General features: G+C 44.6%; 5 protein-coding genes and 3 pseudogenes across 6 annotated transcripts in view; 2 read left to right on the top strand and 6 right to left on the bottom strand.

Annotated features, from left to right (window-relative positions):
* LOC128409337 (zinc finger protein 420-like) overlaps positions 1-1,396 on the bottom strand; it is an 8,341-nt gene extending 6,945 nt beyond the window's left edge. Inside the window, exon 1 of the mRNA XM_053379686.1 lies at positions 1,058-1,396. Within this exon, the coding sequence (XP_053235661.1) occupies positions 1,058-1,361 (304 nt within the window). The 5' untranslated portion in view covers positions 1,362-1,396. The remainder of the gene's footprint in view (positions 1-1,057) is intronic.
* An 18,819-nt stretch (positions 1,397-20,215) lies between these two features.
* Positions 20,216-40,425, bottom strand: LOC128409367 (zinc finger protein 883-like). Its single transcript, XM_053379770.1, has 4 exons — positions 40,215-40,425; positions 38,125-38,298; positions 21,655-23,431; positions 20,216-21,624 (listed from the first exon to the last, which is right to left on the bottom strand). The coding sequence occupies exons 2-3, from the start codon at positions 38,255-38,257 to the stop codon at positions 21,723-21,725; spliced, it is 1,842 nt and encodes a 613-aa protein (XP_053235745.1). The 5' UTR covers positions 38,258-38,298; positions 40,215-40,425; the 3' UTR covers positions 20,216-21,624; positions 21,655-21,722.
* Positions 40,426-55,242: 14,817 nt separating this feature from the next.
* On the bottom strand, positions 55,243-107,044 carry LOC128408862 (zinc finger protein 91-like; annotated as a pseudogene).
* A 13,246-nt stretch (positions 107,045-120,290) lies between these two features.
* On the bottom strand, positions 120,291-128,633 carry LOC128409438 (zinc finger protein 883-like). The gene is made up of 3 exons (XM_053379945.1): positions 128,465-128,633; positions 126,380-126,553; positions 120,291-121,955 (listed from the first exon to the last, which is right to left on the bottom strand). The coding sequence occupies exons 2-3, from the start codon at positions 126,510-126,512 to the stop codon at positions 120,583-120,585; spliced, it is 1,506 nt and encodes a 501-aa protein (XP_053235920.1). The 5' UTR covers positions 126,513-126,553; positions 128,465-128,633; the 3' UTR covers positions 120,291-120,582.
* Positions 128,634-135,336: 6,703 nt separating this feature from the next.
* LOC128409330 (zinc finger protein 850-like) lies at positions 135,337-151,008 on the bottom strand (annotated as a pseudogene).
* A 10,057-nt stretch (positions 151,009-161,065) lies between these two features.
* On the bottom strand, positions 161,066-170,622 carry LOC128409443 (zinc finger protein OZF-like; annotated as a pseudogene).
* A 1,677-nt stretch (positions 170,623-172,299) lies between these two features.
* On the top strand, positions 172,300-177,815 carry LOC128409476 (zinc finger protein 519-like). 2 transcript variants are annotated; one of them, XM_053379995.1, is made up of 2 exons: positions 172,300-172,587; positions 175,272-177,815. In XM_053379995.1, the coding sequence occupies exons 1-2, from the start codon at positions 172,488-172,490 to the stop codon at positions 175,919-175,921; spliced, it is 750 nt and encodes a 249-aa protein (XP_053235970.1). In that variant the 5' UTR covers positions 172,300-172,487; the 3' UTR covers positions 175,922-177,815. The 2 variants fall into 2 exon arrangements, with proteins under 2 accessions (XP_053235970.1, XP_053235969.1); XM_053379994.1 differs by having other exon boundaries at positions 175,269-177,815.
* Positions 177,816-184,993: 7,178 nt separating this feature from the next.
* On the top strand, positions 184,994-225,198 carry LOC128408861 (zinc finger protein 845-like). The gene is made up of 11 exons (XM_053378880.1): positions 184,994-185,459; positions 186,243-186,416; positions 187,211-187,384; positions 197,134-197,307; positions 198,415-198,588; positions 199,033-200,626; positions 214,234-214,702; positions 216,498-216,624; positions 220,395-220,483; positions 221,454-221,580; positions 222,614-225,198. The coding sequence occupies exons 1-11, from the start codon at positions 185,360-185,362 to the stop codon at positions 223,795-223,797; spliced, it is 4,386 nt and encodes a 1,461-aa protein (XP_053234855.1). The 5' UTR covers positions 184,994-185,359; the 3' UTR covers positions 223,798-225,198.
* The last annotated feature ends 63,160 nt before the right edge of the window (positions 225,199-288,358 follow it).

Here is a 288,358-nt window from a genome sequence, read left to right as displayed (position 1 = left end):
TCCAAAGGGGGTGAATACTTTAAACAGCGGATATTTAGGCTTGCAAAAATAAAATTGCAGGATTTTTGCTTGTAGTGTCTTTGCTTCAGGCTATATACAAAAGCGGAAGGTGGACTTCCTGTTTAGACCTTCCCGCTATTAAAGCCAGATTAACTTTTCCTCTTTAAAAATTTCCAATTAAAATTTAACTTCTTTAAACCTCGGTCCTTATCTTAATTCTTCTAATTGGTTCTACTCACGGGTAGTTACTTTTTGAGCCGAATTGTCCAGAAAAAAATCAGCGCTCTCCGACAACAGCTGTGCGGCTTCACTCCGGGGACGATGCGGTCGATCCGAAGCACCGCGCTGCTCACCCCGCCTCACGGCGGAGCCTCAAACAGGGGTCTCCTCGCGAGCAAGGGAGGCGCAAAAGGTACACGCCGGATCCCAGGTCCACAGGCTTCTCCTGCCTGTGGTTTCTAGAGGGTCTCCGCTTTCGCCGCAGCGGCAGACCCTAAATCCCCGGAGCGGTTCCCCTGAGAGATCAGAGGAAATCCGCCATTGTCGCTGGTGCTGACCGGAAGTCTTATTCTGCTAGTTTTGAGAATCATATGAGAAGACTGAGAAGACTCAGTCTACATATTTGTATCATATATTAGCCCTATTATGATCCTTGTTTTGAAAAGAAAATGAAAAGTTATTCCTAAAAGAAAAGAAAAAGGCAAAAAACAGAGGCCCCATCTGCAGTCAATCCTGAAATTAGGATCAGGTAATTTAAAGAATCATGGCTTCTAGTGCTGTGCGATGGATCAGTGAATTCTCTGACATTGGTAGGGTATTCAGAGCACAGTACTGGCACCAATACATCACAGTGGGTGGGGAGCTGTGATGTATTCCTAGCTCAAATTCCCTGCAGATGTCATTGGCGCAGGAAGGCAGGTGGAGGAGCCCAAAAAGGTGCCCACCTTCTCAAACTCCATCCGCCTGCCTGCCTCATCCCACCCCCAAAATGAGCAAGCCCTAGTACCTCTCCAGCCCCATCCATCCATGTCCCCATCTCCCCTCCCCTGGGACTCACCAGATATCTCGGAAGTCCCTGGGAGGGAACGCTCAGAGGCTGTGAGGAGGGATGCAGGAGACAACCTGACCAGGTCAACTGTCCATCTTCCCCCTTCCATCCTCGCTAGGTTTACAGATTCAGTCTCTTTCATCCTTCCTGAGCAGTCGAGAAGCCACCACAAGCTGCAGGGTCCTGGGAGAGAGGAAGAAACAAAGGGAGCCTCAGAGGCCCTGCAGGGATTCTTCTGCCCTAGATATTCCCCTGCTCCTGGAGAAGCACAAATGGGGCAGCCCCTCCCCAACAGAAACCCCATTTGAAACATCTCCAGTGATTCCAATTTAATCTGTTTGCACCTCACCAAACTTCATAAGGATGGCATGGTATGCACAGTAGTGGACCCCATTGAACTCAGAGGGGCTTATGGATAGAACTTGGTGCAAAAACCAGGCACCATCCTGTCCCCAAGCCTGAAAACTGCAACCCCAGAGCATGGGCAGAATACAGCCGAATAGCTATTACATGTAGGTGCCCCCACGTCTCAGTGCAAGAGATGCCTTAGCAGTTGAGCTGGCTGGGCCCCAAACCTCTTTCTGCTCATCATTAGAGCTGCTGAGAGACCCTAGAAGGTTGGGAATAGGATCTGGCTCCTGCTGTTTCGTAGCCACCTCCTCATTTTCCTTATTCACGCAAAATGGAGTGATTTTTGGTTGTGCTTTCTTTAGAGAAGCTCTCTTTGGAGCAGGGCCCATGGCACTCGGGGAGAGACCAGAAATTTTCTAACCATTCCAGGTCAACACCATCTTTCCCCTTAATTCCTTTTTTATAAAAAAAAAAAATACGTGTTTTTATTATGAATTCCAACATAACAATTTTAACAAAAATACATCATCCACATTATTCTCCCCCATTTCCCCCTAAAAAAGAAAAAAATCCCTCCCCACCCCCAAGACTTCCCCCAGCTCCTCTCTCTGGTTTCGCAACACATAATTTTATCTGCATGTTATAAAATTGTAAAAATCCTCAATTTCTCTATCTACATATTACCAATAAATAATTTGTAATGAGGTTGGGAAATCTTAGCAAGTTAAAACTTTGGCTCATGCTAAAGAAGAGCATTATGGGAGAGCCAAACGCTGTAGAATTCTGGGAATGTGTATCTGCTTCTTTCATTGCAGACTTTCTGTCTCAAAGAGTGTGAATAAGTTATCTTCTCCATCTGCAGGAAGGAGCCTCACATTTAGCTGTTGAAGGGTAAGTCTTTCACTGTTCCCATGGTGAAAGAGGGTGCCTTCCTCTTAAAACCCACCATGCAAGAAAAATAGGTCCTGCCCCAATGTGGAATAAATGCATAAAAATGAATTATTAGCTGAATCAAAGGATTCTCCTTAAACTGCTTTCCTTGTTGAGGGTGCAATTAAGACTAAGAAACAGGGTGTTATCTGTGAAAGAATGTGTTCACGGCCCATGCTGAACCTGTGAGTGATAGATTTATAGTTTAGAGGTGACTCGAGATAACAAGGACAAATAGCAGGTGATAGTTTAAGACAGCATCTTAAAAAGCAGAGACATCACCTTGCCAACAAAGGTCCGCATAGTAAAAGCTATGGTTTTCCCAGTAGTGATGTATGGAAGTGAGAGCTGGACCATAAAGAAGGCTGATCGCCGAAGAATTGATGCTTTTGAATTATGGTGCTGGAGGAGACTCTTGAGAGTCCCATGGACTGCAAAAAGATCAAACGTATCCATTCTTAAGGAAATCAGCCCTGAGTGCTCACTGGAAGGACAGATCATGAAGCTGAGGCTCCAATACTTTGGCCACCTCATGAGAAGAGAAGACTCCCTGGAAAAGACCCTGATGTTGGGAAAGATGGAGGGCACAAGGAGAAGGGGATGACAGAGGATGAGATGGTTGGATGGTGTTCTTGAAGCTACCAGCATGAGTTTGATCAAACTGCGGGAGGCAGTGGAAGACAGAAGTGCCTGGCGTGCTCTGGTCCATGGGGTCACGAAGAGTCGGACACGACTAAAGAACAACAACAAAAGTTTAAGAACTAGTATGCGTGCTCAAAAGCTTCATGAATACACACCCCTAAAGGAGAAATTGCTATCTGAATGGACATGGGATGCATGTTATTGATGGGGGTACATATTAGAGGGATAATGTGTAGGTAGATTGGGTAGCCTGAAAACTGCAATTTCTTAACCAATAGGAATTGTAGGAGGGATATTCGAACGCTTTTAGGTTATAAATTATGTGTGATGTAAGCTGGAATGAGCTAAGGAGTCGCCCGTGCAGTCCTGTTACGGCAATAAATCTAGTGATGCCCGATCTGGTGTAGACTCCTTTTTCATACAGAGTAAATTGGCGCCCTCTGGGCAACACAGTTTCTGTGGTGAAAGGAAAACCCAGACACCTAGAATGGCGGGGGGAACCCAGCCAGATGGGTGGGATATATATAATAGCATCATCATCATCATCATCATCATCATGACTAGAGTCATGCCTTTTGCGTCTGCTTTTATCTCTGTTGGATGGGAGCTTTGGCATTGCAGCCTCCCTGGCCACAAGCTCCCAGTTATTTCAATACCCCCCCCCACAATAATAGCAATTATTATTATTCCCCCCCCCATCTGGCAGGGCTTCCCCAGCCACTCTGCTGGCTGCCAGGTCTTCCCCCAACTCTCTTCCTCCAGCCTGGCTTCCCTTCCGCTGTAGCCCCTCCCCCCAGACCACGTGATCTAGAAGGGACTATGGCCAGGACACAAAGAAAGACGAAGAATTCTGCAGGCATTTTTATAAAATTCCACAGAGGGGAATTAGGCTGCAATAGATTGTAATGGGTCGCTTTGAAGTCAATTCAGCGCCAAAAAATAATAATAATAAAGAATCCCGCGAGCCCCCCCTCACCGCCCTGCGCATCTTTTGCCAGAACAAAGGCAGCGACCCGAAGCAATTCTGCCCCACGTCGACCGAAGGGGGGACTCGGTGTAAGGCAGCGCCCCACGTTGGGATCCCCCAGAAGATCCGGCTTCCCCATTGGGAGCAGGAAGGGGGCAGGAATCCAGCTTCCAGGGAAGAAAGGCTTTGCGGGGGGGGGGATAGGACGCCCCTCGCCTCGTGCAGGGATGTGACTTAGAGATGATTCCTGAGCAGGAGCAAGAAGGCTGGGCTTCCCTCCCAGAGATCCTTCCCTTCCCCCCTCAGCCCCCCAACACCCTCGTATTCGGGTCCCCCACCCACGAAATCTCCCCCTTGGCACGACTCACCCCTCGCCCTGCGCGCCGCATCTCTTCCTCTGCATCCGGAGGGACCACCCAAGACGAGGGGGGAGGGGAGGTGGGGGGGACGGGGGAGGGTCTGTTCCCAGGCCTCTCTAGGCAGCCGGGCTCTCTCTATTCCCTTCCCCCTCCCCTTGGCTCCCCCCCTCCCCAAATAGCTCTACCTGCGCGCCTCGCCAGGTGCGTTTTCCGGGCCAAGGAAGAAGGAGGGATCCGGATCCCGCAGAGAAGGGCGCTGGATTAGAGACTTGGGTGCAAAACCAGCCTGGCTGGAGGATAGGGCCCCTCGCAGGCATCACTTTCACGGCAGTGTATATATATATATATTGCCGTGAAAGTGATGCCCACATATATATATATACACACACAGTATACATATACATATACACACACATTATGTTGGGGGTGTGCATGGCATCAAATGCTCTTGTGGAAAGATGGACCAGCCTCAGGATGCCTGCGCTTTGCAAAGGCGTCTCTGGAGGAACTTGGCCAGATCTGTAACCTGAGAGCGCCCCCCTCCCCTTCCGCCATAGCATCTTTCATTTCCCCCTCGTTTACCTGCCTGGCTTGGCGTGTCCTTCCTTAGAAAGGCTTGGGTTCATTCTTCCTCTCCCTGACGGGCATAAATGACTACAGCCTTCTCTCTGCTTTAGTGGGTTTAATGTGTTGCACAGGAGCCACCTCCTAGGGGCTTCACCCCCCCCAATAAAATATTTGAGGGGGCCGGGTCCTTCCCCTCCAGTTGATGGGCACTGCCAGTCAAATGGGGTGCGTGCACTGCGTCATGTGATCAATTATGCAGGACGCAGATTACCTGGACCCCCCAAAATATTTTATTCATTGGGACCCCCAATATGTTGCATTATTTTTACAATGGCAACCTTCTCTCTCTTCTCCCCACAACCACCCTGTGACAGGGGTGTTGCATGGGGGTGATGCCAGCAGGGCAGTGGCCCCGGGGCAGATTTTTGAGGGGGCACAAAGCAGGCATTGCCTGCAGGCACCCCCAGTGCAGCCCAACACTCCTCTCCCATGCTTGGAGGAACCAACCATGGAGCTTGTTTTCTTTAAAAATATTTATTTTCTTTTCTTTTGAGATTTATACATTTCATCAAATTTATTAACATTTCAAAACTTGACTTTCTTCCCTCTCTTTCCGCAGTTCCTTAATTTTATTTTTCGTATCCTCTGCATATCCAAATCGACTTAAATTGCTCTTTCATTCATCCACTTTACAAATATACACTTATAATACTGCAGGTTATTACAATAATCCTAGGAATGTTCTTATCTGTTTACAGTTTATCTGTAAAAATTCAATAAACCATTTCCATTATTTTATAAAAAGTTTGTTATCTTGATTTCTTATTCTTCTGGTAAGTTTCACCATTTCTGCATATTCCCTAAGTTTTTGTATCCATTCTTCCTTTGCTGGGACTTCTTTCCATTTTGGGGAAGTAAAATTCTATACAGTTTCTGCTCCTTCTTTGGCGATCACTCGTAGCCGAGTAATATCGTCTTCCATAAACACGGTTTCAACAATGAGTCCGTAGGGGACAGAGAGGGAGGCAAAGAACAAAAGACATGGGGTAAAGCCCCCTTAGCGCCCCATAAATTTGAGTGAGGGAAAGGCTCAAAACAGTAGGGGAAAGAGAGGTGGAGTAAGGGCTTGGGGATGCTGACATGAAGTCAGCTGCAATTTAAAGCAACAGTAGGGAATGTAAGAGAATGGGCTGCTGGGGCGGGGCAGAGAGAGAGAGTGAAGCCCTGTGGGGACAATCTGGGTGCTGATGCCGCGCCGAAGAGCGAAGCAGCAGCAGCAGCACCCAAGTCCTGGGATCAGAGCCACCGGAGCTGGGAGCGATCCAGGAGCACTTCTTCTCCATCATGGACTGGGCATGGTGAAGCAGGCCGGAGCCAGAGGAGGCCACCCCCTCCCCCCAAAAAAAGAACACCTTTGGCAAAAGAATCTGAGCATGGCTGGCGTGCCCCAAAGAGGAAAGGGGCAAAAGGGGAGGGATGAGCAGGAGCATCGGGATGCCAAGCGCAGCGCGCTGCTGCCCCGTTTCCCCGGGGACATTTAATGAAATCCGGGGACATTTTGGGGACAGATCTGCAGATCCAGGGACCGTCCCTGGGAAACGGGGATGTCTGGTAACCCTGATTTGGGTGCCGATCTCCCATATCCTCGTCTGACACTCTCACCACTACACCATCCTGCCTTCCTGAAGTCCTTCCGCATTGGGGTAGCTATAAAAATTTAAGTAGGTAAATAAATACGGAGAAAGCAAAATGTCACAGAGATGGATCTGAATTTCCCCCTTCAAAGCATAAATGTGTTTTATTCTGGATTGCTTTATTTCATGTTTTAATGTGTTGCAAGCAGATTTGAGTTATTTTACTTTAAGATATAAAGTGGTATAGAAAAGATTTTTTTTAAAGAAATGCTTTATTGAACTTAAACTAAGAAAAAAACATACATTCATGTCCATTGTTTACAAAGAAAATAAAATTAAGAGAAACCTATATTTTCTGACAAAGAAAATATTCTTAATATGCATCTGACTTCCTGTCGTCTCCATACTTCATTTAACCAGTGTGGTGTAGTGGTTAAGAGCGGTAGTCTCGTAGGGTGAGAAAATAGAGACTTTGTTTCCAGTTGCTTATAAACTTTCCAGTTGCTTATGAACTTTCAAGAAAGTAACAAAAGTAACAAAATTTGACTACAATTGGAAGCATTTAGACAACTTTAAAACTTTTTAAAACTTTTTAAGTATCCAAAACTCTGAGAATACATTGCAACTATCCCCCCCAAGAGGAAGCTCTTTGAAACTGTTATAAGGACTGGTGCTACGAAATTTCCACTGTGAGGCTGGGGATTTTCCACTGGCAAAAGAGAACTGTGAGACTGTGAGAGTGACCTTGAAATTCCTTAATTTGTTATGGCAAATGGAAAAGAGTCTCGTGAGGGAACTTTGAGGTCTGGGAAACAGTGGCAACATTCTCGAAGGCAATCAACAGCAGGCCTTTCGGCCTCTTCCAGTACACCACCAGCTCCAGCACAAGCTAAGGTGATGATTACAGAGGAGACTTTTGTTAAAGCATTTGAAAAAATAAATGCATCATTGGCGCAATTAAATAAGGATATGAACAGAAACACACAATCTATTCAGGAATTAATAGAGGAAAATAAAGAAATAAAACGAACTGCAGAGGAAGCTAAGGAAACTGCTGAGACCGCAATTTGTAAGGCGTCTGCCACTGAATCAAAAGTACAAAAGTTGGAAGAAGAAGAAATTCCAGATCTGCGAAAACAGCTGGATGAACATAAATTGAAATTGTCTATGATTGAGTTCAAAGATAAACAAACCAACTTAAGGGTCAGAGGAGTTCCAGAGTTGGAAACTGGCAGTTTGGCAGACTTCATCACTAAAGAATTTCAGGACTATTGGAAATTGGAAGAGGAGGAATTTAAAATTGTGACAGCTTTTAGACTTGGAAGAGGAGGAAAGAAAGAAAAGATTAGAATAAGAGATTGCCTGATTACATTAAGATCCAAGGAGGAGAGAGACAAAATTCTGAGTTGCCATTATGAAAAGTCTTTGGAAATTGTACAATCAAGAGTGGAAATCTTTAAGGATATACCGAAATACCTTTTGGAGCTAAGAGGGGATTACTACGATTTAGTAGGCCTCTTGAGAAAGAACAAAATTAACTTCAGGTGGGAATTTCCCCAAGGTCTATCTTTTACATATAGAGGAAGGAAGATCAAAATAATAGTTGAACGACGTGGCCCAGGGAGAGAGGGAAAAATAGTGGAAGTGAACAACTGGCTTCGCAAATGGTGTAAACAGGAACGGTTTGGATTCTTAGATCACGGAATGCAGTTTCTTGAAGATGGACTTCTGGCAAGCGATGGGCTGCACCTCACAACGGTTGGTAGGAATGTTTTTGCAAAAAATCTCAGAAACCTCATCAGGAGGGCTTTAAACTGACTAATGTGGGGGAGGGAGACAGTGCTCCTGAAGGTAGGAGTCTATCAATTGATGAAGATGATCATCCAAATGTCATAGACCGAATGGAGCAAACAGCACGCAGACCTAGTGGTGGGAGGAAAAAATCCTTAAATAAGAGACACGGGGGAATGATTAATGGACTTCAATGTCTGTACACTAATGCGCAAAGTATGGGAAATAAACAAGATGAGCTTGAGCTCTTGGTACAGCAAACTAAATATGACATAATAGGCATCACTGAAACCTGGTGGGATAAGTCCCACGATTGGAATGTAATAATGGAGGGATACAATCTATTTCAGAGAAACAGACCAGACAAGAAAGGAGGAGGAGTGGCGTTATATGTCAGGGATGTGTATACCTGTGAAGAGATCCAAGATTTAGAACCTCAAAGCCAAAGTGAGAGCATTTGGGTCAAAATTAAGGGAGAGAAGAATAACAGTGACCTCATTGTGGGAGTTTACTATAGATCCCCAAGCCAAACGGAGGACATAGATGATGCCTTCCTGGAACAGATGGCCAAGCATGCAAAAGGAAGGGAGATAGTAGTAATGGGGGACTTCAATTACCCGGATATTTGTTGGATGTCAAACTCAGCCAAGAGCATAAGGTCAAACAGATTCCTCACTGGCCTTGCAGACAACTTCATTGTCCAGAAAGTGGGAGAAGCTACAAGAGGAACAGCCATTTTAGATCTGGTCCTAACCAATGTTGATGACCTGGTTAGTGGGGTAGAAGTGGAAGGATCATTAGGCGCGAGTGATCATGCTCTTCTGAAGTTTACTATACAGCGGAAAGGAGCAGCCAAGCATACTAGGACTCAATTTCTCGACTTTAAGAAAGCCGACTTCATAAAACTTAGGGAAGTGCTGGGTGAGATCCCATGGACAGTAATACTAAAAGGAAAGGGAGTTCATGATGGCTGGGAGTTTGTTAAGAGGGAGATAGTAAAAGCACAACTTCAGGCAATACCAATGAGACGGAAACATGGAAGGTGCCTAAAGAAGCCAGGGTGGCTATCTAAAGAACTTTTAACTGAGTTAAGATTAAAAAAGGATGTGTACAAAAAATGGAAAAGGGGGGAAACCACCAAAGAGGAATTCAAACAAATAGCCAGCACGTGTAGACACAAAGTCAGAAAAGCTAAAGCACAGAATGAACTCAGGCTTGCTAGAGAGGTTAAAAGCAACAAAAAAGGCTTTTATGGGTATGTTCGTAGCAAAAGGAAGAACAAAGAAACAGTGGGGTCACTCAGAGGAGAAGATGGTGAAATGCAAACAGGGGACACAGAAAGGGCTGAACTCCTCAATGCCTTCTTTGCCTCAGTCTTCTCCGATAAAGAAAACAATGCCCGACCTGAAGAATTTGGAGCAAATGATTCAGCAGAGGAAACACAGCCCAGAATAACTAAGGAGATAGTACAAGAATACTTGGCTAGTCTAGATGTATTCAAGTCTCCAGGGCCAGATGAACTGCATCCAAGAGTATTAAAAGAACTGGCAGATGTGATTTCAGAACCACTGGCAGTCATCTTTGAGAATTCCTGGAGAACAGGCGAAGTCCCGGCAGACTGGAGGAGGGCAAATGTTGTCCCTATTTTCAAAAAGGGGAAAAGAGAGGACCCAAATAATTACCGCCCAGTCAGTCTGACATCAATACCAGGGAAGATTCTGGAGCAGATCATTAAGCAAACAGTCTGTGAGCACCTGGAAAGGAATGCTGTGATCACCAATAGTCAGCATGGATTTCTGAAAAATAAGTCATGTCAGACTAACCTGATCTCGTTTTTTGACAGAATTACAAGCCTGGTAGATGAAGGGAACGCAGTGGATGTAGCCTACCTTGATTTCAGCAAGGCATTTGACAAGGTGCCCCATGATATTCTTGTAAAGAAGCTGGTAAAATGCGGTCTTGACTATGCTACCACTCAGTGGATTTGTAACTGGCTGACTGACCGAACCCAAAGGGTGCTCATCAATGGTTCCTCTTCATCCTGGAGAAGAGTGACTAGTGGGGTGCCACAGGGTTCTGTCTTGGGCCCGGTCTTATTCAACATCTTTATCAACGACTTGGATGATGGACTCAAGGGCATCCTGATCAAATTTGCAGATGACACCAAACTGGGAGGGGTGGCTAACACCCCAGAGGACAGGAACACACTTCAAAACGACCTTGACAGATTAGAGAACTGGGCCAAAACAAACAAGATGAATTTTAACAGGGAGAAATGTAAAGTATTGCACTTGGGCAAAAAAAATGAGAGGCACAAATACAAGATGGGTGACACCTGGCTTGAGAGCACTACATGTGAAAAGGATCTAGGAGTCTTGGTTGACCACAAACTTGACATGAGCCAACAGTGTGACGCGGCAGCTAAAAAAGCCAATGCAATTCTGGGCTGCATCAATAGGAGTATAGCATCTAGATCAAGGGAAGTAATAGTGCCACTGTATTCTGCTCTGGTCAGACCTCACCTGGAGTACTGTGTCCAGTTCTGGGCACCACAGTTCAAGAAGGACATTGACAAACTGGAACGTGTCCAGAGGAGGGCAACCAAAATGGTCAAAGGCCTGGAAACGATGCCTTATGAGGAACGGCTAAGGGAGCTGGGCATGTTTAGCCTGGAGAAGAGGAGGTTAAGGGGTGATATGATAGCCATGTTCAAATATATAAAAGGATGTCACATAGAGGAGGGAGAAAGGTTGTTTTCTGCTGCTCCAGAGAAGCGGACACGGAGCAATGGATACAAACTACAAGAAAGAAGATTCCACCTAAACATTAGGAAGAACTTCCTGACAGTAAGAGCTGTTCGACAGTGGAATTTGCTGCCAAGGAGTGTGGTGGAGTCTCCTTCTTTGGAGGTCTTTAAGCAGAGGCTTGACAACCATATGTCAGGAGTGCTCTGATGGTGTTTCCTGCTTGGCAGGGGGTTGGACTCGATGGCCCTTGTGGTCTCTTCCAACTCTATGATTCTATGATTCTATGATTCTAAAATCAGTGGAAGATAAAATTAAATTTCTGGAGAAATACGAATATCTACACAAGGAGACAGGACAACAGCCGGGCGCATCAGCGTTGGATGTACTGAACCTATCTTTTGGATTGAACAACAGAGTGAAACCAACAGAGGAAGAACAACCCCAGGGCGCAGTTGGAGGAAAAGCAGAATAAGTACACCATGTCACTACAAATATTAAGCTGGAACATCAACGGTTGTAATATACCCGAAAGGAGACGAATTTTTTTTCATATATTACAAAGGGAACAATTGGATGTGATCTGTCTACAAGAAACGCATGTGACTAGAGTACACAGGAAACTCCTCAGTAATAAAAAACTGGGACAGGAATTTATTTCATCGGACAAAGTTAAAAAAAGAGGAGTAGTAATTTACGCAAAGGAAAATTTATCACCAAAATTTAGATTTAAGGATGAACATGGAAGAATTGTGGCAACAGAAATTCAATCACAGGGAGAGAGATTTTTAATTGTAGGCATTTATGCACCAAATGATGGAAAATCGGAATTCTTTAAAAAGCTACATGAGACTTTGCTGGACTATTTGGATTATAATTTGATCTTGATGGGGGATATGAATGGAGTGGTTTCTACTAATATGGACAAAACTCAGAAACAGGCAGTCACCAAAGATGGTAGATTACCAAAAACCTTTTTTGATATGACAGACACTTTGGATTTAACTGACACTTGGAGATTACAGAACCCTCTGGAAAGAGAGGGAACTTTTTTCTCCGAGGCTAAAATGACATGGACAAGGATTGATCAAATATGGGCAACCAGAGGACTGACTCAGAAAATCACGAAAGTGGAAATATGTCCTAAAACTTGCTCTGACCATAATGCTGTTAAGATGGAATTGAAATTAACACCAATTGGATCCTTCAGATGGAGGATGAATGACTCTTTATTTAGAAATGAAGATGTGATTAAGAAGGTCCAAAAAACCCTGAGAGATTACTTTGAGATCAATTTGAACACAATGGTCGAGAAAAGAGTAATATGGGACACAAGTAAAGCTGTTATGAGAGGATTTTTGATACAGCAGAATGCAATCAGGAAAAGACTACAGAATGAGAAAAAAGACAAAATTTTGGAAAAGATAAAAGGAGAAAAGAAACTGAGAGTGAAACCAACGTCACAGGAGATTCTGAAAGAAATAAAGTTATATCAAGTACAGTATATGAAACTGATGTATCAGGAAATAGAATGGAAAATTAAACAAATGAGACAAAAAACTTTTGAATCGGCAAATAAATGCGGGAAACTGCTGGCCTGGCAATTGAAAAAAAAGACAAAAACTTAATACCATTACAAATTTGGAAGTGGAAGGAAAGAATATACACAATCCAGGAGAGATAAGAAAGTGCTTCCAGAAGTATTTTAAATAGCTATATACACAGGAGCCGCAGAAAGAAACAGACATTGATTGTTTTTTGAAATTAAATTGCTTACCAACAATTTCACAGGAAAATAAATTAATGTTGAACTATAAAATAACAGATCAGGAAGTGGAAACGGCCATTCAGAATATACAACTGGGTAAATCACCAGGTCCAGACGGTTTGTCTGCAAAATACTACAAATCACTGAAGGAGTGGATAATACAACCATTAAAAGACGTCTGTAATGAAATACTGGAAGGGAAAAGGGCACCTGAGTCGTGGAAGGAAGCCTATGTTACACTTATACCGAAAACAGAATCTGAAAAGACACAGCTTAAGAACTACCGCCCCATATCCCTACTTAATGTGGATTACAAAATATTTGCAGATATTTTGGCTAAAAGACTGAAAAAGGTACTAGCAGAAGGAATTCATAGAGACCAAGCGGGCTTTCTCCCGGGCAGGTATTTGTCTGACAATACAAGGAACATAATAAATATTTTGGAGAAACTACAAGAGGACATTAATACCAAAGCTGTTCTTATATTTGTGGACGCGGAGAAAGCCTTTGACAACATTTCTTGGAGTTTTATGCAGAAAAATCTACAAGGGATGGGGGTTGGTCAGGGGTTTGAGAACGGTATAGGAGCAATCTATTCAGAGCAAAAGGCCAAGTTAATTGTGAACAATGTAGTAACAGAAGAATTTAAAATTGAGAAAGGCACACGACAAGGTTGCCCAATCTCCCCAATGCTTTTTATATCTGTTTTGGAGGTCTTGCTAAATATAATTAGAAGGGATCAATTGGTCAAAGGTATTCAGGTGGGAGCAAAACAGTATAAGTTGAAAGCATATGCAGATGACCTGGTATTGACACTGCAGGAACCAGAGTCCAGTACAAAAAGAGTACTGGAATTAATTCAAGATTTTGGTACAGTAGCCGGTTTTAAATTGAACAAAATGAAAACCAAGGTGTTAGAGAAAAATTTAACGGATGGTGAGAAAGAGAAGTTCCAGAAAGAGACAGGATTAACATTGGTTAAGAAAGTGAAATACTTAGGGGTGAATTTGACAGCAAAAAATGTAAATTTATTTAAAGATAATTATGAAAAATGCTGGTCGGAGGTGAAAAAGGATTTAGAGATATGGTCAAATTTGAAATTATCAATGCTAGGCCGAATCGCAGTTATAAAGATGAACGTATTGCCAGAATGTTATTTTTGTTTCAAGCATTGCAGATCATAGACAAGATGAAGTGTTTCAAGAAGTGGCAGAAAGATATCTCAAGATTTGTCTGGCAGGGCAAGAAACCCCAAATAAAATTTAAGATTTTAACCGATGCTAAAGAAAGGGGCGGTTTTGCCCTGCCGGACTTTAAATTGTATTATGAATCAGCTGCGTTTTGTTGGCTGAGGGAATGGCTACTTCTTGAAAACACTGATGTTTTGGATTTGGAAGGTTTTAATATTCGGATGGCATGCATATCTGTGGTATGATAAGCTCAACGTACATAGAGCATTTAAGAATCATATTGTTAGAAAATCCCTCTTTAACGTTTGGATAAGATATAAGGATGTATTGGAAAATAAAACCCCAAGGTGGCTGTCTCCAATGGAAGCGAAAGCTTTGAAAAAACTCGATATGGAGGCCAATTGGCCGAAGTATTGGGAAATTTTGGAACAGGAAGGTGACAAGTTGAAATTACAGAGTTTTGAAAAGTTAAAGAATAAGGTACGTGATTGGCTCCATTATTATCAAATAATGGAGGTTTATAATCTGGACAAAAAAATTGGTTTTCAGATGGAAAAATCAAAATTGGAAACACAGTTACTAGATTCCAAAAGTAAAAATCTGTCAAAAATGTATAATTTGCTGCTGAAATGGAATACCCAGGATGAGACGGTGAAATCAGCTATGATTAAGTGGGCACAGGATCTTGGACATAATATTATGGCGGCTGACTGGGAACAGTTATGGACCACCGGTATTAAATTTACGGCATGTAATGCCTTAAGAGAAAACCTAATGAAAATGGTTTACAGGTGGTACATGACACCAGTCAAGCTATCAAAAATTTATCACTTGCCTGATAATAAATGTTGGAAATGTAAAGAGTCTGAAGGTACATTCTTTCACCTTTGGAGAATCTTAGCAGCTTTGAGACTCCTTCGGGTAGTGATAAAGCAGGATATCAAATCAAAACTCTTCTTCTTCTTCACCATTACTGACTTATTGCAAAAACATATCCACTTGTTGTATAATAAAATATTATTTCTCCTGTGTCCTTTTTCTTACTTAAAACAGCTACAGATGTTATTCAAAGGCTGTAACCGAGTTCAAGCTGCAACAACTTTTCTTAAGATATCTTCTTAAAACTTCCCATTTTGAAATAAACACTTGTTTTGAATTATCTTTTATTTTTTCGGTTGGTTTGGCTAGCTCTGCATATTAGACCAATTCTTGTAACCATTCTAACCTGGAAGGAACTTTATCACTCTTCCAATTTGTCGCTATTAGGACTCTAGCGGCAACAGTGGCGTATAAAAAGACCTCCCTTACATTTCTAGGAATATCAGCGCCTTTGATAAAAAGGCTTCTGGTTTTTTTGTGAAACAAGCATTTAACATTTTTTAAAGTTCTATATAGATGTCATCCCAGAAAACCTTTTTACATAGCCACCACATATGGAACATTGTGCCTGTTCCTTCTCCACATCACCAAAAATTACTAAAAAGATTTTTATACGTTTTTGAAAGTTTCCATGGGGTCAAATACCAACAATATTGCATTTTTTTGGAAATGTTACCTCAAGGTTTAGCATTCTGTGAATTCCAGATTTACTTTCCCACTCTTTCATATCTGTGTTATTGAGGCAACGAAGAAGCGCTACCCTTATGCTATTCATATAATCAGTTATCAGTAATCAATATATTCATATATGCTCACACATAATCAGGGCTTACAGTATTTTATAATCCATTTTGAATCAAAGGGAAGCTGTGCCTTAGCTAACTGCAAACTGCTTGAAACAGCAAAATTAGGAGCCGACCTTTCCCCTACAAACATCCGTGTACCCTGAAGAAGGGGAAGACGTGAATCAGAGATACTGGTGCAAAATCCCCTCAGATACAGGCTAAATTAATCCACTGGAACAGAAAGAGCTAAACTACAAAAACTCCCTGTCCTGTTGTAACTAGGGGAGAGGTTAGACGGAGCATCACTGCAAGCAACGGAAAGCAGAAGTACAACCCTGTGCTTGACCAGGCTGGAAGCATGGCAAGGAGCTTGTTAATTGGCTAATTTTCGCTGGCAATATCGTGACTGTCTCATGGTTGCCCCATGATCTATGATTTGCTGTGATTTTCTCATGTATAAAGACCTCAGGATTTCTGTCAATCGGGGTCCCAGTTCCTTTTGGAAGAGATTCCAAACTGGGTCCTTATTACTTGGCAATAAACTTCACCTTCTTATTCTCCATTGCTGTGTCTGCCTGATCCTTATAGCGCAAATAGGGTACCTGCTATTACCGTCACATGCTTCATTATATCCAAAATCCTGGGCCCATTGAATCATGACAGCATTGCTCTCCTCCTTCTTGACTTCCCAGTCAAGAAGAAGAAGAGTTTGGACTTGATATCCCGCCATTCACTCCCCTTAAGGAGTCTCAAAGCAGCTAACATTCTCCTGTCCCTTCCTCCCCCACAACAAACACTCTGTGAGGTGAGTGGGGCTGAGAGACTTCAGAGAAGTGTGACTGGCCCAAGGTCACCCAGCAGCTGCATGTGGAGGAGCGGAGACGCGAACCCGGTTCACCAGATTACAAGTCCACCGCTTTTATTAATAGTTGTTTTCACACACAAAATCAGTGTGATACCTTGGTTTACGAACTTAATCTGTTCAGGAAGTCTGTCCGTAAACCAAGGCATGCTTTCCCATAGAAATTAATGGAAAATGGATTAATCCATTCCAGACAATGAAAAACAACCACTAAAACAGCAATTTAACATGATTTTTACTATCTAAAAAGACCACTGATCCATAAAAGGAAGGCAATAATCAATGTACTGTACAATAAAATAAATAAGACAGTATTATTATTTTTTTCTTACGTGCACTGATGATAATAATTGTTTGTATGGGGTTTTTTTATCCATTTCTGCAGTCACACATATGGAATGATTTATTTGTAGCTTTACCAGCCCCCGGGGGTCCACACGCTTCCTCTGCGCGACTCTCTTCTCCCGGGGCTGCTCCGGTTTCAGCAGAGTGTAAACACAGCGTAGAAACAGGAACACAGTTGCCGTGTGTGCATAATAAATCAGGCTTAACGCACGGTGTCTCCTTTATCTTACTTTAAGTCTTTATTCTCGTAGCAAAACAAACATCATAACTCTCCTGGTGACAAAGCACACATCCTTGCTCCTCTCTCGCAACGGAGCAAAACACACACTGAGAGAGACACAGTAAAACACTCCCCTCAGTATTCTAAACCACGCCTCAGAATGTGAGACGTCACTCAGAACTTCTTAACCCTGTAAGTTCTGATTCTCTCCACAACACAATCAACCAGTAGCTGAACCGGATTCCACACAGTCAGAAAAACGAAGTCACAAGCCACAGTCAAATGTACCATAAAACAATGAACAAGACACAGTAAAAATAAAAGAAAAAGCCACACAAACAAAAACACAAAAAAATAGCAAAGACAAAAGGGTTCACTCCTTCACATCAAAAAAGCAATTTTAAATGTACGGAGTGCATACAATGTTCTGGTGTTCATTTGTAAATTTGTTTAGCTACCGTGTTTTTTGCTCTATAAGACGCACTTTTCCCCTCCTAAAAAGGGGAAATGTGTGTGCGTCCTATGGAGCAAATGCAGGCTTTGCGGGCTACCCCAGAAGCCAGAAGAGCGAGAGGGAACGCTGCGCAGCGCTCCCTCTCGTTGTTCTAGCTTCCGGCTTAGCCACGCAAACCCTTCGCAGGGGAGCGGGAACCCCTGCGGCGGCTTCGCACGGCTATCCGTGGCTTTTGCGGGAGGTGGGGGAAGGGACAGAGCATGGCTTTCTCACTTCCCCCACCTCTTGCAAAAGCGCCCAAGAGCCACGCTCCCTTTAAAGAGGTGTGCGGAGTGTGTGTGTGGCTCTTGGGGGCTTTTCCCCGAGGAGGGAGAAGGGCAGCCTGTCACTGTCGGGCTGCCCTTCTCCCTCCTGGGGCAAAAGCCCCCAAGAGCCACACATACGCTCCACGCGGCTCGTGAAAGGGAGCACTGAGCAGGCCCTGCTCAGCGCTCCGTTTAAATTATGTTTTTTTTCTTGCATTCCCCCTCTAAAAACTAGGTGCGCCTTATGGTCAGGTGCATCTTATGGAGCGAAAAATACGGTATGTATTAAAGTAATGAAGGTACAGTGAGGGGGGGGAAGTATTTGATCCCCAGCTAAATTTGCCCCTTTGCCCTCTGACAAATAAATGACCAGTCCATAATTTTAATGGCAGTTTTATTGTAGCTGTGAGAGATGGAATAACAACAGGAAAACCCCCAGAAACCCAGAAGACAAAAGTCATAGATTGGTGTGTATTACAATGAGTTAAATAAGTGTTTGATCCCCTATCAACCAGCCAGATGTCAGGCTACCTGGTATCTTCACTGTTAGTAACGAGCTGAGATTATGTAACCTTTTAAAAAGGATTTCTCTAAGTGCACCCTTAGAAAGTATTTATGAGGTAACAGATAATCCCAAATGGTGGGAAATTATAAACGCTAAGGGGTATCATATAGTTAAAAGCATGTGTGAGGAGAACCTGAGCTTGCAGGGTTAAACAGCTCAGATTGTACGCCCTGCCTACTTTTGGGAGGGGGGAGATTCTGTGTCATTTCCGAAAGTCTCCAGCCTTTGTTCTTTCTCTCTACTTTCGCTTTTGAGGAGAGAGGACGTGTTTTCACGATGCTGTTTGCTGTGATAGATAATGGATAGTTTCTGCTTAAATAAAACTGCTTTCAGCTGCTAGGATCCTGTCTGGACTTTGTTTTTAAGCACACTGAAGAAAGCACTGGAGTTTGCAGCTTTCTCTGACCGCTGCTCTTTCTCTGCGTGTTGCTCAGAGCTATTGGAATGTGGCCTTTGAAGTCCGGAGGCCTAGCTGATCGCTGCGCAGCCGAAGTGGGCTGGACGCCAAGGCTTATCTGAGCAATAAATATTCTTCAGTATGTATAGAGGAGAGTCCTTAAAGTCATTGCAGGAAGTAATAGAGAATATAGGTAACCAATATTGGTTAAAAATTGGAGGAATATACAACAAAATTTCCAAAGTCCAAGAAACAGGAAATAGGAGGAAATACAAACAAATGGAAAAAACGAAACAAGGAATGATAGGTAAAATCTATAAGAGAATGATTACAAATAATGAACAGACAACCCAACTTATTCAAAAGATGTGGAGTAAGGAGGAACAAGTTAGCGAAGCAATGGTTGAAAGGATAATGAAAGGAACAGATGAGATTTAAGTAAGCAAATTCAGAGAACTGAAATTAAAATTCTTTCTAAAATGGTACAGAACTCCAGCCCAGCTTACTAATATGGTAGCAGGATTGAATTCTAACTGCTGGCACTGTAAACAAGTCAAGGGATGGTTTTCCCATATGTACTGGGAATTCCCAGAGGTAAAGGAATTCTGGGGATAAATCCTAAACGTTATTAATGAAATTTTTAAAATGAAGCTTTCAATAGATTTTGATTTCATGACAATGGGTATACTTGGAAACATGGCAATAGAGAAAGGTGACCAGTTTACCTTCAAAGCTATGATATTAGCGGGAAAGGCAACGATAGCTTTAGGTTGGAAAGAGAGAGGAAAAGACAGTAGAGGCATGGAATACTTATTTGTTTGAACTTATTCAGTCAGACATTGTCACAGTCATGTCACAGGAAACAACGTGGAAGGTCAAGTCCACCACAATAAGGAGCAGATAGAACCCCTATCTTGATTGGATAAAAACTACTGGAAAAAAAGACATTCGGTAGAAACTAAAGACACTATGCCCGTGGCTGAGGATAATTGTTTGAACCCTTCCAATGGGTATTGGGGGGGGGGAGGGAAAGGAAAAAATTGTACAGCAAATTTAAAAATTGTAAGAATATATGTAAAAAATTGAATATTTTTTTTTAAAAAAGAAAGTAATGCAAAACAGATTAATCAATTCCAGACTTTTAAAAACAACTAAAACAGCAATTTAACATGAATTTTACTATCTAAGGAGATCATTGATCCATAAAATGAAAGCAATAATGTACTGGACTATAAAAGAAAGAAGACAGTAGTTTAGATTAAAATTAAAATTATTATTTTTTCTTACCTGCACTGATGATAGACATTGTTTGGATGGGGCTTTTATGCATTGCCGCAGTCACACAATCAATCAAAAACAGAGAACAAGCCACAGTCACAAAAATGAAAAAAGCCAAATAAAAACGCAATTACTTTTAGCAAAAACAAAAGCACCAAATAAAAGCTCCAAATATCACCTCAGAACACTGCAATTGGAAATGGAAGGCTTTGATTACAATGGGGGGATGCAAATTAGCAGCGCAACAGTGAAAAAGGCTCAGGAGCACGTTCGGCTTCCGAAGCAAAGTTCGCAAACTGGAACACTGACTTCCAGGTTTGCAGCATTTGAGTTCAAAGTTGTTCAGGAACTAAGCTGTTTGAAAACCGAGGTACCACTGTATACAGACATGGTTGCCATATATCCAGAATTGTAAGCAGCGTCTGGGCGGAAATTGCTGAAATGTCCGGGAAAATCTGGACATATGACAGCCCATGTTGCAAGCGTAGATTTCGGCAAACGTCACTTGAAATAGATACGCACCCCCCCAGTTCCTTCAAGCCCCCCTCATATGGCTTGGTTTCAGACCCTTGATGATCTTGATTGACTCCTCTGAATCATCTTCATGAAGTTTTCCCTTAGCATGTAGCTAGCTGTAAATCTTAAATTTACTTTCCACAGTTGCTCCCATAAAGCAAAGTCAATGTTTTGTCCTACATCTCTGGCCCAGCTTCTCATTCATGATTTTATCATTTCATTCTTTGTATCCCACTCCAGTAACATTTAGATAATATTTTAACCCTGGAGCCTAATAACTGCCTTTCAAACTGTGAGTTTTGTTCTGCAAATCCGTTTTTAAAAATCTGACTTAAATGTTGCATTCAACTGATGGTAAATTGACCAGTCTCCCTCCCACCTAGAGGAAGAAGTTCCCTTTATAGGGACCCCACATACAATGAAGCAATACCACACGGCCCTAAACCTAACCTCCTAATACATTGACCTCAGCGGGTATTGGTCTGCTGTGTCAAAGTTTTACTGGACGTTTGGACAATATTGGTGAGAGCACCTGTAATCTCAGGGTCACCACTTCCCCTGGAATAAGAATCACTTCCGTCCAAACCAGTAAGTATGTCTGTAATTATGACAATCTGACCAATGCCTAGACGACTTAAGCCCTATATCAGACTCCTCTCCATGGGTTTCCCCCCAAATATAGAGCATGGTCCAATCCCCTGGACATTCTCAGACTTACAGAAGTCCTTCTCAAGGTCATGAAGGAATCTGAAGAGGTGATTCAAGCAACACAAAAGGAGATGTCTCCTAAAGATCAGGAGGAACTTTCTGATAGTAAGAGCCAGCAGTGAAAAGGAACTCCCTCAGAAGGGGGTGGACTCTCCTTCATTGGAGGTCTATAAGAAGAAGTTGGATGGCCATCTGTCATGGATGCTTGAAATGATTTTTTTCTGCGTTGGCAGGTGTTGGACTAGATTCCGAATCTACCATTCTATTATTCACCATGCTGTGAGTTCTTGAATTGACTTTTTTACGAGGGAAATTTTATCTACATTCCATGCGCCGATATGCTTTCAACCCTGTATGAATTATTTGGTGGGCCATGAGAGTGGCACTCTGACTGAAGGCCTTCCCACATTCCAAACACTAAGAAGATTTCTCTCTGGTGTGAATTCTGTGATGCAAAGCGAGACTGCGGCTGTGACTGAAGCTCTTTCCACATTCAAAGCACTGATAGGGTTTCTCCCCTGTATGGATTCTTTGGTGGGAAGCGAGATGGGCGCTCTTACTGAAGCTCTTCCCACATTCCAAGCAGTGATTGGGTTTCTCCCCTGTATGTATTCTTTGATGAAAAGCGAGACTGTCCTTTTGACTGAAGCTCTTTCCACATTCCAAGCACTGATAGGGTTTCTCCCCTGTATGGATTCTTTGATGGGAAGCGAGATGGGTTCTCTGACTGAAGCTCTTTCCACATTCCAAGCACTGATAGGGTTTCTCCCCTGTATGGATTCTGTGATGCAAAGCGAGACTCTTGCTGTGACTGAAGCTCTTTGAACATTCAAAGCAGTGATAGGGTTTCTCCCCTGTATGGATTCTTTGGTGGGAAGCGAGCTGGGTTCTCTGACTGAAGCTCTTTCCACATTCCAAGCACTGATAGGGTTTCTCCCCTGTATGGATTCTTTGATGGCAAATGAGATGTTCTCTGTGACTGAAGCTCTTCCCACATTCCAAGCACTGGTATGGTTTCTCCCCTGTATGGATTCTTTTATGGATTATGAGATGGGAGCTTTGACTGAAACTTTTCCCACATTCAAAGCACTGATAGGGTTTCTCCCCTGTATGGATTCTTTGATGGGAATAGAGACTCTGACTTTGACTGAAGCTCTTTCCACATTCCAAGCACTGATGTGGTTTCTCTCCTGTATGAACTTTTTGATGGGAATAGAGACTCTGTCTGTGACTGAAGCTCTTCCCACATTCCAAGCACTGAAAGGATTTCTCCCCTGAATGAATTCTTTGATGGGAAGTGAGACTGTCCTTTCGACTGAAGCTCTTCACACATTCCAAGCACTGATAGGGTTTCTCCCCTGTATGGATTCTTTGATGGGAAGTGAGACTCTGACTGTGACTGAAACTCTTCCCGCATTCCAAGCACTGATAGGGTTTCTTCCCTGTATGAATTCTTTGATGGGAAGTGAGACTGTGGCTGTGACTGAAGCTTTTTCCACATTCCAAGCACTGATAGGGTTTCTGCCCTGTATGAATTCTTTGATGGGAAGTGAGACTGTGGCTGTGACTGAAGCTTTTTCCACATTCCAGGCACTGAAAAGGTTTCTCCCCTGTATGAATTCTTTGATGCAAAGTGAGACTGCTGCTTGCACTGAAGCTCTTTCCACATTCAAAGCACTGATAGGGTTTCTCCCCTGTATGAATTCTTTGATGGGACGTGAGATGTATGCTTTGATTAAAGCTCTTTCCACATTCTAAGCACTGATAGGGTTTCTCCCCTGTATGAATTCTTTGATGGCAAGTGAGATGTGATCTGTGACTAAAGCTCTTTCCACATTCTAAGCACTGATAGGGTTTCTCCCCCGTATGAATTCTTTGATGGGAAGTGAGACTGTCCTTCCGATTGAAGCTCTTTCCACATTCTCTGCAGTGATACAATTTCTCTCCTCTGTGAATTCTTTCATGTGAAGTGAGGCTATCCCTCCGAATAAAGCTCTTTCGTTGATTGGAGGTGGACTGGGAGCTCTGGCCGATGTTCTCTCCATACTCTGAATATTTATTTGATTTCTCCGATATGTGGATTCTGTTGTGGTCTCCCTTGTTCTTCCCTTCCCATTCATCACCATCTGCAACGAAGAGAGAAGATAATTATTGCCTCAGGAAGAAATGGAGCTCCAGATTATTGAACAAAGTTCCCCGCCCCTCATCTCACCAAGAGACTTGAGAGTGCTCCGTTTCAGCCTCAAGAGGGCAGCCTTGAAGTCTAACTTAATGGCATTGTAGATGTGTGGCATCTTCAACCCCCTAACACTTGAGCACGCCTGAGGGTGCCTGACTCTCTTGAAACCAATGGGCCACACTGCCAGCATACTGCGACCGGGGCGCAGATGACACAGAACCATCAAACCCACCACCTGACCCCTCCCCCAGCAATGCACTGCCATGTTAGGGTAAGTTGTGCTAAGTCTGCATTGCTGCCCCGGACCCCAACTCCACTCAGAGCGAAGGGGACGTGCTTCACATCCATTATTGAACAACGTTAACGAATGCTTGTGATAAAGGAAGGACTGAAGTTAGATGTGAGGCCTTACAATAGTTTTCACTGCCTTTGTTTCCTGGTAATAACTGACATATTGCTTGGCTTTTATCTGGGATAGATTTGATTTGGCTCAATCCTGGAATCCACCCCGTATGCAAGGTCAGTCATCTCTTTGGTCAATCAAATGCAAACAGAAGCCAAAACAACAAACCTGACAGAAGTTACTTCAACTTCCCTAAAAACTCTCAAGCCCACATTTAAGAAGGCCTGGGTGGTTCAGACAAGCCTGGTCATTGTTTCAAAATGCATGACTAGACAAAGAATATTCACAAACAGTTGATATCCCTCCATTCAGGGCTCACGGTGTGGATGTTAGAATCCCAGATGCTGTTGGTCTCCATCCAAATAGTGGTGCTTCATCAAATAGAGCAGGGATGTGCAACAGGTCGATCACGATCTACTGGTTGATCCCTGCGAGGTTTTGGTCAATCGCAGTCAATCGCTGGCCCCCTCCCGGATCCTCCCTCCATTGTTGGAGAATGGAAGACAGAGCTTACAAACTGAGGCTGGAGGCTGTTTTCCCCCCAGCGCTCCTTTGGTGAGTTGCTAATAAAAGCTCAACAACTTTGACCTGAACCCCTACAAAACAGGGGTAGATCACTCCAAGTTTTTAATTCTGCAAGTAGATCGCAGTCTCTTGGAAGTTGGCCACCCCTGAAATAGAGGTATGTATGGAATTTCAAAATTGATGTTATGATCTAACAGGGAATTTTAACGAGAGGGTCCATGATCCCTCAATTCTCCTTCTTGACTTCCTTACAAAAAGCTCTCTTGTCAGGATCCAGCAACGTCCCTGCCTCCTCTGAAACAAGCAGGAACACCTTCACCTGCACACTCCCCATCAGCTGTTGCCTCAATCTAAATTTGGTCTAAATTTAAACCTTTTCCTAAATATCTTTCTTCACTTTGAATCTCCTCTCATTTTCATGAGGAGACCAACTCTGTATAGTTTAATTGGTAACAGAAGATGGAAAATGACTATTACTCACACTTAATCTAAGCACGACAGTCACAAGAGCTTCTGACTAGGAATTCGGCTATGCGATGTTGAATGTTCTCTGTTCTCCGCTGTTTACCCTTTTTTGTTTCAATTTATACCAATTCATGAACCCAGAACTCATACACTGATCACCAACGAGGAACGACATGTTATTCCTGCAAATTTATTTAGTCTACATATTTGTATCATATATTAGCCTTATATGATCCTTGTTTTTAAAAGAAAAGGAAAAGTTATTCCTAAAAGAAAAGAAAAAGGCAAAACACAGAGGCCCCATCGGCAATCAGTCCTGAAATTAGGATCAGGTAATTTAAAGAATCATGGCTTCTAGTGCTGTGCAATGGATCAGTGAGTTCTCTGACATTGGTAGGGCATTCAGAGCACAGTACTGGCACCAATACATCGCGGTGGCCGGGGAGCTGTGACGTATTCCTGGCTCAAATTGCCTGCAGATGTCAAAGGCGCTGGAAGGCAGGTGGAGGAGCCCAAAAAGGTGCCCACCTTCTCAAACTCCATCCGCCTGCCTGCCTCATCCCACCCCCAAAATGAGCAAGCCCCAGTACCTCTCCAGCCCCATCCATCCATGTCCCCATCTCCCCTCCCCTGGGACTCACCAGATATCTCGGAAGACCCTGGGAGGGAACGCTCAGAGGCTGTGAGGAGGGATGCAGGAGACAACCTGACCAGGTCAACTGTCCATCTTCCCCCTTCCATCCTCACTAGGTTTACAGATTCAGACTCTTTCATCCTTCCTGAGGAGTCGAGAAGCCACCACAAGCTGCAGGGTCCTGGGAGAGAGGAAGAAACGAAGGGAGCCTCAGAGGCCCTGCAGGGATTCTCCTGCCCTAGATATCCCCCTGCTCCTGGAGAAGCACAAATGGGGCAGCCCTGTTGGGATACTGCCAGGGAGATAAAGTCCATCTGAGCCCCCAAGCTCCTGCCGGACGATCCATTGATCTCCCGTAGACAGGCAATATCAGCTATCAGCGACACGAAGCCTCAAGAATTTAGATTGCCACATTCTTAGGCTGGTGCACACTCTATCAGCAGAATTCACACAGCAAAAGATGCACAGCAGGAGAGCATATTTACAGTTTATTCAGCGTTGGTCAGAACATAGAAACCATGACCGTCTGCTTCGGTCTGCTCAGGCAACAAGAAGAAACGAAAGCAACGACACAACATAAACATCCTGTGAGACAGGAAACACGCAGGCTGTGACACAAACATCCTGCTCCCTTTTAAGGTGGAACGGAAATATCCTAACATCCTCCCCCTTTCCGTGTAACCTGTAGTACATGTGGTTCAACCCAATTGCAACCTTTGTACGTAAACCTTAAGTTGTTCTCTGTTAACAACCTTAGACAACAGATCAGCAGGAATTTCATTTCCTGGCATGTAGGACACCTGAATGAGTCCTTTCTGAATACACTCTCTTGCATGATGTAGCTTAATCTGCAAGTACTTGGTTCTTTGCTTGTAACTCTCCGAGTTCAGCAAAGCCAAACAAGATCTATTGTCTTGATACACTTGTATAGGACATTTCACAGAAACCCCGATGTCCTTAAACAGTTGCATCAACCATTCACAATCCATGAGTGAAAATGACAGAGCATTGAGTTCTGCTTCACAGGAACTTAGGCTAACTGTCATCTGCTTTTTGCACAACCAGTCAAACAGGCAGTGGTTGTACATGTAGCATACTCCAGAAGTGCTTGTACCATCCGTGGTGTCACTTCCAAAACTCGCATCTGCAAAGATGTCGGATTCTCAGCCAGCAGAGCCAGCGTAGCTCTGAGGAATTTGGCCACCCTCCAGGTGCCCGGCTTGAATCCTTGACCTCCTGTGCCAGCGACTCCCGGCAAGATCAAGGGAGGTCTCCAATCGGTGATTCTTCCCAACGTGAAAGAAGAACACACCATTCCTCCCCCTCCCATAACCAGGGGGGGGAATGAGACAGACAGAAATATATCTACATGCTTTATTCCTGTCTTTCCAGCAGTACAGAGAAAACACGTCTGTACCCTCTGATTCACAACGGCAGAGAGAGAATAACTCCACCCATGTACTTCCAGTACAGGGTCATGTGCCACTCTGAGCTAACATCCGGCGCTCAGAGCACTGCACAGACTGTCCCTGGTTCCCACGGTACAATCCAATAACATCAGTTTCCTGTTTACCATTCCAGCCACCCGGAGCTCGCTTCTGCATTGCTCCTTTTTCGTAACATCCTCCCCCAAAAGAATCAATGCGTGTTGCAGCAAGCAAAGCGTGATCCAGAGAAGAGAACAAACAGTTGTTATACACATAACACTCCCCTGTTGTTTCAGTTCCACCCTTGGAACTCCCCGCCACTGGTTTCCCCAGTGTACCTCTCTGGTTGTCTGGTTTCCAAGGAATGAGTGCATCTGCACTACCTTGGCTAGCAACTCTCTGTTGTGTCTTTGTCTCTGACTTAGACACAGCTCCAACCTGTCCTCGGTTGTTTACAACAGCAACACATGCAACAGCTAAGTTAGCAAACTCTTTTGAGTACCTCTTGGGTGGTTGACCCTTTGTAACTCTCTCAGACCTACGTATGAGGTGCTGATCCTCTCTGCTCACTGGTCCAGTCTCAGGACTCTTTGGAGAACCAGTTCCAATGGTAAACAGTGGTTCATCCTTCAGTTGTGAAGGCCTATCCATTGTGTGAGACTTCCTCTCAATGACTGTGACAACTGAGCTCTCCGAGCTATCAGTGTCATCACTCTCAGTACCACTGTAATCAGTAAAATCACCATCATCATCTGAATCGTCCTCAGTGGGAAATGTGTGTACTATCACTCTCTCCTGTTCAGGAGCACTCTCTAGAAATTTTGTGAGAATCACCTGACCAGATTCAGACAAAATTACTCTGTAGAGACCCTTTTCATACCCCACAAAAATGCCTCTGGCATTCTTTATTCCACCTGGAGCTTCTGTTCTCACATGAGACCCAAACACCTTGAAATGGGCAACAGAAGGTTTTCTATGGAACAGTTTCTCAAAAGGAGAACTTCCCAACTCTTTTGAAACCTTTCTCATCTTCGTATAACAGAACGACATTAGAGACTCGGCCCAGTACTCATGTGGCAGATGTGAACTAAGCAATTGCGCTTCCATCCCCTTTCGCAATTCTCTGTTCACCCGTACACAGACACCCCTGTTCCACGCTTCCGCTGAAACAGCAATCTTGTGTCTTATTCCCTTCTCCTGCAGGAACCTCTGGAAATCCTGTAAAAGAAAAATCTGCTTCTTGTCTGTGAATAGACAATCAATGTTAGCATCATGCATACTCTTAACCTTGTCACAAAACTCCTGAAACCTCTCCAAGGCTTCCTGTGGCTTTCTCAACACATAAACCCAGACATAGTTAGAGAAATGATCCACACACACAAGATAAAATCTTGCATTGCCTCTAGATGGTTCTAGAGGACCAATCACATCAGCATACACCCGCTGAAATGCTCTGTTGACCCCGGTCTTCTTCTTGCTCACACCTGCAAGAGAAACTAGGTTAGACACAGATGAATTACTTTCCATGTAATCACTTTGTGCAAAAGTCAACAAATATAGTCCATCTTTCTCTCTGGCCGAAAGAAATAACTCTTCATCTTTGTAGATCTTGCAGCTCTCAGCATCATAGGACAATCTCAGTCCTTTCTTTGCAATCTGCGAAACACTCAGCAGATTGAACTTCAATTCAGGAACCAAGTAAACATTGTTTATTGTCAAGTTCAGACTCTTAAGATAGACAGTCCCTACGCCGGTCGCTTCCAGCTCCTGACCGTTGGCCTGTTTCACAGTGAAGCTTTGCTTCTTAAACGTTGAAAAGAGCCCTCTGTGTGGGGACATATGAAAAGTACATCCAGTGTCAATTACAAACGCGTTCCCAACATCTGGCGTGGTTCCTTTCGCCATCAAAGCCTTTGCAGGTTCCACCATAGGCTTGGTATGACCTTCGCCTGACGCCTCAGGCTTTGCTGAGCGGCCCTTAGCTCCTTTTGGCTGACGTGGCTTCTTACAGTTCCGCTGAAGATGCCCAGCCTGTCCACAATTGTAACATTGGACAGCGTGCAAAGCTAGAGCTTTCTCTCCAGTAGCTTCATCGGTGGGGGAATTAGAACTCCGTTCCTCCCTCCCCCTGTCCTTTTCTTCCAGTGCAGCATGCCGGCTGTGTTCATCTAGAACCACAGCACTCAGGGGAGGTGGACAAGGTAACGCTCCCCCCTTCCTGGCATCCATGCTGAATCCAAGGGTCAGCTTTACACTCAATCTCAAGCCAGCTTTCACTTTCAAGCCAGTAAAATCCAAAAGTTCTCTTCTGGGCTGTTTACTGCTTTTTACAGGCAGGCAAACTCCTGGGCTGTATTTCTGCTTTAAAGGTAGTCAAAACATTCTTTGACGTCTTACGCTCTTTCTGAGCCAATCCCATTTGTCAGTAACTTTCTAAGCCCTGACGGTCGTTGCCTAGCAACCTGCTCAAGACGGGAATTCTTATCTAACCACAAGAATCCCTGGTATGCAAGCCTTTCTTTCAGAGCTGTTTTTTTTCTCAAACGCAGCTCTCTCGTGAACAGAGAATCAAACCTTTCTGTTCACTCTCAATAGCCCGAAATGCAGCATACCTTTGAGTATACACTCCTCTCGGTGTCCAGCTGTCTGTTCTGTTCAGCTTCTGGCTGCAGGCAGACGCTTTCTTTATCTCCTTAGGTGCAGAGGATGGCAACGATTCATCGACCTCTCACCTCTCATGCAGATTCTCATAGATCTTTAGCCATCGGCCATGCTACCAGATGTCGGATTTCAAGCCAGCAGAGCCAGTCCCAGCTCTGAGGAATTTGGCCACCCTCCAGGTGCCCGGCTTGAATCCTTGTTGACCTCCTGTGCCAGCGACTCCCGGCAAGATCAAGGGAGGTCTCCAATCGGCGATTCTTCCCAACGTGAAAGAAGAACACACCATTCCTCCCCCTCCCATAACCGGGGGGGGAATGAGACAGACAGAAATATATCTACATGCTTTATTCCTGTCTTTCCAGCAGTACAGAGAAAACACGTCTGTACCCTCTGATTCACAACGGCAGAGAGAGAATAACTCCACCCATGTACTTCCAGTACAGGGTCATGTGCCACTCTGAGCTAACATCCGGCGCTCAGAGCACTGCACAGACTGTCCCTGGTTCCCACGGTACAATCCAATAACATCAGTTTCCTGTTTACCATTCCAGCCACCCGGAGCTTGCTTCTGCATTGCTCCTTTTTCGTAACAAATTTCAAGACCTCCAGTCTTCTGACTGGTGAACCTCAGCCTGTAGTGCAAAGTCCCTTTCAAATAGCGGGCTATGCGCTTCAGAGCTTTCCTATCCTGAACAGTAGGATTGTTAGCAAGTCTGCTAAGCAGGTTAGTGCTTACAGCAATGTCAGGTCTTGAACATCTAGCAATAAAATTCAACTTGCCTAGAATGCATCTGTACAGCGTTGTGTCAGAAAACGCTTCAGCAGTACTATCTACCTGGTAACCTGTCACCATCGGTGTGTCTGCTGGGTTTGCATCAACCAAATTCAACCTGGTTAATACATCAGCAATTTTCTGTGTTTGGTGTACCAGAAAATTACCAGCTTGGTCCCTCTCCACCTGCAGAGAAAGATAGTTGGATACCTCACCAAGATCCTTCATGTCAAAGTGCTCCTTCAGTTGAGCTAGGGTGCTTTGGTAAAAAGCCTGATTCTTCCAAAACATCAGAAGATCATCAACAAAACATAAACAATACAGTTTGTTTTGCCCCTCCTCCTTGACAAACACACACGGATCAGCTTTGCCCTGGTGAAAACCTAGAGAAAGCAACGTCTCAGTGAGTTTTGTGTTCCAACACCTGGCACTCTGCTTGAGACCATACAAGGATTTCCGCAGTTTACAGACCATTCCCTTCTGTATCTGCATCCCGTCAGGCGGAAGCATGTACAGCTCCTCCCCCAAAATCTCGTACAAAAAAGCTGTATTAATGTCATGATGGGAAACATGCAGATTCTCCTCTGCAGCGATCTTGAGCATTAGCCGAATGCTCTCATATTTGACCGTGGGCAAGTAGGTCTCGTGGTAATCCTGTCCTGGTACCTGTGAAAAACCTCTGGCAACCAATCTGGCTTTGTGTCTGACAACCTTGCCATTCTGGTCTGTCTTGGCCTTGAAGACCCATTTGCTGCCAACCAGTCTCATTCCTGGGACTACCGGTACCAGTTCCCAAGTTTGGTTCCTGTTCAAGGAATCAACTTCAGCCTTCATGGCATTTAGCCAAGGCTCAGCATCTTTAGAGGTTAAGTCCTGAACCTCTTTGAAGTTTGAAGGTTCCCACACCTTCTCTGAGCTACTAAGAACAGCAGTTGCTGTCTTAGCAAACTCATCAGCAAATCTCTTCGGAGGTTTGCCTTTGGTCGCCCTTTCAGACCTGCGAACCAGACGCAAGTCTTCTGGACTCATCTCCTCCTTCTTAGGAGAAAAGTGACCAATGGTGAACAGTGGTTCTTCCAGTTCATTGTCAGACGCATCAGATGGTCTGAATGAGGCCTTTGTGCTCTTGTAGTCTGCTGTGTCATCACTGTCACTGACACCAGCAGCAGCGCCGCCCACTGAACTGGAATCCGAACTCTGATCATCATCATCATCCTCAGCTTCCTCAGCATGATCTGCTTTTTTCACATCACCTACATCCTCCTCTGGGTAACTCTGGAAAATTCCCACATTTCCCCCCCACTTAGGATTGTACTCAACACTCCTTGTGAACTTTATGGATTTAGAGTTAGTCATCCATACCCTGTATGCACCTTTTTCGTACCCCATGAACAAACCATGTGCCCCACGCTTCCCAAGCTTGTTGCTCTGTGGGGTGTGTACCCACATGTCAGAACCAAAGATTCTCATGTGCTTGACATTAGGTTTCTTACCAAACATCTTCTCATAGGGAGTGCAACCAATAGGTGATGACAGTCTCCTGTTAAAACAATAAACAAAATTCGAGAGAGCCTCCCCCCAAAACTTCTCAGGGAGGTTGGCATCATGCAACAATGTCTTTAGTCCTTGCAGCAACGTTTGATTTGCTCGCTCCGCAAGTCCATTCATCCATGGCGATCTAGGCGTTGACAAGTCATGCTGGATTCCCTTCTCAGTCAGGAAAGCTTCAAACTGCTGAGAAGTGAACTCCCCGCCTCGATCAGTAAACAGACAGCCGATACGTTTACCGTGAGCATTCTCCAACCAAGCACAGAATGCCTTGAACCTAGGAAACGCTTGCGATTTCTGCTCGAGCATAAACACATGAATGTACCTGGAAAAAGAATAAATTAGAACCATGAAGTACCTTGCTCCTCCCAAAGAGGGCGCAAGAGGACCAACCAGGTCTGCGTGCACTAGCTGGTAGGGTTTGGAAGCCTGCCTGCTAGACTCCTTGCCTTTTGGAGCAACCTTCACCTTGTTCTCTGCACAAGATACACATTTCATGTGAAACTTACAGGGTTTGATGTTCAAACCTTCAACCAACCCAGGCATTTTTGCCAGCGCTTGCCAAGACATGTGACAAAATCTTCGATGTGCATCGTGAATACATCCTGCATGAAGAACCTTGTTAGTTTGTGCAACACAACAAGAATCAACATCAGATATAACAGCATTGTCATCAAAAGTTATACAGAATAAGCCATCCATAAACGTTGCATGCAAAATGTCCTCTTTGCATTTTCTGATGACACAGACGGTCCTCTTGAAGGAAACCTCAAAACCACGCCCAGTAAGCTGTGGGACACTAAGCAAATTGTCCGCAGCTCCTGGAACAAAAAGTACATCTCTGATGGTAGTATGCAGACTTGCAAGTTTCACAGTCCCAACTCCTGCAGCTTGCAAAGTCCTTCCATCAGCCAGGTGGATCTCACCATCTTGAGGTGTGAAGGAGATAAACAGATGGCGGTCCTTCGCAAGATGGCGGGTGCAACCTGAATCCACAACAAACCTGGCCTTTGGAGCAGGTTTTCCAGCAAGCAAAACCTTGTTTCCCACCGGCGTGGGCTTTTGCAGCTTGCCTTTAGCCTTTGGTGAAGCTGTGCCAGCAAACAAAACCTTGTTTTCCACTGGCGTGGGCTTTCCACCCCCCTGCTCCTGGCCATCAGACGTGCCTTTAGCCTTTGGTGAAGCTGTGCCAGCAAACAAAGCCTTGTTTTCCACTGGCGTGGGCTCTTCACCCTCCCTCTGACTCTGGCCATCTGCAAGCATCTTGCTCTGTTTACATCTGGCCTTCCGGCCTCTGCAAAGGCTTTGACCTTGGTTCTCACGAGAAACAGAGCTCTCAGCTGCCGACTCCTTGGCTCCCCCTGGAGGCTGGAATGCTGCCTGGGATGACGTGACAGTCTGCTCCCCCTGCAGCTTGCAACCGGTGCCCTCAGCATCCCTACATTCACTCACATTCTGGGAAAAAGCCAGGACCTCCGATGCATTCAAACTCTGGGCTGGGATGACTGGCAGATGGGCAGCTTTCAAAGCATTCCACATGTCACGTGCAGTCGTATTTCGAGCTAGCATCTTTAATTCCTCGAGACGGACAAGACTATTACGTCTATGGCCCTTGAATTCTGGGCCTCCCATTTCTCTGTCAGAGAATCTGGAGCAGCTTGAGACACAGTGTGCCAGACTCCAAACTGACGCAGCAAACTCTCACACTATTCTGCCCAGGTCTGATAATTGTGCCGATTTAACTTTGGGCACTCAGTGGCCTCAGAAGTTTGGAAAAACTCCATTCCAGGTTTTTACATGAGCCTTTATGCCTTCAAAGACGTCTTATCTCGGCAGCCCATTAATCACGATGCCTCTGGCTCGGCTCCCAGGCCAATTAGACCAGCAGGACATCAAAGACTTTTGCCGCGGCATTCAGAAAAGCCTCTGCTTTCGCTTTTCCAACACATACCTTTCAGCAGTCTGTCGCAGTCTTACTCTCCTGTAAGTGCCGTGAATCTGGGCCCATAACCTGTTGTTGGGATACTGCCAGGGACATAAAGTCCATCTGAGCCCCCAAGCTCCTGCCAGACGATCCATCGATCTCCCATAGGCAATATCAGCTATCAGCGACACGAAGCCTCAAGACTTTAGATTGCCACATTCTTAGGCTGGTGCACACTCTATCAGCAGAATTCACACAGCAAAAGATGCACAGCAGGAGAGCATATTTACAGTTTATTCAGCGTTGGTCAGAACAAAGAAACCATGACCGTCTGCTTCGGTCTGCTCAGGCAACAAGAAGAAACGAAAGCAACGACACAACATAAACATCCTGTGAGACAGGAAACACGCAGGCTGTGACACAAACATCCTGCTCCCTTTTAAGGTGGAACGGAAATATCCTAACAAGCCCCTTCCCAACGGAAAACCCATTTGAAAAATCTCCGGTGGTTCCAACTTAATCTGTTTGCACCTCACCCCACTTCGTAAGGCTGGCATGGTCTGCACACTAGTGACCTGAGAGTAGACCCCATTGAACTCAGTGGGGTTTATGGATAGAACTTGGTGCAAAAACCAGGTACCGTCCTGTCCCCAAGCCTGAAAACTGCAACCCCAGAGCATGGGCAGAATACAGCCGAATAGCTATTACATGTAGGTGCCCCCACGTCTCAATGCAAGAGATGCCTTAGCAGTTGAGCTGGCTGGGACCCAAACCTCTTTCTGCTCATCATTAGAGCTGCTGAGAGACCCTAGAAGGTTGGGAATAGGATCTGGCTCCTGCTGTTTCTTAGCCACCTCCTCATTTTCCTTATTCACGCAAAATGGAGTGATTTTTGGTTGTGCTTTCTTTAGAGAAGCTCTCTTTGGAGCAGGGCCCGTGGCACTCGGGGAGAGACCAGAAATTTTCTAACCACTCCAGGTCAACACCACCATTTCCCTTAATTCCTTTTTTTTAAAAAAATACATGTTTTTATTAGGAATTCCAACATAACAATTTTAACAAAAATACATCATCCACATTATTCCCCCCCCCCATTTCCCACTAAAAAAGGGGGGAAATCCCTCCCCACCCCCAAGACTTCCCCCAGCTCCTCTCTCTGGTTTCGCAACACATAATTTTATCTGCATGTTATAAAATTGTAAAAATCCTCAATTTATCTCTATATATTACCAATAAAGAGTTTGTAATGAAGTTGGGAAATCGAAGAAGAAGAAGAGGAGGAGGAGTTTGGATTTGATATCCCGCTTTATTACTACCCGAAGGAGTCTCAAAGCGGCTAACATTCTCCTTTCCCTTCCTCCCCGACAACAAACACTCTGTGAGGTGAGTGGGGCTGAGAGACTTCAGAGAAGTGTGACTGGCCCAAGGTCGCCCAGCAGCTGCATGTGGAGGAGCGGAGACGCGAACCCGGTTCACCAGATTAGGTGAATACCACTCTTAACCAGAACACCACACTGGCTCTTAGCAAGTTAAAACTTTGGCTCATGCTAAAGAAGAGCATTATGGGAGAGCCAAACGCTGTAGAATTCTTGGAATGTGGGACTTCCGGGTTAGCGCCATTGTGATAAAAATGAATGTATTGCCAAGAATGTTGTTTTTGTTTCAAACACTGCAAATTTTGGACAAAATGGACTGTTTCAAGAAGTGGCAGAGAGATATTTCGAGATTTGTCTGGCAGGGCAAGAAGCCCAGAATAAAATTTAAAATACTAACTGATGCAAAAGAAAGAGGTGGATTTGCCCTGCCAGACCTTAAACTTTACTATGAATCAGCTGCATTTTGTTAGCTGAAAGAATGGCTGCTTCTTGAGAACACAGACATTTTGGATTTAGAAGGTTTCAATAATGTATTTGGGTGGCATGCATATTTGTGGTATGATAAGGTCAAAGCACATAAAGTGTTTAAAAACCATATTGTTAGGAAAGCACTGTTTAATGTCTGGATAAGATATAAAGATTTACTTGAAAATAAAACCCCAAGGTGGTTGTCACCAATGGAAGCGAAGGCTCAGAAAAAGCTCAATATGGAGGCCAAATGGCCGAAATATTGGGAGATTTTGGAACAAGAAGGAGATAAATTGAAATTGCAGAGCTTTGAGAAACTAAAAGATAAAGTGCGAGATTGGCTTCATTATTATCAAATTATGGAGGCATACAATTTGGATAAGAAAAATGGCTTCCAGGTGGGAAAATCAAAATTAGAAACAGAACTGTTAGACCCCAAAACTAAGATTTTATCAAGAATGTATAACTGTTGAAATGGAACACTCAGGATGAAACGGTGAAATCAGCTATGATTAAATGGGCACAAGATGTTGGACATAACATTATGTTGGCTGACTGGGAACAGTTATGGACCACAGGTATGAAATTTACGGCATGTAATGCCTTAAGAGAGAATATTATGAAAATGATATACAGGTGGTACATGACACCAGTCAAGCTTGCAAAAATATATCATTTGCCCGATAATAAATGCTGGAAATGTAAAGAAAATGAAGGTACATTCTTTCACCTTTGGTGGACGTGCCGAAGGATTAAGTCTTTCTCAGAGATGATCTAAAATGAAATGAAAAAGGTATTTAAATATACCTTCCTGAGGAAACCAGAGGCCTTTCTCCTGGGCATGGTCGGCCAATTGGTGTTAAAGAAGGATAGAACTTTCTTTATGTATGCCACAACAGCAGTAAGAATACTTATCACAAAGTATTGGAAGACACAAGATCTACCCACCCGGGAAGAATGGCAGATGAAGGTGATGGAGTACATGGAACTGGCGGACATGACCGGCATAATCCGAGACCAGGGAGAAGAGTCGGTAGAAGAAGATTGGAAGAAATTTAAAGACTATCTACAGAAACACTGTAAAATTAAGGAATGTTAGAAGGATGCTGGAATGAAATTATGTGGTTTTAGCAGTAATGTTACAAAGGGGTATGTAAAAATGGATTGTTAACAGGTGAGAATGTAAAGTTACAATATATTAAGATAAATTATTAAGATAAAAGCAAAAATGGAAAGGATTTGCTGAAACAACTAATTGAACTAGAATACAAAAAAGGGAGGTGTGAGGAGGTCAGGGAAACAAGTAAACGAAAGACAAGACATGGAAAGAGAGATTTGTTTTTAATTGTTTTTATTTTTCTGTATTTTGTATTTTTTCTTTCTTTTTTCTTTTTTCACTTTTGTAACTTTTTTGAAACTTTAATAAATATTATTTTTTTAAAAAAATAGAATTCTTGGAATGTGTATCTGCTTCATTAATTGCAGACTTTCTGTCTCAAAGAGTGTGAATAAGTTATCTTCTCCATCTGCAGGAAGGAGGTTCCTAGCTGATTTGTAGTCTTGACACCTGGCTATCTTAGATGCCCTGTCTGTGTGAAAAAGGTTATGAAGCTTAATTTACAACTCAAAGAATCTGGTCTGGCTCTGGGAATGCTTTTCTTCTTCAAGGCCTTTTGATAAACAGGATTCGGCTGTCGAGGCTCCTAAGAAGCCTGAGTTATTGTTCTAACCATTGGCGAGTTCCTAATTAATCTAAAGAACTGATTGGCTTTTGAGTTTTGAATCCACGTGGGTTCAAAGGGGATAAAACCTAAGGAAGCCAACTTGCAATTCCCTAACATACCTTGCCATGTGAGACCATTGTCTTGCAAAGAGGACTTGCCCTGATGCCAGGGATGCGGAGAACAGTTCTGTTTCACACTTTCATTCTCGTTGTATGTTCTGTAGTTAGTGATATTGAAAAATGTTTTTATTTTCTGTTTGGGATTTGTAAGAGGTGTGCCAACTTTTATCTTTGAATAATATTGGTTTTTAAAAAATTCTGGAAAAAGGACTTTCCCCTGTTTCTGTCTTTTATGCCTTTCTGCCGGGGAAGCCAAACCAGTACCTGACCGCTTAGTCGCCTACCAGAGCCTGGTGGATTTCTGTCTGTGACACAGAAAAGTGACACAGTGTGGGGCAGTCTGGAAAAACTGAAGAATAATCTCCTTCCTTAGGTTACTTTTCAGGGCTGTTCTAAGATAAGGAAGTGGTAGCAGCAAACTACTGTTTTTGTTTCTTTATGTTCTGAAAAAGTTTCGGCGCACCCCAGCCGGGTCTTGATGGAGTTGGAAGGCAGGCTGGAGAGGTGGGAGAGTGTGCACGAATGATACACAAGCCCCGATACCTCTCCAGCCCCATCCATCCATGTCCCCATCTCCCCTCCCCTGGGACTCACCAGATCTCTCGGAGGTCCCTGGGAGGGAACGCTCAGAGGCTGTGAGGAGGGATGCAGGAGACAACCTGACCAGGTCAACTGTCCATCTTCCCCCTTCCATCCTCGCTAGGTTTACAGATTCAGTCTCTTTCATCCTTCCTGAGGAGTCAAGGAGCCACCACAAGCTGCAGGGTCCTGGGAGAGAGAAAGAAACAAAGGGAGGCTCAGAGGCCCTGCAGGGATTCTCCTGCCCTAGATATTCCCCTGCTCCTGGAGAAGCACAAATGGGGCAGCCCCTTCCCAACAGAAACCCCATTTGAAACATTTCCAGTGATTCCAACTTAAACTGTTTGCACCTCACCCCACTTCGTAAGGCTGGCATGGTCTGCACACTAATGACCTGAGAGTGGACCCCATTGAACTCGGTGAGGCTTACGGATAGAACTAGGTGCAAAAACCAGGCACCATCCTGTCCCCAAGCCTGAAAACTGCAACCCCAGAGCATGGGCAGAAAATAGCCGAGTATCTATTACAAGAGATGCCTTAGCAGTTGAGCTGGCTGGGCCCCAAACCTCTTTCTGCTCATCATTAGAGCTGCTGAGAGACCCTAGAAGGTTGGGAATAGGATCTGGCTCCTGCTGTTTCGTAGCCACCTCCTCATTTTCCTTATTCACGCAAAATGGAGTGATTTTTGGTTGTGCTTTCTTTAGAGAAGCTCTCTTTGGAGCAGGGCCCGTGGCACTCGGGGAGAGACCAGAAATTTTCTAACCACTCCAGGTCAACACCATCTTTTCCCTTAATTCCTTATCATGTTTCCTTATACCATTTGTAGCAATTAAAGCTTTTCTAACTTTAGTCTGCAGCAACCTCTGTGTGATTCACTTAGTGTTCTGCAGAATGCGGAGGCTAGACTGGTGACTGGGAGTGGCTGCTGGAACCATGTAAGACCGCTCCTAAAGGATCTACTTTCAAAGTGTTGGTGCGTTAAAACCCTCAACGGCCTTGGTCCAGGATACCCGAAGGAGCATCTCCACCCCCATCATTCAGCCTGGACACTGAGGTCCAGCACCAAGTGCCTTCTGGCGGTTCCCTCAGTGCAAGAAGAGAAGTTACGGGGAAGCAGGCTGAGGGCCTTCTTGGTAGTGGCCCCCTCCCTGTGGAACACGCTCCCATTAGATGTCAAGGAGATGAGTAACTATGTAACCTTTAGAAGACACCTGAAGGCAGCCCTGTATATTATATGTGCTGGAAGCCGCCCAGAGTGTCTGGGAAAACCCAGTCAACTGGGTAGCAGGTAAATACTATTGTTATTATTATTATTCGCACAGGATGTTGATGGCAGTGGCAGCTTCACCCCAGTGCCTTGCCAGGGCAGGAGGGGCATGGTCTTCCTAAAAATATTGAGCTGAGCAAGGCTGGATGCAGCTCCTGCTCCCAAGAGTGGCACGTGCCAGTCTGTGCACTGGCTCAGCTGGGAGGGGGCAGATGTTTAGCTCCTGATCCATCACAAGGTTGGAAACCAGATCTCACCCGCCCTAGGGACTCCTCCCAAGAATCCTGGGAGCCAGAATTGGTTCAGGACCCTGAGAGGTGCAAGGAGACAGCTTCAGCCCTGCTGCCCAAAGACTGCAATTCCCAGAGTGGTCACCAATCCCCCCTTCTTGCCAGGGAACTCTGGGAATTGTATTTGGGTAGATCGTGGGAGAGGGTCTCCCCTCCAGTCTCCACACTTGGGGGCGGGGGCTGTATCTCCCCACTCCACAGGGCTTCTCCTTCCTCGGATTCCTCGGATGCTTCTCTGAGTTATGAAATGCGACTTTCCCCTCAATCTGAAGGGGGCTTATTTGCATGCCCTTTTTGTTGCCCCAAAGACTCCTCCCCCAAAGGGAAGGCAGCATCTTGATCCAAAGGAAGAACAGAGTTGCAGACCTGCTGGACACTCAGCCCCTCCCTGGCACGGCAGAGAGGAACTGGGGGCAGGACCCTCTGCTCCCTGACTTGGGGGTCTCCCCCCCATGCATGAGCTGAACGGGGGGGTTGCCTCCTCCCTTGCAGCCCTGGGACCCCCTTCTCCCCGCTGCACCCCAAGGGGGAAGAGAGAAGAGACTCACCAGATTCCAGGAGGGGCACCGAGGAAGTTTTTGCAAAGCAGAGAGAACAAAGCAGCCTCCTCGTTGCTCGCAGGAAGGGACTGGGCAGGGAGGGGCTTCTGCTGGGGAGGACCTTGCCCTCCCCCGCCCTCCCCTTCCTGTCCTCTCTAGGAATCCCGCTCTGCTCCTTTTAACCCTTGGCAAGCCGAGGGCACCCAGACCGCCCCTCCCTCCCTCCCTCCCTCTCCCTGCCTGCTTCTGCGCTCTAGGGGCTGCCCTCCCTCCTCCATCTGGGCCAAGGACTCTGCATCAAGGCCCCCCCCCCATCTTATGCAGAGTGACGACAAGGGAGGTGGGGGTTCCCCGTTACCATTCTGCCGTGTGCATCTGGATCCCTACTTTGAAATGACTAAAAACCTGAATGTTAAAGCGCCTTTCCTGGAAGCGCCTTCCCTGGGACCCACCGGCAGGGTTCATCCTGGAAGTCTCTCCCCCTCTCCCCCCCCCCACGTTTCTCTTTTCCTGGGGGGCCAAGAGATGCTCCCCTGCCCTGCACCCCCCGGGGCCCCTTTGCGGAAACTGAAGTGCGATGCCCACCAAAGGGAAGGCGAAGGTGAAGGACCCCTGGACCTTTGTCCGCAGACAGCGCCCCCCCTTTCTTCCCCCTTTCCCCCACACCAAACATAACCACAGTTTTGAGTATCCTCCATACTCTGGGCATGTGCAGATTTCGCAGCTTTCTGTAAACCAGAGGCAGGGAAGAAGTGGCCAAAGAACCACCTTGCAGAAAAGGGGCCTTGTGGGCTGAGGTGCAGGATCCCTGAGGATCCAGTACAGGAAGAACTGCCCCCCCATCATAGAGGGGGTGGCACCCCCGCCTGACTCGCAGGAGATTACCCTCCCCCCACGCACAATAACACTGGGATATTCAAAAGATAAAGGACCCCTGGACGATTACATCCAGTCAAAGGCGACTGTGGGGTTGGGGTGCTCGTCTCCGCTGTGGGGTACATTGGTGAAAACCAGAGTGCACAGAAATGCCACAACTGCTTGTACTGGTATGTTTTTGAACTGCTAGGTTGGCAGAAGCTGGGACAGAGCAACGGGAGCTCACCCCGTCGTGGGGATTCGAACCCCGACCTCCCTTGTCCTTCAGATGAGGGTCCCCATCGCCAAAGAGGGCCCTCAGGGTTGACTCCCCAGGGAGGGGGTGGAAAGAGGCCCAGGAGCCAACTCCTAGGGGCCAAGGTCCCGTTGTCCCCCACCTAAATAAAATATTTGAGGGCCCCCCCAAAAAAAAGTTGATTGACATGAAAATGGTGAGGGGTGTGTGGCATCATCTCATCCATTAGACTGGGAGGAAGAGGGTGTGGGAGGGAAGCCCAGCCAAGCATTGCCAGGGGACGGTTGGGGGCGCTGGCAGAGAATTTCCTGGAGGGGCTCCAGAGCTGCCTTGGCGTCTTCCTCCTGCTCAGGTATCTGATTGAAGTAAAGCGGGGGTGGGGGTGGGGGTCCTAGTCCCACCGCACCCCCTTCCTCCAGGGAGTTTGGATTCATGGAATCCTAGAGCCAGCCAGCCAAAACCACAGAGAGCATGTGAAGCTAACTCTTTATTAGCAGAAACAAGGACGGCTCCAGGGAGCCAGGAATGGTCAGCACTCAACTCTTCTCAGTAGTTGCAGAGATCCGGTTGGAAGAATCCGCAGCCCAGCCCTTTGCGGTTCTGACGCACAAGAGCCAACTCCTAGGGACTGATCGGCTTTGCCAATAAAATATTTGTGGGGTCCTGGCACCCCCAAAGTTAACCGGCACTGCCATTCAAATAGTGTGTGTGCACGGCATCATATGATCAATTCTGCAGGACAGTGATTGCCTGGGCCCTCCTATTATTTTATTCAAGTTGGCACATCTGCTGAGAAGTAAGCCAGGTCAGAAGTAAGCCAGGTGGTACATGGGGAGTGATTTTCAGCCCCATGGAACCTTCAATGTGGGGTTCCGCAGGGCTCAAGCCTATCCCCCAGGTTGTTAAACATCTACATGAAACTGCTGGGTGGTGTTATCTGGAGGTTTGGAGTACGTTGTCCGCAGTATGCTGATGACACTCAGCTCTGTTTCTCCTTTACACCTGCAGGTGAGGCAGTGGAAGTTCTGGACCAGTGTCTTGCCTCGGTAATGGACTGGAGAGAGCCAACAAACTTCAGCTCAATCCAGATAAGACCGAGGCACTGTTAGTGGGTGGTTCCCTAGGCCACCTGCTCTTCACGGGGTCACGTTTCCTCCGAAGGAGCAGGTTCACAGCTTGGGGGTACTCCTGGAGCCTTTGCTGTCGCTCGAGGCTCCGGTGGCCTCGGTGGCCCGGAGTGCCTTCCATCAGCTTCGGTAGGAGAAGGAGAAGCTGTGAGGATACTGTCTACTTGGATCTCATTTAAGTCAGGAAGGGAAAGATCTTCTAGAAAGAGGAGAATCCCAAACCAGTTATGAAGGGTGTGGTGACCCCCTGGGTCTTCTATACTGTCAGAAGTACCTCAGGAGCGTGGAAACTGACAGAAAGTACCACCTTGTTTAAGAATCAAAATATTAAGGTGCAACAGCTAAATTAAGGAGCTGAAGTGAAATAACTGGAAATAAGCTCAGCACTGGCCATCCTCTCTAGACACCTGTAACATGGAAGAGGAATAACTTAAAAGAAGCAACAGAAGTTTAAAAGAAGCTGTGCATTTACTACTTTGTTTAGAAGCCTGTAACACACACTAAATTTAGTACAATTTATTAATAGGTTTACTGTTTCCTGAAAGAACATTATCTATCTCCTGACACATCCTTTGCTTTTTTCAATTCGTTCCGGAGGTCCGTACTTAACCTGAAACTGTTCTTAACCTGAAGCACCACTTTAGCTAATGGGGCCTCCTGCTGCTGCCGCACCGCCAGAGCACGATTTCTGTTCTCATCCTGAAGCAAAGTTCTTAACCTGAAGCACTATTTCTGGGTTAGCGGAGTCTGTAACCTGAAGCGTATGTAACCTGAAGCGTATGTAACCCGAGGTACCACTGTATCAAATTAAAAGAATACGAAGAACTCAAAATACTGGGAATAAATTGGTTAGAATATTTCCAACTTAAGGCTACATACGAGAAAGATATAAAAACTAGGGGATTTGGGAAATAAAATATCAAAATTAGAAAGAGAGGTTTTACAAAATAATCAAAAAACACTCTCTAAAATATATAGATTATTAGATAAAGTCCTCCCAGATCAAGAAGTCAAAGGAGAGAATATTCTAAAGTAGGAACGGGATTTAAGATATACAATTGATTCTGGAGATTGGAAAAAGTTTTGGGGAAAAAATATAAATTTTACAGCTTAGTATTCATTAAGAGAGAATTATATGAAGATGCACCACAGATGGTATATGGCACCAGACAGACTGGCAAAAACGAATAGATCAAATAGTAATAAATGCTGGAGATGTAATAGAATGAAAGGCACTCTATACCATATGTGGTGGACATGTCCAGAGATCAGAAAATTTTGGGAGATGATCCATGAAGAGATTAAAAAATTGATAAAAGTATCATATATCAGGAGGGCAAAAGCATATTTACTAGGAATCTTGAGTAAGCATATCCCCAAAGACAAAACTAACATCTTTCTGAGTGCAACAACAGCAGCGAAAATGTTGGTAGCCAGTCATTGGAAAGGAAATTATATCCCAACAAAAGGGGACTGGTTAAGTAAACTATGTGAGTACCTGGAGTTAGCAAAATTGACGGATTTAATAAGGCATAAATCCAAAACTATAATACAGAAACAATGGGAATGCTTAAATGAATATTTATACAAGCAGGGCTCAAATGTGAAAGTTTGGCTGTGCTTAGACTAAGCTTGTTAAGAATATAGAGAACATAAAGATTTGACGGATTATGAAAGAACCTAAGGAAGGGAAATGATTGAAGAACAGATGTAAAGACGAGCAAGATAACTAAGAGGCGTGCGGTGAATGCGGTGGAAGTCTTTTAAAATATTTTATTTATTTATTTTTTAGAATATATTTTATTAATTTTTCATACATTCATATCACGTTAGCAATTTACAATAAATTTTCGATTTTTAGACTTCCTTCAGCTTCTCTGCCAATCGTTCGAATTCTAATTTTTTTAATACACATTTCCCAATTTTTATATTACCTTTATGCTTACCCCCCTCTTATATTTTGCTTTTTTGCAATATTTCTTATTCTATTACAGAGCTTCTTTAAATGCCACTAACGTTATTTCGTTATCACTTATGCATTGCCAATAGTCCACTAATTTTTTCCAGTCCTCGATAAACCTTTGATCTCGTTGATATCTGATCTTCCCAGTCAGTTTATCAAGTTCTGCAAAGTCCATCAGCTTCGTTCTCCATTCCTCCAACGTTGGTATTTGTTCTTGTTTCCAATTCTGGGCCAATAGTATTCTTGCCGCTGTCACTGCATATTGGAAAATTTTGTGATCCTTTCTATTTATTTCATTACCAATTATTCCTAAGAGAAAGGCCTCTGGTTTCTTAACAAATGTATATTTCAGCATTTTTTTCAACTCGTTATATATCAATTCCCAGAAGCTTTTCACTTTCTTACATTCCCACCACATATGAAAAAATGTACCATCTTTTTCTTTACATTTCCAACACATCTTACATGTTTTGTACATTTTTGCTAGTTTTACTGGTGTGATATACCATCTATATATCATTTTCATAACATTTTCCTTTAATGCAGTGCACGCAGTAAATTTGATACTTTCATTCCATAGTTTTATCCAATCATCGAATTGTATGTTATGTCCAATATCTCTGGCCCATTTTATCATGACTGATTTAACTTCTTCATCCTTTGTGTGCCATTCCAGCAATATTTTGTACATTTTGGATAAATTTTTGTATTCGTTATTTATTATTTCTATTTGAAATTTAGAATCCTTCTCTGCATATCCATATTCTTTAAGATCTTTCTTAAACATTTCATTTGTTTGAAAATAGTGTAGCCAATCATACACAAATTCTTTCACTTCTTCATAGGGTTTCATTTTCCATTTCCCCCCTTCTTTAATGATCAAATTTCCATATGTAATCCAATTCTTTCTCATATTAATTTTTTTAACCGTCATAACCTCTAATGGCGACAACCAGTGTGGAGTTTTTGTTTCGAGTAGGTTTTTATACCTCTCCCATATTTCTATTAACGGTCCTCTGAAAATGTGGTTTCCAAAACCTCTATGGATTTTCTTCTTTCCAGCCCATAGATATGCGTGCCATCCAAATCTATTATCAAATCCTTCTAAATCCAACAATTCCGTATTTTCTAATTTTATCCATTCCTTTAACCAACAGAGACCTGAGGCTTCATAGTACAATTTCAAGTCTGGCAAGGCGAAGCCTCCTCTTTCTTTTGCATCAGTCAGTAACTTAAATTGAATTCTTGGCTTCTTTCCTTGCCAGATATACCTTGAAATTACTCTTTGCCATTCCTTAAATACCCCAGTCCCCTTAATTATAGGTATTGTTTGGTATAGAAACAATAATTTTGGTAGCACGCTCATCTTTATCGTTGAAATCCTTCCCCAAAATGATAATTTCATTCGTCCCCACATATCCAGATCTTTCTTTATCCCATTCCACACTGGTATATAGTTATTCTGATATAAATCTATATTCTTGGGGGTTATCCAAATACCTAAATATTTCACCTTTTTCACCACTTCTATGCCTGCTTGCTGCTGTATATTTTCAATCTTATCTGAGTCCATATTCTTAACAATTATTTTAGTCTTTTTCTTATTCAGTATAAATCCTGCCACTTGACCAAATCTCTCCACCTCCGTAAGTATGTTTTTCATACTTTCTAAGGGATCTTCTACTGTTATAACCAGATCGTCGGCAAAGGCTTTCACTTTATATTCATTCCGGCCTACTTCAACCCCTTTTATTGCCTCGTTTTCCCTTAATGATTTTAGAAAGACCTCCAGTACCATGATGAATAGCAATGGTGAAAGTGGACACCCTTGTCGTGTACCTTTAGATATCCCAATTTCCTCTGTAATCACATTATTTACAATTAATTTAGCTTTCTGTTCCGTGTAGATTGCTTTAATTCCGTTGAGAAATTCCTCCCCTACTTCCATATATTCTAAACTTTTTAGCATAAAGTCCCAAGATATGTTATCAAAGGCCTTTTCTGCGTCAACAAATATTAACATCGCTTGCTTCTCACTTCTGGCAGTCAAATATTCCAAAATATTTATTATATTCCTTACGTTGTCTCGCATTTGTCTGCCAGGTAAGAAGCCCGCTTGGTCCTTATGTATAATATCCTTTAATATTCTTTTAATCCTTTTCGCCAAAATACTTGCAAAAATTTTATAGTCTGTGTTGAGTAATGAAATAGGCCTAAAATTTTTTACTTGTGTTAAGTCAGAATCTTGTTTCGGGATAAATGTGATAAATGCTTCCTTCCATGTTTCCGGGATTTCTCTTTCTTTAAGAATATTGTCCATAACTTCTTTCAGAGGTAACGACAGGATGTGTTTCATCTCTTTGTAATATCTTGCTGTGAATCCATCCGGTCCTGGGGCTTTCCCTTTCTTAAGTTCTTTTATAGCTTCTTTTATTTCGTCTAATTCAATTGGGATGTTCAGCCTTTCTCTTTTTTCTGTCGGGATCTTCTGCACCATTTTTTCTTTTAAATATCTTTCTATTTTTCTCATATTATTCTTTTCTGTTCTTTTATATAGATGTCTGTAAAAATCCAAGAATCCTTTTCTGATGCCTTTTGGACTGTCTATTTCTTCTCCCTCCACGATGATTTTGTTAACTGTGCTCTGTTCTTTTCTTTTTTTAATTTGCCAGGCTAGCCATTTTCCTGATTTATTCGCCGATTCAAAATTCCTTTGTCTCATTCTTTTTATGTTCCATTCCACCTCTTTATTGATTATCATCGCAAATTGTGTTTGCAACGCCTTTATATTCTGTTTGACTTTCTCATTATTCGGTTTGTTAACCAATTTTTGTTCATTGTCCATTATTTGTCTCAAGATTTCCTTCTTTCCTTTCTCTCTGTTTTTATTTTTGATAGAGTTCTGCTGGATAAAAAATCCTCTCATAACCGCCTTACTAGCGTCCCAAACCGTGTTGATTTTCGTGCCTTTATTGTAGTTGTTTGCAAAATAATCGGTCAGAGATTTTTGGGCTTTCTCCACAATTTTTTGATCATCTAGAAGGTAGTCATTCATTCTCCATCTAAATGTTCTCTCTTCATATCCTTGTAGTTCCAGTTTTATTGGGTTATGATCTGATATTACTCTTGGTTGGATTTCTATTTGTTTGATTCTTGGAGTTAGCTCATTTGAGACCCAAATTTGATCAATTCTTGACATTGACTGATTCGGATCCGAATGGAATGTAAATTGTTTTTCCAGCGGGTGTCTCAATCTCCAAATATCTATTAAATTGCAGCTTTTTATCAATGAGAAAAATGTTTTTGGAAGTTTTCCTTCTTTACTAATTCCTGCTGCTCTCAGTCTGTCCATTTCCAGTGACACCACTCCATTCATGTCCCCCAGTACTATTATCTTTTGGTCCACATATTCGAACAGCTTTTCTTCCAGATTTTTGAAGAAATCAACCTTGTTTCCGTTTGGTGCATAGATCCCGACAATTATTATTTTTTCGCCTTGCCATTTGATCTGTATCGCAATAATTCTTCCTTCTTCATCTTTAAAGATTTGTTGGGCATCGATTTTACTCCTCACGTATATTACCACTCCTCTCTTCTTACTTTTGTCAGAAGAAATGAACTCATTCCCTAATCTTCTGTTAATCAAGACTTTTCTATGTTTCCTTGCCACATGGGTTTCTTGTAGGCAGATTATGTCCAAATTTTCCTTTTTTAAATATTGTTCAATTTTATTCCTTTTTTTCCTATCATTCATTCCATTAATGTTCCAATTCCAAATTTTTAATGCCATTTTTGCCTCTTAAATTAAATATATTCTTTTTTCCTCTAAATTTATTGTTCCTTTGCTTTCCCTTCTTCCTCTTCTTCTTCTTCTTCTTCCTCCTCTTCTTCTTCTTCGTCTGATCCCTTTCCTCTTTCCTCTTTTTCTTCACCTGCTCTTGAGCCCAGTCCTCCTACCGCTATTCCTCCTACAGCTCCTTTTTCTTCATCTTCTTCTATTCTTAATTCTTTGTATTTTCTCTGGAACTTGCTTGTCTCTTCTGGACTGGTCAATCTATGCTTCTTGCTTTTATAGAAGAATGAGATTCCTTCAGGAAATTCCCATCTGAATTCTATTTTATTTCTCTTGAGGATTTGTACAAATGCTTTATATGGCTCTCTTCGTTTCAACAGTCTTATTGGAATGTCTTTGAAAATGATGATGTAGTTCCCATCAATATTTAGTCTTTTTTCTCTATTTTTTTGTAGTATCTGATTCCTCATGTCTCTATCTTTAAACGTGATTAAACAATCTCCTGGTACTTTCCGTGTTTTAACTGATTTTACTCTCAATCTGAATGCACTTTGAACTGTCTTCGCAAACTCTTCCTGCTCTATCTCCAACCATTGTGCCAATTCCTTTATTAATTTCTCTTTAATATTCTCTCCCTGTGTTTCCGGTATTGCTCTCAGTCTCAAATTTCCTTCTCTCTGTCTTAATTCATTCATTGCAATCGAATCTAAAACTTCCTCCTGGGTCTTATTCATCTCTGACATACCTGTTTTCATCCTTTCCTCCTCTTTTTTCATATCTTTCATTTCTAATTTTGTTCTTTTCCACCCTTCCTCTAATTTTTGTGTTCTTTTAGTTACCTCTTTTATTTGCCCTTTAAGTTCATTAACTGTTTCATCAATTTTTTTGTCCATTTTACCAATTCTGTTATCCACCTGTTCTAATTTGGTTTCCAAATTTTTTTCACTTTCTTTAATTTCTGCAAACATCCTCAAAATTTCCGCTCTAAAGTCTGACTCTTGTTTTGACCCTTTCCTGTCCCCTGGGGTTCCTTCCCCCGATTTCTTCATCTTCACCCAATAACCGTTTGTACCCACTTATTATACACCAAATAAAATAATATTCAGATTATTGCTATCGAACAATATCACATCAATTATCAAATAGTCCTTTTCCCCTGGGAGTCGGAAAGGGTATAGTCAATAGATCCAATTGTTGTTAATAGAGGTAGGATGGTACGACCCTTCTCTTCTCGCCACCACTTAGGCTAATCCTTCTTCTGCCACCAATTAGGCTATTTCCAATTAAATAAGAGCAATCTAAACCAAAATGTCCAATCCACAATAGTCCAAACAGAAGAGTCAATAGATATATAAAAGAAAGGTTAGACAAGTGTAAGAAAAAATTTGTAATCCAAATTGTAAATGGTTCCTCTCCAAAATAATCCAAAAGTCCAAATTCTTAAGTTATCCCAAAATTTAAATCCAGATGCACTCAATAACTCTTCTCAAGTTGGTGATAGAAGCAGATCAAAGTCACAAATTTTATAAGGAAAAAAAAAAATTTTGGAGTTTGCCAAAATGACAACACAAACCAAAAAGAGAGTCAAAATCAGGAGTCCAATGCTGTAGTCTCAAAAAGAAAAGTCTTAGTCCAATTCTGAATGGTTTCCAAAATAGGGTAGTTCCCAATAAAATAATTTAACCAGTTTCTAAGCTTGGGGGCCGAAAAAATGCATAAAAAAAAATCAACAATAGCCAGTTCCAGAAAAAAACAAGTTGTAGTTCCCTGCTTGTCCACAGGGTTTCAGACAGCACTTTTTGGCCAATTTTACTTGTTTTCCCCCAAGGCTTGAAAAAAAGAAAAAAAGAAAATAAGTTTATGCTCCTTCCAACAAAGAAAAAAAAACAGCAAAAAAGCAGCAAGAATCTGCGATATTAACGAAGCTTGTAGGCACAACTTTCAAATCTTTCCTTCTTCTCTGCGTTCCCGACAAGAAACATTGTTCTATAAATAGTAACAATGGAGTCTTGAGCTCTGTTGCGCAGATATTCAGAGAGTCACAGATCCCAATTATCACGGACTCCTCCTGACTCCATACTTTGTTTCCTCGAGGGCTTAAAAGTTCTACCTCCCTCCCCTTTTTTTTACTTATATTCTCACTGCCGCTGCAACAGTTACTTCAAAAGGTAACCGTTACTTTAGAAAGTTTCTAAAGGGAGAGGGAGATCAAAGCCGCTAGCGGCAACTCACTTTCCGTTTCCAGCTCTGCTTGCAGTCCTGCGTCTGAGCTGATTTCAGAGAAAGCCGACCTCTGTTGTTTTAACTTTTGGTTCCGAATCCTTCCTTGCGCCAAATCAATTCTTTTTTTGTTGTAGTTAGGTCCGAATTTCTTATAGTTTGAGAATTGAGCACTTCCCCTGCGAACTCGGGGCTTCGCTTTCCGAAGGCAGCAATGGCTTCCCTTCAGCCCGCTTCCCTGCCCGCCGTTCTCTTCGCCCCAAAAGGAGTTACCTGACGGCCGGGCGGTTAGCGTTTCGGCATCCGCGGGAACCAGAACTCCTGGACCTCCTCCAGAGAGTATTTTCGGGGGCTACTGCGCCCTGTAGCACCCCCTTTTCCTTCGGAAAACCCGGGATTCTCTCAGCTGAGAAAATCCCCGTTCGCGCTGGTGTCGGGCTCAACCGGAAGTCCGTCTTTTAAAATATTTTAACTAGGATTTATATTATTGTAATACTTGAAGGAGTCAAAATTAAGGGGGTGAAGCAATTAGCAATTCAAGCTAAAGAGCTAGCCCAGGAAGATGAAAAAAAAAGTAACTACGCTATCTAAACAGGGGGCAGAATTGCCGGACCCCCAGAGAAGAGCTAATACGATTTTGGGAGGAATTCCGGAAGAAATACAATCTCCGATCATGGAATGTAACCACCGCCCTGGCAAGCAAGCCATCAAAATATAGATATTCCACTTTGTCCAACTCCGAGGGATTACTCAAAGTACCTGGCATGTATGGCTTAAGGAAGTTTAGTAAATGGACTTTGCGATCCTCTTGTGATATAAATCCTGGAGGCTTAGGATAGCTTGAAAAAACAAGCTTGTTTTGAAGCAACACCAGCTTCCAGTTCTTATTTGTTGGAATGCTCTCCTTATTGGATTTGGAGTTGTCTATGGTTAAAACGTAGGACCATGGGTCTTGGGGCAATAAATCTTGCTTAGGGCTTGGTGGTGGAGCATGCGCTGAAGGTTTTAGACAATCCAGAGCTTTATCAGCACAGACGTTTGGGGGCAAATCCTGTTTAACTGACTTCTTGGCTAAAGACTTCACCAGGTTCCCTCTAGTCCCAGAGGCTGTTGTGCTCTCAAGTAGGTTAAAAAGCTTTTTAAAAACCATTTTTTTATAATGCACTGACTTAAATTTTTTTATGTTTTTACTTTTTTTAACATTCTTTACAACTATGGGTCTTCTTTTACAAGCATTAGCTCTGCAGGCTTTCTTACCCTTCCTTAATGGGCCACTCCTACAGAGGGTGGAGGCGAGGCCATGGTTACTTTCTGATTCTGCAGGCATTCCGACGGGTTTTCTCCAGAAAGTTTTACAGGAGTCAGCCATGATGGTAAGAATTTTTGTGCAAATGTCCAGGTAGGACTTTATGGATGGATTCAATGTCCTCAGTAAGGAGCACCAGCCATTTGATGATTGAAAGACCCTCTTCATTTGTCTCATGGGAATGAGGATAAGAGTCTTTCGAAGGTTTATTGTTTCCCGAGGCCAATTCCGAAATTTGTTTTAACATTAGTTCCTCCATTTTTTGATCTAACGATGGTTCGGGGGGAACTTGGGATTTGGCTTTCAGTTTCGGGGATGCCTCATCGGCTGTATCGAGGATATTTTGTGTTGCTTCCAATATATTCAGGCTTTTATCACTGCTTTTAGTACACTCCTTTCTTTGCATAACCAGTCCTTCACTATGGCTGTAAGAGAGATTGGTAGGAGAGAGTAGAATTTCTCTTCCCTCCTTGTTCTTGTTCTCACTCATTTCAGTCGTTTCCTCATTTGTTCCACATTTTGCTTTGTTCATGTAGAAGCGAGTGATTTTTGTTTGCGCATTCTTTAGAGTGGTTCTTTTAAAGGTGGGTCTTACAGCCTTCAGAGAAAAGCCTGAGGTTTTGCAACCACTTCTGGTCATCACCATTGTTTCTTTAAAGTTGTAAATTATTTCTTTATTGTTGTAATAAACACGCTACAATGCTCAGCTGCATTAAAAGTTCACAGCAGGTTTCCTTCAGCTATTAGCCTTCCTTATCACTTAAAACAATGATAAAACACTCAGTGTATCTTCTTAAAAAGTTACTTTTTAAAAAAAGTTAGTAGGGGGAAAGAAACAATGGCCGCTAGGGCAACTCACTTTCCTTTTTCCGCTCTGCATATAGCTTTGCGTCTGTGCTGATTTTGGCTGTCAGCTGAACTCCACGAAATTTTTCTCTCCGGGTTCTCCTTGTTGCTCCGAGACTTCACTTTATGCTCCAGATTTCTTTAACTTGAGAGCGAGGTGCTTTCTCTGCGAGCTTGGGGCATCGCTATTCGGAGGTAGAAAGTGGCTTCCCTCGACCCACTGCTCCGCCCCGCCCCGCCGTTCTCCAGTCAAACAATAAAACAATAAAACAATAAAACAATAAACTAAAAATAAAGCGAGGAGGTAATAAAACAGCTAGTAAAACGTTAAAACTGAGAGTTTAAAACCAGGAAGTGGTTAAAAACTACTTAAAACTACTTAAAAGCTTAGTTAAAAGCAGAGGAGTCTGAATAGCCTGCTGTCTCCGTCGCCATCTTGGAAGCCGCTGTTTTGCTGGAAGCCGCCCAGAGTGGCTGGGGAAACCCAGCCAGATGGGCGGGGTATAAATAAATTATTAGTAGTAGTAGTAGTAGTAGTAGTAGTAGTACTCAAGGAGTTAGTCTGAAGGCAGAAGATGTGGAACGAGCCCATTGCTGCCGAGGGCCTAAGGGGAGAAAATCCCCCAGGAATGCAATAGTTACGTTTTCTAGAGAGAAGCTGCAACAGCAGGTATACCAGACTTTGAAGGAAATTGAGTTTCCAAGGGAAAAGAGTGTGGGTGAGTCGAGATGTATGCCAGGCTACTTTAAGGCAAGAAAGCCCAATGAAACCTTATGCACAAAAACTGCATAACAACGACATAACATAAGGTTTTACAGCTGAATTTTATAAGGAAATGGTAGAAATTTTGGCCCCGGAACTACAACTTTTTAACAGTATACTAGAAGGGGAAAAGGCCCCAGAAACATGGAGAAAGGCAGAAATAATGGTAATCTTAAAACCAAACAAAGACCCTAAAGAAGTAGGTTCATATGGACCTCTAAGTCTATTAAACCAAGATTATAAAATCTTCGCCAAAATTATGGCACCCCCCAAATAATAAAAGAAGACCAATATCACGGACAAGTAAAAAAGTTCGGGCTACTGAAATTAGATGTCTTTAAAGCATGTGATACATTTTTTATGGGAAACAATGACAAAATATGGAATAGGAGAGGTTTATCGGTTCGCGATACAAGAACTATATAAGGAAAGAACAGCAGTGGGGAGAGTTAATGGGGAATACTCCCAATCTCCCCCAATACACAGAGGCGTTCGGCAGGGGTGTCCTCTTTCGCCGTTCCTATTTATAATGGCTATAGCACAACTAGCGGAAAGGATAAGGAACTGTGGGAGGATAGAGGTCTATAGGATTGGGAAAGAAGAGATGGAAATCAATTTGTTTGCAGATGATATTACTGGAATCATAACAAATCCTAAGGAAGGGATAAAAGAAATAAAGATAATATTCGAAGATTTTGAGGAATATTCTGGATTAGGGGTAAATATAACAAAATCAGAAATAATGTATTTTAATGTAAATGTAGCCGGAAAAAACGTAATAAACAACATAACAGGAATGGGCCTGGGGTCTAAAAGAATAAAATACCTAGGCATCAAACTCTGCAGAAATATTAACAAGACTGCAGAATTCAACTATAAGAAGGTATGGAATGAAATATTAAAGTAGAGATGAGAAAACAGCAAATGGAACAATGCTACATAACTCCAGCCCAGCTTGCTAATATGGTAGCAGGATTGAATTCTAGCTGTTGGCACTGTAAACAAGTCAAGGGATGGTTTTCCCATATGTACTGGGAATTCCCGGAGGTAAAGGAATTCTGGGAAAAAGTCCTAAAGGTTATTAAGGAATTTTTTAAAATGAAGCTATCAATAGATTTCATGACAATGGGTATACTTGGAAACATGGCAATAGAGAAAGGTGACCAGTTTACCTTCAAAGGTATGATATTAGCGGGAAAGGCAACGACAGCTTTAGGTTGGAAAGAGAGAGGAAAAGACAGTAGAGGCATGGAATACTTATTTGTTGAACTTATTCAGTCAGACATTGTCGCAGTCATGTCACAGGAAACAACGTGGAAGGTCAAGTCCACCACAATAAGGAACAGATAGAACCCCTATCTTGATTGGATAAAAACTACTGGAACAAAAGACATTCGGTAGAAACTAAAGACACTATGCCCGTGGCTGAGAATAATTGTTTGAACCCTTCCAATGGGTAGGGGGGGGGAGGGAAAGGAAAAAATTGTACAGCAAATTTAAAAATTGTAAGCATATATGTAAAAAATCGAATATTTTTTTTAAAAAAAGAAAGTAATGCAAAATAGATTAATCAATTCCAGACTTTTAAAAACAACTAAAACAGCAATTTAACATGAATTTTACTATCTAACGAGATCATTGATCCATAAAATGAAAGCAATAATCAATGTACTGGACTATAAAAGAAAGAAGACAGTACTTTAGATTAAAATTAAAATTATTATTTTTTTCTTACCTGCACTGATGATAGACATTGTTTGGATGGGGCTTTTATGCATTGCCGCAGTCACACAATCAATCAAAAACAGAGAAGAAGCCACAGTCACAAAAATGAAAAAGCCAAATAAAAACGCCATTACTTTTAGCAAAAACAAAAGCACCAAATAACACCTCAGAACACTGCAATTGGAAATGGAAGGCTTTGATTACAATGGGGGAGGGCGCAAATTAGCAGCGCAACAGTGAAAACAGAAGCTCAGGAGCACGTTCGGCTTCCGAAGCAAAGTTCGCAAACTGGAACACTGACTTCCAGGTTTGCAGCATTTGAGTTCAAAGTTGTTCAGGAACTAAGCTGTTTGAAAACCGAGGTACCGCTGTATACAGACATGGTTGCCATATATCCAGAATTGTAAGCAGCGTCTGGGCGGAAATTGCTGAAATGTCCGGGAAAATCTGGACATATGACAGCCCATGTTGCAAGCGTAGATTTCGGCAAACGTCACTTGAAATAGATACGCACCCCCCCAGTTCCTTCAAGCCCCCCTCATATGGCTTGGTTTCAGACCCTTGATGATCTTGATTGACTCCTCTGAATCATCTTCATGAAGTTTTCCCTTAGCATGTAGCTAGCTGTAAATCTTAAATTTACTTTCCACAGTTGCTCCCATAAAGCAAAGTCAATGTTTTGTCCTACATCTCTGGCCCAGCTTCTCATTCATGATTTTATCATTTCATTCTTTGTATCCCACTTCAGTAACATTTAGATAATATTTTAACCCTGGAGCCTAATAACTGCCTTTCAAACTGTGAGTTTTGTTCTGCAAATCCGTTTTTAAAAATCTGACTTAAATGTTGCATTCAACTGATGGTAAATTGACCAGTCTCCCTCCCACCTAGAGGAAGAAGTTCCCTTTATAGGGACCCCACATACAATGAAGCAATACCACACGGCCCTAAACCTAACCTCCTAATACATTGACCTCAGCGGGTATTGGTCTGCTGTGTCAAAGTTTTACTGGACATTTGGACAATATTGGTGAGAGCACCTGTAATCTCAGGGTCACCACTTCCCCTGGAATAAGAATCACTTCCGTCCAAACCAGTAAGTATGTCTGTAATTATGACAATCTGACCAATGCCTAGACGACTTAAGCCCTATATCAGACTCCTCTCCATGGGTTTCCCCCCAAATATAGAGCATGGTCCAATCCCCTGGACATTCTCAGACATACAGAAGTCCTTCTCAAGGTCATGAAGGAATCTGAAGAGGTGATTCAAGCAACACAAAAGGAGATGTCTCCTAAAGATCAGGAGGAACTTTCTGATAGTAAGAGCCAGCAGTGAAAAGGAACTCCCTCAGAAGGGGGTGGACTCTCCTTCATTGGAGGTCTATAAGAAGAAGTTGGATGGCCATCTGTCATGGATGCTTGAAATGATTTTTTTCTGCGTTGGCAGGTGTTGGACTAGATTCCGAATCTACCATTCTATTATTCACCATGCTGTGAGTTCTTGAATTGACTTTTTTACGAGGGGAATTTTATCTACATTCCATGCGCTGATATGCTTTCAACCCTGTATGAATTATTTGGTGGGCCATGAGAGTGGCACTCTGACTGAAGGCCTTCCCACATTCCAAACACTAAGAAGATTTCCCTCTGGTGTGAATTCTCTGATGCAAAGCAAGACTGCGGCTGTGACTGAAGCTCTTTCCACATTCCAAGCACTGGTATGGTTTCTCCCCTGTATGGATTCTTTGGTGGGAAGCGAGATGGGCGCTCTTACTGAAGCTCTTCCCACATTCCAAGCAGTGATAGGGTTTCTCCCCTGTATGGATTCTGTGATGCAAAGCGAGACTGCGGCTCTGACTGAAGCTCTTCCCACATTCCAAGCACTGGTATGGTTTCTCCCCTGTATGGATTCTTTTATGGATTATGAGATAGGGGCTTTGACTGAAACTTTTCCCACATTCAAAGCACTGATAGGGTTTCTCCCCTGTATGGATTCTTTGATGGGAATAGAGACTCTGACTGTGACTGAAGCTCTTTCCACATTCCAAGCACTAATGTGGTTTCTCTCCTGTATGAACTTTTTGATGGGAATAGAGACTCTGACTGTGACTGAAGCTCTTCCCACATTCCAAGCAGTGATAGGGTTTCTCCCCTGTATGGATTCTTTGATGAAAAGTGAGACTGTCCTTTCGACTGAAGCTCTTTCCACATTCCAAGCACTGAAAGGATTTCTCCCCTGAATGAATTCTTTCATGGGAAGTGAGATGGGTGCTCTGACTGAAGCTCTTCCCACATTCCAAGCAGTGATAGGGTTTCTCCCCTGTATGGATTATTTGGTGGGAAGCGAGATTGGTGCTGTTACTGAAGCTCTTTCCACATTCCAAGCACTGATATGGTTTCTTCCCTGTATGGATTATTTGGTGGGAAGCGAGATTGGTGCTGTTACTGAAGCTCTTTCCACATTCCAAGCACTGATAGGGTTTCTCCCCTGTATGGATTCTTTGATGGGAAGCGAGATGGTCGCTCTTACTGAAGCTCTTTCCACATTCAAAGCACTGATAGGGTTTCTCTCCTGTATGGATTCTGTGATGCAAAGGGAGACTCTTGCTGTGACTGAAGCTCTTTGCACATTCAAAGCACTGATAGGGTTTCTCCCCTGTATGGATTCTTTGGTGGGAAGCAAGATTGGTGCTGTTACTGAAGCTCTTTCCACATTCCTAGCACTGATAGGGTTTCTCCCCTGTATGGATTCTGTGATGCACAGCGAGACTGCGGCTGTGACTGAAGCTCTTTAAACATTCAAAGCACTGATAGGGTTTCTCCCCTGTATGGATTCTTTGGTGGGAAGCAAGATTGGTGCTGTGACTGAAGTTCTTTCCACATTCTAAGCACTGATAGGGTTTCTCCCCTGTGTGGATTCTTTTATGGATTATGAGATGGGAGCTTTGACTGAAACTTTTCCCACATTCAAAGCACTGATAGGGTTTCTCCCCCGTATGAATTCTTTGATGGGAAGTGAGACTGTACTTCCGATTGAAACTCTTTCCACATTCTGTGCAGTAATACAATTTCTCTCCTCTGTGAATTCTTTCATGTGAAGTGAGGCTATCCCTCCGAATGAAGCTCTTTCGTTGATGGGAGGTGGACTGGGAGCTCTGGCCGATGTTCTCTCCATACTCTGAATATTTATTTGATTTCTCCGATATGTGGATTCTGTTGTGGTCCCCCTTGTTCTTCCCTTCCCATTCATCACCATCTGCAACGAAGAGAGAAGATAATTATTGCCTCAGGAAGAAATGGAGCTCCAGATTATTGAACAAAGTTCCCCGCCCCTCATCTCACCAAGAGACTTGAGAGTGCTCCGTTTCAGCCTCAAGAGGACAGCCTTGAAGTCTAACTTAATGGCATTGTAGATGTGTGGCATCTTCAACCCCCTAACACTTGAGCACGCCTGAGGGTGCCTGACTCTCTTGAAACCAATGGGCCACACTGCCAGCATACTGCGACCGGGGCGCAGATGACACAGAACCATCAAACCCACCACCTGACCCCTCCCCCAGCAATGCACTGCCATGTTAGGGTAAGTTGTGCTAAGTCTGCATTGCTGCCCCGGACCCCAACCCCACTCAGAGCGAAGGGGACGTGCTTCACATCCATTATTGAACAACGTTAATGAATGCTTGTGATAAAGGAAGGACTGAAGTTAGATGTGAGGCCTTACAATAGTTTCCACTGCCTTTGTTTCCTGGTAATAACTGACATATTGCTTGGCTTTTATCTGGGATAGATTTGATTTGGCTCAATCCTGGAATCCACCCCATATGCAAGGTCAGTCATCTCTTTGGTCAATCAAATGCAAACAGAAGCCAAAACAACAAACCTGACAGAAGTTACTTCAACTTCCCTAAAAACTCTCAAGCCCACATTTAAGAAGGCCTGGGTGGTTCAGACAAGCCTGGTCATTGTTTCAAAATGCATGACTAGACAAAGAATATTCACAAACAGTTGATATCCCTCCATTCAGGGCTCACGGTGTGGATGTTAGAATCCCAGATGCTGTTGGTCTCCATCCAAATAGTGGTGGTTCATCAAATAGAGCAGGGGTGTCCAACAGGTCGATCACGATCTGCTGGTTGATCCCTGCGAGGTTTTGGTCAATCGCAGTCAATTGCTGGCCCCCTCCCGGATCCTCCCTCCATTGTTGGAGAATGGAAGACAGAGCTTACAAACTGAGGCTGGAGGCTGTTTCCCCCCAGCGCTCCTTTGGTGAGTTGCTAATAAAAGCTCAACAACTTTGACCTGAACCCCTACAAAACAGGGGTAGATCACTCCAAGTTTTTAATTCTGCAAGTAGATCGCAGTCTCTTGGAAGTTGGCCACCCCTGAAATAGAGGTATGTATGGAATTTCAAAATTGATGTTATGATCTAACAGGGAATTTTAACGAGAGGGTCCATGATCCCTCAATTCTCCTTCTTGACTTCCTTACGAAAAGCTCTCTTGTCAGGATCCAGCAACGTCCCTGCCTCCTCTGAAACAAGCAGGAACATCTTCACCTGCACACTCCCCATCAGCTGTTGCCTCAATCTAAATTTGGTCTAAATTTAAACCTTTTCCTAAATATCTTTCTTCACTTTGAATCTCCTCTCATTTTCATGAGGAGACCAACTCTGTATAGTTTAATTGGTAACAGAAGATGGAAAATGACTATTACTCACACTTAATCTAAGCACGACAGTCACAAGAGCTTCTGAATAGGAATTTGGCTATGCGATGTTGAATGTTCTCTGTTCTCCGCTGTTTACCCTTTTTTGTTTCAATTTATACCAATTCATGAACCCAGAACTCATACACTGATCACCAACGAGGAACGACATGTTATTCCTGCAAATTTATTTAGTCTACATATTTGTATCATATATTAGCCTTATATGATCCTTGTTTTTAAAAGAAAAGGAAAAGTTATTCCTAAAAGAAAAGAAAAGGGCAAAACACAGAGGCCCCATCGGCAATCAGTCCTGAAATTAGGATCAGGTAATTTAAAGAATCATGGCTTCTAGTGCTGCGCAATGGATCAGTGAGTTCTCTGACATTGGTAGGGCATTCAGAGCACAGTACTGGCACCAATACATCGCGGTGGCCGGGGAGCTGTGACGTATTCCTGGCTCAAATTGCCTGCAGATGTCAAAGGCGCTGGAAGGCAGGTGGAGGAGCCCAAAAAGGTGCCCACCTTCTCAAACTCCATCCGCCTGCCTGCCTCATCCCACCCCCAAAATGAGCAAGCCCCAGTAACTCTCCAGCCCCATCCATCCATGTCCCCATCTCCCCTCCCCTGGGACTCACCAGATATCTCGGAAGTCCCTGGGAGGGAACGCTCAGAGGCTGTGAGGAGGGATGCAGGAGACAACCTGACCAGGTCAACTGTCCATCTTCCCCCTTCCATCCTCGCTAGGTTTACAGATTCAGTCTCTTTCATCCTTCCTGAGGAGTCGAGAAGCCACCACAAGCTGCAGGGTCCTGGGAGAGAGGAAGAAACAAAGGGAGCCTCAGAGGCCCTGCAGGGATTCTCCTGCCCTAGATATCCCCCTGCGCCTGGAGAAGCACAAATGGGGCAGCCCCTTCCCAACAGAAACCCCATTTGAAACTTCTCCAGTGGTTCCAACTTAATCTGTTTGCACCTCACCCCACTTCGTAAGGCTGGCATGGTCTGCACACTAATGACCTGAGAGTGGACCCCATTGAACTCAGAGGGGCTTATGGATAGAACTTGGTGCAAAAACCAGGCACCATCCTGTCCCCAAGCCTGAAAACTGCAGCCCCAGAGCATGGGCAGAATACAGCCGAATAGCTATTACATGTGGGTGCCCCCACGTCTCAGTGCAAGAGATGCCTTAACAGTTGAGCTGGCTGGGCCCCAAACCTCTTTCTGCTCATCATTAGAGCTGTTGAGAGACCCTAGAAGGTTGGGACTAGGATCTGGCTCCTGCTGTTTCTTAGCCACCTCCTCATTTTCCTTATTCACGCAAAATGGAGTGATTTTTGGTTGTGCTTTCTTTAGAGAAGCTCTCTTTGGAGCAGGGCCTGTGGCACTCGGGGAGAGACCAGAAATTTTCTAACCACTCCAGGTCAACACCATCTTTTCCCTTAATTCCATATCATGTTTCCTTATGCCATTTGTAGCAATTAAAGCTTTTCTAACTTTAGTCTGCAGCAACCTCTGTGTCATTCACTTAGTGTTCTGCAGAATGCGGAGGCTAGACTGGTGACTGGGAGTGGCTGCTGGAACCATGTAAGACCGCTGCTAAAGGAACTACATTGGTTCCCAGTATGTTTCCAAGCAGTATTTAAAGTGTTGGTGCTGAGCTTTAAAGCCCTAAATGGCCTCGGCCCAGGATACCCGAAGCAGCATCTCCACCCCCATCGTTCAGCCTGGACACTGAGGTCCAGCACCAAGGGCCTTCTGGCGGTTCCCTCAGTGCAAGAAGAGAAGTTACAGGGAAGCAGGCTGAGGGCCTTCTTGGTAGTGGCGCCCTCCCTGTGGAACACGCTACCATCAGATGTCAAGGAAATAAAGAACCACACAACTTTTAGGACACATCTGAAGGCAGCCCTGTATCGTGACATTTTTAATGTTTGATGTTTTATTATGTTTTTATATGTGCTGCCCTGAGTGTCTGGAGAAACCCAGTCAGATGGGTGGCAGGTAAAGATTATTGTTATTATTATTATTCGCACAGGATTTTGATGGCGGTGGCAGCTTCACCCCAGTGCCTTGCCAGGGCAGGAGGGGCATGGTCTTCCTAAACATATTGAGCTGAGCAAGGCTGGATGCAGCTCCTGCTCCCAAGAGTGGCACGTGCCAGTCTGTGCACTGGCTCAGCTGGGAGGGGGCAGATGTTTAGCTATTGATCCATCACAAGGTTGGAAACCAGATCTCACCCGCCCTAGGGACTCCTCCCAAGAATCCTGGGAGCCAGAATTGGTTCAGGACCCTGAGAGGTGCAAGGAGACAGCTTCAGCCCTGCTGCCCAAAGACTGCAATTCCCAGAGTGGTCACCAATCCCCCCTTCTTGCCAGGGAACTCTGGGAATTGTATTTGGGTAGATGGTGGGAGAGGGTCTCCCCTCCAGTCTCCACACTTGGGGGCGGGGGCTGTATCTCCCCACTCCACAGGGCTTCTCCTTCCTCGGATTCCTCGGATGCTTCTCTGTGTTATGAAATGCGACTTTCCCCTCAATCTGAAGGGGGCTTATTTGCATGCCCTTTTTGTTGCCCCAAAGACTCCTCCCCAAAAGGAAGGCAGCATCTTGATCCAAAGGAAGAACAGAGTTGCAGACCTGCTGGACACTCAGCCCCTCCCTGGCACGGCAGAGAGGAACTGGGGGCAGGACCCTCTGCTCCCTGACTTGGGGGTCTCCCCCCCATGCATGAGCCGAACGGGGGGGTTGCCTCCTCCCTTGCAGCCCTGGGACCCCCTTCTCCCCGCTGCACCCCAAGGGGGAAGAGAGAAGAGACTCACCAGATTCCAGGAGGGGCACCGAGGAAGTTTTTGCAAAGCAGAGAGAACAAAGCAGCCTCCTCGTTGCTCGCAGGAAGGGACTGGGCAGGGAGGGGCTTCTGCTGGGGAGGACCTTGCCCTCCCCCGCCCTCCCCTTCCTGTCCTCTCTAGGAATCCCGCTCTGCTCCTTTTAACCCTTGGCAAGCCGAGGGCACCCAGACCGCCCCTCCCTCCCTCCCTCCCTCTCCCTGCCTGCTTCTGCGCTCTAGGGGCTGCCCTCCCTCCTCCATCTGGGCCAAGGACTCTGCATCAAGGCCCCCCCCCCATCTTATGCAGAGTGACGACAAGGGAGGTGGGGGTTCCCCGTTACCATTCTGCCGTGTGCATCTGGATCCCTACTTTGAAATGACTAAAAACCTGAATGTTAAAGCGCCTTTCCTGGAAGCGCCTTCCCTGGGACCCACCGGCAGGGTTCATCCTGGAAGTCTCTCCCCCTCTCCCCCCCCCCACGTTTCTCTTTTCCTGGGGGGCCAAGAGATGCTCCCCTGCCCTGCACCCCCCGGGGCCCCTTTGCGGAAACTGAAGTGCGATGCCCACCAAAGGGAAGGCGAAGGTGAAGGACCCCTGGACCTTTGTCCGCAGACAGCGCCCCCCCTTTCTTCCCCCTTTCCCCCACACCAAACATAACCACAGTTTTGAGTATCCTCCATACTCTGGGCATGTGCAGATTTCGCAGCTTTCTGTAAACCAGAGGCAGGGAAGAAGTGGCCAAAGAACCACCTTGCAGAAAAGGGGCCTTGTGGGCTGAGGTGCAGGATCCCTGAGGATCCAGTACAGGAAGAACTGCCCCCCCATCATAGAGGGGGTGGCACCCCCGCCTGACTCGCAGGAGATTACCCTCCCCCCACGCACAATAACACTGGGATATTCAAAAGATAAAGGACCCCTGGACGATTACATCCAGTCAAAGGCGACTGTGGGGTTGGGGTGCTCGTCTCCGCTGTGGGGTACATTGGTGAAAACCAGAGTGCACAGAAATGCCACAACTGCTTGTACTGGCATGTTTTTGAACTGCTAGGTTGGCAGAAGCTGGGACAGAGCAAAGGGAGCTCACCCCGTCGTGGGGATTTGAACCCCAACCTCCCTTGTCCTTCAGATGAGGGTCCCCATCACCAAAGAGGGCCCTCAGGGTTGACTCCCCAGGGAGGGGGTAGAAAGAGGCCCAGGAGCCAACTTCTAGGGGCCACGGTTCCATTGTCCCCCTTCCAAAAAAGTTGATTGACATTAAAATGGTGAGGGGTGTGTGGCATCATCTCATCCATTAGACTGGGAGGAAGAGGGTGTGGGAGGGAAGCCCAGGCAAGCATTGCCAGGGGACGGTTGGGGGCGCTGGCAGAGAATTTCCTGGAGGGGCTCCAGAGCTGCCTTGGCGTCTTCCTCCTGCTCAGGTATCTGATTGAAGTAAAGCGGGGGGGTGGGGGTCCTAGTCCCACCGCACCCCCTTCCTCCAGGGAGTTTGGATTCATGGAATCCTAGAGCCAGCCAGCCAAAACCACAGAGAGCATGTGAAGCTAACTCTTTATTAGCAGAAACAAGGACTGCTCCAGGGAGCCAGGAATGGTCAGCACTCAACTCTTCTCAGTAGTTGCAGAGATCCGGTTGGAAGAATCCGCAGCCCAGCCCTTTGCGGTTCTGACGCACAAGAGCCAACTCCTAGGGACTGATCGGCTTTGCCAATAAAATATTTGTGGGGTCCTGGCACCCCCAAAGTTAACCGGCACTGCCATTCAAATAGTGTGTGTGCACGGCATCATATGATCAATTCTGCTGGACAGTGATTACCTGGGCCCTCCTATTATTTTATTCAAGTTGGCACATCTGCTGAGAAGTAAGCCAGGTCAGAAGTAAGCCAGGTGGTACATGGGGAGTGATTTTCAGCCCCATGGAACCTTCAATGTGGGGTTCCGCAGGGCTCAAGCCTATCCCCCAGGTTGTTAAACATCTACATGAAACTGCTGGGTGGGCTTATCTGGAGGTTTGGAGTACGTTGTCCGCAGTATGCTGATGACACTCAGCTCTGTTTCTCCTTTACACCTGCAGGTGAGGCAGTGGAAGTTCTGGACCAGTGTCTTGCCTCGGTAATGGACTGGAGAGAGCCAACAAACTTCAGCTCAATCCAGATAAGACCGAGGCACTGTTAGTGGGTGGTTCCCTAGGCCACCTGCTCTTCACGGGGTCACGTTTCCTCCGAAGGAGCAGGTTCACAGCTTGGGGGTACTCCTGGAGCCTTTGCTGTCGCTCGAGGCTCAGGCGGCCTCGGTGGCCCGGAGTGCCTTCTATCAGCTTCGGTAGGAGAAGGAGAAGCTGTGAGGATACTGTCTACTTTCGTCTCATTTCAGTCAGGATGGGAAAGATCTTCTAGAAAGAGAAGAATCCCAAACCAGTTATGAAGGGTGTGGTGACCCCCTGGGTCTTCTATACTGTCAGAAGTACCTCAGGAGTGTGGAAACTGACAGAAAGTACCACCTTGTTTAAAAATCAAAATATTAAGTTGCAACAACTAAGTTAAGGAGCTGAAGTGAAATAACTGGAAATAAGCTCAGCACTGGCCATCCTCTCTAGACACCTGTAACATCGAAGAGGAATAACTTAAAAAAAGCAACAGAAGTTTAAAAGAAGCTGTGCATTTACTACTTTGTTTAGAAGCCTGTAACACACACTAAATTTAGTACAATTTATTAATAGGTTTACTGTTTCCTGAAAGAACATTATCTATCTCCTGACACATCCTTTGCTTTTTTCAATTCGTTCCGGAGGTCCGTACTTAACCTGAAACTGTTCTTAACCTGAAGCACCACTTTAGCTAATGGGGCCTCCTGCTGCTGCCGCACCGCCGGAGCACGATTTCTGTTCTCATCCTGAAGCAAAGTTCTTAACCTGAAGCACTATTTCTGGGTCAGCGGAGTCTGTAACCTGAAGCGTATGTAACCTGAAGCGTATGTAACCCGAGGTACCACTGTATCAAATTAAAAGAATACGAAGAACTCAAAATACTGGGAATAAATTGGTTAGAATATTTCCAACTTAAGGCTACATACGAGAAAGATATAAAAACTAGGGGATTTGGGAAATAAAATATCAAAATTAGAAAGAGAGGTTTTACAAAACAATCAAAAAACACTCTCTAAAATATATAGATTATTAGATAAAGTCCTCCCAGATCAAGAAGTCAAAGGAGAGAATATTCTAAAGTAGGAACGGGATTTAAGATATACAATTGATTCTGGAGATTGGAAAAAGTTTTGGGGAAAAAATATAAATTTTACAGCTTAGTATTCATTAAGAGAGAATTATATGAAGATGCACCACAGATGGTATATGGCACCAGACAGACTGGCAAAAACGAATAGATCAAATAGTAATAAATGCTGGAGATGTAATAGAATGAAAGGCACTCTATACCATATGTGGTGGACATGTCCAGAGATCAGAAAATTTTGGGAGATGATCCATGAAGAGATTAAAAAATTGATAAAAGTATCATATATCAGGAGGGCAAAAGCATATTTACTAGGAATCTTGAGTAAGCATATCCCCAAAGACAAAACTAACATCTTTCTGAGTGCAACAACAGCAGCGAAAATGTTGGTAGCCAGTCATTGGAAAGGAAATTATATCCCAACAAAAGGGGACTGGTTAAGTAAACTGTGTGAGTACCTGGAGTTAGCAAAATTGACGGATTTAATAAGGCATAAATCCAAAACTATAATACAGAAACAATGGGAATGCTTAAATGAATATTTATACAAGCAGGGCTCAAATGTGAAAGTTTGCCTGTGCTTAGACTAAGCTTGTTAAGAATATAGAGAACATAAAGATTTGACGGATTATGAAAGAACCTAAGGAAGGGAAATGATTGAAGAACAGATGTAAAGACGAGCAAGATAACTAAGAGGCGTGCGGTGAATGCGGTGGAAGTCTTTTAAAATATTTTAACTAGGATTTATATTATTGTAATACTTGAAGGAGTCAAAATTAAGGGGGTGAAGCAATTAGCAATTCAAGCTAAAGAGCTAGCCCAGGAAGATGAAAAAAAAAGTAACTACGCTATCTAAACAGGGGGCAGAATTGCCGGACCCCCAGAGAAGAGCTAATACGATTTTGGGAGGAATTCCGGAAGAAATACAGGCTAAAGAGTTGGAAGAAACTTTGAGAACCTGGCTATGCTCCACCTCCATGAGGTCCAGCGCCAAGGGCCTTCTGGCGGTTCCCTCGGTATGAGAAGCCAAGTAACAGGGAACCAGGCAGAGGGCCTTCTCGGTAGTGGCACCCACCCTGTGGAACGCCCTCCCATCAGATGTCAAAGAGAAAAATAACTACCAAACTTTTAGAAGACATCTGAAGGCAGCCCTGTTTAGGGAAGCTTTTAATGTTTAATAGGTTAATGTATTTTACTGTTTTGCTGGAAGCCGCCCAGAGTGGCTGGGGAAACCCAGCCAGATGGGCGGGGTATAAATAAATTATTATTATTATTATTATTAGTAGTAGTAGTAGTAGTAGTAGTACTCAAGGAGTTAGTCTGAAGGCAGAAGATGTGGAACGAGCCCATTGCTGCCGAGGGCCTAAGGGGAGAAAATCCCCCAGGAATGCAATAGTTACGTTTTCTAGAGAGAAGCTGCAACAGCAGGTATACCAGACTTTGAAGGAAATTGAGTTTCCAAGGGAGAAGAGTGTGGGTGAGTCGAGATGTATGCCAGGCTACTTTAAGGCAAGAAAGCCCAATGAAACCTTATGCACAAAAACTGCATAACAACGACATAACATAAGGTTTTACAGCTGAATTTTATAAGGAAATGGTAGAAATTTTGGCCCCGGAACTACAACAACTTTTTAACAGTATACTAGAAGGGGAAAAGGCCCCAGAAACATGGAGAAAGGCAGAAATAATGGTAATCTTAAAACCAAACAAAGACCCTAAAGAAGTAGGTTCATATGGACCTCTAAGTCTATTAAACCAAGATTATAAAATCTTCGCCAAAATTATGGCACCCCCCAAATAATAAAAGAAGACCAATATCACGGACAAGTAAAAAAGTTCGGGCTACTGAAATTAGATGTCTTTAAAGCATTTGATACACTCTCACAGGAGTTTTTATGGGAAACAATGACAAAATATGGAATAGGAGAGGTTTATCGGTTCGCGATACAAGAACTATATAAGGAAAGAACAGCAGTGGGGAGAGTTAATGGGGAATACTCCCAATCTCCCCCAATACACAGAGGCGTTCGGCAGGGGTGTCCTCTTTCGCCGTTCCTATTTATAATGGCTATAGCACAACTAGCGGAAAGGATAAGGAACTGTGGGAGGATAGAGGTCTATAGGATTGGGAAAGAGGAGATGGAAATCAATTTGTTTGCAGATGATATTACTGGAATCATAACAAATCCTAAGGAAGGGATAAAAGAAATAAAGATAATATTCGAAGATTTTGAGGAATATTCTGGATTAGGGGTAAATATAACAAAATCAGAAATAATGTATTTTAATGTAAATGTAGCCGGAAAAAACGTAATAAACAACATAACAGTCAGCGACCAGCAAGTAGTCTATATAAGAAATAAGAAAACTGCCAAAGAAATGTGGGACAGTCTTGCAGCAGTGCATATTAGAAAAGAGTCAGCATCTGCATTGACGTTTTTCAAGCAGTTGTACCAGACGAAGTTGCAGCCTGGTGGTGATTTGGCAGCACACTTGAGACGTCTGGAGGCAATACGCGGCGAATTAATTCGAGGGGACATGGACATACCTGATATTCAGTATGTTTTTATCATTCTTTGTTCCCTTAACGAGGACTTTGATGGCATAGCTAGCCAGATATCTGCCGTTCCACCAGCACAATTAACTGTGGAAGGGGTGACGGCAAGATTAATGGGCGAGTTGGATAGAAGGGAGGCTTGTGCCATAAGCACTCCTATTTCCAGAAAGAATGAGGAACGCCATATGCAAACCTGTGGTGATACAACTGCATTTAAAGCTGCCAAGCGTTGTTGGTTCTGCAATAAGCAAGGACATTTTGCAAAGGACTGCAGATCCAAAAGAAAGCAAAGTACTCCCAAGCCTGTTTCTGTTCGTCAGTCACGGTTGTCAGCCCAGCAGCCGACATCGCATAGTAGAGACAGAAACGAGCCGCGAGTTTTCCATGCTAGGACAACAGATCGTAAAAGACTTAAACGTGCCAAGTGGAAGTCTTTTGTTGTGGACTCAGGAGCATCTCAGCATATTTGCAACGATCGAAGCTTGTTTATTTCTTTCGAAGAGGAAATTGGTAATGTACATTTAGCCAGTTCACAAGTCTTGCAGTCGCTTGGCAGGGGTACTGTTAAACTTGACTCTTTAAACATTACGATAGCGAACTGCATTTACTGCCCGTCAGTGGACAATTTATTATCAGTAAGGTGTTTTGCTCGTCAAGGCATAACTGTGCGTTTCTTAAAGTCAATGTGTGAGTTTTTCGATGGGAACAAACGTCTATTATATGCCCGGGAATCTGATGGTTTATATAGACTGTATTTTCGCACCTACTCCCAATCGCCTATAAATTGCAGAGCAGCACAGTCAAGCCAGGGGTTGAGGAATGTAAGGCCACATTCTGGGTGTGTCCATGAGGCGCACAGAATTCTGGGACACCTGAATTTTGCTGATGTAATTAAGACAAAGAATATTGTTGATGGCCTCAACTTAAAACCATGTAAATTCTTTATGCAATGTCTATCCTGTTGCAAGAATAAGATTAAGGTTGCACGCAAGGGTAGATGCTCAGATAGGAAAGTAACTGAGCCATTTGAGCGTGTACATTGTGATTTAGTTGGGCCACTCCCACCATCATTAGGAGGTTCTAAGTACTGGCTTACTCTGATAGACCAGTATAGTAGATATTGTTGGACTTATGCAATAGCTGAGAAGCCCCAAGCATTTGAGAAGTACAAAGTTTTTTGCAACTGGGTAAAAACGCACTTTAACAAACCTATTAAGAACCTGTTTTCTGACCGGGGTGGAGAATTTGTTTCTGAGGATTTTGAGAATTTCCTGGAAGCGCAGGGGACTACTCATGAGTTATCTTGCCCCCGAAGTCCCTGGCAAAATGGGCTTGTTGAAGTTGTGCAGCGTGACCTACAGGCAGGGGTTAAAACGTATCTGCACGATGCTAATCTGCCCAAAGACTTTTGGGCTGAAGCGCTTAATGCTTTTTGTTATGTTAGAAATCGCAGTTATCATTCTGGTTTAGATGTCACCCCCTATGAGAAGCTGTTTAAAAAACGCCCTAATCTGAAATACCTACGCATTTGGGGTTCAGATGTAATTATGCATTATCCCGCTAAGCAGAAATTGGGTGAACGTAGTGTCCAGGGAAAATTAATGGGCTACCAGCAGGGGGCGTACAGAATTTACATACCAGCAACTGGCAAATTTCATATTACCAGAAGCATGATACAAACTGTAAATTGGAATGGAGTTGCTGTCTTCCAAGATACTGATGGTATAGATAATACTGAGGAAGAAGAGGAAGAAGCAGTGTAGAGATGTTCTCTTTATGTGCCAGTATAGTAAAACACTGGTTCTTTTCTGTGGCATTCTGGGAAACTTTCCTTAGCTACTTTCTCAAGCTTTTGAACCTTAAAATCTTTCTCTGCTTCTCTCTCTCATATACACGCTGTGTAAAGATGTGCCAGACACACACAAATTCCATTCTTTGCATTCCACTCTTTTTTCACTCAGGTCACATTAAGTTTACAATGATCTGTTTTCCTTCAGTGTATAATTAATTAGTTGTTCTGTTTTCCTTCAGTGTATAATTAATTATTTGTTTTTATATTCTGATCATAACATTAGTAATTGATTTAGACATAATATAATCAATCATAAATCTAGGTGGATTAAAAGCTTAGATACTTGTCTAAGGTCCATTAGCAAAAGACCCTTTGAAGAATTGGAGATTAATGGATTTTGGGTAACCCCTCCTTATACCTATGTTAACCAATAAGGAACTAGCCTCTTTGTTTGTATTTTAACCAATCAGCCACTAACATATGTGTGGCCATGCTTTTGTAAGATTCAATAAAAGAGAGAGACAGATGGGTTTCAAGGCAGACGCTCTCTCTCAAGAAGCAGCCTTGGAGCTCAGATGAGGATCTCAAAAACACCATCCGCTTGTTTGCCTTGATTCGAACGCGATTCAACATCTGGTGACCCCGACGTGATTTCGACGAAGTAAGGTACCAGGTCCCTTGCAGAGCTAGGAAACCTCATACTTACCCGACTGGAAAAAAGTCTCAGCGCGCTATTTCATAAGTATGGGAGGGAATCTGACTAAAGGTCAAAAAGCTCACGCAAATGAATTATTTAAATTAGTCAAGCAAAAGGGGGATGGTGTTCAAATTTCCTTAAAAGAAATTGAACAAATGTTAATGGAAATAATGTTCCAATGTCCATTTTACGCAGACAAAGGGTCTCTGGACATAGAGACCTGGCAAAAAATTGGAAAAACGCTTTTTTCTGAGCCAAGGGCTCCGATCAATTGCCTGCTCACTTGGCAAAAATGTGCAAATGCTATTGGTAAATTAGGATTGTCGTCTTCCTTACTTTCTACACCCCTTGCTTCAGCACCTAATCCTCCACCGTACCCACAAATCTTGCCTCCTTTGACTTCACCCCCCTCCTTTCCCTCTCATCTCGAAGCAGCTCCGTGTCAGATTACTACAATCCCCCTCTCTCCCCCTTCTCTGCCTGCCACTCCTCTGCCGGTGCCTGTGAGATCTGCAGAAGCTGCATCTCAGCCTGTCGTTTTTCCTTCTCTCCCCCCGGTGCATTCCAATGTTACAAATGTTTCTGGGGTCGTCCGTGCAGGAATTTCTGAAGCCAGGCAGGAAGGTCTTTTATCTTTAGAGGAACAGTCTGCATGGTCTGGGGAAATGCCGTCACTTTTCCCTTTCACTTATCAGCCTATCCCAGGGACAGCACAGCAACAGGTATTTCATGATAAGCTTCCATATTCCATAATGAAGGAATTCAGGAAGGCTATCTCTGACTCAGGTCTGAAATCTTCGTATGTCATGGGAATGTTGGAAAGTATTTCAACTTCTTATGTAATGTGTCCTAATGATTGGAAAGATCTTATGCATATGATTTTATCCCCTGCACAATATGTGGTCTTTGAAAGTGAATTTAAACATAGTGCGATAGCTCTGGCTGATCCAATGCATACAGCAAGTCAACTTTTTGGATCTGCCCCATTCGATAGCTTGGCTGCACAAGCATTATTGTCAGCTTCGCATTTTAGCCGCACTGCGACCTGTGTCCAGCGCGCCATTCGTAAAGTCCCTGTCTCAGGGCAGCCTCTGAACTCCTTTGTAAATGTTAAGCAGCAACACTCAGAGCCTTACCATCAATTTATTGATAGATTAAAAGAATCAATCTCTAGACAGATAGATAATGAAACAGCTCAGAATGAGTTGATGAAAAAATTAGCCTTTGAGAATGCTAATACTGATTCTAGGAAAGTGTTACAATCTGTCATAAGTCGTTCAAAATATAGTCTTGCAGATATGATACAATCATGTACAGAAATAGGGAGTCAATCTCATGCTATGTCTTTACTTGCCACTGCAATCCAAACTAATAACAGGCCTACAGGTAATTGCTTCAATTGCAAGCGCCCTGGCCATTTTGCTAAGCAGTGCAGAGCCCCTGGCGGAGGTGCAAATAAAAATACTACTGCAAATACTACTACCAGACCTTCAAAAAAATGTCCAAAGTGTGGAAAAGGGTATCATTGGGCAAATCAATGTAGGTCTCAGGGAAACTCCTTAGGGGCCCAACTCTCAGGCCCGGAAAATTAGAGAGTTCCCCACCCTTAGTTTCTGCTGTTGCAAAAGTTTCTAAAATTGTGCCTTTTGAATTTGCTATTGATTTGATCAATCAAGAAACCAAAGGCACTGCCTTGCCTGGTGAAATTGTGCTCATGCCTAGCCAAATGGCAGGTCCACTCCCTTCTACAGTCACAGGTTTAATTTTGCCTAAATTTTCTGCGGCAAAACAAGGAATCCAGGTTATTCCAGGTGTTTTAAATCGTGACTATGTGGGCACCATTATGATACAATTCTGGAGCTTTATGCCAATGCAGTTAACTAAGGGTGAGTCTTTGGCACAATTGGTAATGCTTCCTTCTCCACCTAATGTCGTATCAGCTATTGATAATAATTTGCACGAGCTCTCTTCTTCTATTCCCCCACAGCTACTGGCTGTGACACAGAGAATTGGACGACAAAAACTTCTTCGTAAGTATAAAATCAATGGAAAAATTATAGAAGGCTTGATTGACACAGGTGCTGACGTTTCTGTAATTTCCAGTAATTGTTGGGACCCCACATGGCCCTTAGAATCTGCTCCTACAGTGTGGGGTGTGGGTGGTAACCAGACTTCTTGTAAAAGCGCACAGTGGTTACCTGTCTCTCTGCCAGACAGTTCTGAAATTATTGCATATATTCAGCCCTGTGTGCTAAACATCCACCTCAATTTGTGGGGAAGAGATTTATTGCAACAATTAAATGCTACTATCCAATTAAATGAGTAAGCTTGCTCTTCCCCTCAGCTGGAAATCTACTAACCCTGTATGGATAGAGCAATGGCCTCTTACTGGGGAACGATTAATTGCCTTAAAACAATTGGTCAATCAGCAATTACTGGCTGACCATATTGAACCTTCAGTTAGTCCTTATAATACTCCAGTTTTTGTTATTAAAAAGAAATCAGGAAAATGGAGATTATTGCATGATTTAAGGCACATAAATAAAATCCTTGAACCCATGGGGCCTTTGCAATGTGGTCTTCCCAATCCAAATGTGATTCCACATTCTTATCAATTGGCTATAATAGATTTGCAAGATTGTTTCTTCTCTATCCCCCTACAGGAGAAAGATCGTAGATACTTTGCTTTTACTGTACCAGTAATTAATAATTGTCAACCAACTGAGAGATATCAGTGGAAAGTTCTCCCTCAAGGAATGTTAAACTCCCCTACCATGTGTCAATATTATGTTAATCAAGCCCTTAAGCCTTTCCGTCTTCAGTATCCACACCTTCTGGTTTATCATTACACGGATGACGTTCTGATTTGTGCTCCGTGCCTCCCCCCTCATTGGAAACATGATTTAACAACCTGTTTGTCATTGTATGGTTTAAAAATTGCTCCAGAGAAAGTCCAGGAAACTTCTCCCTTTCAATATTTGGGACATAAAATGATGGCTAGTTACTCTATTCCTATAATCCCTGAACTACATGTTCCTAAAACAATGAAATATGTTCAGTTGCAACAATTGCTGGGTAATATTAACTGGATAAGACCTTATTTTAAAATCCCTCTTGAAGTTTTGCGACCGCTTTTTTCAGCCTTAAAAGGCCATCAATTTCCTGGTGAGCAAATCACCTTGACACCTGCTCAACAGAAAACAGTTGCCCATCTGAAGGAACTCATGAAAATTCATTGGGTTGATCGAGCAATTCCTAATGTTTTGCCCGATGTAGTCATAATGACAGATGCTATCCAACCTTTTGCAGCCATTATCCAGATAGGACCATCTAAAGTTCACATAATTGAATGGATGTATTTACATCATACACCAAAGAATACAGTAACTCCCTTGGTGGATCTCCTTGCTCAGCTTATCTGCAAAGGGCGCCGTCGTAGCAAAGTGCTTTTTGGCACTGATTGTCATCAAATTATTCTGCCTATGCCTTTAGAGCAATGGGAAACTGCTCTCTCCAATAGCATGGATTTGCAGTGTGCATTGGCTAACTTTGTAGGTCAAATAGATTACCATGTCCCAGCAGACACTCGCTTGCAGATGAGCAAACAATTTTCCCTGTCATTCTTTTCTATTCTGTCTCCTACCCCTTTGGATGCCCTGACTGTCTTCACTGACGGGGCTCCCACTAGGGGAGTCGTTGCTTGGCAACAGAACAACGAATGGCAAAGTTTGTACACTTTGCCTCAAAAATCTGCTCAGCGTGCTGAGTTAGCAGCTGCTGTCAAAGCTCTGCATCATTTTTCTTCACAACCTATTAACTTAATAGTTGATAGTTTGTATGTATCAAATGTCATAACCCGCATACAGGGCAGTTATGTAAGTCCTTTACTGGATGACAACTTGTTGAGTCTTTTCCTGTCCTTGCAATTGCTTCTTTCTCATCGTTCTCATCCACTTTTTGTAGTACACATTCGCTCCCACCAGCCTTTTCCAGGTTTTATTTCTGATGGAAATGCAAAAGCAGATTCTTTGCTTAAGATTCTGCCTGTTTCTCCTATAGAAAGTCATGCCTTTCATCATCAGAATGCTAAAGCCCTTAGCCGCCAATTTCAAATTCCGTTGGAAGCGGCACGTGCAATCATTCAGCAATGTCCTCAATGCTCTAATCAGATTGGCCATCCCAGCCCTGGTGTTAATCCCCGTGGACTTCAAGTCAATCAAATATGGCAAATGGATGTAACACATTTTGCCCCTTTTTCACCCTGGAAGTATCTGCATGTCTGCATTGACACATACTCAGGTTTCCTTTGGGTCACCCCTCAAAGGGGTGAGCAGGTTAAGCATGTTTGCAATCATCTCGTTCGTACCATGTCAGTTATGGGCAAGCCTCATTCTCTAAAAACTGACAATGCCCCAGCATATTGTGCAAAAGGCTTTGCTCAGTTTTGTGAAACATGGGATATTCATCATTTGTTTGGAATCCCTTACAATTCTCAAGGTCAAGCGATAATTGAACGTGCGCATCGCACCCTTAAATCTGCGCTGAACAGGCAGGAAATGAAGGCCGGAATTCCAACCTCTCTTTCAGAAAAGGAAGGTTGGCTGGCTAGTGTTCTCTTTACTCTCAACCATTTGAATATTTCTATACAGGATCATCAATCCTATACTCGCCTTCAGAAGCATTTTCAGCAGAAGGAAGTTCTTCCAGCTCCGCTGGTCCGCTATAAAATGCTACCCTCCAATATATGGAGTGAACCAGTAAAATTAATTACATGGGGTAAGGGTTATGCTGCAGTTTCTACTCCACAGGGTACTTGCTGGGTTCCCGCTCGCTGCGTCCGACTGTACCATGGCATGGGAACAGACACTTCAGGATCCACTGCCTCAGTTCCGACGCCAACTTCAGATCACCCAAGATGCGACGTCCAGCCCTCCCAGGACTCGCAAGCGGGGAACTCCTAATGCCCCAGTGACGTGGGGTCAAATAAAATCGCTTTCTCTTCAGGCTGAACAGTTTAGAAGTGAACAGCAGCTTGAAGCAAGCCCTGCTAATTTACTCTTGTGCATTATATCGTGCCTTAATATTAATTCCATGATAGTGCTCATTCTCAGTGTTTTGTTTTTGCCTCTTTCTGCTTCTGCTCCTCCCAACAGTGCTTCCACACCACCGAATGTGTGGGAAACTTTTGCAAAAACCCTCAATGTTTCTTCCTTTTGCTTAACTCAACAGGTGTCTATAGGAGAAATCCTTGGCGCCTGCCTCATCCCTGTCTGCCATGATCCTATTGACATACAAAAAGATACCTGGTTTTTTTCATCCTTGCCCCAAAATGATTCTCTCCGCAACCTTGGGTACTCTGGCTATTTTGTCTGGGGAACTCAAGTGCGTAAACGACCACCTTTGGCTATTGATTTAACAACACCATATGTGGCATCTTATAATGTTACTTGTGCTCGCATGGTGAATTGCACAAAATCCAACTGTGTGAAAATGGGCAAGGATAATTTTAATTGCTCTGATTATGTGAATATCTCTTATGTGTATAAATACACAGAGCTACCTGCAGGTTGGTTTTGGTCATGTCCTGGCTATACGTTTAATTATATTCCTGCAAACATTAGCCACGGTACACCTTGCTGTTTAAGCCGCTTGTCTATCATATTGCCTGAAAAGCATCATCTATTTCACAATCGATATAGTCGCAATATTGAATTGTCTGACGATTGTGATGACCTTGTCTCTCTTCCCAGTAGGACTGAATATATCTCTTTAGCTGTTTCTCTCTTAGGTGTTCCAGGATTGGCTGCACGTAATAGCAGAAATATTAACTCTCTAGCTTGTTCTGCAGCAAAGGCCCTGAATTTTACTTCTCGTGCACTTCACCTTCTCAACACAGAGCAAGCTGAACTTCACAATGGTTTATTCAAAAACAGAGCTGCTATCGACTACCTTCTTATGCTTCATCATTATGGCTGTGAGCAAGTCGCAGATATGTGCTGTTTTAACATCACTGACAATTCAAAAGCTGTTCAACGTCAAATTTCTCATTTGCAAAATCTTACCCATCATATTAAACAGGATGTTGCGTTCTCTGGTTTCTGGGATTCTATTTTTCAGTGGTTCACTGGCTGGTTGCCTAATTTTACTTGGCTTCGTAGTCTTTTTTATTATGCCATAATAATTGTATGTATATTAATTTTGTTCTTTTGCTTCCTCCAATGCATTCCTAGCCTTACAAATCTTTTCTCTCGCTTTTTTTCTCCTCCTGACCCACCGAGCGCTCTCCTCGCTGCCTATTATTCGAAATGGCAACGCCAATAATAAACAAAAAGGGGAAATGTGGGTAGAATTATTTTGGGATTTACTGGCAAACCAATAGTCCTGAAATACTCATGCCCCATCCACCCTCGCAGTATTATTTTGGGATTCGATGGCAAACCACTGATCCTAAAGTTCTGCTGCTTCATTCCACAAGTTGCCTTATTTCGCAAATAAGAAAAGAAAGGAGGAGATGTAGAGATGTTCTCTTTATGTGCCAGTATAGTAAAACACTGGTTCTTTTCTGTGGCATTCTGGGAAACTTTCCTTAGCTACTTTCTCAAGCTTTTGAACCTTAAAATCTTTCTCTGCTTCTCTCTCTCATATACACGCTGTGTAAAGATGTGCCAGACACACACAAATTCCATTCTTTGCATTCCACTCTTTTTTCACTCAGGTCACATTAAGTTTACAATGATCTGTTTTCCTTCAGTGTATAATTAATTAGTTGTTCTGTTTTCCTTCAGTGTATAATTAATTATTTGTTTTTATATTCTGATCATAACATTAGTAATTGATTTAGACATAATATAATCAATCATAAATCTAGGTGGATTAAAAGCTTAGATACTTGTCTAAGGTCCATTAGCAAAAGACCCTTTGAAGAATTGGAGATTAATGGATTTTGGGTAACCCCTCCTTATACCTATGTTAACCAATAAGGAACTAGCCTCTTTGTTTGTATTTTAACCAATCAGCCACTAACATATGTGTGGCCATGCTTTTGTAAGATTCAATAAAAGAGAGAGACAGATGGGTTTCAAGGCAGACGCTCTCTCTCAAGAAGCAGCCTTGGAGCTCAGATGAGGATCTCAAAAACACCATCCGCTTGTTTGCCTTGATTCGAACGCGATTCAACAAAGCAGCAGCAGGAAATGGTGCTTCTGAATTAATGGAAAAAGACAAAAAGTCTGTTGAATCTGATTTGTTTGATGATTTAAAGTCACAGGCACCCAAGGGGAGGTTAGATTCTCTTGAGTTTTCTGATCGTGAGCTTAGCCTACAGGCATCTCTTCAATCTGACAATGATTTACAACCTGAAACTAGTGGTTCACTTAGTCCCATTAAGTCTGAGGAGTCTGACTCTCCTTCCGGACTGAGACGTTCAGATAGAAAGAGGCAGAAGCCACAACGTTTTGCAGATGAACACTTTAATACTGTGTATGCCAGTAAGGCAGTTTTTGAGCCAAAAAGCTACAATGATGTTCAGAAATTACCTTAAACACACCAAACATTATAGGTTGCAGTTTACAACATGTACTGACAAAGGTTTTGAAATTTTCTGCGATGCATCTCATGCAGTGGAACAAAATAATTGCAGGGGTGTGTCTGGTATGGTGTTTTGTTATAACGGTTGTCCATTTGAATGGAAGTCCCAGACACAAACCATTATTTGTCTCTCCACAACAGAGAGTGAATTATGTGCATGCGTTCAGGCCACTCGTGATGTAGAATGGTATCTGCAAGTATTTGCAGACCTACAGATGCAAGTAACACTACCAGTAAAAGTTTACCTTGATTCCCAGAGCGGACTTGCTATCCTGTGTTCAGAGACCAATACGCAGCGCACTAGAGTCTTACGGTTACGTTTACAGTTTGTAAAGAAACTAATTGCTGACGAAATGATTGTATTTGAATATGTTCCAGGTGACAATCAAATTGCGGACATTTTTACTAAAGCACTTCCAAAGGTTACACATGAAAGACATGTACAAAATATGCTTTATGTTTTTGTTCCACAATGATGAACCGCAGGGGAAATGTTGAATGGTTTATTTAAATGTAAAGGTTCAGCATTGTTGCACCCGATGTGTATGTCTTTAAGGGGCCAGAGCAAGGGCCAGAGTAAGATAACGAGACCCAGCTTTACAGCTGTGAAGCATAGCAGGTGCTGCTGAGTTGTATTTGATTAAGGTGTGTCAGCATTTGGGTGTAGTATATAAGGAGCAGCACCTAGCTCTCCCATTACCCTGGGGGATGGGTTGGTGGTTGGGTCTGTTTTGGTTGTTAATGTACTTAGTGTAAAAGGAGTTTTTGTTTTTCTTATTAAAACCTAGTTTAAGTTATTTTTGAGTCCTTTATTTTTTATGCATGGTCTCCCCAGCAAGCTCTCTGCGCTACTAAACTGCAAACAGCCAACAATAACTGCCTTTCAAACTGTGAGTTTTGTTCTGCAAATCCGTTTTTAAAAATCTGACTTAAATGTTGCATTCAACTGATGGTAAATTGACCAGTCTCCCTCCCACCTAGAGGAAGAAGTTCCCTTTATAGGGACCCCACATACAATGAAGCAATACCACACGGCCCTAAACCTAACCTCCTAATACATTGACCTCAGCGGGTATTGGTCTGCTGTGTCAAAGTTTTACTGGACGTTTGGACAATATTGGTGAGAGCACCTGTAATCTCAGGGTCACCACTTCCCCTGGAATAAGAATCACTTCCGTCCAAACCAGTAAGTATGTCTGTAATTATGACAATCTGACCAATGCCTAGACGACTTAAGCCCTATATCAGACTCCTCTCCATGGGTTTTCCCCCAAATATAGAGCATGGTCCAATCCCCTGGACATTCTCAGACATACAGAAGTCCTTCTCAAGGTCATGAAGGAATCTGAAGAGGTGATTCAAGCAACACAAAAGGAGATGTCTCCTAAAGATCAGGAGGAACTTTCTGATAGTAAGAGCCAGCAGTGAAAAGGAACTCCCTCAGAAGGGGGTGGACTCTCCTTCATTGGAGGTCTATAAGAAGAAGTTGGATGGCCATCTGTCATGGATGCTTGAAATGATTTTTTTCTGCGTTGGCAGGTGTTGGACTAGATTCCGAATCTACCATTCTATTATTCACCATGCTGTGAGTTCTTGAATTGACTTTTTTACGAGGGAAATTTTATCTACATTCCATGCGCTGATATGCTTTCAACCCTGTATGAATTATTTGGTGGGCCATGAGAGTGGCACTCTGACTGAAGGCCTTCCCACATTCCAAACACTAAGAAGATTTCTCTCTGGTGTGAATTCTGTGATGCAAAGCGAGACTGCGGCTGTGACTGAAGCTCTTTCCACATTCAAAGCACTGATAGGGTTTCTCCCCTGTATGGATTTTGTGATGCAAAGCGAGACTGCGGCTCTGACTGAAGTTCTTTCCACATTCTAAGCACTGATAGGGTTTCTCCCCTGTATGGATTTTGTGATGCAAAGCGAGACTGTGGCTCTGACTGAAGCTCTTCCCACATTCCAAGCACTGGTATGGTTTCTCCCCTGTATGGATTCTTTTATGGATTATGAGATAGGGGCTTTGACTGAAACTTTTCCCACATTCAAAGCACTGATAGGGTTTCTCCCCTGTATGGATTCTTTGATGGGAATAGAGACTCTGACTGTGACTGAAGCTCTTCCCACATTCAAAGCAGTGATAGGGTTTCTCCCCTGTATGTATTCTTTGATGCAAAGTGAGACTGTCCTTTCGACTGAAGCTCTTCCCACATTCCAAGCACTGATAGGGTTTCTCCCCTGTATGGATTCTGTGATGCAAAGCGAGATTGGTTCTCTGACTGAAGCTCTTCCCACATTCCAAGCACTGATAGGGTTTCTCCCCTGTATGGATTCTTTGGTGGGAAGCGAGACTGCTGCTCTGACTGAAGTTCTTTCCACATTCTAAGCACTGATAGGGTTTCTCCCCTGTATGGATTCTTTGATGGGAAGCGAGATGGTCGCTCTTACTGAAGCTCTTTCCACATTCAAAGCACTGATAGGGTTTCTCCCCTGTATGGATTCTTTGGTGGGAAGCGAGATGGTTGCTCTTACTGAAGCTCTTTCCACATTCAAAGCACTGATAGGGTTTCTCCCCTGTATGGATTCTTTGGTGGGAAGCGAGATGGTCGCTCTTACTGAAACTCTTCCCACATTCCAAGCACTGATAGGGTTTCTTCCCTATATGAATTCTTTGGTGGGAAGTGAGACTGCTGCTCTGACTGAAGCTCTTTCCACATTCCAAGCACTGATAGGGTTTCTGCCCTGTATGGATTCTTTGATGGGAAGTGAGACTGCTGCTCTGACTGAAGTTCTTTCCACATTCTAAGCACTGATAAGGTTTCTCCCCTGTATGGATTCTTTGATGGGAAGCGAGACTGCTGCTCTGACTGAAGTTCTTTCCACATTCTAAGCACTGATAGGGTTTCTCCCCTGTATGGATTCTTTGATGGGAAGCGAGATGGTCGCTCTTAATGAAGCTCTTTCCACATTCCAAGCACTGATAGGGTTTCCCCCCTGTATGGATTATTTGGTGGGAAGCGAGATTGGTGCTGTTACTGAAGCTCTTTCCACATTCCAAGCAGTGATAGGGTTTCTCCCCTGTATGGATTCTTTGATGGGAAGCGAGATTGGTTCTCTTACTGAAGCTCTTTCCACATTCAAAGCACTGATAGGGTTTCTCCCCTGTATGAATTCTTTGATGGGAAGCGAGATTGGTTCTCTTATTGAAGCTCTTCCCACATTCCAAGCACTGATAGGGTTTCTCCCCTGTATGGATTCTTTGATGGGAAGCGAGACTGCTGCTATGACTGAAGTTCTTTCCACATTCTAAGCACTGATATGGTTTCTCCCCTATATGGATTCTTTTATGGATTATGAGATGGGAGCTTTGACTGAAACTTTTCCCACATTCAAAGCACTGATAGGGTTTCTCCCCTGTATGGATTCTTTGATGGGAATAGAGACTCTGACTGTGACTGAAGCTCTTTCCACATTCCAAGCACTGATAGGGTTTCTCCCCTGTATGAATTCTTTGATGGCAAGTGAGATGTGATCTGTGACTAAAGCTCTTTCCACATTCTAAGCACTGATAGGGTTTCTCCCCCGTATGAATTCTTTGATGGGAAGTGAGACTGTCCTTCCGATTGAAGCTCTTTCCACATTCTCTGCAGTGATACAATTTCTCTCCTCTGTGAATTCTTTCATGTGAAGTGAGGCTATCCCTCCGAATGAAGCTCTTTCGTTGATTGGAGGTGGACTGGGAGCTCTGGCCGATGTTCTCTCCATACTCTGAATATTTATTTGATTTCTCCGATATGTGGATTCTGTTGTGGTCCCCCTTGTTCTTCCCTTCCCATTCATCACCATCTGCAACGAAGAGAGAAGATAATTATTGCCTCAGGAAGAAATGGAGCTCCAGATTATTGAACAAAGTTCCCCGCCCCTCATCTCACCAAGAGACTTGAGAGTGCTCCGTTTCAGCCTCAAGAGGACAGCCTTGAAGTCTAACTTAATGGCATTGTAGATGTGTGGCATCTTCAACCCCCTAACACTTGAGCACGCCTGAGGGTGCCTGACTCTCTTGAAACCAATGGGCCACACTGCCAGCATACTGCGACCGGGGCGCAGATGACACAGAACCATCAAACCCACCACCTGACCCCTCCCCCAGCAATGCACTGCCATGTTAGGGTAAGTTGTGCTAAGTCTGCATTGCTGCCCCGGACCCCAACTCAGAGCGAAGGGGACGTGGTTCACATCCATTATTGAACAAAGTTAATGAATGCTTGTGATAAAGGAAGGACTGAAGTTAGATGTGAGGCCTTACAATAGTTTTCACTGCCTTTGTTTCCTGGTAATAACTGACATATTGCTTGGCTTTTATCTGGGATAGATTTGATTTGGCTCAATCCTGGAATCCACCCCATATGCAAGGTCAGTCATCTCTTTGGTCAATCAAATGCAAACAGAAGCCAAAACAACAAACCTGACAGAAGTTACTTCAACTTCCCTAAAAACTCTCAAGCCCACATTTAAGAAGGCCTGGGTGGTTCAGACAAGCCTGGTCATTGTTTCAAAATGCATGACCAGACAAAGAATATTCACAAACAGTTGATATCCCTCCATTCAGGGCTCACGGTGTGGATGTTAGAATCCCAGATGCTGTTGGTCTCCATCCAAATAGTGGTGGTTCATCAAATAGAGCAGGGATGTGCAACAGGTCGATCACAATCTACTGGTTGATCCCTGCGAGGTTTTGGTCAATCGCAGTCAATTGCTGGCCCCCTCCCGGATCCTCCCTCCATTGTTGGAGAATGGAAGACAGAGCTTACAAACCGAGGCTGGAGGCTGTTTTCCCCCCAGCGCTCCTTTGGTGAGTTGCTAATAAAAGCTCAACAACTTTGACCTGAACCCCTACAAAACAGGGGTAGATCACTCCAAGTTTTTAATTCTGTGAGTAGATCGCAGTCTCTTGGAAGTTGGCCACCCCTGAAATAGAGGTATGTATGGAATTTCAAAATTGATGTGATGATCTAACAGGGAATTTTAACGAGAGGGTCCATGATCCCTCAATTCTCCTTCTTGACTTCCTTACAAAAAGCTCTCTTGTCAGGATCCAGCAACGTCCCTGCCTCCTCTGAAAGAACCAGGAACATCTTCACCTGCACACTCCCCATCAGCTGTTGCCTCAATCTAAATTTGGTATAAATTTAAACTTTTTTCTAAATATCTTTCTTCACTTTGAATCTCCTCTCATTTTCATGAGGAGACCAACTCTGTATAGCGTATTTTTCGCTCCATAGGGTGCACCGGACCATAGGGCGCACCTAGTTTGGGGCACCCCAGCCCCAAATAGCAAAGAAACCAAGACAGTGAGCGGGATCCATCCCGCTGGCTGTCTTGGCTTCCTCTTTAGTCGCGCGCAAACCCTCCAGCCGGGAGAGGCTGCGGGCGGCTTTGGCAGAAGCCAAGACACCTAGCGGGATGGATCCCGCTAGCTCTCTTGGCTTCGTTTTTAGCTGCAGGGCTGGGGCGGGGGAAGCCTGAGCTTCCCCCGACCCCATCCCCCAGAAGAGGCAGCTATCCACAAGCCTTTTGAATGCGGCGGGAGTTCCCGCCGGGCTCCAAAGGCTCGCGGACAGCAGCCTGAAGCCTGAAGCCCGGGTGTGCAGCGCCAACCCCCGCTGCGCACCGACCCCTATCGCCCTCCAGGCTTCAGCGAAAGCCTGCATTCGCTCCATAGGACGCACAAACATTTCCTCTTCATTTCTGGAGGGGAAAAAGTGCGTCCGATAGAGCGAAAAATAAGGATAGTTTAATTGGTAACCTAAGATGGAAAATGACTATTACTCACACTTAATCTAAGCACAACGGCCACAAGAGTTCCTGACTAGGAATTCGGCTATGCGAAGTTGAATGTTCTCTGTTCTCCGCTGTTTACCCTTTTTTGTTTCGATTTATACCAATTCATGAACCCAGAACTCATATACTGATCACCAGCGAGGAACGACATGTTATTCCTGCAAATTTATTCTGCTAGTTTTGAGATATACAAATGACATGAGAAGAATGAGTCTATATATTTGTATCATTTATTAGTTCTATGATCCTTGTTTTTAAAAGCATAAAAAGTTATTCCAAAAAGAAAAGATAACGGGGCAACTCACAGAGGCCCCACCTGCAGTCAATCCTGAAATTAGGATCAGGTAGTTTAAGAATTTAGGATCAGCTTCTAGTGCTGTGCAATGGATCAGTCACTTGTTCTGTTGCTCTGTTCTCTCCTATCTCTCCTACCCCCCCCCCCCGATTTAAACCAATTCATGAACTCAGAACTCATACACTGACCACTAATGATAAACCATATGTTACCGATATTCCTGCAAATTTATTCTATTTTTTTAAATAATAATATTTATTAAGTTTCAAAGATAAAACACAAACATTAACAACAAATAACAACACAAAAATGAAAAAACAAAAAAAAAATAAAAATCCAACAATAAACAATACATAAAAACAAAATAAGACATCCATAATCATACTTTCATTTGCTTGTTTCTTTGACTTCCTCACACCTCCCTTTTTTGTAGTCCGCTTTAAATTATTATTTCAGCAAATCCCTCCCATCTTACCCGAAATTTGGTTTGTATACTTAGCATACTTTCCTCATCCTTATTTAAGCTTCAAGTCAACCACATGTAATTACCTAAACTCTCACCACATTTATACAAAGTCCAAGAAGTGTCTATCCACCGTTGTTCAATCTCACAAATATTTTAGTTTGTTTTACATTAAACTTTGAACTTAATATGTATTTTGTACACTTTGAATTTCCCAAATTTTCCCCCCTCAGCACCCCCCTGGTCCCAGAAACTGCCTGTCCTTACCGTCCATTCCCTAATGTCTCTCAATCTGGGAATCTAATATCGGAGGCTCTTAAGTCTCCTCCCAGCCCCTTCTGCAGATTTTGTTCATACTCTTTGATACCAACTGACTCATCTCTGAAGTATTTCATCCTGACATTAAAGTTACATCCTTTATGTAATTCAGCCAAGTTTCCAAAGTTATAATTGTAGTTTGAGTAATCTTTCAGGAGGTATATCCAAATACCTCCAAACCCACGGGCCCCAAGTCCGTCTGACTCTTCCAAACCCAAGTCCACGTCCATATTACAACAGTCCATAGACCCCTGTAAGACAGGATCCTTCCATTTTACCAATCTGAACTGGCATCCTGTTGTCACAATCTGTCCCTCAGCAATGTCCTTGCCACATGTCTTCGGTTTGTAAAACTGAGTTTGCATCTGTAAAGTCGAAAGTGCCTCATGTGTTACTTTAGTCTCTTCTTCCTTTCCTTCCATCAACTCAACCAGTTCCCGACCATTCTTTTCCTGTTCCCCACTGTCCCGCCCAATTATGTGATCTAATTTCTTGTGGAGCCCTTCCAACAGAAAGTTTATCTTATGTAATGCATTTATTATTGCTTCAGAGGTCTGCATTTTGGATGTTCAAGGTCGATTCCCAAGCTTTTATCTGCAGCTGGCACTTGTTCCTGTAGCAGTTTCAAAGTTTCCCCACTAGAGGGATACAATTTAACTATTTTCCAAGTGCCAGTTCAATTTCAAGAAGAAGTAAACAATGTTGCAGATCTCCATTTTGAATGCAGGAGGGGGTAGAGGAAACTGTATCTTTTAGACAGCTGTCTACATCCATTTGTCCAAAAAAGGAGTAGTTTTTTTTCAAATCCTTTCTTAGCATCCAGACAGCCTGTTCCCAGGTCAGTGCTGAGAAGGTTTTAAATCCCAATATTGTCCAAATCAAAGTTTCCCCCTACTTCCTCCAAAGGGGGTGAATACTTTAAACAGCGGATATTTAGGCTTGCAAAAATAAAATTGCAGGATTTTTGCTTGTAGTGTCTTTGCTTCAGGCTATATACAAAAGCGGAAGGTGGACTTCCTGTTTAGACCTTCCCGCTATTAAAGCCAGATTAACTTTTCCTCTTTAAAAATTTCCAATTAAAATTTAACTTCTTTAAACCTCGGTCCTTATCTTAATTCTTCTAATTGGTTCTACTCACGGGTAGTTACTTTTTGAGCCGAATTGTCCAGAAAAAAATCAGCGCTCTCCGACAACAGCTGTGCGGCTTCACTCCGGGGACGATGCGGTCGATCCGAAGCACCGCGCTGCTCACCCCGCCTCACGGCGGAGCCTCAAACAGGGGTCTCCTCGCGAGCAAGGGAGGCGCAAAAGGTACACGCCGGATCCCAGGTCCACAGGCTTCTCCTGCCTGTGGTTTCTAGAGGGTCTCCGCTTTCGCCGCAGCGGCAGACCCTAAATCCCCGGAGCGGTTCCCCTGAGAGATCAGAGGAAATCCGCCATTGTCGCTGGTGCTGACCGGAAGTCTTATTCTGCTAGTTTTGAGAATCATATGAGAAGACTGAGAAGACTCAGTCTACATATTTGTATCATATATTAGCCCTATTATGATCCTTGTTTTGAAAAGAAAATGAAAAGTTATTCCTAAAAGAAAAGAAAAAGGCAAAAAACAGAGGCCCCATCTGCAGTCAATCCTGAAATTAGGATCAGGTAATTTAAAGAATCATGGCTTCTAGTGCTGTGCGATGGATCAGTGAATTCTCTGACATTGGTAGGGTATTCAGAGCACAGTACTGGCACCAATACATCACAGTGGGTGGGGAGCTGTGATGTATTCCTAGCTCAAATTCCCTGCAGATGTCATTGGCGCAGGAAGGCAGGTGGAGGAGCCCAAAAAGGTGCCCACCTTCTCAAACTCCATCCGCCTGCCTGCCTCATCCCACCCCCAAAATGAGCAAGCCCTAGTACCTCTCCAGCCCCATCCATCCATGTCCCCATCTCCCCTCCCCTGGGACTCACCAGATATCTCGGAAGTCCCTGGGAGGGAACGCTCAGAGGCTGTGAGGAGGGATGCAGGAGACAACCTGACCAGGTCAACTGTCCATCTTCCCCCTTCCATCCTCGCTAGGTTTACAGATTCAGTCTCTTTCATCCTTCCTGAGCAGTCGAGAAGCCACCACAAGCTGCAGGGTCCTGGGAGAGAGGAAGAAACAAAGGGAGCCTCAGAGGCCCTGCAGGGATTCTTCTGCCCTAGATATTCCCCTGCTCCTGGAGAAGCACAAATGGGGCAGCCCCTCCCCAACAGAAACCCCATTTGAAACATCTCCAGTGATTCCAATTTAATCTGTTTGCACCTCACCAAACTTCATAAGGATGGCATGGTATGCACAGTAGTGGACCCCATTGAACTCAGAGGGGCTTATGGATAGAACTTGGTGCAAAAACCAGGCACCATCCTGTCCCCAAGCCTGAAAACTGCAACCCCAGAGCATGGGCAGAATACAGCCGAATAGCTATTACATGTAGGTGCCCCCACGTCTCAGTGCAAGAGATGCCTTAGCAGTTGAGCTGGCTGGGCCCCAAACCTCTTTCTGCTCATCATTAGAGCTGCTGAGAGACCCTAGAAGGTTGGGAATAGGATCTGGCTCCTGCTGTTTCGTAGCCACCTCCTCATTTTCCTTATTCACGCAAAATGGAGTGATTTTTGGTTGTGCTTTCTTTAGAGAAGCTCTCTTTGGAGCAGGGCCCATGGCACTCGGGGAGAGACCAGAAATTTTCTAACCATTCCAGGTCAACACCATCTTTCCCCTTAATTCCTTTTTTATAAAAAAAAAAATACGTGTTTTTATTATGAATTCCAACATAACAATTTTAACAAAAATACATCATCCACATTATTCTCCCCCATTTCCCCCTAAAAAAGAAAAAAATCCCTCCCCACCCCCAAGACTTCCCCCAGCTCCTCTCTCTGGTTTCGCAACACATAATTTTATCTGCATGTTATAAAATTGTAAAAATCCTCAATTTCTCTATCTACATATTACCAATAAATAATTTGTAATGAGGTTGGGAAATCTTAGCAAGTTAAAACTTTGGCTCATGCTAAAGAAGAGCATTATGGGAGAGCCAAACGCTGTAGAATTCTGGGAATGTGTATCTGCTTCTTTCATTGCAGACTTTCTGTCTCAAAGAGTGTGAATAAGTTATCTTCTCCATCTGCAGGAAGGAGCCTCACATTTAGCTGTTGAAGGGTAAGTCTTTCACTGTTCCCATGGTGAAAGAGGGTGCCTTCCTCTTAAAACCCACCATGCAAGAAAAATAGGTCCTGCCCCAATGTGGAATAAATGCATAAAAATGAATTATTAGCTGAATCAAAGGATTCTCCTTAAACTGCTTTCCTTGTTGAGGGTGCAATTAAGACTAAGAAACAGGGTGTTATCTGTGAAAGAATGTGTTCACGGCCCATGCTGAACCTGTGAGTGATAGATTTATAGTTTAGAGGTGACTCGAGATAACAAGGACAAATAGCAGGTGATAGTTTAAGACAGCATCTTAAAAAGCAGAGACATCACCTTGCCAACAAAGGTCCGCATAGTAAAAGCTATGGTTTTCCCAGTAGTGATGTATGGAAGTGAGAGCTGGACCATAAAGAAGGCTGATCGCCGAAGAATTGATGCTTTTGAATTATGGTGCTGGAGGAGACTCTTGAGAGTCCCATGGACTGCAAAAAGATCAAACGTATCCATTCTTAAGGAAATCAGCCCTGAGTGCTCACTGGAAGGACAGATCATGAAGCTGAGGCTCCAATACTTTGGCCACCTCATGAGAAGAGAAGACTCCCTGGAAAAGACCCTGATGTTGGGAAAGATGGAGGGCACAAGGAGAAGGGGATGACAGAGGATGAGATGGTTGGATGGTGTTCTTGAAGCTACCAGCATGAGTTTGATCAAACTGCGGGAGGCAGTGGAAGACAGAAGTGCCTGGCGTGCTCTGGTCCATGGGGTCACGAAGAGTCGGACACGACTAAAGAACAACAACAAAAGTTTAAGAACTAGTATGCGTGCTCAAAAGCTTCATGAATACACACCCCTAAAGGAGAAATTGCTATCTGAATGGACATGGGATGCATGTTATTGATGGGGGTACATATTAGAGGGATAATGTGTAGGTAGATTGGGTAGCCTGAAAACTGCAATTTCTTAACCAATAGGAATTGTAGGAGGGATATTCGAACGCTTTTAGGTTATAAATTATGTGTGATGTAAGCTGGAATGAGCTAAGGAGTCGCCCGTGCAGTCCTGTTACGGCAATAAATCTAGTGATGCCCGATCTGGTGTAGACTCCTTTTTCATACAGAGTAAATTGGCGCCCTCTGGGCAACACAGTTTCTGTGGTGAAAGGAAAACCCAGACACCTAGAATGGCGGGGGGAACCCAGCCAGATGGGTGGGATATATATAATAGCATCATCATCATCATCATCATCATCATGACTAGAGTCATGCCTTTTGCGTCTGCTTTTATCTCTGTTGGATGGGAGCTTTGGCATTGCAGCCTCCCTGGCCACAAGCTCCCAGTTATTTCAATACCCCCCCCCCAATAATAGCAATTATTATTATTCCCCCCCCCATCTGGCAGGGCTTCCCCAGCCACTCTGCTGGCTGCCAGGTCTTCCCCCAACTCTCTTCCTCCAGCCTGGCTTCCCTTCCGCTGTAGCCCCTCCCCCCAGACCACGTGATCTAGAAGGGACTATGGCCAGGACACAAAGAAAGACGAAGAATTCTGCAGGCATTTTTATAAAATTCCACAGAGGGGAATTAGGCTGCAATAGATTGTAATGGGTCGCTTTGAAGTCAATTCAGCGCCAAATAATAATAATAATAAAGAATCCCGCGATCCCCCCCTCACCGCCCTGCGCATCTTTTGCCAGAACAAAGGCAGCGACCCGAAGCAATTCTGCCCCACGTCGACCGAAGGGCGGACTCGGTCTAAGGCAGCGCCCCACGTTGGGATCCCCCAGAAGATCCGGCTTCCCCATTGGGAGGAGGAAGGGGGCAGGAATCCAGCTTCCAGGGAAGAAAGGCTTTGCGGGGGGGGGGATAGGACGCCCCTCGCCTCGTGCAGGGATGTGACTTAGAGATGATTCCTGAGCAGGAGCAAAAAGGCTGGGCTTCCCTCCCAGAGATCCTTCCCTTCCCCCCTCAGCCCCCCAACACCCTCGTATTCGGGTCCCCCACCCACGAAATCTCCCCCTTGGCACGACTCACCCCTCGCCCTGCGCGCCGCATCTCTTCCTCTGCATCCGGAGGGACCACCCAAGACGAGGGGGGAGGGGAGGTGGGGGGGACGGGGGAGGGTCTGTTCCCAGGCCTCTCTAGGCAGCCGGGCTCTCTCTATTCCCTTCCCCCTCCCCTTGGCTCCCCCCCTCCCCAAATAGCTCTACCTGCGCGCCTCGCCAGGTGCGCTTTCCGGGTCAAGGCAGGAGGAGGGATCCGGATCCCGCAGAGAAGGGCGCTGGATTCGAGGCTTGGATGCAAAACCAGCCTGGCTGGAGGATAGGGCCCCTCGCGGGCATCACTTTCACGGCAGTGTATATATATATTGCCGTGAAAGTGATGCCCACATATATATATACACAAACAGTATACATATACATATACACACACATTATGTTGGGGGTGTGCATGGCATCAAATGCTCTTGCGGAAAGATGGACCACCCTCAGGATGCCTGCGCTTTGCAAAGGCGTCTCTGGAGGAACTTGGCCAGATCTGTAACCTGAGAGCCCCCCCTCCCCTTCCGCCATAGCATCTTTCATTTCCCCCTCGTTTACCTGCCTGGCTTGGCGTGTCCTTCCTTAGAAAGGCTTGGGTTCATTCTTCCTCTCCCTGACGGGTATAAATGACTACAGCCTTCTCTCTGCTTTAGTGGGTTTAATGTGTTGCACAGGAGCCACTTCCTAGGAGCCCTAGGGGCTTCACCCTCCCCCCCAATAAAATATTTGAGGGGGCCGGGTCCTTCCCCTCCAGTTGATGGGCACTGCCAGTCAAATGGGGTGCGTGCACTGCGTCATGTGATCAATTATGCAGGACGCAGATTACCTGGACCCCCCAAAATATTTTATTCATTGGGACCCCCAATATGTTGCATTATTTTTACAATGGCAACCTTCTCTCTCTTCTCCCCACAACCACCCTGTGACAGGGGTGTTGCATGGGGGTGATGCCAGCAGGGCAGTGGCCCCGGGGCAGATTTTTGAGGGGGCACAAAGCAGGCATTGCCTGCAGGCACCCCCAGTGCAGCCCAACACTCCTCTCCCATGCTTGGAGGAACCAACCATGGAGCTTGTTTTCTTTAAAAATATTTATTTTCTTTTCTTTTGAGATTTATACATTTCATCAAATTTATTAACATTTCAAAACTTGACTTTCTTCCCTCTCTTTCCGCAGTTCCTTAATTTTATTTTTCGTATCCTCTGCATATCCAAATCGACTTAAATTGCTCTTTCATTCATCCACTTTACAAATATACACTTATAATACTGCAGGTTATTACAATAATCCTAGGAATGTTCTTATCTGTTTACAGTTTATCTGTAAAAATTCAATAAACCATTTCCATTATTTTATAAAAAGTTTGTTATCTTGATTTCTTATTCTTCTGGTAAGTTTCACCATTTCTGCATATTCCCTAAGTTTTTGTATCCATTCTTCCTTTGCTGGGACTTCTTTCCATTTTGGGGAAGTAAAATTCTATACAGTTTCTGCTCCTTCTTTGGCGATCACTCGTAGCCGAGTAATATCGTCTTCCATAAACACGGTTTCAACAATGAGTCCGTAGGGGACAGAGAGGGAGGCAAAGAACAAAAGACATGGGGTAAAGCCCCCTTAGCGCCCCATAAATTTGAGTGAGGGAAAGGCTCAAAACAGTAGGGGAAAGAGAGGTGGAGTAAGGGCTTGGGGATGCTGACATGAAGTCAGCTGCAATTTAAAGCAACAGTAGGGAATGTAAGAGAATGGGCTGCTGGGGCGGGGCAGAGAGAGAGAGTGAAGCCCTGTGGGGACAATCTGGGTGCTGATGCCGCGCCGAAGAGCGAAGCAGCAGCAGCAGCACCCAAGTCCTGGGATCAGAGCCACCGGAGCTGGGAGCGATCCAGGAGCACTTCTTCTCCATCATGGACTGGGCATGGTGAAGCAGGCCGGAGCCAGAGGAGGCCACCCCCTCCCCCCCAAAAAAGAACACCTTTGGCAAAAGAATCCGAGCATGGCTGGCGTGCCCCAAAGAGGAAAGGGGCAAAAGGGGAGGGATGAGCAGGAGCATCGGGATGCCAAGCGCAGCGCGCTGCTGCCCCGTTTCCCCGGGGACATTTAATGAAATCCGGGGACATTTTGGGGACAGATCTGCAGATCCAGGGACCGTCCCTGGGAAACGGGGATGTCTGGTAACCCTGATTTGGGTGCCGATCTCCCATATCCTCGTCTGACACTCTCACCACTACACCATCCTGCCTTCCTGAAGTCCTTCCGCATTGGGGTAGCTATAAAAATTTAAGTAGGTAAATAAATACGGAGAAAGCAAAATGTCACAGAGATGGATCTGAATTTCCCCCTTCAAAGCATAAATGTGTTTTATTCTGGATTGCTTTATTTCATGTTTTAATGTGTTGCAAGCAGATTTGAGTTATTTTACTTTAAGATATAAAGTGGTATAGAAAAGATTTTTTTTAAAAAAATGCTTTATTGAACTTAAACTAAGAAAAAAACATACATTCATGTCCATTGTTTACAAAGAAAATAAAATTAAGAGAAACCTATATTTTCTGACAAAGAAAATATTCTTAATATGCATCTGACTTCCTGTCGTCTCCATACTTCATTTAACCAGAGTGGTGTAGTGGTTAAGAGCGGTAGTCTCGTAGGGTGAGAAAATAGAGACTTTGTTTCCAGTTGCTTATAAACTTTCCAGTTGCTTATGAACTTTCAAGAAAGTAACAAAAGTAACAAAATTTGACTACAATTGGAAGCATTTAGACAACTTTAAAACTTTTTAAAACTTTTTAAGTATCCAAAACTCTGAGAATACATTGCAACTATCCCCCCCAAGAGGAAGCTCTTTGAAACTGTTATAAGGACTGGTGCTACGAAATTTCCACTGTGAGGCTGGGGATTTTCCACTGGCAAAAGAGAACTGTGAGACTGTGAGAGTGACCTTGAAATTCCTTAATTTGTTATGGCAAATGGAAAAGAGTCTCGTGAGGGAACTTTGAGGTCTGGGAAACAGTGGCAACATTCTCGAAGGCAATCAACAGCAGGCCTTTCGGCCTCTTCCAGTACACCACCAGCTCCAGCACAAGCTAAGGTGATGATTACAGAGGAGACTTTTGTTAAAGCATTTGAAAAAATAAATGCATCATTGGCGCAATTAAATAAGGATATGAACAGAAACACACAATCTATTCAGGAATTAATAGAGGAAAATAAAGAAATAAAACGAACTGCAGAGGAAGCTAAGGAAACTGCTGAGACCGCAATTTGTAAGGCGTCTGCCACTGAATCAAAAGTACAAAAGTTGGAAGAAGAAGAAATTCCAGATCTGCGAAAACAGCTGGATGAACATAAATTGAAATTGTCTATGATTGAGTTCAAAGATAAACAAACCAACTTAAGGGTCAGAGGAGTTCCAGAGTTGGAAACTGGCAGTTTGGCAGACTTCATCACTAAAGAATTTCAGGACTATTGGAAATTGGAAGAGGAGGAATTTAAAATTGTGACAGCTTTTAGACTTGGAAGAGGAGGAAAGAAAGAAAAGATTAGAATAAGAGATTGCCTGATTACATTAAGATCCAAGGAGGAGAGAGACAAAATTCTGAGTTGCCATTATGAAAAGTCTTTGGAAATTGTACAATCAAGAGTGGAAATCTTTAAGGATATACCGAAATACCTTTTGGAGCTAAGAGGGGATTACTACGATTTAGTAGGCCTCTTGAGAAAGAACAAAATTAACTTCAGGTGGGAATTTCCCCAAGGTCTATCTTTTACATATAGAGGAAGGAAGATCAAAATAATAGTTGAACGACGTGGCCCAGGGAGAGAGGGAAAAATAGTGGAAGTGAACAACTGGCTTCGCAAATGGTGTAAACAGGAACGGTTTGGATTCTTAGATCACGGAATGCAGTTTCTTGAAGATGGACTTCTGGCAAGCGATGGGCTGCACCTCACAACGGTTGGTAGGAATGTTTTTGCAAAAAATCTCAGAAACCTCATCAGGAGGGCTTTAAACTGACTAATGTGGGGGAGGGAGACAGTGCTCCTGAAGGTAGGAGTCTATCAATTGATGAAGATGATCATCCAAATGTCATAGACCGAATGGAGCAAACAGCACGCAGACCTAGTGGTGGGAGGAAAAAATCCTTAAATAAGAGACACGGGGGAATGATTAATGGACTTCAATGTCTGTACACTAATGCGCAAAGTATGGGAAATAAACAAGATGAGCTTGAGCTCTTGGTACAGCAAACTAAATATGACATAATAGGCATCACTGAAACCTGGTGGGATAAGTCCCACGATTGGAATGTAATAATGGAGGGATACAATCTATTTCAGAGAAACAGACCAGACAAGAAAGGAGGAGGAGTGGCGTTATATGTCAGGGATGTGTATACCTGTGAAGAGATCCAAGATTTAGAACCTCAAAGCCAAAGTGAGAGCATTTGGGTCAAAATTAAGGGAGAGAAGAATAACAGTGACCTCATTGTGGGAGTTTACTATAGATCCCCAAGCCAAACGGAGGACATAGATGATGCCTTCCTGGAACAGATGGCCAAGCATGCAAAAGGAAGGGAGATAGTAGTAATGGGGGACTTCAATTACCCGGATATTTGTTGGATGTCAAACTCAGCCAAGAGCATAAGGTCAAACAGATTCCTCACTGGCCTTGCAGACAACTTCATTGTCCAGAAAGTGGGAGAAGCTACAAGAGGAACAGCCATTTTAGATCTGGTCCTAACCAATGTTGATGACCTGGTTAGTGGGGTAGAAGTGGAAGGATCATTAGGCGCGAGTGATCATGCTCTTCTGAAGTTTACTATACAGCGGAAAGGAGCAGCCAAGCATACTAGGACTCAATTTCTCGACTTTAAGAAAGCCGACTTCATAAAACTTAGGGAAGTGCTGGGTGAGATCCCATGGACAGTAATACTAAAAGGAAAGGGAGTTCATGATGGCTGGGAGTTTGTTAAGAGGGAGATAGTAAAAGCACAACTTCAGGCAATACCAATGAGACGGAAACATGGAAGGTGCCTAAAGAAGCCAGGGTGGCTATCTAAAGAACTTTTAACTGAGTTAAGATTAAAAAAGGATGTGTACAAAAAATGGAAAAGGGGGGAAACCACCAAAGAGGAATTCAAACAAATAGCCAGCACGTGTAGACACAAAGTCAGAAAAGCTAAAGCACAGAATGAACTCAGGCTTGCTAGAGAGGTTAAAAGCAACAAAAAAGGCTTTTATGGGTATGTTCGTAGCAAAAGGAAGAACAAAGAAACAGTGGGGTCACTCAGAGGAGAAGATGGTGAAATGCAAACAGGGGACACAGAAAGGGCTGAACTCCTCAATGCCTTCTTTGCCTCAGTCTTCTCCGATAAAGAAAACAATGCCCGACCTGAAGAATTTGGAGCAAATGATTCAGCAGAGGAAACACAGCCCAGAATAACTAAGGAGATAGTACAAGAATACTTGGCTAGTCTAGATGTATTCAAGTCTCCAGGGCCAGATGAACTGCATCCAAGAGTATTAAAAGAACTGGCAGATGTGATTTCAGAACCACTGGCAGTCATCTTTGAGAATTCCTGGAGAACAGGCGAAGTCCCGGCAGACTGGAGGAGGGCAAATGTTGTCCCTATTTTCAAAAAGGGGAAAAGAGAGGACCCAAATAATTACTGCCCAGTCAGTCTGACATCAATACCAGGGAAGATTCTGGAGCAGATCATTAAGCAAACAGTCTGTGAGCACCTGGAAAGGAATGCTGTGATCACCAATAGTCAGCATGGATTTCTGAAAAATAAGTCATGTCAGACTAACCTGATCTCGTTTTTTGACAGAATTACAAGCCTGGTAGATGAAGGGAACGCAGTGGATGTAGCCTACCTTGATTTCAGCAAGGCATTTGACAAGGTGCCCCATGATATTCTTGTAAAGAAGCTGGTAAAATGCGGTCTTGACTATGCTACCACTCAGTGGATTTGTAACTGGCTGACTGACCGAACCCAAAGGGTGCTCATCAATGGTTCCTCTTCATCCTGGAGAAGAGTGACTAGTGGGGTGCCACAGGGTTCTGTCTTGGGCCCGGTCTTATTCAACATCTTTATCAACGACTTGGATGATGGACTCAAGGGCATCCTGATCAAATTTGCAGATGACACCAAACTGGGAGGGGTGGCTAACACCCCAGAGGACAGGAACACACTTCAAAACGACCTTGACAGATTAGAGAACTGGGCCAAAACAAACAAGATGAATTTTAACAGGGAGAAATGTAAAGTATTGCACTTGGGCAAAAAAAATGAGAGGCACAAATACAAGATGGGTGACACCTGGCTTGAGAGCACTACATGTGAAAAGGATCTAGGAGTCTTGGTTGACCACAAACTTGACATGAGCCAACAGTGTGACGCGGCAGCTAAAAAAGCCAATGCAATTCTGGGCTGCATCAATAGGAGTATAGCATCTAGATCAAGGGAAGTAATAGTGCCACTGTATTCTGCTCTGGTCAGACCTCACCTGGAGTACTGTGTCCAGTTCTGGGCACCACAGTTCAAGAAGGACATTGACAAACTGGAACGTGTCCAGAGGAGGGCAACCAAAATGGTCAAAGGCCTGGAAACGATGCCTTATGAGGAACGGCTAAGGGAGCTGGGCATGTTTAGCCTGGAGAAGAGGAGGTTAAGGGGTGATATGATAGCCATGTTCAAATATATAAAAGGATGTCACATAGAGGAGGGAGAAAGGTTGTTTTCTGCTGCTCCAGAGAAGCGGACACGGAGCAATGGATACAAACTACAAGAAAGAAGATTCCACCTAAACATTAGGAAGAACTTCCTGACAGTAAGAGCTGTTCGACAGTGGAATTTGCTGCCAAGGAGTGTGGTGGAGTCTCCTTCTTTGGAGGTCTTTAAGCAGAGGCTTGACAACCATATGTCAGGAGTGCTCTGATGGTGTTTCCTGCTTGGCAGGGGGTTGGACTCGATGGCCCTTGTGGTCTCTTCCAACTCTATGATTCTATGATTCTATGATTCTAAAATCAGTGGAAGATAAAATTAAATTTCTGGAGAAATACGAATATCTACACAAGGAGACAGGACAACAGCCGGGCGCATCAGCGTTGGATGTACTGAACCTATCTTTTGGATTGAACAACAGAGTGAAACCAACAGAGGAAGAACAACCCCAGGGCGCAGTTGGAGGAAAAGCAGAATAAGTACACCATGTCACTACAAATATTAAGCTGGAACATCAACGGTTGTAATATACCCGAAAGGAGACGAATTTTTTTTCATATATTACAAAGGGAACAATTGGATGTGATCTGTCTACAAGAAACGCATGTGACTAGAGTACACAGGAAACTCCTCAGTAATAAAAAACTGGGACAGGAATTTATTTCATCGGACAAAGTTAAAAAAAGAGGAGTAGTAATTTACGCAAAGGAAAATTTATCACCAAAATTTAGATTTAAGGATGAACATGGAAGAATTGTGGCAACAGAAATTCAATCACAGGGAGAGAGATTTTTAATTGTAGGCATTTATGCACCAAATGATGGAAAATCGGAATTCTTTAAAAAGCTACATGAGACTTTGCTGGACTATTTGGATTATAATTTGATCTTGATGGGGGATATGAATGGAGTGGTTTCTACTAATATGGACAAAACTCAGAAACAGGCAGTCACCAAAGATGGTAGATTACCAAAAACCTTTTTTGATATGACAGACACTTTGGATTTAACTGACACTTGGAGATTACAGAACCCTCTGGAAAGAGAGGGAACTTTTTTCTCCGAGGCTAAAATGACATGGACAAGGATTGATCAAATATGGGCAACCAGAGGACTGACTCAGAAAATCACGAAAGTGGAAATATGTCCTAAAACTTGCTCTGACCATAATGCTGTTAAGATGGAATTGAAATTAACACCAATTGGATCCTTCAGATGGAGGATGAATGACTCTTTATTTAGAAATGAAGATGTGATTAAGAAGGTCCAAAAAACCCTGAGAGATTACTTTGAGATCAATTTGAGCACAATGGTCGAGAAAAGAGTAATATGGGACACAAGTAAAGCTGTTATGAGAGGATTTTTGATACAGCAGAATGCAATCAGGAAAAGACTACAGAATGAGAAAAAAGACAAAATTTTGGAAAAGATAAAAGGAGAAAAGAAACTGAGAGTGAAACCAACGTCACAGGAGATTCTGAAAGAAATAAAGTTATATCAAGTACAGTATATGAAACTGATGTATCAGGAAATAGAATGGAAAATTAAACAAATGAGACAAAAAACTTTTGAATCGGCAAATAAATGCGGGAAACTGCTGGCCTGGCAATTGAAAAAAAAGACAAAAACTTAATACCATTACAAATTTGGAAGTGGAAGGAAAGAATATACACAATCCAGGAGAGATAAGAAAGTGCTTCCAGAAGTATTTTAAATAGCTATATACACAGGAGCCGCAGAAAGAAACAGACATTGATTGTTTTTTGAAATTAAATTGCTTACCAACAATTTCACAGGAAAATAAATTAATGTTGAACTATAAAATAACAGATCAGGAAGTGGAAACGGCCATTCAGAATATACAACTGGGTAAATCACCAGGTCCAGACGGTTTGTCTGCAAAATACTACAAATCACTGAAGGAGTGGATAATACAACCATTAAAAGACGTCTGTAATGAAATACTGGAAGGGAAAAGGGCACCTGAGTCGTGGAAGGAAGCCTATGTTACACTTATACCGAAAACAGAATCTGAAAAGACACAGCTTAAGAACTACCGCCCCATATCCCTACTTAATGTGGATTACAAAATATTTGCAGATATTTTGGCTAAAAGACTGAAAAAGGTACTAGCAGAAGGAATTCATAGAGACCAAGCGGGCTTTCTCCCGGGCAGGTATTTGTCTGACAATACAAGGAACATAATAAATATTTTGGAGAAACTACAAGAGGACATTAATACCAAAGCTGTTCTTATATTTGTGGACGCGGAGAAAGCCTTTGACAACATTTCTTGGAGTTTTATGCAGAAAAATCTACAAGGGATGGGGGTTGGTCAGGGGTTTGAGAACGGTATAGGAGCAATCTATTCAGAGCAAAAGGCCAAGTTAATTGTGAACAATGTAGTAACAGAAGAATTTAAAATTGAGAAAGGCACACGACAAGGTTGCCCAATCTCCCCAATGCTTTTTATATCTGTTTTGGAGGTCTTGCTAAATATAATTAGAAGGGATCAATTGGTCAAAGGTATTCAGGTGGGAGCAAAACAGTATAAGTTGAAAGCATATGCAGATGACCTGGTATTGACACTGCAGGAACCAGAGTCCAGTACAAAAAGAGTACTGGAATTAATTCAAGATTTTGGTACAGTAGCCGGTTTTAAATTGAACAAAATGAAAACCAAGGTGTTAGAGAAAAATTTAACGGATGGTGAGAAAGAGAAGTTCCAGAAAGAGACAGGATTAACATTGGTTAAGAAAGTGAAATACTTAGGGGTGAATTTGACAGCAAAAAATGTAAATTTATTTAAAGATAATTATGAAAAATGCTGGTCGGAGGTGAAAAAGGATTTAGAGATATGGTCAAATTTGAAATTATCAATGCTAGGCCGAATCGCAGTTATAAAGATGAACGTATTGCCAGAATGTTATTTTTGTTTCAAGCATTGCAGATCATAGACAAGATGGAGTGTTTCAAGAAGTGGCAGAAAGATATCTCAAGATTTGTCTGGCAGGGCAAGAAACCCCAAATAAAATTTAAGATTTTAACCGATGCTAAAGAAAGGGGCGGTTTTGCCCTGCCGGACTTTAAATTGTATTATGAATCAGCTGCGTTTTGTTGGCTGAGGGAATGGCTACTTCTTGAAAACACTGATGTTTTGGATTTGGAAGGTTTTAATATTCGGATGGCATGCATATCTGTGGTATGATAAGCTCAACGTACATAGAGCATTTAAGAATCATATTGTTAGAAAATCCCTCTTTAACGTTTGGATAAGATATAAGGATGTATTGGAAAATAAAACCCCAAGGTGGCTGTCTCCAATGGAAGCGAAAGCTTTGAAAAAACTCGATATGGAGGCCAATTGGCCGAAGTATTGGGAAATTTTGGAACAGGAAGGTGACAAGTTGAAATTACAGAGTTTTGAAAAGTTAAAGAATAAGGTACGTGATTGGCTCCATTATTATCAAATAATGGAGGTTTATAATCTGGACAAAAAAATTGGTTTTCAGATGGAAAAATCAAAATTGGAAACACAGTTACTAGATTCCAAAAGTAAAAATCTGTCAAAAATGTATAATTTGCTGCTGAAATGGAATACCCAGGATGAGACGGTGAAATCAGCTATGATTAAGTGGGCACAGGATCTTGGACATAATATTATGGCGGCTGACTGGGAACAGTTATGGACCACCGGTATTAAATTTACGGCATGTAATGCCTTAAGAGAAAACCTAATGAAAATGGTTTACAGGTGGTACATGACACCAGTCAAGCTATCAAAAATTTATCACTTGCCTGATAATAAATGTTGGAAATGTAAAGAGTCTGAAGGTACATTCTTTCACCTTTGGAGAATCTTAGCAGCTTTGAGACTCCTTCGGGTAGTGATAAAGCAGGATATCAAATCAAAACTCTTCTTCTTCTTCACCATTACTGACTTATTGCAAAAACATATCCACTTGTTGTATAATAAAATATTATTTCTCCTGTGTCCTTTTTCTTACTTAAAACAGCTACAGATGTTATTCAAAGGCTGTAACCGAGTTCAAGCTGCAACAACTTTTCTTAAGATATCTTCTTAAAACTTCCCATTTTGAAATAAACACTTGTTTTGAATTATCTTTTATTTTTTCGGTTGGTTTGGCTAGCTCTGCATATTAGACCAATTCTTGTAACCATTCTAACCTGGAAGGAACTTTATCACTCTTCCAATTTGTCGCTATTAGGACTCTAGCGGCAACAGTGGCGTATAAAAAGACCTCCCTTACATTTCTAGGAATATCAGCGCCTTTGATAAAAAGGCTTCTGGTTTTTTTGTGAAACAAGCATTTAACATTTTTTAAAGTTCTATATAGATGTCATCCCAGAAAACCTTTTTACATAGCCACCACATATGGAACATTGTGCCTGTTCCTTCTCCACATCACCAAAAATTACTAAAAAGATTTTTATACGTTTTTGAAAGTTTCCATGGGGTCAAATACCAACAATATTGCATTTTTTTGGAAATGTTACCTCAAGGTTTAGCATTCTGTGAATTCCAGATTTACTTTCCCACTCTTTCATATCTGTGTTATTGAGGCAACGAAGAAGCGCTACCCTTATGCTATTCATATAATCAGTTATCAGTAATCAATATATTCATATATGCTCACACATAATCAGGGCTTACAGTATTTTATAATCCATTTTGAATCAAAGGGAAGCTGTGCCTTAGCTAACTGCAAACTGCTTGAAACAGCAAAATTAGGAGCCGACCTTTCCCCTACAAACATCCGTGTACCCTGAAGAAGGGGAAGACGTGAATCAGAGATACTGGTGCAAAATCCCCTCAGATACAGGCTAAATTAATCCACTGGAACAGAAAGAACTAAACTACAAAAACTCCCTGTCCTGTTGTAACTAGGGGAGAGGTTAGACGGAGCATCACTGCAAGCAACGGAAAGCAGAAGTACAACCCTGTGCTTGACCAGGCTGGAAGCATGGCAAGGAGCTTGTTAATTGGCTAATTTTCGCTGGCAATATCGTGACTGTCTCATGGTTGCCCCATGATCTATGATTTGCTGTGATTTTCTCATGTATAAAGACCTCAGGATTTCTGTCAATCGGGGTCCCAGTTCCTTTTGGAAGAGATTCCAAACTGGGTCCTTATTACTTGGCAATAAACTTCACCTTCTTATTCTCCATTGCTGTGTCTGCCTGATCCTTATAGCGCAAATAGGGTACCTGCTATTACCGTCACATGCTTCATTATATCCAAAATCCTGGGCCCATTGAATCATGACAGCATTACTCTCCTCCTTCGTGACTTCCCAGTCAAGAAGAAGAGGAGTTTGGACTTGATAGCCCGCCATTCACTCCCCTTAAGGAGTCTCAAAGCAGCTAACATTCTCCTGTCCCTTCCTCCCCCACAACAAACACTCTGTGAGGTGAGTGGGGCTGAGAGACTTCAGAGAAGTGTGACTAGCCCAAGGTCACCCAGCAGCTGCATGTGGAGGAGCGGAGACGCGAACCCGGTTCACCAGATTACAAGTCCACCGCTTTTATTAATAGTTGTTTTCACACACAAAATCAGTGTGATACCTTGGTTTACGAACTTAATCTGTTCAGGAAGTCTGTCCGTAAACCAAGGCATGCTTTCCCATAGAAATTAATGGAAAATGGATTAATCCATTCCAGACAATGAAAAACAACCACTAAAACAGCAATTTAACATGATTTTTACTATCTAACAAGACCACTGATCCATAAAAGGAAGGCAATAATCAATGTACTGTACAATAAAATAAATAAGACAGTATTGTAGATGATAAAACTCAAAATTATTATTTTTTTCTTACGTGCACTGATGATAGTAATTGTTTGGATGGGGGGCTTTTCTCCATTTCTGCAGTCACACAATCAACCAGTAGCTGAACTGGGTTCCACACAGTCACAAAAATGAAGTATCAAGCCACAGTCAAAAGTCAGTACCATAAAACAAAGAACAAGTCACAGTTAAAAAGAAAAAGCCATACAAACACAAAAAAATAGCAAAGACAAAAGCTCCAAATAACACCTCTGTGTTGTGTGGGTGCTCCGGACTCAACAGCCGACAGACTCAACAGGAAGCCTCTGATTAGCAGTGGGAGACTCAATTTACAAACGGAACACACTCAACAGGAAGCAGAACATGTTCTGTTTCCAAGGCAAAGTTCACAAACCCAAACACCTACTTACAGGTTTGTAGCATTCTTATTCCAAGTTGTTCATAAACTAAGTTGTCCATAAACTAAGCCGCTCTTAAACCAAGGTACCACTGTAGTTGGCACTGGGAATCTGATTAACCCACATTGTGAAAAACATCCATGGTCCCGATTCAGTCCACAAGTGACAGCACTGAACCTCTTGGTGGACTGTCATGCTAATCTGCCTTTGAGGTTCATTTGTTCCAGAGAAGTAAACAAAACAAAGTGAATGTGTTTCCACACTGCCCCATCCAAAAAGGGTGAACTCTAGAATTCTATGTAAAAGAATGAACATTGAGTGAATGTTCACTAAGTTTCCCACGTTGACTGAAGCTCTTTCCACACTCCAAGCATTCAAAGTTTCACCCTGTGTGAGTATGTTTATGTAAAGTAAGGTGTGTCCTCCGACGGAAACTCTTTCCACACTCCATACATTTAAATGGTTTCTCCCCTGTGTGGGTTCGATGATGAATATTAAGGGTGCAACTTTCGCTGAACCTCTTTCCACACTCCATACATTTAAAGGGTTTCTCCCCTGTGTGAGTTCGTTGATGAGAATTAAGCTGATTCTTCCAACTGAAGCTCTTTCCACACTCCAAGCATTTAAAGTCTTTCACCCCTGTGTGAATACGTTTATGTATGTTAAGGTGTGCACTCTGACGGAAACTCTTTCCACACTCCATACATTTAAATGGTTTAACCCCTGTGTGAGTTTGCTGATGTAAAGTAAGGTGGGTACTCTGACCAAAGCTCTTTCCACACTCCATACATTTAAATGGTTTAACCCCTGTGTGAGTTAGCTGGTGGGAAGTAAGTGAGCTGCTATGACGGAACCTCTTTCCACACTCCATACATGTAAGTGGTTTCTCTCCTGTGTGTGTTCGCTGATGTTCTGCATGTGTTCGACTATCAGTGGAAGTCTTTCCACATTCCAAACATTTAAATAGTTTCTCCCCCGTGTGAGTTCGCCGATGTGAAGTGAGGTGTGTCTTTCGTCTGAACCACTTTCCACACTCTAGACATTCAAATGGTTTCTCCCCTGTGTGAGTCCGTTGATGTACACGAAGTGAACTAATATGACGGAAGCTCTTTCCACACTCTATACATGTGAATGGCTTTTCCCCTGTGTGAATTACCGTATTTTTCGCTCTATAACACGCACCTGACCATAACACGCACATCGTTTTTAGAGGAGGAAAACAAGGGAAAAAACATTCTGAATGAAACAGTGGATGTATCATTTTTGTGCTTCATGCTGTGGCCACAGACATGTGATCTGATGGTGAATTTGGGGTGACCCAATGCAAAAATCCTGAGAATTCCTGTGGATCCATGCTTTGTAACCACGTTTTTGCACCATTGCAGCCCCAGGCAACAGTGGGTGCGTGATTTTTTTGGTGCAGGCTGTAGCCATGGACATGCTATGTGATCTGATGGTGAATTTGGGGTGACCCAATGCAAAAATCCTGAGAATTCCTGTGGATCCATGCTTTGTAACCACGTTTTTGCACCATTGCAGCCCCAGGCAACAGTGGGTGCGTGATTTTTCTGGTGCAGGCTGTAGCCATGGACATGCTATGTGATCTGATGGTGAATTTGGGGTGACCGAATGCAAAGATCCTGAGGATCCCTGTGGATCCATGCTTTGTAACCACATTTTTGCACCATTGCAGCCCCAGGCAACAGTGGGTGCGTGATTTTTTTGGTGCAGGCTGTAGCCATGGACATGCTATGTGATCTGATGGTGAATTTGGGGTGACCCAATGCAAAGATCCTGAGGATCCATGTGGATCTATGCTTTGTAACCACATTTTAAATGGGGAGCGAAGGAAAAACAAAGAAGGGACATGAGGTGGTGTGCAGAGAAGCAGCTGGCTAAGAATGCAGGAGAGGGATTTAACGGGAGGGAGAAAAGAAAGGCAAACGTTTTCCCCCACCCCAGCCATTTCTCTCTCTCTCTCTCTCTCTCTCTCTCTCTCTCTCTCTCTCTCTCTCTCCTCCCTCCCTCCCACCCTCTCTCTCTCTCCCTCTCCCCCAGCAGCACCGGAGCACAGAGAGGAAATAGAAGGAACACAGTCTGCTTTCCTCTCTGCTTGCCTGGAGGGGAGGGGCTTTCCCTGCTCTTTGTTCCGTTTCAGCAAACACAGCAAGGAAACAGAGGAGGGTGGGCAGTAAGACCCTGAGGCAGAATGCAGGAAAGCAGCCACTTCCTCTTTTCAGATTTCCCTTCTCCGTGAAGCGCGATTTGATTTTTGCCTGATTTTTCGGCTCCAGGGACCACACATTCGCTCAATAACACGCACAGACATTTCCCCTTCCTTTTTAGGAGAAAAAATATGCGTGTTATAGAGGGAAAAATACGGTAGTTGATGTTTTCTAAGTGTTCCCCTGTCACGGAAGCTCTTTTTACACTCTATACATTTAAATTGTTTCTCCCCTGTGTGGGTTTGATGATGTGAAGTAAGGTGTGAACTCTGACCAAAGCTCTTTCCACACTCCATACATTTAAATGGTTTCTCCCCTGTGTGACTTCGATGATGCGTATGAAGGGTCCAACTTTCGCTGAAGCTCTTTCCACACTCCATACATTTAAATGGTTTCTCTCCTGTGTGAGTCCGTTGATGTCTTGTAAGCTTTCCACTCGCATTGAAGCACTTCCCACACTCCACACATTCATATTGTTTTTCCCCTGTATGAATTCGCTGATGTTGTTTAAGAGTGGCATTACTACTATAACTCTTTCCACACTCATTACATTGAAATGGTTTCCCCCCCGTGTGAGTTTGTTGATGGTTTGTAAGGTTTCCACCATCGATAAAGCTCATTCCACGTTCTGCAGAGTTCTGTCGATTGTCTGCACCACCTGCTTTGAAGCAAAGGGAGAAATGATTTTAGGGTTTCAAGGAATATCTTTGTATGAAGGGAGATATATAAATTACATAAATAATGATAATTGTCTAGAAAAAAAATAAAGTGGTAGAAATGTTTCAAATAAATAAATAAATAAATAAATAAATAAATAAATAATCTATAATTACTGAAAGCATTTCCCCAACACCTTTTACCCATATTTCTGTATTAGTCTAGGTAATAATCATCATTTAATCATGTAGTGCAGGGGAAAAATGTAAAATCAAAACGCTGTGAGAGGAAAAAGGTTTCTGGTTACTCTATGAAAGCAGATCCCAGAAACAAAGAGGAGCATGGGAAAAGGCCTCTCTGCTTCCTTCTTCCTGCCTTTTCTCTCCTCTCCATCTTTTCCCCTTGCCAATGTGTTTCCCTCCTCCTGTCTCTTTCCACTCCTGCGCCCATATCTTACCCCCTGCAACTCACCAGATCTTTCTGAGGGCCCTAGGAGGGAATGCTCAACAGTTCTGGGGAGGGATGCAGGAGGCAGCCTGACCAAGTCAACCGTCCATCTTCCTCCTTCCATTCTAGCTAGGTTTGCAGAATCAGACTCTTTCATCCTTCCTGAGGAGCTCAGAAGCGAAAACGAGCTGCAGGTTTCTGAGGGATGAAGAAACAAAGGGAGCCTCACATTTAGTCTTGACACCTGGCTATCTTAGATGCCGTTTCTGTGTGGAAAAGGTTATGAAGCTTAATTTACAACTCAAAGAATGTGGTATGGCTCTGGGAATGCTTTTAATCTTCAAGGCCTTTTGATAAACAGGATTCTGCTGTCGAGGCTCCTAACAAGCCTGAGTTATTGTTCTTCTATCTAACCATTGGCGAGTTGCTAATTAATCTAAAGAACTGATTGGCTTTTGAGTTTTGAATCCACGTGGGTTCAAAGGGGATAAAACCTAAGGAAGCCAACTTGCAATTCCCTAACATACCTTGCCATGTGAGACCATTGTCTTGCAAAGAGGACTTGCCCTGATGCCAGATATGTGGAGAACAGTTCTGTTTCACACTTTCATTCTCGTTGTGAGTATGTTCTGTAGTTAGTGATATTGAAAAATGTTTTTATTTGCTGTTTGGGATTTGTAAGAGATGTGCCAACTTTTATGTTTGAATAATCTTGTTTTTTAAAAAATTCTGGAAAAAGGACTTGTCCCTGTTTCTGTCTTTTCTGCCTTTCTTCCGGGGAAGCTAAACCAGTACCTGACCACTTAGTCACCTACCAGAACCTGATGGATTTCTGTCTGTGCCATGGTAAAGTGAGGCAGCCCAGTAAAACTGGAGAGTAATCTCCTTCCTTAGCTTACTTTTCAGGGCTGTTCTAAGATAAGGAAGTGGTGGCAGCAAACTACTGTTTCTGTTTCTTTATGTTCTGAAAAAGTTTCGACGCACCCCACCCCCCTCAGCCGGGTCTTGACGGAGTTGGAAGGCAGACTGGAGAGGTGGGGGAGTGTGCACGAATGATACACAAGCCCCGATACCTCTCCAGCCCCATCCATCCATGTCCCCATCTCCCCTCCCCTGGCACTCACCAGATCTCTCGGAGGTTCCTGGGAGGGAACGCTCAGAGGCTGTGAGGAGGGATGCAGGAGACAACCTGACCAGGTCAACTGTCCATCTTCCCCCTTCCATCCTCGCTAGGTTTACAGATTCAGTCTCTTTCATCCTTCCTGAGGAGTCGAGAAGCCACCACAAGCTGCAGGGTCCTGGGAGAGAGGAAGAAACAAAGGGAGCCTCAGAGGCCCTGCAGGGATTCTCCTGCCCTAGATATTCCCCTGCTCCTGGAGAAGCACAAATGGGGCAGCCCCTTCCCAACAAAAACCCCATTCAAACATCTCCAGTGATTCCCATTTAATCTGTTGGCACCTCACTCCACTTCGTAAGGCTGGCATGGTATGCACACTAGTGACCTGAGAGTAGACCCCATTGAACTCAGTGGGGCTTATGGATAGAACTTGGTGCAAAAACCATAGGATCTGGCTCCTGCTGTTTCTTAGCCACCTCCTCATTTTCCTTATTCACGCAAAATGGAGTGATTTTTGGTTGTGCTTTCTTTAGAGAAGCTCTCTTTGGAGCAGGGCCCGTGGCACTCAGGAGAGACCAGAAACTCTGTAACCACTCCAGGTCAACACCATCTTTCCCCTTAATTCCTTATCATGTTTCCTTATACCATTTATAGCAATTAAAGCTTTTCTAACTTTAGTCTGCAGCAACTTCTGTGTCATTCACTTAGTGTTCTGCAGAATGCGGAGGCTAGACTGGTGACTGGGAGTGGCTGCTGGAACCATGTAAGACCGCTCCTAAAGGATCTACTTTCAAAGTGTTGGTGGTGACCTTTAAAGCCCTAAACGGCCTCGGCCCAGGATACCCGAAGGAGCATCTCCACCCCCATCGTTCAGCCTGAACACTGAGGTCCAGCACCAAGGGCCTTCTGGCGGTTCCCTCAGTGCAAGAAGAGAAGTTACAGGGAAGCAGGCTGAGGGCCTTCTCGGTAGTGGCGCCCTCCCTGTGGAACACGCTCCCATCAGATGTCAAGGAGATGAGTAACTATGTAACCTTTAGAAGACACCTGAAGGCAGCCCTGTATATTATATGTGCTGGAAGCAGCCCAGAGTGTCTTGGAAAACCCAGTCAGATGGGCGGCAGGTAAATATTATTGTTGTTATTATGATTATTATCATTCACACAGGATGCTGATCAGCTTCACCCCAGTGCCTTGCCAGGGCAGGAGGGGCATGGTCTTCCTAAAAATATTGAGCTGAGCAAGGCTGGATGCAGCTCCTGCTCCCAAGAGTGGCACGTGCCAGTCTGTGCACTTGCTCTGCTGGGAGGGGGCAGATGTTTAACAAGGTTGGAAACCAGATCTCACCCGGCCCTAGGGACTCCTCCCAAGAATCCTGGGAGCCAGAATTGGTTCAGGACCCTGAGAGTTGCAAGGAGACAAAGACTGCAATTCCCAGAGTGGTCACCAATCCCCCCTTCTTGCCAGGGATCTCTGGGAATTGTATTTGGGTAGATGGTGGGAGAGGGTCTCCCCTCCAGTCTCCACACTTGGGGGGGCTGTATCTCCCCACTCCACAGGGCTTCTCCTTCCTCGGAGTCCTTGGATGCTTCTCTGTGTTGTGAAATGCGACTTTCCCCTCAGTCTGAAGGGGGCTTATTTGCATGCCCTCTTTTTGTTGCCCCAAAGACTCCCCCCCCAAAGGGAAGGCAGCATCTTGATCCAAAGGAAGAACAGAGTTGCAGACCTGCTGGACACTCAGCCCCTCCCTGGCACGGCAGAGAGGAACTGGGGGCAGGACCCTCTGCTCCCTGACTTGGGGGTCTCCCCCCCATGCATGAGCTGAACGGGGGGGTTGCCTCCTCCCTTGCAGCCCTGGGACCCCCTTCTCCCCGCTGCACCCCAAGGGGGAAGAGAGAAGAGACTCACCAGATTCCAGGAGGGGCACCGAGGAAGTTTTTGCAAAGCAGAGAGAACAAAGCAGCCTCCTCGTTGCTCGCAGGAAGGGACTGGGCAGGGAGGGGCTTCTGCTGGGGAGGACCTTGCCCTCCCCCGCCCTCCCCTTCCTGTCCTCTCTAGGAATCCCGCTCTGCTCCTTTTAACCCTTGGCAAGCCGAGGGCACCCAGACCGCCCCTCCCTCCCTCCCTCCCTCTCCCTGCCTGCTTCTGCGCTCTAGGGGCTGCCCTCCCTCCTCCATCTGGGCCAAGGACTCTGCATCAAGGCCCCCCCCTATCTTGTGCAGAGTGACGACAAGGGAGGTGGGGGTTCCCCGTTACCATTCTGCCGTGTGCATCTGGATCCCTACTTTGAAATGACTCAATAAGTGAATGTTAAAGGGCCTCTCCTGGAAGCGCCTTCCCTGGGACCCACCGGCAGGGCACATCCTGGAAGTCTCCCCCCCTCCACACACACACACACACACACACACACACGTTTCTCTTTCCCTGGGGGGCCAAGAGACGCTCCCCTGCCCTGCACCCCCAGGGGCCCCTTTGCGGAAACTGACGTGCGATGCCCACCAAAGGGAAGGCGAAGGTGAAGGACCCCTGGACCTTTGTCCGCACACAGCTCCCCCCCTTTCTTCCCCACACCAAACATAACCACAGTTTTGAAAATCCACCATACTCTGGGCATGTGCAGATTTCGCAGCTTTCTGTAAACCAGAGGCAGGGAAGAAGTGGCCAAAGAACCACCTTGCAGAAAAGGGGCCTTGTGGGCTGAGGTGCAGGATCCCTGAGGATCCAGTTCAGGAAGAACTGCCCCCCCATCATAGAGGGGGGGTGGTACCCCCGCCTGACTCGCAGAAATAGACTCCCGTAGGAGCAAGCAAGGGAGGCGGATGGGCAGAGAGGACAAGGGGATGAAGATGCAGTGATGGGGAAGGGAGGGGCCCCCAAAAAGGGCCCTTACTGGGCCCCGGATCTATGCAATCCAGCTGCAAAGTGGGAACCCAACACCTGCAGGGCTTGCATGGCAGGATGAAGCCCCTCCCGCGCAGGAGATTACCCTCCCCCCACGCACAATAACACTGGGATATTCAAAAGGTAAAGGACCCCAGCCAAAGGCGACTGTGGGGTTGGGGCGCTCGTCTCCGCTGTCAGGCCAAGGGGGCTGGCGTTTGTCCACAGACAGCTTTTCCGGGTCATGTGGCCAGGAGGACTAAACCGCTTCTGGCGCAACGGGGTACAATGGTGAAAACCAGAGTGCACAGAAATGCCACAACTACTTGCACTGGTATGTTTTTGAACTGCTAGGTTTGCAGAAGCTGGGACAGAGCAACGGGAGCTCACCCTGTCGTTGGGATTCGAACCCTGACCTTCCCTGTCCTTCAGATGAGGGTCCCCATCGCCAAAGAGGGCCCTCAGGGTTGACTCCCCAGGGAGGGGGTGGAAAGAGGCCCAGGAGCCAACTCCTAGGGGCCAAGATCCCATCATCCATTAGACTGGGAGGAAGAGGGTGTGGGAGGGAAGCCCAGCCAAGCATTGCCAGGGGACGAGAATTTCCTGGAGGGGCTCCAGAGCTGCCTTGGCGTCTTCCTCCTGCTCAGGTATCTGATTGAAGTAAAGCGGGGGGTGTCCTATTCCCACTGCACCCCCTTCCTCCAGGGAGGTTGGATTCATGGAATCCTAGGAACTGTCAGAGCCAGCCGGCCAAAATCACAGAGAGCATGTGATGAAGCTAACTCATTATTAGCAGAAACAAGGACTGCTCCAGGGAGTCAGGAATAGTCAGCATTCAACTCTTCTCAGTAGTTGCAGAGATCCGGGTGGAAGAATATGCAGCCCAGCCCTTTGCGGTTCTGACGCACAAGAGCCAACTCCTAGGGGCTGATCGACTTTGCCAATAAAATATTTGTGGGGTCCTGGCACCCCCAAAGTTAACCGGCACTGCCATTCAAATAGTGTGTGTGCACGGCATCATATGTTCAATTCTGCTGGACAGTGATTGCCTGGGCCCTCCTATTATTTTATTCAAGTTGGCACATCTGCTGAGAAGTAAGCCAGGTCAGAAGTAAGCCAGGTGGTGCATGGGGAGTGATTTTCAGCCCCATGCAACCTTCAATGTGGGGTTCCTCAGGGCTCAAGCTTATCCCCCAGGTTGTTAAACATCTACATGAAACTGCTGGGTGGGCTTATCTGGAGGTTTGGAGTACGTTGTCAGCAGTACGCTGATGACACTCAGCTCTGTTTCTCCTTTACATCTGCAGGTGAGGCAGTGGAAGTGCTGGACCAGTGTCTTGCCTCGGTAATGGACTGGAGAGAGCCAACAAACTTAAACTCAATCCAGATAATGTTGGGATACTGCCAGGGAGATAAAGTCCATGATGACTCCACGTCGTCTCCGGACGTCCATCGATCTCCCGTAGACACGCAGTATCAGCAAATAGCGACACGAGCTCCAGAAAATAGCATCCACATTCCTGGGCTGATGCACGCTCTATCAGCAGAATTCACACAGCAAAAGTCGCACTCAGGAGAGCATTATTTACAAGTTTTATTCAGCGTTTTATTCAGCGTTGATCAGAACAAAAAAAATGACTGCCTGCTTCAGTGTCTCCGACACAGAGAGAAACGAAAGCAATAGAAAACATAAACATCCTGTGAACAGGAAATACGCAGACTGTGACACAAACATCCTGCTCCCTTTTAAGGTGGAACGGAAATATCCTAGCAGATAAGACCAAGGCACTGTTAGTGGGGGTTCCCTAGGCCACCTGCTCTTCACAGGGTCACGTTTCCTCCAAAGGAGCAGGTTCACAGCTTGGGGGTACTCCTGGAGCCTTTGCTGTCGCTCGAGGCTCAGGCGGCCTCGGTGGCCTGGAGTGCCTTCCATCAACTTCAGTAGTAGAAGTAGAAGCTGTGAGGATACTGTCTACTTTGGTCTCATTTCAGTCAGGATGGGAAAGATCTTCTAGAAAGAGAAGAATCCCAAACCAGTTTTGAAGGGTGTGGTGACCCCCTGGGTCTTCTATACTGTCAGAAGTACCTCAGGAGTGTGGAAACTGACAGAAAGTACCACCTTGTTTAAAAATCAAAATATTAAGTTGCAACAACTAAGTTAAGGAGCTGAAGTGAAATAACTGGAAATAAGCTCAGCATTGGCCATCCTCTCTAGACACCTGTAACATCGAAGAGGAATAACTTAAAAAAAGCAACAGAAGTTTAAAAAAGCTGTGCATTTACTACTTTGTTTAGAACCCTGTAACATACACTAAATTTAGTACAATTTATTAATAGGTTTACTGTTTCCTGAAAGAACATTATCTATCTCCTGACACATCCTTTGCTTTTTTCAACTTTCTTCTGTAAAATAATCTTTCTTGTTTGTTCAACTTCTGCCAGAGTCTCCAAGGATCTTTGTTTACGTTCACACAGAAAGATAATCCTATTTTTATTTTAAACTATCCCAATAATAATTGGGACAAAATATTTTAAAAGCTGGCAAAGAGACCTTGCCAATTTTATATGGCAAGGGAAGAAAGCCAGAATAAAATCAGAAATAATGATGGGGCCAAAAGAAACGGGGGCATTTGCAGTCCCAGATTTAAGAAGATATTTTGAAGCAGCATGCTGGAGTTGGATGAAAGAGTGGATTCTACTAAAAGATACTGAAGTTTTGGAACTAGAAGGCTGGGACAAAATACAGGGTTGGCATGGATATTTATTCTATGGGAAAATACAATTGCACAAAGGATTTACAAACCGCCTTGTGAGAAAGGCCCTATTTGAGGTATGGGAAAGAACAAAAGAGAGAATTATAGAAAGAACTCCAAGGTGGACCTCTCCAATAGAGGCAACCTCGACATTAAAAAAATAATTGCCTGGCCAACTTATAGAGATTTAGCAGAAGGAATGAATGAAAATACGGTGGTACATCAGGTTAAGTACTTAATTCATTCCGGAGGTCCGTACTTAACCTGAAACCGTTCTTAACCTGAAGCACCACTTTAGCTAATGGGGCCTCCTGCTGCTGCCGCACCGCCGGAGCACGATTTCTGTTCTCATCCTGAAGCAAAGTTCTTAACCTGAAGCACTATTTCTGGGTTAGCAGAGTCTGTAACCTAAAGCGTATGTAACCTGAAGCGTATGTAATCCGAAGTACCACTGTATCAAATTAAAAGAATATGAAGAACTCAAAATACTGGGAAGAAATTGGTTAGAATATTTCCAACTTAAGGCTACATACAAGAAAGATATAAAAACTAGGGGATTTGGGAAATAAAATATCAAAATTAGAAAGAGAGGCTTTACAAAATAATCAAAAAACACTCTCTAAAATATATAGATTATTAGATAAAGTCCTCCCAGATCAAGAAGTCAAAGGAGAGAATATTCTAAAGTGGGAACGGGATTTAAGATATACAACTGATTCTGAAGATTGGATTCTGAAAATGTTGGTAGCCTGTCATTGGAAAGGAAATTATATCCCAACAAAAGGGAACTGGTTAAGTAAACTATGTGAGTACCTGGAGTTAGCAAAATTGATGGATTTAATAAGGCATAAATCCAAAACTATAATACAGAAACAATGGGAATGCTTAAATGAATATTTATACAAGCAGGGCTCAAATACGAAAGTTTGGCTGTGCTTAGACTAACCTTGTGAAGAATATAGAGAACATAAAGATTTGACGGATTATGAAAGAACCTAAGGAAGGGAAATGATTGAAGAACAGATGTAAAGGCGAGCAAGATAACTAAGAGACGTGTGGTGAATGTGGTGGAAGTTTTAAAAAATATTTTAACTAGGATTTATATATTGTAATGCTTGAAGGAGTCAAAATTAAGGGAGTGAAGCAATTAGCAATTCAAGCTAAAGAGCTAGCCCAGGAAAATGAAAAAAAAAAAAGTAACTACACTATCTAAACAGGGGTCAGAATTGCCGGACCCCCAGAGAAGAGCTAATATGATTCTGGGAGGAATTCCAGAAGAAATACAGGCTAAAGAGTTGGAAGAAACTTTGAGAACCTGGCTATGCTCCACCTCCATCGTTCTGCCCGGACACTGAGGTCCAGCGCCAAGGGCCTTCTGGCGGTTCCCTCAGTATGAGAAGCCAAGTAACAGTGAACCAGGCAGAGGGCCTTCTCGGTAGTGGCACCCACCCTGTGGAACGCCCTCCCATCAAATGTCAAAGAGAAAAATAACTACCAAACTTTTAGAAGACATCTGAAGGCTGCCCTGTTTAGGGAAGCTTTTAATGTTTAATAGGTTATTGTATTTTAGTGTTTTCTTGGAAGCCGCCCAGAGTGGCTGGGGAAACCCAGCCAGATGGGCGGGGTATAAATAATAAGTTAGTAGTAGTAGTAGTACTCAAGGAGTTAGTTTGAAGGCAGAAGATGTGGAACGAGCCCATAGCTGCCGAGGGCCCAAGGGGAGAAAATCCCCCAGGAATGTAATAATTAAATTTTCTAGAAAGAAGCTGCAACAGCAGGTATACCAGACTTTGAAGAAAATCTGGGATATCATATAGTTAAATGTATGTATAGAGGTGAGTCCTTAAAGTCATTGCAGGAAGTAACAGAGAATATAGGTAACCAATATTGGTTAAAAATTGGAGGACTATACAACAAAATTTCCAAAGTCCAAGAGACAGGAAATAGGAGTTTAGAAGAGCCAGTAGAGGAACTATACAAACAAATGAACAGACAACCCAACTTATTCAAAAGATGTGGAGTAAAGAAGAACAAGTTAGCGAAGCAACGGTTGAAAGGATAATGAAAGGAACAGATGAGATTAAAGTAAGCAAATTTAAAGTGCTGAAATTAAAATTCTTTCTAAAATGGTACAGAACTCCAGCCCAGCTTGCTAATATGGTAGCAGGATTGAATTCTAGCTGTTGGCACTGTAAACAAGCCAAGGGATGGTTTTCCCATATGTACTGGGAATTCCCAGAGGTAAAGGAATTCTGGAAAAAAATCCTAAAGGTTATTAATGAAATTTTTAAAGGGAAGCTTTCAATAGATTTTGATTTCAGTGTGACGCGGTGTGAGGCGGCAGCTAAAAAAGCCAATGCAATTCTGGGCTGCATCAATAGGAGTATAGCATCTAGATCAAGGGAAGTAATAGTGCCACTGTATTCTGCTCTGGTCAGACCTCACCTGGAGTACTGTGTCCAGTTCTGGGCACCACAGTTCAAGACGGACACTGACAAACTGGAACGTGTCCAGAGGAGGGCAACCAAAATGGTCAAAGGCCTGGAAACGATGCCTTATGAGGAACGGCTAAGAGAGCTGGGCATGTTTAGCCTGGAGAAGAGGAGGTTAAGGGGTGATATGATAGCCATGTTCAAATATATAAAAGGATGTCACATAGAGGAGGGAGAAAGGTTGTTTTCTGCTGCTCCAGAGAAGCGGACACGGAGCAATGCATCCAAACTACAAGAAAGAAGATTCCACCTAAACATTAGGAAGAACTTCCTGACAGTAAGAGCTGTTTGACAGTGGAATTTGCTGCCAAGGAGTGTGGTGGAGTCTCCTTCTTTGGAGGTCTTTAGACAGAGGCTTGACAACCATATGTCAGGAGTGCTCTGATGGTGTTTCCTGCTTGGCAGGGGGTTGGACTCGATGGCCCTTGTGGTCTCTTCCAACTCTATGATTCTATGATTTCATGATAATGGGTATAATTTAAAATTTAAAAATTGTGTGGGAAAATTTAAAAATTGTAAGAACATAATATATGTATGTAAGAAATCTACATAATATATGTATGTAAGTAATGCAAAACAGATTAATCAATTCCAGACTTTTAAAAACAACTCCTAAAACAGCAATTTAACATGAGTTTTACTATCTAACGAGAGCATTGATCCATAAAATGAAAGCAATAATCAATGTACTGTACTATAAAAGAAAGAAGACAGTACTTTAGATTAAAATTAAAATTATTATTTTTTCTTACCTGCACTGATTGATAGACATTGTTTGGATGGGGGGGCTTTTATACATTGCCGCAGTCACACAATCAATCAAAAACAGAGAACAAGCCACAGTCACAAAAACGAAAAAGCCAAATAAAAAACCAGATATAAGCTCCAAATATCACCTCAGAACACTGCAATTGGAAATGGAAGGCTTTTATTACAATGGGGGGGTGCAAATTAGCAGCAGAACAGTGAAAACAGAAGGAAGAAGGCTTTGATTCCAATGCAGGGGGACACAAATTAGCAGCGCAACAGTGAAAACAGAAGCTCAGGAGCACGTTCGGCTTCCGAAGCAAAGTTCGCAAACTGGAACACTGACTTCCAGGTTTGCAGCATTCGAGTTCAAAGTTGTTCAGGAACTAAGCTGTTTGAAAACCGAGGTACCACTGTATATAGACATGGTTGCCATACATCCAGAATTGTAAACAGCGTCTGGGCGGAAATTGCTGAAATGTCCGGGAAAATCTCGACATATGGCAGCCCATGTCGCAAGCGTAGATTTCGGCAAATTTCACTTGAAATGGATACGCCGCCCCCGCCCCACCCCCAGTTCCTTCAAGCCCTCCTCAGAAGGCTTGGTTTCAGACTCTTGATAATCTTGATTGACTCCTCTGCATCATCTTCATGAAGTTTTCCCTTAGCATATAGCAAGCTTTCAAACTGTGAGTTTTGTTCTGCAAATCCATTTTTTAAAATCTAACTTAAATGTTGCATTCAACTGATGGTAACTTGACCAGTCTCCATCCCACCTAGAGGAAGAAGTTCCCTTTATAGGGACCCCACATACAATGAAGCAATACCACACGGCCCTAAACCTAACCTCTCAATACATCAACCTCAGGGGGTAAACATTCGCTCTGCTGTGTCAAAGTTTTACTGGACGTTTGGACAATATTGGCAAGAGCACCTGTAATCTCACAGTCACCGCTTCCCCTGGAATAAGAATCACTTCCGTCCAAACCAGTAAGTATGTCTGTAATTATGACAATCTGACCAATGCCTAGATGACTTAAGCCCTATATCAAACACCTCTCCATGGGTGTCCCCCCCAAATATGGACATTCTCAGACTTACAGAATTCCTTTGGACGTTTGGACAATCGGACCAATGCCCAGATGACTTAAGCCCTATATGGGACTCCTCTCCATGGGTTCCCCCCTGAATATAGAGCATGGTCCAGTCCCCTGGACATTCTCAGACTTACAGAAGTCCTTCTCAAGGTCTTGAAGGAATCTAAAGAGGTGATTCAAGCAACACAAAAGGAGATTTCTCTTAAAGATCAGGAAGAACTTTCTGATAGCAAGAGCCAGCAGTGAAAAGGAACTCCCTCCGACAAGGATACCCAATTTCCCCTTTACTTTTTATATCGGTCCTGGAGGTTTTGCTGAATATGATTAGAAGGGACCGGTTGGTCAAAGGTATACAGGTCGGAGTTAAACAGTATAAATTGAGAGCATTTGCAGATGATCTAGTTTTGACGTTACAGGAGCCAGAATCTAGTACTAAAAGAGTTTTAGAACTAATTCAAGAATTTGGTCAGGTGGCAGGATTTAAATTGAATAAGACCAAAACTAAGGTTTTAGAGAAAAATATGACATTGTTTGAAAAAGAGAAATTTCAGAATGAAACAGGTCTGTCTGTGGTGAGGAAGGTGAAATATCTGGGGATTAACATGACATCTAAAAATGGGAATTTATTTAAAAATAATTATGAGAAATGCTGGTCAGAAGTGAAAAAAGATCTCGAAATATGGTCAAATTTGAAGCTTTCCTTGATGGGTCGAATAGCAGCTATAAAGATGAATGTATTGCCTAAAATGTTGTTTTTGTTTCAAACATTACAAATTGTGGACAAGATGGAATGTTTTAAGAAGTGGCAGAAAGATATTTCTAAATTTGTCTGGCAGGGCAAGAAGCCTAGGATAAAATATAAGATTTTAACTGATGCAAAAGAAAGGGGTGGCTTCGCCCTGCCAGACTCATAATAGAGTCAGCAGCATTCTGCTGGTTGAAAGACTGGCTGCTTCTTGAAAACACAGACATTTTGGACTTAGAAGGTTTTAACAATGTTTTTGGATGGCATGCATATTTGTGGTATGACAAGGTTAAAGCTCACAAAGCGTTTAAAAATCACATTGTTAGGAGATCTTTGTTTAATGTTTGGACTAGATATAAGGATTTACTGGAAAACAAAACCCCAAGGTGGTTGTCACCAATGGAAGCGAAAGCTCAGAAAAAACTCAATATGGAGGCCAGCTGGCCAAAATATTGGGAAATTTTGGAGCAAGAAGGAGATAGACTGAAATTGCAGAGTTTTGAGAAATTAAAAAACAAACTCCGAGACTGGTTACATTATTTTCAGATAAGGGAGGCATATAATTTGGACAGGAAAATTGGCTTCCAGGTGGAAAAATCTAAATTAGAAACAGAAGTGCTAGAACCTAAAACTAAAATTATGTCAAAAATGTATAACTTGCTGCTGAAATGGAATACACAGGATGAAACGGTTAAGTCAGCTATGATTAAATGGGCACAAGATCTTGGACATAACATCATGTTTGCTGATTGGGAACAGTTATGGACCACAGGTATGAAATTCACAGCATGTAATGCCTTAAGAGAGAATATTATGAAAATGATATACAGGTGGTACATAACCCCAGTCAAGCTCGCAAAAATATATCACTTGCCCGATAATAAATGCTGGAAATGTAAGGAAGTTGAAGGTACATTTTTTCACCTATGGTGGACGTGCCCGAAGATTAAGGCCTTCTGGGAAATGATTTATAATGAAATGAAAAAGATACTTAAGTATACCTTTCTGAAAAAACCAGAGGCCTTTCTCTTGGGCATAGTCGGCCATCTGGTGCCAAAGAAAGACAGAATTTTTTTTATGTACGCTACAACGGCAGCAAGAATACTTATAGCAAAGCACTGGAAGACTCAGGATCTACCCACTCTGGAAGAATGGCAGATGAAGTTGATCGACTGTATGGGACTGGCAGAAATGACCGGCAGAATCTGCGACCAGGGAGAAAAGTCAGCAGAAGAAGATTGGAAGAAATTTAAGGATTATCTACAGAAATATTATAAAATTAATGAACTATGAAAAGATGTTGGTTTGAACTTTGGTGGGGACTAGCTGTTATGATAAAGATAATGGGGATTATAATGGTTTATGTTATTAAATTAAAAAAAAAAGCTGAATGGAAAACAAGGTTTTATTTTAAAAGGAATGTTAAGAGATTAGGATTTGCTGAATTAATAAGGTGAACTAGAGAACAAGAAGGGGAGGTATGAGGAAGTCAAAGAAATATGTGATTGAAAAACTGTTATTGAAACTGAATTGTTTTTAATATTTTTCTTTTTTTCTTTTTTTTGTGTTTATATAAAATTGGAAAATCTAATAAATATTCATTTTAAAAAAAAAGAAAAGGAACTCCCTCAGAAGGGGGTGGACTCTCCTTCATTGGAGGTCTATAAGAAGAAGTTGGATGGCCATCTGTCATGGATGCTTGAAATGAGTTTTTTTCTGCATGGGCGGGGGTTGGACTAGATTCCGAATCTTCCATTCTATTATTTACCCTGCTGTGAGTTCTTGAATTGACTTATTTACAAGTGAAATTTTATCCACATTCCATGCGCTGATATGCTTTCAACTCTGTATGAATTATTTGGTGGGCCATGAGAGTGGCATTCTGACTGAAGCTCTTCCCACATTCCAAACACTAAGAAGATTTCTCTCTGGTGTGAATTCTTTGATGGGAAGTGAGACTGTGGCTCTGACTGAAGCTCTTTCCACATTCAAAGCACTGATAGGGTTTCTCCCCTGTATGAATTCTTTGATGGCAAGTGAGACTTTGGCTGCGACTGAAGCTCTTTCCGCATTCCAAGCACTGAAAGGGTTTCTCCCCTGTATGGATTCTTTGATGGGAAGTGAGATGTTGTCTGTGACTGAAGCTCTTCCCACATTCCAAGCACTGAAAGGGTTTCTGCCCTGTATGGATTCTTTGATGGGAAGTGAGACTTTGGCTGCGACTGAAGCTCTTTCCACAATCCAAGCACTGATATGGTTTCTCCCCTGTATGGATTCTTTTATGGATTATGAGATGGAGGTGTTGACTGAAACTCTTCCCACATTCTAAGCACTGATAGGGTTTCTCCCCTGTATGAATTCTTTGATGGGAAGTGAGACTATTGCTGTGACGGAAGCTCTTCCTACATTCGAAGCACTGATAGGGTTTCTCCCCTGTATGAATTCTTTGATGGGAAGTGAGACTATTGCTGTGACGGAAGCTCTTCCCACATTCCAAGCACTGATATGGTTTCTTCCCTGTATGAATTATTTGATGGGAAGTGAGACCCTGCCTCTGACTGAAGCTTTTTCCACATTCCAAGCACTGAAAGGATTTCTCCCCTGAATGAATTCTTTGATGGGAAGTGAGACTTGAGCTGCAACTGAAGCTCTTCCCACATTCCAGGCACTGAAAGGGTTTCTCCCCTGTATGAATTCTTTGATGGGAACCGAGATGGTGTCTGTGACTGAAGCTCTTTTCACATTCCAGGCACTGATAGGGTTTCTCCCCTGTATGAATTCTTTGATGGCAAGTGAGATGTATGTTTTGATTAAAGCTCTTCCCACATTCAAAGCACTGATAGGGTTTCACCCCTGTATGAATTCTTTGATGGGAACTGAGATTCTGCCTGTGACTGAAGCTCTTTCCACATTCCAAGCACTGATAGGGTTTCTCCCCTGTATGAATTCTTTGATGGGAAGTGAGATTTGAGCTGCAACTGAAGCTCTTTCCACATTCAAAGCACTGATAGGGTTTCTCCCCCGTATGAATTATTTGATGGGAAGTGAGATTACACTTCCAATTGAAGCTCTTTCCACATTCTCTGCAGTGATACAATTTCTCTCCTCTGTGAATTCTTTCATGTGAAGTGAGGCTATCCCTCCGAATGAAGCTCTTTCGTTGATGGGAGGTGGACTGGGAGCTCTGGCCGATGTTCTCTCCATACTCTGAATATTTATTTGATTTCTCCGATATGTGGATTCTGTTGTGGTCCCCCTTGTTCTTCCCTTCCCACTCATCACCATCTGCAATGAAGAGAGAAGATAATTATCGCGTCAGGAAGAAATGGAGCTCCAGATTATTGAACAGAGTTCCCCGCCCCCCCAACTCACTAAGAGACTTGACAGTGCTTCGTTTCAGCCTCAAGAGGACTTCCTTGAAGTCTAAATTAATGGCATTGTAGATGTGTGGCATCTTCAACCCCCCAACATTTGAGCATGCCTGAGGGGTGCCTGACTCTCTTGAAACCAATGGGCCACACTGCCAGCATACTGTGACCGGGGCGCAGATGACACAGAACCATCAAACCCACCACCTGACCCCTCCCCCATCAATGCACTGCCACGTTAGGGTAAGTCGTGCTAACTCTGCATCGCTGCCCCGGACCCCAACCCCACTCAGAGCGAAGGGGACGTGGTTCACATCCATTATTGAACAAAGTTAATGAATGCTTGTGATAAAGGAAGGACTGGAGTTAGATGTGAGGCCTTACAATAGTTTTCACTGCCTTTGTTGGCTGATATTAACTGACATATTGCTTGGCTTTTATCTGGGATAGATTTGATTTGGCTCAATCCTGGAATCCACCCCATATGCAAGGTCAGTCATCTCTTTGGTCAATCAAATGCAAACAGAAGCCAAAACAACAAACCTGACAGAAGTTACTTCAACTTCCCTAAAAACTCTCAAGCCCACATTTAAGAAGGCCTGGGTGGTTCAGACAAGCCTGGTCATTGTTTCAAAATGCATGACTAGACAAAGAATATTCACAAACAGTTGATATCCCTCCATTCAGGGCTTACGGTGTGGATGTTAGAATCCCAGATGCTGTTGGTCTCCATCCAAATAGTGGAGGTTCATCAAATAGAGCAGGGATGTCCAACAGGTCGATCACGATCTACTGGTTGATCCCTGCGAGGTTTTGGTCAATCGCAGTCAATTGCAGGCCCCCTCCCGGATCCTCCCTCCATTGTTGGAGAATGGAAGACAGAGCTTACAAACCGAGGCTGGAGGCTGTTTTCCCCCCAGCGCTCCTTTGGTGAGTTGCTAATAAAAGCTCAACAACTTTGACCTGAACCCCTACAAAACAGGGGTAGATCACTCCAAGTTTTGAATTCTGCAAGTAGATCGCAGTCTCTTGGAAGTTGGCCACCCCTGAAATAGAGGTATGTATGGAATTTCAAAATTGATGTTATGATCTAACAGGGAATTTTAACGAGAGAGTCCATGATCCCTCAATTCTCCTTCTTGACTTCCTTACGAAAAGCTCTCTTGTCAGGATCCAGCAACGTCCCTGCCTCCTCTGAAACAAGCAGGAACATCTTCACCTGCACACTCCCCATCAGCTGTTGCCTCAATCTAAATTTGGTCTAAATTTAAACCTTTTCCTAAATATCTTTCTTCACTTTGAATCTCCTCTCATTTTCATGAGCAGACCAACTCTGTATAGTTTAATTGGTAACAGAAGATGGAAAATGACTATTACTCACACTTAATCTAAGCACGACAGTCACAAGAGCTTCTGACTAGGAATTCGGCTATGCGATGTTGAATGTTCTCTGTTCTCCGCTGTTTACCCCTTTTTTGTTTCAATTTATACCAATTCATGAACCCAGAACTCATACGCTGATCACCAACGAGGAACGACATGTTATTCCTGCAAATTTATTTAGTCTACATATTTGTATCATATATTAGCCTTATATGATCCTTGTTTTTAAAAGAAAAGGAAAAGTTATTCCTAAAAGAAAAGAAAAAGGCAAAACACAGAGGCCCCATCGGCAATCAGTCCTGAAATCAGGATCAGGTAATTTAAAGAATCATGGCTTCTAGTGCTGCGCAATGGATCAGTGAGTTCTCTGACATTGGTAGGGCATTCAGAGCACAGTACTGGCACCAATACATCGCGGTGGCCGGGGAGCTGTGACGTATTCCTGGCTCAAATTGCCTGCAGATGTCAAAGGCGCTGGAAGGCAGGTGGAGGAGCCCAAAAAGGTGCCCACCTTCTCAAACTCCATCCGCCTGCCTGCCTCATCCCACCCCCAAAATGAGCAAGCCCCAGTAACTCTCCAGCCCCATCCATCCATGTCCCCATCTCCCCTCCCCTGGGACTCACCAGATATCTCGGAAGTCCCTGGGAGGGAACGCTCAGAGGCTGTTAGAAGGGATGCAGGAGACAACCTGACCAGGTCAACTGTCCATCTTCCCCCTTCCATCCTCGCTAGGTTTACAGATTCAGTCTCTTTCATCCTTCCTGAGGAGTCGAGAAGCCACCACAAGCTGCAGGGTCCTGGGAGAGAGGAAGAAACAAAGGGAGCCTCAGAGGCCCTGCAGGCATTCTCCTGCCCTAGATATCCCCCTGCTCCTGGAGAAGCACAAATGGGGCAGCCCCTTCCCAACAGAAACCCCATTTGAAACATCTCCAGTGGTTCCAACTTAATCTGTTTGCACCTCACCCCACTTCGTAAGGCTGGCATGGTCTGCACAGTAGTGACTGAGAGTAGACCCCATTGAACTCAGAGGGGCTTATGGATAGAACTTGGTGCAAAAACCAGGCACCATCCTGTCCCCAAGCCTGAAAACTGCAGCCCCAGAGCATGGGCAGAATACAGCCGAATAGCTATTACATGTAGGTGCCCCCACGTCTCAGTGCAAGAGATGCCTTAGCAGTTGAGCTGGCTGGGCCCCAGACCTCTTTCTGCTCATCATTAGAGCTGCTGAGAGACCCTAGAAGGTTGGGAATAGGATCTGGCTCCTGCTGTTTCGTAGCCACCTCCTCATTTTCCTTATTCACGCAAAATGGAGAGATTTTTGGTTGTGCTTTCTTTAGAGAAGCTCTCTTTGGAGCAGGGCCCGTGGCACTCAGGGAGAGACCAGAAATTTTCTAACCACTCCAGGTCAACACCATCTTTTCCCTTAATTCCTTTTTTTTAAAAAAATACATGTTTTTATTAGGAATTCCAACATAACAATTTTAACAAAAATACATCATCCACATTATCCCCCCCCCATTTCCCACTAAAAAAGGGGGGAAATCCCTCCCCACCCCCAAGACTTCCCCCAGCTCCTCTCTCTGGTTTCGCAACACATAATTTTATCTGCATGTTATAAAATTGTAAAAATCCTCAATTTATCTCTATATATTACCAATAAAGAGTTTGTAATGAAGTTGGGAAATCGAAGAAGAAGAAGAAGAAGAGGAGGAGGAGTTTGGATTTGATATCCCGCTTTATCACTACCCGAAGGAGTCTCAAAGCGGCTAACATTCTCCTTTCCCTTCCTCCCCCACAACAAACACTCTGTGAGGTGAGTGAGGCTGAGAGACTTCAGAGAAGTGTGACTGGCCCAAGGTCGCCCAGCAGCTGCATGTGGAGGAGCGGAGACGCGAACCCGGTTCACCAGATTAGGTGAATACCACTCTTAACCAGAACACCACACTGGCTCTTAGCAAGTTAAAACTTTGGCTCATGCTAAAGAAGAGCATTATGGGAGAGCCAAACGCTGTAGAATTCTTGGAATGTGTATCTGCTTCTTTAATTGCAGACTTTCTGTCTCAAAGAGTGTGAATAAGTTATCTTCTCCATCTGCAGGAAGGAGGTTCCTAGCTGATTTGTAGTCTTGACACCTGGCTATCTTAGATGCCCTGTCTGTGTGAAAAAGGTTATGAAGCTTAATTTACAACTCAAAGAATCTGGTCTGGCTTTGGGAATGCTTTTCATCTTCAAGGCCTTTTGATAAACAGGATTCGGCTGTCGAGGCTCCTAAGAAGCCTGAGTTATTGTTCTATCTAACCATTGGTGAGTTGCTAATTAATCTAAAGAACTGATTGGCTTTTGAGTTTTGAATCCACGTGGGTTCAAAAGGGATAAAACCTAAGGAAGCCAACTTGCAATTCCCTAACATACCTTGCCATGTGAGACCATTGTCTTGCAAAGAGGACTTGCCCTGATGCCAGGAATGCGGAGAACAGTTCTGTTTCACACTTTCATTCTCGTTGTATGTTCTGTAGTTAGTGATATTGAAAAATTTGAATAATCTTGGTTTTTAAAAAATTCTGGAAAAAGGATTTTTCCCTGTTACTGTCTTTTATGCCTTTCTGCCGGGGAAGCCAAACCAGTACCTGACCACTTAGTCGCCTACCAGAGCCTGGTGGATTTCTGTCTGTGACACAGAAAAGTGACACAGTGTGGGGCAGTCTGGAAAAACTGGAGAATAATCTCCTTCCTTTTCAGGGCTGTTCTAAGATAAGGAAGTGGGGGCAGCAAACTACTGTTTTTGTTTCTTTATGTTCTGAAAAAGTTTCGACGCACCCCACCCCCCTCAGCCGGGTCTTGACGGAGTTGGAAGGCAGACTGGAGAGGTGGGGGAGTGTGCACGAATGATACACAAGCCCCGATACCTCTCCAGCCCCATCCATCCATGTCCCCATCTCCCCTCCCCTGGCACTCACCAGATCTCTCGGAGGTCCCTGGGAGGGAACGCTCAGAGGCTGTGAGGAGGGATGCAGGAGACAACCTGACCAGGTCAACTGTCCATCTTCCCCCTTCCATCCTCGCTAGGTTTACAGATTCAGTCTCTTTCATCCTTCCTGAGGAGTCGAGAAGCCACCACAAGCTGCAGGGTCCTGGGAGAGAGGAAAAAACAAAGGGAGCCTCAGAGGCCCTGCAGGCATTCTCCTGCCCTAGATATTCCCCTGCTTCTGGAGAAGCACAAATGGGGCAGCCCCTTCCCAACAGAAACCCCATTTGAAACATCTCCAGTGATTCCAACTTAAACTGTTTGCACCTCACCCCACTTCTTAAGGCTGGCATGGTCTGCACAGTAGTGACTGAGAGTAGACCCCATTGAACTCAGAGGGGCTTATGGATAGAACTTGGTGCAAAAACCAGGCACCATCCTGTCCCCAAGTCTGAAAACTGCAGCCCCAGAGCATGGGCAGAATACAGCCGAGTAGCTATTACATGTAGGTGCCCCCACGTCTCAGTGGAAGAGATGCCTTAGCAGTTGAGCTGGCTGGGCCCCAAACCTCTTTCTGCTCATCATTAGAGCTGCTGAGAGACCCTAGAAGGTTGGGAATAGGATCTGGCTCCTGCTGTTTCGTAGCCACCTCCTCATTTTCCTTATTCACGCAAAATGGAGAGATTTTTGGTTGTGCTTTCTTTAGAGAAGCTCTCTTTGGAGCAGGGCCCGTGGCACTCGGGGAGAGACCAGAAATTTTGTAACCACTCCAGGTCAACACCATCTTTTCCCTTAATTCCATACCATGTTTCCTTATGCCATTTGTAGCAATTAAAGCTTTTCTAACTTTAGTCTGCAGCAACCTCTGTGTCATTCACTTAGTGTTCTGCAGAATGCGGAGGCTAGACTGGTGACTGGGAGTGGCTGCTGGAACCATGTAAGACCGCTCCTAAAGGATCTACTTTCAAAGTGTTGGTGCTTTAAAACCCTCAACGGCCTTGGTCCAGGATACCCGAAGGAGCATCTCCACCCCCATCATTCAGCCTGGACACTGAGGTCCAGCACCAGGGGCCTTCTGGCGGTTCCCTCAGTGCAAGAAGTGAAGTTACAGGGAAGCAGGCTGAGGGCCTTCTTGGTAGTGGCCCCCTCCCTGTGGAACACGCTCCCATTAGATGTCAAGGAGATGAGTAACTATGTAACCTTTAGAAGACACCTGAAGGCAGCCCTGTATATTATATGTGCTGGAAGCCGCCCAGAGTGTCTGGGAAAACCCAGTCAGATGGGTGGCAGGTAAATATTATTGTTGTTATTATGATTATTATCATTCACACAGGATGCTGATCAGCTTCACCCCAGTGCCTTGCCAGGGCAGGAGGGGCATGGTCTTCCTAAAAATATTGAGCTGAGCAAGGCTGGATGCAGCTCCTGCTCCCAAGAGTGGCACGTGCCAGTCTGTGCACTTGCTCTGCTGGGAGGGGGCAGATGTTTAACAAGGTTGGAAACCAGATCTCACCCGCCCTAGGGACTCCTCCCAAGAATCCTGGGAGCCAGAATTGGTTCAGGACCCTGAGAGTTGCAAGGAGACAAAGACTGCAATTCCCAGAGTGGTCACCAATCCCCCCTTCTTGCCAGGGATCTCTGGGAATTGTATTTGGGTAGATGGTGGGAGAGGGTCTCCCCTCCAGTCTCCACACTTGGGGGCGGGGGCTGTATCTCCCCACTCCACAGGGCTTCTCCTTCCTCGGATTCCTCGGATGCTTCTCTGAGTTATGAAATGCGACTTTCCCCTCAATCTGAAGGGGGCTTATTTGCATGCCCTCTTTTTGTTGCCCCAAAGACTCCCCCCCCAAAGGGAAGGCAGCATCTTGATCCAAAGGAAGAACAGAGTTGCAGACCTGCTGGACACTCAGCCCCTCCCTGGCACGGCAGAGAGGAACTGGGGGCAGGACCCTCTGCTCCCTGACTTGGGGGTCTCCCCCCCATGCATGAGCTGAACGGGGGGGTTGCCTCCTCCCTTGCAGCCCTGGGACCCCCTTCTCCCCGCTGCACCCCGAGGGGGAAGAGAGAAGAGACTCACCAGATTCCAGGAGGGGCACCGAGGAAGTTTTTGCAAAGCAGAGAGAACAAAGCAGCCTCCTCGTTGCTCGCAGGAAGGGACTGGGCAGGGAGGGGCTTCTGCTGGGGAGGACCTTGCCCTCCCCCGCCCTCCCCTTCCTGTCCTCTCTAGGAATCCCGCTCTGCTCCTTTTAACCCTTGGCAAGCCGAGGGCACCCAGACCGCCCCTCCCTCCCTCCCTCCCTCTCCCTGCCTGCTTCTGCGCTCTAGGGGCTGCCCTCCCTTCTCCATCTGGGCCAAGGACTCTGCATCAAGGCCCCCCCCCATCTTATGCAGAGTGACGACAAGGGAGGTGGGGGTTCCCCGTTACCATTCTGCCGTGTGCATCTGGATCCCTACTTTGAAATGACTCAATAAGTGAATGTTAAAGGGCCTCTCCTGGAAGCGCCTTCCCTGGGACCCACCGGCAGGGTTCATCCTGGAAGTCTCTCCCCCTCTCCCCCCCCCACGTTTCTTTTTTCCTGGGGGGCCAAGAGATGCTCCCCTGCCCTGCACCCCCAGGGGCCCCTTTGCGGAAACTGAAGTGCGATGCCCACCAAAGGGAAGGCGAAGGTGAAGGACCCCTGGACCTTTGTCCGCAGACAGCGCCCCCCCCTTTCTTCCCCCTTTTCCCCACACCAAACATAACCACAGTTTTGAAAATCCTCCATACTGTGTAGAATAGTGGGTAGACATGGCAGACGACACAGCGATTTCTCCAAAGCAGCTCTTTATTTTGTAAGCTGGAACAGAAAACTGAACAGCAAACAGCTCAGCCGGCCTGCTTTTATAGGCAGCCAGCTGTTAACATTGTAGCAACAACAACCCAGGGTTTCCCGCCTAAAATAACTGACGTGGACCTGAGTGAAAACTATCTACACTATCCCCCTGATGGCCCAGGGTGAGAACTTCAGTACATAACACTCTGGGCATGTGCAGATTTCACAGCTTTCTGTAAACCAGAGGCAGGGAAGAAGTGGCCAAAGAACCACCTTGCAGAAAAGGGGCCTTGTGGGCTGAGGTGCAGGATCCCTGAGGATCCAGTTCAGGAAGAACTGCCCCCCCATCATAGAGGGGGGGTGGTACCCCCGCCTGACTCGCAGAAATAGACTCCCGGAGGAGCAAGCAAGGGAGGCGGATGGGCAGAGAGGACAAAGAGATGAAGATGCAGTGATGGGGAAGGGAGGGCCCCCCCAAAAGGGCCCTCACTGGGCCCCGGATCTATGCAATCCAGCTGCAAAGTGGGAACCCAACACCTGCAGGGCTTGCGTGGCAGGATGAAGCCCCTCCCGCGCAGGAGATTACCCTCCCCCCACGCACAATAACACTGGGATATTCAAAAGGTAAAGGACCCCAGTCAAAGGCGACTGTGGGGTTGGGGCGCTCGTCTCCGCTGTCAGGCCGAGGGGGCTGGCGTTTGTCTCCAGACAGCTTTTCCGGGTCACGTGGCCAGGAGGACTAAACCGCTTCTGGCGCCACGGGGTATAATGGTGAAAACCAGAGTGCACAGAAATGCCACAACTACTTGCACTGGCATGTTTTTGAACTGCTAGGTTGGCAGAAGCTGGGACAGAGCAACGGGAGCTCACCCCGTCGTGGGGATTCGAACCCCGACCTCCCTTGTCCTTCAGATGAGGGTCCCCATCGCCAAAGAGGGCCCTCAGGGTTGACTCCCCAGGGAGGGGGTGGAAAGAGGCCCAGGAGCCAACTCCTAGGGGCCAAGGTCCCGTTGTCCCCCTTCCAAAAAAGTTGATTGACATGAAAATGGTGAGGGGTGTGTGGCATCATCTCATCCATTAGACTGGGAGGAAGAGGGTGTGGGAGGGAAGCCCAGCCAAGCATTGCCAGGGGACGGTTGGGGGCGCTGGCAGAGAATTTCCTGGAGGGGCTCCAGAGCTGCCTTGGCGTCTTCCTCCTGCTCAGGTATCTGATTGAAGTAAAGCGGGGTGGGGTGGGGGTCCTAGTCCCACCGCACCCCCTTCCTCCAGGGAGTTTGGATTCATGGAATCCTAGAGCCAGCCAACCAAAACCACAGAGAGCATGTGAAGCTAACTCTTTATTAGCAGAAACAAGGACTGCTCCAGGGAGCCAGGAATGGTCAGCACTCAACTCTTCTCAGTAGTTGCAGAGATCCGGTTGGAAGAATCCGCAGCCCAGCCCTTTGCGGTTCTGACGCACAAGAGCCAACTCCTAGGGACTGATCGGCTTTGCCAATAAAATATTTGTGGGGTCCTGGCACCCCCAAAGTTAACCGGCACTGCCATTCAAATAGTGTGTGTGCACGGCATCATATGATCAATTCTCCTGGACAGTGATTGCCTGGGCCCTCCTATTATTTTATTCAAGTTGGCACATCTGCTGAGAAGTAAGCCAGGTCAGAAGTAAGCCAGGTGGTACATGGGGAGTGATTTTCAGCCCCATGGAACCTTCAATGTGGGGTTCCGCAGGGCTCAAGCCTATCCCCCAGGTTGTTAAACATCTACATGAAACTGCTGGGTGGGCTTATCTGGAGGTTTGGAGTACGTTGTCCGCAGTATGCTGATGACACTCAGCTCTGTTTCTCCTTTACACCTGCAGGTGAGGCAGTGGAAGTTCTGGACCAGTGTCTTGCCTCGGTAATGGACTGGAGAGAGCCAACAAACTTCAGCTCAATCCAGATAAGACCGAGGCACTGTTAGTGGGTGGTTCCCTAGGCCACCTGCTCTTCACGGGGTCACGTTTCCTCCGAAGGAGCAGGTTCACAGCTTGGGGGTACTCCTGGAGCCTTTGCTGTCGCTCGAGGCTCAGGCGGCCTCGGTGGCCCGGAGTGCCTTCTATCAGCTTCGGTAGGAGAAGGAGAAGCTGTGAGGATACTGTCTACTTTCGTCTCATTTCAGTCAGGATGGGAAAGATCTTCTAGAAAGAGAAGAATCCCAAACCAGTTATGAAGGGTGTGGTGACCCCCTGGGTCTTCTATACTGTCAGAAGTACCTCAGGAGTGTGGAAACTGACAGAAAGTACCACCTTGTTTAAAAATCAAAATATTAAGTTGCAACAACTAAGTTAAGGAGCTGAAGTGAAATAACTGGAAATAAGCTCAGCACTGGCCATCCTCTCTAGACACCTGTAACATCGAAGAGGAATAACTTAAAAAAAGCAACAGAAGTTTAAAAGAAGCTGTGCATTTACTACTTTGTTTAGAAGCCTGTAACACACACTAAATTTAGTACAATTTATTAATAGGTTTACTGTTTCCTGAAAGAACATTATCTATCTCCTGACACATCCTTTGCTTTTTTCAATTCGTTCCGGAGGTCCGTACTTAACCTGAAACTGTTCTTAACCTGAAGCACCACTTTAGCTAATGGGGCCTCCTGCTGCTGCCGCACCGCCGGAGCACGATTTCTGTTCTCATCCTGAAGCAAAGTTCTTAACCTGAAGCACTATTTCTGGGTCAGCGGAGTCTGTAACCTGAAGCGTATGTAACCTGAAGCGTATGTAACCCGAGGTACCACTGTATCAAATTAAAAGAATACGAAGAACTCAAAATACTGGGAATAAATTGGTTAGAATATTTCCAACTTAAGGCTACATACGAGAAAGATATAAAAACTAGGGGATTTGGGAAATAAAATATCAAAATTAGAAAGAGAGGTTTTACAAAACAATCAAAAAACACTCTCTAAAATATATAGATTATTAGATAAAGTCCTCCCAGATCAAGAAGTCAAAGGAGAGAATATTCTAAAGTAGGAACGGGATTTAAGATATACAATTGATTCTGGAGATTGGAAAAAGTTTTGGGGAAAAAATATAAATTTTACAGCTTAGTATTCATTAAGAGAGAATTATATGAAGATGCACCACAGATGGTATATGGCACCAGACAGACTGGCAAAAACGAATAGATCAAATAGTAATAAATGCTGGAGATGTAATAGAATGAAAGGCACTCTATACCATATGTGGTGGACATGTCCAGAGATCAGAAAATTTTGGGAGATGATCCATGAAGAGATTAAAAAATTGATAAAAGTATCATATATCAGGAGGGCAAAAGCATATTTACTAGGAATCTTGAGTAAGCATATCCCCAAAGACAAAACTAACATCTTTCTGTATGCAACAACAGCAGCGAAAATGTTGGTAGCCAGTCATTGGAAAGGAAATTATATCCCAACAAAAGGGGACTGATTAAGTAAACTGTGTGAGTACCTGGAGTTAGCAAAATTGACGGATTTAATAAGGCATAAATCCAAAACTATAATACAGAAACAATGGGAATGCTTAAATGAATATTTATACAAGCAGGGCTCAAATGTGAAAGTTTGCCTGTGCTTAGACTAAGCTTGTTAAGAATATAGAGAACATAAAGATTTGACGGATTATGAAAGAACCTAAGGAAGGGAAATGATTGAAGAACAGATGTAAAGACGAGCAAGATAACTAAGAGGCGTGCGGTGAATGCGGTGGAAGTCTTTTAAAATATTTTAACTAGGATTTATATTATTGTAATACTTGAAGGAGTCAAAATTAAGGGGGTGAAGCAATTAGCAATTCAAGCTAAAGAGCTAGCCCAGGAAGATGGAAAAAAAGTAACTACGCTATCTAAACAGGGGTCAGAATTGCCGGACCCCCAGAGAAGAGCTAATACGATTTTGGGAGGAATTCCGGAAGAAATACAGGCTAAAGAGTTGGAAGAAACTTTGAGAACCTGGCTATGCTCCACCTCCATGAGGTCCAGCGCCAAGGGCCTTCTGGCGGTTCCCTCGGTATGAGAAGCCAAGTAACAGGGAACCAGGCAGAGGGCCTTCTCGGTAGTGGCACCCACTCTGTGGAACGCCCTCCCATCAGATGTCAAAGAGAAAAATAACTACCAAACTTTTAGAAGACATCTGAAGGCAGCCCTGTTTAGGGAAGCTTTTAATGTTTAATAGGTTAATGTATTTTACTGTTTTGCTGGAAGCCGCCCAGAGTGGCTGGGGAAACCCAGCCAGATGGGCGGGGTATAAATAAATTATTATTAGTAGTAGTAGTAGTAGTACTCAAGGAGTTAGTCTGAAGGCAGAAGATGTGGAACGAGCCCATTGCTGCCGAGGGCCTAAGGGGAGAAAATCCCCCAGGAATGCAATAGTTACGTTTTCTAGAGAGAAGCTGCAACAGCAGGTATACCAGACTTTGAAGGAAATTGAGTTTCCAAGGGAAAAGAGTGTGGGTGAGTCGAGATGTATGCCAGGCTACTTTAAGGCAAGAAAGCCCAATGAAACCTTATGCACAAAAACTGCATAATAACGACATAACATAAGGTTTTACAGCTGAATTTTATAAGGAAATGGTAGAAATTTTGGCCCCGGAACTACAACAACTTTTTAACAGTATACTAGAAGGGGAAAAGGCCCCAGAAACATGGAGAAAGGCAGAAATAATGGTAATCTTAAAACCAAACAAAGACCCTAAAGAAGTAGGTTCATATGGACCTCTAAGTCTATTAAACCAAGATTATAAAATCTTCGCCAAAATTATGGCACCCCCCAAATAATAAAAGAAGACCAATATCACGGACAAGTAAAAAAGTTCGGGCTACTGAAATTAGATGTCTTTAAAGCATTTGATACACTCTCACGGGAGTTTTTATGGGAAACAATGACAATATATGGAATAGGAGAGGTTTATCGGTTCGCGATACAAGAACTATATAAGGAAAGAACAGCAGTGGGGAGAGTTAATGGGGAATACTCCCAATCTCCCCCAATACACAGAGGTGTTCGGCAGGGGTGTCCTCTTTCGCCGTTCCTATTTATAATGGCTATAGCACAACTAGCGGAAAGGATAAGGAACTGTGGGAGGATAGAGGTCTATAGGATTGGGAAAGAGGAGATGGAAATCAATTTGTTTGCAGATGATATTACTGGAATCATAACAAATCCTAAGGAAGGGATAAAAGAAATAAAGATAATATTCGAAGATTTTGAGGAATATTCTGGATTAGGGGTAAATATAACAAAATCAGAAATAATGTATTTTAATGTAAACGTAGCCGAAAAAAACATAATAAACAACATAACAGGAATGGGCCTGGGGTCTAAAAGAATAAAATACCTAGGCATCAAACTCTGCAGAAATATTAACAAGACTGCAGAATTCAACTATAAGAAGGTATGGAATGAAATATTAAAGTAGAGATGAGAAAACAGCAAATGGAACAATGCTACATAACTCCAGCCCAGCTTGCTAATATGGTAGCAGGATTGAATTCTAGCTGTTGGCACTGTAAACAAGTCAAGGGATGGTTTTCCCATATGTACTGGGAATTCCCAGAGGTAAAGGAATTCTGGGAAAAAGTCCTAAAGGTTATTAAGGAAATTTTTAAAATGAAGCTATCAATAGATTTCATGACAATGGGTATACTTGGAAACATGGCAATAGAGAAAGGTGACCAGTTTACCTTCAAAGGTATGATATTAGCGGGAAAGGCAACGACAGCTTTAGGTTGGAAAGAGAGAGGAAAAGACAGTAGAGGCATGGAATACTTATTTGTTGAACTTATTCAGTCAGACATTGTCGCAGTCATGTCACAGGAAACAACGTGGAAGGTCAAGTCCACCACAATAAGGAACAGATAGAACCCCTATCTTGATTGGATAAAAACTACTGGAACAAAAGACATTCGGTAGAAACTAAAGACACTATGCCCGTGGCTGAGAATAATTGTTTGAACCCTTCCAATGGGTAGGGGGGGGGAGGGAAAGGAAAAAATTGTACAGCAAATTTAAAAATTGTAAGCATATATGTAAAAAATCGAATATTATTTTTTTAAAAAAAGAAAGTAATGCAAAATAGATTAATCAATTCCAGACTTTTAAAAACAACTAAAACAGCAATTTAACATGAATTTTACTATCTAACGAGATCATTGATCCATAAAATGAAAGCAATAATCAATGTACTGGACTATAAAAGAAAGAAGACAGTACTTTAGATTAAAATTAAAATTATTATTTTTTCTTACCTGCACTGATGATAGACATTGTTTGGATGGGGCTTTTATGCATTGCCGCAGTCACACAATCAATCAAAAACAGAGAAGAAGCCACAGTCACAAAAATGAAAAAGCCAAATAAAAACGCCATTACTTTTAGCAAAAACAAAAGCACCAAATAACACCTCAGAACACTGCAATTGGAAATGGAAGGCTTTGATTACAATGGGGGAGGGCGCAAATTAGCAGCGCAACAGTGAAAACAGAAGCTCAGGAGCATGTTCGGCTTCCGAAGCAAAGTTCGCAAACTGGAACACTGACTTCCAGGTTTGCAGCATTTGAGTTCAAAGTTGTTCAGGAACTAAGCTGTTTGAAAACCGAGGTACCACTGTATACAGACATGGTTGCCATATATCCAGAATTGTAAGCAGCGTCTGGGCGGAAATTGCTGAAATGTCCGGGAAAATCTGGACATATGACAGCCCATGTTGCAAGCGTAGATTTCGGCAAACGTCACTTGAAATAGATACGCACCCCCCCAGTTCCTTCAAGCCCCCCTCATATGGCTTGGTTTCAGACCCTTGATGATCTTGATTGACTCCTCTGAATCATCTTCATGAAGTTTTCCCTTAGCATGTAGCTAGCTGTAAATCTTAAATTTACTTTCCACAGTTGCTCCCATAAAGCAAAGTCAATGTTTTGTCCTACATCTCTGGCCCAGCTTCTCATTCATGATTTTATCATTTCATTCTTTGTATCCCACTCCAGTAACATTTAGATAATATTTTAACCCTGGAGCCTAATAACTGCCTTTCAAACTGTGAGTTTTGTTCTGCAAATCCGTTTTTAAAAATCTGACTTGAATGTTGCATTCAACTGATGGTAAATTGACCAGTCTCCCTCCCACCTAGAGGAAGAAGTTCCCTTTATAGGGACCCCACATACAATGAAGCAATACCACACGGCCCTAAACCTAACCTCCTAATACATTGACCTCAGCGGGTATTGGTCTGCTGTGTCAAAGTTTTACTGGACCTTTGAACAATATTGGTGAGAGCACCTGTAATCTCAGGGTCACCACTTCCCCTGGAATAAGAATCACTTCCGTCCAAACCAGTAAGTATGTCTGTAATTATGACAATCTGACCAATGCCTAGACGACTTAAGCCCTATATCAGACTCCTCTCCATGGGTTTCCCCCCAAATATAGAGCATGGTCCAATCCCCTGGACATTCTCAGACATACAGAAGTCCTTCTCAAGGTCATGAAGGAATCTGAAGAGGTGATTCAAGCAACACAAAAGGAGATGTCTCCTAAAGATCAGGAGGAACTTTCTGATAGTAAGAGCCAGCAGTGAAAAGGAACTCCCTCAGAAGGGGGTGGACTCTCCTTCACTGGAGGTCTTTAAGAAGAAGTTGGATGGCCATCTGTCATGGATGCTTGAAATGATTTTTTTCTGCGTTGGCAGGTGTTGGACTAGATTCCGAATCTACCATTCTGTTATTCACCATGCTGTGAGTTCTTGAATTGACTTTTTTACGAGGGAAATTTTATCTACATTCCATGCGCTGATATGCTTTCAACCCTGTATGAATTATTTGGTGGGCCATGAGAGTGGCACTCTGACTGAAGGCCTTCCCACATTCCAAACACTAAGAAGATTTCTCTCTGGTGTGAATTCTGTGATGCAAAGCGAGACTGTGGCTGTGACTGAAGCTCTTCCCACATTCCAAGCACTGGTATGATTTCTCCCCTGTATGGATTCTTTGGTGGGAAGCGAGACTGCTGCTCTGACTGAAGTTCTTTCCACATTCCAAGCACTGATAGGGTTTCTCCCCTGTATGGATTCTTTGGTGGGAAGCGAGATGGGTTCTCTGACTGAAGCTCTTTCCACATTCCAAGCACTGATAGGGTTTCTCCCCTGTATGGATTCTTTGGTGGGAAGCAAGATTGGTGCTTTTACTGAAGCTCTTCCCACATTCCAAGCACTGATAGGGTTTCTCCCCTGTATGGATTCTGTGATGCAAAGCGAGACTGCGGCTGTGACTGAAGCTCTTTCCACATTCAAAGCACTGATAGGGTTTCTCCCCTGCATGGATTCTTTTATGGATTATGAGATAGGGGCTTTGACTGAAACTTTTCCCACATTCAAAGCACTGATAGGGTTTCTCCCCTGTATGGATTCTTTTATGGATTATGAGAAACGGGCTTTGACTGAAACTTTTCCCACATTCAAAGCACTGATAGGGTTCCTCCCCTGTATGGATTCTTTGATGGGAATAGAGACTCTGACTGTGACTGAAGCTCTTTCCACATTCCAAGCACTAATGTGGTTTCTCTCCTGTATGAACTTTTTGATGGGAATAGAGACTCTGACTGTGACTGAAGCTCTTCCCACATTCCAAGCAGTGATAGGGTTTCTCCCCTGTATGTATTCTTTGATGCAAAGTGAGACTGTCCTTTCGACTGAAGCTCTTTCCACATTCCAAGCACTGAAAGGATTTCTCCCCTGAATGAATTCTTTCATGGGAAGTGAGACTGCTGCTCTGACTGAAGCTCTTTCCACATTCCAAGCACTGATAGGGTTTTTCCCCTGTATGGATTCTTTGGTGGGAAGCGAGATTGGTGCTGTTACTGAAGCTCTTTCCACATTCCAAGCACTGATAGGGTTTCTCCCCTGTATGGATTCTTTGATGGGAAGCGAGATGGTCGCTCTTACTGAAGCTCTTCCCACATTCCAAGGACTGATAGGGTTTCTCCCCTGTATGGATTCTTTGGTGGGAAGCGAGATTGGTGCTGTTACTGAAGCTCTTCCCACATTCCAAGCAGTGATAGGGTTTCTCCCCTGTATGGATTCTGTGATGCAAAGCGAGATGGTCGCTCTTACTGAAGCTCTTCCCACATTCCAAGCACTGATAGGGTTTCTCCCCTGTATGGATTCTGTGATGCAAAGCGCGACTGCTGCTCTGACTGAAGTTCTTTCCACATTCCAAGCACTGATAGGGTTTCTCCCCTGTATGGATTCTTTGATGGGAAGTGAGATGATGTCTGTGACTGAAGCTCTTCCCACATTCAAAGCACTGATAGGGTTTCTCCCCTGTATGGATTCTGTGATGCAAAGCGAGACTCTTGCTGTGACTGAAGCTCTTTGAACATTTAAAGCACTGATAGGGTTTCTCCCCTGTATGGATTCTTTGGTGGGAAGCAAGATTGGTGCTCTTACTGAAGCTCTTCCCACATTCCAAGCACTGATAGGGTTTCTCCCCTGTATGGATTCTGTGATGGGAAGCAAGATTGGTGCTGTTACTGAAGCTCTTTCCACATTCAAAGCACTGATAGGGTTTCTCCCCTGTATGGATTCTGTGATGCAAAGCGAGACTGCGGCTGTGACTGAAGCTCTTTGAACATTCAAAGCACTGATAGGGTTTCTCCCCTGTATGGCTTCTTTGGTGGGAAGCGAGACTGCGGCTGTGACTGAAGCTCTTTCCACATTCCAAGCACTGATAGGGTTTCTCCCCTGTATGGATTCTGTGATGGGAAGCAAGATTGGTGCTGTTACTGAAGCTCTTTCCACATTCTAAGCACTGATAGGGTTTCTCCCCTGTATGAATTCTTTGATGGCAAGTGAGATGTGATCTGTGACTAAAGCTCTTTCCACATTCTAAGCACTGATAGGGTTTCTCCCCTGTATGAATTCTTTGATGACAAGTGAGATGTGATCTCTGACTAAAGCTCTTTCCACATTCTAAGCACTGATAGGGTTTCTCTCCCGTATGAATTCTTTGATGGGAAGTGAGACTGTACTTCCGATTGAAACTCTTTCCACATTCTCTGCAGTGATACAATTTCTCTCCTCTGTGAATTCTTTCATGTGAAGTGAGGCTATCCCTCCGAATGAAGCTCTTTTGTTGATGGGAGGTGGACTGGGAGCTCTGGCCGATGTTCTCTCCATACTCTGAATATTTATTTGATTTCTCTGATATGTGGATTCTGTTGTGGTCCCCCTTGTTCTTCCCTTCCCATTCATCACCATCTGCAACGAAGAGAGAAGATAATTATTGCCTCAGGAAGAAATGGAGCTCCAGATTATTGAACAAAGTTCCCCGCCCCTCATCTCACCAAGAGACTTGAGAGTGCTCCGTTTCAGCCTCAAGAGGACAGCCTTGAAGTCTAACTTAATGGCATTGTAGATGTGTGGCATCTTCAACCCCCTAACACTTGAGCACGCCTGAGGGTGCCTGACTCTCTTGAAACCAATGGGCCACACTGCCAGCATACTGCGACCGGGGCGCAGATGACACAGAACCATCAAACCCACCACCTGACCCCTCCCCCATCAATGCACTGCCATGTTAGGGTAAGTTGTGCTAAGTCTGCATTGCTGCCCCGGACCCCAACTCCACTCAGAGCGAAGGCGACGTGCTTCACATCCATTATTGAACAACGTTAATGAATGCTTGTGATAAAGGAAGGACTGAAGTTAGATGTGAGGCCTTACAATAGTTTTCTTTTTTTTTATAATATTTTTTATTAAAGAATTTTTTTTATAATCACAAAAACATAACATAACAATACAATAAACACAACAAATACATAAACAAACAAAAACACAAACAAAAAAACACAAGTACAATTTCATTTCTTAATTTCTTTTACCTTACTTCCCCGACTTCCTCATGCCTCCCTTTTCTGTATTCCAAATTCTAATCAATTATTCAGCAAATCTTCCCTTATTTTACTTTAAATTTAATTTAATCTTCCTTATTCTCCTTGTCATAACCATTACTAATAGTAACCATTTACTTTCTGGTCCAACATCATTCTAACTTTCATTAATTTTGTAGTATTTCTTTAAATAGTCCTTAAATTTTTTCCATTCTTCTTCCGCTGCTTCTCTTCCCTGGTTTCGGATTCTGCTCGTCATTTCTGCCAAACCCATGTAGTCAATCACCTTCATCTGCCATTCTTCCAGAGTGGGTAGATCTTGTGTCTTCCAGTACTTCGCGATAAGTATTCTAGCTGCTGTTGTAGCATACATAAAAAAGGTTATATCCGTCTTTAACACCCCTTGGCCGACAATACCCAAGAGAAAGGCCTCTGGTTTCTTAGAGAAGGTATATTTAAATACCTTTTTCAGTTCATTATAGATCATTTCCCAGAATGCCTTAATCTTCGGGCACGTCCACCAAAGGTGAAAGAATGTGCCTTCCTTTTCTTTACATTTCCAACATTTATTATCAGGCAAATGGTAAATCTTTGCAAGCTTGACTGGGGTTATGTACCACCTATAGATCATTTTCATAATATTTTCTCTTAAGGCATTACATGCCGTAAATTTCATCCCGGTGGTCCACAACTTTTCCCAGTCAGCAAACAAGATGTTATGACCAATGTCCTGAGCCCATTTAATCATACTTGATTTGACCGTTTCATCTTGTGTGTTCCATTTCAGCAGCAAGTTATACATTTTTGACAAGTTTCTAGTACTTGGTTCTAACAGTTCAGTCTCCAATTTTGATTTTTCCACCTGGAAGCCAATTTTACTGTCCATTTTAAACACTTCATTTATTTGATGATAATGCAACCAATCCCTCACCTTCCCTTTTAATTTCTCAAAACTCTGCAGTCTCAGTCTATCCCCTTCCTTTTCCAAAATTTCCCAATATCTTGGCCATTTAGACTCCATATTTAACTTTTTAACTGCCTTAGCTTCCATTGGCGACAACCACCTTGGAGTTTTACTTTCCAGCAAATCTTTATATCTAACCCAGACATTTAATAGTGCTTTTCTGACAATATGGTTTTTAAAACCTTTATGTGCTTTAACCTTGTCATACCACAAATATGCATGCCACCCAAAAATATTATTAAAACCTTCCAAATCCAAAATATCTGTATTTTCAAGAAGTAGCCATTCTCTTAACCAGCAGAAAGCTGCCGCTTCATAGTACAGTTTAAAGTCTGGCAGGGCAAACCCCCCTCTTTCCTTTGAATCCGTTAGTATCTTAAATTTGATTCTGGGCTTCTTGCCCTGCCAGACAAACTTAGATATGTCTTTTTGCCACTTCTTGAAACAATCCGTCTTGTCCATTATTTGTAATGCTTGGAACAAAAACAACATTCTCGGCAATACATTCATTTTTATAACTGCAATACGACCTAACAAGGAAAGCTTCAGGTTTGACCAAATCTCCAAATCTTTTTTCACTTCTGTCCAAGTTTTTTCATAATTATCTTTAAATAGATTCACATTCTTAGCTGTCATATTTATTCCCAAATATTTCACTTTTTTAACCACAGTCAACCCTGTCTCATTCTGAAACCTTTCTTTTTCAAACTGTGTTAAATTTTTCTCCAATACCTTGGTCTTTAACTTATTCAATTTAAATCCTGCCACTTGACCAAACTCTTGAATTATTTCCAAAACTCTTTTCGTGCTAGCTTCTGGCTCTTGTAATGTAAGTACTAGGTCATCTGCAAATGCTCTCAGTTTGTATTGTTTAGCTCCGACCTGAACCCCTTTAACCAACTGGTCCCTCCTAATCATATTAAGCAAAACCTCCAGGACTGATATAAAAAGTAGTGGGGAGATAGGGCACCCCTGACGTGTCCCTTTTTCAATCTTGAACTCTTCTGTGACCACATTATTTACAATTAATTTTGCTTTCTGTTCAGAGTATATTGCACCTATACCATTTTCAAACCCTTGGCCTACCCCCATCCCCCGGAGGTTCTTCAACATGAAACTCCAAGATATATTGTCAAAGGCTTTCTCGGCGTCCACAAATATCAAAACAGCCTTAGTGTTTATATTCACTTCCAACTTCTCCAAAATGTCAATTATATTCCTTACGTTATCCGACAAATGCCTTTTCGGGAGAAAGCCCGCTTGGTCCCCATGAATCTCCTCCATCAAAACTCTTTTCAATCTCTTTGCTAAAATGTCAGCAAAGATTTTGTAATCCACATTTAGTAACGAGATGGGTCGGTAGTTCTTAAGTTGGGTCTTTTCAGTCTCTGTCTTTGGTATAAGTGTAATGTAGGCCTCCCTCCACGTGTCGGGTGCCCTTCTCCCCTCCATGATCTCATTACAGACTTCCTTCAAAGGTTGTATCAACCCTTCCTTCAAAACTTTATAATATTTGGAAGTCAGTCCATCCGGTCCAGGAGATTTGCCCAACGTCATGCTTTGGATGGCACCTTCTATTTCTTGTGCTGATATCTCCTGATTCAAAATTGTCTTACTTTCCTGAGAAATCTTTTTCAGCCCATTTTTCTCGAGGAATTGTTGTATATCCGTTTCTTTCTGCGGCCCTTGTGTGTACAATTGTCTAAAGTAGCTCTGAAAACAGTTCCTAATCTCCGCTGGGTTAAATATGTTCTTTCCTTCCACTTCTAAGTTTGTTACCGTGTTGAGTTTTTGTCTCTTCTTTATTTGCCAAGCCAATAACTTGCCACATTTATCTGCAGATTCAAAAGTCTTTTGTCTCATTTGTTTAATTTTCCATTCTATTTCTTGATTCATCAGTTCCATAAATTGTGTTTGATATAATTTAATTTCTCTTAAAATCTCTTGCGATTTTGGCTTCAATCTTAGTTTCCTTTCCCCTTCTTTTATCTTTTCCAAGATTTTCTCTTTCCTCTCATTTTGCTTTCTTTTCTTTAATGTATTTTGTTGTATCAAAAATCCTCTCATCACGGCTTTACTTGCGTCCCATACTATTTTTTTCTACTTTAGTCCTCAAGTTAATTTCAAAATAATCTTTCAAAGTTTTTTGGGCCCTCTTACAGATCTCCTCGTCCCTAAGTAAGGTGTCATTCATTCTCCATCTGAAGGAACCAGTTGTTGTTTGCTTCATCACCATCTTTACTGCGTTATGGTCGGAGAAGGTTTTTGGGCAGATTTCCACTTTCTTTATGTTCGACGCCATACTGCTAGTCACCCAAATTTGGTCAATCCGAGTCCATGTCATTTTGGCTTCAGAAAAGAAGGTTCCCTCTCTTTCTAATGGGTGTTTTGTTCTCCAAATGTCAATCAAGTCCATATTGTCAGTCATTTCAAAGAAAGTTTTTGGTAGTCTTCCGTCTTTTGTAACTACCTGTCTTTGTGCTTTGTCCATATTTGTTGAAACTACTCCATTCATGTCTCCCATCACAATTAAATTGTAATCCATGTAGTCCATCAAAGTCTCATGCAACTTCTTAAAGAATTCAGCTTTCCCTTCATTTGGTGCATAGATTCCCACTATCAAAAACTTTTCTCCTTGAGATTGAATTTCAATTGCCAAATATCTTCCTTGATCATCTTTAAAAATTTGTTTCGGTTGCAAACTTTCCTTTGCGTAGATCACCACTCCTCTCTTTTTCACTGCCTTTGTTTCCTGGTAATAACTGACATATTGCTTGGCTTTTATCTGGGATAGATTTGATTTGGCTCAATCCTGGAATCCACCCCATATGCAAGGTCAGTCATCTCATTGGTCAATCAAATTCAAACAGAAGCCAAAACAACAAACCTGACAGAAGTTACTTCAACTTCCCTAAAAACTCTCAAGCCCACATTTAAGAAGGCCTGGGTGGTTCAGACAAGCCTGGTCATTGTTTCAAAATGCATGACCAGACAAATAATATTCACAAACAGTTGATATCCCTCCATTCAGGGCTCACGGTGTGGATGTTAGAATCCCAGATGCTGTTGGTCTCCATCCAAATAGTGGTGGTTCATCAAATAGAGCAGGGATGTGCAACAGGTCGATCACAATCTACTGGTTGATCCCTGCGAGGTTTTGGTCAATCACAGTCAATTGCTGGCCCCCTCCCGGATCCTCCCTCCATTGTTGGAGAATGGAAGACAGAGCTTACAAACCGAGGCTGGAGGCTGTTTTCCCCCCAGCGCTCCTTTGGTGAGTTGCTAATAAAAGCTCAACAACTTTGACCTGAACCCCTACAAAACAGGGGTAGATCACTCCAAGTTTTGAATTCTGTGAGTAGATCACAGTCTCTTGGAAGTTGGCCACCCCTGAAATAGAGGTAGGCATGGAATTTCAAAACTGATGTTATGATCTAACAGGGAATTTTAACGAGAGGGTCCATGATCCCTCAATTCTCCTTCTTGACTTCCTTACGAAAAGCTCTCTTGTCAGGATCCAGCAACGTCCCTGCCTCCTCTGAAACAAGCAGGAACATCTTCACCTGCACACTCCCCATCAGCTGTTGCCTCAATCTAAATTTGGTCTAAATTTAAACCTTTTCCTAAATATCTTTCTTCACTTTGAATCTCCTCTCATTTTCATGAAGAGACCAACTCTGTATAGTTTAATTGGTAACAGAAGATGGAAAATGACTATTACTCACACTTACCGTATTTTTCGCACGATAGGATGCACCGGTCCATAGGATGCACCTAGATTTGGGGGGGGGGGAATAAAGGGGAAAAAATTTATTCCCCCCCCCCGCCAGGCGCTGGGCTGGGGCAGGGGAAGCCCGAGCTTCCCCCTCCCCCAGAACGGGACCCAGAGCCATGCCGAAGCTGCGCGCAGCTTTGGCATCGCTCTGGGAGCTTGCGGGGCTGGGGGAGGAGGAAGCCCTCCGCCAGCCTCCAAACCATGTCGGGAGACAGCGGGATGGCGCGCTGCGCCTCTCCCGCTGTCCCCCGAGTTTGCGGGGCTGGCGACGGGGAGGAGCAGGCTTCTCCCCGTCGCCAGCCTTCTAGCCAAGTCGGGGGACAGCAGGAAGGGCGCGCTGCGCCTCTCCCGCTATCTCCCGAGTTTGCGGGGCTGGCGACGGGGAGGAGCCGGCTTCCCCCCCCCCGCCAGCCTTCTAGCCAAGTCGGGAGACAGCGGGATGGCGGCGTTCCGCCTCCCCACTGTCCCCCGAGCTTGTGGGGCTGGCGGTGGGGCTCTCCTGAAGCCTGGAGAGCTAGAGGGGTCGGTGTGCACCAACCCCTCTCGCTCTCCAGGCTTCAGCGAAAGCCTGCATTCGCACCATAGGACGCACACACATTTCCCCTTCATTTTTGGAGGGGGAAAAGTGCGTCCTATATTGCGAAAAATACGGTAATCTAAGCACGACAGTCACAAGAGCTTCTGACTAGGAATTTGGCTATGCGATGTTGAATGTTCTCTGTTCTCCGCTGTTTACCCTTTTTTGTTTAAATTTATACCAATTCATGAACCCAGAACTCATACGCTGATCACCAACGAGGAACGACATGTTATTCCTGCAAATTTATTTAGTCTACATATTTGTATCATATATTAGCCTTATATGATCCTTGTTTTTAAAAGAAAAGGAAAAGTTATTCCTAAAAGAAAAGAAAAAGGCAAAACACAGAGGCCCCATCGGCAATCAGTCCTGAAATTAGGATCAGGTAATTTAAAGAATCATGGCTTCTAGTGCTGCGCAATGGATCAGTGAGTTCTCTGACATTGGTAGGGCATTCAGAGCACAGTACTGGCACCAATACATCGCGGTGGCCGGGGAGCTGTGACGTATTCCTGGCTCAAATTGCCTGCAGATGTCAAAGGCGCTGGAAGGCAGGTGGAGGAGCCCAAAAAGGTGCCCACCTTCTCAAACTCCATCCGCCTGCCTGCCTCATCCCACCCCCAAAATGAGCAAGCCCCAGTAACTCTCCAGCCCCATCCATCCATGTCCCCATCTCCCCTCCCCTGGGACTCACCAGATATCTCGGAAGTCCCTGGGAGGGAACGCTCAGAGGCTGTGAGGAGGGATGCAGGAGACAACCTCACCAGGTCAACTGTCCATCTTCCCCCTTCCATCCTCGCTAGGTTTACAGATTCAGTCTCTTTCATCCTTCCTGAGGAGTCGAGAAGCCACCACAAGCTGCAGGGTCCTGGGAGAGAGGAAGAAACAAAGGGAGCCTCAGAGGCCCTGCAGGCATTCTCCTGCCCTAGATATCCCCCTGCTCCTGGAGAAGCACAAATGGGGCAGCCCCTTCCCAACAGAAACCCCATTTAAAACATCTCCAGTGGTTCCAACTTAATCTGTTTGCACCTCACCCCACTTCGTAAGGCTGGCATGGTCTGCACACTAATGACCTGAGAGTAGACCCCATTGAACTCAGAGGGGCTTATGGATAGAACTTGGTGCAAAAACCAGGCACCATCCTGTCCCCAAGCCTGAAAACTGCAGCCCCAGAGCATGGGCAGAATACAGCCGAATAGCTATTACATGTGGGTGCCCCCACGTCTCAGTGCAAGAGATGCCTTAGCAGTTGAGCTGGCTGGGCCCCAAACCTCTTTCTGCTCATCATTAGAGCTGCTGAGAGACCCTAGAAGGTTGAGAATAGGATCTGGCTCCTGCTGTTTCTTAGCCACCTCCTCATTTTCCTTATTCACGCAAAATGGAGTGATTTTTGGTTGTGCTTTCTTTAGAGAAGCTCTCTTTGGAGCAGGGCCCGTGGCACTCGGGGAGAGACCAGAAATTTTCTAACCACTCCAGGTCAACACCATCTTTTCCCTTAATTCCTTTTTTTTAAAAAAATACATGTTTTTATTAGGAATTCCAACATAACAATTTTAACAAAAATACATCATCCACCCCCATTTCCCCCTAAAAAAGAAAAAAATCCCTCCCCACCCCCAAGACTTCCCCCAGCTCCTCTCTCTGGTTTCGCAACACATAATTTTATCTGCATGTTATAAAATTGTAAAAATCCTCAATTTATCTCTATATATTACCAATAAAGAGTTTGTAATGAAGTTGGGAAATCGAAGAAGAAGAAGAGGAGGAGGAGGAGGAGGAGTTTGGATTTGATATCCCGCTTTATCACTACCCGAAGGAGTCTCAAAGCGGCTAACATTCTCCTTTCCCTTCCTCCCCCACAACAAACACTCTGTGAGGTGAGTGGGGCTGAGAGACTTCAGAGAAGTGTGACTGGCCCAAGGTCACCCAGCAGCTGCATGTGGAGGAGCGGAGACGCGAACCCGGTTCACCAGATTAGGTGAATACCACTCTTAACCAGAACACCACACTGGCTCTTAGCAAGTTAAAACTTTGGCTCATGCTAAAGAAGAGCATTATGGGAGAGCCAAACGCTGTAGAATTCTTGGAATGTGTATCTGCTTCTTTAATTGCAGACTTTCTGTCTCAAAGAGTGTGAATAAGTTATCTTCTCCATCTGCAGGAAGGAGGTTCCTAGCTGATTTGTAGTCTTGACACCTGGCTATCTTAGATGCCCTGTCTGTGTGAAAAAGGTTATGAAGCTTAATTTACAACTCAAAGAATCTGGTCTGGCTTTGGGAATGCTTTTCATCTTCAAGGCCTTTTGATAAACAGGATTCGGCTGTCGAGGCTCCTAAGAAGCCTGAGTTATTGTTCTATCTAACCATTGGTGAGTTGCTAATTAATCTAAAGAACTGATTGGCTTTTGAGTTTTGAATCCACGTGGGTTCAAAAGGGATAAAACCTAAGGAAGCCAACTTGCAATTCCCTAACATACCTTGCCATGTGAGACCATTGTCTTGCAAAGAGGACTTGCCCTGATGCCAGGAATGCGGAGAACAGTTCTGTTTCACACTTTCATTCTCGTTGTATGTTCTGTAGTTAGTGATATTGAAAAATTTGAATAATCTTGGTTTTTAAAAAATTCTGGAAAAAGGATTTTTCCCTGTTACTGTCTTTTATGCCTTTCTGCCGGGGAAGCCAAACCAGTACCTGACCACTTAGTCGCCTACCAGAGCCTGGTGGATTTCTGTCTGTGACACAGAAAAGTGACACAGTGTGGGGCAGTCTGGAAAAACTGGAGAATAATCTCCTTCCTTAGGTTACTTTTCAGGGCTGTTCTAAGATAAGGAAGTGGGGGCAGCAAACTACTGTTTTTGTTTCTTTATGTTCTGAAAAAGTTTCGACGCACCCCACCCCCCTCAGCCGGGTCTTGACGGAGTTGGAAGGCAGACTGGAGAGGTGGGGGAGTGTGCACGAATGATACACAAGCCCCGATACCTCTCCAGCCCCATCCATCCATGTCCCCATCTCCCCTCCCCTGGCACTCACCAGATCTCTCGGAGGTCCCTGGGAGGGAACGCTCAGAGGCTGTGAGGAGGGATGCAGGAGACAACCTGACCAGGTCAACTGTCCATCTTCCCCCTTCCATCCTCGCTAGGTTTACAGATTCAGTCTCTTTCATCCTTCCTGAGGAGTCGAGAAGCCACCACAAGCTGCAGGGTCCTGGGAGAGAGGAAGAAACAAAGGGAGCCTCAGAGGCCCTGCAGGCATTCTCCTGCCCTAGATATTCCCCTGCTTCTGGAGAAGCACAAATGGGGCAGCCCCTTCCCAACAGAAACCCCATTTGAAACATCTACAGTGATTCCAACTTAATCTGTTTGCACCTCACCCCACTTCTTAAGGCTGGCATGGTATGACCACTAGTGACCTGAGAGTAGACCCCATTGAACTCAGTGGGGTTTATGGATAGAACTTGGTGCAAAAACCAGGCACCATCCTGTCCCCAAGCCTGAAAACTGCAACCCCAGAGCATGGGCAGAATACAGCCGAATAGCTATTACATGTAGGTGCCCCCACGTCTCAGTGCAAGAGATGCCTTAACAGTTGAGCTGGCTGGGCCCCAAACCTCTTTCTGCTCATCATTAGAGCTGCTGAGAGACCCGAGAAGGTTGGGAATAGGATCTGGCTCCTGCTGTTTCATAGCCACCTCCTCATTTTCCTTATTCACGCAAAATGGAGTGATTTTTGGTTGTGCTTTCTTTAGAGAAGCTCTCTTTGGAGCAGGGCCCATGGCACTCGGGGAGAGACCAGAAATTTTGTAACCACTCCAGGTCAACACCATCTTTTCCCTTAATTCCATATCATGTTTCCTTATGCCATTTGTAGCAATTAAAGCTTTTCTAACTTTAGTCTGCAGCAACCTCTGTGTCATTCACTTAGTGTTCTGCAGAATGCGGAGGCTAGACTGGTGACTGGGAGTGGCTGCTGGAACCATGTAAGACCGCTGCTAAAGGAACTACGTTGGTTCCCAGTATGTTTCCAAGCAGTATTTAAAGTGTTGGTGCTGACCTTTAAAGCCCTAAGTGGCCTCGGCCCAGGATACCCGAAGGAGCATCTCCACCCACATCGTTCAGCCTGGACACTGAGGTCCAGCACCAAGGGCCTTCTGGCGGTTCCCTCAGTGCAAGAAGAGAAGTTACAGGGAAGCAGGCTGAGGGCCTTCTTGGTAGTGGCGCCCTCCCTGTGGAACACGCTACCATCAGATGTCAAGGAAATAAAGAACCACACAACTTTTAGGACACATCTGAAGGCAGCCCTGTATCGTGACGTTTTTAATGTTTGATGTTTTATTATGTTTTTATATGTGCTGCCCTGAGTGTCTGGAGAAACCCAGTCAGATGGGTGGCAGGTAAAGATTATTGTTATTATTATTATTCGCACAGGATTTTGATGGCGGTGGCAGCTTCACCCCAGTGCCTTGCCAGGGCAGGAGGGGCATGGTCTTCCTAAACATATTGAGCTGAGCAAGGCTGGATGCAGCTCCTGCTCCCAAGAGTGGCACGTGCCAGTCTGTGCACTTGCTCAGCTGGGAGGGGGCAGATGTTTAACAAGGTTGGAAACCAGATCTCACCCGCCCTAGGGACTCCTCCCAAGAATCCTGGGAGCCAGAATTGGTTCAGGACCCTGAGAGGTGCAAGGAGACAGCTTCAGCCCTGCTGCCCAAAGACTGCAATTCCCAGAGTGGTCACCAATCCCCCCTTCTTGCCAGGGAACTCTGGGAATTGTATTTGAGTAGATCGTGGGTCTCCCCTCCAGTCTCCACACTTGGGGGCGGGGGCTGTATCCCCCCACTCCACAGGGCTTCTCCTTCCTCGGATTCCTCGGATGCTTCTCTGTGTTATGAAATGCGACTTTCCCCTCAGTCTGAAGGGGGCTTATTTGCATGCCCTCCTTTTGTTGCCCCAAAGACTCCCCCCCCCAAAAGGAAGGCAGCATCTTGATCCAAAGGAAGAACAGAGTCGCAGACCTGCTGGACACTCAGCCCCTCCCTGGCACGGCAGAGAGGAATTGGGGGCAGGACCCTCTGCTCCCTGACTTGGGGGTCTCCCCCCCATGCATGAGCTGAACGGGGGGGTTGCCTCCCCCCTTGCAGCCCTGGGACCCCCTTCTCCCCGCTGCACCCCAAGGGGGAAGAGAGAAGAGACTCACCAGATTCCAGGAGGGGCACCGAGGAAGTTTTTGCAAAGCAGAGAGAACAAAGCAGCCTCCTCGTTGCTCGCAGGAAGGGACTGGGCAGGGAGGGGCTTCTGCTGGGGAGGACCTTGCCCTCCCCCGCCCTCCCCTTCCTGTCCTCTCTAGGAATCCCGCTCTGCTCCTTTTAACCCTTGGCAAGCCGAGGGCACCCAGACCGCCCCTCCCTCCCCCCCCCGGCTGCTTCTGCGCTCTAGGGGCTGCCCTCCCTCCTCCATCTGGGCCAAGGACTCTGCATCAAGGCCCCCCCCCCATCTTATGCAGAGTGACGACAAGGGAGGTGGGGGTTCCCCGTTACCATTCTGCCGTGTGCATCTGGATCCCTACTTTGAAATGACTAAAAACCTGAATGTTAAAGGGCCTTTCCTGGAAGCGCCTTCCCTGGGACCCACCGGCAGGGTTCATCCTGGAAGTCTCTCCCCCTCTCCCCCTCCCCCACGTTTCTCTTTTCCTGGGGGGCCAAGAGATGCTCCCCTGCCCTGCACCCCCCGGGGCCCCTTTGCGGAAACTGAAGTGCGATGCCCACCAAAGGGAAGGCGAAGGTGAAGGACCCCTGGACCTTTGTCCGCAGACAGCGCCCCCCCCTTTCTTCCCCCTTTTCCCCACACCAAACATAACCACAGTTTTGAAAATCCTCCATACTGTGTAGAATAGTGGGTAGACATGGCAGACGACACAGCGATTTCTCCAAAGCAGCTCTTTATTTTGTAAGCTGGAACAGAAAACTGAACAGCAAACAGCTCAGCCGGCCTGCTTTTATAGGCAGCCAGCTGTTAACATTGTAGCAACAACAACCCAGGGTTTCCCGCCTAAAATAACTGACGTGGACCTGAGTGAAAACTATCTACACTATCCCCCTGATGGCCCAGGGTGAGAACTTCAGTACATAACACTCTGGGCATGTGCAGATTTCACAGCTTTCTGTAAACCAGAGGCAGGGAAGAAGTGGCCAAAGAACCACCTTGCAGAAAAGGGGCCTTGTGGGCTGAGGTGCAGGATCCCTGAGGATCCAGTTCAGGAAGAACTGCCCCCCCATCATAGAGGGGGGGTGGTACCCCCGCCTGACTCGCAGAAATAGACTCCCGTAGGAGCAAGCAAGGGAGGCGGATGGGCAGAGAGGACAAAGAGATGAAGATGCAGTGATGGGGAAGGGAGGGGCCCCCCAAAAGGGCCCTCACTGGGCCCCGGATCTATGCAATCCAGCTGCAAAGTGGGAACCCAACACCTGCAGGGCTTGCGTGGCAGGATGAAGCCCCTCCCGCGCAGGAGATTACCCTCCCCCCACGCACAATAACACTGGGATATTCAAAAGGTAAAGGACCCCAGTCAAAGGCGACTGTGGGGTTGGGGCGCTCGTCTCCGCTGGCAGGCCGAGGGGGCTGGCGTTTGTCTCCAGACAGCTTTTCCGGGTCACGTGGCCAGGAGGACTAAACCGCTTCTGGCGCAACGGGGTATAATGGTGAAAACCAGAGTGCACAGAAATGCCACAACTACTTGCACTGGCATGTTTTTGAACTGCTAGGTTGGCAGAAGCTGGGACAGAGCAACGGGAGCTCACCCCGTCGTGGGGATTCGAACCCCGACCTCCCTTGTCCTTCAGATGAGGGTCCCCATCGCCAAAGAGGGCCCTCAGGGTTGACTCCCCAGGGAGGGGGTGGAAAGAGGCCCAGGAGCCAACTCCTAGGGGCCAAGGTCCCGTTGTCCCCCACCGAAATAAAATATTTGAGGCCCCCCCCCCAAAAAAAGTTGATTGACATTAAAATGGTGAGGGGTGTGTGGCATCATCTCATCCATTAGACTGGGAGGAAGAGGGTGTGGGAGGGAAGCCCAGCCAAGCATTGCCAGGGGACGGTTGGGGGCGCTGGCAGAGAATTTCCTGGAGGGGCTCCAGAGCTGCCTTGGCGTCTTCCTCCTGCTCAGGAATCTGATTGAAGTAAAGCGGGGGGGGGTCCTAGTCCCACCGCACCCCCTTCCTCCAGGGAGTTTGGATTCATGGAATCCTAGAGCCAGCCAGCCCAAATCACAGATCACAGAGAGGATGTGAAGCTACCGTATTTTTCGCTCTATAAGACGCACCAGACCACAAGAGGCACCTAGTTTTTGGAGGAGGAAAACAAGAAAAAAAAATTCTGAATCTCATAAGCCAGAACAGCAAGAGGGATTGCTGCGCAGTGAAAGCAGCAATCCCTCTTGCTGTTCTGGCTTCTGGGATAGCTGCGCAGCCTGCATTCACTCCATAAGACGCACACACATTTCCCCTTACTTTTTAGGAGGGAAAAAGTGAATCTTATAGAGCAAAAAATACGGTAACTCTTTATTAGCAGAAACAAGGACTGCTCCAGGGAGCCAGGAATAGTCAGCACTCAACTCTTCTCAGCAGTTGCAGAGATCCGGGTGGAAGAATCCGCAGCCCAGCCCTTTGCGGTTCTGACGCACAAGAGCCAACTCCTAGGGGCTGATCGGCTTTGCCAATAAAATATTTGTGGGGTCCTGGCACCCCCAAAGTTAACCGGCACTGCCATTCAAATAGAGTGTGTGCACGGCATCATATGATCAATTCTGCAGGACAGTGATTGCCTGGGCCCTCCTATTATTTTATTCAAGTTGGCACATCTGCTGAGAAGTAAGCCAACTCAGATCAAGGTGCTTTTGGAAAAAACTAGTTTTCTGGATCCATTTCAATTGAGTTTTCGGCCCAGTTTGGGCCCAGAAACTGCTTTGGTCGCCCTGTATGATGATGACCTCTGTCGAGAGAGAGATAAGGGAAACATGTCCCTGTTCATTCTTCTCGACCTGTCAGCGGCTTTTGATACCATCGACCATGGTATCCTTCTGGAGCGACACTCCGAACTAGGAGAGTTTGGCATGACTTTGTGATGGTTCCAGTCCTAGTTGGATGGTCGTTCCCAGAGGGTGGTACATGGGGAGTGATTTTCAGCCCCATGCAACCTTCAATGTGGGGTTCCTCAGGGCTCAAGCCTATCCCCCAGGTTGTTAAACATCTACATGAAACTGCTGGGTGGTGTTATCTGGAGGTTTGGAGTACGTTGTCCGCAGTATGCTGATGACACTCAGCTCTGTTTCTCCTTTACATCTGCAGGTGAGGCAGTGGAAGTTCTGGACCAGTGTCTTGCCTCGGTAATGGACTGGAGAGAGCCAACAAACTTCAGCTCAATCCAGATAAGACCGAGGCACTGTTAGTGGGTGGTTCCCTAGGCCACCTGCTCTTCACGGGGTCACGTTTCCTCCGAAGGAGCAGGTTCACAGCTTGGGGGTACTCCTGGAGCCTTTGCTGTCGCTCGAGGCTCAGGTGGCCTCGGTGGCCCGGAGTGCCTTCCATCAGCTTCGGTAGGAGAAGTAGAAGCTGTGAGGATACTGTCTACTTGGATCTCATTTCAGTCAGGAAGGGAAAGATCTTCTAGAAAGAGAAGAATCCCAAACCAGTTATGAAGGGTGTGGTGACCCCCTGTGGAGTTTGGAACTGACAGGGTTAAAACTCCGTGGTGTCCTTTATCTGGGAGGAGGAGCTTGTCGCAGAGAAGTGAGTCACAGCGTGTGTCTGCTTTCAGACTTGCTTTCGATTCTGACTGAGACGCAGCTCAGCTCAGAGGCTGCGTGTGTGCTTTTGGAGCACGGAGAAATGGCGGAGGTTTCTGACGGATTTATTGCCTTGTAAATAAACGCTTCTAGAGATAAGAACCGAACTGTCTCTGGACTTGATTTATCCCTCATCTCACACGGACACAGGACCGCTGCTACTCTGCTCTCCTGCCAGGTCAGCTCCCAAGCAGAGCCACGCAAGGGAAGCGTGACTGGACGCAGGGGTTTTATTTCCGCAAAGGTTATGGTCGTACGTGTTTCCTGACAAGTGTGAGAAGGGAGAAGGCTGCCAGCGGTGAGTGGCTGTGATCTCCTGCCAGGAAGGGCAGTGGGAGATGCTGGAGAGCGGAGCCAAGAGCCAAGAGGGACGGCTGCTTCGAAGGTCCAGCTTGCTGGCAGTGTGAGTACGCTGAAGCCCCGGGGGGAGGAGAATGGCTGCTGCACAGGCACAGCAGAGCCAAGAGAGCTACCGCGGTGAGAGACTGAATGGGGCCAACTGGGAGGCCTGGTCAAGAAGAGCAAGGGGGTGGTTTGTGGCCACAGGGCTCTGGAGTCCAGTCCAGAAGGAGCCGGCCCCACCCATGCATGCTACTGCTCTGCTGAGTGAGAGAGAGCAGAGAGAGCTCAGCATGTTGAAAGCAAGTGTGGACGCTTTGCTGTTGCCCCACCTGGAGGGCGTTAAATCGGCTCAGGCCGCCTGGCAGGTGCTGAGGAGTCTGTGCGAAAGCTCAGCAGGAGCCAAGGGCCGGGAGGAAGCCGAGGGCCAAGGGAGCAAGCCCTGGGTCGCGTGGCAGGCACTGAAGACGGCATGTCAGGCCGCAGTGGGAGCCAGACCAGAGGGGGCTAGAAGATGCCCAGAAGGAGCACCAAGCCCAGTGGGGGCTGGGACTGTGTTGGCAAGCTTTTGCAATGCTTCGACACGTCTGTGTGATGGACTGTGTGCTGGAGAGAGGCTGAGAGCTGTGAAAGAGGGCACAGGCTGCACCCCAAGAAGGAGTGGGGGTGCAGGCCAGGCAGGCCATTCCAAGAGCTCTGAGAAAGCCAAAAGCTTCGAAAGGTGTTTGTGCTTTGAGACGACGTCCAACAGCGCTGGGAAGCATCCGCTAGAGGCCCAGGCTGCCAAGGACACCGGCTGGCGTGGAATGTCAACAAAGCAGGTTCCCAAGGCCAGTTCCCAGCAAAGACGTGGGAAAGCAGCAGGCCAGGAGAAAAACAAAGACAAGGCGTCTTATCACCTCACAGCTGCGATGGTGTCTCTGAGAAAAGGCAAAAGCCTCAGTCGGGGGGAGGCTGTGGCCATGGCAACCGATGGGAGTGCGAGCAACGCCACGGCATCTTTGGAAAACAACCAGAGACACACTTTATCTCTTGTTGTCGATTCGGGAGCTTCGCATTGCCTCGTGACTTCTCGAGAGCTCCTGAGGAACTGCAAGACAGTTAAAACTGGACGCTATGTTACCTTAGCAGATGGGTCTCAAAGACCACTGACTGAATCTGGGTTTCTATATTGTTCTTTTATAGATCATTGGGTGCAAGCTTATGTGGTTCCAGAGCTTGCCCACTCTCTTTTAAGTGTGCCAGCTCTTATGGCTGCTGGGTTCGATGTTCTGTTCTCTAACAATTTGTGTTCCTTCTACAGGGATGGGAAGAAGATCTACAGTGTCGAGAGAAAAGACAGGCTCTTTCTGGTGGAGATGCCCATTGAAAATGGGGCTGGTGGGAAAATGGGGCTAGTGGAGAGTCCATTGAAGACGCCCAAGGGCAGTGTGCTAATGTCCCACCACACCATGATTGTATACACTTATGGCACAGGAGATTTGGGCACGTAGGGTGGTCATATGTGAGGAAAGCCACAGGCAACACCATTGGGTGTAGGTTCAAAGCATGTGACAAGTACCTAGATTGTCAAGCCTGTAAGCAATCAAAGGTCACAACATGCACATACCCCAGGTCTGAGAGGAGAACCAGTAAACCCTTTGAACTTGTCCATGCAGATTTGTCGGGCCCCATGCCGACACCTTCTTTAGCTGGATCTAAATGGGTTTTGCTTCTGGTTGACGATTTTTCTAGACATTCTTGGGTTTTTGCGCTGCAACAGAAGTCAGAGGCAGCTGCACTGATCAGGGATTGGATCACAGCGGTAGAGCTACGGTTCTCTACCAAGGTGATTTCCTTTCAATCTGATCGTGGGGGGGAGTTCGCAGGTTCTGCGCTGCAATCGTTCTTCAGGCAGAAGGGTATCAGTCATCGACTGACGGCCCCCCACTCTCCGCAACAGAATGGGGTTGCAGAGAGAAAATTTCGCACGCTACAGGAATCAGCGAATGCTATGTTGGCAGACTCGGGTTTGCCACAGTGCTTTTGGGCTGAGAGTTATAGGACAGCATGTTTCCTGCAGAACAGGGTGTTCAATTCCAGTGTAGGAGACACACCGTACTTTCTGCTTCACCGGAAGCAGCCTAAAGTGGGTTTTCTGCGCACTTTTGGGTCTACGGCTTGGGTTCTCATTCCAAAGGCCATGCGCAGAAAGGGTGAGCCAAGGTCTAGGAAGATGATCTCTGTAGGCTATGAGCCGGGTTCAAAGGCGTGGCGCTTTGCATACCCTACTGGCAACCAGTCCGAGCTGCTCATTAGCGGCAGTGCTGAGTTTTGCGAGCAGAGTGGGTGGAAGCGTCTTCACGGGAATCCGGATGCTCTGTTAGACTCAGATGAGGAAGAGGAGGAGGACGAGGCTGAACCTGTTGCTGAGGTGCACAGTCCACAGCCACAGAGTCCAGAGCCGGGATCTCCAAGGGAGAGGCTCCGTATCTCTCCAAAAGGGAGTCCCAGGACCCCTCCACAGGTCTCTGTCAAGTCTGAGCTAAGGAGTGAACCATCCTCGCCAGCAGAACCAGCTGTTCGCCCTAAACGGCGCAGCAGGTCAGAGGGGGATGTTTCTGCCACAGAGGATAGTAGGGTTGATCCAGGTGAATCAGGCGCAGTTCCAGAATTCACGCTGAGGAGGTCAGCAAGATCAACCAAAGGGAAGCCACCTGAAAGGTATGAAGCCACGAGTGTCTGGGTTGGTGTGGCTAGATGTGAACCTGAATCCTTTGAGGATGTTCAGAAGTTGCCTCGGGAAGAAGCCAGCAAATGGCATGAGGCGATGCAGAAGGAGATGAACTCAATGGAGTCTCTTGGAGTGTTCTCACTCACACAGCTGCCGGTCAATAAGCAAGCTGTAGGCTGCAGATGGGTTTACCGACTTAAACCCACAGAAGCAGGAGAACCACAGTACAAAGCAAGATTAGTGGCCCGTGGATTCACACAGAGAAAGGGTGTCCACTTCACAGAGGTCTATGCGCCGACCTCGAGGGCGGAGACTTTGAGAACGCTTTTGGCGATAGCAGCACAGAGAGGTTGGAAGGTGAACCATTTTGATGTAGATGTCGCCTACCTGAACTCAGATCTCCAGGAGGAGTTGTACATGCTTCCTCCTCCAGGGTTTGAAGTCAGTGAGCCAGGCGTCGTGTGGCGGTTGCACAAATCCATCTATGGATTACGCCAATCTGCCAGGAATTGGAATATGTGCCTACATGAAGCCTTAGAAGAGCTAGGTTTTAAGAGATCTCTTGCAGACAGTTGTCTTTACATTAGAGATTCAGGCTTGCAACAGCAAGTGGTTCAGGTGTTTGTTGATGATATCTTGCTCATGGCACGGACAGGTGAACAGGTGGAGAAGTATGCCAAGGAGCTTGGAAAGCGGTTCAAGCTGAAGCAACTTGGAGATGTCAAATCCTATTTAGGCGTAGAGATCACAAGAGCAAGTGATGGAAGCTTTTTGCTTCGCCAGAAAGGTAAGATTGAACAGTTGCTTGAGAAGTTCAGGATGTCTGATTGTGCAGGTGCCAGATCACCCATGGAGGCTGGGTACGTGAAGGAGTGTCAGCAAGTAGAACGCGTGGTGTTCGAAAATACTGAACTCTTTCAGTCAGCTCTGGGTAGTCTGTTGTATCTGTCGCAGTGGAGCAGACCAGACATAGCGTTTGCTGTCAATCTGCTCAGTAGAGAGGCTTCAAGTCCTAGTGTGCAGGCCTGGAATGGTATTAAGCGGGTGCTACGTTACCTGCAAGATACCAAAGACTTTTGCCTCAAGATGTCAGCTGAGGGCGATGTCAAGCTGACCGCCTGGGTGGATTCGGATTGGGCTAACCTTGAGGACCGCAAATCAGTGTCAGGCCTAGTTGTGAAGTTTGGGGACTCAGTGATTGGGTGGAGGTCCCGGAAGCAAAGTCTCATAGCGCTTTCATCTACTGAAGCTGAGTTCAGTGCGCTATCAGAGGTTTGCAGAGAACTGGAGTTCTATGTGTGTTTGGTCGAGGAAATCTGTGGAGAGAATTGTCTGCCCGTTGTGGTGCATGAAGACAATCAACCATGCCTCAAATTGGCCGAGACGGGGCAATTCAAGGCGAGGACCAAACATTTGGACATACGTTTCCGGAATGTATGTCAGAGCGTTCATGAGGGACTAGTTGCTCTGAAATACTGTCCCTCAACCAAGAACCTCGCTGATGGTTTCACAAAACCATTAACCTTCCAGAAGCACGAGGAGTTCTGTGAGGGTCTGTGTATGGGGAAAGCATTGTTGGCTACTGTCCCCAGATGCAGGACAAGAGGGGGTGTGGAGTTTGGAACTGACAGGGTTAAAACTCCGTGGTGTCCTTTATCTGGGAGGAGGAGCTTGTCGCAGAGAAGTGAGTCACAGCGTGTGTCTGCTTTCAGACTTGCTTTCGATTCTGACTGAGACGCAGCTCAGCTCAGAGGCTGCGTGTGTGCTTTTGGAGCACGGAGAAATGGCGGAGGTTTCTGACGGATTTATTGCCTTGTAAATAAACGCTTCTAGAGATAAGAACCGAACTGTCTCTGGACTTGATTTATCCCTCATCTCACACGGACACAGGACCGCTGCTACTCTGCTCTCCTGCCAGGTCAGCTCCCAAGCAGAGCCACGCAAGGGAAGCGTGACTGGACGCAGGGGTTTTATTTCCGCAAACCCCCTGGGTCTTCTATACTGTCAGAAGTACCTCAGGAGTGTGGAAACTGACAGAAAGTACCACCTTGTTTAAGAATCAAAATATTAAGGTGCAACAGCTAAATTAAGGAGCTGAAGTGAAATAACTGGAAATAAGCTCAGCACTGGCCATCCTCTCTAGACACCTGTAACATCGAAGAGGAATAACTTAAAAGAAGCAACAGAAGTTTAAAAGAAGCTGTGCATTTACTACTTTGTTTACAAGCATGTAACACACACTAAATTTAGTACAATTTATTAATAGGTTTACTGTTTCCTGAAAGAACATTATCTATCTCCTGACACATCCTTTGCTTTTTTCAATTCGTTCCGGAGGTCCGTACTTAACCTGAAACTGTTCTTAACCTGAAGCACCACTTTAGCTAATGGGGCCTCCTGCTGCTGCCGCACCGCCGGAGCACGATTTCTGTTCTCATCCTGAAGCAAAGTTCTTAACCTGAAGCACTATTGCTGGGTTAGCGGAGTCTGTAACCTGAAGCGTATGTAACCTGAAGCGTATGTAACCCGAGGTACCACTGTATCAAATTAAAAGAATACGAAGAACTCAAAATACTGGGAATAAATTGATTAGAATATTTCCAATTTAAGGCTACATACGAGAAAGATATAAAAACTAGGGGATTTGGGAAATAAAATATCAAAATTAGAAAGAGAGGTTTTACAAAATAATCAAAAAACACTCTCTAAAATATATAGATTATTAGATAAAGTCCTCCCAGATCAAGAAGTCAAAGGAGAGAATATTCTAAAGTAGGAACGGGATTTAAGATATACAATTGATTCTGGAGATTGGAAAAAGTTTTGGGGGAAAAATATAAATTTTACAGCTTAGTATTCATTAAGAGAGAATTATATGAAGATGCACCACAGATGGTATATGGCACCAGACAGACTGGCAAAAACGAATAGATCAAATAGTAATAAATGCTGGAGATGTAATAGAATGAAAGGCACTCTATACCATATGTGGTGGACATGTCCAGAGATCAGAAAATTTTGGGAGATGATCCATGAAGAGATTAAAAAATTGATAAAAGTATCATATATCAGGAGGGCAAAAGCATATTTACTAGGAATCTTGAGTAAGCATATCCCCAAAGACAAAACTAATATCTTTCTGAGTGCAACAACAGCAGCGAAAATGTTGGTAGCCAGTCATTGGAAAGGAAATTATATCCCAACAAAAGGGGACTGGTTAAGTAAACTATGTGAGTACCTGGAGTTAGCAAAATTGACGGATTTAATAAGGCATAAATCCAAAACTATAATACAGAAACAATGGGAATGCTTAAATGAATATTTATACAAGCAGGGCTCAAATGTGAAAGTTTGGCTGTGCTTAGACTAAGCTTGTTAAGAATATAGAGAACATAAAGATTTGACGGATTATGAAAGAACCTAAGGAAGGGAAATGATTGAAGAACAGATGTAAAGGCGAGCAAGATAACTAAGAGGCGTGCGGTGAATGCGGTGGAAGTCTTTTAAAATATTTTAACTAGGATTTATATTATTGTAATACTTGAAGGAGTCAAAATTAAGGGGGTGAAGCAATTAGCAATTCAAGCTAAAGAGCTAGCCCAGGAAGATGAAAAAAAAGTAACTACGCTATCTAAACAGGGGGCAGAATTGCCGGACCCCCAGAGAAGAGCTAATACGATTTTGGGAGGAATTCCGGAAGAAATACAGGCTAAAGAGTTGGAAGAAACTTTGAGAACCTGGCTATGCTCCACCTCCATGAGGTCCAGCGCCAAGGGCCTTCTGGCGGTTCCCTCGGTATGAGAAGCCAAGTAACAGGGAACCAGGCAGAGGGCCTTCTCGGTAGTGGCACCCACTCTGTGGAACGCCCTCCCATCAGATGTCAAAGAGAAAAATAACTACCAAACTTTTAGAAGACATCTGAAGGCAGCCCTGTTTAGGGAAGCTTTTAATGTTTAATAGGTTAATGTATTTTACTGTTTTGCTGGAAGCCGCCCAGAGTGGCTGGGGAAACCCAGCCAGATGGGCGGGGTATAAATAAATTATTATTATTATTATTAGTAGTAGTAGTAGTACTCAAGGAGTTAGTCTGAAGGCAGAAGATGTGGAACGAGCCCATTGCTGCCGAGGGCCTAAGGGGAGAAAATCCCCCAGGAATGCAATAGTTACGTTTTCTAGAGAGAAGCTGCAACAGCAGGTATACCAGACTTTGAAGGAAATTGAGTTTCCAAGGGAAAAGAGTGTGGGTGAGTCGAGATGTATGCCAGGCTACTTTAAGGCAAGAAAGCTCAATGAAACCTTATGCACAAAAACTGCATAATAACGACATAACATAAGGTTTTACAGCTGAATTTTATAAGGAAATGGTAGAAATTTTGGCCCCGGAACTACAACAACTTTTTAACAGTATACTAGAAGGGGAAAAGGCCCCAGAAACATGGAGAAAGGCAGAAATAATGGTAATCTTAAAACCAAACAAAGACCCTAAAGAAGTAGGTTCATATGGACCTCTAAGTCTATTAAACCAAGATTATAAAATCTTCGCCAAAATTATGGCACCCCCCAAATAATAAAAGAAGACCAATATCACGGACAAGTAAAAAAGTTCGGGCTACTGAAATTAGATGTCTTTAAAGCATTTGATACACTCTCACGGGAGTTTTTATGGGAAACAATGACAAAATATGGAATAGGAGAGGTTTATCGGTTCGCGATACAAGAACTATATAAGGAAAGAACAGCAGTGGGGAGAGTTAATGGGGAATACTCCCAATCTCCCCCAATACACAGAGGCGTTCGGCAGGGGTGTCCTCTTTCGCCGTTCCTATTTATAATGGCTATAGCACAACTAGCGGAAAGGATAAGGAACTGTGGGAGGATAGAGGTCTATAGGATTGGGAAAGAGGAGATGGAAATCAATTTGTTTGCAGATGATATTACTGGAATCATAACAAATCCTAAGGAAGGGATAAAAGAAATAAAGATAATATTCGAAGATTTTGAGGAATATTCTGGATTAGGGGTAAATATAACAAAATCAGAAATAATGTATTTTAATGTAAATGTAGCCGGAAAAAACGTAATAAACAACATAACAGGAATGGGCCTGGGGTCTAAAAGAATAAAATACCTAGGCATCAAACTCTGCAGAAATATTAACAAGACTGCAGAATTCAACTATAAGAAGGTATGGAATGAAATATTAAAGTAGAGATGAGAAAACAGCAAATGGAACAATGCTACATAACTCCAGCCCAGCTTGCTAATATGGTAGCAGGATTGAATTCTAGCTGTTGGCACTGTAAACAAGTCAAGGGATGGTTTTCCCATATGTACTGGGAATTCCCAGAGGTAAAGGAATTCTGGGGAAAAGTCCTAAAGGTTATTAAGGAATTTTTTAAAATGAAGCTATCAATAGATTTCATGACAATGGGTATACTTGGAAACATGGCAATAGAGAAAGGTGACCAGTTTACCTTCAAAGCTATGATATTAGCAGGAAAGGCAACGACAGCTTTAGGTTGGAAAGAGAGAGGAAAAGACAGTAGAGGGTAGGGGGGGGGAGGGAAAGGAAAAAATTGTACAGCAAATTTAAAAATTGTAAGCATATATGTAAAAAATCGAATAATTTTTTTTAAAAAAAGAAAGTAATGCAAAACAGATTAATCAATTCCAGACTTTTAAAAACAACCAAAACAGCAATTTAACATGAATTTTACTATCTAACGAGATCATTGATCCATAAAATGAAAGCAATAATCAATGTACTGGACTATAAAAGAAAGGAGACAGTACTTTAGATTAAAATTAAAATTATTATTTTTTCTTACCTGCACTGATGATAGACATTGTTTGGATGGGGCTTTTATGCATTGCCGCAGTCACACAATCAATCAAAAACAGAGAAGAAGCCACAGTCACAAAAATGAAAAAGCCAAATAAAAACGCCATTACTTTTAGCAAAAACAAAAGCACCAAATAACACCTCAGAACACTGCAATTGGAAATGGAAGGCTTTGATTACAATGGGGGAGGGCGCAAATTAGCAGCGCAACAGTGAAAACAGAAGCTCAGGAGCACGTTCGGCTTCCGAAGCAAAGTTCGCAAACTGGAACACTGACTTCCAGGTTTGCAGCATTTGAGTTCAAAGTTGTTCAGGAACTAAGCTGTTTGAAAACCGAGGTACCACTGTATACAGACATGGTTGCCATATATCCAGAATTGTAAGCAGCGTCTGGGCGGAAATTGCTGAAATGTCCGGGAAAATCTGGACATATGACAGCCCATGTTGCAAGCGTAGATTTCGGCAAACGTCACTTGAAATAGATACGCACCCCCCCAGTTCCTTCAAGCCCCCCTCATATGGCTTGGTTTCAGACCCTTGATGATCTTGATTGACTCCTCTGAATCATCTTCATGAAGTTTTCCCTTAGCATGTAGCTAGCTGTAAATCTTAAATTTACTTTCCACAGTTGCTCCCATAAAGCAAAGTCAATGTTTTGTCCTACATCTCTGGCCCAGCTTCTCATTCATGATTTTATCATTTCATTCTTTGTATCCCACTCCAGTATCATTTAGATAATATTGTAACCCTGGAGCCTAATAACTGCCTTTCAAACTGTGAGTTTTGTTCTGCAAATCCGTTTTTAAAAATCTGACTTAAATGTTGCATTCAACTGATGGTAAATTGACCAGTCTCCCTCCCACCTAGAGGAAGAAGTTCCCTTTATAGGGACCCCACATACAATGAAGCAATACCACACGGCCCTAAACCTAACCTCCTAATACATTGACCTCAGCGGGTATTGGTCTGCTGTGTCAAAGTTTTACTGGACGTTTGAACAATATTGGTGAGAGCACCTGTAATCTCAGGGTCACCACTTCCCCTGGAATAAGAATCACTTCCGTCCAAACCAGTAAGTATGTCTGTAATTATGACAATCTGACCAATGCCTAGACGACTTAAGCCCTATATCAGACTCCTCTCCATGGGTTTCCCCCCAAATATAGAGCATGGTCCAATCCCCTGGACATTCTCAGACATACAGAAGTCCTTCTCAAGGTCATGAAGGAATCTGAAGAGGTGATTCAAGCAACACAAAAGGAGATGTCTCCTAAAGATCAGGAAGACCTTTCTGATAGTAAGTGACAACAGTGAAAAGGAACTCCCTCAGAAGAGAGAGAACTCTCCTTCATTGGAGGTCTATAAGAAGAAGTTGGATGGCCATCTGTCATGGATGCTTGAAATGATTTTTTTCTGCGTTGGCAGGTGTTGGACTAGATTCCGAATCTACCATTCTATTATTCACCATGCTGTGAGTTCTTGAATTGACTTTTTTACGAGGGAAATTTTATCTACATTCCATGCGCTGATATGCTTTCAACCCTGTATGAATTATTTGGTGGGCCATGAGAGTGGCACTCTGACTGAAGGCCTTCCCACATTCCAAACACTAAGATTTCTCTCTGGTGTGAATTCTGTGATGCAAAGCGAGACTGTGGCTGTGACTGAAGCTCTTCCCACATTCCAAGCACTGGTATGGTTTCTCCCCTGTATGGATTCTTTGGTGGGAAGCGAGACTGCTGCTCTGACTGAAGTTCTTTCCACATTCCAAGCAGTGATAGGGTTTCTCCCCTGTATGGATTCTGTGATGCAAAGCGAGACTGCTGCTCTGACTGAAGCTCTTTCCACATTCCAAGCAGTGATAGGGTTTCTCCCCTGTATGGATTCTGTGATGCAAAGCGAGACTGCTGCTCTGACTGAAGCTCTTTCCACATTCCAAGCAGTGATAGGGTTTCTCCCCTGTATGGATTCTGTGATGCAAAGCGAGACTGCGGCTCTGACTGAAGCTCTTCCCACATTCCAAGCACTGGTATGGTTTCTCCCCTGTATGGATTCTTTTATGGATTATGAGATAGGGGCTTTGACTGAAACTTTTCCCACATTCAAAGCACTGATAGGGTTTCTCCCCTGTATGGATTCTTTGATGGGAATAGAGACTCTGACTGTGACTGAAGCTCTTTCCACATTCCAAGCACTAATGTGGTTTCTCTCCTGTATGAACTTTTTGATGGGAATAGAGACTCTGACTGTGACTGAAGCTCTTCCCACATTCCAAGCACTGATAGGGTTTCTCCCCTGTATGGATTCTTTGGTGGGAAGCGAGATGGGTTCTCTGACTGAAGCTCTTTGCACATTCAAAGCACTGATAGGGTTTCTCCCCTGTATGGATTCCTTGGTGGGAAGCAAGATTGGTGCTGTTACTGAAGCTCTTTCCACATTCCAAGCACTGATAGGGTTTCTCCCCTGTATGGATTCTGTGATGGGAAGCAAGATTGGTGCTGTTACTGAAGCTCTTTCCACATTCCAAGCACTGATAGGGTTTCTCCCCTGTATGGATTCTGTGATGCACAGCGAGACTGCAGCTGTGACTGAAGCTCTTTAAACATTCAAAGCACTGATAGGGTTTCTCCCCTGTATGGATTCTTTGGTGGGAAGCAAGATTGGTGCTGTGACTGAAGTTCTTTCCACATTCTAAGCACTGATAGGGTTTCTCCCCTGTGTGGATTCTTTTATGGATTATGAGATGGGAGCTTTGACTGAAACTTTTCCCACATTCAAAGCACTGATAGGGTTTCTCCCCCGTATGAATTCTTTGATGGGAAGTGAGACTGTACTTCCGATTGAAACTCTTTCCACATTCTCTGCAGTGATACAATTTCTCTCCTCTGTGAATTCTTCCATGTGAAGTGAGGCTATCCCTCCGAATGAAGCTCTTTCGTTGATTGGAGGTGGACTGGGAGCTCTGGCCGATGTTCTCTCCATACTCTGAATATTTATTTGATTTCTCCGATATGTGGATTCTGTTGTGGTCCCCCTTGTTCTTCCCTTCCCATTCATCACCATCTGCAACGAAGAGAGAAGATAATTATTGCCTCAGGAAGAAATGGAGCTCCAGATTATTGAACAAAGTTCCCCGCCCCTCATCTCACCAAGAGACTTGAGAGTGCTCCGTTTCAGCCTCAAGAGGACAGCCTTGAAGTCTAACTTAATGGCATTGTAGATGTGTGGCATCTTCAACCCCCTAACACTTGAGCACGCCTAAGGGGTGCCTGACTCTCTTGAAACCAATGGGCCACACTGCCAGCATACTGCGACCGGGGCGCAGATGACACAGAACCATCAAACCCACCACCTGACCCCTCCCCCAGCAATGCACTGCCATGTTAGGGTAAGTTGTGCTAAGTCTGCATTGCTGCCCCGGACCCCAACTCAGAGCGAAGGGGACGTGGTTCACATCCATTATTGAACAAAGTTAATGAATGCTTGTGATAAAGGAAGGACTGAAGTTAGATGTGAGGCCTTACAATAGTTTTCACTGCCTTTGTTTCCTGGTAATAACTGACATATTGCTTGGCTTTTATCTGGGATAGATTTGATTTGGCTCAATCCTGGAAGCCACCCCATATGCAAGGTCAGTCATCTCTTTGGTCAATCAAATGCAAACAGAAGCCAAAACAACAAACCTGACAGAAGTTACTTCAACTTCCCTAAAAACTCTCAAGCCCACATTTAAGAAGGCCTGGGTGGTTCAGACAAGCCTGGTCATTGTTTCAAAATGCATGACTAGACAAAGAATATTCACAAACAGTTGATATCCCTCCATTCAGGGCTCACGGTGTGGATGTTAGAATCCCAGATGCTGTTGGTCTCCATCCAAATAGTGGTGGTTCATCAAATAGAGCAGGGATGTGCAACAGGTCGATCACGATCTACTGGTTGATCCCTGCGAGGTTTTGGTCAATCGCAGTCAATTGCTGGCCCCCTCCCGGATCCTCCCTCCATTGTTGGAGAATGGAAGACAGAGCTTACAAACTGAGGCTGGAGGCTGTTTCCCCCCAGCGCTCCTTTGGTGAGTTGCTAATAAAAGCTCAACAACTTTGACCTGAACCCCTACAAAACAGGGGTAGATCACTCCAAGTTTTTAATTCTGCAAGTAGATCGCAGTCTCTTGGAAGTTGGCCACCCCTGAAATAGAGGTATGTATGGAATTTCAAAATTGATGTTATGATCTAACAGGGAATTTTAACGAGAGGGTCCATGATCCCTCAATTCTCCTTCTTGACTTCCTTACGAAAAGCTCTCTTGTCAGGATCCAGCAACGTCCCTGCCTCCTCTGAAACAAGCAGGAACATCTTCACCTGCACACTCCCCATCAGCTGTTGCCTCAATCTAAATTTGGTCTAAATTTAAACCTTTTCCTAAATATCTTTCTTCACTTTGAATCTCCTCTCATTTTCATGAGGAGACCAACTCTGTATAGTTTAATTGGTAACAGAAGATGGAAAATGACTATTACTCACACTTAATCTAAGCACGACAGTCACAAGAGCTTCTGAATAGGAATTTGGCTATGCGATGTTGAATGTTCTCTGTTCTCCGCTGTTTACCCTTTTTTGTTTAAATTTATACCAATTCATGAACCCAGAACTCATACGCTGATCACCAACGAGGAACGACATGTTATTCCTGCAAATTTATTTAGTCTACATATTTGTATCATATATTAGCCTTATATGATCCTTGTTTTTAAAAGAAAAGGAAAAGTTATTCCTCAAAGAAAAGAAAAGGGCAAAACACAGAGGCCCCATCGGCAATCAGTCCTGAAATTAGGATCAGGTAATTTAAAGAATCATGGCTTCTAGTGCTGCGCAATGGATCAGTGAGTTCTCTGACATTGGTAGGGCATTCAGAGCACAGTACTGGCACCAATACATCGCGGTGGCCGGGGAGCTGTGACGTATTCCTGGCTCAAATTGCCTGCAGATGTCAAAGGCGCTGGAAGGCAGGTGGAGGAGCCCAAAAAGGTGCCCACCTTCTCAAACTCCATCCGCCTGCCTGCCTCATCCCACCCCCAAAATGAGCAAGCCCCAGTACCTCTCCAGCCCCATCCATCCATGTCCCCATCTCCCCTCCCCTGGCACTCACCAGATATGTCGGAAGTCCCTGGGAGGGAACGCTCAGAGGCTGTGAGGAGGGATGCAGGAGACAACCTGACCAGGTCAACTGTCCATCTTCCCCCTTCCATCCTCGCTAGGTTTACAGATTCAGTCTCTTTCATCCTTCCTGAGGAGTCGAGAAGCCACCACAAGCTGCAGGGTCCTGGGAGAGAGGAAGAAACAAAGGGAGCCTCAGAGGCCCTGCAGGCATTCTCCTGCCCTAGATATCCCCCTGCGCCTGGAGAAGCACAAATGGGGCAGCCCCTTCCCAACAGAAACCCCATTTGAAACATCTCCAGTGGTTCCAACTTAAACTGTTTGCACCTCACCCCACTTCGTAAGGCTGGCATGGTCTGCACACTAATGACCTGAGAGTGGACCCCATTGAACTCAGAGGGGCTTATGGATAGAACTTGGTGCAAAAACCAGGCACCATCCTGTCCCCAAGCCTGAAAACTGCAGCCCCAGAGCATGGGCAGAATACAGCCGAATAGCTATTACATGTGGGTGCCCCCACGTCTCAGTGCAAGAGATGCCTTAGCAGTTGAGCTGGCTGGGCCCCAAACCTCTTTCTGCTCATCATTAGAGCTGCTGAGAGACCCTAGAAGGTTGGGACTAGGATCTGGCTCCTGCTGTTTCTTAGCCACCTCCTCATTTTCCTTATTCACGCAAAATGGAGTGATTTTTGGTTGTGCTTTCTTTAGAGAAGCTCTCTTTGGAGCAGGGCCTGTGGCACTCGGGGAGAGACCAGAAATTTTCTAACCACTCCAGGTCAACACCATCTTTTCCCTTAATTCCATATCATGTTTCCTTATGCCATTTGTAGCAATTAAAGCTTTTCTAACTTTAGTCTGCAGCAACCTCTGTGTCATTCACTTAGTGTTCTGCAGAATGCGGAGGCTAGACTGGTGACTGGGAGTGGCTGCTGGAACCATGTAAGACCGCTGCTAAAGGAACTACATTGGTTCCCAGTATGTTTCCAAGCAGTATTTAAAGTGTTGGTGCTGACCTTTAAAGCCCTAAATGGCCTCGGCCCAGGATACCCGAAGCAGCATCTCCACCCCCATCGTTCAGCCTGGACACTGAGGTCCAGCACCAAGGGCCTTCTGGCGGTTCCCTCAGTGCAAGAAGAGAAGTTACAGGGAAGCAGGCTGAGGGCCTTCTTGGTAGTGGTGCCCTCCCTGTGGAACACGCTACCATCAGATGTCAAGGAAATAAAGAACCACACAACTTTTAGGACACATCTGAAGGCAGCCCTGTATCGTGACGTTTTTAATGTTTGATGTTTTATTATGTTTTTATATGTGCTGCCCTGAGTGTCTGGAGAAACCCAGTCAGATGGGTGGCAGGTAAAGATTATTGTTATTATTATTATTCGCACAGGATTTTGATGGCGGTGGCAGCTTCACCCCAGTGCCTTGCCAGGGCAGGAGGGGCATGGTCTTCCTAAACATATTGAGCTGAGCAAGGCTGGATGCAGCTCCTGCTCCCAAGAGTGGCACGTGCCAGTCTGTGCACTTGCTCAGCTGGGAGGGGGCAGATGTTTAACAAGGTTGGAAACCAGATCTCACCCGCCCTAGGGACTCCTCCCAAGAATCCTGGGAGCCAGAATTGGTTCAGGACCCCGAGAGGTGCAAGGAGACAGCTTCAGCCCTGCTGCGCAAAGACTGCAATTCCCAGAGTGGTCACCAATCCCCCCTTCTTGCCAGGGAACTCTGGGAATTGTATTTGAGTAGATCGTGGGTCTCCCCTCCAGTCTCCACACTTGGGGGCGGGGGCTGTATCTCCCCACTCCACAGGGCTTCTCCTTCCTCGGATTCCTCGGATGCTTCTCTGTGTTATGAAATGCGACTTTCCCCTCAGTCTGAAGGGGGCTTATTTGCATGCCCTCCTTTTGTTGCCCCAAAGACTCCCCCCCCCCAAAGGAAGGCAGCATCTTGATCCAAAGGAAGAACAGAGTCGCAGACCTGCTGGACACTCAGCCCCTCCCTGGCTTGGCAGAGAGGAATTGGGGGCAGGACCCTCTGCTCCCTGACTTGGGGGTCTCCCCCCCATGCATGAGCTGAACGGGGGGGGTTGCCTCCTCCCTTGCAGCCCTGGGACCCCCTTCTCCCCGCTGCACCCCGAGGGGGAAGAGAGAAGAGACTCACCAGATTCCAGGAGGGGCACCGAGGAAGTTTTTGCAAAGCAGAGAGAACAAAGCAGCCTCCTCGTTGCTCGCAGGAAGGGACTGGGCAGGGAGGGGCTTCTGCTGGGGAGGACCTTGCCCTCCCCCGCCCTCCCCTTCCTGTCCTCTCTAGGAATCCCGCTCTGCTCCTTTTAACCCTTGGCAAGCCGAGGGCACCCAGACCGCCCCTCCCTCCCTCCCTCCCTCTCCCTGCCTGCTTCTGCGCTCTAGGGGCTGCCCTCCCTCCTCCATCTGGGCCAAGGACTGTGCATCAAGGCCCCCCCCCATCTTATGCAGACTGACGACAAGGGAGGTGGGGGTTCCCCGTTACCATTCTGCCGTGTGCATCTGGATCCCTACTTTGAAATGACTCAATAAGTGAATGTTAAAGGGCCTCTCCTGGAAGCGCCTTCCCTGGGACCCACCGGCAGGGTTCATCCTGGAAGTCTCTCCCCCTCTCCCCCCCCCCACGTTTCTTTTTTCCTGGGGGGCCAAGAGATGCTCCCCTGCCCTGCACCCCCAGGGGCCCCTTTGCGGAAACTGAAGTGCGATGCCCACCAAAGGGAAGGCGAAGGTGAAGGACCCCTGGACCTTTGTCCGCAGACAGCGCCCCCCCCTTTCTTCCCCCTTTTCCCCACACCAAACATAACCACAGTTTTGAAAATCCTCCATACTCTGAGCATGTGCAGATTTCGCAGCTTTCTGCAAACCAGAGGCAGGGAAGAAGTGGCCAAAGAACCACCTTGCAGAAAAGGGGCCTTGTGGGCTGAGGTGCAGGATCCCTGAGGATCCAGTTCAGGAAGAACTGCCCCCCCCATCATAGAGGGGGTGGCACCCCGCCTGACTCGCAGAAATAGACTCCCGGAGGAGCGAGCAAGGGAGGCGGATGGGCAGAGAGGACAAAGAAATGAAGATGCAGTGATGGGGAAGGGAGGGGCCCCCCAAAAGGGCCCTTACTGGGCCCCGGATCTATGCAATGGGTTGCAAGACTCCCAGATGGTCATCTACTCCAACACTTTGCAATTCAGGGCTCTTTTCCCCAACGTGAGTCTCGAACCCGCAACCCTGAGGTGAAGAGCCTCATGCTTTGCCCACTGAGCTATCCCACCTATCGCCCCTTCAATATGTCATCACCCCCAAAGGGGCCTGGGCCACTTGGAATTGGCTCCTATGTATGCCCTTTTCCCAGCGTGGGAGCCCAGCCGAGTGTTGCCTAGTCATGTCCTGAATCTAGCGGATCTCACAGCGGGATCCGGGTCCCTCCCGGTGCCTTGCCCATTTTCTCCCTGAGCTGGAATCCCCAAGTGGGGAGGCCAGGTAAGGGTTAAAGGGAGCGGGAGACCCCAGCTGCCTAGAGCGGCCTGGGAAATGCCCCTCTTCCCTTCCCGCCACCTCCTCTCCTCTCCTCGCTTGTCTTGGGAGCCCTCTGGGGCGGTGGGTCTTTTGTGCGAAGGGGAGGCCCTGGTGCGACGGGGGGTGCAGAGGGGGCTGTTGGGATTCTGAGGGATGACTGGGAGGATCCCCTGGGTGGCTGGAGGGAAGGGAAGCCATGGGACCCAAGGCCTCTGAGGTCCCCGCATCCCCCACCCATTAATGACCCCCCCGTGGGGCAGCGGGCTCTTTGGGGGGCTCAGAAGTGGGCACCCCTTGAGAAGGGGGGGACGCCATGCGGGTAAAGAGGGTGAGCATCCATCTTTGGCAGATACTTTCCTTGCGACCCTTGCATTGCAGGGGTGAGGTGTGTGTTGTACTATGCAGAGCAAACCTGTGTAGATTTACTCAAAAGGAAGCCCCGGTGGGGAGAAAGATTTAATTGGTATCACCCCCAAAAAATGGGGCTCCTGTTGGGAAGGGGGAACCCCTTTGGGGCTTTTCTAGGGGCAGCAGAATGTTCTGGGCAGGAGAATCCCTGCAGGGCCTCTGAGGCTGCCTTTGCTTCTTCCTCCCTCCCAGGAACCTGCATCTTCTGAGCTCCTCAGGAAGGACCAAAGCGGCTGACCCTGCAAACCTAGCAAGGATGGAAGGAGGAAGATGGACGGTTGACCTTATCAGACTGCCTCCTGCATCCCTCCCCAGAACCTCTGGGCGTTTTCTCCCAGGGCCCTCAGAGACATCTGGTGAGTTCCTATGGAGTGGAGATAGGGACACAGAAGGATCAATAGATGGGTGGTGAAGAGGAAAACCTTCTCCCAGGCTTTTGAATGTTAGGTGCTATTTCCACTGCAGGACTGCTGGCTAGTTGCTAAACTCTCCTTCTTGGGTATGGTTCATGACCATGTGGTTGCAGACCAAATCCATGTGGTCTTGGAGGAAGCTGATTTTCCAGATCCATTTTAATGGGATTTGGCACAGAAACTGCTTTGGTTGCCCTGTAGGATGACCTCTGTTGGGACAGAGACAGCAGAAATGCGTTCCTACTAATTCTCCTTTGACCTCTCAGCGGCTTTCGATTCCATCTACCATGGTATCTTTCTGGAGCAGCTGTTTGAGTTAGGGGTGGGTGACACCGTTTTGTGGTGGTTCCCATTTTACTTGGATGGATGTTTCCAGAGGGTGTTGCTTGGAGAGTATTCTTCTGCCCTGTGGAGCCTTCAACGTGTGGATCCTTCAGGGTTCAATTCTATCCCCTATGCTGTTTAACTTCTACATGATCCCACTAAGTGGGTTTGGAGTACGTTGCAAGCAATATGCTGATGACACTCGGCTCTATTTCTCCTTTTATATCTACAGGTGAAGCAGTAGGTGTGCTAGACCATTTGTCCTGCCTTGGTAATGGACTAGATGAGAGCCAACAAACAAGCTCAATCCAGGTAAGACTGAGGCCCAGTTTATGGGTGGTTCCTTAGACCAGATGGCTAGGAGGTTGCCTGCTCTTGATGGGGTTACACTCCCTCTGAAAGAGTGGGTATGTTGCTTGGGGGGACTTCTGCATCCATTGCTGTCCTTTGAGTGGCATGGAGTGCATTCCATCAGCTTCAATTGGTCGCCCAGCTGCAAGAAAGAGAAATGGGAGGTACCATATTTTTTTGCTCTATAAGACTCACTTTTTCCCTCCTAAAAAGTAAGGGGAAATGTGTGTGCGTCTTATGGAGCGAATGCAGGCTGCGCAGCTATCACAGAAGCCAGAACAGCAAGAGGGATTGCTGCTTTCACTGCGCAGCGATCCCTCTTGCTGTTCTGGCTTCTGAGATTCAGAATATTTTTTTTCTTGTTTTCCTCCTCCAAAAACTAGGTGCATCTTGTGGTCTGGTGCGTCTTATAGACCAAAAAATACGGTATGTAAAGAAGCAGTTGTGGCTTCATAAGGAGCTTTCAGATGAGCTGAAATTAAAGACATGCGGGCATTAAAAATGGAAGAAACAAGAAGATAAATTAAGAGTTGTGGGGAAAGAAGACAATAGGGCAGATAGATAGTCAAAGCTGGGGGGAAAGATGGGAGAAACGTACATTGAAAATGTTGTCTTTAAGAATAAAATGAAATTATTATAAATTAATTTGAGATGGCATTCAACACTAGTCAGATTAAATCAAATAAGGAGTATTTGGTGTTATGTTGGAAGGGATGCCAGGAAATCGGGAATTGTGTTCAAATGTGGTGGAGGTGTAAATATGTTTTAAAGGCAAAGGGTGTTTAAGGAGATAACAGAAATCACTCGGTTAAAGCTGACCGAAAGTCCAGAGGTAGCATTATTATCAAATTACAATGGGCTGGAAGGTTCTCAGGGCCTTAGTAGACCACAAGCTTAACATGATCCAGGGTCTGGAAACCAAGCTTTATGAGGAATGGCTGAGACAGCTGGGTATGCTTAGCCTGGATAAAAGGAGACTGAGAAGAGATATGCCATCTTTAGGTATCTATGTTCAGATATCTAAAGTGCTGTCACATAAAGATGGAGCAAGCTTGTTTTCTTCATCTCTAGAGGGTAGGACCTGAACCAATGGATTCAGATTACAAGACCTGAGATTACTATAATTTGACATTGTTTTAGCTGCATTCCTAAAAAACTGAAACATGAAAAGGAAAAGAGATACTGAAATAAGATAAAATCAAAAATATATACCGTATTTTTCGCTCTATAACACGCACCTGACCATAACACGCACATAGTTTTTAGAGGAGGAAAATCCATAGGCATGCCACCCGTAGGCATTTCCTCCATAACACGCACAGACATTTCCCCTTACTTTTTAGGAGGAAAAAAGTGAGTGTTATGGTGCAAAAAATATGGTAAGTTACTTTTGGAATGGCATGTCAAGCATGAAGAGGTTTAATCAGGTATGATACATTGGGCAAAAGATATCGGTCATAATACACAGTTTGAGGATTGGGAAAAATTATGGAAAGAAGGCATAAACTTTACAGCCTGCAGTTCGCTTAAAGAAAATGTAATGAAAATTATTTATAGGTGGTACACCAGTGAAGTTAGCAAAAATGTATAAAGTAAATAACCAATGTTGGAAATATAAAGGAAAATAATAATACAAATTATTGCAAAGAATGATTTTTAATTTGTTTATTTAAGATATGGATATAACAGTAATAATTATAATAACAAATGCAATACTAGAGAGTAAGTTGGAAAACCACTAGTGCTGGAAGAGGGAAGTCTCAGACTGTGATAGTTGATTATGTTATATGAAAGTTGGATGTTATCTTCTAAATCATGTGCAAAAACTAATAAAATGTATAATATAAAAAAGAGATATTGAAATAAGAGGTGCTATTTTCACTAGATGTGTGTTATGTTACTTATTCCTCTTCCTTGGAAGCCTAACAGGATTTTCTTTCCTCCCCAAGCAGGTAATGGAAACAATAGTCAGAATTCCAAAAATCCACCTGTAATTTCATTGAAGAAACCATTTAAATGCATGGAGTGTGAAAAGAGCTTCACTCAGAAAGGACACCTTACTACACACCAGCAAACTCACACAGGGGAGAAACCCTTTAAATATACTGATTGTGGAAAGACATTTGCTGATTCTGGAAGCCATGCAAAACATCAACGAATTCACACAGGGGGAAAACCATTTAAATGCATGGAGTGTGGAAAGTGTTTCAGACTAGGTGGAACCCTTACACAGCATCTACGAATTCACACAGGGGAGAAACCTTTTAAATGTACCGAATGTGGAAAGACATTTGCTAATCCTGGAAGCCATGCACAACATCAACAAATTCACACAGGCAAGAAGCCATATCAGTGTATAAAATGTGGAAAGTCGTTCAGTCAGAAAGGACACCTTACTACACACCAGCGAACTCACACAGGGGAGAAACCCTTTAAATGTACTGATTGTAGAAAGACATTTGCTGATTCTGGAAGCCATGCAAAACATCAGCGAATGCACACAGGGGGAAAACCATTTAAATGCATGGAGTGTGGAAAGTGTTTCAGACTAGGTGGAAGCCTTACACAGCATCTACGAATTCACACGGGAGAAACCTTTTAAATGTACCGAATGTGGAAAGACATTTGCTAATTCAGGAAGCCATATGAAACATCAACAGATTCACACAGGGGGAAAACCATTTAAATGCATGGAGTGCGAAAGGAGCTTCAGTCAGAGTGCAAGCCTTACTAGACATCTACAAACTCACACAGGGGAGAAACCATTTGAATGCATGGAGTGTGGAAAGTCATTCAGTCAGAAAGGACACCTTACTACACACCAGCGAACACACACAGGGGAGAAACCCTTTAAATGTACTGATTGTGGAAAGACATTTGCTGATTCTGGAAGCCATGCAAAAGAGCAGCGAATGCACACAGGGGAAAAACCATTTAAATGCATGGAGTGTGGAAAGTGTTTCAGACTAGGTGGAAGCCTTACACAGCATCTACGAATTCACACAGGAGAGAAACCCTTTAAATGCATGGAGTGCGGAAAGTGTTTCAGCCAGACGACAATCCTTCATTCACACCAGCGAACTCACATGGTGGAAGCCATTACAATGTATGGAGTGTGGAAAGACATTAGCTGATGCTATAAGCCATGCAAAACATCAACCAACTCACACAGGAGAAACCATTTGAATGCATGTTTTAAGTCATTCAGCCAGAAAGAACACCTTACTACACACCAGCAAACTCACACATGGGAAAAATATTTTAAATGTTTGGAGTGTGGAAAGTGCTTCATTACTAATGGAGCACTTTGGAAACACCAGCGAATTCACATAGGGGGAAAACCACTTAAATGTATGGAATGTAGAAAGTGGTTCAGGTGGAATCATCAACTTCACATCTGTGAACTCACACAAGAGAAAACATTTAAATGTATGGAGTGTGGAAAGACTTTCACTGATAGTGGGATGTTTAGAAATCATCACCGAAGTCATACGGGGGGGGGGGGGCTTTAAAAGTGTGTGGAGTGTGGGAAAAGATTTGGTCAGGGGTTAACACTTAGAAAACATTTAGCAGCCCACACAGAGGAGGAAAACCATGCGTGGAGTGTTTCTATCAGTTGCCTTTATTTTGCACCTATGAACTTACACAGAAAATAAAGCATTTAAATGCATGGAGTGTGGAAAGAGCTTCAGTGTGAGCAGGGCAATATGGGCCTGTGAACAAGAGGAGTGGAGTGGAATGACACAGTTAAATTACTCCCAGTTGCAACGTTCAGAAGTGAAAGTAACAGCAATGAAGGAAGACCTGCTTGTCGAAATGATATATGGATTATTTAGCCCCAGGGGGAGGTAAGCTTTTAATACCTTATTTTTTTGACATATTGCATTCCCAGTTTTACTTGGTAACCCTCCCCCAGAAAGGCAAAGAAGCAAGCTGGAGAGATTTTGGCTGCCATTTTGATCTGATCATATCTGGACTGAGTGTGGATTTGGGGCAGTCATCCTTAGTGGGAAGATTGAAAGTTTTGGACTGAGTTATTAAGATTTGGCAGAAGACACCAGTTTGTGAAGGGATGTTGTGAATTTATTGAGGGGAATCCTGGATAGCTGCCAAGGGCAGATGATGTGCCTTTGGGATTTGAATATTATGACCCTTGAGAGCAGAAATGGAAAATGGACTAGTTGGATTTCAACAAGGATTTCACACAGAACTATAGATGTGGAGGTTGAACAGACCAGTGGCTGTCAAAATAAGAATAAAAATTAAAGGACAATGAAGTGGATTAACATCGGAGTGGTTTATTGAAGAATTATGAAATGCAACGTGACTTTAGTTGATCAGGACTCTGCACACCTCAAAGCATGAGAAGACACCCTAAAAAATATATAATTCGGCATCTAAATTTGGTTTTTTAATTATTTGTGTTGATTTGGAATGTTTTAATGTGGTTTTTATTGGTTATTAAAATAGAAAAATGAATAAATATTATTAAAAAATGGGTCAGTGAAGATGATTGGTAAAGGCTTTGGGGGAACTTAACTTTTATCTCCTCTCTACCTATCCTTCTGGCACACAGCGCATGATTGGCAATATCTGTCATTAAATATGGGGGGGGGTAGATAAATTACACGTCGAGGCACAAACAAGCCATTTGAATGGCAGTGCCCATCAACTTTTTTTTGCCTCTTCTTGAACAGTGGATAATTTCCTGCGGCCCTTCCCCTGCTGCTGTAAGTGTCAGGGTGCTGCCAGTGGGTCCTGGCTGGTTGCCTAGGAAAGTATAAAGACAAGGAAAAGTTTCTTACAGTCCTTCCCCCCCCCCAAGCTTACAGAGAGAGGCCATAGAACCCAGCCTCTTGGATAATGGCGTCCCGAGTGAATCGCCACCGCCCGTCTCTCCCACTTCCTCACTCATCATCGTCATCACCTCCTCTACGGGTGGTGCTAAGTGCCCTCTGTCTTTGAGCTCTTTGCTCTCCTACTTTTAAGGCTCGCCGGGTTCTGGGAGATGGTGGGTCTGAAATGCTTTCTAGTGGCGACTGTTCAACCAGCTGCTGCTCTGGCTCTCCCATGATTTCCCAACTTTCCCCCTCATCTGCCTCTGAGCTGTGACCTCCCTCAAACCCATGCTATAAATCTATGCTGCCTTCCTCCCTCTGTCCCCTTCCCCTCAGTGTTACAGTCACAGCTTCTCTTAACATCCCTTCACTCTAAAAACAGTTGTTATACTTCCATTTCTGTTAGAGAAGTGTTTCAGTTGAATAATACAACATAGCTTCCTGCCCCGATCAATGCCCTGGTTCAGGAGCGAGGGGCACTTTTCCTCATCCCACCCTTCTCTCTAAGCAATTACCTGAGGTAATTCCAAAATGGCGTAACAGACCCAGGGGATCCCCCCCCCCGTGACTGGCTTGGGGGGGGTCTTTTCTCCCTGTCACGGTCCGGTTCACTGGCGATCAAAGTCCTGGCTAGGGACGTCAGGACCAGGGGCAAGATGCCGGGGTGGGAACACGAATGGGAGTCCAGAAGCCAGGAGTTGGGAAGCCAAGAGTCCGATGGTCAGAGAGCTGGGAGTCAAGAAGCCAAGGGTCAAGAAGCAAGGAGTCACAAAGGCAGGGGTCCAAGGATCAAGGAACCAAACGCAGCAAGGCAGGGAACGTGTTGCTGTGGCAAAGAGCTGAAGGGAAAATGCTGACCTTATACAGTGGTACCTCGGGTTAAGTACTTGATTCTTTCCGGAGGTCCATTCTTACCCTGAAACTGTTCTTAACCTGAAGCACTACTTTAACTAATGGGGCCTCCCGCTGCTGCGTGATTTCTGTTCTCATCCTGAAGCAAAGTTCTTAACCCGAGGTACTATTTCTGGGTTAGTGGAGTCTGTAAGCTGAAGCGTATGTAACCTGAAGCATATGTAATCCGAGGTCCCACTGTATCCCTTCCCAGCTCTTGCCACCAGGTGCTGTGAGTTACCAATCAGCCTCACCTGTGAGGCCGCGCCTTGCCTCTTCAGAACAAACTTAGGAAGGCCCCTGTCCTGGTCACAGGGCCTGGCTCCTGTACGCACACCTGACACTCCCTAGAACTGCCCCCTCCTGACTGGAAGGTGACCCGGGGGAGCCTGAATTCCCCCAGGTTCTGCTGCTCCTGCCTCAGTCAGCCCTCCCAGGACACTACTGTCCGTAGACCTTCCCCAGACCCCCAACTGGGTCTCCCTCTCCAAGCTGAGAGGGTCTTTCGTCTCGCTGTGGACAGTCTCCTCAGGGTGGGTGTTCAACCCAAATCAGAACCAATTTTTCCTCAGACAAATCCTATCCTCCACCCACCTCCAAACAATCCCCCTCCCTCTTCTCAAATCCAGCCCTGTTTCTCCTCTCAAATCAAGCCCTGCCCCTCAACCTGAGCCCCATTTGATTCTAACTTCTCAAGTCAAGCCCTTCTCCAACTTTCTTCCCTCAGAAACAGCGCCTTCTATTTTCCCTCCAAAAGTGCTGGCTCCGCCCCCTCCGTCTTGGGAACCAATCAGAGAGAGGCTCCGGCCCTCTGGCGGAATTTCGGGGGAACTGCATCACCAGACTGCTGCCCCTCACATGTCATTTTCATATCTTAGTATTATTATTATTATTATGCATAAAGCAAATGGCAAAAGTAGTGCGTAATGGCTCATTCGGGAGGGCGTCAGTTTGCCTGGACTCCAGTTCATTTCGCCATCACAAAGTGCAGCTGATGAACTAGGTTTCTGCTTCATGGAAGCTTTCCTCTCCTCCGCCTGTCCATGCTTTCCCCAGTCCTCCTCTCCCCGCAATAGAGGAATAAAGGAAGCAGGGGGCTTTGGCTGAGCGTCTGCGGAAAGGGAAGGAGGGCAGAACAGGTGTTTCCACCCACTACACCCCACTGCCTCTCTCTTGACCTCGGGGTAGAGGATGCAGCCCCTTCTTCAGGACGCAGCCGGCTTCTGCATCTCGCCTAGCTGTGTCCTTTTTGCATAGCCCACCTCCAGTCTAGAGGCCTGGGCATAGCCAGGATTTATAGCAGGGGTGCAGAACCGAGCTATCTGCAACGCGATAGGTCAGTTAGTTAAGTCTTTTTATTTGTTTGTTTGTTTGTTTGTTTGATTGATTGATTGATTGATTGCGCGGGGCGGTGGGGGGGGGAGAATATTCCCTCTACTTCCGCAGAGTTGCATTGACTTCCTCCATCCCACCCGCTCCCCCCAGGGAGAGAACCTCTTGCTTTGAAAGGGGGCCGCGCATGGCATCCTCGGCGGACCAGGGTGGTGCAGACTTGCAGGTGGAGGCCGTCTCTCGTGGATGCTTCCGTGGAGAGTCCAGCATCGCAGCGGGTTGGGCTGGATGACCCTTGTGGAGCCCCTTGAACCTCTCCTATTCCCCGATTCTCTTATTGTAAGCCAACCAGCCCCTGGTCCTGGCCTCTTGCACCCTGGTCCTGGCCTCTGCCGCCGCCCCTGAGGATGTTAGAATCGTAGAGTTGGAAGGGGACCCGAGGGTCATCTAGTCCAACCCCCTGCAATGCAGGGCTCTTTTGCCCAACATGAGTCTCGAACCTGCAACCCTGAGATGAAGAACCTCAGGCTGTACCCACTGAGCCACCCCACCTATTGCCCCTCAAATATGTCATTCCCCACCCCAAGGGGCTTGGGCCCCTAGGATGCCCCTTTCCCAGCCTGGAAGCCTAGCCGAGCCTTGCCGAGTCATGTTCTAAATCTGGCGGGATCTCACGACGGGATCGGGATCCCTCTCGGTGCCTCGCCTGCTTTTTCCCTGGGCAGGAATCCCCGAGCGGCGAGGCTACGTAGGGGTTAAGGAGAGCGAGAGAGCCTGGTTGCCTAGAGCGGCCTGGAAAAGGCCCCTCTCTCCGTCCTTCCGACTCGCCTCCTCTTTCAGCTTGACTTGGGAGGCCTCTGGGGCGGTGAGTCCTTTGAATCATAGAATCATAGAGTTGGAAGAGACCACAAGGGCCATCGAGTCCAACCCCCTGCCAAGCAGGAAACACCATCAGAGCACTCCTGACATATGGTTGTCAAGCCTCTGCTTAAAGACCTCCAAAGAAGGAGACTCCACCACACTCCTTGGCAGCAAATTCCACTGTCGAACAGCTCTTACTGTCAGGAAGTTCTTCCTAATGTTTAGGTGGAATCTTCTTTCTGGTAGTTTGGATCCATTGCTCCGTGTCCGCTTCTCTGGAGCAGCAGAAAACAACCTTTCTCCCTCCTCTATGTGACATCCTTTTATATATTTGAACATGGCTATCATATCACCCCTTAGCCTCCTCTTCTCCAGGCTAAACATGCCCAGCTCCCTTAGCCGTTCCTCATAAGGCATCGTTTCCAGGCCTTTGACCATTTTGGTTGCCCTCCTCTGGACACGTTCCAGTTTGTCAGTGTCCTTCTTGAACTGTGGCGCCCAGAACTGGACACAGCATTCCGGGTGAGGTCTGACCAGAGCAGAATACAGTGGCACTATTACTTCCCTTGATCTAGATGCTATACTCCTATTGATGCAGCCCAGAATTGCATTGGCTTTTTTAGCTGCCACGTCACACTGTTGGCTCATGTCAAGTTTGTGGTCAACCAAGACTCCTAGATCCTTTTCACATGTAGTGCTCTCAAGCCAGGTGTCACCCATCTTGTATTTGTGCCTCTCATTTTTTTTGCCCAAGTGCAATACTTTACATTTCTCCCTGTTAAAATTCATCTTGTTTGTTTTGGCCCAGTTCTCTAATCTGTCAAGGTCGTTTTGAAGTGTGATCCTGTCCTCTGGGGTGTTAGCCACCCCTCCCAGTTTGGTGTCATCTGCAAATTTGATCAGGATGCCCTTGAGTCCATCATCCAAGTCGTTGATAAAGATGTTGAATAAGACCGGGCCCAAGACTGAACCCTGTGGCACCCCACTAGTCACTCTTCTAGTCACTCTTCCTGTCAGCATCCCCAAGCCCTTACTCCATCTCTCTTTCCCCTACTGTTTTGAGCCTTTCCCTCACTCAAATTTATGGGGCGCTAAGGGGGCTTTACCCCATGTCTTTTGTTCTTTGCCTCCCTCTCTGTCCCCTACGGACTATCTTCCTCGGATACGAGTGATCGCCAAAGAAGAAGAAACTGTATAGAATTTTACTTGCCCCAAAATGGAAAGAAGTCCCAGCAAAGGAAGAATGGATACAAAAACTTAGGGAATATGCAGAAATGGTGAAACTTACCAGAAGAATAAGAAATCAAGATAACAAACTTTTGACAAAAGAATGGAAACGGTTTATTGAATATTTACAGATAACCTGTAAACGGATAAGAACTTTTGTAGGATTATTGTAATAACCTGCAGTATTATAAGTGTATATTTGTAACGTGGATGAATGCAATTTAAGTCGATTTGTATATGCAGAGGATACGAAAAATAAATTTAAGGAACTGCGGAAAGAGAGGGAAGAAAGTCAAGTTTTGAAATGTTAAGGTGATTGTAAATTTGATGAAATGTATAAATCTGAAAAAAAAATCTTTATAAAGAAAACAACCTCCATGGTTGGTTCCTCCAAGCATGGGAGAGGAGTGTTGGGCTGCACTGGGGGTGCCTGCAGGCAGTGACTGCCTTGTGCCCCCTCAAAAATCTGCCCCGAGGTCACTGCCCTGCTGGCATCACCCGCATGCAACGCCCCTGTCACAGGGTGGGTGTGGGTATAAGATGGAGAAGAAGTGTGTACATCGCCCGCAGCTTGTTGGAGGAAAGGCAGATTGCCATTGTAAAAATAATGCAACATATTGGGGGTGCCAGTGAATTGCGGGGGTCCAGGTAATCTGCGTCCTGCATAATTGATCACATGACGCAGTGCACACACCCCATTTGACTGGCAGTGCCCATCAACTTGAGGGGAAGGACCCGGCCCCCACAAATATTTTATTGGGGGGGAGGGTGAAGCCCCTAGGGCTCCTAGGAAGTGGCTCCTGTGCAATGTATTAAACCCACTAAAGCAGAGAGAAGGCGGAAGTTAGATGCCTTACACCCGTCAGGGAGAGGAAGAATGAACTTAAGCCTTTCTAAGGAAGGACTGCCGAATAATTGATGCTTTTGAATTCTGGTGCTGGAGGAGACTCTTGAGAGTCCCACGGTCTGCAAGAAGATCAAACGTATCCATTCTTAAGGAAATCAGCCCTGAGTGCTCACTGGAAGGACAGATCCTGAAGCTGAGGCTCCAATACTTTGGCCACCTCATGTGAAGAGAAGACTCCCTGGAAAAGACCCTGATGTTGGGAAAGATGGAGGGCACAAGGAGAAGGGGATGACAGAGGATGAGATGGTTGGACAGTGTTCTCGAAGCTACAAACATGAGTCTGACCAAACTGCGGGAGGCAGTGGAAGACAGGAGTGCCTGGCGTGCTCTGGTCCATGGGGTCACGAAGAGTCGGACACGACTAAACAAGAACAAGGAAGGGCACACCAAGCCAGGCAGGTAAACGAGGGGGAATGAAAGATGCGATGGCGGAAGGGGAGACGCTCTGAGGTTACAGATCTGGCCAAGTTCTTCAAGTGACGCCTTTGCAAAGCGCTGGCATCCTGAGGCTGGTCCATCTTTCCGCAAGAGCATTTGATGCCATGCACACCCCCAACATAATATATGTGTGTGTGTGTGTGTGTGGGCATCACTTTCACGGCAATATATATATATATATTGCCGTGAAAGCGATGCCCGCGAGGGGCCCTATCCTCCAGCCAGGCTGGTTTTGCACCGAAGACTCAAATCCAGCGCCCTTCTCTGCGGGATCCGGATCCCTCCTTCTTCCTTGACCCGAAAAACGCAACTGGCGAGGCGCGCAGGTGGCGCTATTTGGGGAGGGGGGGAGCCAAGGGGAGGGGGAAGGGAATAGAGAGAGCCCGGCTGCCTAGAGAGGCCTGGGAACAGACCCTCCCCCGTCCCCCCCACCTCCCCTCCCCCCTCGTCTTGGGTGGTCCCTCCGGATGCAGAGGAAGAGATGCGGCGCGCAGGGCGAGGAGTGAGTCGTGCCAAGGGGGAGATTTCGTGGGTGGGGGACCCGAATACGAGGGTGTTGGGGGGCTGAGGGGGGAAGGGAAGGATCTCTGGGAGGGAAGCCCAGCCTTCTTGCTCCTGCTCAGGAATCATCTCTAAGTCACATCCCTGCACGAGGCGAGGGGCGTCCTATTCCCCCCCCCGCAAAGCCTTTCTTCCCTGGAAGCTGGATTCCTGCCCCCTTCCTCCTCCCAATGGGGAAGCCGGATCTTCTGGGGGATCCAAACGTGGGGCGCTGCCTTAGACCGAGTCCGCCCTTCGGTCGACGTGGGGCAGAATTGCTTCGGGTCGCTGCCTTTGTTCTGGCAAAAGATGCGCAGGGCGGTGAGGGGGGGATCGCGGGATTCTTTATTATTATTATTTGGCGCTGAATTGACTTCAAAGCGACCCATTACAATCTATTGCAGCCTAACAGGATGCCCCTCTCTGGATTTTTATAAAAATGCCTGCAGAATTTTTCGTCTTTCTTTGTGTCCTGGCCATAGTCCCTTCTAGATCACATGGTCTGGGGGGAGGGGCTACAGCGGAAGGGAAGCCAGGATGGAGGAAGAGGGTTGGGGGAAGACCTGGCAGCCAGCAGAGTGGCTGGGGAAGCCCTGCCAGATGGGGGGGGGGAATAATAATAATTGCTATTATTGTGGGGGGGGGTATTGAAATAACTGGGAGCTTGTGGCCAGGGAGGCTGCAATGCCAAAGCTCCCATCTAACAGAGATAAAAAGAGACGCAAAGGGCATTACTCTAATCATGATGATGATGATGATGATGTTATATATATCCCACCCATCTGGCTGGGTTCCCCCAGCCATTCTAGGTGGCTGGGTTTTCCTTTCACCACAGAAATAGTGAAAGACTTACACTTCAACAGCTAAATATCTGGGGCAGGAAAAGGCTTGCAGGGTCTGTGAAGCTCCTTTGGTTTCTTCTTCCCTCTCAGGAACCTGCAGCTTGTTTTGGCTTCTGAACTCCCTAGGAAGTTTGAAAGAGTCTGATCCTGCAAAGGTAGCGAGGATGGAAGGGGGAAGATGGACGGTTGACTTGGTCAGGCTGCCTCCTGCATCCCTCCCCAAACCTGTTGAGCATTCCCTCCCAGGACCCTCAGAGAGATCTGGTGAGTTGCAGGGAGAAAGGGCAGGGATGGATGGAGACAGGAGGGGGGAAACACATTGGCACGGTGTTGGACAAATATGTCCCAAAGATCTTTGCCCAGAGGGCGCCAATTTACTCTGTATGAAAAAGGAGTCTACACCACTATCAGGCATAACTAGATTCATTGCCGTAACAGGACTGCACGGGCGACTCCTTAGCTCATGCTGTAAAGGAGTGCTCATTCCAGCTTACATCACACATAATTTATAACCTAAAAGCGTTCGAATATCCCTCCTACAATTCCTGTTGGTTAAGAAATTGCAGTTTACAGGCTACCCAATCTACCTACACATTATCCCTCTAATATGTACCCCCATCAATAACATGCATCCCATGTCCATTCAGATAGCAATTTCTCCTTTAGGGGTGTGTATTCATGAAGCGTTTGAGCATGCGTACTAGTTCTTAAACTATCACCTGCTATTTCTCCTTGTTATCTCGAGTCACCTCTAAACTATTAATCTATCACTCTCAGGTTCAGCATGGGCCTTGAACACATTTTTTCACAGATAACACCCTGTTTCTTAGTCTTAATTGCACCCTCTAATACAGAAAGGAGTTTAGGGAGAATCCTTTGATTCAGCTAAGGATTCATTTTTATTCATTTATTCCACATTGGAGCAGGACCTATTTTTCTTGCATGGTGGGTTTCAGGAGGAAGGCGCCCTCTTTCCCCATGGAAACAGTGAAAGACTTGCCCTTCAACAGCTAAATGTGAAGCTCCTTTTGTTTCTTCATCCCTCAGGAACCTGCAGATTGTTTTCGCTTGGGAGCTCCTCAGGAAGGATGAAAGAGTCTGATTCTGCAAACCTAGCGAGGATGAAAGGAGGAAGATGGACGGTTGACTTGGTCAGGCTGCCTCCTGAATCCCACTCCAAAACTGTTGAGCATTTCCTCCCAGGGCCCTCAGAGAGATCTGGTGAGTTGCAGGGGGAAAGGGCAGGGATGGATGGAGACAGGAGGGGAGAAACACATTGACAAGGTGTTGGACAAATATGTCCCAGGGATCTTTTCCCAGAGGGCGTCAATTTACTCTGTGTAAAAAAGGAGTCTACACCACGATCAGGCATTACTAGATTTCTTGTCGTAATAGGACTGCACGGGCCACTCCTTAGCTCATTCCAGCTTACACCACACATAATTTATAACCTAATTTTTATAACCTAAAATTTTTACAACCTAAAAGCGTTTGAATATCCCCCCTACAATTCCAATTGTTTAAGAAATTGCAGTTTACAGGCTACCCAATCTACCTACACATAGGTCCCTCTAATATGTACCCCCATCAATAACATGCATCCCATGTCCATTCATATAGCAATTTCTCCTTTAGGGGTGCGTATCCATGAAGCGTTTGAGCATGCATACTAGCTCTTAAACTATCACCTGCTATTTCTCCTTGTTATCTCGAGTCACCTCTAAACTATAAATCTTTCACTCTAAGGGTCAGCATGGGCCTTGAACACATTCTTTCACAGATAACACCCTGTTTCTTAGTCTTAATTGCACCCTCAACAAGGAAAGCAGTTTAAGGAGAATCCTTTGATTCAGCTAATAATTCATTTTTATTCATTTATTCCACATTGGGGCAGGACCTATTTTTCTTGCATGGTGGGTTTCAGGAGGAAGGCACCCTCTTTCCCCATGGAAACAGTGAAAGACTTACCCTTCAACAGCTAAATGTGAAGCTCCTTTTGTTTCTTCATCCCTCAGGAACCTGCAGATTGTTTTCGCTTGGGAGCTCCTCAGGAAGGATGAAAGAGTCTGATAATGCAAACCTAGCGAGGATGGAAGGAGGAAGATGGACGGTTGACTTGGTCAGGCTGCCTCCTGCATCCCTCCCCAAAACTGTTGAGCATTCCCTCCTAGGGCCCTCAGAGAGATCTGGTGAGTTGCAGGGGGTAAGATATGGGCGCAGGGGTGGAAAGAGACAGGAGGAGGGAAACACATTGGCAAGGGGAAAAGATGGAGAGGAGAGGAAAGGCAGGAAGAAGGAGGCAGAGAGGCCTTTTCCCATGCTCCTCTTTGTTTCTGGAATCTGCTTTCATAGAGGAGCCAGAAACCTTTTTCCTCTCACAGCGTTTTGATTTTACATGTTTTCCCCACACTGCATGATTAAATGATGATGATTACGTAGACTAATACAGAAATATGGGTAAAAGGTGTTGTGGAAATGCTTTCAGTAATTATAGATTATTTATTTATTTGAAACACTTTTATTTTTTTCTGGACAATTATAATTATGTATGTAATTTATATATCTCCCTTCATACAAAGATATTCCTTGAAACCCTAAAAGCATTTCCCCCTTTGCTTCAAAGCAGGTGGCGCAGACAATCGACAGAACTCTGCAGAATGTGGAATGAGCTTTATTGATGGTGGAAACCTTACAAACCATCAACAAACTCACACGGGGGAAAAACCATTTCAATGTAATGAGTGTGGAAAGAGTTATAGTAGTAATGCCACTCTTAAACAACATCAGCGAATTCATACAGGGGAAAAACAATATGAATGTGTGGAGTGTGGGAAGTGTTTCAATGCGAGTGGAAAACTTACAAGACATCAACGGACTCACACAGGAGAGAAACCATTTAAATGTATGGAGTGTGGAAAGAGCTTCAGCGAAAGTTGGACCCTTCATACGCATCATCGAAGTCACACAGGGGAGAAACCATTTAAATGTATGGAGTGTGGAAAGAGCTTTGGTCAGAGTTCCCACCTTACTTTACATCATTACACCCACACAGGGGAGAAACCATTTAAATGTATGGAGTGTAAAAAGAGCTTCAGTGACAGGGGAACACTTAGAAAACATCAACTAATTCACACAGGGGAAAAGCCATTCACATGTATGGAGTGTGGAAAGAGCTTCCGTCATATTAGTTCACTTCGTGTACATCAACGGACTCACACAGGGGAGAAACCATTTGAATGTCTAGAGTGTGGAAAGTGGTTCAGACGCAAGACACACCTCACTTCACATCGGCGAACTCACACGGGGGAGAAACTATTTAAATGTCTGGAATGTGGAAAGACTTCCACTGATAGTCGAACACATGCAGAACATCAGCGAACTCACACAGGAGAGAAACCACTTACATGCATGGAGTGTGGAAAGAGGTTCCGTCATAGCAGCTCACTTACTTCCCATCAGCTAACTCACACAGGGGTTAAACCATTTAAATGTATGGAGTGTGGAAAGAGTTTTGGTCAGAGTATCCACCTTACTTTACATCAGCAAACTCACACAGGGGTTAAACCCTTTAAATGTATGGAGTGTGGAAAGAGTTTCCGTCAGAGTGCACACCTTAACATACATAAACGTATTCACACAGGGGTGAAAGACTTTAAATGCTTGGAGTGTGGAAAGAGCTTCAGTCGACGTGATAAACTTAGTGAACATCAGAGAACTCACACAGGGGAGAAACCATTTAAATGTATGGAGTGTGGAAAGAGCTTCAGTCAAAGTGGAGCCCTTAGAACTCACCAGCAAACTCACACAGGGGTGAAACACTTTAAATGCTTGGAGTGTGGGAAGAGCTACAGTCGACGCGATAAACTTCGTAAACATCAGAGAACTCACACAGGGGAGAAACCATTTAAATGTATGGAGTGTGGAAAGAGTTTCCATCAGAGTGCACAGCTTACTTTACATAAACATACTCACACAGGGGAGAAACCTTTTAAATGTATGGAGTGTGGAAAGAGCTTCGGTTGGAAGAATCAGCTTAATTCGCATCAACGAACTCACACAGGGGAGAAACCCTTTAAATGTATGGAGTGTGGAAAGAGCTTCAGTGAAAGTTGCACCCTTAATATTCATCATCGAACCCACACAGGGGAGAAACCATTTAAATGTATGGAGTGTGGAAAGAGTTTCCGTCGGAGCACACACCTTACTTTACATAAACGTACTCACACAGGGGTGAAACTTTAAATGCTTGGAGTGTGGAAAGAGCTTCAGTCAACGTGGGAAACTTAGTGAACATTCACTCAATCTTCATTCTTTTACATAGAATTCTAGAGTTCACCCTTTTTGGATGGGGCAGTGTGGAAACACATTCACTTTGTTTTGTTTACTTCTCTGGAACAAATGAACCTCAAAGGCAGACTAGCATGACAATCCACCAAGAGGTTCAGTGCTGTCACTTGTGGACTGAATCAGGACCATGGATGTTTTTCACAATATGTGGGTTAATCAGATTCCCAGTGCCAACTACAGTACAGTCGTACCTTGGTTTAAGAGCAGCTTAGTTTATGGACAACTTAGTTTATGAACAACTTGGAGTAAGAATGCTGCAAACCTGTAAGTAGGTGTTTGGGTTTGTGAATTTTGCCTTGGAAACAGAACATGTTCTGCTTCCTGTTGAGTGTGTTCCGTTTGTAAATTGAGTCCCCCGCTGCTAATCAGAGGCTTCCTGTTGAGTGTCGGCTGTTGAGTCCGGAGCACCCACACAACACAGAGGTGATACTTGGAGCTTTTGTCTTTGCTATTTTTTTGTTTGTGTGGCTTTTCTTTTTAACCGTGACTTGTTCTTTGTTTTATGGTACTGACTTTTGACTGTGGCATGTGACTTCATTTTTGTGACTGTGTGGAACCCAGTTCAGCTACTGGTTGATTGTGTGACTGCAGAAATGGATAAAAGCCCCCCATACAAACAATTACTACCATCAGTACATGTAAGAAAAAAATATTAATTTTGGGTTTTATCATCTACAATACTGTCTTATTTATTTTGTTGTACAGTACATTGATTATTGCCATCCTTTTATGGATCAGTGGTCTTGTTAGATAGTACGATTCATGTTAAATTGCTGTTTTAGTGGTTGTTTTTCATTGTCTGCAGCGGATTAATTCATTTTCCATTACTTTCTATGGAAAAGCATGCCTTGGTTTAAGAACGCTATGGCTTAGAATGAACTTCCTGAACAGATTAAGTTCGTAAACCAAGGTATCACACTGATTTTGTGTGTGAAAACAACTATTAATAAAAGCGGTGGACTTGTAATCTGGTGAACCGGCTTCGCGTCTCCACTCCTCCATATGCAGCTGCTGGGTGACCTTGGGCTAGTCACACTTCTCTGAAGTCTCTCAGCCCCACTCACCTCACAGAGTGTTTGTTGTGGGGGAGGAAGGGAAAGGAGATTGTTAGCTGCTTTGAGATTCCTTAAGGGGAGTGAAAGGCGGGATATCAAGTCCAAACTCCTCTTCTTCTTGACTGGGAAGGAGGAGGAGATTAAAGCTGTCATGATTCAATGGGCCCAGGAGTTTGGATATAACACAGATATGAAAGTGGGAAAATTTATGGAAAGTAAATCTGAAAATTACAGAATGCTAAACCTTGAGGTAACATTTCCAAAAAAATGCAATACTATTGGTATTTGACCCCCTGGAAACTTTCAAAAATGTATAAAAATGTTTTTAGTAATTTTTGGAGATGTGGAGAAGGAACAGGCACAATGTTCCATATGTGGTGGCTATGCAAAAAAAAATCAAGGTTTTCTGGGATGACATCTATATAGAACTTTAAAAAATGTTAAATGCTTGTTTCACAAAGAAACCAGAAGCCTTTTTATCACAGGCTCCAATATTCCTAGAAATGTAAGAGAGGTATTTTTATATGCCACTGTTGCCGCTAATAGCGACAAATCCTAATAGCGACAAATTGGAAGAGTGATAAAAGTTCCTTCCAGGTTAGAATGGTTACAAGAATTGGTCTAATATGCAGAGCTAGCCAAACCAACCGAAAAAATAAAAGATAATTCAAAACAAGTATTTATTTCAAAATTGGAAGTTTTAAGAAGATATCTTAAGAACAGTTGTTGCAGCTTGAACTCGGTTACAGCCTTTGAATAACATCTGTAGCTGTTTTAAGTAATAAAAAGGACACAGGAGAAATAATATTTTATTATACAACAAGTGGATATGTTTTTGCAAAAAGTCAGTAATGGTGAAGAAGAAGAGTTTGGATTTGATATCCCGCTTTATCACTACCCGAAGGAGTCTCAAAGCAGCTAACATTCTCCTTTCCCTTCCTCCCCCGCATCAAACACTCTGTGAGGTGTGTGGGGCTGAGAGACTTCAGAGAAGTGTGACTAGCCCAAGGTCACCCAGCAGCTGCATGTGGAGGAGTGGAGATGCGAACCCAGTTCCCCAGATTACGAGACTACTGCTCTTAACCACTACACCACACTGGTTAAATGAAGTATGGAGACGACGGGAAGTCAGATGTATATTAAGAATATTTTCTTTGTCAGAAAATATAGTTTTCTCTTAATTTTATTTTCTTTGTAAACAATGGACATGAATGTATGTTTTTTTACTTTGTTTAAGTCCAATAAAGCATTTTTTAAAAAAGAAAAAAATCTTTTCTATACCACTTTATATCTTAAAGTAAAAAAACTCAAATCTGCTTGCAACACATTAAAACATGAAATAAAGCAATCCAGAATAAAACACAATTTATGCTTTGAGGGGGGAAATTCAGATCCATCTCTGTGACATTTTGCTTTCTTTGTATTTATTTACCTACTTAAATTTTTATAGCTACCCCAATGCAGAAGGACTTCAGGAAGGCAGGATGGTGTAGTGGTGAGAGTGTCAGACAAGGATATGGGAGATCGGCACCCAAATCAGGGTTACCAGACGTCCCCGGATCTGCAGATCTGTCCCCAAAATGTCCCCGGATTTCATTAAATGTCCCCGGGGAAACGTGGCAGCAGCGCGCTGCGCTTGGCATCCCGATGCTCCTGCTCATCCCTCCCCTTTATGCCCCTTTCCTCTTTGGGGCACGCCAGCCATGCTCGGATTCTTTTGCCAAAGGTGTTCTTTTTTGGGGGGAGGGGGTGGCCTCCTCCGGCTCCGGCCTGCTTCACCATGCCCAGTCCATGATGGAGAAGAAGTGCTCCTGGATCGCTCCCAGCTCCGGTGGCTCTGATCCCAGGACTTGGGTGCTGCTGCTGCTGCTTCGCTCTCCAGCGCAGCATCAGCACCCAGATTGTCACCACAGGGCTTCACTCTCTCTCTCTGCCCCGCCCCAGCAGCCCATTCTCTTACATTCCCTACTGTTGCTTTAAATTGCAGCTGACTTCATATCAGCATCCCCAAGCCCTTACTCCATCTCTCTTTCCCCTACTGCTTTGAGCCTTTCCCTCACTCAAATTTATGGAGTTCTCCAACCAGTAGGAGAACACTTCAATCTCCCAGGACATTCTATACAAGATCTCAAAGTAGCTGTTTTACTACAAAGGAATTTCAGAAATAGACTGGAAAGAGAAGCTGCTGAATCGCAACTCATTACCAAACTTAAAACCATGGAGAGACCTGGTCTGAACAAAGACATTGGATTCTTATCTCATTATACATGACAAAGCCATTTTTCACCTTCTCACCCCTTGCTTTTTCCTGTAAGACCTATTGCAGTCGTTAAGAGTCGTCAACAGGCTCATCACAGCTATCTGCCAATCACCCATTCCCACCACCCTTCTGAGTAATACCCCTCCCCACCTTCTCACTATATAGAGGGATCTGGCAACTTCTGTTTCAAGTGTATCTGAAGAAGTGTGCATGCACACGAAAGCTCATACCAAGAACTAACTTAGTTGGTCTTTAAGGTGCTACTGGAAGGAAAAATTTTTTTTGTTTTGACTATGGCAGACCAACACGGCTACCTTTCTGTAACTCAAATTTATGGGGCGCTACGGGTGCTTTCCCCCATGTCTTTTGTTCTTTGCCTCCCTCTCTGTCCCCTACGGACTCATTGTTAAAACTGTGTCTATGGAAGACAATCTTACTCCCCTACGAGTGATTACCAAAGAAAAAGAAGAAACTGTATAGAATTTTACTTGCCCCCAAATGGAAAGAAGTCCCAGCAAAGGAAGAATGGATACAAAAACTTAGGGAATATGCAGAAATGGTGAAACTTACCAGAAGAATAAGAAATCAAGATAACAAACTTTTGACAAAGGAATGGAAACGGTTTATTGAATATTTACAGATAAACTGTAAATGGATAAGAACATTCGTAGGATTATTGTAATAACCTGCAGTATTATAAGTGTATATTTGTAAAGTGGATGAATGAAAGAGCAATTTAAGTCGATTTGGATTTGCAGAGGATACGGAAAATAAATTTAAGGAACTGCGGAAAGAGAGGGAAGAAAGTCAAAATTTGAAATGTCAAGATGATTGTAAATTTGATGAAATGTATAAATATGAAAAGCATAAATGATTTATTTTTTTAAAAAAACAAGCTCCATGGTTGGTTTCTCCAATGGGAGAGGAGTGCTGGGCTGCACTGGGGGCGCCTGCAGGCAATGCCTGCTTTGTGTCCTCTCAAAAATCTGCCCCGGGGCCACTGCCCTGCTGGCATCACCCGCATGCAACGCCCCTGTCACAGGGTGGTTGTGGGGAGAAGAGGGAGAAGGTTGCCAATGTAAAAATAATGCAACATATTGGGGGTGCCAATGAATAAAATATTGCGGGTGTCCAGGTAATCTGCCTCCAACATAATTGATCACATGACGCAGTGCACACACCCCATTTGACTGGCAGTGCCCATCAACTGAAGGGGAAGGACCCGGCCCCCTCAAATATTTTATTGGGGGGGAGGGTGAAGCCCCTAGGGCTCCTAGGAAGTGGCTCCTGTGCAACACATTAAACCCACTAAAGCAGAGAGAAGGCTGTAGTCATTTATGCCCGTCAGGGAGAGGAAGAATGAACCCAAGCCTTTCTAAGGAAGGACACGCCAAGCCAGGCAGGTAAACGAGGGGGAAATGAAAGATGCTATGGCGGAAGGGGAGGGGGACGCTCTCAGGTTACAGATCTGGCCAAGTTCTTCAAGTGACGCCTTTGCAAAGCGCAGGCATCCTGAGGGTGGTCCATCTTTCCGCAAGAGCATTTGATGCCATGCACACCCCCAACATAATGTGTGTGTATATGTATATATATACTGTGTGTGTATATATATATATGTGGGCATCACTTTCACGGTTAAAGTGATGCCTGCGAAGGGCCCTATCCTCCAGCCAGGCTGGTTTTGCATCCAAGCCTCAAATCCAGCGCCCTTCTCTGCGGGATCCGGATCCCTCCTCCTGCCTTGACCCGGAAAGCGCACCTGGCGAGGCGCGCAGGTAGAGCTATTTGGGGAGGGGGGGAGCCAAGGGGAGGGGGAAGGGAATAGAGAGAGCCCGGCTGCCTAGAGAGGCCTGGGAACAGACCCTCCCCCGTCCCCCCCACCTCCCCTCCCCCCTCGTCTTGGGTGGTCCCTCCGGATGCAGAGGAAGAGATGCGGCGCGCAGGGCGAGGGGTGAGTCGTGCCAAGGGGGAGATTTCGTGGGTGGGGGACCCGAATACGAGGGTGTTGGGGGGTTGAGGGGGGAAGGGAAGGATCTCTGGGAGGGAAGCCCAGCCTTCTTGCTCCTGCTCAGGAATCATCTCTAAGTCACATCCCTGCACGAGGCGAGGGGCGTCCTATCCCCCCCCCCCGCAAAGCCTTTCTTCCCTGGAAGCTGGATTCCTGCCCCCTTCCTCCTCCCAATGGGGAAGCCGGATCTTCTGGGGGATCCCAACGTGGGGCGCTGCTTTAGACCGAGTCCGCCCTTCGGTCGACGTGGGTCAGAATTGCTTCGGGTCGCTGCCTTTGTTCTGGCAAAAGATGCGCAGGGCGGTGAGGGGGGGATCGCGGGATTCTTTATTATTATTATCTGGCGCTGAATTGACGTCAGAGCAACCCATTACAATCTATTGCAGCCTAACAGGATGCCCCTCTGTGGAATTTTATAAAAATGCCTGCAGAATTTTTCGTCTTTGTGTCCTGGCCATAGTCCCTTCTAGATCACATGGTCTGGGGGGAGGGGCTACAGCGGAAGGGAAGCCAGGCTGGAGGAAGAGGGTTGGGGGAAGACCTGGCAGCCAGCAGAGTGGCTGGGGAAGCCCTGCCAGATGGGGGGGCGGAAATAATAATAATTGCTATTATTGTGTGGGGGGGTATTGAAATAACTGGGAGCTTGTGGCCAGGGAGGCTGCAATGCTAAAGCTCCCATCCAACAGAGATAAAAGCAGACGCAAAAGGCATGACTCTAGTCATGATGATGATGATGTTATTGTATATATACCACCCATCTGGCTGGGTTTCCCCAGCCATTCTAGGCGGCTGGGTTTTCTTGCATGGTGGGTTTGAAGAGCAAGGCACCCCTCTTTCACCATGGAGACTGTGTGTGGTACCTCCACACACAGCGAGACTTACCCTTCAACAGCTCAACCTCCCGGGCAGGAAAATGCTTGCAGGGTCTCTGAGGCCCCCTTTTGCTTCTGGCAAGTTTCTAATCTCCCCTTCTTGGGAACGGTTCTTTTTTGAAAATTGTTTTTTTAAAGTAACAAATACATTTATAACAAAATAAATTACAAATCCATAAACAGAGATTACTCTGCATCTCATGACTCCCCCCTCATCCTCTCTGTGGGTCCTAATATTACCATCTACAACTCCATATCAGTCCGTTGTCCATATTTTCCAATCTATCTGAATGGTCCGTGATCTTTAATACCTTACCAGTGTGGTTAAAATCCTGCTAATGTTTTCATTTACAATGGTCTCCTAGGTTAATTATAATTTCCCCCCATTCTCCGGTCCTCTTAGTTTTCTCAAGAGGATCCTCTTTCAGGTCATCATCATCATCACAACAATAACAATACAGTGGTACCTCAGGTTAAGAACTTAATTCGTTCCGGAGGTCCGTTCTTAACCTGAAACTGTTCTTAACCTGAAGCTCCACTTTAGCTAATGGGGCCTCCTGCTACTGCCGCGCCACCAGAGCACGATTTCTGTTCTCATCCTGAAGCAAAGTTCTTAACCCGAAGTAATATTTCTTTTTCTTTTTTAGTTCCATTTTATTTTATTTATACAACAAGAAAAACAATAACAACAGAAACACAAATACCAAATTACACACAAATTACAAAAATAACCATAGACACAAAATTTTCTTAGCAAACAATAAAACATCTATTGGTCTTAACACTAAAGACCCAACCTCCCATCTATTCCATATTTCAAGTTCATATTACTTATTGCCAATACACTTTTTTTTTATAATTAAACTTATTCTCAATAAATCTAATTTTTTATATCTACCTTGCAACTATTACTGAAGTTCCTCGAATGGTGCAACTGAATTTAAACTGCTATTTTTTCCCCCTGATAAACCATCTAATTCGGCATATTCTGTCAGCTTTTGGATCCAATCTTGTATAGAGGGGATTTCATTACTCTTCCATTTTGCTGCGATCAAAACTCTTGCTGCCGCCGTCACATATAAAAAGATACCCTTCCTCTTTTGTGGAATATCCAAATCTGTTATTCCCAGAGGTAATATTTCTGGGTTAGTGGAGTCTGTAACCTGAAGCGTATGTAACCTGAAGCGTATGTAACCCGAGGTACCACTGTAGTGTTATTATTTATATACCAGCCATCTAGGCAGCTGGGTTTTCTTGCATGTTGGATTTCAGGAGGAAAGCACCACTCCTTCACCACAGAAATAGTGAAAGACTTACCCTTCAACAGCTAAATGTCTGGGGCAGGAAAATGCTTGCAGGGTCTGTGAAGGTCCTTTTGTTTCTTCTTCCCTCTCAGGAACCTGCAGCTTGTTTTGGCTTCTGAGCTCCCTAGGAAGTTTGAAAGAGTCTGATCCTGCAAAGCTAGCGAGGATGGAAGGGGGAAGATGGACGGTTGACTTGGTCAGGCTGCCTACTGCATCCCTCCCCAAACCTGTTGAGCATTCCCTCCCAGGGCCCTCAGAGAGATCTGGTGAGTTGCAGGGGAAAAGGGCAGGGATGGATGGAGACAGGAGTGGGGAAACACATTGGCAAGGTGTTGGACAAATATGTCCCAGGGATCTTTACCCAGAGGGTGTCAATTTATTTGTGGGACATAGGAATTTGTTCATATATTTTTTTCAAAATATAATCTGCCCCCCCCCAAGTTCTGAGGGACAGTGGACTGACCCCCTGCTGAAAAAGTTTGCTGACCCCTGGTATAGAGTCTCCCAGGTGTCCCCTTAAGTTGGTGGGCTTCTGAGGTCCCAGCGGCAACGGAACTCCGTCGGACCGGTCATGCACTAAAGGTGTCGTCCGGGCTTCGCTAGGTGAGGTTGGCAATCTGGGTTCACCTGCCTGCATGCTCCACCAAAATTGTTGGAGAAATTCTGTCCCAAGGAATCTTTACCCAGAGGGTGTCAATTAACTCTGTGTAAAAAAGGAGTCTACACCACTATCAGGCATCACTAGATTTATTGTCGTAATAGGACTGCATAGGCGACTCCTTAGCTCACGCTGTAAAGGAGTGCTCATTCCAAGCAAACAACACACATATTTTATAACCTAAAACTATTCGAATATCCCTCCTACAATTTCTATTGGTTAAGAAATTGCAGTTTACAGGCTACCCAATCTATCTACACATATGTCCCTCTAATATGTACCCCCACCAATAACATGCATCCAATGTCCATTCAAATTAGCCGTTTCTCCTTTAGGGGTGTGTATTCATGAAGCGTTTGAGCATGCGTACTAGTTCTTAAACTATCACATGCTATTTCTCCTTGTTATCTCGAGTCACCTCTAAACTATAAATCTATCACTCTCAGGTTCAGCAGCGGCCTTGAACGCATTCTTTCACAGATAACACCCTGTTTCTTAGTCTTAATTGCACCCTCAACAAGGAAAGGAGTTTAGGGAGAATCCTTTGATTCAGCTAAGGATTCATTTTTATTCATTTATTCCACATTGGGGCAGGACCTATTTTTCTTGCATGGTGGGTTTCAGGAGGAAGGCACCCTCTTTCACCATGGAAACAGTGAAAGACTTATCCTTCAACAGCTAAATGTGAGGCTCCCTTTGTTTCTTCATCCCTCAGGAACCTGCAGCTCGTTTTCGCTTCTGAGCTCCTCAGGAAGGATGAAAGAGTCTGATTCTGCAAACCTAGCTAGAATGGAAGGAGGAAGATGGACGGTTGACTTGGTCAGGCTGCCTCCTGCAACCCTCCCCAAAACTGTTGAGCATTCCCTCCTAGGGCCCTCAGAGAGATCTGGTGAGTTGCAGGGGGTAAGATATGGGCGCAGGGGTGGAAAGAGACAGGAGGAGGGAAACACATTGGCAAGGGGAAAAGATGGAGAGGAGAGAAAAGGCAGGAAGAAGGAGGCAGAGAGGCCTTTTCCCATGCTCCTCTTTGTTTCTGGAATCTGCTTTCATAGAGGAGCTAGAAACCTTTTTCCTCTCACAGCGTTTTGATTTTACATGTCCCCCCCCCCACTACATGATTAAATGATGATGATTACCTAAACTAATACAGAAATATGGGTAAAGGGTGTTGTGGAAATGCTTTTAGTAATTATAGATTATTTATTTTTTTGAAACAATTCTACCACTTTTATTTTTTTCTGGTCAATTATAATTATGTATGTAATTTATATATTGCCCTTCATACAAAGATATTCCTTGAAACCCTAAAAGCATTTCCCCCTTTGCTTCAAAGCAGGTGGCGCAGACAATCGACAGAACTCTGCAGAATGTGGAATGAGCCTTATTGATGGTGGAAACCTTACAAACCATCAACAAACTCACACGGGGGAAAAACCATTTCAATGTAATGAGTGTGGAAAGAGTTATAGTAGTAATGCCACTCTTAAACAACATCAGCGAATTCATACAGGGGAAAAACAATATGAATGTGTGGAGTGTGGGAAGTGCTTCAATGCGAGTGGAAAGCTTACAAGACATCAACGGACTCACACAGGAGAGAAACCATTTAAATGTATGGAGTGTGGAAAGAGCTTCAGTGAAAGTTGGTCCCTTCATATGCATCATCGAAGTCACACAGGGGAGAAACCATTTAAATGTATGGAGTGTGGAAAGAGTTTCAGTTATAGTTCAAGCCTTGCTTTACATCATTACACCCACACAGGGGAGAAACCATTTGAATGTATGGAGTGTAAAAAGAGCTTCAATGATAGGGGAACACTTAGAAAACATCAACTAATTCACACAGGGGAAAAGCCATTCATATGTAAGGAGTGTGGAAAGAGCTTCCGTTATATTAGTTCACTTCGTGTACATCAACGGACTCACACAGGGGAGAAACCATTTGAATGTCTAGAGTGTGGAAAGTGGTTCAGACGAAAGACACACCTCACTTCACATCGACGAACACACACAGGGGAGAAACTATTTAAATGTTTGGAATGTGGAAAGACTTCCGCTGATAGTCGAACACATGCAGAACATCAACGAACTCACACAGGAGAGAAACCACTTACATGCATGGAGTGTGGAAAGAGCTTTGGTCAGAGTTCCAACCTTCGTACACATCAGCAAACTCACACAGGAGTTAAACCATTTAAATGTATGGAGTGTGGAAAGAGCTTTGGTAAGAGTTCCAGCCTTCGTACACATCAGCGAACTCACACAGGAGTTAAACCATTTAAATGTATGGAGTGCGGAAAGAGTTTCCGTCAGATTGCACACCTTAACATACATAAACATACTCACACAGGGGTGAAAGACTTTAAATGCTTGGAGTGTGGAAAGAGCTTCAGTCGACGACATAGACTTAGTGAACACCAGAGAACTCACACAGGGGAGAAACCATTTAAATGTATGCAATGTGGAAAGAGCTTCAGTCACAGTGGAGCCCTTAGAACACACCAGCAAACTCACACAGGGGTGAAACACTTTAAATGCTTGGAGTGTGGAAAGAGCTACAGTCGACGTGATAAACTTCGTAAACATCAGAGAACTCACACAGGGGAGAAACGTATGGAGTGTGGAAAGAGTTTCCATCAGAGTGCACAGCTTACTTTACATAAACATACTCACACAGGGGAGAAACCCTTTAAATGTATGGAGTGTGGAAAGAGCTTCAATTGGAAGAATCAGCTTAATTCTCATCAACGAACTCACACAGGGGAGAAACCCTTTAAATGTATGGAGTGTGGAAAGAGGTTCAGTGAAAGTTGCTTCCTTAATATTCATCATCGAACCCACACAGGGGAGAAACCATTTAAATGTATGGAGTGTGGAAAGAGTTTCCGTCAGAGTACACACCTTACTTTACATAAACGTACTCATACGTGAGAAACTTAGTGAACATTCACTCGATGTTCATTCTTTTACATAGAATTCTAGAATGCTAGAGTTGACGCTGGACATAATTTGAGGGGGTTTTGGATGGGGCAGTATGGAAACACATTCACTGTATTCACTCAATCTTCATTCTTTTACATAGAATTCTAGAGTTCACCCTTTTCAGATGGGGCAATGTGGAAACACATTCACTTTGTTTTGTTCACTTTTCTGGAACAAATGAACCTCAAAGGCAGACTAGCATGACAATCCACCAAGAGGTTCAATGCTGTCACTTGTGGACTGTATCAGGACAATGGATATTTTTCACAATATGTGGGTTAATCAGATTTCCAGTGCCAACTCCAGTGGTACCTTGGTTTAAGAACAACTTAGTTTATGAACAACATGGAATAAAAATGCTGGAAACCTGTAAGTAGGTGTTTGGGTTTGTGAATTTTGCCTTGGAAACAGAACATGTTCTGCTTCCTGTTGAGTGTGTTCCATTTGTAAATTGAGTCCCCCGCTGCTAATCAGAGGCTTCCTGTTGAGTCTGTTGGCCGTTGAGTCCGGAGCACCCACACAACACAGAGGTATATTTGGAGCTTTTGTTTTTGCTATTTTTTGTGTTTTTGTTTTTGTGGCTTTTTCATTATTATTTTTTACTGTGACTTGTTCTTCGTTTTATGGTACTGACTTTTGACTTTGGCTTGCTACTTCGTTTTTGTGACTGTGTAGAACCCAGGTCAGCTACTGGTTGATTGTGTGACTGCAGAAATGGATACAGGGAACCAGGCAGAGGGTCTTCTTGGTAGTGGCGCCTGCCCTGTGGAACGCCCTCCCAGCAGATGTCAAGGCAATAAACAACTATTTTACTTTTAAGAGACAACTGAAGGCAGTCCTCTTTAGGGAAGTTTTTAATGTCTAATGCTGTATTGTTTTTAATATTTAGTTGGAAGCCACCCAGAGTGGCTGGGGAAACCCAGCCAGATGGGCGGGGTATAAATAATAAATTATTATTATAAAAGTCCCTCATCCAAACAATTACTATCATCAGTGCATGTAAGAAAAAATAATAATTTTAATTTTTATCATCTACAATACTGTCTTATTTATTTTATTGTACAGTACATTGATTATTGCCATCCTTTATGGATCAGTGGTCTTGTTAGATAGTAAGATTCATGTTAAATTGCTGTTTTAGTGGTTGTTTTTCATTGTCTGCAACGGATTAATTCATTTTCCATTACTTTCTATGGGAAAGCATGCCTTGGTTTAAGAACGCTATGGCTTAGAATGAACTTCCTGAACAGATTAAGTTCGTAAACCAAGGTATCACACTGATTTTGTGTGTGAAAACAGTTATTAATAAAAGCGGTGGACTTGTAATCTGGTGAACTGGGTTGGCTTCCCCGCTCCTCCACATGCAGCTGCTGGGTGACATTGGACTAGTCACACTCCTCTGAAGTCTCTCAGCCTCACTCACCTAACAGTGTTTGTTGTAGGGGAGGAAGGGAAAGGAGATTGTTAGCTACTTTGAGACTCCTTAAGGGGAGTGAAAGGCGGGATATCAAGTCCAAACTCTTCTTCTTTTTCTTGACTGGGAAGTCAAGGAGGAGGAGGTTAAAACTGTCATGATTAAATGGGCACAGCATTTGGGGTATAACAGATATGAAAGAGTGGGAATATTTATGGAAAGTAAATTTGAAATTAACAGCGGGCTATACCTTGAGGGGAAATTTCCAAAAAAATGCAATACTTTTGGTATTTGACCCCATGGAAAGTTTCAAAAATGTATAAAAACGTTTCTAGTAATTGTGGGAGATATGGAGAAGGAACAGGCACAATGTTCCATATGTGGTGGCTGTGTAAAAAAAATCAAGGTTTTCTGGGATGACATCTATATAGAACTTTAAAAAATGTTAAATGTTTGTTTCCCCAAAAAACCAGAAGCCTTTTTATCACAGGCCCCGATATTCCTAGAAATGTAAGAGAGGTCTTTTTATACGGCACTGTTGCCGCTAGAGTCCTAATAGCGACAAATTGGAAGAGTGATAAAGTTCCTTCCAGGTTAGAATGGTTACAAGAATTGGTCTAATATGCAGAGCTAGCCAAACCAACCGAAAAAATAAAAGATAATTCAAAACAAGTATTTATTTCAAAATGGGAAGTTTTTAAAAGATATCTTAAGAACAGTTGTTGCAGCTTGAACTCAGACATCTGTAGCTGTTTTAAGTAAGAAAAAGGACACAGGAGAAATAATATTTTCTTATACAACAAGTGGATGTGTTTTTGCAATAAGTCAGTAATGGTTAAATAAAGTATGGAGACAACGGGAAGTCCAGTGTTAAATCTTTTCATATGAGCATTTGAGGAAAGAAAAAGCCACCTCAAATGCTGGAGCAATAATTTTTTTTTTTATGATCCCTTCAGTATTTTCAATGCTACTATTGCAGAGGGTCACATGATTGGATGTTTCCATTTCTTATCATTGTTTGTGTATAAGCAGAAGTCAGGTTGACATACTTCTCTTTGTTTCTCTCTCTCCAGACAGAGAGATGTGTGAGAAGACACTCACGCCATGTTTCTTTCGTTTTCTTTGCTGTAAATAATAAATGCTTGACGCCACATTTCCTGCGCAATCTTGCTTTCGCTGACTCTGCTATGTGTGCACATATCTTTCGGGTGTGTGCTGAAGAGTTTACAGGCATCCGACAGGTGGGTGTCCCCCTGCCCCTCTCACCAAAGAATGCTGCATCCTGTTTGGGACACTTGCAGGAAATGTAATGGGGGTGGAAGGACCTCCAGGAAAGTGTGCGTCCCTCCATGAGAACCAGCCACCCGTTCACAAGAACATATGCAGAGCCCTGCTGCATCAGTCTGAAGTCTGCTTCTGGCAACAAGCACTGCATATCCCAGGGAAAGGTGTCGGCAGCCAGCCAATGCCTGTAGCATATGCCCATTTAGAATTTGCTGATACACGGCTTCTGCATTCACATTCAAGAGGGAACCAGATGTGCACACATCTGAGATGGGGGACACCTGGCTCTGCAGCCTCCTTCTGGCCACGAAGCTCTGCTCTGACCTCCTGTTGCCATTGCCCTTGCTGCTTCCCTCAAAGGGGCACCACCGCCAAGCCACACTCTGCATCACCAAGCCAGCCCGCCTGTGCTGGTCCCGGGGGGTTACCGTGCAGCATGGTCAAAGTCCGGTCCTAGGTCGAGGGTAAGGAGGCTGTCCGTCAGGGGCGAAGCGAGGAGTTGGGCGTGGTCAGGAGAGCAGGTCAGGGTGCCAGCAGGAACAGGTTACCAACGATGTTGCTCCCGCAACCTGGGACTGGGCTGACTGGCCTTTATCTCCTCTGAGGCATAGGGCGGTCCCGGCCCACAGGTGTCTCACCTCCCCTGGCCTTAAGGCGAGCACTCCTCCTGTGAGAACTTAGTTCCCTCCGCCTCTCTGCCCTGAGCCTCTGCAGCTCAGGAGAGGCTGGAGGGTTACTGGACCCAGAGGCAACCTCACCTTCCCCTGACAGGGCTGGGAGAGGAGCACCTGCAGGCTCGATCACCTCTGGAGCCAGACCGGATTCAGCTGGTGTCTCCTGAGGATCCGGCACAGGTGAGGGCCCTTCAGGTTCAAGCCCCTGCCCCGGCTCAGCCAGCCCTGGAGGTGGGGACTCCTGTGCAGGCTGGGATTCCTCAGGTTCAGCCTCTGAATCAGATTCCCAGGCCATCACACCACCAATCAAAAGGTGGGGCCTCAAAATGTCCAGGAATTTTGTGTCCAGCTCTCCCCATTGTGGTCATCCCCCTTCCATGCTTGTACTCCCTTGTTAACAGCACTTGTTTGCAGTTGAGAGAGCCCAAGCACCTAACCAGTGAGAGGAGGAAACTGTTGACATTTCCGTTCCACCTTAAGGAACAGACGTGGGATTGTTACGTGTCACATGTCTGTTTACATTCCAGCACAGTATGCTGGGAACTCCTGTTGTGTGTATAGCTTTTGCTTTTCCTGTTCTCTCCGAGACGACATGAGAGAGAGAGACATGTTTCTTTGTCCTGATTTATGATTACTAAATCTCTAGTTGTAGTATGCTTTCAAAAGCCTCACGCCTATTCTGTGTGCGCAGTTCTATCTGCTGATAGTGTGCCCTGGCTTTTAAGCCCAGGTCACCAATGGAAGGAGATGGCACAGCTGGGGCTTGCAAGCTGGCCTCCCAGCCCTCTGCCTGTCAACAAGCTCCTCCTCCTCCTCCTCCTCTGTGGGACAGGAAAGTTGGAAGAGCCACTGAAGGGCAGGAATGGAGCTGAGGGCAAGGGCTGCGGCAAAGGCCCAGTGAGCTGCAGGTTGGACTACCCCAGTCTAACTCATCAGATGCATGCCATGATGCTGAAATGAACGGTAGTCCAGAAAAACTTATACCATCATAAATTTGCTACTATATAGATTTGCTATTGTGGAGTGAAAACACTAGAGACAATATACCATATAATTTTGGACTGTCCTCTGTCTGACATTCTTCGGAGAGAGACCTACTGGAGACCCATTTGAAGCTTAAAGTATCTACTTCAGGCATCCCCAAACTTGGCCCTCCAGATGTTTTGGTACTACAATTCCCATCATCCCTGACCACTGGTCCTGTTAGCTAGGGATGATGGGAGTTGTAGTCCCAAAACATCTGGAGGGCCAAGTTTGCGGATACCTGATCTACTTGCAATGAATTTGTAATTCATCATTAGGTAAAGATTTCATATATGTATCGCAACATTAATAATAAATAAATAATTTTTTAAAAAAAGAATTTGTAATCCAATATCTGTTGAGGAATGGTATACATGCTTGAAACCATCGAGATGGTTTCAGGATATTTAGCAGAGATTTTAAAAATTAAATTGTTTTATTTAAATTTTTTATGGATGGTTTCACCTCCGTGTCTTTTATGATAATAATTTTTTTATTATTTATACCCCACCCATCTGGCTGGGTTTCCCGAGCCACTCTGGGTGACTTCCAGCAAAATATTAAAATGCAATAATTGCTAAATGCAGTAAAGGCTGAATAGATGAGTATATTACATTGTTGGCGCATGAGCATCTACTTTTGGGTTTCATCATTTTCTTTCTGCAGCAGAATTCCTTTTACAGAAAGGATTTCCTGCATCTCTTACTTCTTTACAGCAGCAGCAGCAGCAGCAGCAGCATTCCACCTGTCTCTGGAATAAACACCATTTATTTCTCTCTCTCTCTCTCTCTGTTGTTTCTCAGAGTCTTTATTATTTACAAAACTTTACACTGGTCATTAATATAGAAACAAACAAAGAAACAAACATAATAATTGTCTCTTTTTAGCCATGCAGCCAGAGACCTAATGCTGACCCATTCACATACTCATTTACACTGACCCAGACTGAGTTGATCGCATGCCCTGATAAGGACACCTCTTGCTGGGGAAATTTCCTCTTGCCTAGCAACTTGTTCAAGGCTATAGAATCATAGAGTTGGAAGGGACCCAAGGGACACCTGCTCCATCCCCCTGCAATGCAGGATTCTCAACTAAAGCATCCATGGCAGATGACCATCTAAGCTTTGCTTTAAAAACTCCATGGAAGGGGAGCCCACCACCTCCTGAGGGAGTCTCTTCCACTTTCAAACAGCTCTTACTATCAGAAAGTTCTTCCTGATGTGTAGTAGGCATCTGCTTTGCTGGAAGTTGAAGCCATCGGTTCGGGTTCTATCCAGCTTGAATAGAACCCCGTCGTTCCTCAAGTAAGCCTGCTCTTCATTCAAGCTGATGGCCTATGAGAGGACCAGGGAGAAGACTATGCCCCATGGTATAGTATGCCCCATAGAGAACCTGAAGGTCCATAAATTGTAACACCCTAGAGGTCCCGGGCCCTAAGGAAGTCAGATTAGCCTCAACCAGAGCCAGGGCCTTTTCATGCGTGACTGCCGAAAACCAGAAGTAACTCATTCTGGTACTTCTGGGTTTTGGCAGTAACCCGAAAAAACACAACCTGAAGTGTCTGTAACCCGAGGTATGACTGTACACACATGTATTTGTCCATGTGGAGATGTCAGTATTGAATCTGTAGCTCCACTGCTTTTTGGCTTCATAAGGATTTGAGGAGCAACGTTATTACCCCTCTGCTACTATCCATCCCAGCTCAACCGTGTCCTTTCTTCTTCTAGATGAAGATCAAGATAACCAGCAGACAGCAAAAACTGCAGAATATTTAAGCAGGGGCAACTAGAATAAGATCTGTTATCTGATTCTCTTTCTAACATTGCAAAATTTATTTATTTTTAATCGAAAGAAATCCTATTGTTTGCTTTCCATGTTTTATCTGCGGCCAGAGGATCGTGTATTAATTCTGGCATTTGTATTGATGTCAATTTGTATTGATGTCAACGCAGGTGGCGCTGTGGGTTAAACCACAGAGCCTAGGACTTGCCGATCAGAAGGTCAGCGGTTCGAATCCCCGCGACAGGGTGAGCTCCCGTTGCTCGGTCCCTGCTCCTCCCAACCTAGCAGTTCGAAAGCACGTCAAAGTGCAAGTAGATAAATAGGTACCGCTCCGGTGGAAAGGTAAACGGCGTTTCCGTGCGCTGCTCTGGTTCGCCAGAAGCGGCTTAGTCATGCTGGCCACATGACCCGGAAGCTGCACGCCGGCTCCCTCAGCCAATAAAGCGAGATGAGCGCCGCAACCCCAGAGTTGGCCACGAATGGACCTAATGGTCAGGGATCCCTTTACCTTTTACAGCTTCCCTACTTTGCATAGGTATGGTAAGCATTTGTCTCTCTCCTCAGTGCTTTGTGTTTTAATCTATAGCTTTGGCTAGTGGCTGATGCAAATTCAGAAGGAAGGGGTGAGGGAAAGACTCCTGAAGGGAAGGGCAAAGGCAGTGAGGAGGAGGAGGAGGACTCCAAGGAGACAGAGATGCAGGAAGACATGGGCAAGCAAGTAAATAAAGGGAAAGGGTGGGAAGATGCCCACCTTGGCCCCCAAACATTCCTCAAGTCTCCCCACGGAGCCTCAACTCACCAGTTGAAAACCATTGGGCTAGAACAATTAAAACTTGAACTTGACAAAACTCAAAGTGTTCTGCCCAACATCAACATGGGGGGAAAGCCCAGGGCTGTTCCCAAAACACTTGGGCACCTGAGACAATGCACAAAATGGCACCCACCGAGGAAGAAGGGGTGAGTGAAGATCTACATCAGGAACAAAGGGGGAGGGGAATAAAGATAATCCATATTGGGATCTGCTTCTCCTGTAGATCCTGCCACCCAAAGTGGTCGCTTCACCTTGCCTCTTGGTTGGGTGGGCCGGTTCTGGGGGCATCACTCTGGATACGCCTTGTAGAGAAGAGAGGATGCTCAGTGGTGAAGAAGAAGAAGAGGAGGAGGAGTTTGGATTTGATATCCCACCTTATCACTACCCGAAGGAGTCTCAAAGCAGCTAACATTCTCCTTTCCCTTCCTCCCCCACAACAAACACTCTGTGAGGTGAGTGGGGCTGAGAGACTTCAGAGAAGTGCGACTAGCCCAAGGTCTCCCAGCAGCTGCATGTGGAGGATTGGAGATGTGAACCCGGTTCACCAGATTATGAGTCCACCACTCTTAACCACACCACCACACTTTGCTCTCAGTGAAGTTCCTCCTCCGCCCTTTCTGGCCCCAACACTGAACCATATAAAGCCCTGCAGTGCTTTCCTGCCAAGTAGGTTCTGTCACTAAGCACTTGAGGGTCACTGACAGCCCCAGAAAAAATGGGGGGAAATGGGGTGAACAAAACATGGTCAGATGCGGGGGTCCAGGAGCAGCACCCCTTATGCCCCCAGCCAATCCCTTTGCATTTATGCAGAGGCTAAAACCATCTCCCTCCCGCTCGCACCTTCTCCCCCAAAAAGAGAGGAAATCCCTGTCCTCTGGACTTGGAACTCCCAAGACCGTGAAACCCAAGGCAACCTAAGCCCAGGGGGATACCAAATTAATGAGGCTGAAAGTCACACACTCTCCAATCATCAAACTGTGAAACTTCATTTGAATAAACAGAAGGCAGGAAGGAAGGAAGAAAAGAGGTCAAACAGATTACGAGATAAAGAGAGGTACTGTAGCTCTTAAAAATGGTCTACTCATGGTCTATTGACTTAATATAGCATTCAAAGCTCATTGATGAGTAGCACAGGGGATGGTTAGTGTTCCTGTCGTATGGAAAATGCAGCCAATAAGTTTTAAAATACCAAATTATTTTTTAGTACAGAAACCTTTTCATTCAGCTGGAAAATCGTATTATAAAAATGGTATTCAAAGGATTATGTAAAGTTCAGGTAGTGAGCACCTGTTGTATCTCAACAGTGATGCTGGTCGAAAGGACAAGGTAGGTCCATCATTTGGGCAGTGAAAAGGGGGCATCAAAACTCAGCTCACTCACCACCGAGACTCCAGATTCACACTCTCCCCCGTACTACCTAGCATGACCTCTTGTGCACTAGTTTAATAGATGTGCCTACAAATTTACATACAAACACCAGGACACCACACAAACACCACACATTTAAACTTTATTTTCCCCTTTATGAGTTTGATGATGTTTAGTAAGTCCTGGCCCATCCCTGAAGCCCTTTCCACACTCCATACATTTAAATGGTTTCTCCCCTGTGTGAGTTTGTTGATGTCTTCTGCAATTTGCCCTATAAGTGAAGCTCTTTCCACATTCTATACATTTATATGGTTTTCCTCCTGTGTGGATTCGGTGGTGAATATTAAGTGTTGAACCAGTACTGAAAGTCTTTCCATACTCCATACATTTAAATAGTTTCTCCCTTGCGTGAATTTGATGATGTGAAGTAAGGTGTGCACTCTGATTAAAGTCCTTTCCACACGCCATACATTTAAATGGTTTCTCCCCTGTGTGAATTTGATGATGTCGAGTAAGGTGTGCTCTATGATAAAAGCTCTTTCCACACTCCCTACATTTAAATGGTTTTTCACCTGTGTGAGTTCGCTGATGTGAATTAAGATGTGAATTTTGAATGAAGCCCTTTCCGCACTCCATACATTTAAATGGTTTCTCCCCTGTGTGAGTTTGTTGATGTCTTCTGCAATTTGCCCTATAAGTGAAGCTCTTTCCACATTCTATACATTTATATGGTTTTTCTCCTGAGTGGATTCGGTGGTGAATATTAAGTGTTGAACCAGTACTGAAAGTCTTTCCATACTCCATACATTTAAATAGTTTCTCCCTTGCGTGAATTCGATGATGTGAAGTAAGGTGTGCACTCTGATTAAAGTCCTTTCCACACGCCATACATTTAAATGGTTTCTCCCCTGTGTGAATTTGATGATGTCAAGTAAGGTGTGCTCTATGATAAAAGCTCTTTCCACACTCCATACATTTAAATGGTTTTTCACCTGTGTGAGTTCGCTGATGTAAAGTAAGTGTGCTGTTCCTACTGAAGCTCTTTCCACACTCCATACATTTAAATGGCTTCTCCCCAGTGTGAGTTCGTTGGTGTGAAGTAAGGTGTTCCTTCCGGCTAAAACATTTCCCACATTCCCTACATTCAAAAGGCTTCTCTCCTCTGTGAATCCGCTGATGTACCCTCAGGTTTGAATGATGACGGAAGCAAAATCCACATTCCACACATTTAAAAGGTTTCTTCTTTACTCCCAGTGAAACTACAGGTGATCCTCTAGAGTTCTGACTGTCTTCTCCATCACCTGCATGGCAAGGGAAAGAAAATCTTGTTAGGCTTTCAAGGTAGAGAAGAAAACTACCAAACACACAAGCCCATTCAGCACATCTCTTATTTTAACAGACTTTCCACCTCTTCCTGTCTATGTTCCAAGTTTTTAGGAAAGGAAATTCTGTCAGATTATAACAACACTTGCTGGTGTGCTCAAAGGTTCCAATTATTAGTGAAGCTCTTGCCGCACTCCACACACTATAATATTAATAAATAATAATAATAATGATGATGATGATGATGATAATAATAATAATAATAATAATAATAATAATAATAATAATAATTTATTATTTGTACCACGCCCATCTGGCTGGGTTTCCCCATCCACTCTGGGCGGCTTCCAACAAAGACCAAAAATATACTAAAATGTCACACATTAAAAACTTCCCTAAACAGGGCTACCTTCAGATGTCTTCTAAATGTCAGGTAGTTGTTTATGTCTTTGACATCTGGTGGGAGGGCATTCCACAGGGCGGGCGCCATTACTGAGAAGGCTTCTCCCCAGTAACCTCACTTCTTGCAATGAGGGAACCGCCAGAAGGCCCTCAGCACTGGATCTCAGTGTCCGGGCAGAACGATGGGGGAGGAGACGCTCCTTCCGATATACTGGACCGAGGCCGTTTAGGGCTTTAAGACCGGTGTTATATGGTCTCGGCGGCCGCCCCCCAGTCACCAGTCTAGCTGCCACATTCTGGATTAGTTGTAGTTTCCAGGTCACCTTCAAAGGTAGCCCCACGTAGAGTGCATTGCAGTAGTCCAAGTGGGAGATGGCTTCTCCCCTGTGTAAGTAAGGTTTGTAAACTGACGGAAGCACTTTCCACACTCCATGAATTCAAATGGTTTCTCCCCTGTTTGAGAAGGGGAGGGATGTCCAGAGATTAGCTATGCATCACGTCAGAGCTTTCCAAGATGAGTGTCACAGTTTGCTAGTAAAACTGAATTACTGTGTCGCAAAATGAGGCATGAGTAAAAACTGTTTCACCAACATGAAAAGCTTGGAAAGCTCTGCATTACGTTAAAAACTGCTTTCTTTTATTCATATTTTGCAGTAGAAAACAACCAAGTACCTTAGAGACCAACTAAGTTTGTTCTTGGTATAAGCTTTTGTGTGCATGCACACTTCAGATACCAACATGTTTTGGTTATGCAGGCAACTTCTTCTCCTCTCCGTCCTTTCCACTCGTCAGGGAGTTTTCCTTCTCCATCCTGGTACTCACCAGAGTTTCAGGAAGGAGTTTAGGAGACAAGAGATAAAATCTAGAAAGGCTAGAAAAGCTCAAAAGTTTTGTCTGAGCGACTTTTCTCTCTCGTTCTTGTGCGCCATACATTTAAATCCGTGTTCCCCAAACTTGGGTCGCCAGCTGTTTTTTAAGACTACAACTCCCATCATCCCTAGCTAGCAGGACCAGTGGTCAGGGATGGTGGGAATTGTAGTCCAAAAGCAGCTGAAGATCCAAGTTTGGGAAACCCCGGTTTAAAACATGCCCTCCCAGAAATAATCATGGGAACTGTAGTTTTCTAAGGGTGCTGGGGTTTGCAGTTCTGTGCGGCTTAAACAACAGTTCATGGGATTCTTTTTTGGTGCTTTAAACGTCCTGCTTATTTTTTTATATTGCATTGGGCTGCTTCTTTTACACACACACACACACACACACACACACACAGTCTCAAAGCCACTTCACATCAAAATAAAACATGAGCAAGTAAAATTAACTAGAAGCCTTAAAAAAAATAATAATAGAAGAACGGGCAACGCAAGGCAAGGCGCTCCTCTACGAGCAAACTTGCTGGAGAGAGAGCGGGGGTGGGGGGGATTCAGCAGTCTAAAGGTTAACGCGAGAGAGTCGTCCTTCCTAGAGAGGCGCCTCAGAAGAAAGAGGAAGGCCCACTTCCTGCCTGCGCCACCCCCACCCCTCCTGCCACCATTCCCCTGGCAAAAGAGCATCTGGTGAGTGCAAAAGGGCCTCTCCGGGAAGGGGAGATTCCCCAGGGAGGGAAATAGCTCCGAGGAGAGCAGGGGACGGCATTGCATTGTTGCAATTGCACTGCACGGTTGCAATTGCACTGCACGGTTGCAATGCAGTGAATTGCATTGTTGCAATGCATTGCATTACAGCGTTGCAATACGTTGCATTGTTGCAATGCATTGCAGAGGAGTGGGCTTTGGTCGGGTCCCGTGGGGAGAAAAGCCCAAGGCAGGCAGAAGGAGGCAGGCAGGGATCTCCTGCACCACCCCTCTTTTTTCACTCCCTACAAAGGGAGACGCGGGGGGGGGGCACCTCCAGGCTGTCACTATTGGGGGCGAGGGCGGGGATTCAAACGCATACGGGATCTACAGGTTTGCACAACAGTCGCCAAAGGCCCACTATTAATATAAATCAGGGGTCAGCAAACTCTTTCAGCAGGGGGCCGGTCCACTGTCCCTCAGACCTTGTGGGGCCGGACTGTATTTTGGAAAAAAATGACCGAATCCCTATGCCCCATAAATAACCCAGAGATGCATTTTAAATAAAAGGACACATTCTAGTCATGTCAAAACACGCTGGTTCCCGGACCGTCCGCGGGCCGGATTTAGAAGGCGATTGGGCCGGATCCGGCCCCCGGGCCTTAGTTTGCCTACCCATGATATAAATTAAAAGCCAGACTTTTTGGACCCTCTACAGACGGTCTCCTTTGTTGAGCCCTGATTTGCTTTGCTTTGCGGAAAGCTTGCACGGTGCTTAAAGCAAACCCCCCCCCTCGTTTAGCTTGCAGAGCTCAAACCTCATCACGTTGTTATTATTTTTATTATTAGTTATGAATTTTGTATACCACCGTTTCCTGAAAATCGCAGGGCGGTTGACAACATAAAAATACAAAACGAGAACACAAAAGGCAGAGAATAACCTATAACCCTCCTCCCGCAAACACAGTTACAAACTGCAAAAAGGAAAAAATAAAAATGTAATAAATCCGGCCCCCCCAAGGCGACGGAATGCTTGAATCCGCATTTAATTGAGCAAACCTCTGTTTCCTGCTGTGTAAATTTGAAAAGAGGAAGCCATCACACTGTATATTTAAAGCAGTCGGATACCACTTTAAGCAGTCATGCCTTCCCTCCCCACAAAGCACCTTGTGAACTGTAGTTTTTTAAGGGTGCTAAGAGTTATTAGGAGACGCCCCCCTTCTCCTCACAGAGCTACAATTCTCAGAGTGGCTTAGCAATCAATCCCAGAGTGGCTTAGCAATCGCCACTCACGCATGCGCAGATGCGCAAAATGACGTCACGCGCATGCACAGAAGCGGCGAATCGCGACCTGCGCAGACGTGGGTTGCGTTCTTTTCAGGTTGCGAATGGGACTCTGGAACGGATCCTGTTCGCAACCAGAGGTACCACTGTAATAATAAAAAACCAAAGGACGTTTTTCAGCCTCCAGCTGTTGATCTGGCTGCAGCCAAGAGGAAATGAATAAGATATTTATGGAGGAGTTTGAGGCCAGGGAAAACAAGAGAAGGAGCTACTTTGTGGGTGGCCCAGTTCTTGATTTTAGAAATGCGATCAAAGATTGCATCGCCAACACTGTAGCGACCTAGAGGCAAAACCACCGCATGTGGGTGCATAACTTATTTACTTATTACCCTGCCATTCACGCTAAGGTGCCAGGGTGGGTTACAGCATTACAAACAGTATTTTTAATTTCCCCCCCAAACAGCTCTTCAATCTCTGGTTTCTCACTGAGCCTTAACATCTGTCTGTTTTTCCTGCAGGCAGAAGCCAGTTGGTAGCTAGCTGGAATCGTCCGCACCTGCTTGTGAAAATACCTTTGCTCCACGCAGAAGAACTCCATCCCTTTGCAAGCCTCCGAGCCGGACAGCTCTTGGCTTTAACAAGAGAGAAATTGGCGGGAGAATATATTTACGGCGATCTCGGAAGCCGCCTTGGTGTACAGAGCGAAGATGGAGGAGCGAACCGCAGCTGGCCCTGACGCTGTTGAGGTTGGGAGCCGTGGGACGTACGGGGAAAAGTCTGTCCCAGAGATCCCGGGGGTGGACGATGCCAGCTCTGATGACCAACGCCAGCGCTTCAGAGGGTTACTCTACCAGGAGGCCAAGGGACCCCGAGAGGTTTGCAGCCGACTCCACAGTCTCTGCCGCCAGTGGCTGAAGCCGGAAAGGCTCACCAAGGGCCAGATGCTGGACCTGGTGATCCTGGAGCAGTTCCTGGCTGTCCTCCCCCCGGAGATGGAGAACTGGGTCAGGGAGTGCGGAGCGGAGACCAGCTCCCAGGCGGTGGCCCTGGCAGAAGGTTTCCTCCTGAGCCAGGTTGAGGGGAAGAAGCAGGGAGAGGAGAAACAGGTGTGAGAATATTTCCATCTTTTTTATTAACAAAACACATACATATACATTTACACAATACATGTACACAACACACTACCTAATTTTCCAAACATAAAACGTACCTACATTACTCTATATAATACTTACCTATACTATACATATCAACATACCTACACACCTACCCCACACGGACACCCACCAAGTGACTTGACTTCCAGCCGTTCTTGTTACGCTACTTTATTTTTCCAACTGGCTTAAACACATTTCATTATTTCTTCAATCTCTTCTTTTATCTTAACTTTACTCTCCTTTCGCTCTAATCATTTTCTGGATTCACTCAGTATCTGTCAGAAATTCTACTTTTTCCACATAAATTTTGATGTATTCCTTAAAGATTGTTGTTGTTGTTTAGTCGTGTCCGACTCTTTGTGACCCCCTGGACCAGAGCACGCCAGGCACTCCCGTCTTCCACTGCCTCCCACAGTTTGGTCAAACTCATGCTGGTAGCTTCGAGAACACTATCCAACCATCTCCTCCAGCATCAGAATTCAAAAGCATCAATTCTTCGGCGATCAACCTTCTTTACATCTCTCTTCCATACATCCTTAAAGATAGCCCACTCCTTATTCACTTTTTGTACCATATCTCCTCTTATCCTCCCTGCTAGTTCGGCAATATGGAAGCATTCCATCATTTTAGATTACCAGTTTGTTTTAGTTGGGACGCTGCTGCTTTTCCAATTTTTGGCAATCAGTAACCTTCCCCAGTGTCACAAAACATTTGCTAAAAGAAAGGCGGCAGAGCAGTCTATCTATTTATCTCCTGCCTATCTGGTTTGTTTCATTTAAATCAGATTTTTTGGATTTAAATTGGATTTTTAAAATTTAAATCGGATTTTTAAAATAAAATGCTTTTGGAGGAAAATCTTCCTAAAGACAGTTTTCTATTTAAGTTACATTACAGTCCAAAGGCTATAAAGAAGTAAGGAAAGACTATCAGGAAATAAGGATTTGTTTTAAGTTTTTCATGTGTGCTAAAACTCCGTTAAAAAAATAAAATTATTTAATCACATCAGTTAACAAACATGCATACATATGCAATAATGTTATTGTTTTAGTTAAATAAATTGTTTAAATTATTATTAAGGATATGATGATTTTTCTCCTGATAAAGTACAGCAGGAAAGTTGTCCAAATGTAAACAGCCAACCTCACAATAGACTTAATTCATTCCGGAGGTCCGTTCTTAACCTGAAACTGTTCTTAACCTGAAGCACCACTTTAGCTAATGGGGCCTCCTGCTGCCGCCGCACCGCCAGAGCACAATTTCTGTTCTCATCCTGAAGCAAAGTTCTTAACCTGAAGCACTATTTCTGGGTTAGTGGAGTCTGTAACCTGAAGCGTATGTATCCTGAAACGTATGTAACCCAAGGTACCACTGTAATTTCATTATTATCTGCCTATGTATTTCTAATAGTATAACCAAATTAGTAATTTTTGATATAACTGTAAAAGCTACTAGTGATTTAAATCATGATATAAATCGTGATTTAAATCATGATATAAATCGTGATTTAAATCATGATATAAATCGTGATTTAAATCATGATATAAATCGTGATTTAAATCAATTTGATTTAAATCAAATCCGCCCTGGTGGCAGGTGGGCCATTCTCTGCTTCCTGTGTTCCTGTTTCAGCCCCACTGAGTGCTGCAGAGTTTTGCAGAGCTGGAAGAAGAAGATGGCGAAAATCCATCCCAGTCCCCTAGTTCTCTTCCCTGCTCCCTGAATCAAATCTTGGTTGCTGTTTCAGGTGCTGCGGTCCCTCCCGCAAGCGGTCGCTGATTCCCTCGAGTCAGAAAAGGACGTTCCTAATGCCTGCAAGAACTCACTCTGCGTGGGAATTGCGCCAGAGATTCGGACTCAAGATGCGTCGCTGGGTAAGGGAGCGTTTCCCGTCCCTTGAGTTTCTGGGTGCTATGACGTTCTCCAGGAAAAAGTCTAGATCTCCCTCTTCCTTTTTGTGGATGCCTGTAATTAATGAGCCGTTGATCTTGCCTGTGGGGGTGCCTGTCCATCTCTGTCCATCCCACCACAACTCCCAGAGCTTATTCCTCTCTCAGCCAGAGGGTTGAATTCAGCATAACTCTAAGCTGGGTATGACTGCACGGAACAAGTTCCGTTTGCACGACAGGATTAAATCTGTTTGGAGTTTTCTCTTAACTCTCCAGAACAGATTTAGCAGGCTTTGGGGAGAGGGAAAAATCCCACTGCAATAGTAGATCTTGTTCCGTACACACAATGGAGTCGAATCCCATCTTGTCTCCTGTTTTAATTACCGTATTTTTCGCTCTATAGGATGCACCAGATGATAAGACGCACCTAGTTTGGGGGGGGAGGAAAACAAGAAAAAAAATATTTTGAATCCCAGAAGCCAGAACAGCAAGAGGGATCTGGCTTCTGGGATACCGTGTGGCTGTTCTGGCTTCTGGGATAACCACGCCAAGCCTCTTCAGGGCAGCGGGATGAAGGCTCCCCCTGCCTGAAGAGGCTGCACACAGGTAAGGCAGAAGCCAGGGCAGGTGCGTCGCTGAAGGGGCGCTGCACAGTTCTCCCTCTCTGCGCAGTGCCCCTTCAAGCGAAGCTGGAGAAGGAACAGAAGGAGACCCTTCTGTTCCTCCTCCGGCTTCCAGGCAGGCGCGTGGCTGAAGGGGCACTGCGCAGCTCTACCTCTCTGCGCAGCGCCATTCACTCCATAAGATGCACTCACATTTCCCCTTACTTTATAGGAGGAAAAAAGTGCGTCCTATGGAGCGAAAAATACGGTAATGTACAGTCATACCTCGGGTTACAGACGCTTCAGGTTGCGTGTTTTCGGCTTGCGCACCACACTGAACCTGGAAGTACCAAAACAGGTTACTTCCAGGTTTCGGCAGAAGCACTAAATTGCGCTTTGTGCATGCGCAGAAGTGCCGAATCATGTGGTGCTGTGGGTTGCGAATGTGCCTACACGGATCATGTTTGCAACCCGAGCGTCCACTATATTGATTCAATGTAATTGTTTTACCACGCATTTCAGTTATGTTTATATTTTAATTTTAACATTTTCCTCCTCCTTCTCTCCTCTTCTCCCTCCTCTCTCTCTTTAAAACTGATCTATGGGGAATCTGAAAGTGGCAAATTAAATGACTTGGTGATCATAATGTTTTATTGTTGTTGATGATTATTTATGGCCCTCTATATTATCTTGTTGGGGACGCGGGTGGCGCTGTGGGTAAAAGCCTCAGCGCCTAGGACTTGCCGATCAGAAGGTCGGCGGTTCGAATCCCCGTGGCGGGGTGCGCTCCCGTCGCTCGGTCCCAGCGCCTGCCAACCTAGCAGTTCAAAAGCACCCCCGGGTGCAAGTAGATAAATAGGGACCGCTTACTGGCGGGAAGGTAAACGGCGTTTCCGTGTGCTGCTCTGGTGCCGGTTTCACCAGAGCAGCTTCGTCACGCTGGCCACGTGACTCGGAAGTGTCTGCGGACAGCGCTGGCTCCCGGCCTCTAGAGTGAGATGAGCACACAACCCTAGAGTCTGGCAAGACTGGCCCGTACGGGCAGGGGTACATTTTACCTTTATATTATCTTGTTACCAAGTACTGTTTTGTTGTAGTTGTCTCAAGTTATATCCCAGTATCGCAGCACGCTAGTAAAAAGTATAATTTAAAACATCCTAAAAACAGTTTAAAGCAGTCAGAATTATCCTCAGGGTTGCCAAGATTCAAATGCCTGCTTTTAAATGCCTTAATATGCACAACTACATTATATTATAAGGTGGTATATATATTTAGTAGTATTTTTGAAATATTTATATTTTATTAAATTTTCACATAATCCATTTTAGCTACATCACAAATAACCATTTTTGTTTTTTCTTTGACTTTCCATATTGTTTGATAAAGACATTATAATTCAGATCTCTTTACTGCCTTCTCGTTCATAACAATACATTCAATATAAACCTAACAAGAAGAAATTCCACTCTTCTAGTCTGGCAGTTAGCGCTGCCGTTTCAACACAGCCCATTAATTTTATTAACCCTTTCATCAGTTGTGGATGTTGTTACCTCTTATATTTAGAAGTATTATTCCTTTTGTTTGTTATCTGATTTATATCCCACCATTCCCTCCCAAAGGAGTTCAGGTTGGCATTGCGATTATGAAATCATTGCATTATACTTGTAGCGTTTTAGAGAAATAAGAAATGAAGGACCAGGTGCGCAGCCTGGGAGTCATTTTGGACTCACAGCTGTCCATGGAGGCACAGGTCAAATCTGTGTCCAGGGCAGCTGTTTACCAGCTCCATCTGGTACGTAGGCTGAGACCCTATCTGCCTGCGGACTGTCTCGCCAGAGTGGTGCATGCTCTGGTTATCTCCCGCTTGGACTACTGCAATGCGCTCTACGTGGGGCTACCTTTGAAGGTGATTCGGAAACTACAACTAATCCAGAATGCGGCAGCTAGACTGGTGACTGGGGGCGGCTGCCGAGAGCATATAACACCGGTCTTGAAAGACCTACATTGGCTCCCAGTACGTTTCCGAGCACAATTCAAAGTGTTGGTGCTGACCTTGAAAGCCCTAAACGGCCTCGGTCCAGTATACCTGAAGGAGCATCTCCACCCCCATCATTCTGCCCGGACGCTGAGGTCCAGCGCCGAGGGCCTTCTGGCGGTTCCCTCATTGCGAGAAGCAAAGCTACAGGGAACCAGGCAGAGGGCCTTCTCGGTAGTGGCACCCGCCCTGTGGAACGCCCTTCCAGCAGATGTCAAAGCGATAAACAACTACCTGACATTCAGAAGACATCTTAAGGCAGCCCTGTTCAGGGAAGTTTTTAACGTGTGATATTTTACTGTATTTTTGGTTTCTATGGAAGCCGCCCAGAGTGGCTGGGGAGGCCCAGCCAGATGGGCGGGGTATAAATAATAAATTATTATTATTATTATTATTATTATATTGTGTGCTGATACCTTTTAGTGCGCTGTTGCCCCTTCAAATTAACCAAGCAATAAAAAAAGTTGGCAGCATGGGCATAACAGCAGCAGTTATCTCCCGCTTGGACTACTGCAATGCGCTCTACGTGGGGCTACCTTTGAAGGTGACCCGGAAACTGCAATTAATCCAGAATGTGGCAGCTAGACTGGTGACTGGGAGTGGCCACCGAGACCACATAACACCGGTCCTAAGAGATCTGCATTGGCTCCCAGTACGTTTACGAGCACAATTCAAAGTGTTGGTGCTGACCTTTAAAGCCCTAAATGGCCTCAGTCTAGTATACCTGAATGGGAGTATACCAATGGGAGTGTCTCCACTCCCATTGTTCTGCCCGGACACTAAGGTCCAGCGCTGAGGGCCTTCTGGCAGTTCCTTCCCTGTGAGAAGTCAGGTTACAGGGAACCAGACAGAGGGCCTTCTTGGTAGTGGCACCCGCCCTGTGGAACGCCCTCCCATCAGATGTGAAGGAAATAAACAGCTATCTTATCTTTAAAAGACATCTGAAGGCAGCCCTGTTTAGGGAAGTTTTTAATATTTAATGCTGTATTGTTTTTGACACTCGATTGGGAGCCACCCAGATGGGTGGGGTATAAATAATAAATTACTATTATTATTATTATTATTAGCACTGGTTTTCTAAAAGCAAAAACAACATCTGTTTTCGCCATCTTCTGTAGCAGGCAATGGCGTGTTGTCCTTGACCCTCTCCGAATCATCCCTCACTTGTGACAGAGCAACAGCAACAGCTTCTGCACAGTCAACTCGGGTAAGGACCGTCAGAAAAACATGTACACAGGATGGTTGGGGAGCCTCCACATTCCATAGATTCACAGAAGTGTAGAGATGGAAGGGACCACATGAGGGTTAGCTAGTCCAGCCCCCTGCAATGCAGGAATCACACCTGAAGAATCCCTGACAGATGGCCACCTGACCTCCAATGAAGCAGTCCATCACCTTCTGAGAGGGTCTGTTCCACTTGTGAAGCAGCTCTTATCGTCAGAAAATTCTTCCTAATGCTTAGTCTAAGTGCATACAGTCGTAGCTGGGTTTTCGAACACCTTAGTTTTGGCCCTCAAACAGAAATGACTGTTTCGGTTTGTGAACTATTTTTGGAAGCCGAACATCCAACAGGGCTTCCTGCAGCCAATCAGAAGCCGTGTTTTGGTTTCTGAACGTTTTGAAAGTCGAAGGACTTTCGGAACAGATTCTGTTCTACTTCCAAGGTACGACTGTATATCAGGTGCCTGTCATATGTTGATAGAGATGTTAAACCCATCAAACGACACACAACAGAGGCTGCGAGCTCTGCTTATTTTGCTTAGGCAAGAGTTTGGCTCCAAAGGGGTGGTAGAGGTGGTTTGGAAGGGGATGCTTATTTCTTGCAAATCGGAAATCTTGCAGAATCTGTTAGTCAAATTTTCGTTTGTATGCCGCCTTTCCAAAGTTAAAACCGTGCTCAAGGCGGCTTACAACATATAAAAAAATTAGATAACTACAAGCACAACAAAAGTGGTCACAAACAATTAGCAAAGCATCAAAAAGCGCACAACCCAATTGAACAATTTCCACATAAATAATAATATCCAAAATAAAGGTGCAAGAAATGAACAGTGACAACAGCAACAACCATTCCCACAACAACCGCTCTCCGCTAAAAATACCCTAGCCCAAGATATATATGTATAAATGTAAGATACATATAACTTGAAGGACGTGGCATTTTCTTCCCCATTCAGGGTCCCATGGCCTTTGAGGAAGTGGCTGTGTGTTTTACCGAGGAGGAGTGGGCTCTGCTGGATCCGGGCCAAAGGGCTCTGCACGGGGAGGTGCAACTGGAGAATTACTGGAACGTGGCCTCTCTGGGTAAGGGCCACACTTTGTTAAGTCCCATCCATTTGTTACAATACAATACAACTTTTAAAAATGCTGTCACAAAATATACAGTGAATCTTGAAAATATTCCTCTCAGGTGTCAAAGGCCAGGTTAAAGAGGTTTGTCTAAAGCATATATACAGTGGTAACTTGGTTCTCGAACTTAATACGTTCTGGGAGTCTGTTCAACCCCCAAAACCGTTCGACAACCAAGGCGTGGCTTCCGATTGGCTGCAGGAGCTTCCTGCACTCAAGCGGAAGCCACATCAGACTTTCGGCTTCCGAAAAACGTTCGCAAACCAGAACACTTACTTTGGGTTTGCGGTGTTTGGGAGCCAATTTGTTCGGGAGCCAAGCCATTTGAGTACCAAGGTACCACTGTAATGAAGTTGCCAGACACACTTCTGTAAGGAGGGAGTTCTACAGCTTATTGTCTGCCACCATCACTATCCGGAGCTTCGGGGGGTGGGGGTGGGCTTCTTGGAGGTCTGTAGGAAAGGAGGCAGTTTTTCATATATTTGGGGCCTAAATAATTTATAGCTTTAAACACAAGCATGAGTACCTTGAATTGGGCCTGGGAATTAACTCGTTGCCTGGTACCCAGTGCAGCTTGGAACTGTAAGCAAAGCATTTTAAACTTACTTAGCAGTGTGTGGTCTGTTCATTGCAAAAGGGGTAGATCAACTTACATGCAGCTGAGATGGGATAAAAAAATGCAGCTCTTTGAAAACATGAGATTTAAATGGAATCCCAGACAGTAATTTGGCCGCTGCAGTTTGGACCAGTTGAAGTTTCTAAGTCATCTTCAAGTGCAGCCCCAATCAAATCTGGAAGGCACAGTCTAGGAACTTCTGTTGGATGTGTAGAGCAGTTATAAGTCTTTGGAAAGAATGTGGAAGCAGAACCACACCTGTATGATGTCTCCTCTGCAGCAGTATATTTGGCATGATGGGTGATTAAAAAAATACTTCCTTCTTGTTTCCCTGCTTTGTCCTCTAACCAAGTTTCTCTCTCTGTATTCCAGAAGGTGATGAGTGGGAGCATAAGACTGATGAAGGGACATACGGAGAGTCGTCGGAAAGGAACAAGAATCTAGAAATGGAAGAGGAGATTGGAGATCAAGTTGAGCCAGAAAAGCAGGAAGGAAATCAAACGGAGATGTGGATGAACGGATCTGTTACGTGGCAGGGTGACAATTTCCCCGAAATCTTAGTTCAGCAGGGAAAACAGAAAGGGCAAAGAAAAAATGTCTGCCCAGTATGTGGGAAAAGCTTCAATCGCAAGTCAGACCTTAACGTTCATTGGAGAATCCACACAGGAGAGAAGCCATACAAATGCTTGGAGTGTGGAAAGAGTTTCCGGCAGCTAGCAAGCTTCTCGTCACATCAAAGAATTCATACGGGAGAAAGACCGTATAAGTGTTCCGAGTGTGGAAAGGGATTTTACGACAAATCGAGTTTGGTAATCCACCAAAGAATCCACACGGGGGAGAAACCATATCAGTGCTTGGTATGTGGAAAAGGCTTCCATCAAAGCTTCGGCCTGACTTCCCACCAAAGAATCCACACCGGGGAGAAACCGTACGTTTGCTCGGAATGCGGGAAGAGCTTCTACGATAAGCCACACCTTACTAGACACCAAAGAATCCACACGGGGGAGAAACCATATACTTGCACGGAATGTGGAAAGAGCTTCAGCCAAATCACAAGCTTCACTTCCCACCAGAGAATCCACACCGGGGAGAGACCCTTCATGTGCTCTCACTGCGGAAAGAGCTTTTACGACAAGTCCAACCTTCTCACACACCAAAGAATCCACACTGGAGAGAGACGATACGAGTGTCAGGAGTGCGGGAAGACCTTCAGTCAGAAAAAGAGCCTCACCTCCCATCAAAGCATACACACAGGAGAGAAACCGTATCAGTGCCCGGAGTGTGGGAAGTATTTCAGGCAGCAAACGGACCTTACTTCACACCAGAGAATCCACACTGGGGTGAGACCTTTCCAGTGTCTGGAATGCGGGAAGAGGTTTTACAGGAAAGCGGATCTAAACAGACACCAAAAAGTTCACGCTGGGGCTGGGAGACCCATCATTGCTTGGAGTGTTGAAATGGCTTCAGATGGCGTATCCATCTTATGCCCTCTAGGGGAATTCACAGAGGAAAGCCAGTGTATGGCTTCTGAGATTAAGCAAGAACCCTGTTGCTAGCACAGCCCTTATTAGCCATCAGAGAACCCACACAGGGAATTCAACTCCTCTGCCCCAAATGAATGCTTGGGAGTGTTGGGGAGCGTAAAAGAAGCTTTCGGAGAATTGAAAAGCTTGCTGACTTGTTTTGTGACATTTCAGTTGTCCCAAAGAAAGGTTTTGCCTTACTGTGGACTTCTCATTTTGTACTTCCATTTTTTGCACTTAAGATTTCTGTAAAAAAAAAAAAAAGTTTTCATACTATTCTGAACAAATGAATGAAAGCTTCAAGACTTGCAGATGCAAGAGTTAACCATGATACAGATCGTGAAACTGGTTTTGGACCATGGTTTCTGTTGGACCATATGAGCTTTGCTTGGAGATCAAGGTCATCTACATAGGCCCTCTTGTCAATTCCAAACCTACGCCTGGGAAGGGGCCTTCCTCTGTCGCCACACCCTACCCATGGAGATTTCACAGAACTGTAGAGTTTGACGGGACAGCGGGGACCACCTAGTCCAACCCCCTGCCATGCAGGAATGTTTTTGCCCAACCTGGGACTTGAACCCTTGACCCTTAAATTAAGAGTCTCATGCTGTACCAACTGAGCTATCCGAGGTGATTTGTCCCTCCTCTCTGATTCACAGCCTTTCATTGCAGTGTTAAGACCAGCCTTATGTTTAAGCACTAGCCTGACAGCATTAGGAGACAAGGAATTGTGGGCAGGCAAGTGAGGGGGGCAGTATTCTGTACCCTCTCTGAGTTCAGCACAAAGTGCAAGTGGGTTAGAGGAGGGATGGGGTTTTCCGGCACTATTTCCAGCCCACCATGAGGGTAAGGAAATAATAGTGGCAGGCCAGTAATTTTTGTGAACTTATTTATAAGGCCGGTTTATTTTAGGGACGTCTTCAGCGTTTGGAGGTTGGATTTGATTGATTGATTTGCCATAATTGATATATAATCTTTGTGGGATATTTTCAATGTTACTTCCTTCTTTTTCTTTTAGATATTGCATGGCCATGATTGCATAAGTAACATACATATTTGGTTTACGCACCTTGTATTTTCACATCTTCACTGCAGCATTTTTTTAATCTCTCTGATTAGGATGGGGTGGGAGAGGAGGCAGAATGGAAAGCTGTTTGTGAAGTTTGTTTTTGTACCTTTCTGCTTTCTGTTTGGTGCTGTCTTCTCCCTTTTTTGTGTAATCAATTTATATTGAAAGTTTTCAACATCAAATGCAATAAGAGCATAATAATAATAATAATAATAATAATAATAATAATAATAATAATTTATTATTTATACGCCGCCCATCTGGCTGGGTTTCCGCAGCCACTCTGGGCGGCTCCCAACAGAATCTTAAAAACATGATAAAAGATCAGTAAAAGCTTTCCTAATCAGGGCTGCCTTCAGATGTCTTCAAAGCTGAACAATTTGGAACCTGAACGCTGACAATCCAGAAGTGAATGCTTCCGTTTTTGAATGATTTTCAGAAGCCGTACAGCTTCCAAGCCACATTTTTCATTTTTTCCCATTGACTTTGCAGCCAGCCCATTGATCCTCAGTTTTTGAACTTTATGGAAGTGAAACGATCTTCCGGAATAGATTTAAGTTCGAAAACCGAGGTTCCACTGTAGTTTATTTTCTTGATATCCGATGGGAGGGCGTTCCACAGGGCGGGCACCACCACCGAGAAGGCCCTCTGCCTGGTTCCCTGTAATCTCACTTCTCTCAGTGAGGGAACCACCAGAAGGCCCTCGGAGATGGACCTCAATGTACAGGCTGAAACTAATATAAAAAAGGGAAAAGAGCAAGAATAACAAAAGCAAGACAATAAAGATGGAAAAGAAGAAAAAGGGAATATAAATATAAATCTATTAAAATGATTTCTTCATCCTTATTCCACACAAAGAAGAGTTCTGAACCCTCCCAGCTCTCACAAAGATTGGAAGGGACCCTGAGGGTCATCTAGTCCAACCCCCTGCAATGCAGGAATACGCAGCTGTCCCGGACGGGGATTGAACTTGCAACCTTGGTATTATCAGCATCATGCTCTAATCGACTGAGGTATCCAGGCTCCCTCTATAATTGATACGTAACCTTTGTGGGATATTTTCACTGTTGCTTCCCCCCACCCCCAAATCGCTCTATTTCTGGCTTGTAGATTTTGTTCTCTTCCTTTTGAAATACTTCTCGTTTGTGCTCGCATATGTTGTTGCTTTTAATTGCATATTATTATTATTATTAGCATCATCATCATCATTTTCCTTAGCAGCATTGAACTATATATGGAAAGGAAAGGCATAAGCATTGAAAGCAAATCAATAAAGGATAACTTATGGACACACGAGTTCTTTACTGTGTGAGAAGGGATTATCTGATGCCCTCAAGGCTCTTTGGGCTTCCTTGGGACACCTGGAACGGTTCAGAGGACAGCCCGCTCCTGAGGGATTTAGGCTCTGCAAGGTAGCGACTCTGCAACTCCTATTGGCTGCTGGAGCACAGCTGCTCTGTCGAAACGCATTCATCACCAAATGGCTATAGGCGGTCTAGTACTATCGCATCTAATGCGGGGATCCAGGCAGAAGTCTCTCCCAGCTCTCCCTGGGATCGAACCTGAGATCTTCTGCTTGCAGTGCAAATCTCTCTCTCTTCTCTCTTTGGTAATCACTCGTAGCGAGTAAGATTGTCTTCCATAAACACGGTTTTAATAGTGAGTCCGTAAGTGACTGTGGAGGCCGATTCTGGATCCACACGTCCTTCCACAGTGGGGACATAGGTTTCCGGGTGGGAGTTGATCACGGTGTGGATTTGCCAAGCATGCCTTCCTCTTAGCTTGTTTCTCCCTTTTGTCCTGAGTTCGAGTGTCTTCAAAGGCCATGACACCTTTGGTAAAGGCTGTTCTCCAACTGGAGCGCTCACAAGCCAGTGTTTCCCAATTGCTGGTGTTTATACTACATTTTTTAAAGATTTGCCTTGAGAGAGTCTTTAAACCTCTCTTGTTGACCACCAGCATTACGCTTTCCATTTTTAAGTTTGGAATAGAGTAGTTGCTTTGGAAGACGATAATCAGGCATCTGCACAAGACGATGCTGCGCTGCAGTATCTCCTTAACTTTAATTCCCCTTGCTGAGGTCCCCTTACAAATGCTCTACCCCTGAGCTATGGCCTTTCCTCTTGTGGATCTGTTTTCCTCCAGCTCTGCACCTGCTCCTTGAGCCACCCTGTACAGGGTGGAGGTGATACTTCACCACCTAATTATAGGAATCAGTGATTTAGTTCTCTTTTTTTCTTGCCCCAAAACTCAAGGGACCGACCCCCCAAGCATCACCTTATTTTTGTTATTGTGCAAATTACCGAAATCTCAGAATGGAGAGATGCACAAGGCAACTTAATGCAACAAGAAATGCCTACTTAAATACCTCCTGAGAAACCGAACGCTTTGAGGCAGGCATGGACTCTGCTATTGTGAAGAGACTGTATCATCCCTCTGCTCTTAATGTCACCAGGGGCTTGGTCCTGCTTCTAATTTGCTGCTTACTATGCTGGGAGCAGCCACAACAGAGGCAATGAGAGCCAGCAGACCCAGAGTGATGCTGTTGCTGCTGCTGTTGCTGCTGCTGCTGCGATTTGTAGGCTCTGGGTTGCCAAAGGCAAAATGCCCCTTAAACATAGAGAGGGATGTACCAGATGCGTTGAATTATTACATGCCAGGAGACCACCTCGTAAGTGGGGTCATTTCTACAACACATGTTTTCCATGCAGCCAACAGTTTCCGCGAAGCACCCCAAATGGTGCTCTTTGGGTAAGCACTTCTGTGGCAATTGGTTTCATGCTATTGTACTCAGCTATGATTTCCCCCACTCCAGGAATCCTTATTTGTCAGGGACAAGTCCTGTTTTCTGGAAGTGTCCGTCCGTGGAGACGCAAAAAGCCAATAGATGTCGCTTCCATCCTTTGTCTTCCCACCTGCAAGAAGCAAAACAGCAACCCATTAAGTTGCTAACATATTGACGCTGAATCCTGAAAATATGTAGGCTACGTGTCCCCAGTTCTGGATTTCGGAGGTGGGCAGATGGCCTGATGTGGGTGGGATTGGGCTCCTTTGCAAGGAGCAGGTCCATAACTTGTTGGTTCTCCTGGATCCAACATTGTTACTGACCAGGATGGCAATATTTTACCTCCACTGTCAAGGCAGCATTTCCCTGAATACAAGTTGCTGTGAATCGCAGATGGGCTGTTGCACTTTTTGATGGATGGGGTTCCGTTTAGAATTCATATAATCCCCGTGTTCAAACATATGCCAGTTTGTTTGCAGACACAACTCAGGGTGTCAGGGATGAAACTAGGCTTTCTTTCACCCGGGTCAAAGACTTAGTTTGGCACACACACATATAATAATAATAATAATAATAATAATAATAATAATAATAATAATGGAAACTGATAATGATCAGGCACATACCAGAGAGTAAGTCCAGAGTAAGTCTGGCACATAGCAGAGAGTAAAAATGCGTAAGATTGCAGTATACGACTGCAGTATCTTTACACAGTTACCTGGGAGTAAGCTCCATCAAATTCAGTGGGTAGTAAAGGCTTGCTGTTCAGTGAGTAGTAAAGGCTTGCCGTTAAGGCTCTAAAGAATAAAAGAATAAACATTCAAAGTATACGCCACAAGATTGCTGGCTGCTGAACCATTGCAATTAAAGAATTTAAAGTGGATTGGCTACAGGAAGGGATAAATACAAAGCGCTTTGTATGTCAGCATCACATTTCTTTCATTGCAAGTATTTTATTTTCAATATAAAGAGGACTCAGTTTTTGTAGCTCATTGTATGCAGCAGTGCCCATTGTGTAAACATGATGTTGTCCTCTAGATCCAAACACACGCACCCACCCACCCACCCACCCACACACCACAAAAGCAAGCAATACTCCAAAGTACTTATTTTGTGAACTTGACGTTTAAATTGTTTAACCCTGATAAAAGCTCCTGTTCCCAAAAGGGGCAGGAGGTGGTGTTCTGACCTCTAAACCACTTTTAATTGACCTCTGAGGTGTTGAGGGAAGCAGAAGCAGAAGGAAACAACAAAACTTCCCCTTTTCAACTTTGCTTGTGCCTTTTCCACAATTTCTCTCTCACACACAGTTCCAAAAAACGGGGAAAGGGGAAGGAGGTTCGTTCACCTTTGCCTCTCCAGGTTTTCCTGCTTCCCCTTGCAAATAACCATCCCTCCAGTGCGCAGCAGTTCTCCACTCCATGACTATGATCAGAGCTGGCTAGGCAGGAAACCCAGGCAGGCTGGGAGCCTCAGTGGCGCCCCTCTAGAGGCTTCACCCAGGACCGAAACCCCGGCTAGGAACCCCCCATTAGCTATGGCCATGAAAATATTCACGTTAGCGTTGGAAGCCGCTAAACCTCTGCTCCCTCAGCTGCAGCACCAGCTACAAAGCAGAGACAGGCCAGTGCTGCTAGAATTGTTTTACTCTTTAATTTGTGGATTTTGTTGTTGCTGCTGTGTGATGGCCTGGGACTCAGGCTCGGACTTGGACCCAGAGGAGACTCAGTCTGCACCGGATCCTTTGCCTCAGGCATCATCTGAACCAAGTCTGGGGCCTGATCCTGAAGAGCCCCTGTCTGCACAGGTTCCCCTGCAACAAGCACCAGCTGGGCTGAGTCAGGGGCCTGAGCCTGCCCTGCCTCCAGATGTGGGGATGACCTCGTTGCCTTCAGCTGGGCCATCACTTACAGCTGCTCCACTACTGGTTGGGTCAGGGGAGGCTGAGGTGGCCTTTGGGTCTAGTAACCCACTGACATCTCCCGAGCTGCAGAGACTCAGGTCTGAGAGAAGGAGAGACCTGAGTACTCGCAGGAGGAGTGCTCGCCTTTGGGTGAAACTGGGAGGTGAGTCGCTGGGGGATCAGGACCGGCCACTACCCCGACAAAGATAAAAGGCTGTTGGACCCTGCCCCAGGTTGCGGGAGCAACATTGCTGTATGCTAGATCCTGCCTGAGATCCTGTACCTGTCCTTACCTGGTTTCCTGCCTTGGCCCTGTCAGACTGACTCCTAACGGAACCTCCAGATTCTGGTCCAGTCCTGGACCGTGTTTCACAGGTTACCCCCGGGCCCAGCACATGCTGTTTATTTCAGAGAGGGGAGATGTGTCTGGGAGGAGAGGAGTTCAGGGAAGTAGGGGGTCAATCACAGTGGTTCAAGGAAGGGGGGGGAAGCTGTGGGAGGTGGGGCAGGCTGGGAAAAGGGCATATGGCACCAGCAGTTATTACCGTGCCATGTGCTAGCCATTCCTCTAACCTGGGAAATTGTGGTTGTCCTATAGGCCAGCCCTCTTCTTGGCTGCTGTTGCTAATTGCCAGGTTGGATCTGAAAAAGGCGTCCCTCATTCATGATTGTGAACTTTTCAGTTTCAAGTATTCAAATGCTTCTCCTTTTGGGGGGTTTAGAGCTGCATGCATCCGGGATTAGTCTGTCGATAATAACATCTGGGTGGAATTTCCCGAAATTGGGAATGCCCAAGGAAACCCATGTTGGAAGTGTCTGGATTTTCACTTTTTGAAATATGGCAACCCTGGGGTGTGGGGTGGAGGTGTTGCTTAACTGGCAAGCAGCTATTTATCTTATAACAAACACACACAAACCAAAATGTGACGAGGATCTGCTGTGATGCTTCATGCTAAAGTCTGTACCAACACTGTGGTGTCCAGAGACTAAGGATTAAGACGGCAGGGATTTGACATGTTTTCATTGGCAGGAGAATAACTTTATGATACACACTTTGTTGCAGGCAAGCAAGGCTCATAGCCTACTGGTACCTCTTGTCCTTCCAGATTGTCATTCAAGAGATCAACCAGGACCCCCGGATCTTACCCAACATCACCCTGGGCTACAGCATCTATGAGAACTATTTCGATGCAAGGGTGACCTATGACGCCATTGTAGATTTGCTCTCTCCTGGGCAAGCAAATGTTCCAAACTACCATTGTGGAAGACAGAGCAAGCAGCTGGTTTTAATTGAAGGGGTTGACTCAGACACTTCCATCCAGATTTCAAGCGTTGCGGGAATCTACAAAATCCCCCAGGTATGAAGGCACAACCACAAGTACGCGATAGAATAGTACATCTTTTCCAGAAGTTGTTCAGAAAAGGAAGGACTGTTCTTCCAAGTAGAATAGTCAGTAACCTGAGCCCCTTATTCCAATGAATGGGGATGGAGAGAACCAATGAAATCACCTGCTGAATGCTTTGAAACTCTGCAGAATATGGCTCTCTGTGCCTGCAGTTTTCAGTTAATAAAGAATATCGGAGCTTAGTCCTGAAAATCAATGAAATTCTCCATCTCTTCCCTGTCCTACCAGGTCAGTTACGCTTCTGTTCATCATGCTCTTGACAAAACACAGTCTTCTTTCGTCTACCGTGTGACCCCAAATGAAGAACCCCCAAGCTCAGGGATTGTCAGACTACTCCTGCATTTCAGGTGGACTTGGATCGGGCTCATAGCTCCTGACTCTGACAATGGAGAAAGGTTTCTGAGCACCTTGGCGCCTGTGCTTGCTAAGGGCGGTGTCTGCGTTGCCTTCTCACAAACCATTTCACGAGGCTTCTTTTTTATAGCCGATGCGTACATAAAACTCCGGCAGAAGATTTCACTTTCCATGGACAGGCGAATCAATGTGTTTCTTTACTGTGGGGACTCTCAGTCCCCCTCAGAAACCGCACATACACTAGAAATAGTGAGCGAAACACTGAAACCCGTTACTGGAAAAGTTTGGGTCACGATAGCTTTGTCATATATCAGCTCCAAAACATCGCCCAAGAAACTTCAGAACCAACACAATCATGGCTATTTATCTTTATTTATCCAGACCGAAAAAAGAATGAAACATGATGATAATCTACCAGTTCCACCTCATAGAGAGGGCAATCCAGTTTGGCGAAAAGGATACCATTGCTTGTATTCAAAGCATGTTTTATCTGTGAAAGGCCAGAACCAATGCAAAGTGAGAGAGAACCTGGATGGCTTCCCTCAAGGTGTCCTCGAGAGAAGCCTGTTTCAAGACACCGACAGCATTTACAACACTGTCCGAGCTCTGGCACAGGCCTTAAATGCGGCCTACTCATCGAGATCCGCGCAGATGGTGATGGTGGGTGGAAACAGGTGGGAAGGTGGGCGACTCCTGCCATCACAGGTATTCTTGTCTTCCTCTGCTGATATGTGTGGCTATGAATCCTTTGGAAAGTTCCACACTGCAATTGCTACTTGAATTAAATATGCCAACAGGGAAAGGGGCTGTTACTCAGAGGTAGAGGTCACAATTTCAGTCTCTGGGATCTCCTGGTGAACCTGTGAGAGACCCCTATCTGAAATGCTTTAAAGTTTTTCAAAACATTTTTTTTATTACTTTTTTCAAATTTTACAAATTCTTCTAAACAACCATTGAAAGAAATCTCTCTTATCTGTTTACAGTGGTACCTCGGTTTACATACGCTTCAGGTTACATACGCTTCAGGTTACAGACTCCGCTAACACAGAAATAGTGCTTCAGGTTAAGAACTTTGCTTCAGGATGAGAACAGAAATCGTGCTCTGGCGGCGCAGCAGCAGCAGGAGGCCCCATTAGCTAAAGTGGTGCTTCAGGTTAAGAACAGTTTCAGGTTAAGAACGGACCTCTGGAACGAATTAAGTACTTAACCTGAGGTACCACTGTACAACTAATCCAGAATGCGGCAGCTAGACTAGTGACTGGGGGCGGCCGCCGAGATCACATAACTCTGGTCTTGAAAGACCTACATTGGCTCCCAGTACGTTTCCGAGCACAGTTCAAAGTGTTGGTGCTGGTTGACCTTTAAAGCGCTAAAAGGCCTCGGCCCAGTATACTTGAAGGAGCATCTCCACCCCCATCATTCTGCCCGGACACTGAGGTCCAGCGCCGAGGGCCTTCTGGCAGTTCCCTCGCTGTGAGAAGCCAAGTTACAGGGAACCAGGCAAAGGGCCTTCTCGGTAGTGGCACCCGCCCTGTGGAACGCCCTCCCACCAGATGTCAAAGAGATAAACAACTACCTGACATTTAGAAGACATGTGAAGGCAGCCCTGTTCAGGGAAGTTTTTAATGTGTGACATTTTAATGTATTCTTAATCTTTGTTGGAAGCTGCCCAGAGTGGCTGGGGAAACCCAGCCAGATGGGTGGGGTATAAATAATAAATTATTATTATTATTACTATTATTATTATTATTATTATTATTATTATTATTACTTCCCACCCAGCCTTCCATGGTGTTATTTCCTTACCTTAGAAAGCTGCTATATTACTTATATTTTACCCATTATATACGTTGGTAAACTACCCATTCTCGTCTGCTGGTATACTACAAATGCTGCATACACTTCAACATAGCCACAATATTTTTACAAATATTCCACATAATATTTCCATTCTTCAATAATTTTTTTCCTCATTCTGTTCTTTAATTCTCATAGTCTAGCCACCTCAGCATATTCCATCATCTTCATAAACCAATCTTCTTTTGTTGGGACTTCTTTTTCCAGTTTTTGCGCATAGGCTATTATTGTCGCTGTCGTGGTATACATAAACAAATCAGACAGTTCCTTCGGAAGCTGTTGTCCAATAATACCTAACAGAAAGGCCTCAGGTTTCGTGGGAATCATCACATTAAACGTTTTTTTAAAACTCATGAACCATTTCCCAATAACCTTTCACCTTTCTGCAGTCCCACCACTAACAGGTACTTGCTTTACTTTTATACATTTTTGCAATTTTATATAGTTAATCAGTGTCAACGATATTGATCTTTATGGTCCTCAATCACATTGCGGCCTTTAAAAAAAAAGAAAAAGTGTGGCCACTATGTGTCTAGAAGACATGTGTAACACAGCAGGTTAGTAAAGGTAAAGGTAAAGGGACCCCTGACCATTAGGTCCAGTCGTGGACGACTCTGGGGTTGTGGAGCTCATCTCGCTTTATTGGCCAAGGGAGCCGGCGTACAGCTTCCGAGTCATGTGGCCAGCATGACTAAGCCGCCTCTGGTGAACCAGAGCAGCGCACGGAAACGCCGTTTACCTTCCCGCCGTAGCGGTACCTATTTATCTAGCGGTACCTATTTATCTACTTGCACTTTGACGTGCTTTTGAACTGCTAGGTTGGCAGAAGCAGGGACTGAGCAACGGGAGCTCACCCTGTCGTGGGGATTCGAACTGCCGACCTTCTGATCAGCAAGCCCTAGGCTCTGTGGTTTAACCCACAGCGCCACCAGCGTCCCTAACAGAGCAGGTTAGAAATAGCCAATTTCTGGATTTTCTTTATCATTCTAGCTTCACCCTTTCCTCAGAAATGTCAGGCTTCGGAATACTTCTATGGGCGGAGTTTATTTGGATGAGAACGGGGAGCTGGCAGCTGACTTTGACATTGTGAACTTTGTGATGCTTCCCAATAATTCTCTTCATGAAAGGAAAGTTGGGCACATGGAGAGGTGCGGATCCCAAGACATAAAAGTCACAATTGATCAGAATGCCATTGTGTGGCCTCTTTCGTTTAACGAGGTGGGTTAAGCCATTCACTTCATTCTGTAACTTATCTCAGGTTCTAATGATTCTTTTTGTATTATCCGTAAGACAGTGTCTCTGAATCTTATTGAAATATAGAAAAGGTTTACTTGGGGTTACAAAGTAACCCTCATAAAATGACCGACCGATGAGACTGAAACTAGCATGAAGCAACACCAAAGAGCTGAACTAACTCTTTGCAGAGGTTATCGTGAAGTGCACTTTTATGCATGTTCATCCAAAATCAAGGCCTTCTGACCTTCAACATTACTGCAGTCTTTTTCTTTCATTTAAATAGCAGCTCCTGGAGGGCTTGATCATGATTGGGACTGTGGTTTTTGGGGAAGGAGTTTAACCTTTTCATTCCATGTCACACCTCTCATGAACATTATTTCCAATCACCACTCCACTAGAGCTGCTACTTGGCTTGTGAGGGAATCCATTGTTATCTCCAGTGATTTTCCATAGCTAGAAATCCCCCTAACTCTTGCTGCTCTGTCCTTATGGGTAGACCGTGCCTCATTCCAGATGTACCGAGATCTGTCACCCTGGGGACTTCAAGGTGATCCGGGAAGGAGAGGCCCTTTGCTGCTATGATTGCCTTCCCTGCATGGAAGGAACAATCTCTACCAAGGAAGGCAAGTGATTGCAGGGGAAAGGAAGGCATTCAAGAATGGGACAGTGGTTCTATAGGCATTGTTGGAACTGGGAAGAAATGACAGTGGTGGGAACTGATTAGGGTGATGGATGATTCAGCAACCCACCCCACCCCAAAGTTATTTATTTGTATCATCATCATCACCAATGCTGATCTTTGCCATTTAAACAAGATATAAATTGGTCATCCACTTACTGGGTAAGAATATTCATCTGACTAGTCCTAACATTTGTATTCTATGGTAAAATGGCTCTCCCACAATTCAGGAGGGTGACACCCAGCTCTCATCTGCTGGAAATTCTATTTTTGGCTTGTGGGAGATCCCAGGCTCAGCCTGTGCCATGCATGACATCTCCCACTGATGGCCCGGCCTTCCATAATTCCCTTCCATTTTTCATTTGTAGGTGGCATGAAAATGTTCACTACAAAACATGTATTTTGTGGAATGTAATAGAACTCTTGTGGATATACGAATGATGCTAAAGTTACTCTTCTTCTGTCCAGATGCAGACCACTGTACCAAGTGTCCAGAAGATCAGCATCCAAACAAGGAGCGAGTTCGATGTGTCCCCAAGATTATAACTTTTCTGTCCCATGGAGAACCTTTAGGGATCATCTTGGCTTCTTTCACACTGTTATTGTCCTTCATGACTTGCCTCGTGTTAGGAATCTTCATTAAATACAAGGAAACTCCCATCATCAAAGCCAACAACAGGGACCTGTCCTACATACTCCTCTTCTCCCTCCTGCTCTCCTTTTTGTCCTCCTTCTTCTTCATTGGTCAGCCAATGAACACAACCTGCCTCCTCCAACAAATGGCCTTCAGCATCATCTTCTCAGTTGCTGTGTCTTCTGTCTTGGCAAAAACCATTATTGTTGTGCTGGCTTTCCTGGCCACAAAGCCAGGGAACAGGGTGAGGAAATGGCTGGGGAAGAGTCTGGCCAACTCTATTGTCATTTCCTGTTCCAGTGTCCAAGTTGTCATCTGCACCACCTGGCTGGGACTATCTCCTCCTTTCCCTAACTCTGACATGCACTCCCAGCCTGGGGAGATCATCCTGCAATGCAACGAAGGGTCTGTGGCCATGTTCTATGGTGCCCTTGGCTACATGGGCTTCCTGGCTGCCACCTGCTTCACGGTGGCTTTCCTAGCCAGGAATCTGCCTGGGGCCTTCAATGAAGCCAAGCTGATCACCTTCAGCATGCTGGTCTTCTGCAGTGTTTGGGTGTCCTTTGTGCCCACCTACCTGAGCACCAAGGGGAAGTACATGGTAGCCGTGCAGGTCTTCTCTATGTTGGCCTCCAGTGCTGGTCTCCTGGGCTGCATCTTCATCCCAAAGTGCTACATTATTGTACTGAGGCCTGATCTGAACACAAAGGAGCACCTGACAACAAAAACAAAAGATGGCATTTGATTCTTAATGCGCTTTTCCCACCAAGGGAATCTGCGTGGAGCACAATACTTATGAAAAGAAGCTATTTCCCTTTCAGGTGTTTATTATAAGCTGCTCTTGTAACTATTTTTTAATCTATCCAAAACCTAACATGTCATTTCCAAACTGAATGCACAGTCATCCCAGGACGATCAGAGGCCCTTTTGATTTAATGTCTCACTAAATAGGAACCCTTTTCAGAACTTGATTCAGATATATCCTCTTAATATGCCCGGGTGATCTTTATATCTGTTTCACCCTGACCAATGTTGCATGATCTTATTTTCCACAAATAAATTTGTATATGTAACTTATGTGCCGCATGCAGAGTCTGACATTTTCTTCCTTTTGTGCAGAAGGAAGTGTATTTGGCACAAGGTTGCACAACTGGAATATCCAGCGGAAAGCTGGATATGTTTCAAATTATTTCACTTTGTGACCACTTCTTGTAAATATTCCTCTCCCTGTTTCTGCCTCTGAGCAAAACATAGCAATTCCCTTCCCTGATATATAGGGAAGTTCCACAGGAGGTTTTGCAATTCAGCATTTTAAACCTTAAACTCCCAATGTATTGCCTCTAACCCTTTTTTTGTTTTTGTAGATCCGCAAAATAACATGCTTCTAAAGGTATTAGGAAATTGAAGACGAATTCTGAAAACTTAGAGATGTTCTATCTTCCATGTTCTTGAGTGGGAAGATGGCCTGAGCTAAAAGGGGCTGCACTCCTCTGGGTGGACGAGGTCCACAGCTTTGGAGTCCAACAACATTGTCACTGGAAGCTCGGATTTCACTGCTCACATTAGTGCTTAAGATCCAGAGAACTAGCATGGGAAAGTGCTAGTGGATTATTATTATTATTATTATTATTATTATTATTATTATTATTATCCCACCCATCTGGCTGGGTTGCCCCTGCCACTCTCTGTATACTTTTATCTTTACAAAGTTTACTTCTACGACCAGAAGAACTGTATTGTAGTAGATGAGTTCATGATGTACCAGCTTCTCTTAAACTTGTTGCATCTAGTCTGTTTATGATTTCCACGAGACAATAAACACTCTATACTTTGAACTGAACGGAGGGGCAAATGAGTTTTCTTAAGTAAAAAACTCTGGAAAAGGCTGACCAATAGAAAGCAGGAAAACTCTGATATTCTGCTAGACAGCAAAGCTACCACTAATCCCCCTATCATGGGCATAGCCAGGTGGGCGGGGGCGAGCTGCAGTGACTGGTTGCATAAAAAACCGACTCCTTTTGAAATAAGGCATTGTCTGGACCCATTGTTTAAAACTTTACTTGCAGAACTTTCTTCAGAACAGAACAAAAACATCAAAGATACATCCAAATAATTCCATGCAATACGGTATATTGTGCAAGTCCATTTTCTTAGAAAGAAAAGAAAATTCCAAACAGACCTATAAGAAAATATCTCCTTTCCTTACGGCCTCCATTTAGCCAGAGGCTGTTCACCTGGAGAACTTCATTTACATCCATACTCTCACAGCTTGGGAAAAAAGACTAAAGGCAACTCTTTCAAAATGCCAATTTGCATTTCAATACCTTTGTCACTTAATCTAAGGTTAAACACTCACATGTTAGCTACCAGAAAACCATAAGAGTCCATTATCATCCCATCAAAGCAGTTCATAGGCCCATGTGCCCCCAAACCACATCCCTGATGCCAGCAGGGATCCCTTCTCCCATCCTTGACATTATTCGTGAAAGAAGCATTATGCTGTAGCTAGTAGAATAGGTTGCGGGGTGTGAGTGATGGGACTGCTTCTTGGGTTTTCAGATGTGCACATAGGCCAAAAAATGTCCTGAAAAAAATAGCTTGATCCTGGCTTATCTGGTGATGTATTTTAAATAAAGGTCATTCTAGGATCACCTTTCCCCTCTGTGACCTTTTTCACAACATGTTGCCACATCAGTGAGATCTTGTGAATCATAGAGTTGGAAGGGACCCTAAGGGTCATCTAGCTCAACCCCCTGCAATGCAGAATCTCAGCTAACGCACCCAAGACGGATGGCCATCCAAACTCTGCTTAAAAACCTCCAAGGAAGGAAAGTCCACAACCTCCCAAGGGGGACCATTCCACTCTCAAACAGCTCTTACTTTCAGAAAGTTTTGCCTGATTTTTAGTTGTAGTCTCCTTTCCCTTAACTTGAAGCCACTGGTTCGAGTCCTACCCTCTAGAGCATCAGAAAACAGATTGTGATGTTTTCTTCCAGCTCTGCAGCTGCTGCTCAAGCTCCACAGTGATTCCAGAGATGTATATTCCCTGCATAATTATCATAATCATAGTGATTTATTCCTTGGAAAAACTCAAGCGAAGTACCCACTTTTGACACAAAGAACAGATATTCCAGAAATGAAAGCTTGAAATGCCTGCTGCACATTTAAAGACCTCATGTGCCATCGAGGGCTTTGACTTATCTTCCAGGCAGGCAGGGATTCTGCCAGAGTGAAAGCATCATATCATCCCTTTCCTCTCAATGTCACTGGGGCTTCAGTCTTGCTGGAGACTCTGAGCTTCATCTAGTTAGTTTCTTGCTAAGTTGAGAGCAGTGACAACAGACAAAATGACAGGAGGCAGACCCAGAGTGAGGCTCTTATTGATGTTGTTGTTGCTGCTGCTGCTTCTGCTTCCCTGTGCAGCTTCTAGGATGCGGAAAGCAAAATGCCCATTGAACTTGAGAAGGGATCGTCCAGATGCAATGAATTATTATGAGCCAGGAGACCACCTCATAAGCGGGGTCATATCTACATTACAGACAGTTTTTCCTGAACACAATTTCCTTATCCCCCCTTGCAATTACATTAAAGGGTAAGCTGTACTTTCTCTTTGCAATTTCAGCATAGCAGATAAGATTGTGATTAATGGGTAGGCATATATACATAGCATATTCTTGAATACTGTTGTGCTTAGCTGTGATTGCCCAGGCCTCTAATGCTTATATGCCAGGGACAAGTCCTGCTTTCTAGAATTTGCCCATTGAAGACACAAAATGTATGTGCTTCCCTCCTTTCTTTTTTTCCACTGGAAAAAAACCAAATTGATGGTGAAACATGAAAAGCCAGAGATCATCTGCATCCCAACCTCTTGACTTGGGAAATGTGAAGATGGCCTGATCCGCACTCCTCTGAAAGGAGCAGGACTATTGCTATTAAACTTTCACAATCTATCTATCAAGTCAACATATAATCGCATTGAATTGAGTCTAGAAATTAACTGGCAGCCAGTACAGTTCTCCTGCCCTGGGACCTTAGGGTGAATGGTAGGTACTAAATATGTTATCAATAACAATGAGAAGCAGGAATTATTTAACTGGTAAAGATCTCTATTTTACATCTCCTCTTCTTTTTTTAAAAAATAAACAAACAGCTTACAACCTACCAGTCCCCTTGAACTAGTGCCCCGTCCTTTTACAAACTTTTGCTCCATGTATTTGAGGGTGGTATTCACTCCCTGCTTCCAGCACTTAAGTGTTCAAATATGCTTCTGTCTCCCTTTAACTGGCAAGCAGCCGTTCAGCTTCCAACAAACTCACAGATGGCTGATTATAGGATGTGGATGTTCTGTTTTGCTTCATTCTTGTGGCTGCAATTTCTTCCAGGACTTAGAAAGCAGGGACTTTTCACTGAATGGAGACTGACATTAGGCTTCATGCTTTGTTGCAGGGTAGTATGGGTGATATCATACTGGTATCTCCTGTCCTTCATGATTGCCATCCATGAGATTAATCAGGACCCCAGGATCTTACCCAACATCACGCTGGGCTATGACATCTATGAGAATTATTTCAATGCAAGGATGACCTATGACGCCACGCTAGATCTGCTCTCTCCTGGAAGGGCCAATGTCCCAAACTACCACTGCGGAAGAGAGAAGAAGCCCTTGGTTTTCATTGAAGGGGTCAACTCTGACACTTCACTCCAGATTTCAAATATGCTGGAAAGCTACAAAATCCCCCAGGTATGAATACACTAGCATTGGCAACATGCAGAGAACAGCAACCTCTCTGAATAGGAAGCAAACTAGTAAACTCACGTCCAGTGGAGGCAGTGAAGGTTTTAAGAGAGAATTAAACCAACTCATGAAGGCAAGGGTTATCAATGGCTGCTAGGCATGAGGACTATGATCTACATCCCTAGTTGGAGGCACCAATGCTTCTGGGTGCTGAGTTGCTGGGAATCAGATGAGGGCAGAGTGCATTTCTGCTCATGCTGTGCTTGCTGGTTTCCTACAAGCAGCTGGTTGGCCACTGTGAGAACAGGATGTTGGACTAGATGGGCCACTGGCCTGATCCAGGAGGTTCTCCTTATGTTGAAGGATTTGTCCTGCTGGGTGAAGAAGGGTTTCAAAAGAGAATCACCATCAGAGCCCACTAAGTTGGGGGGGGGACATGCCTTTTGGAAAGAGAGATGCCTCTCAGATGCTACAACAGGAAGCTCACAAGATGTGTACTGTGAGCTGCTAAGTACTTTATACTTACAAGGGGAAACAGACTCTTCAGCTGGCACTTTATAAGAGGACAAGGGTTCATGGTGAGTTTTGGCACCTCTTTTTCTAGGAAAATAGCAATTTACATGGGGCATAAATCATACTTTGGTGGGACAGAAATGCAGCCTTCAGAAGACACCTCAGCGATGACTTCACACAAGCCTGTTTTGGTAACTTGCCCTGGGACTTTAACATGGGGGATAAATAGATATTGGGCAAGGGGAAAGATCTAAGGAACAAAACTCATGTGAAACTAACACTCAAGTGAGCTAAAAATTGACCCCCTGAACCAAATGGTAAAAGTAGAAAATGCAACATATCTTTGCTCTACATAGTCTGAAACATGGGGGAGGGGGAAATGGGACAACATTCAGGGGGGGAAAGATGTTGTAGAAATTGTGGAGAGAGGCTCAGAACTCACAGGGTTAAGAAGTTCTGAGTGACGTCTCACATTCTGAGGCGTGGTTAGAATACTGAGGGGAGTGTTTTCTGTGTCTCAGTCAGTGTGTGTTTTGCTCCGTTGCGAGAGAGCAGCTAAGATGAGTGCATTGTCACCAGGAGCAGGAGATTTATAACTGTTGTGTTTTGCTAAGGGAATAAAAGACTTAAAACTAAGATAAGGAGACAGCCTGCGTTCAGCCTGAGTTATTGCGCACACGCGACGACCCTGCTTCTGTTCCGCTGTGTTTACGTGCTGCTGGAGTCGGAGGTCCCTGGGGGAAAATCAGAGCCGCCCAGAGGAAGCGTGCCGGACCCCCCGGGAATGGCTCAGAAATATTAAACTGTTGCCTATAATGAATGAATTGATTTATTTCAGTCACTAACCAGAGTGTATTGTTGCCAAAAGTGTCGTACATCTCCATTCCAGAGAAGCACTGCAGAATATGGCTCTCCCTGACCACAATTTCCAGTTGACCAATAAAACCCTCTATATCTTCCTTTTCTTCCTAGGTCAGTTATGCTTCTGATCATCATGCCGTTGACAAAACGCAATCTCCTTTGCCCTACAGATTGACCCCAAATGATGAACCCCCAAGCTCAGGGATTACCAGACTACTCCTGCGTTTCAAATGGACTTGGATCGGGCTCATAGCTCCTGACTCTGACAATGGAGAAAGGTTTCTGAGCACCTTGAAGCTTTCACTCGCTAAGAGCAGTGTTTGTGTTGGCTTTTCACAAACCATTCCACGAAGGATTCTGGTTAAAGCAGATGAGTACACAAAGCTCAAGAATAAGATTTCATTTTCCATGGACAGGAGAATCAATGTGTTTCTTTACTATGGGGACTCTCAGTCCACCTTCGATGCCGCACTTACTCTAGAAATAGTGGGTGAAACCCTGAAACCCATTACTGGGAAAGTCTGGATCACAATAGCTCTCTCATATGTCAGCTCCAACATGTCTCCCAAACTACTTGAGAACAAGCACATTCATGGATATCTATCTTTATTTATCCAGACCCAAAAAAGAGCAAATCAGGATGGAAATCTGCCAGTTTTCTACTCCTATAGTAATGTCCATCCATTTTGGCCTAAAGGCTTTAATTGCTTATATTCAAAGCATGTGTTTTCTGTGAAAGGCCAGAAGCAATGCAGAGTGAAGGAGAACCTTTCAGGTTTCCCTCAAGAAGTCCTTGAAAGGAGCCTGTTTCAGGACACTTACAGCATTTACAACGCGGTCCGAGCTCTGGCCCATGCCTTAAATGCTGCGTACTCCTCTAGATCCAAGAGGGTGGTGATGATGGGACAGAACAGGTTGGAAGATGAAAAAGGCCAACCATCACAGGTACTCATTTTTATTCTCTAATGATCTGGATAGATATTGTTCCATTTTAAATGAAAATCAGTTCTATGACAGATTCAGAGATCCATTTCCTTTAATTAACAGAAATTTACCAAGCATTAAAAAAGATGAGATAAATAAGGTTATAAAATACTGTAGGTGAAAATGATTCATACAAAACTTATAGACCCTTCAATATCACATTCATATTAAATCTCCATTCATATACATCCCTAGGTATACCATCATAATTATTTTCAGCACAATCATCATACTTCACCTTCCTAATTATCGAAGACAAACAAAGCAATCCAAAGTTATTGCAAGATAGCCTTCCACTGCATGTAATAAGTTCAATAACTTCTATTTCCAAAGTTTCTCCACAAACGCTTTCTAAGGTCAAGCGTGAAGGAATGACTGCCGGGTGTGGAGCACAATTCCGCCCACAGATGGGCCACAGCTGTCTGAACATCATGCCCTCTGTCTAACCTTTTGCTCTCTTAGTGGTCTGTCGTGCCCTGTCTGTGACCTTTGTCTCCTTCGTTATACATTGTTCAAGGGGAAAGTGACGCAGTGGAAACAGGTGCCAAAATAACTTTGTACCACCCCACGATCTCTTGACTGGAAGATGTGTAAAGGGCACAGTCCAAAATGTATCTGACTGGTTTTGCATATTGTGTTAATAAAAAGAGCCTCTGCAGAGCTAGCTGGCAGCTTGCTTATGCACAGCTCACCTGCATTATCAACTCCTGTCTCATGTCCTTCACTTCAAAGAGGCTCCCTGGTCAAGGAGTTGTTGTCTCTATAGACAATAGCAACACCCCTCCCTTGACCCCCTAGTCTAGCCTTGTGCAGTATCAAAATCTCAGGAGGGCCAACTAGGTAAGGTCAGCTTCCCTAACCCGATTCATAGAATCATGAAATTGTAGAGTTGAAAGGGACTCAAAATGTCATCCAATCCCACATACTGCAATGCAGGAATCTCAAGTAAATCATCCATGACAGATGGCCATCCAACTTCTGCTTAAAAACCTCCAAGGAAGGAGCGTCCACAATCTCCCGAGGGAGACTGTTCCACTATCGAACAGCTCTTAATGGAATACTGAACAATTTAGTTTCTGTAATATATACAGGGATTTATGATATGCAAAATGAACCATGGAAAGAGAAGAAGGGAAGTCACTGATATCTTAAGGATGCTTTCCCCCCAATTCAATCTTTATTATTCTTTTAAAAAGCATACATTTATACAACACTCTCTGTTTTTGTTTGTAACAAAAAAGAAAATGATGGCAACTGAAGCAAAGATACTTTGTATACCTCACAATACACATGACACTACAATTTATGGAAAAATGAATAAATAAATAAAATAAATAAAAATAAAATAAAGAAGAAGAAAAAGTAGTTGAGGTTTTAAAAAAAGATGTTTAAATGGGCATTTTAAATGGTAAAACAGAACATTTAATAAAAATCATATATATAAATGCTGCAATCTTCTCTGTCATTCTAGTTTCACCGTTTCCTGAGTGATTTTCAGTTTTACAATGCTTCTATGGGTGGAGTATATTTAGATGAGAATGGGGACCTGACAGCTGAATTTGACCTGGTGAACATTGTGATGCTTCCCAACGACTCCCTTCACGTAGGGAAAGTTGGGAGTATGGAGAGAGAGGGATCCGCAGGCGTAAAAGTCACCATTGATCAGGATGCCATCGTGTGGCCCCTTTGGTTTAAAAAGGTGGGTTAAACCATCCAGGTTAATTTGCCTACCAGCCAAAAGAAAAGAGGAAAAAAAGAGGATATTAGACGGAAAGGGATTTTAGTTTTGTAGTCACCCCCACTTCAATTCCCAGGATTATTTGCCTCAACTTGCATCACTTCACACTAGGTTGCTTTGAATTACATTTGCCAATTTACTACTTAGTCACTCAGGATTGGAGAGGTTCTGTTGGAGGTTTTCCCAATCTATATTTGTTTAAAATTTAGTAAATTTAGTAAATGAACAATTTAGTAAAGGTAAAGGTAACTCCAGTTCAATACAGTCAATTCAAACCATGGGGTGTGGCGCTTATCTCTGCTTTCAGGCTGAGGGAGCCGGCATTTGCCTGTAGACAGCTTTTCCGGGTCATGTGGTCAGCGTGACTAAAATGCTTCTGGCACAACAGGACACCGTGAAGAGTGCTAGAGAACACGGAAATGCTATTTACCTTCCCACCCCAGCAGTACCTATTCTCTACTTGTATTGGCATGGAAATCCACTTTCTACTTCCCTGCCTTTGGAGAACTGTCCACCCCACCAAAAACCACTCCACCAGACCTACTGCTTGCCACAAGAGAAAGATTCCTATTGGCTCCAGTGTTGTTGCATAGATAGACATACCACTAACTCCTGACCATCTTTCTTTATGGGCAGACCATCCCTCAATCCAGATGTGCTGAGAGCTGTCATATTGGGGATGTCAAGGTCATCCGGGATGGAGAGCCACTTTGCTGCTATGATTGTGCTCCCTGTGTGAAAGGGACAATCTCTGCTGTGGAAGGCAAGTGAGAGAAGGAATAGGGCAACTTTTGTAATCTTGTCCAACACAATATTATTTCTTAATTTATTCCCCCTTCGCCCCCCCCAAACCTTTACCTAAGGTTGGGGATTCTGTAACCCATCATGTATAGTGATGGTAGACTCCCTGTGGTTTGAATTTGAATTGGGTTTTCTCTTAGTCTTTAGAAATAGGACATCTGGTAAATCTTAAAGTTCTCTTCTGGCGCCCCATGTGGGACCCATGATTTCCTCCTAGGAAACAGAATGTGTTTTCACCAGCTGGATGCCCACCCCTTTCGACCAGCCTTGCCAGAGGCTTTCCTGGAAAACTCCAGGTGTGTCTGCTTCTGCAGGTTGAAAGGCTGTAGTTCAGTGGCACAGGATTTGCTTTGCATGCAAAAGATTGCCGATTTGAGCCATAATATGCCAAGGTTGTACTGGGAATATCCCCTGCTTGAGACCCTGGGTACTGAAATCACTCATCTTCCTTTCAGATGCAAACCTCTGCACCAAATGTCCAGAAGATCAGCACTCAAACAAGCACCGAGATCAATGTGTTCCCAAGATTATCACTTTCCTGTTCTATGAAGACTATTTGGGGATTCTCTTGTCTTCCTTTACCTTGTTATTCTCCTTAATCACATGCTTTGTGTTAGGAATTTTCATTAAATACTCAGGAACTCCCATAGTCAAAGCCAACAACAGGGACCTTTCCTACACCCTCCTTGTATCCCTTTTGCTCTCCTTTTTGTCCTCCTTGCTCTTCATTGGCCAGCCAAGAAAAGCCACCTGTCTTCTCCAACAAATTGCATTTGTGCTCATCTTCTCAGTTGCTGTCTCTTCATTGTTGGCCAAAACCATTACTGTTGTGCTGGCTTTCCTGGCCACAAAGCCAGGGAACAGGGTGAAGAAATGGCTCGGGAGGACTCTGGCCAACGCTGTTGTCCTTTCATGTTCCAGTGTCCAAGTTCTCATCTGCACCACCTGGCTGAGTACCTCTCCCCCATTCCCAGACACTGACATGCACTCCCAACTTACAGAGATTATCCTGCAATGTAATGTAGGGTCTGCTGCCATGTTTTATGGTGCCCTGGGCTACATGGGCTTCCAGGCTGCCATCTGCTTCACGGTGGCTTTCCTGGCCAGGAAGCTGCCTGGGGCCTTCAATGAAGCCAAGCTGATCACCTTCAGCATGCTGGTCTTCTGCAGTGTTTGGGTGTCCTTTGTGCCCACCTACCTGAGCACCAAGGGGAAATACATGGTAGCCGTGCAGGTCTTCTCTATGTTGGCCTCCAGTGCTGGGCTTCTGGGCTGCATCTTCATTCCCAAGTGCTACATTATTTTACTCAGGCCTGATCTGAATACAAAGGAGCATCTGACGACAAAAAGTAAAGATGCCATCTGATTCTTTGTACATTCTTTTCCATTGTAGGAATCTGTGAACAGAAAGGCAATAACAAAATCCAGCCACTTGCTGGTCTAAAATGAAATATTCAAATGTCAAAAAACTTTGTCAGGAGAGGATATGAGGTGATGGGGAGAGATACAAATACTCTGAAATAAAATATTTAACTGGCACAGGAGGCTTCTATGGTTGTTTTTCCATATGCATAGCAAAAGTCCACCAGGCAACAGAAGTTCCCCCACATGTCCTGAAAGAATAGTTTGATCCTGGCTTATGTGGTGATGTATCTTAAATAATTGTCATTCTAGGATCACATTTTGCCACATCAATGAGATTTTGTGAACATAGAATCATAGCATTATGGAAGCGCAGAGTTGGCAGGGACCCCAAGGGGCATCCAGTCTAACCCCATGCAATGCAGGAATATCAACTAACGCATTCATGACAGATGGCCATTCAAACTCTGCTTAAAAACCTCCAAGGAACATAGCTGTCAAGTGTCCCTTATTTGAAGGGACAGTCCTTATTCCAGCGCCATGTCCCGCAGCTGTCCCTTATTGATGGATGTCCCTTAAATGTCCCTTAAATGATGTCCCTTAAATTTCAAAGGAAGCAGCTCCTCTCCCTCCCTCCCTGCCAGCCAGGGAGGAGGGAGGCTCCAACTGTGTTGCTTGGCTGCGTTGCTCACCCAATAAGAAGTCTAAGAAAGACTGGGGGGTGGAGCTTGCATGCCTTGTGTGTGGCTAGTTAATGCAAGCTGGTCCCTTAATTTCAAGGCTGCTGGTCCCTTATTTTCAAATCTGTAAGTTGACAGCTATGCCAAGGAAGGAAAGCCCACAACCTCCCAAGGGGGACCATTCCACTTTCAAACAGCTCTTACTGTCAGAAAGTTTTCCTGATTTTTAGTTGCAGTCTCCATTACTTTAACTTGAAGCCATTGGTTCGAGTCCTACCCTCTAGAGCAAAGAGAAATCAGATTGTGATATTTTCTTCCAGCTCTGCAGCTGCTGCCCAAGCTCCACAGTGATTCCAGAGACGATTATTCCCCACATACTTATCATAATCATAGTGATTTATTCCTTGGCAAAACTCAAGCAATGTACCCACTTTTGACACAAAGAACAGATATTTCAGAAATCAGAGCTTGAAATGCTTGCTGCATATTTAAAGACCTCTTGTGCCATCAAGGGCTTTGACTTATCTTCCAGGCAGGCAGGGATTCTGCCAGTGTAAAAGCTTCGTATCCTCCCTTTCCTCACATTTTCTCTGGGGCTTCGGTCTTGTTGGAGACTTTGGGCTTCATCTAGTTAGTTTCCTGCTAAGTTGAGAGCAGTGGCAACAGATGTAATGACAGGAGGCAGACCCAGAGTGAGGCTCTTATTGATGTTGTTGTTGCTGCTGCTGCTGCTGCTGCTTCCCTGTGCAGCTTCTAGGATGCGGAAAGCAAAATGCCCATTGAACTTGAGAAGGGACCATCCAGATGCAATGAATTATTACGAGCCAGGAGACCACCTCATAAGCGGGGTCATATCTACATTACGAATTTTGCATATTGGACACCATTTCCTCGCCACCCCTTTTATTTATGGTACAAGGTACGGTGCATTTCCCCCATGCAATTTCTGCACAGCAGACAAAACTGTGATTGATGGGTAGGCATATATACATAGCATATTCTTTAATACGGTTGTGCTTAGCTGTGATTGTCCAAGCCTCTAATGCTTATATGCCAGGGACAAGTCCTGCTTTCTAGAACTTGCCCAGTGAAGACACAAAATGCATGTGCATTGCTTCCCTCCTTACTTTTTTCCACTGGGAAAAAAAAACCAAATTGATGGTGAATCATGAAGATCCAGAGATCATCTGCATCCCAGCTTCTTGACTTGGGAAATGTGAAGATGGCCTGATATGCACTCCTCTGAAAGGAGCAGGACTATAACTATTAAATTGTCACAATCTATCTATCAAGTTAACATACAATCACGTTGAATTGCGTCTAGAAATCAACTGGCAGCCAGTACAGTTCACCTGCCCTGGGACCTTAGGGTGAAAGGTAGGTACTAAATAGGATAAGAACAACAATAACAATTAGATGCAGGAATTATATGACTGGTAAAGATCTCTATTTTACATCTCCTCTTCCTTTTTTAAAAAATAAGGAAGCAAACTCTTATAACCTACCAGTCCCCTTGAACTAGTGCTCCGTCCTTTTACAAATTTTTGCTCAATATATTTGAGGGTGGTATTCACTCCCTGCTTCCAGCACTCAAGTGCTCAAATATGCTTCTATCTCCCTTTGACTGGCAAGCAGCTGTTCAGCTTCCAACAAACTCACAGATGGCTGATTATGTGATGTGGAAGTTCTATTTTGCTTCATTCATGTGGCTGCAATTTCTTATAGGATTAAGAAAGCAGGGATTTGACACTTTTCACTGAACGGAGACTGACATTAGGCTTCATGCTTTGTTGCAGGGCAGCAGATATGGTACCCTACTGGTATCTCCTGTCCTTCATGATTGCCATCCATGAGATTAATCAGGACCACAGGATCTTACCCAACATCACCCTGGGCTATGACATCTATGACAATTATTTCAATGCAAGGATGACCTATGACGCCACGCTAGATCTGCTCTCTCCTGGAAGGGCCAATGTCCCAAACTACCACTGCGGAAGAGAGAAGAAGCCCTTGGTTTTCATTGAAGGGGTCAACTCTGACACCTCACTCCAGATTTCAACTATGCTGGGAACCTACAAAATCCCCCAGGTATGAACACACTAGCCTAGACAACATACAGAGAACAGCAACCTCCCTTAACAGGAAACAAACTATGAAACTCACTCCCAGAGGAGGCAGTGAAGGTTTTAAGAGAGGATTAAACCAATTCATGAAGGCAAAGGCTATTAATGGCTGCTAGGCATGATGACTGTGATCTACATCCCTAGTTGGAGGCACCAATGCTTCTGGGTGCTGAGTTGCTGGGAATCACATGAGGGCAGAGTGCATTTGTGCTCATGCTGTGCTTGCTGGTTTTCTACAATCACCTGGCTGGGCACTGTGTGAACAGGATGCTGGGCTAGATGAGCCTTTGGCCTGATCCAGGAGCCTCTTCTTATGTTGAAGGATTTGTCCTGCTGGGTGAAGAAGGGTTTCACAAAAAGGGTCACCATCAGAGCAGTCTAAGGGGTGAACATTGGCTCATGGGAGTGGGAGGTGAATATCATCTGGAGGGCATCACTTTGGGAACCTGGCCTATATGGTAAATGAATGTTTCCTCTCAAAGAGCAAACAGCTTTGTGAAATGGGTGGGAATTTTAAAACTGGAAAACCGTATAGGAAAAATGGGACAGATTCCCACACCACTAGTCACTGGTTGAGTATTGCCCTAAAACTTGTTAATCCCAGAACATCCCCAACAGAAGCCATCTCTCTTAAAACAAATTCTGCTGTTTTTCATTACTTGTTCTTATGAATGTGGGTTGTTGCTGTTCTACCTGTGCAACTTTAAAAGGACAGCAGATAAGATCTAGGGTCTAAATCTAGCAATGTTCTACCAAACGATTGTGTGGTTATGCATGAATTATTGTCCAAGTCCCATTTCTTCCTGCTGAGCTTCTTGAGTAGGTCTAGGGCCTTTTCATTTCCATATTGTGCCATGCTGATGCTGTTCTGTACACCATAAATGTAAAGCACTCAATACAAGAATCCTGGCAACTGTAGTTTACCCTTCAAAGAGCTATAATTCCCAACAAACTACAGCTGTCAGGATTCTTTTTGGGACACCAAGAGCCTTCGACATGCTCTAAATGTGTTGGGTGCGTGTAATATTTTTTAAAGTAACGGTGCATTTTTGGATTATTTTATTTAAGGTGTCTGTTGTTGCTTCACTTTTCTGTGCAATGCTTACAGATATTTTAAATATATTATGCAGTATAAAAATTAAATAACCAATCCATCAAAACCCACTGCAATGCAGGAATCACAGCTGAGCACATCCTTATATTGGCAGGTGTGTGAAATAGCGCCGTACAGACAGTGGCGGAGGGTGCAACCCTGAGTGAAGGATCCTCCACACGCGGCTGCGATGGCGGAGGCTTGGAACGGCACACTTGGGGGTGGGGATGCGAATCCCCCCCCACGGGTGTCTTCTTGTAATCTCCCCTCAATGATGGCCCCCAGGGAAGGACACCCCCCGCCCGCTTCCTCCACCACTACACTCAATGACAACATATCTTAACTCAACATAGTGTTAAATATCGGGGGGGGGGGGTTGGGACATTCAGGGAGAGAATAATGTGGAAGACATATTAAATTGTTGCCTATAATGAATGAATTGATTTATTTCTGTCACTGACCAGAGTGTATTGTTGCCAAAGGTGTCCTACATATCCTTTCCAGAGAAGCACTGGAAAATATGGCTCTCCCTGACCACGATTTCCAGTTGACCAAGAAAACCCTCTATATCTTCCTTTTCTTCCTAGGTCAGTTATGCTTCTGTTCATCATGCCCTTGACAGAACACAATCTCCTTTGCTCTACCGAATGACCCCAAATGAAGAACCCCCAGGCTCAGGGATTGTCAGGCTACTCCTGCATTTCAGGTGGACTTGGATTGGGCTCATAGCTTCTGACTCTGACAATGGAGAAAGGTTTCTGAGCACCCTGGCACCTGCGCTTGCTACGGGTGGTGTCTGCGTTGCCTTCTCACAAACCTTTTCACGATGCAATCTCTTTACATTGCAATGGATGGGAAAGCTCCGGCAGAAGATTTCACTTTCCATGGACAGGCGAATCAAGGTGTTTCTTTACTATGGGGAATCTCAGTCCCTCATTGAAGCTGCAGTTTTACTTCAAATGGTGGGTGGAACCCTGAAACCGATTACTGGGAAAGTTTGGATCACAATAGCTCTCTCATATGCCAGCTCCAACATGTCTCCGGAAATACTTGAGAACAAACACATTCATGGATATTTATCTTTCTTTATCCAGACCAAAAAAAGAGCAAAACACGATGGTAATCTGCCAGTTTTTTTCCCCTATCAGAATTTCCATCCATGTTGGCCTGAAGGCTATCATTGCTTATATTCAAAGCATGTGTTGTCTGTGAAAGGCCAGAGGCGATGCAGAGTGAAGGAGACCCTTTTGGGGTTCTCTCAAGATGTCCTTGAAAGGAGCCTGTTTCAGGACACCTACAGCATTTACAACACGGTCCGAGCTCTGGCCCATGCCTTAAATGCTGCGTACTCCTCTAAATCCAAGAGGGTGGTGATGGTGGGACAGAACAGGTTGGAAGATGAAAAAGTCCAACCATCACAGGTATTCGTTTTTATTCTCTAATGATCTGGATAGATATTGTTCCATTTTAAATGAAAATCGATTTAATGATGGATTCATAGATCCATTTCCTTTAATTAACAGAAATTTACCAAGCATTAAAAAAGAGGAGATAAATAAGGTTATAAAATACTGTAGGTCAAAATGATTGATACAGAATTGATAGGCCCTTCAATAGTTACCTTGATCTGCAGGGCTATGGACTGTTAGCAAAAATCATGTCACCCTTTCAAAGAGAAGACTAAAGATTCCTCAAAAAGAAATGACATTCATATTAAATCTCCATTCATATACATTCCTACGTATACCATCATGATTATTTCAATCATAATCATCATATCTCACTTTCCTAATATCAAAGACAAGCAAAGCATTCCAAAGTTAAAGCAAGATAGAATTCTACTGCATGTAAGACGTTCCAAAGTTTCTTCATAAATCCATGACAAGGTGAAGAGGCTCCCTGGTCAAGGAGATGGTGGAGACTGTTCCACTGTTGAATAGCTCTTAGGGCCAGAAAGTTCTTAGTAACGCAAGTCAGATCAGTCCTCTCATGTACGATCAAATCTTGAAAGAGCATGGTTTTAACATGGACTGATCTGACATTCAGCAGTAGCAGCACCAGACCAGAGGGCTCAGTAGATCTGCTACTAGTAACCTCTGGTGGTGTGAGAGGGCTGGAACAAGGAACAGAGACCAAACACCTAGGTCTCCCCTCCCGATGGTGGCCAGCCCCCTCCCCACTCCAGCAATGCTTTCCCCTGCCTATCACCACGAGAATAGGGGCAGCATCTTGACCACGCCCTGCTACCTGCCCACCTAGAATCATTAAAGCATTTCCATTCACCCCATTTACAGTTGGGGGATTAGGCCACAGAAAACTAAGCTAAGGCACATTATTAGACATGCCCCACACTGTCAGAAGAAAATGTTAGATCCCCAGCTACTTTCCTACCACTGCCTCTCACTCAAACGGGGAAGTCCACCAAACCTAATTTCCCTTTCAACCAGCCTCTCACCCTGGTTGAGGGTCACAAGCCTGCCTCATGCAGTTCCAGGCCTGCAAGTCTGCAGCCTGTCTGGTAGCTGCCACAACCGCAGCCGCAGCCATAGCTTGGAGCAAGACTCAGAGAGGAGGTGCCATTCCCTCCCCAACCCCAACACAGAGGCTCTAGGACGGAACCTATTTCTTGGTCTGCTCAGCTGATGGAAGAGCCCATTCTGAAAGACCTCAAGTATATTGGGGAAATGATATACCAATGGTAATTAACTCCAGTAAAATTGGCAAAAATTTATAAATCAAAATCAAATACCTGTTGGAGATGCAAGAAAGAAATAGGAACAATGTTTCACATGTGGCGGGAATGCCGACCTATTCAACAATTTTGGAATGAAATATATGAAGAAATCAAAAAGATGTTTAAAATATATTTTAGTAAAATACGGGAGGCATTCCTTTTAGGTATAATTACAAAAGATATTCCCGACAATCAAAGGAAAGTATTCCTTTATGCAGCAACAGCTCCCAGGATGCTCATAGCAAAAAACTGGAAGGGGGGTGGGGTGGAATCCCACCAATAAAAGAATAGCAAATTAAACATTGTGCTTATATGAATTTGGCAAGATTCACAGCATTCCTAAGGGGACAATCGGACCAAAAATTAGCAAAGGAATGGGATTGTGTTAAAGAAGATATGAAAAAACATTGTTCTGTTTTTTTTTAATAATATTTATTACTTTTCCAACAATTTAAACACTACAAAAAAAGAACAATACGATACAATACAATACAAAAACACTACAAAACACTAACACTTTAAACTAACAAAACAAAACAAAAACAAACAAAAACAATTTAAAACACATCAAACAATTTCAATATCTTATCTTTCATTCACTTATTTCAACGACCTCCTCACACCTCCCTTTTTGTATTCCACTTCTGTTAATCGTTTCAGCAATTCCTTTCCATCTTCCTCTGTTTTCTATCCTATGATTATCTTAACACATTCTAACCTTATTTTTTCTTTTAATATTCTATTAATCTATTTATACTTAATTCCTTATAACATTTCTACTAAAGCCATATAACCTCATTCCAACATTCTTCTAACATTCATTAATTTTACAGTATTTCTGTAAATAGTCTTTAAACTTTTTCCAGTCTTCTTCCACCGACTCTTCTCCCTGATCTCGGATTCTGCCAGTCATTTCTGCCAATTCCGTATAGCCCATCAACTTCATCTGCCATTCTTCCCGGGTGGGTAAATCTTGTGTCTTCCAATACTTCGCGATGAGTATTCTTGCTGCTGTTGTTGCATACATAAAAAAAGTTCTGTCCTTCTTTAACACCAGTTGGCCGACCATGCCCAGGAGAAAGGCCTCTGGTTTCTTCAGGAAGGCATATTTAAATACCTTTTTCATTTCGTTATAAATCATCTCCCAGAATGTCTTAATCCTTGGGCATGTCCACCAAAGGTGAAAGAATGTACCTTCAGTCTCATTACATTTCCAACATTTGTTGTCGGGCAAATGGTAAATTTTTTCAAGCTTGACTGGTGTCATGTACCACCTATAAATCATTTTCATTAAATTTTCTCTTAGGGCATTACATGCCGTGAACTTCATACCTGTGATCCATAACTGTTCCGAGTCAGCCATCATTATGGTATGTCCAACATCTTGTGCCCATTTAATCATAGCTGATTTCACCGTTTCATCCTGAGTGTTCCATTTCAACAGCAAGTTATACATTCTTGACAAATTCTTGATTTTGGGGTCTAACAATTCTGTTTCCAATTTTGATTTTTTCACCTGGAAGCCAATTTTTTTTGTCCAAATTGTATGCCTCCATTATTTGGTAATAATGGAGCCAATCTCGCACTTTGTTTTTCAATTTTTCAAAGCTCTGCAATTTTATTCTGTCTCCATCTTGTTTCAGAATTTCCCAATATTTTGGCCATTTGGCCTCCATATTGAGTTTTTTCTGTGCCTTTGCTTCCATTGGTGACAACCATCTTGGGGTTTTCTTTTCTAACAAATCCTTATATCTTATCCAAACATTAAACAATGCTTTTCTAACAATATGATTTTTAAACGCTTTATGTGCTTTTACCTTATCGTACCACAAATATGCATGCCAGCCAAATGCATTATTAAAGCCTTCTAGATCCAACACTTCAGTGTTTTCAAGAAGCAGCCATTCTCTCAGCCAGCAAAAAGCAGCTGATTCATAATAAAGTTCAAGGTCTGGCAGGGCAAATCCACCTCTTTCTTTGGCATCAGTTAATATCTTAAATTTTATTCGAGGCTTCTTGCCCTGCCAAACAAATCTGGAAATATATTTCTGCCACTTCTTGAAACAATCCATCTTATCCAAAATTTGCAATGTTTGAAACAAAAACAACATCCTTGGCAACACATTCATTTTTATCACAGCAATTCGGCCTAACAATGATAACTTCAAATTTGTCCATACTTCTAAATCCTTTTTCACTTCAATCCAACATTTTTCATAATTATCCTTAAATAAATTCACATTTTTGGCAGTCATGTTAACCCCTAAATATTTCACTTTCTTAACCAATGTTAGTCCTGTCTCCTCCTGAAACTTCTCTCTCTCATTCACAGTTAAGTTTTTCTCTAAAACCTTAGTTTTCATCTTATTCAACTTAAAACCTGCTACCTGTCCGAATTCTTGAATCAGTTCCAGTACCCTTTTAGTACTAGATTCTGGCTCCTGTAAAGTCAATACTAAGTCATCAGCAAATGCTTTCAATTTATACTGTTTAGCTCCCACTTGTATACCTTTGACCTCTTGGTCCTTTCTAATCATATTTAACAAAACCTCGAGGACCGATATAAAGAGCAATGGAGAAATTGGGCAACCTTGTCGTGTCCCTTTCTCAATCTTAAACTCTTCTGTCACTACATTGTTCACAATTAATTTCGGCTTTTGTTCTGAATAAATTGCACCTATACCATTTTCAAAACCTTGACCTACCCCCATCCCCTGTAGATTCTTCTTCATAAAACTCCAAGAAATGTTGTCAAAGGCTTTCTCTGCATCCACAAATATCAAGACTGCCTTAGTATTGATATTCACTTGTAGTTTTTCTAGAATATTAATTATATTCCTCATGTTGTCAGACAAATGTCTGCCCGGGAGAAAGCCCGCTTGGTCTTTATGGATTTCTTCTACTAACATCTTTTTTAATCTTTTAGCCAAAATATCTGCAAAAATTTTGTAATCCACGTTAAGCAGCGATATAGGGCGGTAGTTCTTGAGCTGTGTCTTTTCAGTCTCTGTTTTCGGTATAAGTGTAATGTAAGCTTCCTTCCACAACTCTGGTTCCTTTCTCCCTTCCAATATTTCATTGCAGACTTCCTTCAATGGTTGTATTAACCATTCTTTCAAAGATCTGTAATATCTTGAAGTGAAACCATCTGGTCCTGGAGATTTACCTAATTGCATGTTCTGAATGGCCCCTTCCACCTCCTGATCCGTTATTTTGTAATTCAACATTAGCTGTTTTTCCTGAGAGATTTTGTGTAGTCCATTTATTTTCAAAAATCGATCAATGTCCATTTCTTTCTGCTTCTCCTGTGTATAAAGTTGTTTGAAATACCTCTGAAAGCACTTCCTAATCTCCACAGGGTTCTGTATATTCTTTCCTTCCACTTCCAAATTCGTAATAGTATTGAGTTTTTGTCTTTTTCATTGTTCTGGAGTAAGTATATCGGTATGTAATGAATGAAGCTTTGCAGGATTAAAAGCGGTGCGAAAGGTGTAAAGATAGGGGTAATTTACATTAGACACAACAATTCAGAAAGATTAAAATGTTTGAGGTCTCAAAACAGAGGAAGGAAGTCAATATGTGTATATGTATGTAAAGATTAGTATGATGGCAGGGGATTTTTTTGGTAGGTGTGATTTTTTTCCCTTTTTGGTTTCTGTTTGTTTTGATTTGTTTTTGTTGGTTTGTTCTTTTTTTTTAGGAATTTATGTTTGAAAATTTTTGTTGTAACTTTGCATTGAAAATAATTTTTTTTAAAAAAAGAAGTACCGCACCTAGTTTTTTTTTGGGGGGGGGAATAAAAGAAAAAAAATTATTTCCCCACCAGGCGCGGGGCTGGGGCGGGGGAAGCCCGAGCTTCCCCCGACCCCAGCCCCCAGAACAGGCAACTCTCCGCAAGCCGTGGGAGCCCAGTGCCGGGCTCCCGCGCCTTGCGGAGAGCTGCGTGGAGTCTGGGCGCGCTGAGTCCAGCGCGCCTAACCTTCGGCATGCAGGCAACTGTCCGCAAGCCGTGGGAGCCCAGCGCCGGGCTCCCGCACCTTACGGAGAGCTGCGCGAAGTCTGGGCACGCTGAGCTTAGCGTGCCCAGCCTTCGGCATGCAGCCAACTCTCCGCAAGACGTGGGAGCCCAGCGCCGGTCTCCCGCGCCTTGCGGAGAGCTGCGCAAAACCTGGAGAGCGAGAGGGGTCGGTGCACACCGACCCCTCTCGCTCTCCAGGCTTCAGCGAAAGTTTGCATTCGCCCCATAGGACGCACACACATTTCCCCTTCGTTTTTGGAGGGGGAAAAGTGTGTCCTATGGGGCGAAAAATACGGTATATTGGGAACATTAAATAGAAAAACCCTCCATGGCCACTACGTGCCTAGATAATATGTGAACCACCTGGGCTGAAACAGCCAACTTTCTCAAATGCTGCGATCTTCTCTGTCATTCTAGTTTCACCGTTTCCTGAGTGATTTTCAGTTCTACAATGCTTCTATGGGTGGAGCATATTTAGATGAGAATGGGGACCTGACAGCTGATTTTGACCTGGTGAACATTGTGATGCTTGCCAATGACTCCCTTCACGTAGGGAAAGTTGGGAGTATGGAAAGAGAGGGATCCGCAGGCGTAAAAGTCACCATTGATCAGGATGCCATCGTGTGGCCCCTTTGGTTTAATAAGGTGGGTTAAATCATTCAGATACATTTGACTATGATCCAAAAAAGAAAAGAAAACAGAGGATATTGGATTGAAAGGGGCTTTTAGTTTTGTAGGAAGAGTCACTCCCACTTCAACTCCCAGGAGCATATTTATGAAAATAAGATTCTTTTGCCTCAACGCGCATTGCCTCATACTTGCTTGTTTGCCAATTTACTGCTCAGTCACTGAGGTTTGGAGAGGTTCTTTGGGGGTTTTCACAATCTATTTTTGTCTAAAATTCCCTGAACAATTTAGTAAATGTAACGGGGTGAGCTCCCGTTGCTCAGACCCAGCTACTGCCAACCTAGCAGTTCGAAAGCACGTCAAAGTAGATAAGTAGATTAACTTCCCACAGGAGCAGTACCTATTTATCTACTTGCATTGGTATGGAAATCCACTTTCTGCTTTCCTGCATTTAGAGAACTGTCCACCCCACAAAAAACCACTCCACCAGACCTACTGCTTGCCACGGAAGAAAGATTCCTATTGGCTCCAGTATTATTGCATGGATAGAAAGACCACTAACTCCTGACCACCTTTCTTTATGGGCAGACTGTCCCTCAATCCAGATGTGCTGAGAACTGTCATATTGGGGATGTCAAGGTCATCCGGGAAGGAGAGCCACTTTGCTGCTATGGTTGTTCTCCCTGTGTAAAAGGGACCATCTCCACTGTGGAAGGCAAGTGAGAGAAGGAATAGGGCAACTTTTGTAATCTTGTCCAAAACAGTATCATTTTATTCCCCCCCCCATAAAACCTTTACCCAAGGTTGGGGCATCTGCTTTTCACGCAACAGATTGCCAATTCAAGTCATAGTATCTCCCGCTGGGGCTGGGAATGTCCCTTGCTTGAGACCCTGGGTGCTCAAATGACTCATCTTCCTTTCAGATGCAGAACACTGCACCAAATGTCCAGAAGATCAGCACTCAAACAAGCACCGAGATAAATGTGTTCCCAAAATTATCACTTCCCTGTCCTATGAAGACTATTTGGGGATTCTCTTGTCTTCCTTTACCTTGGTATTCTCCTTAATCACATGCTTTGTGTTAGGAATTTTCATTAAATACTCAGGAACTCCCATAGTCAAAGCCAACAACAGGGACCTTTCCTACACCCTCCTTGTATCCCTCTTGCTCTCCTTTTTGTCCTCCTTGCTCTTCATTGGCCAGCCAACAAAAGCCACCTGTCTTCTCCAACAAATTGCATTTGTCCTCATCTTCTCAGTTGCTATCTCTTCTTTGTTGGCCAAAACCATTACCGTTGTGCTGGCTTTTCTGGCCACAAAGCCAGGGAACAGGGTGAAGAAATGGCTGGGGAAGACTCTGGCCAACGCTGTTGTCCTTTCCTGTTCCAGTGTCCAAGTTCTCATCTGCACCACCTGGCTGAGTACCTCTCCCCCATTCCCAGACACTGACATGCACTCCCAACCTGCAGAAATTATCCTGCAATGTAATGTAGGGTCTGCTGCCATGTTTTATGGTGCCCTTGGCTATATGGGCTTCCTGGCTGCCATCTGCTTCACGGTGGCTTTCCTAGCCAGGAAGCTGCCTGGGGCCTTCAATGAGGCCAAGCTGATCACTTTAAGCATGCTGGTCTTCTGCAGTGTTTGGGTGTCCTTTGTTCCCACCTACCTGAGCACCAAGGGGAAATACATGGTAGCCGTGCAGGTCTTCTCTATGTTGGCCTCCAGTGCTGGGCTTCTGGGCTGCATCTTCATGCCCAAGTGCTACATTATTTTACTCAGGCCTGGTCTGAATACAAAGGAGCATCTGACGACAAAAAGTAAAGATAGCATTTGATTCTTTGTACATTCCTTTCCATTGTAGGGATCTGTGAACAGAAAGGCAATAAAAAAAACCAGCAACTTGCAGATATAAAATGAAATATTCAAATGTCAAAAAGCTGTGGAGTGACTAGGCCCAACATATGCGTCAGGAGAGGATTTGAGGTGATAGGGAGAGTTACAAATACTTTGAAATAAAATATTTGACTGGCACAGGGGGCTTCTATGGTTGTTTTTTCATATGTTGTCCGCCAGGCAACGGAAGTTCCCCAACATGTCCTGAAAGAACAGTTTGAGCCCGGCTTATCTGGTGATGTATTTTAAATGATTGTCATTCTAGGATCACATTTTGCCACATCTTTGAGATATTGTGAACATAGAATCATAGCATTATGGAAGTGCAGAGTTGGCAGGGACCCCAAGGGGCATCCAGTCTAACCCCGTGCAATGCAGGAATATCAACTAACGCATTCATGACAGATGGCCATTCAAACTCTGCTTAAAAACCTCCAAGGAACATAGCTGTCAAGTGTCCCTTATTAGAAGGGACAGTCCCTTATTCCAGCGCCATGTCCCGCTGCTGTCCCTTATTGATGGGTGTCCCTTAAATGTCCCTTAAATGATGTCCCTTAAATTTCAAAGGAAGCAGCTCCTCTCCCTCCCTCCCTGCCAGCCAGGGAGGAGGGAGGCTCCAACTGTGTTGCTTGGCTGCGTTGCTCACCCAATAAGAAGTCTAAGAAAGACTGGGGGGGGTGGAGCTTGCATGCCTTGTGTGTGGCTAGTTAATGCAAGCTGGTCCCTTAATTTCAAGGCTGCTGGTCCCTTATTTTCAAATCTGTAAGTTGACAGCTATGCCAAGGAAGGAAAGCCCACAACCTCCCAAGGGGGACCATTCCACTTTCAAACAGCTCTTACTGTCAGAAAGTTTTCCTGATTTTTAGTTGCAGTCTCCATTACTTTAACTTGAAGCCATTGGTTCGAGTCCTACCCTCTAGAGCAAAGAGAAATCAGATTGTGATATTTTCTTCCAGCTCTGCAGCTGCTGCCCAAGCTCCACAGTGATTCCAGAGACGATTATTCCCCACATACTTATCATAATCATAGTGATTTATTCCTTGGCAAAACTCAAGCAATGTACCCACTTTTGACACAAAGAACAGATATTTCAGAAATCAGAGCTTGAAATGCTTGCTGCATATTTAAAGACCTCTTGTGCCATCGAGGGCTTTGACTTATCTTCCAGGCAGGCAGGGTTTTTGCCAGTGTGAAAGCTTCGTATCCTCCCTTTCCTCTCAATGTCACTGGGGCCTCGGTCTTGCTGGAGACTCCCAGTTTCTCGCTAAGTTGAGAGTAGTGACGAGAGACGTAATGACAGGAGGCAGACCCAGAGTGATGCTCTTATTGATGTTGTTGCTGCTGCTGCTTCTGCTTCCCTGTGCAGCTTCTAGGATGCGGAAAGCAAAATGCCCATTGAACTTGAGAAGGGACCATCCAGATGCAATGAATTATTACGAGCCAGGAGACCACCTCATAAGCGGGGTCATATCTACATTACAAATTGTTCATATTGGACACCATTTCCTTGCCCCCCCTTTCATTTACATTATAAGGTATGCTGCATTTCCCCCATGCAATTTCTGCACAGCAGACAAAATTGTGATTAATGGGTAGGCATCTACATTGAACCTTGTTTAATAGTCTTATGCTCAGCTGTGATTGTCTAAGCCTGTAATGCTTATATGCCAGGGATAAGTTGTGCTTTCTAGATCTTGCACACTGAAGACACAAAATGCATGTGCATTGCTTCCCTCCTTCCTTTTTCCATTGGAAAGAAACAAATTGATGGTGAATCATGAAGAGCCAGAGATCATCTGCATCCCAACTTCTTAACTTGGGACATGTAAAGATGGCCTGATCTGCACTCCTCTGAAAGGAGCAGGACTATAGCTATTAAATTGTCGCAATGTATTTATAAAGTTAACATATAATCACGTTGAATTGAGTCTAGAAATCAACCGGCAGCCAGTACAGTTCTCCTGCCCTGGGACCTTAGGGTGAAAGGAGGGTGCTGAATAGGATAAGAACAGCAATAACAATTAGAAGCAGAAATTATATGACTTGTAAAGATCTCTATTTTACATCTCCTCTTCCTTTTTAAAAAAAATAAGGAAGCAAACTCTTATAACCGACCACTCCCCTTGAACTAGTGCTCCGTCCTTTTACAACCTTTTGCTCAATATATTTGAGAGTTGTATTCACTCCCTGCTTCCAGCACTCAAGTGCTCAAATATGCTTCTATCTCCCTTTGACTGGCAAGCAGCCGTTCACCTTCCAACAAACTCACAGTTGACTGATTATGTGATGTGGAAGTTCTATTTTGCTTCATTCTTGTGGCTGCAATTTCTTATAGGATTAAGAAAGCAGGGACTTGACACTTTTCGCTGAACGGAGACTGACATTAGGCTTCATGCTTTTTTGCAGGGCAGCAGATATGGTAGCATACTGGTATCTCCTGTCCTTCATGATTGCCATCCATGAGATTAATCAGGACCCCAGGATCTTACCCAACATCACGCTGGGCTATGACATCTATGAGAATTATTTCAATGCAAGGATGACCTATGACGCCACGCTAGATCTGCTCTCTCCTGGGAGGGCCAATGTCCCAAACTACCACTGCGGAAAACAGAAGAAGCCCTTGGTTTTCATTGAAGGGGTCAACTCTGACACCTCACTCCAGATTTCAAATATGCTGGAAAGCTACAAAATCCCCCAGGTATGAATACACTTGCTGGGAATCATATGAGGCACATAGCTGTCAACTTTTTCCTTTTTTTAAGGGAAATTCCCTTATTCCGAATAGGATTCCTCACAATAAAAGGGTAAAGTTGACAGCTATGATGAGGCATGAGTGCTTTCGTGCTCATGCTGTGCTTGCTGGTTTCCTACAATCATCTGGCCGGCCACTGTGTGAACAGGATGCTGGGCTAGATGAGCAGTTGGCCTGAACCAGGAGCCTCTTCTTATGTTGAAGGATTTGTCCTGCTGGGTGAAGATTTTTTCCAGAAAGAGAGTCACCATCAGAGCAGTCTAAGGGGGGAACAAACCTTTCGGAAATACAAACACATCACAGAAGCTACAACAGGAGGTTCACAGGAGCTGCTAAGTACTTTACACTTACAAAGGGGAAACAGGCTTTTTTTCCAGCCGGCACCTTCTAAGAGGAAAAGAAAGGTGTTCATGCTGAGTTTCAGCACCTCTTTTTTAAAAAAATAAATGTATAGGAAAACAGCAATTTACACGGGGCATGAATCGTATCTTGGTGGTTCAGAAATGCAGCCTCTAGAAGCCATCTCAGGGATGGCTTTACACGAGCCTATTTTTGTAACCTGCTCTGGGACTTTAAGATGGAGGATAAATAAATATTGGGCAGAAAAACAAAACTCATGTGAAACTAACACTCAAGTGAGCTAACACTCAATCAGTGGCGTAGCAAGGTCAGATGGTACCCGGTGCGGACATGTTTTTGTCCCCCCCCCATTGAAATTATTAAAAGAAGCAAAAATAAGATACACTTGCAAATGTTATTTTCTGGTTTATTTACTTAACCTTGTGAGCATAAGTACTTAAATCTTTATTTTCCTAACTTTCCTAGGGGCCTCTATCTGGGCACCTTCTGTCCCTCCCCTTGCTCAGTGGATGCCTGCTTTGCATCTAGTTGCGTCCAGGTAGGGCAGCGTCGGACTCCTGACTGGTCCTTGAAGGTGTGTGGGTGGCAGCGGGTGGGCAAGCATAAGCTAGGAAACATCTGGCTTGGAGAGCCGCCTTCTCCCCCCAGGAATTGCTGGTCGCTGCAAGAGCAGCAGCAGCGGCAGCAGAGTCTCTTAGGTGCTGTAAATATGGTTGGGTGAACTTTGGTGGTCCCGTTGCCCCACGCTCCCGGGTGGGGGAGGCAGTCCACCCCCACTGCCCCCCTTTCTCTGCCAGTGTGGAAGGGACCCAGGGGGTCATCTAGTCCAACCCCCTGCAATGCAGGAATCTCAACTAAAGCATCCATGACAGATGGCCATCCAACCCCTGCTTAAAAACCTCCAAGGAAAGAGAGTCCATCACCTCCCAAAGATGTCTGTTCCACTGTTGAACAGCTTTCTGGACATATGAAGTCCCTCTGCTCTGACCCAATCACACAATCTCTGACTCATTCTCTGAAAATAACTGGTTTAAGTAGCTTCTCTACCTACATCAGCAGTAGCCTATGTGGTGCCCTCCAGGTATTGCTGCACTACAACTCCCAGCACCCATGTGCTCCCATTGGCACATGGGAGTTGGAGTTGAATATCATCTGGAGGGCATCACTTTGGGAACCCCTGGCCTATATGGAAAAGGAATGTTTCCTCTCAAAGAGCAAACAGCTTGTGAGATGGGTGGGAATTTTAAATCTGGAAAACAGGATAGGAAAAATGGGGCAGATTCCCACACCTCTTGTCACTGGTTGAGTATTGCCCTAAAATTTCTTAATCCCAGAACAGCCCCAACTGTTAGATGGCAAGGGTGGTTGCTCACGAGTAACCAGGCAGGACTCTGACCTGTCTTTTACAGGTTTTATTTAGATGTAAACTATTTACAGTGCAGAACCCCAAAGTTCATGTCTGCCTCAATCGCTAGCAGAATCCGGGAGTGCCTGTTTCCTGGACCTCCTCCAGCATAAAAGCCTCATTACGGTCAGCCTCTTCCTCCCCTCTTTGTGCTTTAGACTTCTGCACAGGGTGGGCAATGGAGGGGGCATGCTTCCCTGCTGGCCGGCTTTGCCAGCAGTGGTGCTGAGGCTCCCCCCAGCATCCTCTGGTCCTTTCACCTCTTCCCCACTGGAGGTGGGGTTTTCCTCATCACCGGAAGAGGAACTGCTTCACAAGATTTTCAGAGGCTCCCTGTAACAGAACTGCGCCTCTGTTTCCCGCCCCCTTCTGATGGCAGTTCCCTGACACCGACAGAAGCCATCTCTCTTAAAATAAATTCTGCTGTTTTTCTTTACTTGTTCTTATGAATGTGGGTTGTTGCTGTTCTAATTGTGCAACTTTAAAAGGACAGCAGATAAGATCTAGGGTCTAAATCTAGCAATGTGGCTCCATGTTTTCTTAAAGAGTTGTGGAGGAAGCAGGACATCACACCACAATTTCCAGTTGACCAATAAAACCCTCTATATCTTCCTGTACTTCCTAGGTCAGCTATGCTTCTGTTCATCATGCCCTTGACAAAACGCAATCTCCTTTGCTCTACCGAATGACCCCAAATGAAGAACCCCCAGGCTCAGGGATTGTCAGGCTACTCGTACATTTCAGGTGGACTTGGATCGGGCTCATAGCTCCTGACTCTGACAATGGAGAAAGGTTTCTGAGCACCCTGGCTCCTGTGCTTGCTAAGGGCGGTGTCTGCCTTGCTTTCTCACAAACCATTCCTCGAGACATTCTGTATAAAGGAGATGAGTACACAAAGCTGATGAAGAAGATTTCACTTTCCATGGACAGGAGAATCAATGTGTTTCTTTACTATGGGGACTCTCAGTCCCCCTCAGAAGCTGCAAATACAATAGAAATAGTGAGTGAAACCCTGGAACCCATTACTGGGAAAGTTTGGATCACCATAGCTCTCTCATATGCCAGTTCCAACATGTCTCCCAAAATACTTGAGAACAAGCACATTCATGGATATTTATCTTTCTTTATCCAGACCAAAAAAAGATCAAAACATGATGGTAATCTGCCAGTTTCCTCCGCCTACAGTAATTACCATCCATTTTGGCCTCGGGGCTATAATTGCTTATATTCAAAGCATGTGTTTTCTGTGAAAGGCCAGAAGCGATGCAGAGTGAAGGAGAACCTTTCAGGTTTCCCTCAGGACGTCCTTGAAAGGAGCCTGTTTCAGGACACTTACAGCATTTACAACGCGGTCCGAGCTCTGGCCCATGCCTTAAATGCTGCGTACTCCTCTAGATCCAAGAGGGTGATGATGGTGGGACAGAACAGGTTGGAAGATGAAAAAGTCCAAGCATCACAGGTATTCATTTCCCTTCTCTAATAATCTGGATGGATTTTGTTCCATTGTAAATAACGACCTGTTCAATGACAGATTTGTGGGTCCATTTCCTTTAATTAACAGAAATTAACCAAGCATTTAAAAAGGAGATAAATGAGATTATAAAATACTGTACATCAAAATGATTAAAGCACACATAGCTCATACCAAGAACAAACTTAGTTGGTCTCTAAAGTGCTACTGGACAATTTTTTTATTTTAAAAATATATTTCTACTGCGTCAGACCAACACAGATACCTACCTGAGTCAAAATGATTGATACAGAATTAATAGACCCTTCACTAGTTACCTTGATCTGCAAGACTATGGATTGCTAGCAATGATCATGTGACCCTTTCAAATAGAAGACCAAAGATTCCTTAAAAGGAAATGACATTCATATTACATCTCCATTCATATACATTCCTAGGTATGCCATCATAATAGCAAGATAGCATTATACTGCAAGTAAGAAGTTCAATAAATTTTATTTCCAAAATTTCTCCACAAACCCATTCCAAGACCAAATGGTTCCTTGGTCTAGGAGGTGGTGTCTCTGTAGACAATAGCGACACACCTGCCTTGACCCCCTAGTCTAGCCTGGTGCAGTATCATAAACTCAGGTGGGCAGAACTAGGTAAGGTCAGGCTCCCTCACCTGAATCATAGAATCATGGAATTGTAGAATTGGAAGGGACCCTGAAAGTCATCTAGTCCCACATACTGCAATGCAGAAATCTCGAATAAATCATTCTTGACAGATGGCCATCCATCTCTCTTGAAAAACCTACAATGAAGGAGAGTCCATGACCTCTTGAGGAAGACTGTTCCTGTGTCGAATGGTTCTTAGTGTCAGAAAGTTCTTGGTAATGCAAGCCAAATCAGTCCACACATGTGCAATCAAATCTTGAAAGAGTATGTTTTTAATATGGACTGATCTGACATTCAGTAGTAGCAGCACCAGACCAGAGGGCTCAGTAGATCTGCTACTAGTAACCTCTGGTGGTGTGAGAGGGCTGGAACAAGGAACAGAGACCAAGCACCTCGGCCTCCACTCCTGATGTTGGCCAGCCCCCCCCCACTCCAACCATGCTTTCCCCTGCCCACCACCACGGGAATTGGGGCTGCATCTTGACCACTGTCTGCTACTTGCGCACCTTGAAGCATTAATGCATTACCATTCACCCCAAATGCTCCTGGGGGAGTAGGCCACAGAATAGTAAGCTAAGGCACATGTGGTCAGAAGTAGATGTTAGATCCCCTATTTTCCTCCCACTGCCTCTCATTCAAAGGGGGAACTCCAGCGAACCAAACTTTCCTTTCAATCAGGCTCTCACCCTGGTTGAGGGTCACAAGCCTGCCTCATGCAGTTCCAGGCCTGCAAGTCTGTAGCCTGTCTGGTAGCTGCCACAACCACAGCCACAGCCATAGCTTGGAGCAGGACTCAGAGAGGAGGTACCATTCCCTCCCCAACCCCAACACAGAGGCTCTTGGACGGAACCAATTTCGTAGGCTGCTCAGCTGATGGAAGAACCCATTTTGAAAGACCTCAAGTATATTGGGGAAATGATATACCACAATGGTACTTAACTCCAGTAAAATTGGCAAAAATTTATAAATCAAAATCAAATACCTGTTGGAGATTCAAGAAAGAAATAGGCACAATGTTTCACATGTGGTGGGAATGCCGACCTATTCAAGAAATTTTGGAATGAAATATATGAAGAAATCAAAAAGATGTTTAAAATATCTTTTAGTAAAAAACGGGAGGCATTCCTTTTAGGTATAATTACAAAAGATATTCCTGGCAATCAAAGGAAAGTATTCCTTTATGCAACAAAAGCTCCCAGGATGCTCATAGCAAAAAACTGGAAAGGGGGGGTGGAATCAGTAAAACAATGGCAAATTGAACTTTGTGATTATATAAATTTGGCAAGAGTCACTGCATTCTTAAGGGGACAATCAGACCAAAAATTAGCAAAGGAATGGGATTGTGTTAAAGAATATATGAAAAAATATTGTTCTGGAGTAAGTATATCGGTATGTAACAAATGAAGCTTTGCAGGGTTAAAGAAATTGCAAAGCAGTGTGAAAGGTGTAAAGATAGAGGTAATTTACATTAGACACAACAATTCAGAAAGATTAAAATTTTTGAGGTCTCAAAACAGAGGAAGGAAGTCAATATGTGTATATGTAGGTAAAGATTTGTATGATGGCAGAGGATTTTTTTGGTAGGTGTGATTTTTTTCTTTTTTGGTTTCTGTTTGTTTTGATCCGTTTTTGTTGGTTTGTTCTTTTTTGGGGATTTTATGTTTGTAATTTTTGTTGTAACTTTGCATTGGAAATAATTTTTTTAAAAAGAAGTATATTGGGAAAATTATACTTGAAAGACCTCAAGTATATTGAGAACATTAAATAGAAAAACCCTCCATGGCCACTAGGTGCCTAGATAATATGTGAACCACCTGGGCTGAAACAGCCAACTTTCTTAAATGCTGCGATCTTCTCTGTCATTCTAGTTTCACCGTTTCCTGAGTGATTTTCAGTTTTACAATGCTTCTATGGGTGGAGTATATTTAGATGAGAATGGGGACCTGACAGCTGATTTTGACGTGGTGAACATTGTGATGCTTGCCAATGACTCCCTTCACGTGGGGAAAGTTGGGAGTATGGAGAGAGAGGGATCTGCAGACGTAAAAGTCACCATTGATCAGGATGCCATCGTGTGGCCCCTTTGGTTTAATAAGGTGGGTTAAATCATTCGGATACATTTGACTATGATCCAAAAAAGAAAAGAAAACAGAGGATATTGGATTGAAAGGGGCTTTTAGTTTTGTAGGAAGAGTCACTCCCACTTCAACTCCCAGGAGCATATTTATGAAAATAATATTCTTTTGCCTCAACGTGCATTGCCTCATACTTGCTTGCTTTGCGAATTTACTGCTCAGTCACTCAAGTTTGGAAAGGTTCTTTGGGGGTTTTCACAATTTATTTTTGTCTAAAATTCCCTGAACAATTTAGTAAATGTAATGGGGTGAGCTCCCATTGCTCGGACCCAGCTTCTGCCAACCTAGCAGTTCGAAAGCACGTCAAAGTAGATAAGTAGTTTACCTTCCCGCAGGAGCAGTACCTATTTATCTACTTGCATTGGTATGGAAATCCACTTTCTGCTTTCCTGCATTTAGAGAACTGTCCACCCCACAAAAAACCACTCCACCAGACCTACTGCTTGCCACGAGAGAAAGATTCCTATTGGCTCCAGTATTATTGCATGGATAGAAAGACCACTAACTCCTGACCATCTTTCTTTATGGGCAGACTGTCCCTCAATCCAGATGTGCTGAGAGCTGTCATATTGGGGATGTCAAGGTCATCTGGGAAGGAGAGCCACTTTGCTGCTATGATTGTTCTCCCTGTGTGAAAGGGACAATCTCTGCTGTGGAAGGCAAGTGAGAGAAGGAATAGGGCAACTTTTGTAATCTTGTCCAACACAATGTTATTTCTTAATTTTATCCCCCCTTTGCCCCTCCCCAAAACCTTTACCCAAGGTTGGGGCATCTGTAACCCATCATGTGTAGTGATGGTAGACTCCCTGTGGTTTGAATTTGAATTGGGTTTTCTCTTGGAGTCTTTAGAAATAGGGCATCTGGTTTCTCTGAAAGTTCTCATCTGGCTCCCCATGTGGGACCCAAGATTTCCTCCTAGGAAACAGAAAGTGTTTTCACCACCCCTTTCGACCAGCCTTGCCAGAGGCTTTCCTGGAAAACTCCAGGTGTGTCTGCTTCTGCTGGTTGAAAGGCTGTAGTTCAGTGGCACAGGATTTGCTTTGCATGCAAAAGTTTGCCGATTTGAGCCATAATATGCCAAGGTCGTGCTGGGAATATCACTTGCTTGAGACCCGGGGTACTGAAATCACTCATCTTACTTTCAGATGCAGACCATTGCACCAAATGTCTAGAAGATCAGCACTCAAACAAGGACCGAGATCAATGTGTTCCCAAGATTGTCACTTTCCTGTACTATGAAGACTATTTGGGGATTCTCTTGTCTTTTGTTACCTTGTTATTCTCCTTAATCACATGCTTTGTGTTAGGAATTTTCATTAAATACTCAGAAACTCCCATAGTCAAAGCCAACAACAGGGACCTTTCCTACATCCTCCTTGTATCCCTCTTGCTTTCCTTTTTGTCCTCCTTGCTCTTCATTGGCCAGCCAAGAAAAGCCACCTGTCTTCTCCAACAAATGACATTTGTCCTCATCTTCTCAGTTGCTGTCTCTTCTTTGTTGGCCAAAACCGTTACCGTTGTGCTGGCTTTCCTGGCCACAAAGCCAGGGAACAGGGTGAAGAAATGGCTGGGGAAGACTCTGGCCAATGCTGTTGTCCTTTCCTGTTCCAATGTCCAAGTTCTCATCTGCACCATCTGGCTGGGAATATCTCCTCCATTCCCAGACTCCGACATGCGCTCCCAACCTGCAGAGATTATCCTGCAATGTAATGTAGGGTCTGCTGCCATGTTTTATGGTGCCCTGGGCTACATGGGCTTCCTGGCTGCCATCTGCTTCACGGTGGCTTTCCTAGCCAGGAAACTGCCTGGGGCCTTCAATGAAGCCAAGCTGATCACCTTCAGCATGCTGGTCTTCTGCAGTGTTTGGGTGTCCTTTGTGCCCACCTACCTGAGCACCAAGGGGAAGTACATGGTAGCCGTGCAGGTCTTCTCTATGTTGGCCTCCAGTGCTGGGCTTCTGGGCTGCATCTTCCTCCCCAAGTGCTACATTATTGTACTGCGGCCTGATTTGAATACAAAGGAGCACCTGAGAACAAAAACAAAAGATGGAATTTGATTCTTAAAGCACTTTTCCCACCAAGGGAATCTGCATGCAGCACAATACTTATGAAAAGAAGCTATTTCCCTTTCAGGTGTTTATTATGACCTGCTCTTATAACTATTTTTTAATATATCCAAAACCTAACATGTCATTTCCAAAGTGAATGCACAGTCATCCCAGGACTGTCAGAGGCCCTTTTGATTTAACGCAGGGGTGTTAAACTCAAATTCATTGGGGGCCACATCAGCAGTTAGGTCACCCTCAAAGGGCCGGTTGTATCTGTAGGACTTACAGTACAGGAGAGAAGGGTTCAGGCAGCCGTTGGATCTATCACATCACAGGATGGCATGCGCTCAATATAAAAACAAGTGGAGGTTTCCTGAATGCATGTAAAGTGGAGGTTTCCTGTGAAGAGGCGGCTTTCTTGTGTAAAAAAAAAAAAAAAAAGCGAGAATAAAAGGTGAAGGCTGGCCGCCGGTGGTGGCTACATGGGCCACATGATGAGGTCTGGCGGGCCGAATTCGGCCCGCGGACCTTGTGTTTGACACCCGTGATTTAACGTATCACTAAATAGGAACCCCTTTTCAGACCTTGATTCAAATAAATCCTCTTAATATGCCCGGGTGATCTTTATATCTGTGTCACCCTGACCGGTGTTGCATGATCTTATTTTCCACAAATAAATTTCTACATGTAACTTATGTGCCTCACACAGAGTTTGACATTCTATTCCTTTTGTGCAGAAGGAAGTGGATTTGGCTCTGTGTAAGTATGCTCAAGGTTGCACCACTGGAATATCCAGTGGAAAGCTGGATATGTTTCAAATTATTTCACTTTGTCTTTGTGACCACTTCTTGTAAATATTCCTCTCCTTATTTCTGCCTCTGTGTGAAACATAGGGATTCCCTTCCCTGATATATAATGTTAAGAATGAGACAGCTCTTAGGGGAAAATCAGCCACAGGTTACAGAAAGCAGCCAGGAGCAGAGAAGCTTAGGGGTTAATCAGGCAGACGATCAGCTCTCTTCATCTCCTCCAGCCCTAGGAATGCAGGTTGCCAAGGGGACGACTGATAGCGCAAGAGAGGGGGAACAGAGCCAACACTCTTCGAAAGAGTGAACAGGCGGGAGAATAGACAGGAAAAGAGGAAGTCGGAGCTGAGCCAATTAGTTCATGCCATCACTATATGGGAGGTCTGTTAGACAGGAAGAAAAACAAAGGGCGCAAACAGCGCCGGTTCAGTATATTCTGTAGAAAAAGAAAGGAGACTTCAGGAAGGGTCATCATGATTAATGACAGTGGTACGTTACAGCCACCGGAGTTATCTGTTGTTTTTTTGCAATAAATCCTCTTTTTAATTATCTTCGCGTACCGTGTTATCAAGCTGAGAACCTGGACTCCTGATATATAGGGAAGTTCCACAGGAGGTTTTGCAATTCACCATTTTAAACCTTAAACTTGACACAAATGTATTGCTTCCAACCATTTCTTGTCGGTCCGCAAAATAATCTGCTCCTAAAGGAAATTGAAGACGAATTCTGAAAACTTAGAGTTGTTCTATTTTCCATGTACTTGAGTGGGAAGATGGCCTGAGCTAAAAGGGGCTGCGCTCCTCTGGGTGGACGAGGTCCACAGCTTTGGAGTCCAGCAACATTGTCACTGGAAGCTCAGATTTCACTGCTCACGTTAGTGCTTAAAACCCTTAAACAACTTGGGCCCCCAATATCTTGATAGGTCATCTTCATCCCTACAGATACTCCTGAGTGTTATGATTGTTGTCATTTGGAGAAATGGGTGAAATGGCACAAAGTTCTTGGTCCATGTCTTGAGCAGCCCTCCCTCCACATCTGGATGATGGTTATAGTTAGCTGGATGCCCGGAACTTGACTCATCTGCCCTCCCTTTCTCTAGGGAATGTGTGCATGTGCAGTGACGTGTATAAAGCAAAGGCTGGATTCCACATCAATTCCACAGCTACAGGGAACCAGGCAGAGGGCCTTCTCGGTAGTGGCACCCACCCTGTGGAACACGCTCCCACCAGGTGTCAAAGAGATAAACAACTAAGTAACATTTAGAAGACATCTGAAGGCAGCCCTGCTCGGGGAAGTTTTTAATGTGTGACATTTTAATGTATTTTTCATCTTTGTTGGAAGCCGCCCAGAGTGGCTGGGGAAACCCAGCCAGATGGGCGGGGTACAAATAATAAATTATTATTATTATTATTATTATTATTATTATTATTATTATTGGCAGGAGTGCAAGGTATCAGCAGAGAAGCTGAAGGTTATTTACTGGGCGTTTCAGTGCAGCATAGTGAGCTAGCATGGGGAAGTGCTAGTGGATAACAATACTACTAATTTTAATAATTTTATGATTTATAGCCCATCCATCTGGTTGTGTTGCCCCAGACACCCTCTGTATCATTCTATCTTTACAAGATTACTTCTAAGACCAGAAGAACTATATTGTAGTAGATGAGTTCATGATGTAACTGTGAGATATTCTTGGCAGCCTGCCCAGAAATGTAAGTCTGCCTCAGAGACAGTAGTCTGCCCAGAGACAGCCTGCTGATTGGTTAACAGTAGGTGTAAGATAAGGATTGGTTGAGCTCAGCCAATCAGTGTTATACTGTAACAGAGCAGCTATATCTATATGTCTGCGTTCTGTGATTCTGTCTGCCTGTGGTGGTTATAGTATGAGGGATTGGTTAATGGCAGTTTGCTGAGAGAGTGTATATGCTGTTAACGCTCTGTATCTGTATATAGTAATCTATGTGTTTATTACTGTTTACTACAATAAACACTAGTTGTAGCTTTCAAGCCGTTCTTTCCTTCATTGTCCGAAAGGACAGCATTCAGACTTCAATGGGCTTCCAACAACATTGCATACTCTGCAAAGCTCACGCCAGAGGAAGCGTGTGGGCAAAATACTTATTAGCACACTTTGCTTGCAGTAAATCTCTCAAAGTAACAGCATCTCTGAAAGTTTATGCATTTAGTGTGTTTATGCTTGACTTGTGCCATGAGACAAGAAGCACTCCATATTTTGAACTGAACTGAGTGGGAAATGAGTTTCCTTAACCAGGAACTCTGGGGAAGCAGGAAAACTCTGATATTCTGCTGGAAAGACTGGAGCTAGACATACTTTGCTGATCACACTGGTCAAAGTATGCTGTAGTGTAGCCTTATTAGACTTTACCGATTGGTGGGCTCTGCGTTGCTCCCGGATGGGAGGAAGGAAGTGAAATGACACTGAGGGTTGGTTCTTTTATTCTGCTCTCCGGATAGCAGAAGGCACTTGCATGGTCAGTCCACAGCAAGTCCAAAGAAATGAGAGATTACATGCAATATATATATATCCTCCAGGCACCCTTCCCCCTCAGCCACGTCAGCTAGTACACGCAGGTTGACATCACAGATGTTCCTGCTCCGGCACTCTTAACCATAAAAGGGTATTCCCTCCTGTACTTCTGACCATAAAAGGATTTTCCTGTTCCTCCTCTTATCTTGGAGCAAGAGGTCACCATCTCCAAGAACACCCTCTGGCGCTGTTCGCAGACTAGGTCTGTGCGTCTTTTGTGGTCAGGATAGAAGATAAGGCACAGATGTGCCTTCCCTGTTCTACTGGTACAGTCAAGGCCATACTTGCCATCACAAACTGATAAAGGAGAGGGCTCTGAGCACTTGTTCATACAGCTGGGTTTCGGTTCAAGAGCTCAAGTTAAAGCATTTTAACTAAGGAAAAACAGGTATTTTGGTGCAGTTTCAAACTGCCTGCACAGTCAGTTTTGGGTTTGGGAAACCCATTCCTTCAGTAGTATGAACAACAGATGGTGGGCACAAGTCTAGCAGGTTATTGGCCCGCTGACGTCTACAAATGTTCTACAAAGATCAGCAGAAGCAGCCCTCCTGAGAGTTCCACTAGCCTTAAATTTTGGGGGCGCCAGCCTGAAAGAGGGTTTTCTAACTAAAATCTTTGCTCATATACACCCAGAGACCAAGTTCTCTCTTTTGTGTGGAATCTCCTCTCTTCCTCCACCCTGTTTGTTTTTAAAGAAGGAAACTCAAGCAAAGCTACCACTCCACTGAACTAATCCCTTCATCATGGGCATAGCCAGGTGGGCGGGGGCCAGCTGCAGTGACTGGTTGCATAAAAAACCGACTCCTTTTGAAATAAGGCATTGTCTAGACCCATTGTTCAAAACATTACTTGCAGAACTTTCTTCAAAACAGAACAAAAACATCAAAGATACATCCAAATAATTCCATGCAATATGGAATATTGTGCAAGTCCATTTTCTTAGGAAGAAAAGAAAATTCCAAACAGACCTATAAGAAAAATCTCCTTTCCTTACAGCCTCCATTTAGCCTGAGGCTGTTCACCTGGAGAACTTCATTTACATCCATACTCTCACAGCTTGGGAAAAAAGACTAAGGGCAACTCTTTCAAAATGGTGATTTGCAATTCAATACCTTTGTCACTTAATCTAAGGTTAAACACTCACATGTTAGTTACCAGAAAACCATAAGAGTCCATTATCACCCATCAAAGCAGTTCATAGGCCCATGTGCCCCCAAACCACATCCCTGATGCCAACAGGGATCCCTTCTCCCATCCTAGACATTATTCGTGAAAGAAGCATTATGTTGTAGCTAGTAGAATAGGTTGTGGGGTGTGAGCGATGGGACTGCCTTTTGGGTTTTCAAATGTGCACATAGGGGCAAAAATGTCCTGAAAAAATAGCTTGATCCTGGCTTATCTGGTGATGTATAAAGGTCATTCTAGGATCACCTTTTCCCTCTATGACCTTTTTCACAACATGTTGCCACATCAGTGAGATCTTGTGAATCATAGAGTTGGAAGGGACCCTAAGGGTCATCTAGTTCAACTCCTTGCAATGCAGAATCTCAGCTAACGCACCCAAGATGGATGGCCATCCAAACTCTGCTTAAAAACCTCCAAGGAAGGAAAGTCCACAACCTCCCAAGGGGGACCATTCCACTCTCAAACACTCTTGCTGTCAGAAAGTTTTTCCTGATTTTGAGTTGGCGTCTCCTTTCCCTTAACTTGAAGCCACTGGTTCGAGTCCTACCCTCTAGAGCATCAGAAAACAGATTGTGATGTTTTCTTCCAGCTCTGCAGCTGCTCCTCAAGCTCCACAGTGATTCCAGAGACAATTATTCCCCGCAGAATTATCCTAAACATAGTGATTGATTCCTTTTCTTCCTCGCAAAACTTAAGCAATATACCCGCTTTTGACACAAAGAACAGATATTTCAGAAATGAGAGCTTGAAATGCCTGCTGCATATTTAAAGACCTCATGTGCCATCGAGGGCTTTGACTTATCTTCCAGGCAGGCAGGGATTCTGCCAGTGTGAAAGCGTCATATCATCCCTTTCCTCACAATGTCACTGGGGTCTCAGTTTTGCTGGAGACTTTGGACTTCATATAATTCGCTTCTTGCTACGTTGAGAGCAGTGAGGACAGACGAAATGACAGGAGGCAGACCCAGAGGGATGCTCTTATTGATGTTGCGGCTGCTGCTGCTGCTGCTTCCCTGTGCAACCTCTGGAATATGGAAAGAAAAATGCCCATTGAACTTGGAAAGGGATAGTCCAGGGGCAACGAATTATTATGAGCCAGGAGACCACCTGATAAGTGGGGTCATATCTACATTACAAATAGTTCATCCTGAATACAATTTCCTCACAGCCCCTACATTTTCTTTCATGTGTAAGCTGTACTTTGCCCTTGCAATTTCTGCATAGCAGACAAAAATTGTGATTAATGGGTAGGCATATGTGTAGCACCTTGTTTAATACTATTATGCTCACCTGTGACTGCCCAGGCCTCTAATGCTTATCTGCCAGGGACAAGTCCTGCTTTCTAGAACTTGCCCACTGAAGACACAAAATGCATGTGCATTGCTTCCCTCCTTACTTTTTCCACTGGAAAACAACAACTTGAAGGTGAATCATGAAAAGTCAGAGATTATCTGTGTCCCAAATTCTTGACACCGGAGATGTGAAAATGGCATGATCTCCACTCCCCTGAAAGGATCAGGACTATAGCTATTAACTTGTAGCAATCTATTTATTAAGTTAACATGTAATCATGTAGAATTGGGTCTAGAAATCAACTGGCAGCCAGTACAGTACACCTGCCCTGCTTCTATCTCCCTTTAACTGGCAAGCTGCTGTTCACCTTCCAAGAAACCCACAGATGACTGATTATGTGATGAGGACACTCTATTTTGCTTCATTATTGTGGCTGCAATTTCTTATAGGATTAAGAAAGCAGGGACTTGACACTAGTCACTGAATGGAGACTGACTGGAGGCTTTATAATTTGTTGCAGGGTAGCAGGTATGGTAGCATACTGGAATCTCCTGTCCTTCATGATCGCCATCCATGAGATTAACCAGGACCCCAGGATCTTACCCAACATCTCCCTGGGCTATGACATCCATGAGAATTATTTCAATGCAAGGATGACCTATGACGCCACGCTAGATCTGCTCTCTCCTGGAAGGGCCAATGTCCCAAACTACCACTGCGGAAGACAGAAGAAGCCCTTGGTTTTCATTGAAGGGGTCAACTCTGACACCTCACTCCAGATTTCAACTATGCTGGGAACCTACAAAATCCCCCAGGTATGAATACACTAGCATGGGCAACATGCAGAGAACAGCCACTTCTTTGAATAGGAAGCAAATTATGAAACTCACTCCCAGAGGAGGCAGTGAAGCTTCTAAGAGAGGATTAAACCAATTCATGAAGGCAAGGGCTATTAATGGCTGCTAGGCATGAGGACTATGATCTACATCCCTAGTTGGAGGCACCAATGCTTCTGGGTGCTGAGTTGCTGGGAATCACATGAGGGCAGAGTGCATTTCTGCTCATGCTGTGATTGCTGGTTTCCTACAAGCAGCTGGTTGGCCACTGTGAGAACAGGATGTTGGACTAGATGGGCCATTGGCCTGATCCAGGAGGTTCTCCTTATGTTGAAGGATTTGTCCTGCTGGGTGAAGAAGGGTTTCACAAAGAAAGTCACCATCAGAGTAGTCTAAGGTGGGATTAAGCCTTTTGCAAGGACAGATGCCTCTCAGAAGCTGCAATAAGAAGTTCAGTCCTGTGAGCTGCTTTAGACTTACAAAGGGAGAAGGGACTTTTTTCTCTCTCCATCCGGCACTTTATAAGTAGACAAAGGAGGTGTTTATGGTGAGTTCCAGCACCTCTTTGTATAGGAAAATAGCAGTTTACACGGGGCATGAATCATACATCACAGGGTGGGACAGAAATGCAGCCTCCAGAAGACACCTCAGGGATGGCTTCACACAAGCCTATTTTGGTAACCTGCTGTGATGGAGAATAAATAAATATCTGGCAGAAAAACAAATCTAAGGAACGAAACTCATGTGAAACTAACACGCAGGTGATTAAAAATTGAACCCTCCCCCAAACAAAATAATAACAGTAGAAAATACAACATATCTTTACTCTAAATAGTCTGTAACATTGGACATGGTGACAACATTCAGGAAGAGAACGATGTTGAAGACATATTAAATTGTTGTCTATAACACTGTTCAACAACAAATTTGTTGTCTGCGTTTTTTCAGTTGATTTAGGACGAATCTGATGCGCTGAATCCAAAAATCACATTGGTTTTGCTCAATCAGGTCAAGTTTTTGAGCTATGGCCACATGTCTTTTTTTACGTTTTTGTTCACATGTACGCTTGTGTGGAGCATTTTAGAAGAAGTTGGTGGGGGTAAAATGCTATGTCGAATAATTGTTTTGATTGGAAATGATTATTTTAATGACAAGAAGTATTCAGGTCCAATAGTTCTGGGTGACTATGTTGAAAAGGGATCAGTTTGAAGTCATAAAACATCGAAATCTTCCATAGATTGGTGCGGCAAAACATAAAGTTGCTTACCATGCTTATTTTGGTATTAAACTTGGTGACCAGGATAAAGCTTGGGCGCCACACATGGTGTGTAAGGCATGGACCGAGACTCTATGTGGGTGGACCAATGGCAAGAGGGGTCTGAACTTTGGAATTCGCATGGTTTGGAGGGAGCCGACAAACCATGTCACTGACTGCTACTTCTGTGCTGTTGATGTGACTGGGATCAACAGAAAGAACCGGAGCAGCCTCAAGTATCCTGATCTTCAATCAGCACGTCGTCCTGTAGCTCATTGTGATGAAATTCCAGTGCCTGTCTTTGGAGAACTTCCTGACATTAGTGACGAAGATACCTCCAGTGTTGAAGGACATGAAGAAGAAAAAGTGGTTCTTGAAGATGATGCTCCACATCCATTTTCCCAAAAGGAGTTGAATGATCTAGTTCGCGACCTCAGCTTGTCAAAGGACTCTGCCGAACTGTTGGCATCCAGATTGAAGGAAAAAAACCTCCTCTCTGACAATGCTCGCATCAGCTTCTTCCGCAACAGGCATCAAGAGTACCTTCCTTTTTTCTCGGAAGAGAAGGCCTTGGTGTACTGTGCAGATATTGCGCAGCTTCTGCTCAAGCTTGGAGGGCCACAGTACGAACCCAAAGATTGGAGACTGTTCATTGACAGCAGCAAACGATCACTGAAATGTGTTCTGCTACACAACGGCAACCAGTTTGCCTCTATACCCCTGGCTCACTCGAATACACTGAAGGAGAACTATGAAGTGGTGAAGTATGTGCTGGAGAAAATTGGTCATGATCAGCATAAGCGGTTTATTTGTGTTGACCTGAAGATTGTGAACTTTTTGTTGGGACAACAGTCTGGCTTCACCAAGTACCCATGTTTTCTGTGCATGTGGGATAGTACGGACCGTACACGAAGAAGGACTGGCCTGTGCGGGGGGAATTGGTGCCTTGCAAAGAAAGGAACGTCATCAACGACCCTCTGGTGGACAGAGACAGAATACTCTTCCCACCGCTGCACATCAAGCTCGGCTTAATCAAGCAGTTCACCAAAGCTCTGGACAAGGATGGTGACTGCTTCACTTACTTGTGCCAGGCTTTTCCAGGATTGACCATGGAGAAGTTGAAAGCTGGCATCTTTGACGGTCCTCAGATCCATCAGCTCATCAGAGATCCAGAGTTCGGAAACGCAATGAACAAAGTGGAACTGGAAGCGTGGAAGGCATTTGTTCTGGTAGTGAAGAACTTTCTTGGCAACAATAAGGCCAGAAACTACACAGAACTTGTCAACAACATGCTGACTGCTTTCAGAAACCTGGGCTGCAACATGAGCGTCAAAATGCACTACCTATTTTCACATATGAACCAGTTTCCTGAGATCCTGGGTTCAATGAGTGACGAGCAGGGGGAGAGATTCCATCAGGACATGAAAGAGATGGAGACCAGGTATCAGGGTCGCTGGGACGCAGTCATGATGGCTGATTACTGTTGGACTCTGAAGAGAGACCTCCCTGCCGCTGAGCATTCCAGGAGTTCCAAGAAACGGAAGTTCAAGCCCTGAAGTTTGAAAAATGGTGAAGCAACATGCAATTTACGTGTACTTACCTTTATCAATGCCCACCATTCAGTTTACAGTAATCAATGTTTCTATCAGGTAATCAATGTATGTTGTTGGAAAAACTTTTTTTTCTCTTAAAAACATATTTAGGATGATATGTGTTGACAAAAATCAGCTGATGATGCCACAAAAATGTAATCGATTTTGTCACAAGATCTGATTTTTTTCAAATCAACATAGCACAAAAACCTTACCTGATGGAGAGAAAGGGATGCCATTTCCTGATTCAGCAGTGCAAAAATACACTAAATCAATTGTAGAAATCTAGACAACATTCAAAAAGTAAAAAAATTGTTGCCCAGTGTAATGAATGAATTGATTTATTTCAGTCACTGACCAGAGCGTATTGTTGCCCAAAGTGTCCTACATCTCCTTTACAGAGAAGCACAGCATAATATGACCACAATTTCCAGTTGACCAAATAAACCCTCTATATCTTCCTTTTCTTCCTAGGTCAGTTATGCTTCTGTTCATCATGCCCTTGACAAAACACAATCTCCTTTGCTCTACCGAATGACCCCAAATGAAGAACCCCCAGGCTCAGGAATTATCAAACTACTCCTGCATTTCAGGTGGACTTGGATTGGGCTCATAGCTCCTGACTCTGACAATGGAGAAAGGTTTCTGAGCACCCTGGCATCTACGCTTGCTAAGGATGGTGTCTGCGTTGCCTTCTCACAAACCTTTTCACGAGACAATCTGTTTATAGCAGAATGGAACGCAAAGCTCTGGCAGAAGATTTCACTTTCCATGGACAGGCGAATCAATGTGTTTCTTTCCTATGGGGAATCTCAGTCCCCCATTGAAGCTGCAGTTTTACTTCACATAGTGGGTGGAACCCTGGAACCCATTACTGGGAAAGTTTGGATCACAATAGCTCTCTCATATGTCAGCTCCAACATGTCTCCCAAAATCCTTAAGAACAAGCACATTCATGGATATTTATCTTTCTTTATCCAGAGCAAAAAAAGATCAAAACACGATGGTAACCTGCCAGTTCATGACACCATTAGTGATTACGATAAATTTTGGTTTCAGCGCTATAATTGCTTATATTCAAAGCATGTGTTGTCTGTGAAAGGCCAGAAGCGATGCAGAGCGAAGGAGAACTTTTCAGGTTTCCCTCAAGACGTCCTTGAAAGGAGCCTGTTTCAGGACACTTACAGCATTTACAACGCGGTCCGAGCTCTGGCCCATGCCTTAAATGCTGCGTACTCCTCTAGATCCAAGAGGGTGGTGATGGTGGGACAGAACAGGTTGGAAGATGAAAAAGTCCAAGCATCACAGGTATTCATTTTTATTGTCTAATGATCTGGATAGATATTGTTCCATTTTAAATGAAAATGGGTTCTATGACAGATTCCTAGATTCATTTCCTTTAATTAACAGAAATTTACCAAACATTAAAAAGAGGAGATAAATAAGGTTATAAAATACTGTAGGTCAAAATGATTGATGCAGAATTGATAGGCCCTTCAATTGTTACCTTGATTTGCAGGGCTATGGACTGCTAGCAATAATCATGTCACCCTTTCAAAGAGAAGACTAAAGATTCGTCAAAAGGACATTCATATTAAATCTCCATTCATATGCATTCCTAGGTATACCATCGTAATTATTTCCATCATAATCATCATATCTCGCTTTCCTAATATCAAAGACAAACAAAGCATTCCAAAGTTATAGCAAGATAATTAGCACTGGAATTAGAGCAGCATCTTGACCACGCCCTGCTACCTGCCCACCTGGAAGCATTAAAGCATTTCCATTCACCCCATTTACAATTGGGGGATTAGGCCACAGAATACTAATCTAAGGCACATTAATAGACATGCCCCACACTGTCGGAAGAAGATGTTAGTTCCCTTAGCTACTTTCCTCCCACTGACTCTCATTCAGAGGGGGAACTCCACCAAACCAAACTTCCTTTTCAACCAGCCTCTCACCCTGGTTGAGGGTCACAAGCCTGCATCACGCAGTGCCTGGAGATGCAAGAAAGAAATAGGAACAATGTTTCACATGTGGTGGGAATGCCGACCTATTCAACAATTTTGGAATGAAATATATGAAGAAACCAAAAAGATCTTTAAAATATCTTTTAGTAAAAAACAGGAGGCATTCCTTTTAGGTATACAGTGGTACCTCGGGATGCGAAAGGGATCCATTCCGGAGCCCCATTTGCATCCAGAAGCAAACGTAACTAGCGGCAGCACGTCTGCGGACCCGCGCATCGCTTTTCGCCGCTTCTGCGCATGCGCGTGATGACATTTTAAGTGTCTGCGCGAGCAGCGAAACCCGGAAGTAACACGCTCTGTTACTTCCGAGTTGCTGCGGAGCGCAACTCGAATGCACTCAACATGAAGCATATTCAACCTGAGGTACGATTCTAATTACCAAAGATATTCCTGTCAATTAAAGGAAAGTATTCCTTTATGCAACAACAGCTGCCAGGATGCTCATAGCAAAAAACTGGAAAGGGGGGAAAATCACATCAATAAAAGAATGGCAAATTAAAGTTTGTGATTTTATAAATTTGGCAAGATTCACAGCATTCTTAAGGGGACAATCGGACCAAAAATTAGCAAAGGAATGGGATTGTGTTAAAGAATATATGAAAAACATTGTTCTGGTGTAAGTATAACGGTATGTAATGAATGAAGCTTTGCAGGGTTAAAGAAGTTGAAAAGCGGTGTGAAATGTGTAAAGATAGAGGTAATTTACATTAGACACAACAATTCAGAAAGATTAAAATGTTTGAGGTCTCAAAACAGAGGAAGGAAGTCAATATGTGTATTTGTACGTAAATATTAGTATGATGGCAGGGGATTTTTTTGGTAAGTGTGATTTTTTTTCTTTTCTGGTTTCTGTTTGTTTTGATTTGTTTTTGTTGGTTTGTTCTTTTTTTAGGATTTTATGTTTGTAATTTTTGTTCTAAATTTGCATTGAAAATATTTTTTTAAAAAAAAGAAGTATATTGGGAACATTAAATAGAAAAACCCTCCATGGCCACTATGTGCCTAGATAATATGTGAACCACCTGGGCTGAAATAGCCAACTTTCTTAAATGCTGCGATCTTCTCTGTCATTCTAGTTTCAACGTTTCCTGAGTGATTTTCAGTTCTACAATGCTTCTATGGGTGGAGTATATTTAGATGAGAATGGGGACCTGACAGCTGAATTTGACCTGGTGAACATTGTGATGCTTGCCAATGACTCCCTTCATGTAGGGAAAGTCGGGAGTATGGAGAGAGAGGGATCTGCAGACGTAAAATTCACCATTGATCAGGATGCCATCGTGTGGCCCCTTTGGTTTAATAAGGTGGGTTAAATCATACAGATACATTTGACTATAATCCAAAAAAGAAAAAGAAAACAGAGGATATTGGATTGAAAGGGACTTTTAATTCTGTAGGAACAGTAACTACCACTTCAACTCCCAGGAGCATATTTATGAAAGTAATGTTTTTTGCGTCAACCTGCATCACTTCACACTTGTTTGCTTTGAATTACATTTCCCAATTTATTGCTTAATCCGTCTACAGATTGACTATTGTTTTTTAATATTTTATTGGCAGCCACCCAGTGTGGCTGGGGAAACCCAGATGGGTGGGGTATAAATAATGAATTATTATTATTATTATTAATCACTCAAGTTTGGAGAGGTTCTTTTGGAGGTCTTCACAATCTATTTTTGTTTAAAATTCCCTGAACAATTTAATAAATGTAAAGTTCATTCCAGTGCAATCCAGTCAAATCCAACTATGGGGTGTGGCACTCATCTCTGCTTTCAGGCCAGGGAGCTGGCATTTGTCTGTAGACAGATTTTCTGGCTCATTTGGCCAGACTGACTAAACCGCTTCTGGTGCAACAGGACACCAGAGCGTACGGAAATGCTGTTTACCTTCCCACAGCAGCAGTATCTATTTATCTACTTGAACTAATATGCTTTCAAACTGTTAGGTGGCAGGAGCTTGGAGTATTGGCTCCAGTATTATTGCAGAGACAGACATACCTGTGGGAAGGTTTACTTTAGCAGAGTTAAACAATCCCCTTTATAAGTTTATGCAGCACTCAGCTTGTTGCTGACTTGTCTGAGTTCTACTAATAAATATGCCTTCCTGGTTAAAAATCCCTTAGAATCCCTCTATAGGAATACACACATGAATCTGATTCATGTAATATAAAACCATTTTACTCTCAGGTTTACAGAAGTGTATCTGAAGGCAGGCTTAGGTTACATAACAAGCAAATGAACTACACCAGAGGGAAGTTGGTCCTAAGGTGACTGCAACTCAGCAGTTATCTTTCAAAGGTACCAGCAACCGACAAACTGGTTGTCCCAGCAACCGGTTAGAACCTGGAGGCCGTTAGTCCTCTGTCGGAAGGTTGCACTTGACTTTACATCCCACAATATCACTAACTCCTGACCGTCTTTCTTTATGGGCAGACTGTCCCTCATTCCAGATGTGCTGAGAGCTGTCATATTGGGGATGTCAAGGTCATCTCGGAAGGAGAGCCACTTTGCTGCTATGATTGTGCTCCCTGTGTAAAAGGGACCATCTCCACTGTGGAAGGCAAGTGAGAGAAGGAATAGGGCAACTTTTGTAATCTTGTCCAAAACAGTATCATTTTATTTCTCCCCCCCCCCAATAAAACCTTTACCCAAGGTTGGGGCATCTGCTTTTCACGCAACAGATTGCCGATTCAAGTCATAGTATCTCCCGCTGGGGCTGGGAATGTCTCTTGCTTGAGACCCGGGGTACTGAAGTCACTCATCTTCCTTTCAGATGCAAATGTCTGCACCAAATGTCCGGAAGATCAGCACTCCAACAAGCACCGAGATCAATGTGTTCCCAAGATTATCACTTTCCTGTCCTATGAAGACTATTTGGGGATTCTCTTGTCTTCCTTTACCTTGTTATTCTCCTTAATCACATGCTTTGTGTTAGGAATTTTCATTAAATACTTAGGAACTCCCATAGTCAAAGCCAACAACAGGGACCTTTCCTACACCCTCCTTGTATCCCTCTTGCTCTCCTTCTTGTCCTCCTTGCTCTTTATTGGCCAGCCAAGAAAAGCCACCTGTCTTCTCCAACAAATTGCATTTGTCCTCATCTTCTCAGTTGCTGTCTCTTCTTTGTTGGCCAAAACCATTACCGTTGTGCTGGCTTTTCTGGCCACAAAGCCAGGGAACAGGGTGAAGAAATGGCTGGGCAAGACTCTGGCCAACGCTGTTGTCCTTTCCTGTTCCAGTGTCCAAGTTCTCATCTGCACCACCTGGCTGGGGACCTCTCCCCCATTCCCAGACTCAGACATGCACTCCCAACCTGCAGAGATTATCCTGCAATGTAATGTAGGGTCTGCTGCCATGTTTTATGGAGCCCTTGTCTACATGGGCTTCCTGGCTGCCATCTGCTTCACGGTGGCTTTCCTGGCCAGGAAGCTGCCTGGGGCCTTCAATGAAGCCAAGCTGATCACTTTCAGCATGCTGGTCTTCTGCAGTGTTTGGTTGTCCTTTGTTCCCACTTATCTGAGCACAAAGGGGAAGTACATGGTAGCCGTGCAGGTCTTCTCTATGTTGGCCTCCAGTGCTGGGCTTCTGGGCTGCATCTTCCTCCCCAAGTGCTACATTATTTTATTCAGGCCTGGTCTGAACACAAAGGAGAATCTGACGACAAAAAGTAAAGATGCTATCTGATTCTTTGTACATTCTTTTCCATTGTAGGGATCTGTGAACAGAATGGCAATAACAAAATGCAGCCACTTGCTGGTCTAAAATGAAATATTCAAGTATTCAAAAAACTTTGTCAGGAGAAGATATGAGGTGATGGGGAGACATAAACATACTCTGAAATAAAGTCTTTGACTCGCACAGGAGGCTTCAAGTTCCCCCCCATATGCATAACAAAAGTCCTCCAGGCAGCAGAACTTCATCATATCAGGCCCCAAAATTTCCTGAAAAAAATAGCTTGATCCTGGCTTATTTGCTGACATATCCTAAATAAATGTCATTCTAGGATCACCTTTCCCCTCTATGACTATTTCTCAGAGCATTTTGCCACATCATTGAGAACTTGGAAGAAAGAATCATAGAATTATGGAAGTGTAAAGTTTAAAGAGGGAACCCAAGGGGCATGTAGTTCAACCCTCTGCAATGTAGGAATCTCAACCAAGCAGTCATGACAGATGGTCATCCAAACTCTGAGTAAAGGAAGGAAAGTCCACAACCTCCCCAGGGGGACTATTCAAACAGCTCTTGTTGTCAGAAACCTTTTCCTGATTTTTTAGTTGGAGTCTCCTTTCCCTTAACTTGAAGCCATTGATTCAAGTCCTACCCTCTAGAGCATCAGAAAACAGATCGTGATGTTTTCTTCCAGCTCTGCAGCTGCTGCTCAAGCTCCACAGTGATTCCAGAGATGTATATTCCCTGCATAATTATCATAATCATAGTGATTTATTCCTTGGCAAAACTCAAGCAATGTACCCACTTTTGACACAAAGAACAGATATTTCAGAAATGAGAGCTTGAAATGCCTGCTGCATATTTAAAGACATCTTGTGCCATCGAGGGCTTTGACTTATCTTCCAGGCAGGCAGGGATTCTGCCAGTGTGAAAGTTCGTATCCTCCCTTTCCTCACATTTTCTCTGGGGCTTCGGTCTTGTTGGAGACTTTGGGCTTCATCTAATTCGCTTCTTGCTAAGTTGAGAGCAGTGACAACAGACGTAATGACAGGAGGCAGACCCAGAGTGAGGCTCTTATTCATGTTGCTGCTGCTGCTGCTTCCCTGTGCAGCTTCTAGGATGGCGAAAGCAAAATGCCCATTGAACTTGAGAAGGGACAGTCCAGATGCAATGAATTATTACGAGCCAGGAGACCACCTCATAAGCGGGGTCATATCTACATTACGAATTCTGCATATTGGACACCATTTCCTCGCCACCCCTTTTATTTATGGTACAAGGTACGCTGCATTTCCCCATGCAATTTCTGCACAGCAGACAAAACTGTGATTGATGGGTAGGCATATATACATAGCATATTCTTGTATGTGCATTGCTTCCCTCCTTTCTTTTTTCCACTGGGAAAAAAACCCAAATTGATGGTGAATCATGAAGATCCAGAGATCATCTGCATCCCAAGTTCTTGACTTGGGAAATGTGAAGATGGCCTGATCCGCACTCCTCTGAAAGGAGCAGGACTATAACTATTAAATTGTCACAATCTATCTATCAAGTTAACATACAATCACGTTGAATTGAGTCTAGAAATCAACTGGCAGCCAGTACAGTTCACCTGCCCTGGGACATTAGGGTGCAAGGTAGGTACTAAATAGGATAAGAACAGCAATAACAATTAGATGCAGGAATTATATGACTGGTAAAGATCTCTATTTTACATCTCCTCTTCCTTTTTTAAAAAATAAGGAAACAAACTCTTACAACCTACCACTCCCCTTGAACTAGTGCCCTGTCCTTTTACAAACTTATGCTTAATATATTTGAGAGTTGTATTCACTCCCTGCTTCCAGCACTCAAGTGCTCAAATATGCTTCTATCTCCCTTTAACTGGCAAGCAGCCGTTCACCTTCCAACAAACTCACAGATGACTGAATATGCGATGTGGATGTTCTGTTTTGCTTCATTCTTGTGGCTGCAATTTCTTATAGGGTTAAGAAAGCAGGGACTTGACACTTTTTGCTGAACGGAGACTGACATTAGGCTTCATGCTTTGTTGCAGGGCAGCAGATATGGTACCATACTGGTATCTCCTGTCCTTCATGATTGCCATCCATGAGATTAATCAGGACCACAAGATCTTACCCAACATCTCCCTGGGCTATGACATCTATGACAATTATTACAATGCAAGGATGACCTATGACGCCACGCTAGATCTGCTCTCTCCTGGGAGGGCCAATGTCCCAAACTACCACTGCGGAAGAGAGAAGAAGCCCTTGGTTTTCATTGAAGGGGTCAACTCTGACACCTCACTCCAGATTTCAAATATGCTGGGAACCTACAAAATCCCCCAGGTATGAACACACTAGCCTAGACAACATACAGAGAACAGCAACCTCCCTTAACAGGAAACAAACTATGAAACTCACTCCCAGAGGAGGCAGTGAAGGTTTTAAGAGA

Source organism: Podarcis raffonei, chromosome 2 (genome assembly GCF_027172205.1).
Source record: "Podarcis raffonei isolate rPodRaf1 chromosome 2, rPodRaf1.pri, whole genome shotgun sequence".
Taxonomy (NCBI): Eukaryota; Metazoa; Chordata; class Lepidosauria; order Squamata; family Lacertidae; genus Podarcis; species Podarcis raffonei.
This window is presented reverse-complemented; position numbering and strand designations above follow the sequence as displayed.

What these genes read in the sequence shown, in the direction of transcription:
- LOC128409367 (XM_053379770.1), bottom strand. Translation starts at nt 38,257, where the DNA reads ATGAAAGAGACTGAATCTGTAAACCTAGCGAGGATGGAAGGGGGAAGA. An exon ending in AGGGACCTCCGAGAGATCTG is followed by an intron (nt 23,432 to 38,124) that starts GTGAGTCCCAGG and finishes TCTTCGTTGCAG; the next exon opens with ATGGTGATGAATGGGAAGGG.
- LOC128409438 (XM_053379945.1), bottom strand. Translation starts at nt 126,512, where the DNA reads ATGAAAGAGACTGAATCTGTAAACCTAGCGAGGATGGAAGGGGGAAGA. An exon ending in AGGGACCTCCGAGAGATCTG is followed by an intron (nt 121,956 to 126,379) that starts GTGAGTGCCAGG and finishes TCTTCATTGCAG; the next exon opens with ATGGTGATGAGTGGGAAGGG.
- LOC128409476 (XM_053379994.1), top strand. Translation starts at nt 172,488, where the DNA reads ATGGAAGGAGGAAGATGGACGGTTGACCTTATCAGACTGCCTCCTGCA. An exon ending in AGGGCCCTCAGAGACATCTG is followed by an intron (nt 172,588 to 175,268) that starts GTGAGTTCCTAT and finishes TTCCTCCCCAAG; the next exon opens with CAGGTAATGGAAACAATAGT.
- LOC128408861 (XM_053378880.1), top strand. Translation starts at nt 185,360, where the DNA reads ATGGAAGGGGGAAGATGGACGGTTGACTTGGTCAGGCTGCCTCCTGCA. An exon ending in GACTCAAGATGCGTCGCTGG is followed by an intron (nt 216,625 to 220,394) that starts GTAAGGGAGCGT and finishes CATCTTCTGTAG; the next exon opens with CAGGCAATGGCGTGTTGTCC. An exon ending in CTGGAACGTGGCCTCTCTGG is followed by an intron (nt 221,581 to 222,613) that starts GTAAGGGCCACA and finishes TCTGTATTCCAG; the next exon opens with AAGGTGATGAGTGGGAGCAT.